The sequence below is a fragment of the Copadichromis virginalis genome, linkage group LG4, assembly GCF_057382275.1.
Source record: "Copadichromis virginalis isolate Kocher_CV1m ecotype Utaka linkage group LG4, C_Virginalis_male_GT1.1, whole genome shotgun sequence".
In the NCBI taxonomy this organism is placed as follows: Eukaryota; Metazoa; Chordata; class Actinopteri; order Cichliformes; family Cichlidae; genus Copadichromis; species Copadichromis virginalis.
The window spans coordinates 15,604,732-15,851,952 of NC_140621.1; the positions used below are offsets into that span (position 1 = coordinate 15,604,732).

Here is a 247,221-nt window from a genome sequence, read left to right on the forward strand (position 1 = left end):
ACTGAAACATAAAAGTCTATGCGGTTTTTGTAATGTCAATAATAGCCAGTATTTTGAAACAAGGTGTACTTTGATTGACTGCATGTACCTTGTGAGGTGAAAACAAGTGTTATTCTTTGACAGACTAATTTCATTTTGAGTCAGATTTATAGTGTTTTTGTACAGTTAGTGTGTGCAGAGAAAGATGTGTTCTATTTTGAAATGAAGAGTTAATATATATTTAACAAAATGTATTTTTGAGAAGAAAATTATCCATTTGGCCAATTGTGTTTTGTAGGTGTGAGTCTGTATTAAGAGTTTAGAAAAAGTATCTGAAGTATGGGTAGGCGCTTGTTAGCGATTGAAAAAAACTGTAAACACCATCAATTTGCCAAATCTGAACACAGTTTGATGACCACTAAATCACCATGAGTTTTGCTTTCCAGAATAATCAGTTATGACAGAGGTTCCCAAAGTGTGGGGCCCGCCCCCCAGAGTCATTGCAGGGGGGACAAGGTATGAAAAAAAAAAAAGAAAGCTTGGACACTGCTAGCATAATTGACAGGTTTTGGATGGGGTTCCCACACATATTTGGCAAAGCAGGAGATGAAGCATCGCCAAATATGTTTCCAAACCAACTTCCTTCCAAGCCAAAGACTAGAAAATATGAAGAAGCTTTGGCTTTCCCTTGCGTTGGGCTCTCCAAATCACGGACAAACAGTATCCCACATTCTTGATTTTTAGTTCACAAACACTTCTTGTAATGACTAACTACTCCTGACATTTTGGAGATGCTAGCTCTTTATACAGTAAAGTTACAGTGGGATACAAATAACATCAGGCTGATCCTGCTGTAATTTGTTCAAATCACGGACAAACAGGATCCTACAGTTGTTTATGTTTTTAAAACCATTTTGCACAGAGAGACATTTTTTGAAAAATGTATTGATAGCAATGTTGAATATTATTACACAGGAAAAAAAAAACAACTACACGTAAAATAATCACACCGTGACGCCTCTGCCTTTCTAAATGGAGGGACAGTAGCTGCGTGTGTATGTAAGCTATCTGCAGATAGTCAGATTAACCGTATTTCGTCTCTATCTGCCATTCTGCAATTCATCGCATGTAAACAATAACGTGGCGCACAGCGTGACGTGAAAAAAGGCACATACCTTTGACGTTGCGTGACGAACTCTGTATAACTCGTCCACACGTAAACGCAAAAAAGGAGTTTTAAAAAGTGTTTAGGTGGGGGGGGGGGGCGTGAACATTTTTCTTGTAAAACAAAGGGGGGCCCAGCAAAAAAAGTTTGGGAATCACTGAGTTAAGACAACAAAACAAACTTTCCAACTGCCTTGCATTTCGAGTTTTTTTGAAGCTCTGGAATATAAATGTGTCTCTAAAATACGGAGCCCCGCAGAGGACATGGGAGGGAAAAAAAATTAAGACAGACTTTTGCGAGATCTCGCAAAACTAACTCGGGATCTCGCAAAAGTTTTAGCCGCATTCTTCGGAGGCCGCCAGCTCGAAGCCGACCGGGAGGTCAAGGCACGATGTGCCGGGAAAGCGGTGTTCCTCCCGGCTGTAGTAGGTCTTGACCTCCCGTTAGCTTCGAGATGGTGGGTGTCAGATCTCCGAAAATGTCGGAGCACTTTTGCAAATATGTGATGTCTTGTAAACCGAGCAGATATCTGACATTTACACAACTACATTCACGACTCAAAATATCTTAAAAGTGTATTTTGTGACCCAGAAAGAGTAATATTACAACTAAGTAGCTGCCACCATTGTTGGAATTCGACTTTTGCGAGATCCCGAGTTTGTTTTGCGAGATCTCGCAAAAGTTTCGCGTCTCTAAAGTACGGAGATGCAAAACTTTTGCGTGTCCTTACTTTCGGGATCTCGCAAAAGTTTTGCAAGATCTCGCAAAAGTCCATCTTAATTTTTTTTTCTCCCATGTCCCCTGCGGGGCTCCGTACTAAAGCACTTTGGGTCAAATTCTGCTGTTTTAATGGGCTGTATTAAGACTTGACAGTCCACACAAAAAGGTTAGTGTGTTACATCTAGACATTTTTTCATAATTTATGTTTGAGGTATGTGTTGTTTCATTTCCAAAAATCGAAAAAAAGATCACTCATCCACTGAATATATTATTTAAATGTCTGAATATAGTTTATCCGTTATCAGTAACAGCTGTAATGACCAATAACACCTGAGTGTAATGCTGAAGAACCAACACAATGATGGAAACATTAATTTCACCACTTTATGAGCTACCAGGATATCCTTTGCTTCTTTGAATGGTCTGTGACAGTGGGCATCAGGGGCTGTCCGAGGGATTTACTCCTTCATTTGGCTGCTCCTACCGAGACAAAGCGCTCTTTTTCATCGTCATTGTAAAGTAACTATGTATGCCATAGTTATGTTACAACATAGCTATATGCCATAGCTATGTTGTAACATAACTATGAGAGAGAGAGAGAGCGAGAGAGAGAGAGCAACAGAGGAAAAGCACTGTATACTAGTTTAGTATTTGGGAAGAGACCAAAAAGACTTGGGGCTACTGGGGTACATTATGACGATATGATATCTTTACCACAGTGTTTATGAAGTCTTTATACTTCATGCAATTTGTTTAGAAAATCCCCGATTATGTCAATCTGCTCTTAAATCCTGTTAAACTCAGAAAGTGGCACTTTTAAATGTATCACATATACAACCTGTCAGTGTTGCAAGAAATATTGTTCCTGCCTTGGACAAATCCATCCATTCGTCCATCCATCCAGTTTCTTAATCACTTATCCAGCAGGGTCACAAGGGGGCGGGTGCCCATCCTAGCTGTCACTATGCAAGAGGCGGGGTACGTGCCGGACAGGTTGCCAGTCAGTCACAGGACCAATTTAGAATGACCAATTAAACTGTGGGAGGAAACGGGAGCAGGCACAGAAAACACAGAGGAAAAAAGGAGCATGCACAACACAGAATAATAGTGAGCAACACAAATGACCAGAATTCATAAGAAGACAGGGAAATGATAGAATAAAGGGGGGGAAAACCTTTTGCGAAACAATTATTACAATGTAAGAAAGACAGAAACAGAAAACTTTACCTTTTGATTGAAACAAAGAGTTTTTTCTCTTCTTTTTTTTTAATCTAACAACAGATGTTCATTATTCTCCCTTTCCATTCATTTGATTCTCTTTGGAAAAACCTATTCCACTCATAAAGAAACAAAAACTCGTCTTATAAATAAATGATAGCACGACATTAAAATAAAAGAAATCAAAACAATGCAGATGGTCGACACGACTTTCACATTGTGAAACGTTAAATTAACCTAATGTCCTCCTGGAATGATATCCAGACTTTAGAAATGAACTTCTAAAAATTGAGTTTGAAAACTATAATTTGCAGCCACTTGGAGTTCATTTGAAATCTCATTGTCACGCACTTACTGGAGTGAAACTTCTGTTATTCTTATTTTGTGTGGCATTCGGTAATACGAGGCATCAGGTATTCAGCGGCATCAGCCTACACCATTTCCTCAGCATTTCCTGACAAAGTATCTTTAAGCCTCATTAGCTACCAATGGGATAAGGTGATGAGATCAGAAATTATTCCACTTTCCTGAGCAGCATGACTTCATCCTTAATTGTTACCTTTCCACTGGTTGCATTGTGAAATACCACACATCTTGCCTCTTTTCTTTCGCCCCACTATTCGGTGATCTCTGAACATGTGGAGCTCATAGAGCCTCTCTTTGGCACCAAGGCCAAAGTTTTGTTGTGTTTTTACCTCATTGCAATGGAATTTCTTGCCATTGGACCATTAAAGCATCACGCATAATATGAACTACTGTAGGTTTAGTTTATGTGTAGCTCTCAGCCTTATTAAGAAAAGATTCTAATATTAACAGCCTTTATGGAAATGCAGGAGAGGCCAGGTTTTCCTCATGCAAAAATAATATTTATGCAGGATATGCAGATGAAAATTTAAAAACAGATACATTTATATAATAAAAAAAAAGAGATAAGCACAATGCTTACAACATGGAGAGCCATGCATTAAGCTTATCTTTTCAGATGGCGTACGTATCCTATATAACTGTTATAACATTTGATGTTCCTTTCAGATAAAGGGTCTTTTACTCTCACCAACCTCTAGATGTCTTACAGACAAAATGATATCATCAGGCCAAAGCTGTCTTATCACTTTATACAGGAGGGGCTCTATGTATAATCAAATTTAGAAATCCGCACTCTTAAAGTCTTACCAGACTAATCATACTAATCAACCATCAACTAATCATCAAGATTTCAAATAAACCTGAGATACTAATCTGATCATCTGGAAGAGTGGGGCCAGTTTCATTTCAGCTCAGTATGAGAGGTAAAAAGAAAGTTAATCCGCTGCTGTGCTCTGCTCTCTGTTTCACCATGTTTGCTTCAGTAGACAGACGCTTCACAAGTGTTGATGCTTTATTTGTAATGACAGTTTTAGTTTTCAAGTTTTTCACTGCTATGCTCTAGGCACTAAGGACTTTTTGTTATATGTAATGATGAACAAGCGACAATGGCTTTTTTGTGTTTCGAAGCAGTCCTGGGAGTAAAGAGAGGTCTTCCTCTCCTTAAGAAAACACAAACTTTGGAGTTGTTGTCTCCCTCTGTGAAGCAAGACAACCAAATGAGTGGGACTCACAGATACAGGGGGAGAGTCAGGCGAGGCAGGGATTTGCATATTCATAGAGCTGCATAAACTAAATGAGGCAAAGTTGTAGAAGTACATGTAAGCACTTTTAGGGCTTAACAGTGACCTATGAATCATTGAAGCATAAAAAAGCACCTAACTCAAGGGATGAACTAGTGTTGCATCTACATATAACAGACATCTTAGCAAAGAAGCTATTTTAAATTGCATCTCTAGGCACTTTGTTACTAGCAGCCTCTCACAAGAACACCTTATTTCTTTTAATTTCTTTAGTTGAATCTATAAATTAAAACAGTTTGACAGACAAAAATAGGATTTTTTTTCATTGACAGGGGATTCCCAAAGAGCTGTTAGCTGAAAATGTGACAAATCTTAGCATGATGTGCAGTGTGTGTGTAACCCAGTAGAGAAAACTACCTTTTGTTATTTTTTTCTTGTTTTCGTTTTGATTGTATAAATGTATTTTCATTATTTTATTTTGAAAATAAACATTTATTTTGAAAAAAGGAAGTGTGATCCTCTAGCAAACTTTATTTTTCTGTTGCTGGATCACAAGGGATAAATGCCTTTTTCATTGGTTGAAGGTGGTTTTAGCCCCGTCTTCCGAAACACCAGACCATCATTTCACATGAGCTAGATCTTTTCGCACGTGGAAATAGATGAGACAGGTCACGGATAGCTCGTGCGGAATTTTCTAACATTTTGGTGAGTTTAGCCCATGGGTTTGAAAAGTTAATAATGTGTTAGTCTGTTGCTAAAAGTTGTTTCTTCTGTTCATACCGATTCGCGAGTGGTAATTTGCTGTTTAAAAACGGTTGAAATGCTGTTGTGGTAGGATTTGTTTAGCATACTCGAAGGATGATTGGAAAAATGTATTATCTTGCTGGTTATACCTATTAATCATAATTTCATGGTTAAAAAGAGAACAAGAAATTCATTTGTTGTTTTACATGGTTAAAATAATTTCATGTATAACGAGAGATATATTCAAAGCATGCATGTAATGTATTACTGTGGTAATGTGAAAGAAATGTGAAAAGAGATAAAGAACTAAAGCTATAGCTGTGATACAAGAGAAGAAACGGAGCTGGCTGTGTACAATGTTAATATTGTTGTGCAGGTTAGGTTTTTTTTCCTTGTCCGTGTGGAAGGAACTAAGATTTTGGATTCCAATGGATTCTCTCCGGATGAAGATGGTGAGCCTGAGCCCAGACTGAACTTTGCAGAGGAACTTACTCTTCTTCCTCGACGGAGACTCCCAAGTGGTAACACACAAACCACAAACGAAAGAGAACAAGAACTAGACTAAGAATTTTTGACTTGACAAATGACCAAAGACAAAAAGACAATTGAATATTGAGCTCAAACGACTATTTTTGGGGTTATTTTTGTTTTGCCGGCTTCTTCTTATTATTGTTATGGTTATTATCACTACTACTGTCAATGTGGAATTTGTGTCTTGTTTATTTCATTTTTGTGCAAAATAATAACTGTTGCTGCTCAAATTCCTGTCTCCAGCCATTTCATTCTGCATTCGCCTCGCTTTCTATTGTAGCCCTGCCGAACCTAGCAACTGGTCCGTAGTTTGGCTGTCCTAAACTATTTAAAATGAGTCAGTGGTTACATGTGCTTAATAAATTTGAGGATACTGGACACATGGGGGACAAAAGAAGAAGTGGGAGTCATAAAAAAGCATCTGTGGCTGTCAAGAATGTCATGGTACTGGATGTGTGACCCAGTGTTTTGTAATGGTTTAGTTTATATATTTAGTGCTAGGATTTTGGTTTCTCTTATTTTTGCCTTTCTCATGTTCTTTGTGTCATGTCTCGTCTCCTTGTTCCCTCTGTCTCCCCAGTCAGTCAGGTCTCTATGTTCAGTGTCTAGTCTGTCTCTGTGCCTGTTGTGTGCTTCCTGTTTTATGTTGGTAATCCCACTCCTGTGTGCAGTGTATCTGGTTTTGCTTCCCCTTGTCTTGTTAGCTCTGATTTCTCCCAGCTGTGTTTCCCTCCTGTCTCCCATTCCCTGATTGCTCCAGTGTGTATTTAAGCCCTGTGTTTTCCTTGCTCTGTGTTGCGTTGTGCTTCCTTATGTGTATAAGTCTCTTTGCGTTCCATGTTTCTACTTTCACAATGTTCTTTTCCTGTTTTTCACGTTGAGGATTTTAGTTTGTTTTTGTGCTTATGTTTTAGTTATTTTTCCCAGCAATAAAGCTGCTGCCTTGAGTTCACCTTTTGTGTCTGAGTCCTGCATTTGAGTCCACCTCCTGCCTGACACAGCCTCACATTGACCTAGAAGCTTTTTTTAAGGGAAGGGAAATAAGGAGCAGAGTTTGAATTATGCCAGATTTTTCAACAACAGCACTGTAAATCTGTAGCAACGGGTCTGATAAGGAGACAAACCCAAAGTTGAAAATTTTAGTTTAAGTCTTTTTAATTATGCAAGGCAGACATCAGAAGAGCGGTACAACAGCGAGCGTCTGCAGCCATCTGTAAAACACGGTGGGGCTCTGTCACGGTTTGGGTCTGCATTTCAGTCAGTGGTGCTGTCCAATTTAAATTATGCACACAGAAAAGTAGGTTCATGTTTTGTTTTTAACTTTTCCTGAAGACTATTTAATGAAAGCTCACCTAATACAGTTCAGGCTGTGCTGAAGAAAAAAAATGTTGTCATATGAAACATTAATGTTTGAGCTTATTAGAACTGTACAAACTCTGTTTTGCCTCATATATGGCCTTACTGTATATTATGCCTTATTTCCATCTATGTTTGCACATGTTTCAATATGCACTTCTTCCCATTTTCCTAGTACAATGAGGTCAAGTCTTATATATTCAGTATACTGATAATAATGAATGAAATACATAAATGCTGGCCGTGTAATGATGAAATACATAAATGCTGGCCGTGTAATGATGAACAAGAACCAGACCACAGAGAATGAGGAAAATATTACTCACCTCTAGGCAAACTGAGTGTAATCAACGAGGTGTTTTAACATTTATAAAATACTGGACCCACGCAGATGAAAAAAAAGACATAATCATTCAATCACGATGAAACAATTGCAGTGACCATAACCCTGATTTCCCAGAGGAGCATTAAGCCAAGTGTTCTTCTGGTAAGTGGCTTCTTGCTTCTCTGTCTTTTAATGTTTAATGTTACTCTGAAATTGATCATGTGGGTCTGAGGGAATTCACTATATCTGAATCTTGGCAGCGAGCTGAGATTAAATATAGACAGCTCCATATATTCTTGGATGCAACTTTCATTTTAAGTTTTGTACCAAAGTGTATTCAAGTCACAGTTGTTTTATATGGGATTAGAGGGAAGACTTTCACTTTTTCATTTAAGGCACTGAACAAAATATATTACATTAGCCCTTGAAGAATTAAAACTATTTTTGTACACAGTCATGTATTTTATAATAATGTGATAAATGATGAAAAGCCCAGACAGAGCCTGTAAAACCCAGTGCATTGGTGTGATGCTTGATGCATGGGCTGAGTCACCAGTGTTTCGGAGAATGGGACAAAAGACAGAAACAGCCACATGAACTCTGAAAAAATTTTACTGTTTGCTCCGATTCTGAAAAGTTCTCTGGATGGCACAGCACAGAAGGACAATGACCCAAATTGGAAAGCAGGTTTATTATTTTTACCTGGGTGAGCAACTCACCAGATCTCAAACCCAATGGGGCTGAAGACTGAAACACATCTTCAGGAAAAGAGTAGCCAGGTGGGAAGCACAGTCTTTTGGGATTGGATGTTAAGTCAGGACTCAGGATGGCCACTGCCTGCAAAGTATTCTTGACAAATTGATATCTTATTCATGTTTATATATCCAGTTTCCTTCAAACACTGAGGCTTGAAATTTCCCTGCTGTTTCTCTTCACATCAAAGCTGAGAGGCTAGACCTTCAATAATATTCATCATTCAACTATAAATTAAATATATTTTGATAAATGGTCAAATGAACTTATATTTTCAGTTCGTAACAATAGAGAGGTCTAAAATGTCTGATTTGAAGTATCAGCAAAGACTTGTTGGACTAGAAATGATCTTCCTCAGACCCGCACAGTGATTTGCTGATTAAGGTTATTTATTCGATGATTATCATGCCTTCTAATTAAAAGCACAAGGGTCTTATAGAAATGTTCAATTGAGACTATTGTTGTGCTCAATTCAGTTTTATCTATATAGCGCCAATTCACAACAATAGTCATCTCAAGGCACTTTACATTTTAGGGTAAAGAAATACCCTCCAATAATAGAAAGAAGCCCCGGCAATCAGAACGAAGAGACACGGGACAAAGGACACACAATAGAGCTGGAGTCTAACTGATTTAATTGCTAATGATTAAATACAATAGTGGTGGGCAATGGGGGAAAAGGAGAAGGAAGAGGGAGGTCCTTTTTGATCAGGTGGAGAGCAGCTAAAAACAAATAAATAAATAAAATAAATAGCGGTCATGGCCAAGGAGTACAAAAGTCAAGAGTAGCAGATAACATTTATTTACAATAAAAAAACTAAAACCAAAACCAAGCTAAAAGTCCCACACGTATATAAAATGTATGACACGTGCAACAGTCTTGAAATAGATGTTCTAGCACCAACTATCACAGAAATCCCTCATTTTCATTGGTTGCATCTCACTGAGAAAGGCCTTACTCCATACAACTCCTCCACCATATCCAACACCAGTTCTGCAGACACTTCCAGGGCCAATCTCCTTGGCATCTGTCTGGTTTCTCCAGCCTGCTGCTCTGCTGAAGCTCTGCGGTCTTCATGCTTGTGCCACTTCTGTGCATGCTCTGCGACTCCTCTGCTGACTGCCTGGGCTCTGTGACTTCTGTTGACTTACCTCTTTTTATGCAGTGTGCTTTGATTATGACGTGGGTAGGAAGTAAAATAAAAACTTTAAATAAAATCAATTAAATTAAAATACATACAAACATGGATAAACCATGTTTATAAAACCAAACCAATAAAAGACAGAATAAAACATTAAAACTGCTTCTACTCAGTAACAGGTGTATAAACAGAGTGAAAAGAGATGAGTGAAGAAGAAATGCTCAGTGAATCATGTGCGTCTCTGTCTCCAATGTGACATTCATTGTATTGCCAAAAAGCATTCGCTCATCAGCCTTCACACGCATACGAACTTGAGTCACATCCCGTTCTCAACCCATAGGGTTAATATGATGTCGGCCCTCCCTTGTGATTATGGAAATTTCTGAGCGTTTTTCCAGAAGCATATTTGTGAGATCAGACGCTGATGTTGGATGAGAAGGAGTGGTTCGCAGTCAACGCGCTAACTCATCGCAGACTGTGTGTTATATCAGGCTGAGATCAAGAGTCTGGGCAGGCCAGTCAAGTTCTTCCACAGCAAACCCACTCATCCATGTTCTTATGGAACTTGCTTTGTGCACTGGTGTTTACATAAAGTTTCACTGGAACTAAGGAGCCCAGCCTTGACAGACAGCCCCACACCATAATCCCCACTCCACCAAACTTTATACTTGGCACAATGCAGTTACACAAGTGCCATTCCCCTGGCAATAACCAAATCCAGACTTGTCCATCAGATTGGCAGACAATGAAGCATGATTTGTAGCTCCAGAGAACACGTCTCTAGAGTCCAGTGGTGGCGTGCTTTACAAAACTGCATCCGATGCTTTGAATTGTGCTTGGATGCATCTGCTCGGCCATAGAAACCCATTCCATGAAGCTCTCTACACACTGGTCTTCAGCTAATCTGAAGGCCACATGAAGTTTGTCAGTATGTCACACTTGACTCAGAAAGCCTCTGTGCGTTCTGTGCTTCAGTGTATGCTGACCTTTTTATGTGACCTACCACTTTGTGGCTGAGTTACTGTCATCGCCAATCGCTTCCACTTTGTTGTAATACCACTAATAGCTGACCATGGAATATTTAGCAGTGAAGAAATTTAATGACTGGACCTGTGACAGTACCACGCTGAGCTGAAGCTCATCGATCTCCTGAGAGCAACCCATCTTTAATAAATGTTTGTAGAAGCAGTCTGCACACATAGGTGCTTGACTTTATACAGTGGGGCAAAAAAGTATTTAGTCAGCCACCGATTGTGCAAGTTCCCCCACCTAAAATGATGACAGAGGTCAGTAATTTGCACCAGAGGTACACTTCAACTGTGAGAGACAGAATGTGAAAAAGAAAAATCCATGAATCCACATGGTAGGATTTGTAAAGAATTTATTCGTAAATCAGGGTGGAAAATAAGTATTTGGTCAATAACAAAAATACAACTCAATACTTTGTAACATAACCTTTGTTGGCAATAACAGAGGTCAAACGTTTACTATAGGTCTTTACCAGGTTTGCACACACAGTAGCTGGTATTTTGGCCCATTCCTCCATGCAGATCTTCTCGAGAGCAGTGATGTTTTGGGGCTGTCGCCGAGCAACACGGACTTTCAACTCCCGCCACAGATTTTCTATGGGGTTGAGGTCTGGAGACTGGCTAGGCCACTCCAGGACTTTCAAATGCTTCTTACGGAGCCACTCCTTTGTTGCCCGAGCGGTGTGTTTTGGATCATTGTCATGTTGGAAGACCCAGCCTCGTTTCATCTTCAAAGTTCTCACTGATGGAAGGAGGTTTTGGCTCAAAATCTCACGATACATGGCCCCATTCATTCTGTCCTTAACACGGATCAGTCGTCCTGTCCCCTTGGCAGAAAAACAGCCCCATAGCATGATGTTTCCACCCCCATGCTTCACAGTAGGTATGGTGTTGTTGGGATGCAACTCAGTATTCTTCTTCCTCCAAACACGACGAGTTGAGTTTATACCAAAAAGTTCTACTTTGGTTTCATCTGACCACATGACATTCTCCCAATCCTCTGCTGTATCATCCATGTGCTCTCTGGCAAACTTCAGATGGGCCTGGACATGCGCTGGCTTCAGCAGCGGAACACGTCTGGCACTGCGGGATTTGATTCCCTGCCGTTGTAGTGTGTTACTGATGGTGACCTTTGTTACTTTGGTCCCAGCTCTCTGCAGGTCATTCACCAGGTCCCCCCGTGTGGTTCTGGGACCTTTGCTCACCGTTCTCATGATCATTTTGACCCCACGGGATGAGATCTTGCGTGGAGCCCCAGATCGAGGGAGACTATCAGTGGTCTTGTATGTCTTCCATTTTCTGATGATTGCTCCCACAGTTGATTTTTTTCACACCAAGCTGCTTGCCTATTGTAGATTCACTCTTCCCAGTGTGGTGCAGGTCTACAATACTTTTCCTGGTGTCCTTCGAAAGCTCTTTGGTCTTGGCCATGGCGGAGTTTGGAGTCTGACTGTTTGCGGCTGTGGACAGGTGTCTTTTACAGATGATGAGTTCAAACAGGTGCCATTCATACAGGTAACGAGTGGGGGACAGAAAAGCTTCTTACGGAAGACGTTACAGGTCTGTGAGACCAGAGATTTTCCTTGTTTGAGGTGACCAAATACTTATTTTCCGAACACGTTCTCACTCCCAACTCGTCAAACGTGTGACGCATGGTCAGGCTCCCTCTGCTGCACTTATGGACGCACAGGGTACCCCTCTCGCGTCGGGAATTGACGTGAAGGGTCCGCGGAAGTGCCTTTTGTCGGTATATTTAGACATTTTCCAAATCACATTGTAGTGACGTATACAGAACACAATAAATTATATAATGTAAACAACTACCTGAAAAACAGGTAGAACAATACTTTTGTATGGTTTATTGCATTTACGGAGGGAGTGATGTATGCTGGGTAATGGCACAGCTAGCTACTGGGTGACTTTATTCACCCGCTTCGGCTGTTATCAGTCCATACAATGGGCGTTATTAGCACAAACCAGTCCCATAGATATGGGCCATCTCCTGCTAGATTGTTCAGAAGGTTGTTCTCATCCATCCAGATGGAGGATCACTAACAGGAGCGTGGAAGACTCCAGAATCCACTCTGGCTACTATCCGGTGGATATGCAGTGTTTACAGGTAAGACCATTTAAACGGACAGCATTTATAGAATGACTATTAAAAGTCAGCGAGTGTCAGTAATGTTAATGTGGTTATGTTAGTAATACACCGAGTGCTAATATAACAGCTGTAAGATGCATTTGTAGATGTTATTACGTGTTTTACCGTCTTTATGGTGCAAGCTTAAAGTTACGGTGTAAACGTTAGCCTATATTGGAGTAAAGCTGTTCCTGTTTAAACGATGTTAGCACAGAAATATTAGCTTCTGTCATGACTGATGAAGTTACTAGTTAATAAAGTTTTCAGTAAAGTGATTAATCGCAGCCACAGACTGACAGCAAATATCTCGATTAGCTTCAGTGCATCTATAATAAATATGTGCAAGTTTCAGTGCTTCGTTTAAACTGTATGATACTTATACTGACCCAGGGTCAGTGTAAAATACAATCCTAGCTGTGTGAACAAAGCCTGGCTCCTTTAATCCTGCATGACAAACCTCAGGATGCAGGTTATTATTACTCTTTCCTGCTGGCACACCTGTCACACCTGAGAGTCAGCTAGAAACTTACAGTGACGTGGACATCATGCAAAGACTGCCAGACTCTGTAATACTGCAAATGATCAGTGACTCAGGTTAACACTAAACTTTAAACGGCACCTCTGTGTCTCTGTGTGCTGAACATTTAGGATTGAGTCAGGCTGCATTGACTGTGGGACTTTAATGTGTTAAAAGCAGGTTGAAGACGGCTCAGAAACATTTGAAGATTAAAATTTAGCATTATGGCTGCTGGTGGTTTGTAAAGCCTCTACTCAGCTGTATTTTTGTTACTAATTTATGTTTGTTGTTGTTTAACACAGATTTCAGAAGAGCAAATATGCTTAATAGTTTAACTAGATTTCATTTGTCAGTGTGGGACTGCTGAGTCACCTGAAGAACTCATTTCATTCATTCTCCACATGATGTTCATTTACAGAAATGTTTCACAGGAACTGATTTCTCCCAAAGGGTGAACTAGTGTGTTTCCATAGATTACCTCTGAATGAATGTACTTCTTAAATGAAGGCAAGTGTTTGTCCTTTTTTGTTCCTCAGGTACAGTACGTGATATCAAGGGCAGGCGGTCAACACTGGGGGTAGACAAGAAGCAGACGTACTTCCAAGAGGGAGCTGCAGTGAGGTCAGAGGTCAGAATCTGAAACAGCTCAGGTTTATATTTTAGAGGTTATAAAAAATCAAAATGTATTATTTAAAGAAACCTTTAAATAATAGTCATAATTATGATTATTATAAGAAATATCAAACATTTAAGTGGATTTTCTGTTACACATATTGTGTTAGCCCTGCGATAAACTGGCAGCCTGTCTTTGTCCTGTATCAGCTGGGATAGGCTTCATCCTCCCGCAACCCTGAATTGGATACATTGTATTCCAATTATGTAATCTGATCATTTACAAACTCAAGGTATCTAATCAAAATGTAAGTAATAATTATAAAATGGGAAAGCAGAAATAAGTGTGACATAAATGTAAATGTGTTAGCTGACATAGAGGACAGCTACATGTAGTCTGAAAAACCTTTGTTGTCAAGTTTGCTGGTATATCAGCACGAGACATTCTTACATAGAAGAGACATTAAAGTCTCTGACTCAGTGAAGCATTATTGGTCCCGTCTGTTTGGATAAATATAGTAAGTTGATGTATGTCCATTTATTGACACATTTTCTTAAGTGCTTATCCAGCTCAGGATCACAGTGGAGCTGCAGCTGGATATGTTCACTAAATAAACCTTACAAAAGTTAACAATAAACCTGCATCCATGTACGTTGTTGTCCACAGGATGAGAAAATCAAACTGGAAGACTGTGGAACATGTTACAGTTTTTCTCAAATGCTAAAACACATGTCACAAACGTTACCACCAGGGCCCTGTTTCAGGAAGCCGGTTTAGTGGAAAAACTGAGTAAGTATACCCTGAGTTAACGAAAACTCTGGGTTTTCGGTTTCACAAAGCGAGTTCAGATGAAGCCTGAGTGAGTCACTATGACGACACACTCCGTGAAGCTAACCTGCCCCCTAGCAGGTTTACTACAACTAACCCTGACTGTCTCCGCCCCTTTGTCGGAAACCTGACAGTAGGAAGTGTCGGACATGGCGTGCCCCTTCCTTGAAGAGCCAGTAGATCGTGAAGCCCAAATTCTCCGCAGAGCTCTCCGCCGGGAGAGAGTGATCAGAGCGCGTTTGGACATTTTATCATTTCCTGATGATTTTCTGTGCGAACGTTACCGTTTCTCAGCACAATCTATAAGTTATTTGGATAACATCCTCAGGCCATATATTACGCATGTGACACATCGTGGACATCCTCTCAGTTCTGTACATATTATTTGTATCGCACTTCGGTTTTTTGCAAACGGGAGCTTTCTGTATAATATTGGTGACGCTGAGCACGTTTCCAAGGCTACCGTCTGTCGGGCAGTCAGGAATGTTACAGTTGCACTGAAACGTCTCCTGTACTCGTTTGTGTTCCCCGGTCATAGACCCACAAGATTTATCAAAGAGGGATTCCACAAAATTGCAGGTATCAGGATGACCAAAACTTAATTTATGATGTGGTGATACTTGGACTACTACTTAAATTGCACATTTATTTTCAGGGTTCCCAGGCGTGATTGGCTGTACAGATGGCACTCACATTCCAATCATTGCTCCTTCAGTAAATGAAGGAGACTATGTGAACAGGAAGTCTTTCCACAGCATTAATGTGCAGGTACATAGTTCCCTGTAGCATTTCAAACTAACAAATTATTTCATTATAGTAATGGATGCTAATTTGTGTTCTCTGCACTGTGAAGATCATATGTGATGCTGCCAACATTATCACAAATGTGGAAGCCAAGTGGCCAGGCTCTGTCCATGACTCACAAATATTCCGTGAATGTACACTGAGCACAAAATTTGGACATGGTGAGTTGAGAATACTTTAAAATATATAAAGACCAATTGCTTCAGGGACATTTGAACTGAAGTGTATCCTTCTGTCTTAGGAGAGTTCACTGGCTACTTGCTTGGTGATAGGGGGTATCCATGTTTACCCTATTTGCTTACCCCTTACCCTGACCCTGAACCGGGCCCACAGCAGCGATATAATCTGGCTAATTGCAGGACAAGAGCCAGAATTGAAATGACTATCGGAATGCTTAAGGCCCGGTTCCAGTGCCTGCAAAGACTCAGGGTCACCCCAGAAAGGGCATGTGACATTATTGTGGCATGTGTGATTCTTCACAACATTGCCACAATTAGAGGAGAACACTGTCCTTCTGAACCAAACATCAGCAGTGATCCAAACCATGAACATCCTGACCCTCCCACGGACATACAAGATGGAAGAGCAGTCAGAGACACCATATGTCACAATCATTTCCTTTGACCCATCACCTCAACATGTTGAAAGAAGAATAAACAGATTTTTTGTTCAACTGGCTTTATTGGTCGCCTGTGTTTCCTGTACACAAAGTATTAAAAGATGTAAACCTCATAAAGTGTCTCTGTTGCTTCCTCCTCTGTAACAGCTGTCAATGTTTCTTCATTATTTTCCTGTAGTAAAGAAGTTAACAACATTGCTGTTCTACTGTAAACTCATATAATCTGTGGAGTATTACTCACAACTGCATGTTGGTCTGGCTCAACAGGAGGCTGCACCAGATGCAGTACACCATCACCATCAACTGATAGAATATGAGGTTTATACAGGTCACTTATAACTTACAAGGGACCAAATGGCAATTAACAAACATACCAATCACCTTACACTTCATTGTCATTATGCTCTCAAAGACAACCAAGACTGAGGGAAGGCAAAATCAGTAGGAAAATAACTTCACTACAAAATAATCCATTATGGTAAAGAGTTTATCAAATGAATGAGTAGCACTGCAAAGGTGACTGTGAAGAAAGGATGTATGCACATCATGTATTATTTTGAATTTACCCCCTATGTAGGAACTTGTGTCTTGCGGGGTTATTGACTCAGAGGATGTCCCCGCAGAGATGCCTTCGGCCACAGGGCGCCCACTGTTTTGGCTGAGGGCCAACTGCTCAGCCTCTGTGAGTGGTGGTGGTGGAGGACCCCCACCTGTTTTTCGGGCCTCTGCTTTTTTTCTGTTGGCTATAACGGGCCACATTTGAGCATACAGAGTAAGCAAATATGTACTTGTAATGTGCTCAGATAATTTCAATAAGTGCTTACAGAAAGAAAATTAATGTAGCCTCTAACTGCAATTGATTTACATCGGACAAACAGACCAAGCACTATGGCTCATAATACAATTACACCTCACCTGTTTGGACTATATTTTTATATTTCATTTTTACTTGCTGCCAGGAACGTTTGGGGCCTGTTGGGTTGCACCTGCGCTCACATCACATCACAAAATCAAATGTATGAAATAAAAAATAAAATAATATATGATAAAATAACGTGTTAAATGGGTGGAAATCCCTAGATCAATGTTTATATTAACACTCACGCATTGACTCTGTCGGCTATGTTTTGCCATGCATGCTCCCTTTGTTTTGCAGCTGAGGCTGTGTTACTTTTTTTCTGAGAAATTTGCATGTTATCGGCATATGCTGCCATCAGAATTTCGGCCTCAAGCGCTGTGAAATACATTGACCGCGCCTTCTTTCCCTCCGTCTCCATGGTGACTCGCTTAATCTGTGCTCCGCTTATCAGGGCTTTATGTATCCTCGTCCGCGCGCTTCACTTGGGGTTAAAGCAACTCCGCGTTGATTGAACTAATTGTTATCAGCCTTTCTGAAACCGAATATTCCGAGTTGGACAGTTCGGGGTTACTCAACCCTGCGTATCGTTTTTCACTCTGAGTTTTCTAAACCGGCTTCCTGAAACAGGGCCCCGGTCCCCCAATGTCCAAACACAACACCCTTCTCTAAAGCTACATAAACACAACCACACCTTCCCACTGCAAAACTCAAACTCCCACACCAAGAGAGCAGCTCGAAGCTGTCAAAACTATAAACACTATACACAGCATTACACACTACAGCAAAACAATTGAAAACACAATGCTCAATTTGTGAGAAGGTTCTTTGTTTCATAACTGCCAATGCATATTTTAGAAACTATACAGTAACGGATCGTCGTAGATCCCTGCAGAGGATTAGGCATTTAGATTTGTGAGTTTCATATGAGTAGTATAAATCTATAGAAAATCCTGCATGTACGTACACTACTGTAACACAACTCAATGCAAAAACAGAATCTATTGCACACAACAGTAATCTTGAAAACATGAACAGGGTGTGAAGTTTTTTTATTTACGTTATTCACACCACACACACACCACAATCACTGTGCGGCATCATGTCGCTGAGCTGTTGCTCGCATCTCGTCCGTAATGATGGTGCGAGGTTGTCTTGCTCTCCCTCCTGGACCTTCTCCTCTCCCATGTTGGCCTTCTCCTCTTCCTCGTTGGTCGCTCCTCTTCCTCCTCTCATTTGAACTCCTCTTCCTCATTGGCCTGCTCCTCTTCTTCCAGGGCCAGCTCTTCTCCCTCCTCTGCATCAAATTCCTCTTCCCCTGACTCTGCCTTCATCCATTGTGTTTGTTTGGAACCTTCAGCATACTGTGCACTCTGAACTTGCTTTTACATGTGGGTACAGCATTAGCAACAAGTGTCTTCAATTTTGAGTCATTGTGTGTAGTGAATGACGCCAGGTGTGTTCCCTGTGTTCAAAGATTGGTGACTGTGGCAAGCATTTTGCATCACATGGGCTTTCATTTGAGGATATGAGCAGAGTTGTTTTGCAACATGTGTTTTAGCAAGGAAAAATGTGTTTAGATTTATGAGTACAGAGGGTTGTGTTTTGTGAATTGTGTCTTCATGTGACATGTGTTTATGGTACTGGAATATGGTGGCTACATTTAGTAAATGTGTTTAGACTACTGGTCATTTGGGTTACAGGATTGGCTTTTGTGTTTTAACATTTGAGAAAAACTGTAATAAATGTTTGTGTGTTTATGCCTGTGTCTTTCACAGGTGGCGCTGGAAGGTTTCCCTAATAGTTCCTGGTGAATCAAAGCAGAACCATAAAGGTTGCTGGACTGCATGATGGCCTTACCCCTGAGCAGTCATCCTGTTAAAGGAGGAACCAGTTAGAAGCTGTTTTCAAAGTAGCTGAGCAGATTTCATCTCAAGTAAGCAATTAACTGTTTGTTCATCTGTTCTGCCACTTAAAGAGCATTTAAGGACGTCTTTCGAGTGTCCAGTTGAATTAATTCTACTGGCTCTCATGGTCATTTGTTATTATAGACATATTTTTCATGTTCATCCAGCTATTTAGTAAATTCTATCTATTTAGTAATATCCGTCAGCTATAAAATGTAATATAAATATAAAAATATCTAAATATCTCCTGCCCTTTATGTTTTAATGATGTAAGTCTGTTATCGTGTTACATTAGCATTCCTCACATATCAATGAGATGCTGTACAGTACAATCCTACTGACGCAGCAGAGGGATAACGACGGCTATTCAACATCGTTACACGACACATTCGAGCTGCATGATGCAGACAAAGTGACTAAATCATCTTGTTGTGGTTTATTGTCTTCAAACCAGCAGACAAAGCCGATGGCAGAAGATGTCGGAGAAGAACTTCAGGCCGTGGACTGAAAAGGTATTTTTTTCTTGTTATCAAAGACATTTGGAGTGACGGCTTCTACAACTGGTTGTGCTAAAGTAAAGCTTACAGTCTAAGAAGTCACAGTGTTGATGTTCAGCACAAAGAGAAAAGCTCACTTGTTTGAATTTATTTACAATCATAGTTTTATAAATTCTGACTGTAAACAGCTTTTACAGCTTTGATATTGTTTGACACTCAATATCAGGTTTAATTTAAAGGTTTCTGTGTCCCAATGAGCCATTTACACTGATCAGTGTCAGTTTAACTGTAACACATTCATTATTTAGATCCAGCAGAGAAATAACTGAATGTAAAAATGGCAGCCCTCAGGCAGGTTTATAGAGATATATGCATGCATTATGAAATTTATGTATCCCAGATAATTGTTATTCATCTAGTCATGGCAGACCCACCCCTTCCTCCCAAGTTAACTGCAACCCAAAAGAACTAGTGGGGCTATTTACACACTCACAACCAGTGTGGGGTAAAAAGAGCCACCAAAAAGCTGTCAGCCACAGATGTGCTAGAAGAGTTAGAAACTCTACTTATGGAGAAGCTTTCTAAGTCTAACAGGGGACAGGTACTCCTGCCCAAATAACATGATATAACCTCACATACAGCCCAGCCATAAAGTGAACCAAGTCATTTAGTTAAAGACAGCATGGGACCAAATGCATGTAACCAGCCTGCATCAACCTGACATTTCTTCCTCCTGAATTAAATGAATGAATGGATGAAAGTTAAATGACTACAAACCTAAAGCCCTAAAGCCACTAGTTCCCACACTGGAGCTCCCTGACACTGTGTGTTAACCGTATTTAGCTTGTATCAACAGTTGTAACAGGCTAAGCCACCTGAGACACTGCATTGAATTTGTTCCTGTCTTAATGATTTCAGCTGACTGGTTTCAGCTCAGATGTTCTGCTTTTTCATTTCAGTAGATCAAAGCAGCTCATGCTCCTTCTGCTTCCAATTTAGAAGAAGAAGAAGAAGAAGGCGAAGGCTTCAGCAAAGTGGCGTTCATGGTCTCAGTGAACAGTCACGGTCACACACTGCATGTGGTTTTAAAAGCAACATGTCTGTTCACCACAACAATGGAGATGTGTAATATTAGTGCAGCTACGGTTTGTTCTTGAACATCAGTTCTGTTTTCTACTTTGATCACTTAGACCAAAAAAGTGTTGTTTTCAGATTCTTTCTTTTAAATCTATAAAGCACCTGTTCATTTTTTTATTACAATTAGTGTTTCCTTTATGATCTTTTAATGCTTACACTACACTGTACACGTCTACATTAGAGACATTTCTGTTACCTGTTTCTGTTGACTCAGAGTTGTGAAATGTTCTTTTATTTGATACACAATATGAAGCTCATAATTTTCTTACAAATAAAACTCTAATGACAAACATGAACAGCTGTGCTTATTTCTGAGACATGAGTTTTTGAATGTGTTCATATTTAGACAGTGTGCATCTGTCTGCTGAAACTGTGATGGTGAACCTGAGGTGATGGTCAACAGAAGGCAAATATATATCAATATAAAACAATATTGAAGTAATGTCTTTACCCTCTGCAGCGTGTGGACGCAATCACCTTATTCACTGTAGTAAACATGCACCGCTAGCTCACGTGACTGACTGTCTCCATGGTTACATCGTATATTATTAGCTATGTTAACAGCTTCCAAAGATACCGCCATAGCTCTCTGCAGCTGTAACACTTTCACACTTTGCAAATCATTTCACGTTTTTGATAGTTATGAAGACAGAATATGTTTTTAAGGTCATGCTAGGCGGTTGCTATGGTGGTTGCTGTGGACTTGGGTGGACCGTGTCCGATTCCTGTTATTAGCTGTCCGCCGTAGGGAGGCTGCGTTCCATTTACAAGTAGTGACAGTCTGCCGCAACTCGAACTCAAACCCCGCTTTGTTCTTTAATTATAGGCCTTTTATAGCCGTTCATGACACGCACACACACACATAAAGCACTTTGCCTCACCATGAGAATGCAAGTTTACCTAACCTAACCTTAAAGTATCTGATATAGGATAGAAAAATGAAGCAACCAGAGATTTAATTATGAAGACTCTGGGTTCTGTAGTTCACGTTTTACAGACCTGAATGACTCTTTGCATATGATTTATTGAAGAGCAGTTTAGAATGCACTTTACATTTAGACTGTTGCTGTTTCATTTTTTACATTGTTGCCGTGTTATGTCATGAATAAGGTTTACCTGCTGGGGGTTTGATGGATCAGCTGGACAATACAGTCAAAGACAGACTTCATTCATCATATGCAAGAATCCTAGTTGGATTTTTGTTGTCACTCGTGTTTTTGAACCAAATATTGAAAACAATTCTGACAGACTGGATACCTGGTCAGGGTGTACATTACCTTGTACTCAAGCATCCCAGGACAGAGCCCTGCCCCACCATGAGCCTGGGTGGATACGTGGTTATAATATAAAAGGACCGATACTGAATATGAATATTTCATGAAAATTGAATTATAATACAAATTAGTAATAAGGGTTTCTCTGCGCCCTTATCTACCCCATACTCAAAGAGCTGCGGGCAGAGAGGGTGACAGGAGAGGATGGCACTGAAGAGAAGATGCTCGGCTTCTGGAGTCTCCTGGTCCTGTCAGTATTAGTAGGATGCATCTGCTGTGTCTTCTCGTGGATGCTCACCTACCTTGACTCGTTCCAGCCTGGTATGGATTTCCCAACACTGCGGACAGTGGCCCACGTCAGAGACGTTTAATATTGATTACATATGTCTGAATTGCTAACCCTAACCCTAGCTCAACAGACCACAATGCCCTGGACTGTCAGTATTATTACATGCTGTGAACATAAGTAGCTTTGATCACAGTTTATGTCGTAAAAGAGAAGGAATATTGAAAAAAAGATCAACATTGTGATATTATTTGTTCCAAACTGACCAGAAACATGCTTGTCAGACTCTCACAGCAAAGGATCAGACTCACTGTGCATGACAGCTCGGACCAATGATGTCTGTTAGATTGTCAGTTGTTTAGTGCTTCTGTACAGTTAGGGTCACCGTCTCTATTTCAGAATAATTAATATGCGGAAAACACAATGTTGATTGTCTTCCAGTATTCTAGCATAATTAAAAAACTTTGACTTTGTAAGTACATATTATTAGTCCTAATGCCAGTATGATTCTTCATAACTCCTGCTTTGAAATACTGAACTTTAAAATTTACCTGATGAAAGATCATTCACAGTGGCACTCTGTCAGGATCATTCTGACTGTAAAATCACTGTATTAATCTGAATCCTTCTGAAATGTGCTGTGAATGAATGCTGATGCAACTCACTGTGGGAAAGCTGTTAATAAAATGAATCTGTGACACATGCAACACATTCACAGAGGAAGAGGACACAAAGGGAGGACACGCAGAGGCTGTGTTGAAGTCAGAAATCCAAATCTTTATTAAAAAACAGGCGGCGGTAACAAACAGGAAGACAAGCAGTCCATCAAACAGTCTACAGGGTCAAACATTCAGAGAATTCAAACAGCAGTAAAAAATAACTGGAACTGAAAAACTTAAAGCAATGTGTGACGCAATAAAAGGAAGCAGCGCAGTATATTCACTGAATTATCATCAATTACAAAAGAGAAAAACAACGATTTCTAAGGATTCTTTTCTTAAATGCAGTTAGAGTGTGGCTGGTAAAGATGGAAACATACAGAATGTAAACTGTGTGAGTTTGTGAACTTTGTTAGTAACAAATGAGGTAAAAAAAACAACCCCAAAACAGACAAAACAGAGAAAGAGGCTCTCAGTATTCATTCATAATTAGAAAGAAACATTCTGGTCATGGATTTTTACAGTCTTAGTTCCGCTCGCTGTCATCATTATAATCATCATGATCAATGGCGAGGTCCTGAGGTGGGTGGGGCTGTCTCTGGTGATGTCACCATGAAGGAACAGCATCTGGCACGTGTTGCTGAAACATCCCAGTACACTGGTGTAGTTTCCTCTCCAGCTGTTTGACATGTGACACTTGAACATTAAGGGGAAGAAGAAGAAACAGTGTTAGGTCAGGTGACCACATGGTTTCTAAAGTAACTGACAGGAAGTAACCAGGCCGTCAGAAATGGATGGCATGTGTTTAGAGTTACTGGAGTTGGGTAACTCTACTTACCAAAAGCAGAAGCACACAGATGAAGGATCAGATGCTGAATGTTGCAGGAACATGCTCATGTGTGGTGGTCATTCAGTGCTGCAGGTTAGACAGTCCAAGACTGATATGCTGCCCATCTGAGAGTTTGAAAACACACATGCAAAGATTTATTTTGTGTTACAGTCAAAGTTGGATGTTCATTTTTGTCCTTTAAAAATGTTTGTGTATTTAAAAGCACTAACATTTAAGGATGACTTGGATCGTCTCCTTTAAAGGGGAGACAAGTGTGTCCACGGATCTACGTCACTTTACCTGGATGATGACTCCTCCCCCCTCACTCAGAAACACTCCTAATATAACCAAGCAAATAAATAATATTGAAGATTTACTTACATCATTACAAAAACATCAAAAACATCTCCCTTTGATTCTATTTCTGCATTCCTGCTGAACATCAGGCAACAAATATCTCAATAAATCACAGTAAAATGTAAAGCACATGTTTTCTCTGCTTTGTCTAACCTCTGCAGAGCCTCTGTCAAGAAAAACACATCTGTAAGCATAAAACAAATATACATTTCATAACACGTCACTGGACAAACCTCGGTCAGCTGATTTCCTCTGTGCAGTGCAGACGAACATCAGTCAGCAAGTCAAGGTGGTGAGATGGACTGGTGTCCTTTGTGACTCTGCTGGTTCTTCTGAGGAAACACCACCGTCTCTCCACACCGTCACCATCTGTGAGCACAAACTGCTGCTCTGCTCTGCCAGCATGTAGGAAATCACATATCACACACAGGGGTGAAGAAACATCAGAGCTCAACTTTGGATACTTTAGATCTTAACAGATCAAAGCAGCTCTTAGTTTCAACAATCAGTGAGCAGACAAACAATGATACCAAACTGATTCTGTATGAATACAATATGGTATTTTCAATACAGCTGTCAAATTAATTTATTAAAACTAATACAGATATATGTATATATTTTTTTGATAAATTAGTCTGCTAAATTATAAGAATATATATTTTTATTTTTTTCATTTAACAATTGCAACTGAAAGAAATTAAATATTGAACAAAAATATATTGTCACATTCTGAGCATGCTCAGCACGCTGACAGACTTGAAGTTGCTACAGATTTTAAGAAGTGATAATTATAGGGAAGAAACTTCTCTTTTTCATCCGTTTAATCAAACATTTGATGCCTTAGATGTCTCAGTCCTGTAGCGTTCTGCAACTACAACTAACCTGAGGCTTGGATTTGGCTGCAGGTGCCCCTGTACATCCTTCTCAGCAGCACACATGTGGGTACCATTTAATCCCACTTCTTCCTGAGCTTTGCTTCATCACAAGACCAAAGGTGGCATCCCGTGTCAGTCTTATCATCATCCAGAAGAAACATTTGAAGAAACATCATGGAGAAGAAACATTTACGCGCCTCCTGGTTTTGTTTTCTGATCCTGCGAAAAGACTGAGGACAACAAAGCCCAGAGAACACGAGATACACAACATCCAACATTCAGACTCAACAGCCTCCATAAATGAAGAGCACCAGGTTGGTTCAGTTATAGTAGATATGAGCATACTTCACATTACTGGGTATGAATAATAATGAGGAGGCAAACTTTGAAGATGCAGAGCATGATGTCCCATCATCAGACTGTAAACAAACATCCACCAGGCTTCTTTGTTGCCAAAATTGATGATTCTCCCATCAGGGATCAGTAGAGTGTATTAACCTGTGGTATAAGCAGCAGTCACTGAAATATTACTGTTTCAGATAAGAAATCTAGCACATAAAAGCCAGGGTGGGAGGGATCTCTGCAAACTGACTTACCTCTGCAAGTGTGAAGCTCAACAAAATCTGACTCTCCAGTCACAGACAAACAAAAACTCCAGCTGGGAGATAGAAAACGCTGTCTGGGTCTTGCTGGATGTTGCTGGTCAGAGTCCCACATTAGCAGAGTGCTTCTTGGTCCCACTGACCCATGTGGACAGTGACTGTGGAGAACTGTTCTGGAAAACAGAGAAGAGAATTGAAATAACAAAAAGCCAAACAGGATTTCCACAAAGACTCTCTTGGAATCAGCAATCAAAAAAATCACTGGTTCATATTTCAATTAAATATGAACAGGTTCCTTAAATGTACGCAGTTCAGACCTGATTTAATTTAATTTCCTTCACACAGCACATTCGTCCAGGCTGACAGGTAAACATAGAATTAATCTCAGGTAACATGACTCATAGTAGAGATTCAGTAAGAAAGATTGCAGGCTCTAATATTATTACCACACAATCCAAGGACACACCAACAGCTCAGATTTGTAGAACTATTTAAACAAATGTCTTCTGAATATTCAATTCATGTTCACAGTGGGAGGGGGGCTGTGTCGTGGAATTTTTTAAATAAAGTCTGCAACACAGAAAGAGCTGTGATCAAGCTATTTATTACTGCGCCAACACACATCAAACATCACAGTTCAGCCATGTCAGCGCTGCCACAGAGGTCGTGCTCCTGCTCCTTTATGCATTCCAAGGAAGAGGGAGGAAGTTACAAACTGATCCTACCACACTTCACGTGTCTCGCTATGAAACCTAACGCATCAATGGTTAAGCTGTTTTGTGCCCTTGGCCTTATCAGCACCTGTAAAGGGAGTTGTTTTCTCAAACTGCTGACGCTGAAGTAAGTTCATCTAGTTTTAGAAACTTTCACTGAACAGTAACAGTGTCACAACTAAGCACATGCATAAGCACTTAAATACTTTAAATGAGAATAACAGAACATTTCTATTACAGAGGCTAGAGCCTGTCCCAGTAGTCATAGGTAGAGCACACCTGGACAGGTCACCAGTCTGTCAGAGGACTAACACAGAGACAGACATCAGAGTAACAAATCTATTTAAAATTAATGTAAGTTTGCTGCAGCTGTATGTATGAACATGTGTTTCTGTGCTCACAGTCCACCTCTCAGGAACCTGCAGTTCACTTTTAGTCTACTTTAAACAGACCTCACAAAAGGCTGATGTGGCTGGATCAGTAGTCTGATTTAAGTACGATACCTTTGGCCAGGGATTCATCTGTTGCATCGCTTCACTGCAGTCTTACGTATTTTCCCCACACCTGAATAAAAAATACTGATATATACAAATAACAGCTTCAGCTGATGCAGCCTGACTCAATCCTAAATGTTCAGCACACAGAGACACAGAGGTGCCGTTTAAAGTTTAGTGTTAACCTGAGTCACTGATCATTTGCAGTATTACAGAGTCTGGCAGTCTTTGCATGATGTCCACGTCACTGTAAGTTTCTAGCTGACTCTCAGGTGTGACAGGTGTGCCAGCAGGAAAGAGTAATAATAACCTGCATCCTGCAACCTGCAACGAAGCACTGAAACTTGCACATATTTATTATAGATGCACTGAAGCTAATCGAGATATTTGCTGTCAGTCTGTGGCTGCGATTAATCACTTTACTGAAAACTTTATTAACTAGTAACTTCATCAGTCATGACAGAAGCTAATATTTCTGTGCTAACATCGTTTAAACAGGAACAGCTTTACTCCAATATAGGCTAACGTTTACACCGTAACTTTAAGCTAGCACCATAAAGACGGTAAAACACGTAATAACATCTACAAATGCATCTTACAGCTGTTATATTAGCACTCGGTGTATTACTAACATAACCACATTAACATTACTGACACTCGCTGACTTTTAATAGTCATTCTATAAATGCTGTCCGTTTAAATGGTCTTACCTGTACACACTGCATATCCACCGGATTGCAGCCAGAGTGGATTCTGGAGTCTTCCACGCTCCTGTTAGTGATCCTCCATCTGGATGGATGAGAACAACCTTCTGAACAATCTAGCAGGAGATGGCCCATATCTATGGGACTGGTTTGTGCTAATAACGCCCATTGTATGGACCGATAACAGCCGAAGCGGGTGAATAAAGTCACCCAGTAGCTAGCTGTGCCATTACCCAGCATACATCACTCCCTCCGTAAATGCAATAAACCATACAAAAGTATTGTTCTACCTGTTTTTCAGGTAGTTGTTTACATTATATAATTTATTGTGTTCTGTATACGTCACTACAATGTGATTTGGAAAATGTCTAAATATACCGACAAAAGGCACTTCCGCGGACCCTTCACGTCAATTCCCGACGCGAGAGGGGTACCCTGTGCGTCCATAAGTGCAGCAGAGGGAGCCTGACCATGCGTCACACGTTTGACGAGTTGGGAGTGAGAACGTGTTGATTTTCCACCCTGATTTACAAATAAATTCTTTACAAATCCTACCATGTGAATTCATGGATTTTTTTTTCACATTCTGTCTCTCACAGTTGAAGTGTACCTCTGGTGCAAATTACTGACCTCTGTCATCATTTTAAGTGGGGGAACTTGCACAATCGGTGGCTGACTAAATACTTTTTTGCCCCACTGTACATCTGGGGCCACAGAAGTAGTTGGAACACCTGAATTCAATGATTTGGATGGGTGAGTGAATACTTTTGGCAATATATTGTATTACTGAAGGAGTTGTTATTGCTTCGTTACACCACAGAAGGGTGTAAAAGGGTCCCCTAAAACGAGCAGGTCTAGTAGGGGTAAACAGACCAGTCCACCTAGCAAAAGTCTAGAGACTGTGTAAAAACGTGTATATCTGCATGTAAGCAGGTACAAAACAGTAAAAAAAATTGACCCTGGCATATAGTGTATTTATTGGTAGCTGTGTTTATTTGTCATGAAGCTAAGTGTCAGCAGCTAAAGCTAGCATGTAGAGACCTCATTGTACTTTGCACATGTACCTCACTGTAATCACAGCGATATCTCTGTGTGTGTGTGTGTGTGTGTGTGTGTGTGTGTGTGTGTGTGTGTGTACATATATATTACCCTCATTCAACCCACCAGCAATATCAGCAAGTTTCTTACTGCAACTGGATGCCACATTTCTTTTGTGCATATATTACTCGTGTTTCAACAGACAGAAGTTGTCATCTCACCACCTGACAAATCTGCTTCACACCGAAAATAAGCAGATGCTGAAGGAGGGGACTTTTTGAAGAGTGGTACAACCAAGCCTCTTTTGCTGAACAACCAAATGTAGATATCCAATTAAAAGCAGATAGCGGATGTTTCATGGCGCTGTGAAGATAGAAACCTGCCTGGCTGACAGCAGACTAGTGCCAGGTGACTGACTTGTTTGAAGAGCAGGTAAGTGCAGGGACATATGGAGACAGATGCGAGAGTATCTGCAAGGCTGCCTTTTAAAACATGCTTCAAAGAGACCATAAGCCAGAAGGAGAGATGCGTCTTTAAATGGTCGCAGGCAAAGGGAGTCTTTGAATGCAGCTTAAACTGGCTAATTTCAATCGTGGAGATGCAGAGCTGCATCCAAACCCAGAATCTGTCTGTTAACACATCAAAAGGCAGAGCTGGCTGAAACGAACAAAAAAAAAAGCCCAGAGCTGATTTTATTAGAAACAGGCAATAAATTAAAATTGAGTCTTTCAGAGCTACATAAAGGTTTACATAAATAATCAAAATAAATATAACTGGCACTCTAAAAGACAAGCTGTTAGCAGGCGCTGCTGTTTGCGGCTTGGAAGGCGGGGCGGGAGGCTTTTGATTTTCTTTTTTTCTGTGAATCTGTCATCCTGACCTTTACTTCTTACAAAAACACATTACACACAAACACACACGTAAAGACACATACACACACTGTAATATGTGCACACACTCTTGCAGCTTTAGAGGTTATCCTCACATTTTCCCACTGACAGCTTATGTTCAGCAGCACCATCTAGTGGTGTCTCGAAGGTTTACAAAGGGAAAATGTTGCAGCAAAACTATGTGAGAGGAATGGTTAACTATATCAGGCTGCCAAATCTCTTCAGAATCAGAGCATTTGAACTCAAAGACATCACAATGTTGACAGATTGGATACATTTTCCTGCAGTTTTTGGTCTCGGTAATGCTCTCTTAGTCAAGAAACACTCCTTTAATATTTTTATCAAAAGCAAAGGGGGGCAAATAGTGTCCAAAATAATCAACATCAGTTCAACAATTTAAGTTGAACATTTAATCTGCAAGTATTTTATCGGCTCCTTGCCATTTCCGTCGGCTCTCTTCAAGCGCTTGCAAAAACTTCCAGAAAGCTTGATGTCAGATGAATGTGGGAGAAAGTGCATTAAGGTCAGCACTCCTTGGTCATATTTAAATGAGATCTTGCAAAGCTTGGAGGTGAGATTGGGCTCATTAGTCTGCAGCATTATGCACAAAGATCAGCATGTCTTGGAAGAATGGATTGCTGTTTCCCTTTTGATCAGATTGCAGTGTTTCGGGTGCAGATGTCCAACTCCACAGACGGAGAAGCACACTTTACTATTCCGACCATGTCTCATTGTAGTCCTGATAGATTGTCTGCACACTATCATTTGTTCTTCTGTTTGTCGCCTAATAAGGACAGCTGCAAACCCTCTGCTAGTGCCATGCATCATAAACTAGGATTCACTGGTACTTATGGACTTGTTAAGTCAGAAGAAGACCGATCCCTGAAGGCCCCATCTTGTAACTCACAGGATTCAAATAATCCGATGCCAGGGTCCCGAGACACCCCCACAGGTCTTGTGGCCGTGCTCCGAAGGGTGAGAGCTGCACTGCCAACAAATTATTAGGGAGGCAGTTTTAATGTTTTGGTTCATCCTTGTATGAAGAGCCTCCGATTCCTCATTTTACAATCAAACAGTGCCATCTAGTGGTTGTGATACTTTGTTACAGAGCATCATGGAGAACTTAGAATATGTCACTCAAGTTAAGTAAGGTTTTAATCACAGTCTGTGAAACAGTAATAGATTGTACTTTCTACACAGCAACCACACTGTGGTGTGTAACAACAGGATCAATATGTGTTTATTAAAAGATTTGCCTCTGCTGGCTGCCAGTGCTCAAGTAGAGGTCAAGTTTCTTCCTGCAGAGGGAAAAATAATAAAGTAAAGGAGTGTGTCCATAAAAGAATTATTGAGTATTAAAAGAAACTTAAAAAGAGCAACAACAGGAAAAAAGCATGCATTGTCTTGAAACACTGTTTCATTGGTGTTAGCCTGGCAGCATAATTTGTAAATTTGCACATTTGTATAGGATTTGTTAAAGCAATAATAAGATGGAATAGCTTGTTTTTACACCAGTAGTCACTGGGTTAAAACTTTTGACCAAATAAGTGCACCGCTTTGGTTTTTCACCTTTATAATTATGTTCTGAAGCTGCTCCTTACACAAAAAAAGAATGTAAGTTGTCAGAAATCACAGAAAAGAAGGTTTTGCTGTGTGGAGCGAGTGGCTCAGCAGATCCAAGGAACAACAGGTGTTGTGTTTTGCCACTGGTGGATTTTGTCTTGCTGAACATCACTAAGTCACAGTCTTCACAAATGTGACCATAATACTTAATATTTCCCTTCAAGATTCTTTCATTCTATATCTAACACAACAGTTACCCTTTACAGTAGTGTGCAAAAGTCTTGAGCCATCCATATTTTTTAAAATATTTTGCTAGAAAAATTTTTGCTTTTCCACTCATTTTAAGGTACAAGGACTGGACTTAAAATGAGTGGAAAAGCAGCCAATGTCCAAAGAAAAACTTTGCAAGATCTCCAGAAAGGCAGAGAATTATAGTAGTCAAGACCACTTATAAAAAAAAAGAAAGATAAAATATCTGTCTGCCTTGCAAGTCTGGCTCCTTCTGATATGAGGGGAAGCTCAAGATTTCACAATACTGTATATTGTCCATCCATCCAGAGATTAGATGAGAAATACTTTCTTTATCCCATATTATAATAATATCTGGTAGATGCCTCTCAGCGTAATAGATGTATTGTATTGTAGAGGCTGATAGCCTCTTTTATGAAAGACTTCTTAATCCTTATCAACTTCAGAGTGCATCCCAGCTGTGATTGGGAGAGAAGCCTAAGAGAAATGCCACCTTAAAAAAAGTAGCTGGCATGTTCTTATTTGCATTATTTTAGGTTAAAGCTTTAATCTTTTCAAATCCCCACTCTAACCACACACACACACACACACATACACACACTGATAAATGTAACATGAGCTAAAACTTGTGTCTGGATTATTTATTGGTCCGGCTCTCATGCCCACACACAGTAGGAATTATTTATTAAAGGGCAAATAAGCACAATGAACAGAAGAAAAAAACCCAAACAAACAAAACTGTCAGGAACTTTTTAAAAATGCAGTTTTTTAATTGACAGGAAAACATCCTTCAGGACAATGGTTGGTCATCGCACATTAATTATCAACGATACAACAGAGTCCAACTGCGTGTCGAGCCTTTAAACACCATCCCGTCCCCTCCCGTTTTCCCCGTTTGAGGAGTAATGGCAAGGGGGCGGGGCTTATTATTGCAGACACATTGACTCTCCTCTGACAGACAGTACACATGCACCTCCTCCCCTTCTTGTAAGGCTTGAGGGGGGGTTTGGGGTGGGGGTGCTTGGGTCAGTCGGTGAAGGGTTGTAAGGGAAGGAAGGAAAGAGAAAACAAGGCTTCTGATTCATCAAAGTCAAGTTCTATCACAGTTTGAACCTTCTGCTGCTCTCTAGGTTCAGCCGTGTGAGGAGCGCGATCGCCTTCACCGGACCAGCTCGATATTAGTCAAGAAAATGAACCACTACGCTGATCAGTCCTTTACAGAGCATCAGGGCTGAGGCTACTCCTACATAAAATATACATCAGATAAATATTTTCACCATCACCAGTGTTCTACTATGTTTAGATTACCTGGAGGAGAAGTGGAAAAAAAAAGTTCATGTCAACATTAAATAATGTTGGTTCTTAAGAAAACAGAACCAACCAGGTTTCCATTTCTCTATATAAAACTGTATAAAGAGGAGCTCTGTTCTCACACTGTAAATAACCACCCAGTACTGCATTGGACAATAAAGAATAGGGTTGTCTAATCAGTATTTTATCAGATACCAATTATTAAGAGCCCAGTGCAATTAGGTAGTCGATCTACAAATGGAAACATCTGAAAATGCAAATATCAAAATCTCGAAAACATCCAGATGATTCTTTCCCAAAAGTTATGTTCTTCTTCTTCTTCTGCGTCTTCTTTTTAAACCAAAACATGCAATAGTCAAAACTGTTTCCTCAAAAACAGGATTTAAATACTCAGATCCAAAGATCTGCAAAATCGTAAGAACAATTATACAGTCACTCTACCGAACCGTGTCGATTAATACGGCGATACCGTTTAGAGAAGAGGGTTTTATACGGAGAACCTAAAACCTCCCGTTGCTGACGGTGTTGTGCAGGAAGAGGACAGGAAACGAGACGAAGCAGCGTGTTCAAGCACTCAAAAATGATTTTTTTTTTAAAAAGGATTTGAAGCAGGTGAATAACTAACTGTGGCCGTCTGCGACGTCATTTAGTGAGCTTTGTGCTCCTGTGTGTCAGAGCTCAACGAGGACTGGCACCAAAAGACCTATAGGAGCTTTACATTCTGCCTTTGCAAGATGGGAACATTTACTCGGGGATTGTTGGTGTGTGTGTGTGTGTGTGTGTGTCCCTTCCACCTGATTACACAGTTGCCAACTGTAGCTTTAAGGAGACCCTGTGTTTAACGGTGTCTAAAGGTGTTTAACACCAAACCTGTCTGTCTACACACGTGCTGCTCGGTAAAGGGGAAAGCCAAAGAGAATGTAGAAGGAGATTTATTAATTGATTTCATTCCTGGCTCTGTGTTTACAAAAGTTTTTGCAGACTTTCAAAGTAATTTATGCATCTGATGAATGTAAAAAAGAAAAAAAAAATCACCTCTTTTTAAATTATTTAGTACCCTTTGAGACAGACTGGGGGCAAATTTGCAGCAATTGTCTGATCAGCTGTTTCACAAATCTATCATAAATACTTGTTTGGTTGATTTTCTTTCCTTTTCATCTGCACAAACACGAAGAACGGAGCCTTACGTGTTTACAGATACGATATGGGAGCACTTTGGTTTTCACTCAGATTACTGAGGATTTGTGCATGTTGTGCGCTGACCCTCCCCCCCTCAAGAAATAAAAATAAAATAAAGACACCCTCCAAGCCAGCTGCCTTGGAAAAGGGTATCTGTACCAATGAAGCTTACAGGGATGCTTCAAGTGTGAGTGTGTGTATATGTGTGCCAAACCACACCGTGCACATAACAGAATCAATTACGTATTGTGCTCTGCCAGGACAGAAGGAAGAAAACGTTCAGCTCCTCGATGAAGCTCCTGGACGCATGGCCCACGTGACATGTGGCAAACCGGTGCGTCAGTAAACCGATGTGTCTGAAGTTGCGAGGTGCCGGTCAGTGAGGACAGAAACAAAAAGCAGAATGATAAATGGCTTGTCGAGTCCTCGGCAGAGGTGCGGATCCCTCTTCTGTTTACAGTAACCCCATCAGTGGGTGGGCCTGAGCTTTTGGAGAAATCTACAGTACCTAACGTCGCTTCCAGCCACACCCACACCAGCACAGCCACACTCAGGGTACGAGTACTTATAGAAGCACGAACACCAGACAGAGTGAGAGAGCTATTCTCAATCGTCATATAAAAAAATGGGTTTATAGCATGTATTAGCAGTTCTACAGTATGAATACAAGAGTGTGGCTGTTTTTATGTAATGTGGATGATAACTATATTTTCCACAAGTATATATTATTATTGCACTCTGGCTACACATATTTAGTAAGTTAGTTAGTTTGGTTGTCTTTAGATGTACAGAAACACAGGTGTCGAAGCTGATCCAGCTTGAAAACAGCACTAGAGGAGAGGCTCAGTGAAGCCATGATTCATTTCATTTCAATGAATCAAAGCAAATAAAAAATCTATTTTTTTCCCTGCCCTGAAATTTCTGGATTTTAAACTCCCCGCAGGGATGTGGCCCATAATAACGGCCAAATTTGAATGTGGAGCTAGGGCGCGTGAACTAATTAGCACATCTTAGTCAAATATATACTCACATTGCTCTTTCTATAAATGCTTCGCATCACTGAGCCCATACTCTTAAGACTGATACCTATTTAGACACCGGTTACATAGAAATCTGAGACAAAACTACAGAAACACATCACACACACACAAACACACACCCTCCCCCCCCTTGTTCTCTTCGATCTCTTTTTCAAAATAGAAAAATAAAACCCGCTCTCCTCGGACCTCAGCTGGCAGGCTGAGAGGAGAGGGGCGCTCTCCTTCACGGCTTCCCTCGCTCTTTGAAAAGAGACATACATTCACAAGAGGACAACGGAGGAGAACAAACGAAACGAGCAAAGTTGAAATTCAAATTTTGTGTGCAAAAAACATTTTTAGATCTCTATAAAAATATGTGCATATGGATAGAGCTATTTTTACCTCACCAAATACAGTATTTTCCTTTATTTACACTGCACAGATACACAGAGAAACACACGCACTACAGCTCTGCCCTGCTCCTCCTCTCTGTCGTTTACAGGCGTAAGAACTACATGGCCGACTTCCACAACAACAGATTTGACAGTAATCGCACGTAAGAGAACTCAGACGCTCGCACACGCACACACGCACACATACAGAGTTCTGCTCTGATCAATGTGATCCGAGGAGCAGAGGAGGGGCAAGCAGAACTTCTGTAGAAAACCTGAAGTTGCATATCCCACAATTCCCCCCCTTACGCTCGCATTTCACAAACCTCTTCCCGTTAAAAGGTCAGAGGTTGTCAGCCAGACGCTGCTTCCTGATTGGCTCGCGCAGGTGAGGACAGTGTGTGAAAAAAAACTTTGGCTACGGAGTTAGGTGGCTTTAGTCCTGGTGTGTTATCTGCATTAGTCCCCGACACACCGCGTACAGTGAGCACTGTTTGCCTGATACAGCCTCCAGCTGTGGATCTGCTGTCCTTCCAGCTGGGTTTAAAACAAATGGATCCATTGTCTCTTATTCAAGTCTGTACCAGCTTCTCTCTGGAAAGAGTAATCAATGTCTGTTCATTATTCATCTTAACAAAAAAACAACTGAAAAGAAACACCTCTTATTCCCATCTCTGCTGAGGTTAGCCGAGGCGCCGCTGCTCCAGCCTCAGAGATTTAAAACCAGATTCACCTCCAGAATCAAACAACTGGTGTTTATTGGGCGGTCCTCCGATTCTTTGCACTGAATCCTGCGCCGCTTCCCAGTCTGCCGTCGAAAGGGGAAGAGCAGGTGGCCGTGTCGGTGTCTGATATGCCAGCTGATAGGCCGCTCATGTATCTGGACTGCGGTTGGTCGAAGGTGAACTGAGGGAGGGGGATGTGCCCCGCAGCAGGGGAGACAGGGCGTGTCTGTGAGAAAGGCATTGGGACAAGAGGGGTGTGAGGCTGGATAAAGACGTTCGGGCTGATGGGGATGTGTGGGTGTGTAGGCGTGTAGGCGTGGGGAGGGGTGTGTGTCTGAGTGCGTGTTGGGGTAGACGGTCGCGAGTGAGCCAGTGCCCAAGTGGGCGAGTTTGCTCGCAGAGGAACATGGACAGGCGTTAGCGATCTGTGCATTGGAGATTGCGTGTTTGCATCTGATGACGCGTCTTGGGCGTTTGTATTTGACTGCATGTGTGGCGTCAAGTCGTAGGAGGGTGTCCTGCGTCTCAGCATCGTGCTGCAATCAGATAATTTGGGGGGCGAGGCGGTTTCAGCGTGCTCCCTCTCTGAGGGTGGGTGAATGGATATACATGGAGGACTCATCTTCTTCTTTCTGTGGTTGCTCCTGACAGACTGCACCCTCACAGGACCGCCTTTCTCCAGCCAGTAGGCCTCCTCTGTGAAGTGTTCGTTAGAGCTGGTTGTTCCAGCCCTTGGGAGGCAAACCTCGATGGAGTGACGCCGCTGGTCGTCGGCGTATCCGGCATTCAGTGATGGCGGCTTGTCCAGGAAGCCCTGGTTGTCGATGCTGAAGCCTTTCCTGAAGTCCCGGTCCTTCAGTCCGGCTCCAAGCAGGCTCAGTGCGCTCCTCGACGAGGATGGTGGCAGCGGAGGAGGAGGAGGAGAAAAGGTGGAGGAGTAGGAGTCGAGGGCAGACGGCAAGGTGTACGGGGAGAGGGAGTGGCTGCGGCCCACTTTAACCCTGCTCTCCGTCCCACCTCCCTCCCCGTCCCACCACCTGTGGCCAGCAGAGCTGGTGATGTGATACACCTCCTCGTCGGCCGGGTCACAGAGGGAGATGGCGGAGGGCGGCCTTGGTCTCCGGAGGCTGGCAGGCCTCAAGGGGGCGCGGGGCGAGGGAGGTGGAGGGAGAAGCAGCGAAGGGGAGGACGGTGGCGGAGGAAGAGAAGAAGGGGAAGACAGCAGAGGAGGAAGAGGAGAAGGACGATAGCGAGGGAAGGCGGAGGGGGAGGAGGGAGAAGCAGGCAGGGGTGATGACAAGGAGGATGGATGAGGAGGTAGCTGTGAAGGGGACAGGGGGGGCAGATGGACTGAGCTGGTCCTCTCCTGTTGCTCAAAACCCTGAGACTCCACAGAATCAACTTTAACCGCCACCTGCAACAGAAAAGCAGAACGCATGGGTATAAGAAGCTGCTGAAATGTGTGTATGTGTGTGTGTGTGTATAAGCGTGAAACGGGGTCTCTCACCTGCCTATGCAGGGCCCGTGGTGAGGGGCTGGGTGTTGGCGGGGCGATGCGAGGAAGAGACAGGGATGGAGGTGACCGAGGGTGAACGGGGGAAATGTCCGGAACCTGGAGCAGAGAGTGGCTCTCACAGGGCTGGGAGTGGACCGACATCACTGAGACTGCAGGGAGACATGTGCAAAGCATATATGTCATCAAGTCAAACGTGATAGAACACGGCACACACACAAAAATGACAGAAACACATGCACTTCTGGAGAAAACACGTGCACAGCTGGGCATAAAGAAACACATGTTATTTTCTGTTCTTTTTAAAGCATTATATTTCAAGAGTCATGGCCAAAGTATGACATCGCTAACACTTTATTATGATAGAACATTTGGATCTTACAAACAGCCATTCAAATAAAAGTTTAAGTGGAAGATGTGGTCATAAATAACAGCTTCAGATATGAAGCCTGGAGAAGTTTTCTGGGCTGAAAATTTGCTTTTTAAAATGTGCTATCAAAATAAAGTGTTTCCTGGATGAAGAAAAAAATCATTAGCGCATACAGTAGGTTGTTACACTGTATGCTGAGCAGCAGCACCGAGCTGACTTTTCAGGGAAACAGTCGCAGAAGGCCAGCTTGCTGCATGTAAAATTCCACATTAGATCCTGGTTACAGTAACAGTTTCACTTGTCTCTACTGCGCCATGCCAAGGGAAATTAGGGTCCTGACAGAATATAGCGCTCTAATGTGTCAGGTGTCAAGTGCACAAGAGAGCACATCCATCAGATGTTCAATCTGTGTGGTGAAACTGTGTAGCCAGGCTCTCAGGTGATCTGCACACACAGGTTCAGTGAACTAGGAGAATTTCTGGAACCTGCAGCAGAGAGCATTAAGGCTCACCGAACCGGGGTGTGCAGATATAATAGAAATAAAACAATAAAATGTTAGTCAGAGCGTAAACGAGTTCATTTCAAGTAGATATTTTCAGTTCAAGCTGTAAAGTCACAAAATATTATTCTTAAAACACCACATCTTTGACAAAAGCTGGGATGCTGTGCAAAAGGTGAATAAGTACTTACTCCATTCTTGACTTCTTGCATATTTGTAACACTTATTAGATCAAACAGATTTTCATATTACACAAAGATAACTAGAGTAATAACAAAAGGCAGTTTTTAAATGATTTATTTTTTATTTATTAAGGGATCGATTTGGCTCTGTGTGAAAAAGTAATTACACCTGAAACTTAATAACTGGTTTTGCCACCCTTGGAAGTGACAGTTCTTCCAAGTTTCCACCATTTGTGGATTATGGATCTAAGCTAGCCTTAGAAATGTCTTTGTAGCTCTTTCCAGACTGACAGATGCCAATGACTGTTTCTCAGCTGGTTCTTTAGATCTTGAAATGATGTGTTGCTTTTTGAGATATTTTCACCTCCTTGAGTTTGTCCAACAGGATCTATTCAAGTGATTTTTTGATTCAGCAGGTCTGACAGTATTCGGGCCTAAGTGTGGCTACTAAAATTGAATCCAGCTTTCCAAAAAAAATGCAGTTAATCTGTCAATTCATGATTTAACAGAGGGGCAGTTACTTTGGCTCACAGGGCCGGGTAGGTTTAGATAGAGTTCTTTCATTTAATACACAAAATATTCATTTAAAAACAGCATTTTGTTTTCCTCAGGTTATCTTTGTCTATCTCTGTCTGTCTGAAACATTTGAGTGTGAAAATATGCAACAACAAAAAAACAGAAGAAGACGAAATCAGGAAGCCGGAGTACACAGAGAGAACCCAAAAAGACAACTAAATGTCTCTGTTTTCATCATCTGTGTGCTTTTGATTGCATATGAGGTTTATGAAAATCAAATCACTGACACAGCATCCCAGCATTTTTTTGCTTTTAACTAGACAATAACCAAAAGACAAAAGAGAAGTGATGACTGCACATTTTTAAACATATGCACTTTTCTGACTTTGCAACTTGACTGTGAAGACAACGACCACTATAGTTTAGTATTCGGCCATTTCACAGCTGAGCAGATGAGCCTGTGTGAAAGTTGCAGGTATTCACGTGTATCGACTCATCCACTACAGTAAGTACCTTAGGACAGAGCTGGGCCTGTCCACAGCCTGGACACAACATGCCATTAGATTCTGACTGCAAATGAAACAGTTCTTGTTAGTGCTTAGAGATGTGTTCTGAGCATTGTTTCTTTATGTTCTGACTTCTTTTTTAAACACACAGAAGGTGAAACTACAGGAAAAAAAGATAACATTATGTAGGATAGGTATAAGGTTGACTCTATGTGAGATAAACATTACTCAGTCTTTTATTTTAACTAGTTTGAATTGGACCTTGTGAAGTTTAGTTAACAAATTTAGTAACTGTGTCTCTGTCTGTTTACCACACAGATTAAATAAAATGCCAAAACTTCACAATAATAAAGCGATGCTACTCTCACAATCAATATTTTAGTATTTAACATCTAGTTTACCTGAATGCTGGTGTTGGGGACTCAGGTCTACCTCGTCTAAAGGGTAGGGGGCGCTGGCGGGTCGCACCGGTCTAAACATATAACTGTCATTTGGCAGAGAATGCATCCTGGATACAGAGATCTTGGATGACAGCAGGTTCTGGTTGTTGTACTGCACCTCTTCCTCCTGCAGGGGGAGACAGAGACCACTCAGTGCTAAAACCAACAGCTGCAGTTTTTACAAAGAAAGAATAGAGCGCTGCGTGATTCTGATGACTGACGTCTGTGTTGCAGGTTGAGACAGGTAAAAATATGAATGCCATGTCTGTGGCATCTTTCTGGTGCAAGATAGTGTACGGACAACCACTGAAAATAACACACACACACGCACAAATTCAAAGAACTGTCTCTTAAAGTTATCTTAAAGGTAAAGGTTAAAGGAGAGCATCGTTTGTCATCTTTTCATCAGGCTCTGAGAAACATGGGCTGAATTACATGCCAGCTCTATGCACAACCCAAAACATGTATTTAAATGTTTCCGTATTTGTTAAAAGACTGTAACCCAGCAGTAAGATGTAATAACAAAGTATATGTTTATACCTTGTTTTATTCGTAATATTGCATTTCCACCGATCAGGCATAACATTAGTACCACCTCTCTATTATTGTGTAGTTTCCCCTGTTGCTGCCAAAACAGCCCTGACCCATCGAGGCATAGACTCCACTAGACTCCTGAAAGTGTGCTGAGGTGTTTGTAATCAAGATGTTAGCAGCAGATCATTGAAGTCCTCTAAGTTGTGAGGTGGGGCCTCCAGCAATCAGACTTGTTTGTCCATCGCATTCCACAGATGCTTGATTGGAGTGGGATCTGGGGAATTTGAAAGCCAAGTCCACACCTCAAACTTATTTTTGTGCACTTCAAACCATTCCTGAACCATTGTTGCTTTTTGACAGGCCCAATTATCCTGCCAAAAGAGGCCACAGCCATCAGGAAGTACTGTTTCTGTGAAACGCTGTACATGGTCTGCAATAGTGCTTAGGTACATATCAAAGTAACACCCACATGAATGGAAGGACCTGAGGTTTCCCAAAACATCACACTGCCTCCGCTAGTTTGCCTTCTTCCCATAGTACATCTGGTGCCAGGTGTTCCCCAGGTAAGTGACACACCTTGGGAGGCGGCAGAAAGGTCAGCAGTAGTTTTATTTGATGCAACAGTAGCTCGTCTGTTGGATCAGATTGCACGTGGGGAGTGAAGGCCTACCCGTGTGATCTGTTCACTGTTCCTTCCTTGGACCACTTTTGAGAACACCCCACAAGAGCTGCAACTTTGGAGACCCAGTTGTCTACACATCATAGCTTGGGCTTTCTTAAATTCACTGCTGCAATTGCTAATAAGCACAGTTTTGTCTTCCTACCTCTTCAGGTGAATTTGAGCATGGCCCCACATAGGTCCCTCCGACTGAGCTGTTGTTGGAATTTGTGCTTAGTCTGCGATCCCTCTCCCTATCCATTTCCAAGGCGATCTCTGCATCAATCTCCGCATCCTCTTTAGCATCCTGCAAATATATATCTACTTAATATCTGTGCATTTAAAAAGCCAAAAACCAAAGAGATAGTACTCAAGTTACTGCACCTTGTTGCTTTCCTCTAGATGTTTCATCAGAACAGCCACCACCACATTGACCAGAACAAACTGGGCCATGAGCACAAAGGTGACAAAGTAAATTGGAGAAACCCAGGGCAGATATGGTAAACAGTGTTCGTCAGACGGGTGACACTCTCTCAATGTGTCCTGAAAAGAAAAAGAAGAGAAAATGAAGAAGCAGAGAGTTTTACCTCGACACCGAATCACAGTCACCACTTGAAAAAGCTGGGCATCCACAGCTGCAAAGACTTTTGTAAGCATCACAGTTTTACACATTTACTCATTTGTAACTTCAGGAAACAAAGAAACACAAATTTAAGCACACACATAGACATGATGTAAGTAGTTCATAATCAGTAAAAAAAGAAATAAAAACATTGCACATTGTTAAACAACCCCCACTCTCCATCACTCCTAAAAGGTATATGCATGAAATCACGTCCTGTTTTTATATTGAATTAGCTCAAAAAAAATCGCCAAACTGACAGACGCGTACATTTCTTACACACAACATAAAACAGACTGTCTGTACAAAGACAGAAATCTACTTTAAAGTGCCTTTTTTAAAGCAGTGGTTAAAAAGAGAAACTGTGTGGCATCGCCCTCTGCTGGAATTCAAGAGGCATTGCTTATGTTGTGGGCCACTTACGAGCCTGAGTGGAGAAGTTTACTTACACATTTAATCCTTCACATAATATCTTAATATTAGAAAAAAGGTGTGTGACTTCAACAAACATGTCATTTTTTTAAGCATCAGGCCTTGTGTTTGACACCTTTTCCCTAACATGATCTTGTTAAAGAGATTCTACACTATACCTAAAAATTATAATTCATTTAAAAAAAAGAAAAACACATGACATTGTCACATCATTTGTAAACGATCACATTTTTGTGTCGTTCAGAATTTCATTTTTTAATAAAGTAAAACTCAAAATGTGAAAGTTTTGACATTGGTCTCCTCTAAGCTACTTTATCATTTCATAATTGCTTTTCGAGGTCGTCGCTCTCTGCGGTTATGAGATAATCTAGTCATCATTTATTAGAGCTCATGTTGTGCATACAAGTGCGTTTGTGTGTGTGTCTGTTCATACTTTCATAATCCCATTCCAGTTGTCTCCAGTGGACACTCGAAACAGTGTGAGGAAGGCCATCCCAAAATTTCTAAAGGTTGCGTGACGACCCAGACCTTCACATGGGTTGTCGTCGCTGCACTCTAATCAAAGCAAACAGAAGACGTTAATTAAGCTGCGCTATAAACATGGTGATGAAAAGAAGACGAGAAATACAACGTGCCGCACTTCCATACAAAATACAACTTCTTCAGTCATATAAATGCAGAGTAAACTAGTTCCAAGTGGCGTCTCCCTATGGACGTGGCACAGGACAGCGAATGAGAAAAGTCTTCCAGGGGACAGTCTTTGGGTCAATTTAACAGAAAGCTCTCGAGGCCCTGTTTACAGAAAGAGAATAGCCACCAGAAGATATCCTCCCTTGCCTCAAACCTGAGGTCACATTAACAGCATGCTTGAGAAGAATAACACATCCCTTGGAGTATTATGTACCATGTTTATTATTCTAAGCATCAGTCACCAGGAGACAAATAAGAGGATTAAACAATGTGAGAGTGTAGCACAGAGGAAATGGATAGGGAAGGTTTGCGTAACTTGTAATGAAATCAAGCTATACTGATGCAAGACTGAAACGCTCGCTGTGGCTCTAACAAATGGGAGACGACTGAGTCAGAGGCTGCTGAGAATTCAGAAAAAGCAGCTTCAGTTCAAATATATTCAGTCAAACGTTAAACATCTGACTTTTTCATTTTTTTGGACTGCAGGTATTTCACGTGTACGCCTTTAATATGTCTACATCATTAGCAAAAACATATTTTTAGACGTAAAAAAACTTATTTCACAAGATCAGATTGTAAGAAAACTCATTTAAAAGATATATATATATATATATGTAGAGAGAGAGTTTCATCTAACAGTGGTGACTTAGACCTAATTAGACCTAATGAGGAAAACTAATGAGATCTACTAAGTCACTCAAGTCAATGTTTCCTTGCTTTCACACCTTACTAAATATTCTTTCCTCCCAGTCAGAGCTCGCTCCTGTATAGACCATTTACTGTTCTACCCCCTTTGTTTTACCTTTCTCAGGTAATCTTCCTTTAACTCCTGCCCACTGGAAATCGGGATTCATCTGGGTGTAGACTACCAGATAAATTATTAAATCTAGATTCAGATCCACACTGGAATATGTTAATTACAAGCTATGCTGAAAACACCTGACCCTGAAATGACATGAAGCCAGAACTGTATTAACATTTAAACACTCATTCAGCCCCCTGTGCCCTCATCCTATCTACACAGCCTTGGGCAGATACCTTGGACAGAGTCTGCCAACGTACGCTTATCTAAGATCTGTCAGTTAGTCGCATAATTGTTGGTCAGTTTAAATTCCTCTTCCATGGTGAAAATGTATAAAACACCATGTTATAATAAAACTAAAGACTTGTCGACGGCCTATGTAACAAGGGTTGTGTGAGACGCAAGTAAGTTCGAAGATGAGGTTTAGCTTTTTCTTACTGGCGTGAATGCAGGGAACGTTCCTGTTCTCCACCGCTCTGTGCCACGATGTTTCCTTCAAAACTTCCAAAGTTAAAACATATTTCACCCTTACAGGCATGGATCAGCATTTAGCTTGGCACTTCCAAACATTCATAAAAATCTCTGCAAAAGCTGAAGATGGGTCATGTTGCATAAATCGGCAAAACAGACATCATCTTCTATTCCCAGCGTGTAGCAGAGGATCATAACATTTCACCGAAAGCAACCTCTTTATCAGAAAGTTGTTTTTCATTTCATCTTCCCAGAAGTCCTTTTTTTCTTTTTTCTAACACTTTTCCCACACAAACTCAGGCAAAATGAGTTGGACAGAGTGAATCCATTGAAGAAGCAATAATGTAAATAAATGGGATCATGCAAATGTGATCTTTCCTTGGTCAAAACAGGAAGGGAGGATACAAAAAAAGGGGGGGAAATTTGCCGCAAATCGTGACTGTAATAGTGATGCTTGGATTCAAAAACCTTTTCTGGCAAAGTGTGTGGAGCAGTGTGTGTGTGTGTCTTTGTTTTGTTTTTTTCTTGCTGGTGACTGACCCAGTTTGCCAAAGAGCTCCACTCCCAGAGCAGCATAGATGAAGAAGAGCAGCATGAAGAGAAGACCAAGATTTCCCACCTGGAAGGAAAAAGAAAAAAACAAACCCCAAAATATGTTAGATATCTTCTGCAAAAAAACAACAGTACCATTTAAAACATTAAAGATCCAGGGACAAGAAGGCACTGTCTCCGGAGTATATAATCGAGAGGGAGTATATAACTGACTCCATTTGTTTGTCTGTCTGTTTGTTAGCAGTGTAGCATCCACAGTTTCCAAGATCTCATTTTCATATTTTGTGTGATGGTACAAGTTGGTTTCATTTAGGTGAAAATCACATCAAGATCACATCAAATGGGTAAAACAATAAAAACAAGCCTTGCTTGGCACGAGCACCTCAGTTTTCCAGGGATCTGACCTTGACCTTTATTGTTTGTGCCAAAGGTAAAAGTTGACCTTGAAAAAACATTTAAAGAAACCATATCAAGTAATATATCATGTGAATGGGCATGGGGAGAGCTGTACATTAACACAATGCCCATGACATCACAATGACACCAGAAAGTTTCCCAAAATTACACAGTGCATGAAAATATCTTAAAGTCACAACTTCTTTCAGCTTATAGAAGCCAAATCAGCCAGCTCTGTCCCAGTTATATTGGTAAAGACAATAAAAAACACTATAAATGTGTTAAAGGTCAGACATCAGCATATTGTTATAAAAACATCCTGATGTCAGCATGTTGTAATAAAAAGAATTCATAAAACATCACCGTTTTAGTACAGCCCTTTCTTTTTGAGAGGAGATGTGTTCTCTGAGTGCTCTTGTCTTATTGCATATATTTGATACCACATATGCTTGTTTATGCATTAGCATAAAATACTTCTTTTTCCCTTTTCTACCCATTGCATGGAGAAATCCCTTGTGCGCTTAAAAATCAAAAAATTCAAAAATAACTTGGACAGTGTGCACCTCCTATGACTACATGTGCATCGTGCCATCATTTACCAGCATGTCTCATCTCCTTTTCCATTTTCTAAAAATCTTTCCTCGTGCACTCTGTGCCTGGGATGGTTATATCCGAATACTTGACATTTAGAAAATAGCAGAACAACGTCTGTCACTGCACACACATCATAATCTTTGGCGCAGCTGCTCTTTGCCTCTAAGATTTGAGCCACGCAATAACAGAGAGATACATCCGCGACATCTGCTGACACGCCTAAAAAAAATGGTGGGTGCATTGACAAAATAGCAAAAGCACAAAAAGGAGCACAAGGGAGGAACAGTCTGACTCAAAAAAAAAAAAAAAAAAAAAAGAAATGTGCACGGGTATCCATTTGACTAATGAACTCACTGACTCTGTGATAAAATTCCTCTTGTGTGCAGTGTGCGTGCCATTTATTATAAGGCACATTTACTAAGAAAACCAAATGTGATGTGCAATAAGCCGGCGAAAATCTGAAGAAACAAACACACTTGAGGGTTAGGATATGAATTTTGTAATGTGGAAGGATACGCCTGGAATTAAATATTTATTAAAAAGCATAAATCTTTCAGGGCTGTCTATTCTGAACAAAATTCATATCCTGACCCTGTTTTCATAAATAAGAAAAAAAAAGCAAAACCACTCTTTTGTGGTTGAGACATTACAGAGTCCATGTTTACCTGCGGCAGTGCCTGCATGACAGTATCCAACAGAGCTCTCATCCCTGTGGCCATCTTTAGAAGCTTCAGCACTGCAGAGAGACATTGAAACAGCCGTTTTACTGTGATAATTGTGAAAAAGGGTTAGTAGGAAACTGTTTTATCTACATCTGAGATCCTCTTTTTGATGCCAGATCTATTAGAATATTTAGGATAACTTAACAGAGTGAAATGATGTAAGTGTGTACAACATAAGCAAGGATAGATTGGTAAGCGTATGTGTACCTCGTGCTATCCTGAGCACTCTCATGATCCTGATGATGGTTGGATTTATTGGTAATGTGCCTTTCATTTTCAGCTCCTCCAGGACGATGCCCATGATGGACAATGCCACTATAGCTAAATCCAGCTGATTCCACCTGAGAATATTTTTTAGTCGGGTAGAAAAGAAAAGGGCAAAAAAATTAATCAATAAAAAATAAGACACAAGATACAGTGCTTCTCTTTCATCGCTCATGCAGCATATTCAACTAGTACCAGCGGGTGATTGTAACAACAAAGTAATACAAATTCCTTCTTAGTCTTTAAAGGTTATTGTGAGTTAGCTGAAAAGGAGAACAGATGGGAACAGAAGATGAAATGTTGCTGCTGCCTGGCTGCTGATGCTAAATAGTGAGGAGGCTGTTTAGATTAATGGGCAGCCCACCCACTAATCTCTTTTGTAGGGAAAACACTGAGGCAAACCATGATAGCGCTCCACCTGGGTACTCTGAAAAAGATAAGTACCCTGACCACCCAGTGCTCTCAATACAATTGTGGGAAAATAAGGAAGGCAGGAATTCACACATTAAGTAGGGAATAATTTTTGTAACCATTTTATGCGAGATAGTTACATTGACTTTAGTGGGAAACAATGCTATAGAGATTCTCATTGCTTTACCTGTCTCTGATGAACCTGTGTATGCCAAATGCCACAAGTTTGAGGAGGGCCTCAACGACGAAGATGCAGGTAAACACGTAGTTACAGTACTTCAGAACCTCTCCTAAATACTGAGTGCACAGATTGAATGTAAGGAGAAGCGTACAGATTAATTTGAGACATCTTTCACAACATTTTCCATTTGAGCAGGTTTGTAAGGGCACGCATTACCACTGGTTGTTTATAGTGCTCTATGCTCATGGTGAAGACATTGACGCAGATGATAAAAGTGATGAAGAGGTCCAGGTGGTGGCTGGTACACAGCGAGTGGATGGACAGACGCAGGGGAGAGTAGTCGTCATAGTAGCGCCCGAGCTTGGCCTCTGGATCACAAAAATTCAGGAACAAACAAATATATGAAAGACAGAGTAAGAAACACGCAGAGAGACTCACTTTGGTGAGTAACTGTTGTCTGAATATAAAGTGTTGTATGTGTAGCAGTGTGCACCGGAAGGCAAAGGGGCAAAGAGAAGGCAACCACCACTGCTGTTCCATTTCATACTTTATTCACCAAAATATGCTTGTGCCTTAATAAGATTCTGCTATTTTGGTACGCATGTCACACCAGAGAGGCCCTTGAGCAGACCAGGCGACCCACTGATCCTCTAATTGTAAACTTACTCACAGCGGTGGTGCTCCCCTTGTCCCTGTTCCTTAAACAGCATGTGCATGCTACTGCTTGTGTGGCTTGTTTAAATAAGTGAGGACATGAGAGTAACACGAAGTCTAAGATATTTATGGCATGTATTCATTTTTTAAAGGGATCACATATTTAGTATTATTACTCAAAATACTTTTGTACGTAAATTTGCACACGTACAGTTCTACTTAAAAATTTACATCCACACGAACATCATGGGGATTTATGGATTTTCGTGAAACCTGAACTGTCCTTTTCCAGGGTGGAATAACTGTACCGCATACATCTTTAAAAAAAAAAAACGAAAATTAGACACACATCACTGAATTTATTTTTGATTTTCTATAATCCACAAAAGTTTACATAAAAGCTCAAATATACACATTCACTCACTTAAATCTTTTAATAAAGGTGCTGAAGGCTCTACAAACACCAAGGCCTTTCAGCTTCTTGTTAGTGATCGTGATTGACTACAACTGTTAGTTCTCTTTGTTTGACAGAACTGATTGGATTGACCAATACTCGAAACAATTTGAAAGTCCACAGAACTCAGAGAAGATCTAAGAAATAGAATTCTAGATGTACACAAGTACTTGAATATGTCACCAATTTGCCAAGATCCGGAAGAAGATCCAAATTCTGACCCTCAGATGAGAGGAAATCGGTTAAGATGTTGAGGAATAACCCAGGGAACCACTAAGACTGAAGCCTGCAGTGAACTGGAAACTGCTGGAACACCAGCATCAGTGTCCACAGTGAAATTCATTTTACATCACAATGGACTGACAGGGTTTAGACCAAGTGAAAAGTTTTATGGTCAGGAGACATAAATTGAGCTATTTGGCCAAAATGACAGGAAGTGTGTTAGGAGGAGTAAAGATGAGGCTTTCAAACCTAAGAACACTGTACCAGCTGTCAAGCATGGCGGAGGTATCATCATGCTTTGAAGATGGAAGAAATTACAGACTATCTCTAAATTCTTCAAATTCACCTCAAATCAACAGCTAGATGGTTGAAACTTGGATATAATTGGGTGTTCCAAAAGGACAATGATCTCAAACATCCATCAAAGCTAGTATTGAAATGGATAACACAAGCTAACATTAGGCTATTGGGATGGTTTTCCCAAAGCCCCGCCCTTAACCCTATTGTACATGTGTTAAAAGTTGAGTCCGCGCCATGACACCAATCAATAAAAATAAACTCTACCAACTCTGCCAAGACAAGTTGTTAAATATCCTGCCAGCATTATGCCAGAAGGTTGTTGACGGTGACCAAAAGCATCTGGTCGAAGCACAAATTGCTTAGAGACACCAAATATTAGTGGGGATGTATGAATATATTTGTGCACCTAATTCTTGTTTGTTTAAGTGGTCAAAGATGTGTGCTGTACAATGATTCGACCCTGGAAAAAGAACAGTTCAAAGAAATCATTGAAAGCCCAAAATTACCATGAAATTCATGCCTACGATAAGTGGATGTAAACCTCTGACCTCAATTGTGCATACGTAATGATAAGCAAGTGCCGTGCATGTTGCACTCTTAAGAATCAAAAGTTAGAGTGACATTAGAGGAGGAGGAAACATAAGCCAATTTTTAGCCAGATTAAGGAAGTCCAGTGGCACTGAAAATACCATTACCAATGCTAACTAGCTGTTTCAAATGTTTTATGGTTATGCATGTTAATGCCATGTTTACATATTTAATATTAGGTTAATAGTCAGAATGTTGACGCTAATTAAACTTTCTCATTTCTGTAAGTGTGAAACTTGCTGCTGTTTGAGATAGCACTACCCAGTCAAGGATCACAGATGCTTACATAGGTTAGGACTACATTGTGTATGAACAGAAGAAGCCAATCCAAATTGATATCTTGGTGGATGGCATTTTTTGCTTTTGTGTGCATTTATACATTTTTGTTACGGTGCCAACATACAACAAGTGTTTTACAAATGAGACCCTGGCTATTTATATGTGCTTGTTATCAAACTAGACTGCATACTCACATGTCCACTGTAATTATCGAACGTGTATGTGAATGTCTTTGACATACTCTCACGTATACCATGCCCTGCCCTATGCATCGACTGCATGCTTTCATGCCATTCTGTTTAAAACTAGGATTTAGAGGGGCTGTGCAGGGTATGTTCAACAACACCATCCTTTAACAAATGAGATCGTTCAGCTTGTACTGCTTTAGCGATAATCTAAACGCTTTAAATTGAGCTCAATAATTTCAAATTAATCAGTTAATATTGCTGTCAAATTCCTTAAGATTTTAGTTTGAGAATTAGGGGGTGCTGTTGAACAAACACTGGAGCCACTTTTCTCTAAAATACTTGCAGGAAAAAAAATCTCAGTAGTCTAAAACTACATTCGTTTTTTGATTGATCAGTGAGTTTTGATTGATCATATGCCCAAATCCCTATGAACAGGCTCATTCCTCTGAGACATTCAAGTAGCTTATATTACATTTATCAAGAGCAGTTTTAGACCAGTGAGACATGGTGCCATTAGAACATGAAATAGCTGTGTTCTGCTCACACCATATACTGCCTTAAAATGTAACTCTGCGATTACGTAAATGAATATAAGACAAAATACTTCTACAAATTTCTCTCATTCACAATCAAGTCCCTAAATGAAATACTCTTCTGTATTGTGACTGTACAGTACTTTGAATCATGATTGCAGTGGGTGGTGTGTTTCTGATGTTTCTACCAGCATGTACTTGCATTAGCTATAAGGTGCAACAAACAACAATTTTTATCTACGTAACTTAACATATGCTAACAGCGCAGCTACCCAAGGTGTTTACAGGTATAGCAGCCAAAGTGTCTGCTATGTTTCTGAGTCTGCCAGTCAAAGCGTGTTTACAGGAAATATCCTTCTTCTTCTATCCATGACAAGAACCATTTCATGGTCAGTGTTGCACATGCATTTGCAAGGAGGGAGGGGTTTACTGGCATTTCACCAATTCAAATTTTGCTAGCAAAATTTCGAAAGACATCTGGAGAAATGCAGCCGTTAATTACTTTCACATGCAGCAAGTGTTATAAAGGTGCTTTTTAAAAGTAATGAAACCAAAAACAAAAGTTAGCTTATTACAGGTTTTGTTGTATTTAAATTTGGTATCTGAGACGTATTTAAAATAGATTAAGTACTGTTAATACTTTTACACTAAACTGGTGGCAGTTCCATTAATTAAAGGGTGAGCATACAAAGTTTTAGGTTAAAACAACTGCTCAAGTTTTTCATGCAGTGTTAGAAAAAGGGTAAGAGTAGGGCTGCAGTCATGCATTTGCATGCATCAGACTGATGTAGTCCACGCCCCCTGTCAGTGATCGATCACTGTTTGCGTGAGCTAGCCAGTCTTTTAAATTCTCCCTCTTTTAATGTTTCAGTCTGTCATATATACATGTATCCCTGTTTGTTTCTTTTTCTCATTCCCGTTCTCTTTTTTTCAAGCTCTGAAAGCAGGCAGTGCTCAGAAAAATAGACTACCGACCAGCCCCTTCATTCTCCTTACTCCTGCGCTTTTTCTCTTTCATTTTGAGCCTCTTCTCTTCCCGTAAGCGCGCCTCCTCCTCTTCCTGGTCCTGTCGGCACTTGTGGAAATTCTCCACCACAACCCCAACAAACATATTAAGGACGAAGAAGCTGACGATGAGCAGGAAGGAGATAAAGTAGAGGAGCATCCAAGGATTGTTGTTCCTTTTAGGCTGAGGAAAGCAGAAGACAGCAGAGAATATTTGCTTTTTCAGTTTTTTATGCATATTTCTTACTGAAAACAAAAAAGAACAGGACTTTTAGCTCTTCTGATCATCTTGTGCAAGTAGAAGAGATACCAGCACCCAAACTGTCAGTATCTTATCACTTACAACATTCAGAAGCAGGTCAAATCCCTAGAAAATGTTCAGGGAAAGCTCCACCTTTTAAACGGTTTTCTCTTTGTCACTTAAAGCTGTGTGCACATTTGACGCGATATGCAGTGATGTCACAACCACAGACTAGAGAACGTGACATTTGGCAACATGAAGTGGTTGGGATCTCAGATAAACTTCTAAACTTCGAAGTGAGCAACTGAAGGGACTACCAATGAGGATTTCCTGGGCGAACTGGATCATGGAACGTCCGCCTACGACTTACTGTCACCTTCAAACGATCCACGAATAAGTAATCACTTCGAGGGTGGATGTAGATTAACACTACAAAGATATTTTTTGTGTACCTGACACAAGGCAATTTTACAGCTTAGCAATTTCTCACACCATTACCTGTTGGTCCACTCCTACTGCATCCAGCCCATCATACATGATGGTAACCCAGCCATCCTTACACGACAGCACAAACAAAGACATCAGAGCCTGGATATTAAACACAAACAATACAGGAAGTCATTACACATGTGATCAGTTTGTTATGCTGACTTGTAACTCTATTTCTCCATCATTACTAGAAGCTTAAAAGCCTTAGGTGATTTTGTGCTGTTCTGCATATAATAATAACATAATATATTAATACCATGAAATATGTCATAGAAGTTGGGACATTTTTAAGTAATTATTTGCTGAAGATGCAGCAAGGTAATGGCCTGTAAATGGCCTGTATTTATATAGCGCTTTACTAGTCCCTAAGGACCCCAAAGTGCTTTACATATCCAGTCATCCACCCATTCACGCACACATTCACACACTGGTGATGGCAAGCTACATTGTAGCCACAGCCACCCTGGGGCGCACTGACAGAGGCGCCCCAGGGGTGATTTATCAAAAACAATTAAAAAATTATGGAACAACTGGATACCAAAAATTAAAAGGATTGGACTGAAAATAAGGCAGTGTCCAAAGAAAAACTCTGAAAGCTCTGCAGAAAGCCTGGAGAACTGTTTCTCAAAACCTCATTAAAAACTCATCCTTGCTCCTTGGAAACAAAATATTAAAAAATGAGGGATAGCTCAAGACTTTTGTACAGTACTGTAAAGTTAGTTAAAACAGCTCACAGTGAGATTGTGCAGTGCTGATTCCACACTCATGCCCCATCTTTTTTGCCAAATCTCACCCTCAATCTATTGTTTGTTACCTGAATCAGGTTGTCAAAGTTGTACTTTTTTCGTATCCAGCGGTAGTTAGCCTGCAGACAGTCTGATTTGTTGGTGATGTTTCTTGTGTCCAGACCTTCACAGTGGTAGAACTTCCCTTTGAACAGCTAGAGTGAAACAGAAAAACATAGAGAGAGTTATCTGCGGGGCTATTTTGGTAGCCATTTACATGTTATGTACCAGAGTTTGTAGCTTATAAAGCCAGAAATAAAGAAATAAAGGGAAGTTTTGTAGAACATATTATTATCATACGTTTCCCTCAGTCCTTGGGTAATACCAGGTCATCTTGTTTCTTTTCACACTTCACCTAACTGTCATTCTTTCAAAAATGCTCAAACAAAAAGCTAATTGTTGATTGGATACTGAGTGACATTTAAGCAACAAAAGGTGTAAGGCATCTCTGTGTTGTGGAACAGTGATTACCTGGACCCCCAAGATTCCAAAGATAATGAAGAAGGCGCAGCATATCAAAACAATGTTCCCAATAGGTCTAAGAGAGGTGATGAGAGTCTCCACAACAAGCTTTAATCCTGGGGCTCGACTGATCACCCTGGAACACGCAAACCAAAACATGTTTAACACAAGTACCAATAAATGCAGCACATTAAAAAACTAGAACCCAAACAAGGTAGAGCAACAAAAAAGTATCCAGCACATGTGCATCAATATATAAAAGCTACTTTCAAATTTCCCCTTATTCCTAAGGGATCCCTTCCATCACCACACTGACAAAAGTATTCATTCACCCATCCAAATCATCGAATTCAGGTGTTTCAATCACTTCTATGGCCACAGGTGTATTTAATCAAGCACACAAGCACGCAGACTGCTTCTACAAACATTTGTTAAAGAATGGGTCGCTCTCAGGAGCTCAATGAGTCCCGGCGTGATACCGTGATAGGATGTCACCTCTGTGGAACAAATCCCGTCGCGAAATTTCCTCACTACGAAATATTCCACAGTCAGGTGTTAGTGGGATTTACAGGGAACGACATCAACTCAGCTGCAGAGCGGTAGTAGTAGGCTCACAGAGCAGGGTTAGCAAATACTGAGTCGCATCGTGCACTGAGATTCCCAACTTTCCCAACTTCATGTGGTTTCAGATTAGCTCAACAGTGTTAAGAGAGCTTTATCCATGGATTTCCATGGCGAGCAGCTGTAACCAAGCCATACATCACCGAGTGCAATGTAAAGCATCGGATGCAGTGTTTGTAAAGCATAGGACCATAGGACTCTAGAGCACTAGAGATGGGTTCTCTAGAGTGACGAATGTATGGGTTTGGCGTTTGCTCAGGGAACGGTACTTGTCTGACTGCACTGTGCCAAGTGTGCGGTTGTATTTCAGGAGTTTGACTCTGCCTCTTAGTTCCAGTGAAAGGAACTCTTAATGTTTCAGCTTACCAAGACATTTTGGCCAATTCCATGCTCCCAGCTTTGTGGGAACAATTTGGGATTGGCCCCTTCCTGTTCCAATATAACTGCAAACCAGTGCACAAAAATACACTTCTGTAAGAATGGTCAAAAATTCCCACAAACATTCCTAAACCCTGTGGAAAGTCTTCCCAGAACAAAGAGTGGGCTGACATCATATTAAAGCCTATGGATTAATAATATGATGTCAGTGAAGTGTATATGTGTGAAGGCAGACGAGCAAATACTTTTGACGATATAAAGTAGCACTGCAAATTTGCACATGATTCAGCAGATATTTACTCTAGATTCCTTGTGTGTCTTCCTGGGATCAACATATGGATCTTTTGTACTTTAGGCAAATATGCAAACCACTACACTATAACCCTCCAAAAGGTGAGAAGACAGTATCCACATACAAAAGAAAATCCAACATGTACCTCAGTGGGCGAAGTGTTCGTAGCAGGCGAAGTACTCTCAGAATTCCCAGGATCTTGTTTTCACCATGATAGGCCAGATAAACCAAAATGTCGATCAGAGACACAAACACCAATACACCATCCAGAATGTTCCAACTGGACTGGAGGTAGCTCTGCTGCCCAAAGCAGAAACCAAGAGCTACAACCTGGGAATTATTAAAATACAAATTAAGCTGTACACAAGGCAGTAATCACAATAATCTAGATCCAGTAGAAAATAGAAAAAGGTTCATCTACAGAAGAAAGAAAAGGAAATGATTCTTACCTTAATGGCCATCTCTGCTAGGAAGATCACAGTGAAAATATAGTTGGACACACTCAGGAAATGTCGCTCCTAAAGAAGAGAGTGATATTATATTTCAGCCCACATACCATGTAGCACACGCCACATCACACTACAGAGTACAGAGTATCTAGCATCAGTCTAAAATGTGTCTTTTTAAAGGTTTTAAACTCTGGGGTTTTATTCTTTCAGCTCTTGTACACTTTAATAAAATGATTTTTATCATGGCCCTGGGTCTTCAACCCAACTATTGATATGCTAATGTTCGGTTTTGTTATGTTTGTAGTTCATAGTTCTTGTTTGATTTTGTTCCCTTCTGTGTCCAGTCGGTATTAGTCTCTTGGTGGGTCCTCCCCTGCGTCCCCTGTGTGTGGTCACGTCTGGTTATAAAGCTCAAGTCTCTGTCCCTCGCTCCCTGTTTTTTGTCAGTCTCGCCTCAGTGTTTGTGTTCCCTGTCTTCCTGTGTCTGGTCCGTCTTTTTCCTGTTTTATTCTCAAGGTCATCTGTCCTGTATGTGTAATGTAATGTGGCTCCCCTGCCTCTTCAGTCAGACTATGTTCAGCTGTGTTCCCCAGGTGTTTCCTGCCCTGACACCCTCTTGAAATATTGTCTGTATCTCCTTCTGTCTGTTGCCATCCCTCGATGCTGTGTGCTGTCTGTTTATTTTAGTTTCTAGCTCCTTCCCAGTTTAGCTAATGTTTTTTTGTGAATCTGGCAATAAAGCTGTTTTTGAGTTCACGTTCTGCCTGAGAGCCCTGCATTCGGGTCTTATCCTTCCTTGCCTCACACAGCGGTTAGTGACAATTTTTTTCTAAGCTTTCTGCAAATAATCATCAATCAAGCACCAAAAAGCACATAATATGATATATTGTGAATAAATGTTTTGTAATTCTTTGCTTTTACTAATTTACTTTGGAAAATAGAAAATGAAGGCAAAGCTGACAAAGTTGAAAACAAATACATTATTGTAGCACCTTGATTCTTTTCTTTTTCAGCCTTTCTGTTGTAGATTTTTTTCCATTAAGCAATTTGGACTATGCTTTAGCTGCAGGATAGATGATTCTAGAATACTTTGGTATACAGAGTTCATCTTTGACTCAATGGCTTCAAGGTGGCCAGGTCTCGTGGCAGCAAAAGAAGCACAAGTCACCACCCCAACACCGTGCTTGACAGTCGCTATGGAGTGTTTTTGCTGATATGTTCTGTTTGGTTTTCACCAAACGTGGCACTGTGCATAATGGCCATACAGCTCCACTTTGGTCTTATCTGTCCAAGAGACATTGTTCCAGGATTCTTGTGGTTTGTTCAGATGGAGCTTTGCAAACCTAAACCATGCTGCCATGTTCTTTTTAGAGAAAAGAGCCTTTCTCCAGGCAACCCTTCCAAACAAGACACGCTTCTTTGGCTTTTTTCTAACTCTACCTTCATTAACTTTAACATTTGAAATGTTAACTGAGGCTTGCAGAGTCTAAGACATTGTTAATGTAATGTGTTAACTGTTAATGGACAACCTCATATCTGAGGTTGTATTTGCCTAATTTTAAGAACTGTTAAGGACCACATTATTTGCAGATATCTAAAACCTTAGAATTTAAAAAGCGTGTACTTTCTTTTTTACTATGTGAATGTAGTGAAAGACCCCAGTACCCAGACTAAAGCACAAGCTGAGTGTATGTGAAGCCCAAGCAAGAAACCTTTGTTACTACAGGTAACAATGGAAGGGATAAAAAGCATCAAAGCATCACATATAACAGAGGAAATTTTGCCTGTTTCTCTTACTTAATTAAGGATCAGTTATAAGAGATAGAAACTAAATAAAACAGTCCTGGTGTGTATTGGCTGTGCGTGTGTGTCTTACCGTGCTGTCATTTTTTATATCAGGTCTTTCCAGAGCAATGGTGATGCAGTTGAGAAAGATGAAAACTAGAACTATGTGGTCAAACAGTCTGTGAGAGATCACTTTCTGGCACCACATACGGAACCTAAAAAAAACCCCAAAAACAGTAAATTAAAAAAATAAAAAAAACACAGACAAACATACACGCAACTCTGATAAAACAATAAAATATCCATCATTTATTAAAACTGATAATCAAATAAATAATAGTGAGAATTCAGTAAAAAATACAAGAGACAGAAATAGTTAAATTAAAAAAAGAAGAACCAGAGAGGAATAGGCCAGTGAGTAAGCAGAAAAATGGATGGCAGAGGGTGACAACAGAACGGACTGAATTCTTCGTATGGATCCGTGTGTGTGTGTGAAACTCATGCTGGTGGGACATAAATCTGCCAGTGCAATCACACTTTGGTGACACAAGCTAATGCTGAAAATGTAAATCATTGTGTCTTAGTATAAATAGTTTGGGGTTAGGTTCGGGTTAGGATTAGTGTAAGTGTAGTAACTGTGATCCTACAGGATTAGGGTAAATCTCCAAGATATGAATGCAAGGATGAAAAGACTACTGTGTGTGTGTGTGTGTGTGTGTGTGTGTGTGTGTGTGTGTGTGTGTGTGTGTGTGTGTCTGTCTTACGGATTCTCTGGAGAAAACAGGTACAGCGTCCAGTCTTCATGCTCTTTGCACCATCGGGGCTTCATGTTATGGAACTCCTTCCTGGTCCAGTAGCAAGAAGAAGCCTGCAGAAAACGATGGTTGCACATCAACATCATTAACACCAACAACAAAACTACTTTCTCTGTCAATATCTCCGAACCAACTATAGGTGTCACCTTTGCATTTGGTGAAATGTTTATTACTGTTGTTACCGTCATGTCTGCTACAGTCAAAGCTAAGTGCATCAAATCTCACCCAGTGAAAAACTCCAAATGGTTTGTCTTGCAAATCTAAAGGTTCAGTATTCTGGCAGATATACTTTTTCACATTTTTACACATATTAATATACACATCGAAGCTAACGCAACTGATAAATATTTAATTAATGCTGAGATTGTTGTAGATTAGAAGCAAGGCTACTAAAAGGACGATGCGCTCCTCTCCAAAAATAGACAGCTGCTCCACAAACTATGCATGCAATCTGTAGAATCCGAGCAATAAAAATGTTATTACTTTTTGTTCTGCGTGCACTCCTTAAACCCCGACTGAAGATCAGCTAGAACATTAAATCATGCAAAAAAATCCTTGAAGGTGGAGAAACTGCGTAAGCCCAAGAGCTTTTTATATAACTGAATGCTGCTAAATGTCATTGCCAAAACTATATATTATGTTTATCAGTTAAAAGTAAAATTGTATTATGACGACTCTAATGTGCACAACCCGTCAACAATTACACTGCAGATCCTATTAGAGAGAAGCAATGCACGGCTTTAAGCCGAGTTTCCACGGTGTTGCTGATGTTAGCCGTTCTGCACTTAAATCTATGGGGGCATAGTAAACACGTGTTTCATTGCATAAGTAAAGGGAGATAATTGGGACTATAACAGGCGGACCTCCAACTTAGCTAGGCCACAAGCTCAATAGAAAGTGTTTTGAAACTCATTAAAGTTTGTAATAAAACAAACAGAAGAAAGCTTAGGTGCGCAGCTTCTGCACTTCAGGATTCTAATTAAAAACAACCCAAAGTTAGGCCTCTCAGAAACTGCTTATTTGGCAGGCTGCCCATTATGTGAGCACGTGTGCATCTGGGCGTATCCTGCGTGTGTGCGCCTGTGACAAGAACCAACCGCTCAGCTCTCCTTGGAGTCGAAGCCCATAATCTGAGATAGACACTCACAGAGAAGAACGTGTATGTGCACACCTCAGTTGGCACAACGTGTGCACACACGCAGTGTATACCCTTCCAAGTGTGCATTGAAACACACACCCATGTATCAATACACTGTCTGGGGGAGAGGGCTTTTGTTTCTGCGGATTTCATGGCATTATGAACTCAATTTGGAGCCAATAAACCCATGAACACTGTCGCGTAAGAGGTCATCCAAAACCACCAAGGAGGGGGAAGTGGAAGGGGGCCTCTCCAGGTTTTCCACGCACAAATATATAAGTGTGCTGATTGCATGTACTCAAGTTGTTTTGTACCCACTGAGAAAACAATTAGTGCCTAAACTAATCAATTAAGGCATGACAATTAGTGTCCCTCCAGGCTTTGCAGTGTGAACACAAAATGCACACTCTAATTTATATACAAAAGTAAGCGAACGCAAAGGGCAGAAGGGGAGAACTGCAAGAGGAGAGAAGAAAATGAAATAAAATGTGTAAACAGAGTGACAGAGAGCACAGATTAGGAATTTACATAACATTTCAAAATCCATCCACGAGCATCTGTATTTAATTGTAAAAACGAGCCGCAGAGTAAACGAAACAACCAAATGCCACTTACATCATCGTCCAAATCGTCCTCTGGGGAGGAGTCTTCTTTGGGGTCGGAGTTCACGTTCGGGTTGTAGGTCACGGTCCTCCCATTGCAGTCACCATAGTCTGCTACCACAGAAGGGCAGAGAGTAGACGCCTGCAGCAGTTCCAAGGACCCCGGCTTTGGTCTGTTGTTTCCCCCTGCCTCCACTTTGCCATCCCTGGCATCCTCATCCTCTCCACCTTCCCCAGACAACAAGCTCTCCCGCTCTCCGCTGGTGTCTCGCCTTTTGAGGCTCGGTGCCCTTCCCAGGCTGTTCCAGCTGGAGCGTCGACTTCCCCATGAGCTTCCAGCGCCACGGGGAGGAAGAGGAGAACGCCGCCCGGGACTAGAGAGGCTCTGAAGAGACAGAAAATAGGGGCGAGCGTAATGTGTGGTTGTGAAAATGAATGTCGGTTACAGCAGCTTTTAAGAGGCTAACAGTTAAAACTTTTCATCATCTGCTGAGAGTAGCATCATTTCAAATTTGACAACGTTTCATATGTTCTCATACTTTTTCCCACTCTTCCACAGTAAAATTTCTGATGAGTCTCTCAAACAAGGGCTTTTATTAGCTTAATTTTCATTATGGTTCTCAACCGTTGAGACAGTAATTATCATATTGAATACTGCTTTTCCCACAATCTCTCTCAATGTTGTTAAATTAGCAAGCTGTGAACTACATTTCATAGACATAAAATTGAGACTTGACCAAATGCTTTAGTTACAAACAGTTTTTTGTTCCCGCTCATGTAACACAAGACTATGATTGGCTCTCTGTGTCCAAATTATTTTCCAGTTTTGGAATACTCGCTCTCCTTGTGTCACACTGACCTCCTAATTACGTGTCTTGCAGCTGTAAATGTGGTTAAGTGAGCATGCCCCCTTCAGAGACTACCTTCCCAAACCACCGCTCCCTTCTGCATATGTGTATACGCCAGTGAAAATGATATATTAATGTTAAATCAATTCAGCTAAGTCAAGCATCCCTAAAGCCTGACTAAATCATAGCTATTCTCTGACTCAGATTAGAATTCACAGAACTGGTGTTGCTAAATGTCACAAATATGACATAAGTGGATCTGATTGGTTTCTGTGAAATGAAACATTTGAAGCTTGTGATTAGTTCTAGTGTTACCTCACTGGGCTCACTAGCTCTTTAGGCCATATTTGGTACTCCATTTGAAACCACTGGGTATGCACATATGAAGCTGGTCTCATATCTTCTACCCTTTTTAAAAAAATTGTTGATGTGAGTTTTTTTATTTTGAATCAGCAATAAGGAAAATGGATTTTCAAATAAAAGAACAAGCCTCATAACATCTACTGAATCTTCAGTGAGTCCACCAGGAATAATTAACTCATGATTAACTGAAGATATTGTACTGTACATGGTATTTACATGAAGACTTTCATATAACTTACCAGAGAAGGCGGATCGTATGGCTCCACTGATGTTGAGCTTCCCCGTCGGGACTCTGGGTGACCGACCCCTGCCTCAGGAAAACCCAGTCCTACTTCACTATATTGAGGTGCTCCGTCTATGTACATGAGCTCATCCCCGAGGATGGACTCAGGTCCAAGAGAGCTCTTAGGTGTAGGCATGGGTGTGGCTGCTGTGCGCATGATTATGGGAGGAGCCATAGAGCCACGAGGGTCAATGTGACCATTACCTGTCATCATCAGTGAGAGCTTTAGCTCTGTGGAGGAGAGTTATACAGCATATTATAATGCTTCATATTGCTTTATTTCTCCTGCCGCTTTCACTACAGTTTTTACTGATCAATCAGCTGTAAAAGCAGAAAAGGAATATCATGAAAACACCACTACCTGTGTCTCTGAACTGTTCTATCTTCTCGTCCTCATCAAAGTTGTCTGATTTCTTGTCATCATCTGACTCTGACCGATTAGCGTCACCCTGTAACACATGCATACATGACAACAATGATATTTCTGTATTGGCTTCCCATTTTGTTTTGACTTTAACATCACGGGGAAATTTTTTTTCAATCAACACCCAGACCATGCGCAAATTAAATCGCTCCAAAGATACACTGGGTACACATGGTTGAATGATAAAGGACTGATAGTGACTGGGAAATTCCCCTTCCTTTTTATGTTCTTCAAAGGCTTTACTATGCTAAACTACAGGAAATTTGCAGGGAATGAAAAGGACTTTTGTCTTTTATGAACATTATGTGCACCAATATGAGTGCCTTATTACCAGCTTTGAAAATGTAAAACAAGCCTACAAGTAGCATACTGGAAAATGGTGACCGCTCATAAACCAGTACAATCCAAAAATACTGAACCCTTTATTGTATGTAGAAACCAACGAGTCCGAGTTCTTCTCACCTCAGCCTGGAAGCCTTCAACCAAGATGGCCACTAGTAAATTGAAGAGCACATAGTTGCCAAATGTCATAAGAGCAACGAAGTAGAGAGCCGCCCATGGAGAGGTAGAAGCCATGCCGTTATACAACACCACATTCCAGTCCTCCTGGGTAAGAATCTATGAAATGAATGGCACACACAGAGATTTACACACACATTAACAAGAAAGGAGAAGGAGAAATTCAGGACAGGGAAGATGTGAGGTTTAGAGATATGAAACTAAAAGTGGGGATAAGAAGTTCAAGCCTTAGATATTGGCAGAAATTAACATGAAGACATGAAATGCTCGGCTGCTTTTACTGGCGAAATACTTCATTTTCATATACTGTTTGTCTATAGGTTAACATGGGAAGTTTGTGAGTCTACATGTGTTTGCATGTCTGCAAGCTCCATCTCTGCCCTCCTACTTCACTGTGCTTGTATGTGTGTGTGTATACATAAATATGTACACATAAAACATAAAAGTTATAAATTGATTGGCAGTTCAAAGCTTCAGCTCCCTCCACAGATTTTTTTTTATAGGACTGAGGTCTGGAAACTGGCTGGACCACTTCATGACCCTAATGCACTTCTTCTTTAGCCACTTGTTTCTTGCCTTGGTGGTGCTGTATGCTTTAGGACAGTACACAGACCCGTCCATTGGCTTAATGGAGTAAAGTCATCCTGCACCCTTAGCAGAAAAACAGCCACAAAGCACAATGTTCCCACCTCTGTGCTTAACTGTAGGGATGGTGTTTTCTGGGTCATACTCAGTATTTCTCTTCCTCCAAACATGGCGGGTCAAGTTGATGCCAAAGACCCTTGGTGTCATTTGAGCACAGCACTTTCTCCCAAGCTTTCTCTGAATCATTTGTTTTACTAGCCGCCTTAAGACGGGCCTGTACATGTGTCTTCTTGAGGAGGGGATCCTTGTGGGCACTGCAAGACTTCAATCCACTACTGTAGTGTGTTACCAAAGGTGCTCTTGGTGACCGTGGTCCCAACTGCCTTCAGATCATTTGGGATGTCTACCACCTTTCTCATGATCATGAGGACGATTGATGGTCATTTTATAATTCCGCCACTTCTGAATAATGGCACCAACGGTTGTCACCTTCTCATCACCTTTTTGCTAATGGTCTTGTAGCTCATTCCAGCCTTGTGCTGGTCTGCAGTCTTATTCCTGATGTCCTCTAACAACTGTGTGGCTGTGCCTCTGGTGGTGATGAGGTTGTGATGGAAGATCTACCGTTTTCTTAGCTGTGTGTTCTGTCATTTCTCTAGTTTAAGTTTGTTTTGAGTTTTTTTCAGTTTTGTTATATTTTGAGTATTAAATTAAAGCCTTTTTTGAGTTCACGTCTGTCTCCGGAGTCTGCACCTTGGGTCCTATTCCTGCCTGCACACAGCCACACCTAACAGAAGATCGTGACCAGAACATGGACCCAGCAGACTCTGTGTGGTATCAGCGACCCGCAGTTTCTGCCTTCCTCAAGGAGATCGTGAGGGAGGAAGCTGAGCATGCCCAGGAGCTCCAGTCACCCTTCTATGGGTCACGTTTGGCTTTGGGAGGGCCCCGCAGCCTCCAAATGGCTACGGCCGAGCCAGCGTCTATGCCTCGGGCGATCAGGTTGAACACGTGCTCCTTCTCTCCAGTCGCTACACCTCCGCCTTCACCCCTGGAATACCAGTCCGACAAGAGAGTTAAGCGGCGGAGGAAGAAAGATTATGTGACGCCGGACGGTAGACTCACTCCGCTGCAGTCCTTCGCTCTGTTTTTGGGTCTGCCACGTTCTGAGCTTCACAAACTCTCTGCTTCCTCATCGCAGCCCGGTCCTTTGGAGGATTCGCAGCCCAGTTCGCCACCTCCCACTTCCCGGAGGAGGCGACGCTCACACCGTCACCACTCTTTTTCTGCGGAGCAACTCCCGGTGGTGAGTTGTGATTGCTGTCGTTCCTCGGAGCTGGAAACTAACAATCATATGAACACTGCTAAGACTGAGACTATTAAGACTGTTAGACGTGGTGGTGGTAGGAAGTTAAAAAACGTTTTAGAAGAGTCTGTGTTTGCTGAGCCTGCTCCTTTGCACCATTGTGTTCCTGCTCCCAGGGCAGCTCAGGCCCAGCATTCCCCTGCACCTGTTTCAGTGCTTCAGGTGAGGGAGGCTGAGGTCCAGCTGGTCCCTGCTCAGGTGTCTAGGCTGGCTGAGCCTCTGCCTGTCGCTGCACCCGTACCAGCTCCTCGGGTGGGGACTGCAGCTGCCCAGCCGTTGACTGTGCTTGTCCCGGCTCCCAGGGTGAGGATGACCGGGAACCAGTTAGCTCCTGCACCCGTACCTTCTCCTCGGGTGGGAGTGGCTGGTGTCCGGCAGGTACTTGCACCTGTTTCTGTCCTCGCTGGAGGCTCAGGTGAGCCCGTCCAGCAGTTTTCTGTAGGATCCGTAGGCTCAGACAACCTAGTCCAACCATCTGCTAATCCACCACCTCACCCGCCATTACTGCCATCGTTACAACAGTCAATACAACTTAAACTTCTCTCCATAGCTCAGACATTAGCTCACCTATCGGCTCAGTCACCTGCTCAGTTACCGCCTCAGTTGTTTGCTCAGTCTCCTGTCTCCGCTGGAGGGTCCGAGGAACCGCTTCAGCCTCCTCTTCCTGCTGGAGGGTCCGAGGGGCCCTTTCAGCCACCTGTCTTTGCTGGGGGGTCCGAGGGGCCCGTTCAGCCACCTGTCTTCGCTGGGGGGTCCGAGGGGCCCGTTCAGCCACCTGTCTTCGCTGGGGGGTCCGAGGGGCCCGTTCAGCCACCTGTCTCCGCTGGAGGGTCCGAGGGGGCCGTTCAGCCACCACCGGCTCCACCGCCTGGTCCGGCCTCCGAGTCTGCAGCTTCGCCTGGTCCGGCCTCAGCCTCTGCAGCTTCGCCTGGTCCGGCCTCAGCCTCTGCAGCTTCGCCTGGTCCGGCTTCAGCCTCAGCCTGTGCTACGCCTGGTCCGGATTCAGCCTCAGCCTGTGCTACGCCTGGTCCGGATTCAGCCTCAGCCTCTGCAGCTCCGCCTGGTCCGGCCTCAGCCTCTGCAGCTCCGCCTGGTCCGGCCTCGGCCTCTGCAGCTCCGCCTGGTCCAGTCTCCGAGTGTTCAGCTTTGTCTGCTCCTGAGGTCTCCAATCTGTCTGTTCCTGCACGTCCTGCCCGGCCTGCACGTCCTGCCCGGCCTGCACGTCCTGTCCGGCCTGCTCGTCCTACACGTTCTGTCCGGCCGATGACTGGACGTCGTTGCCGTCATGGACAGCCCTCTGAACTACGCCGCCGTCGTGGACGGCCCCCTGAAGTACTCCGCCACCAGTGCCTCCCGCCCGGCCGGCCTCCTGACCTGCTCGGTCGCCGTCGGTGCCTCCCGCCCGGCCGGCCTCCTGACCTGTTTTCTGGACTCTTGGACCATCAGCCTCCGGGCCGCCCCCCTGACCTACCCGGGTTTGGACTGTTGTGCCGTCAGCCTCCGGGCCGGCCCCCTGAACTTTTTTGAGACTATTGCCTGGGCCTCTGCGCCTTTCGTGAGCTCTTTTGTTTGTTTGCTTTTGGACTTTGCCTGGGCCTTGGTGCTGTTGTTTTGGACTTTGTTTCTGTGTTTTGTTCTGTTGCTTTCCGGGCTCCAGTGTTTGCACTTTTTTTTTTTTGTTTTATTGTTTCTGGCTCCTTGTTTGGTTTGTTTCGAGCCCTCCATCCTGTTTCCCCCGCCGCCCACCCTGGTTGGGTTGTTTTTGTTTTTTTGATTTTGATGTTTTGGTTTGGGCTGTCTGGAAGCCAGCCCTTAAGGGGGGGGTACTGTTAGGATGCCTGGGTCGTCGACCCAGGGTTTTTGAGTTTATGATATTATTTATACTTTCTAGTTTTTGGTTTCTTTGAGTTCTGTCTTATGGCTTATGTCTCTGTCTTCTTTAGTTGCTCTGTCTCCCTTATCACCTGCATCCCCTTGTCTAGTCCGCGTCTATGTGTATCCTAAGTTCCTATATCCCCGTGTTCAGTCAATGTTTGTGTCTGCCCTGTTCCCACGTCTCTGTTCCCTTTGTTATAGTGCCTGCCCGTGAGTCTGTGTTATGTTTCCTGTTTTACTTTGAAAGTCCATGTCTGATGTTAATGTGTCTGGTTTTGCTTCCCCTTGTCTCGTTAGGCCTGATTTGCCCCAGCTGTGTTTCCCTCCTGTTACCCATTCCCTGATTGCTCCCTCTGTGTATTTAAGCCCTGTGTTTCTTAGTGTCTGTGTTGCGATCTACCGTTTTCTTAGCTGTGTGTTCTGTCATTTCTCCAGTTTAAGTTTGTTTTGAGTTTTTTCAGTTATGTTATATTTTTGAGTACCTAATTAAAGCCTTTTTGAGTTCACGTCCGTCTCCGGAGTCTGCACCTTGGGTCCTATTCCTGCCTGCACACAGCCACACCTAACAGAAACTGATTCTGTGGACAGGTGTGCTTTATAGTCATGATGAGCTGAGGTCAGTAGTATCTGTAATTGACTGACTGTAATCTGTGGGTTGGGTTTGGGATCAAATACATATATTTAACTAAATGAGGGGAAAATTTATTTATAATTTTTTACATAATTTATTTTCTGGATTTTTGGAGCTTGTTCGTTTCTTTCTGAGTAAACTTACAAAGGGATCAAAGAATTATTCCCCCCACTGTATGTGCCATGCATACATTTGTGTGTACTGTAGCTACTCCAGAAAACTACTGCAAGCGTATGACAGTCAGTTCAGGGCAAAATGCTTCTTCAGCACTACAGTGAGACAGTGCTCTGCATTATGTGTTCTAGTCTTATGCTGAGGCATCCAGTATAGAAAAGAGGACAATCCATGTGCGATTGAACAACCTCCACAGGGAGGGAGAGCAAAAAATAGAAGTGATAGTGAAAGAGAGATTCTGGGGGAAGAATTTTCTACAGCATTGGACCAAGAGAAGACGCTTGGCAGAAATATGCAATATATACACACACACGCGTGCGCGCGAACACACTCTAGACTGACTTTGACATTTGATTTAGACATTTAGAATAGTGTGTCAGACTCCATGCCACCAATAACATGTGAGGACATGTGCAGTAATTTTTATTTATTTCAGTTCTTTGTAAGATGGAGGCTTCAGTTCACCACCTTATCTGTAATTTCATCAGAACCCTCCCTAAGCAATTTATATAGGCCATGTGGTTATTCCTATATATCTGTCTCTTTCTGTTTTTCCCTGAAGCAGAGGCGGCGCGGACAGGTTATTATAATGGATGCCTACAGTATATGTATATTATAGCTGTAGATACAGGTAAGCTCGTATTTTGTTATCGTCATGCACAGTTTGGACAATGTGACATAAAAATAGGAAAGCAAAAGCCAACTTATAGATAATTCAAACTTATAGTGTTGCACAGTGTAAGTCAGAAACTAACCTGGAACACAGTGACAATGGCCCAGAGCAGACTGTCAAAGTTCTTTCGGTCAGGGATGGTGTCTCCATTCTCTGTGCGAAAACTAAATTTACACCCAAAAAGATGCATGCCCAGTATACTGCAGAGAAAAAGGAAATGCAGACATATTCATTTGGATGTTTGCATTAATACTCATCAATATTCCATCACTAGAAAGTAGCCTGAAGAGAGACAGGTGGGAAAAATGTTAAATCTGTTTAGCCCCTACCTAAAAGTGAAGATGAAAAGCATGAGAAGCATGCAGAAGGTGGCCACATTGTCCATTGTCTTCATCAGCACTACGAGTTGTCTCCTCAGAGCGGGTAGGAAGCGAACCAGCTTCAGAACTCGTAGCAGACGAAACGTTCGCAGGACTGACAGCCCACCGTCTGCTTGGCCAATTATCTCCCACACACTGAGAACAACCCACAACAAAGTATTAAAATACTGGACAACTTCAGTAAATTTGTTTGTGAAAAAACACATAAACAAAGCAAAACAAGAGGACAAACCTCCACCAAGGCTGCTCACTTTCCAGGCAGTACTAAAGGTGGCCAGATCGATCCAAATATCCATAGTATCAATACCAATGGTGGTACTGATATCAGGTCGATATTAACAACATAGGATTGATAGTTTATGTCTATTCCCCAAATTGATGATTCATCTCATAAATCATGACACACTGCTCTCACCTACAAAAGCTGCCTTTATAAGTTCAAAATATCGGTAACAGTATAGGTATTGGCACTACTGACCCTGTATTTACTTTGTATTGGATCAATACCAAAATTTGCAGTATCGCATAGCATGAGTGTTTACTTTTAACCAAATATATTATCTTTTTATATATTTATTGTATTTTATTTGTTCTTTTTAAAGTTACTTTAAAAATGATATATTTTTTCAAAAATATATATACATTTACACTTATTCAGGAACATTGCTCATGTATTTAAACAGTTATAACCTGTTACTGTAATGTACATAACAAACTCATAATAAAATAATGAGACATTTAGAATCTCCATATATAGTTAATAATATATAGTTACATCATTAACTATAAATAGAGCTATAAGACTTATTTATTATTATTATTATTAGTTATTATCACTTTGACATTCAAATCAATCTATTGACCTTGAAGGAGAGGTCAAAGGTGAAATGTGACATATTTTATTTCATTTTATTCTAATATGTTATTTTCTATATGTTAAACTAAATACCTTATCTATAAGAATTATATCAATTTTCAACCACTAAATCATTATGTTTACTTTGAAGTTTTAAGCCAAATTTGAATCGACTGTTAATATGATTCCACTCTACAACCCTACAAAGTTTTATTGAAATTCATCTAAAAGTTGTTGAGCTAACATGTTTGCAGGCACAATGATGACACGCATGCACACACTACCAAAAACACGACATCCTTGGCAGAGGTAATTACATGTGTGTTTTAAAGTGGCTCACCAGTAGTAACAGGATTATCTGTAGTGATTAGAAAGCTAATTCTATTTCAAAAGCAAAAGTAACCGAACATCACAGTTTGAAAGGCCCAAAGCTAAATGAGAGCCACACTGCAAACCTCAACTGACAGAGTAAGGAGTCTGCTGAGGCAGCAAGTGACGTGTGTTCCCTTATGACTGTGACAATCTTACCAACAGAAGAGATGCTACAGCACTGAACCTGACAACTGAAACCTCAAGTTGGTGAGAAATTAGACACACGCTATACCTCCAACTGTTACTTGTCTGCTACTGATTGCTTTGGTCTCTCTGCACTTTCTTCTCTACGTGGAGACAAAACAGCACGGATAAATACTACCTGATGATAACAATGATGCTGTCAAAGATGTTGTATGGGTTCCTGATGTATCCAAACAAGCCGAAAGCCAGCAGCATGAAACCCATCTCCAGGACAAACATGCTGGTGAAAACGATGTTGCTGATCTCTAACACATCGGTCAGTTCCTCGGGCTGGATGGAGCAAAAGAAAGAGAATGCAAAAGAAAAGAAGAGGGGGGAGGAGGGCATGGGAGATAAAGCAGGAAGGAAAACAAAAGAATGAAGAAGCAAGATAGTTAGTAAGTCCACTGTATTACCTCCAAGCCTTTGTGCCATGAGCTGAGACATTATCAGTCAACATCAGAGCTGCAGCCAGGCCCTATCAATCAATATAGGGCCAACACCAATCTATAACTGCTAATCTACTTCACTTACCACATTACACTCAGTGATCCAGCAAAGATTTAACCGAGGCCCTCTTGTAAAACGTCAAATCTTGTATTAAAAATTCTGCATTTTTGCGCTCCAGTAAATTTTCTGGTGCCACATCCTGAGTTCATACACTGCGTCTCATCAGGACAAACTAACTAAAGCATTGCAAGTCTGTTGTTTGTCTGCGAGTCTGCTGGAAAACCATAGTTACATTATTACAAATCCATTGTAATAGCGCGTATGTGAATGTGGACTTTCAACATTGCACCTCAGTCTCACATCATTCTCCTGCACGAACATTAAATGCTCTTAAAAGATAGCCCTTCAACCACCAGCCTTTTTATTACATTTCGTTTTACTTGCTAAGTATCAAGAGTCTTTGCTAACAAGCATTGTGCAGTCCCAAAATTCACACGTAATGAATATTTATGATCCCCACATGACTGAAACCATAAATTCTCTCTACTCTCCCTCACAGTTTGTGAAACTCTTTAGCTTGTGATAGATTTTAGTTCTCATGCCACAGAAGGAAGACTTATTAACACCACTTGTGACTCTCTGCATATGTGGGAGTCAACAAGCAGTAGACCCAAACCCCCAGGCCCATAACAGATAGACCATATTTATGAGTATCACTGACAACGCTAATATACATACACTATATTGCCAAAAGTATTCGCTCATCTGCCTTCACATGCATAGGAAATTTAGTGATATCCCATTCTTAATCCACAGAGTTTAATATGATGTCAGCTCACATGTTGCAGCTTATGAGCTTCAGCTCTTCTAGAAAGGCTGTGTGTTTACAAGAATTTTTGACAATTCTTCCAAAAGTGGACTTGTGAGATCAGACATTGATAAGGCCTGGCTTGCAGTCTCCTCTAATTCATCCTAAAAGCGTTCTATCAGGTTGAGATCAGGACTCTGTGCAGGCCAGTCAACTTCCTCCACACCAAACTCACTCATCCATGTCCTCATGGACCTTGGTTTCTGCACTGCTGTTCACAAGAAGTTGGGAGCATGAAATTGTCCAAAAAGTTCTTGGTATGCTGAAGAATTTAGAGTTTCTTTCACTGGATCTAAGGGGCTGAGCCCAACTACTGGCAAACAACCCCACACAACTTTACACTTGGCACAATGCAGTCAGACATGTACCGTTACCCTGGCAACTGTCAAACCCCGACTCGTCTGTCAGATTGCCAGATGGAGAAGTGTGATTCATCAATTAAGGAGCACATCTCCACTTCTCTAGAGTCCACTGGCGGCGTGCTTCCAACGCTTTGCATTGTGTTTGGTGATGTAAGACTTGGATGCAGCTGCTCAGCCATGTAAACCCATCCCATAAAGCTCTTGACACACTGTTCTTGAGCTCATCTGAACGCCACATGAAGTTTAGCGGTATGTAGCAAGTGATTGGTACACCTGAATTTGTTGATGTGGATGGGTGAGTGAATACTTTTGGCAACATAGTGTACTTCTTTGCTGACCTTAACAACTGCCGAAAAATGTATGTATGGTACATCTCTGTCAATATCATGCGTACCCACTGATAGTACTTGTGTTATACAGTGCTAGATTGACAGTAGTTTAAATGCTTGCTGCTAAAGCTGTTATAATTGTAAGCCCATTATCAATATGAATTGCGTTTAGTAATGTGGAGTAAGAACAGGGTTGTGTAACAAATTAACAAATTATACAGCATTTTTGCTGATGAGCTTGTGAGTTAACGCGGACTTTCAGGGAGTTTAAAAACAACACCAGCATGGGGGGGGAGGGAGGGAGGCACAGTAGTAATGTCAAGGGACTCAAATATAACTGCTGGTGTCTTGTGTGGTGAGAGAAAGAATACAAGTTGTTGTTTTTTTTCAAAGACAAAACATCCCACGAAAAGCCTAAAATAAATTCAATAAAACTTCAAAAGAGCTGTCAGGAAGCGTTTGTCTTGGGCAAATATAGTACTAGACACATGTATTATTGTTTAACACTGGACTTAATGGCATTTTCAGTACCTCAGTGGCCCTCCGTCTTTACACTGGAGAAGTGAAAAAGAATTTTGCAGATGATTCTTATTCAGTCTGTGTACCACTTAACAGCATGTTGAAAAAGGACAGCACACTATGTCTGACATGGTAGAATAAAATAAATGAAAACAACTCCAGGGTATAGAGCTGTGGGTGCCGCTACAGCTAACCTGGTTGAGTGGGATCCCTGCACGCCCAAGGCTACACAACAGGGCCTGGGTTTGAGTTCACGCCACAGCAAAAGCTACATATGCTACTCCTTTCACCTTCAAAGAAAAGCATTTTTAAGTTGTTGGGCAAATGAAAAACAAAACTGGACTGGAAAAGCTGAAAAAAGCACTTTTCTTCATATTAATAACGACAGTGAAGGTGCCTTTGAGTCGTCAGCCTCATGAAACAATCGACTCTGTATTGCTGCGATCATTTGAAACTGAGAGGTTTAACAATTATAACAAGCTCTTAAGCGTATATCAATTTGTTTTATGGTCCCCATCGAGCACTCTGGACTATTGCTTTAGATGCCGTTTTCTACTTCCACCCTTACATTTGACCAACGCGGTGGTCAATCAAAATGAAATACTCTCAGTACCCACAAGGAGGCATTTCGAGTGTAGAATTTTGAACACAGCTCTGCATATGACCTTGCCCTTAGGAACAAGAGGACAAAAAGCAAAACAGAGACTTGCATACCTCACACCGTACAAAGCAGTGTACAGAAAAAAACATTGATTATCGTAATACCAGCCCTGTAAAAATCTAAGCCTAATCATGTGGACTCAGTTACGCAGTGTACCTTAACATCTATTATGTATTTAATTTTACACGGTGAACCCGTGAATGTTAATCAGGGACAGGATTAATACAACTGTAACATACATGAACGTTATGCACATAAAAAAATCTTTCACATGTGAACCAAAGTAACCAGAAACCTGTTATTTCTTATGAGAATTAAGAAGGTACGTTTAAAATTGCACAAATTGCATTTGTTGTTGTCAAACCACCTTTGATTAAGTAACAAGAGACACAGTTTTTATGTTGCAATCAAGGCCCGCTAATTTGTAATTTAATTTGTAATGAAATTTGTGAGGTTAAAGATCAGCTCAGCACCTCATCTGATGGGTGCCACGCTCCATGTGTGAAAACTATGCGCACGTCAGTTTACACCTCGATTTTACGTTCGGCCTATTTCTAAAATGAAATCTAAATGCAGCCAAAACAAGCATTGATCGCCTCCCTTGTTCTCTTTTCCTCTCTCTTTGTGTCTCTACACACATACAAAGTCTGCACTATGCCTCCCACATTTATACACCTCTCCGCGCGCACGCAGTTACACTCATAGTCTCAAAAAGTTGGCGAGGTGTAACATATGTGGGATGATGACTACTGAAGGGAGGAGGAACTCGTATTTAACACTTCGCTTCATGTGTATGTGTGTGCTTGAGTGTGTGTATGTGTGTGTCATTGCCCTAAAAAGGCCATGGTTCTTCTAGTCGCTCCTTATGTTTATGCCACTAAGATAGAAACACACTCACATGTGCGCACACACGCACACACATCCCCCTGGAGAGGGAGACATGGAGACACAGAGAGAGAGGAAAGAAGGGAATGGTCTTTGTTCATGCACCAGAATCTCTTCTTTGAATTTGTAGCCATTTCCAGACCTGCTGGGAAGTGAAACAGCTCCTATGTGTAAATGTGAAATATCATTACATAAATGTGTCCGTGTGACACCGGAGAAGGGAAAGAGCAATGGTATTATTTAATGTAAAACTTTCCAGATGTTGGCCACATAGGATAAAGTCGAAACTGTGAGTCTGGAGTGTGTGACAGTGCCTGGACGTGTAATTTATGTGTGAGAAAGAGGAAACGAGTGGGTGCTACTCCTTCCACCCCCCTCCTTCCCTTTATTTCCTTCAGCCCCTCAGCCCTCTTCACTCTGCCTCCATCTCTAACTCTCATTTCCTCTCATTCAGACTCCCAGACTGAACGAGCCATAAAAAGGCATTTGTTTAAACACACTTGCTACCCGTTTTCACTAAACTCCTGTCACCAGTAGTCCTCTTAGCTTTAAACCACTGATTTGTGTCATATTCCCAGAAAAGCAAAATCCGCCCGACACCCTATCCCCTGTGTCTTACCTGCTCGTGGTACTCTATTCCCATGCTGAGAGTATTCACAAGAATAGCGATCATGATCCCGCGGTTGAAGTATTTACTTTCCACAATCCTCTTTAGTTTTTCCCTGAGGTCCCTCCAGGCACGAACCACTCCATTTTCGTATTCAACAACCCCACGGCGTCTGCTCCGACCCCTCACTCCTCTCACATCGGCCCCCTGGATACAAGATTTTGGATACAATAAGTCAAAACACCAACAAGGACGTCTTGTGCTTTTTAATTACTGTAGTTTTAGGCGCTATGCAAAATAATCCACAAATACAACACTGTGTTAGGTTTGAAGACTAAAAGATTGTATTTATTTATTTATATACCATGCTCATCATCATTATATGTCTAATCAACACTTGTGAATTAATCATCAAGGTTTAAAATCATCATTAGTCCACAACCATCCATTCTGACCTGAGGGAAGTCGTGTAGTCCATCTGCCTCTCCCTTGCCTCCCTCTAGGTCTCCCAGTTCCAGCTCCAAGGTCTCCAGGCTGCTGGCACACAAAGGGCAGCTAAGTAGCTCCAAGAGAAGAGGGCTGGGCACCATACCCGCCAGCTGGTAGAGCAGCCGCTGGCGACCTGAAAGGAAGAACGGGTGATGATGGTCAGACATTGCTGAAGGAGTTTCTATAACTGTCCTATGTGTTTATCTTTAATGAGCAAACATGTTTTGGTTTGGTAATTTTTTTTTTACAAATTATATTAAATTAATATCGACTTCCCAGTATATTGGTATTGATATTTATAACAGCAATTAATTGAACATTTTTAAAGTTAAAAAAAAAGGCCACAAGAGAAACACCCTTCAAGCACGATATGAATGCTGCCATTGTACAGTCTGTCCACCAGAGGGCGCTCAGCTCCCCAGTTTACAACATGTTTTGAACACCGCAAACAAACAGCTAATCCAAGTTTAGTCTTATCGAGTGTAAGTGCGTAAATAAGAACAACACACATTTTTTAATGAAATCTTTTTATATTTGTGTGTCTGAAAAAAAAGAAAATATTGGCCAATATATCAGCTTTTTAATACCACCAAGTATCAGCATCAGTCCTATTTCGGTCCGACTCTAACATTATATATTCTATATCCTGCTGTAAATCAAGTAAATCAATGTAAATAAATCAAGTTTTTAAATGTAAATATAAAAATAAACTTTCTTAAAATTACATATTTGAAGCAGGGATCATCTGTAAGTAGGTATGGTGATATTATTAGACAACTTAAGAAATCAATGAAAGTTAGGCTCTAATTTGCATCTTTACTACTAAAGCACATCATATATTTCGACATTAGCTTTGATTTACGTTTGATCCAAGTGTATTCTTTATCAAAACTATAAATAATAGAAAAGATAAAAGATCTGAAGTCCCCATTAGCAAAGTAGGACCAACTCTATGTAGTATAAAGCACCGGGAATCATTGGCGAGTACTTTACTGCAAAGCACTTGCTGGTGCTTGTTAAGCTTACTGTTGTAAAAGTGGAACAGTTGGAGGGGAGTAAAAATGAGTGCTTCTACATGTTTATGTGGTCGACTTTTTTATAAGGACAACATAAAGAGACAAAGAGACAAACCTTGTGGTATAACGACCCAGCTCGAAGACATTAACATAAGTGAAATTTTGCATTTTGTGCTGAAGGGCCGTCCTTTTCAGCACGCGGCCAGCACACATTAAGTTTCCGCAGTGAGTACTGCAAGCTCGCCCACAGTTTGAGATCTCGGCTACCTCGTCTCACCTTCTGTTCTCTGACTGGAGCCTTTTAAAATCAGTACAGAGGAACTGCAGAGCAAAGCACAGCTGAAAACTAACACAGGCAAAGCTTGACTTCTGAAAACGTCAGCTCTTCAAAAGCAGCTTTAACAGCACATAAAGTTGTTTACAACACTGTCTATACCCTGAGCTATTAAAAAAGGTTTGTGTGTGCTCTCATTGTATTTTATTGTCATTTATAATCTTAAACACTTCTCCAGTTCTTGACATACTCACAAATTACCTTCGCAAATTCCATCAGAGTACAAAACCCTTGTCCGGGGAAAATTTTGTTTAAACTGATCCCATCGTATAAGGTTATTCAATAAGGCTACAATTACAGTGAAATCAGAGGGCTACAGAGCTGAAAATATTCCCAAGAACATGGTCCTCCAAAAGTGAAGAGGAACCAAAAACATGATTCACACTCTAAAGCCATACCTTATAAGGTTTAGCAGATAGTGAGTTACCTAACAGTGCTGAAAGCAAACAGAACACATCCCCCTTCAAATGAGTAAATATGTGATCTTTACTACAGAGTACAATTTAGGGTGATATTTTTTTAAGCATTGCACTCACTCTCCAAAAGGATTCAGGCTGCTTAACATCAGTTTCTCGTGCTTACTGTTAGTCTCACCCTTTAATGACACAACAGAAATGTCTTTCATACCATTTCTGCGCAGCTCCTGTCTTTCTGCTCTCTGTTATTTTCTCGGTATCCCCGAATCCAGCCCTCCTTTATGTGTCCTCCCCCAGCTCTCTTCTCTTTCTTTTTATTGCTCTAATTTATTTTTCTCTTGGCGGCCTTCTTTCAGCTTCTCAATGCGGGCCTTAAATCTTTCATACTTTATGAATACATTAATAAACTCCATATTTTCTTCCTTCCTCAGCCACTTGTTTTCAGAATACCATAACACACCTGCATTCCTGTTTACATTCCTTAATACTCCATACTTTTCCTCCTTTAACTGTTCCCCCCACACACTGTGTTGATTCAGTCAGTCCTGCCCCTTTATCCACTTCTCTGCGCTGATGACTTTAACACTTGAGACATGGATTTCCTGTCAGGGCTCTAAGTGCTTCTTGAGACTCATGCACACACACACCGCAGAAGCAGCCACGGGCTATTTCAGGTCAAGCTTGGGATGAGGACGCAGGGTAAAAGAAAGAGCACTGAATGAAAGTGAGTGTGATGACAAAACTATAATGGAGCCCGAGGGAATTCTAAAGCGTCGCAAAGAGAATGTGAAGGAGACTTAAAGGACGGTGGAAGACAAATAGCGAAAGAAAAGCTTTATTTTTTCACCTTTTATCTTTGTAAGATATTTGGTTGTGGTTTAAACACTCTGAAAGTGGCAGCTTCCTTTAGCTGACTCACCTCTGATCTTTCTGACCAGAAAAACAATGGTGAGCAGTAAAGTGTGGTATTCCCATAGACGCAGATTCAACATCCATATTTTTCTGGATTCTACAATTTTGAGATCCACCCATGTGTCTGTGTGCAGTGATTGTTTTCTTACTGTGCTGTCCCATGAGCTGGTAAAGCTTGGTCAGTGTCTCGGCGTGCTCAGAAGCCGGGTGGTTCGGCGGATGCTCCAGACAAGAACCGCACTGCTTTGAGTGAGGGGGTGGCGTCTTGCTGCTATAGCTGCACACAAAAGACGGCAGAATGGTGGGATAGTTCATCCCCCCGTTCAGTCGCCCGAGTAATGAGCCCACGCGCTGGGTGACAGTGGTCGAGTTATCGTTGTTTCCATTTGCACTTCCCCTCCGAACGGTAAGCGACTTCATCTCCAGTTCCTCCCCGACTTTGATGTGTCCTTCTCTGTCCACGTGCTCTGTGGTTGCCACGCTGACGGTGTGCTGCCCGCCATTGCTGAGACGACAGTGCTGATGCTGATGGTGTTGTAAAAGGTTATGGATTGGCCTCAACCACAATGCGTTACCTGGGCCTGACCCTCCGCAGCCCCTGCTGGAACCGTGGCCATGCCCATTACCTCCACCATTACTGCCTCCACTGCTGCCATTAGGATTCACCTTTTTACGACGTTTACTGTTCAGAAAAAAAGAGACATGAATAATAATTAAGGGTGGCTAGTAATAAATAGTAATATTTATTCAAGATAGATTTTTGTTTATTTGTGTTTGCATCAGAATGCATTTCTAATATATTTCTGGCAGGCACAATGTAATTCTGTGAGGTGCACGGTTGGCAAATCCCGCAAAATGATTGCAAATTAACAACAAAACATAAAAGGGATGTAGAGAATTAATATATTGGGTAGTGGAAAAATAACACTGGTTGTTTTAATTATTTATTTATTTATTGCCAGGGGAGAGTTGTTGAGTGAAGATCTTATTGTGTTTTTTGCTAATTTACTGATCTCAACTTCTGAAAGCAATTAACTAGATAACGAAAATTAAAAGTGTGTACTAATAGAGCCATATTAGGTGAGCCTGTCACATAGCCTGGCAAGTCGTTAGGGAACAATGAATTTCATGACCATTTGGCAAGTGGTTAGTGGCAGTAGGTGAGAAATCAAGTGCAAAAGCCTCAGTCACATGGGCCTAGATGCCACTGAGTGACCAACTGGCCAACATAGGGTGGATAAAATAGGTACTCCCTAAACATTTGGCAAATGGTTGCTGGAGGTCACTGGGAGTTGTTATGTGGAACTGGTCTCAAGAGTTATATGGTGATCCACCAAAAGATTCCTTGTTACTGTTTTGGTTGCAAGGAGATATCCAGCATTGTGCAGTAGTAGTAGTGAAATGGATAAAAGTGTTACACAATTCAGAAATGGAGACTTTTCATGAAAGTGAAAGCTGGGTTGCAGTGCACTTTTACCACAGCTCAGATAGTAGGTATTGAGTGCTTACAGACAAGTCAGTCTTCCGTGCGAACTACGGGCGACCGCAGGAACCTCATTTTTCCATAGGTTGCCATGAGGTCTCAGACCAGTCTGGGGTGCTAATAGTGCAACTTAACCTAAAAAAGCACCATGTGATGGTTTCTCTTTTTTTTGCATTGTGTTGGATTAGAGATTCTTTTCATCTTACCAAAGTTACTTGGCATTTTTAAGGTTGATGTTGAGGGCTTTAGAACAAATTGTCCATTACATTTACCAATACATTTTTGAGCTATCATCTCCACCCTAAGTAACAAAGTCCAAGTTGCTGTTTTTTTGCTAACATCACCACACAACACATTTATTGCTACGTCATTAGACATTTCTAGACATATTCTACAGAATTAAAAACAAAAAACAAAAAAAAAACAACCTGTAACGTACCTGTGCCAGCCAGAGTATATCCTCTGGAGCCTGCGTGTAAACTTGCGGTAAAGATGGCTAATGTAGCGTAGCATCTCTTCATAGCACGAGCCCGGCTCGCTGTAACTGGCAAGTGTGGAGTCGTTTGACATGTAACGAGCACGCTGCTCCCGCATCAGGGCATTCTCCCTTTGCTTTGTCTCGGAGAATTGGGTGGCAATGACCACGAGGCACAAGTTGATCATGAAGAAAGAGCCCACCTGTTTGAAAAGGGAAAGGTAAAGAAAGTGCAAACCACAACAACAACACCTAAAATGATACAGTGTGTTTAACTGAGTCAAAGCCTGCTCCATAAAAGTGTTGATTTAGGGTCATAAAAGTATTTCACCTTTAATTCTGTATAAAGAATCAAGACAGTGTTTACTTTATAAATATTTGACTCACTGTTGACTTTATGCCTCCTTACGGTGTAAAAATATAAGGAGCATTATTAGAGCTTATTCATTATTTGAGATGCTACCTGCTTGGTCAAACACTGTAAACATAAAACTGAAAAGTTTTTTAGTTACTTAGAAATAATTAAATTTAAATGATCCTCCAATGAGTTGGCTTTGTCCTTACTATAACTTTGAAATGTCAACTCAATAATGAAATGTATGCTAAATATGTCATTAGCGTGTGGTACTAAAAGATGAATTGCAAATTAGATGAGCACTTTCTCCACCTGGTTATTAATTCCTCATTTTGTATTGAAAGTACTTAAGTGCAGTCAGTCTGAAAACTAAATCCAGTGTCTGTTTTTAGTTGACTAGGTCAATTAAAAATCCCAAACCAGGGAAAATTGTCTATAGACAGCTGTCTCCTCAACAAAAAGTCGATCAGGCTTAGAAAGCTGCAGGCGTTCACATTTATCTGAATTAGTCCTTTGCAAAAATGAAAAATAATGGTCCTTTAAAACAAGATATTTTGGACCCAATCACGTTTTGTCGTTGCTTCAAGGCTCTAGCAAAACAAGAGAATATAAAGAGAAGTTAAACAAAAAAAATAATGAGGTACTTACAATAATGAGCAGTATAAAATATATAAAATTATAGAAGGAGTGAGCATCCATGACATAGTACATGATGTCTACCCAGCCTTCCAGTGTGATAACCTGGTGATAGAGGACAAAAAGACAGAGAGTGGGAGCCTTTTAGTTTCAATAAAAAGCAAACATTCCTATATAGCTCTGCCCATTACTTTTTCTTCAAAAATGGCATAGACACCCACACATGTACACCAATACCCAGAGACACATACGTATTCCAGTATACAGCAATCAGATTTCCAGTTATGTTTTTAATGGCTATTCTTCTGAAGAAAGTCTGCAGTGTCCCTAAAACATGTTATAAAGGATGTGTGTGTTTGTGTGTGAGTGCTAGTGCAAAAAAAATCAAACAATTCTCTCATGTAGCCACTATGCTAATGAGCATTTGAGATTCTGAGACTTGAAAACGGTGGCTAAGTTCAGCCAAGCTGATAATACAATCACACCTCAACATTTACACCTCAGCGGAGCCTGAAACACCACTGCAAAAACTGACGGAGCATGCAGATTAGCAGGAATGTATGTACATTAGGCTCAGATGCCAGCACATACCTCTGTGTGAATGGAAAATTGTGAACAAGCATACCAAAAACAGACACCACACATGCGTAAAATCCACCTACACACAAACAGGGAGACATGCACACACAAGCACCCAGAGGAGACTACTCTGCTCTCTAATGCAGAAGATCAACCAAGGAGTTCATATGTGTCAACAGTAAACGTATGCTAAACAAACCATACATAGGTACAAAACATTTAGCCAAGAACATCTATGCAGGTCTTGTAAACTGTACATTTACCACCTGATTACCTCATTCACTTAACTAACCAAGAATTTAAATGTCAGCTCTAAAGGCACATATTTTGTAATCAGTTCCTGATTAATTCACCACAGGATTCCTAATTCATTATGGACGTGGACAAATCGAAATACAAATCTTGGGCTGTGTTAAGCCATTTTGCGAAAGGCAACTGTAGTATATATGTGAAGGAGCGATATTATGACACCGTGTAGCTGAGAGAGAACACAGAAGTAAACAGATTATCCAGTGGCTTCCAGGCCAAGCTTGCAAAAATACAATTACCTGGTTTCTCAATGCCACTTCACTCTATTTAAACTCTATTCCAGATCAAGGAGACACAGAATAAGCCTGATTTACTCTTAAAGTAGTAAATAGCAGTGAAGACAGTGATGTCACCTTTTGGTTTCAGAAATCCATCGTCATCTTGGTTGCAAAAAAACCCACTGGCTGTCAAACCGTTTATATGTTAGCTTAGTAGCCTAAGTTAGCTTGGTAACCTAAGCTAACAGGTAACAGAACTTAACAATTATTTATTATATTATATAAATGAGTAAAAATTTGAACTGCTTAAATTTGTTCAAGAAGAGATATTTAATAAGCAAAGGCAATGTTTTCTTTTTCTGCCATATTCCATAAACTAAGACATTGCAACAACATGAGTCGTCATTTTCAGTGTTGATCCTGGACAAACACTATTATATCGCATGCACTGCCTATGGTCGGGGTCTGAAAAGGAAAGACAATGGGGAAGTGCCTCAAACCTGAATACTCTTTAATGGCTTCACTAACCAATGGCTGAAAAAGCCACACCTACGCTCTTTTTTTATGATGCAAATTGGACATCTCTGATTTGTGGGTTAAGAAGATAGAGTAACATCAGCCTTCATTTATTTATACGATTCATTTTAAGCCAGTATTAGTGTGAAATTGTTATGAAACGCCTGCGTGCAGGCAGGAAAAGGACCCAAAGTGCAGACTCTGGAGACAGACGTGAACTCAAAAAACAGCTTTAATGCTGAACTCAAAAGGGTAACAAAACTGAGAATACAAAATAAGCTCAGACAGACAGACAGACAGATGAGGGTGGATAAGAGTAGATCATGACACGGACACAGAGAAACACAGGGCTTAAATACACAGAGGGACTAATCAGGGAAAGGGAAACAGGAGTGAAACACAGCTGGGGCAACTCAGGCCTAACGAGACAAAGGAAGCAAAACCAGACACATTAACGTAAGACACGGACTTTCAAACTAAAACAGGAAACATAACACAGAGACACGGAATTGACAAGGGGATACAGCTGACAGGGGAGACAGAGCAACTAGAGAACACAGAGACATAAACCATAAGACAGAACTCTAACAAAGAAACCAAAAAACTAGAAATGATTAATAATATAATAAACTCAAAACTCGGGGGCAACGACCCAAGCATCCTAACAGAAATGTCATTAAGCTGAAGATTTTCATTTATATTATGTCAGTGTTAGGGGATGAAATGAAACCCTGAGACAGTCAGGTGAGAGTAAACAGTTACTGTGTTCGGTAGTATGTGATATTTTCTAGTTTGAGGTTACTCTATATGGATAAAATGCCCAGTCCAAATATTGTCTTTGGTGATTTAACAAACAACAAAACTGAAAACCAAAACTTGCAAAACTATGGCAAACAGCAAATACTGGTTTCTGGGTTTTACCTTCTGCAAACAAATCTGCGCATTTGTCCCCGCTTACCTGGAATATGGCTATCCAAGCATAGCCGATATTGTCAAAGTTGACAGCTCCCCTGTGAGGGTTGAGCTCCCCTGGGCGGCAGTCGTTGTAGTACTGATACCAGTTAACACAAAAGTTACCGCTGGCAACACTCCTAAAACTCAGGTCAGAAGCCGGCAATGTGCATTCGAGCCCGTCTTGAGAGTAGGGTGGCACATCTTTGCAACGCCGCATCCCGTTTTCGCGTGGAGCCGAGCAGATAAACGGGCTGTCTTCACCTTCCTCAGACATGTAATAAGGATTTAAAGACATGTTGTACATTCTGGATTAAAAAAAGAAAAAGAATAACACAAATATCACTGCGAGCACACGCATGTGGGCAAACATAAATACCCCACAAATTACAGTCAGTGTTCTCTTCTTCCAAAACATCTCAGTCAGAGATTTCCACTCTAATCAGCAAATCATCTCAACAATATGGTAATAGGATTGATGAACTCTCTGTCTTATAATTGCTTAGTGGCTTAAAAATCAAATCATGACTGCAGCCAATACGTCGTGTTATAAAACCTCAACACGAATGACTGATGATTTCGATGAGGCTTCTCAGTTATTTCTGGTTTGCTTCTCTTGTTTTGGGGGATCTATAGAGATAATATAGGAAGTTTGTATTTCCTGTAAATAATCTTTAAAAAAGCTCTAGCTGCTCCAGTCAGAGCCGAATAAGTGATAAAAAAAGATTGATGGTTGGGTGGCTCGCCCTCTATGGCCTCTAAAGTATTTGTCTATCCACTCCACCTATGTGGGGAGAAAAGATCAACCCCTTTAACAGCCTTTCTGCTCTAGTGTTCAGCATTTGAAAGATACAGTAAATAGAAAAACTGTTATTATACCATATTCATGTTTTTATTCGCACAAGTTGTCATTACACTTTGAATCCTTCACTTACAAAAACAACATGGCCCTTATTTTATGACAAGATTTTTTTTATTGGTATCCATGGTGACAGGTGTTTCCTATTCGTGGTAGAGAGTGCTGAGTGCATCCCACAGATTACCTATTTTATTTATACTCCTCCCTTTAAATTGGAGAGCTCTCCACAACAGTTACTGCGTGAAGGGATATTTATGCCCGACTAACACGGAAGGCTTTAGCAACCGTGCACTGCTTTATTTTCACACCATTCCCATAATTCCTGTCATCTTTTTTTCCCGTTGTGGTGTGTTTGCCTAATGCTGCCGAGGCAAAAATCATGTTCCTTATTTTTCAAAGGCTTTAAAAAAGCCAAAAGCTTCAGTGTCATGAGAAAGTGTTTGCCCCTTACCCATTTCTTACTTTTTTGCATATTTGTCACATCTGTATGCTTCAGATCACCTAAATAATTTTTAAATTAGGCAAACATAACCTGAGTAAATAAAAAAATGCAGTTTTTAAATGAGGAGCATTTGTTAAGGGGAAAAAAGCTATCATAACCCACCTTTCCCTTTAGGAAAAAGTCATTGGCCTCCCTTAAAATAGCTTCATGGATACTCCCAGATTTGATAAATTATGAAATCACTGAAACAGAACCTGTCTGACAAAATGAAGAAGACTAAAAGACCTCAAAACACACCATACCACCATCTAAAGAAACAGCCGAGAAAGTTACTGACATCCGTCAGTCTGGAAAGGGTTAAAAAGCCATTTTAAAGGCTTTGGGACTCCACTAGCCATAAATTTTGAAAACATGGAACAGTGATTCCAAGAGCACATCAGCAACTCATCCAGGAGGTCACAAAAGAATATTGAAAGAAAAATAAGACCTCAGAAAGCGGGCAAACACTTCTCCACGGCACTGCATATGATAAGAAATGCCTGCAACACTCACTAAAATAGGAAATAAAGGAAAAAAATCAATTGAAATTGTGGAGACGCTTAGTGCAAGAGTATGTGCATGTGCATGTGTTATTTCAGAGGGCAGTGATTCATTTTACCCTGGAAGTCAGATAGATTTGTTCTCTGAAAGGAATCACAGCATCTTTTATATTACCGTAAGTATTAAGCTGTGGTTTTCTATCCGTCTTTCTTATCTACTCAAAGAAACATTAACTCTGGGACAATTTGTGCCATTACATCAAAAGCACAATTAGTTCATGCCTCTTTTGGCGTTGTGAGGATGTGGCTACTGAAGCAACTTTTATTATTTTTCTCTTGCATAAAATCACTCCCCACGGCTAAAATGATGACTGAGCTCGATTTTGGCTGTTTGTGTGTGTGTACTTGATTTTGAGGGAGTAAGCTTGTCTGCTGTTTTTGTATCCGATCTTGTTATATCACAAGACGAGAAAAGCTAAATGTGAAAAAATAGGTTCATCGAGTATTCCCACAATGCAAGCTGCATAGAAGGGAAATGCAGCGTTTTCCTCTCCCGTCTTTGGTAACAGAGCGAACACTGTGTTCTCTCTCGGCTGTGGGTCTGTCAGTGCTGACTCGTTTTCTGTCTCACATCGACAGAAGCTGTATCTTTTCTTGGTTTCAGGTCAGTACCTATGGTCTGCCATTTCCTACAATCTGGACTGAGCAAGAAAACTTTTACACATATTCAGGAATTTTATGGTGCAGTGGTTTAAACATTTGCCTACCAAGCAAAAGATTCCTGGTTCACTCCCGGGAGGAGGTAGTGATCCATTGGATGTTACATCAGGAAGTCTATCCAGTGTAAAAATCTGCTTAATCAAATATGTAGCGCTACCAGCTGTCGCGACCCCGTGTGAATAAGGGAGCAGTCGAAAGTAGCTTTATCACTTCACTCCACAAAGTTAAAAGTGTCTCCTGAATTAATTTTCTCTTGCGCTGATAAGTTCTAGGTCTTTTTGGAGATGATTTTCAATGATCATAGGTGCTAATTTAAATTCTTTCTATTGAGGGACACAGCATGTTTCTAGAATGTCTATATTTTTAGCCACATTATCTACAAAGATGGGGTATTTTTATTTCTTTGTCTCAGAGTACAGAAACCAGCACATTGACCTGTTCTTATTGATACAGCATTGCTCCACTTCTCTGCATTGTGCATACTCTAACAAGCTAGAAGTTCTACATTTTCACTACTGCTAACTATCACCCCAGATGACAACAGAATTTATGACAGGACTAAAAAGGGAGGAAGCTAAAATATCATATTTGTCAAGCAATTTGTAGCTTTACAGACCGAGATTGTACCTTTCACTCTAGAGCCTGACCGATTTATCAGTGGGCTGATATTAGTGATCGATATTAGGTATTTGCTGATGTATCGGTAGCAACTTTTATAACGACTGATAAAAGACAATTAAAAAAGTACAGAATAGAGAGGAGAAACACCCTTCAACCATATCTGGACTGTTGGATTACATAGTTGTCCACCAGAGGGCACTCTACAACACAGCGCCACAAATACAACCTAACGGCCATGAACGAGCAAATAAATTACTACAAATGACAAATATACAGGAAATCTGTTTATATTCCATGTTCCTGAAAAAAAAAAAATCGCTCGACATATTGAGTTTTACATCCCTAAACACTGGTATTGGTATGATCAGTCAGGCTCTCGTTCACTCATCCCTTTTTTGTCAGTTTTCAAGGAAAATAATTTTAAATTGGATCCCAGTTTCACCAAAATGTATCGTTCAAAAAAATCAAATGCAGCTTTGACATAAAAGATCAAGAGATTCCTATCCTACATCACAAGGCGGAATTCCTCACGTTTCGATGTCCTCTCCCAGGAAGCAGCGATTGCGCAGCAGTCCCTCCCACAACTGGACTCCCACAATGCCGAAGATGAAGAAGACAAAGAAGCAGAGGAGCAGAACATTTCCCAGCATCGGCAGAGTGTCTAACAGCAGTGTCACCAAGATCCTCATACCTACACAGTGGGATACAAACAACAAAGATGTGTGACTAATAGCACCCGACATTCATGACAGACATAATATAAAACCCCTCCGAGCTAGCCTTTTACTTTTACCTTGACGAGCTCTATTAATCTTATGTTTTTGGAGCCAACAACTTCATCCTCGCACACGTTATAATTACAACAGATGACAATACTGAAAGTGACAGATTGACATCGTTTCATCCTCTGGGATTTGAACTCGCAGCTTCCTTGTGGCTACTATTATCTAACCACGTGCATTCAGCATCCATCTCCCATGTCAGATGTGCTTAGCGTCAGCAGCATCAGGGATCCAGTCCCCGAGGTCCTCACAATGTCCCCTGTCTCCTCCTCCATATATCACAGCTTTGTCACATTGATCACATGTGCAGTGCTATGATATTATTATTCTTTCTGTGGCACAGAGTTGCCAGTTTTTACCTTTGTAGTGATAATTAAATTTAAATCTTCATCCTGAGACCAAACTGTCTGTGCTGTGCAACAGCGTGAGAAAACTCTACCTGTAGCCATTATCATCATCAGTGGAAAACAAACAAATGTCTTGTTTGCCAGTTTTACAGTTATCAGAATGGGCCTAAGAATTAAGATAATAGTATTCCTATTAAATCTGTGCCAGAAGCTAAAGAAACATTTTATTGTCAATGCAGTTATTATTGAAATGTGTAAAATGTGACTATCCTTTCTTTTACTCTTCTTATTATTAAATATACATAAAAAAAAATCATATATGAATGAGTCACATTTAGATAAAAGCTGTCATTACATTGCTAATTGTAGTCATTCATCAGCTAAGGTTATCCATCTTGTTGAGTCCCTGTTGCCTCACTTTAGTAATCTTCTACCTTTCATTTTAATGTCACTGAATTAATTTCTCTGAGTGACAGGTTTAAAATGGTATTTGGTATATTTGATATGGCCACCTTTATTTTTACCAACAGTCTGAGGCAAACTTTCTTGTAATGTCTATATGTAGTTTTCAGGAATAGTTCTCCGGGCTTCTTGAATGACATCCAAAGCTCTTCTTTGGATGTTGGCTGCCTCGTGTTTACTGTTGTCAAATGTGCATTTATCCCTCCTGGGAGAAGAAACAAACCCCTTTGGGAATGTGTCAGGAAGGGCATTAGGCAACACAATGTGCTAAATCACATGTGTGGAGCCACCTCCTGTGGCAACCCCTTGTGAATTAGGGAGCAGCTGAAAGTAGCTACTCTATAAGACCTGCTGCCACTGATTTTCAGTCCAGTTCTTGTGTACTTTTGCATAACTCAACCTTCTCTCCCTGTTTCCCTTCCCTGAGACTTAGACCATTTCCGATGAGGCCTCAGTGAACAGTAGATGGATCAGATAAAGGCCAGATGCATCCGTGTCCAGCTTTCAGGGCATAAATTTCAGATACTGATCATTTGCTGTAAATAAGTTCTTTGAGCCTGCCACTTCTTCTTTTGTCCTCTACTTGTCAAACTTATTAAGAACTCACTGCACACCATGTTAAGTTATTCCAGCTCAGCTAATAGCTCTTTGGGAATCATGTTGTTGGTGCAAAAATATAAGTTTATGCCTGCAAATCTGTTTTACCTTTTGGGATTTTTTATAAATGCAATAAAAATAAAATGGCAACAAATTATTTGTTCTAGTAACAAAACGGCTACAATTTAAAATTGGTTATGTGCTAGGTTTGCTGAGTTATGCTACAATGCATTACTGTTTCATGCCTTCAGTTAAGGGTCTTTTTTATACTACTTTTACTTGAATTTTTCATAGGTCAGTGTTTAGTGGCTTAACAAAAAAAAAAAAAAAACGCATCCCAGTAAAAAAGGTTTGGGTAAAAGAACTGGACTGAAAATGAGTGATAAAGGAGCCAATTTCAAAAGAAAAACTTAAACTTCCCTTCAGAAATTATGGGGGAAACTATAACTCAAGACCAAGGAAGTCTGCTTTCTTGGAATCCTTGGAATCAAAATATAAAAAATACAAAAATTGTATTTTTAAAAGCCAGAACTACTGTCACCCACAACAGTTTTCGCTGTCAAGTTGTGATGACAAGAGACTGGCTTGAACCACCAGAGAAATCAGCCATGTTTCTAAAGCCGCCCTTGGAGATTTCGTTATCATTGCTGTCAGCTTGTGCTTTTCATTCATGGGCATTCACTTACCTTTTTTTTTTTTTTTGCTCATAACAAGAAACTGACCTAGTAAGAAACTGAGGAAGGCTAGTGCTTTTCTAAACCCAGTCATGCAGTCAAAACTAGACAGATGGCTGAAGAATTTGCGATCATTTCACACAGGGTAAATGTAATTGTTTCCAGCACCATAACAGGCTTGCGCTAACGCATTCACTTGACGGTAAAAGTATGTGACTGGGAGTGCACAAGGCAGTTGGCAGAGATTTTGCAAAAGCCCCCTGCACGTATCAACCTTGAGAACGTGAAATAATCAGAGTGCGGTGCTCACTGTTTCTAAGCTACAGCACAAAAGACACAGTTAACATTTGTAGTTCAATGAATATTTCCCATCCTCTTAGGCAGAAAGAAAAACAGAAAGACAGACTGATTAGAGAAAGAAGAACAGAGGAGGAAAACCTGTGTTAGCCTTATCTACGTGGCTCGTTCTTACAGACACTATATTTACGGTGAAAGAAAAAAAGAAAAACAGAAGAGGCCCAGTGTTGTGTGTACCTGTGAGCATATGAACATCGCCTTTCAGGTATGTTTGTGTCTTGGGGCAAGAAAACTCAAGATCACTGACCTTGAATTTCTATCTCTAAGCTAGCTGGGTCTTCACTGACATTCTCTCCCTCTGTCCTCTCTCTATCTGCCTCCATCTACCAACCCACCTTTAGGGAGCAACTGAACACTTGTTGCAGTAATAATAAGTTTTATTTCACCTTGTGCACAGCTTTAAGTTTTTCCCAGAACTACTGTTAGCTTGGTGATAATGTTAATGTGTTGACCCACTGTGTCTTCCATGCTATGTGACAGTGTATGAGTTAGCAGCAGTGCAGCCCCCAGTGTCACTCATGAATGTGAGGTCATCATCATTTAAATTCCCCAAAGAAAACTTAAACACACACAACTCAAGTATCTTCAATTCTTCAACATGCAGAAATGTCTATAAAGTGACGTAGGTGGGGATCTGTTACCACAAATGACTGCATCAGCATGGCATGGGATGGACGCAATCAGCCTGTAGCACTGCTGAGGCGTTAATGAAGCCCAGGCTGCTTTGATAGCAGCCTTTGGCTCGCCTGTAGTTTTGGATCTGTGCTTCTTATCTTCCTCTTGACAAAACCCACAGATTCTCTGTGAGGTGCAGGTCAGGTGAGTTGGCTGGCCAGTCAAAAACAGTAATAACCTGTCAGCAAAGGTAGTAGTAGTTTTGGCGCTGTGGGCAGGTGCTAGGTCCTGCTGGAAAAGGAAATCTGCATCTCCATAAAGCTTGTGACAGCACAAAGTGGTTTAAAATCTCCTGGTAAACAGCTGGGTTGAATTTGGAACTGAGTAAATACAGTGGACCAACCACCACCATATGGTTGGGTGTGCTAAATTAAGCCAAGAGACATGGATATTTCACTTTATGTGCAATAAATCTATAATATACATGAAAATGAGAAAAAAACAACCTTACATAAATACATATATATTTAAAGGCTACCAATACTGGCAGCTGAGTCCGGAAAAAGACCTTGGCTGCTTGCCTAATGTATGCTGGTTAATAACCTTGTAAGTTGTTATGACACCATTGTGTAGTGATCCCCTTTAGCTGTAGATTCATGGTTATTTCTGTCACAGAGCTTTTAGGAAATTGACAAACTATGTGCAAGATCCCGCTGGCTGGCACAAAGTGAGATGAAAACCAAAGTCTTGATCATCGGTCAATTTACCACGCAGTGCTGAGAATAAACACAGCAAAACACTGCTCTGTCTTCCTTAGTTCAAAGTGAGTAACACCAGGCAGATAGAAATATACAGCTTTACATTAATCATTGGGGAAATGCTGTAAAAACCCTGCATATATGGGAAAATATGAGCCAAACCACAACTAAGAAACTGGCATACTTGGTACTCTGTTGATAGCCCGCAGTGGCCTGAGTACTCGGACGGTACGGATAGCTGACAGACTGGCATTGTGGCCATCCAGGGAATACTCCAACATCCTGAAGACATGGTCGCAGAGAGAGAGAGAGAGAGAGAGGTGGAGAAGGTTTTACTTCATAGACGTTATAAAAACGAAATGGTGACCACACACACATTTATGTCTACACAAAACAGCAACAACAAGAAAATGAAATGAAACACTAATAATCTAATAAAGGTTGTAATTGAAGCGACCCACATAATTACTGTGCATTTGCCATTTAATTGCATAAAGTCAGAAGCACTTTTTCTTCTGTATAGTCTGTGATACAGCATGCAAACATAATGAGTGTGACAACGAGCAGACAGAAGGCTATAATGATGGTCCTAAACATGTTTACATTTTTCTCTGCAATTATGTGGAGAATGTGCCTCATAACAGACTGGCTAACGAATAATAGAGAAACATTGCTCCAACTGACAGACAAGCTGACAGAAACTTACATAGATATATATTTTATTGCATATGTTGAACATTATATTGCTTCAGTATTTATTTCTGCATCCCTATTTCTTCCTACCCTTCATTAATGCGACATAAATCTTATGCATATGTAGGTGGAGCAAAACTAAAGTTTATTTAAATAGTTATTCAGTGTAAAATAAGCACAAGGGAAGTGTGTGTCAAAGTCATGGGATCAGTCGCCATGGATTTCAAATTGGGCGTGGTGAACCATCGAATGACCTACAACTTGAATGTGTGAGGTGTAAAGAGCCCTATTTATATAGTATAGGAGGAAGAAATAAAGTGCTTTTTCTTTTTTCTTTTATTCTAAGCAGACTGTTAATATTTAAGCTGCTGGTGATAGAGATAATTGAGCAATTAGTGGAGATGAGCAAAAGGCACAGTGGGATACCAACCCTGCCATGACAATGACAAAGTCAAGCTGATTCCACTTGTCATCAAAGTAACACTTGGAGCCAAAAATTCCCAGGGCCACCATCTTGATAACCATTTCCACCGCAAAGAAAGCGAAGATGCAGTCATCCAACACCTGGTCGCAAAGGATAAAGTGACAAGAACACAGACAAAAATAAGCTTTGACAACAATAAAAAGAAGAGGAAGTGGAATCCTTGCAAAGTGAACGATCCTTTTTAAGTCTTCTTATCAAAACAGTCGCGTTCTGAACCAAGAAAAGTGGAAATGCTAGAGGAGGTTTTCTGACAAAGACTGCTTTTATCAGTTAGTTAGTTTTATCCCAGCAGGGAATAACTCGGGCGTACCATGTTTATGGTTGTGTCTCAATTAATTAGACATTTTACAGCAAAAAGAATGTCTCTCTTCGAATATAATGAGAAGATCTCAGTGTGTCAGGAATCAGCATCGCACTACAGTGAAAGCTTATAGAAATAAATGGGTGTGAAAAGAGGAAAATGAATAATTAACTTTTTTCATGAGTGTTTTTATGCATTGTGGTTGCATATGTGTAATAATTTAAAACACTAATTGAAGTAGCTTAGTTAAAATAAAAGTAAAAAATATGGTTCTTGTCTTTGTAGTGAATGGTGCTTCTGTTGAAAAAGCTCTTGAACATGTCAGTAAGTTAATCAACAACCAATCAGCTGCTGACATTACTGCATACTGTGTAGCAGGCCCAGCTGACAGTGTGGGAGTGCAGCACTTACCTGTAAGATGCGACACCACTCTGACTGGCAGGTAACGTCCTCACAGGGCCGATACATCCCCAGAGTCACACAGTTGAGCAGGATCACCAACATGGACACGTGCTCAAACCACGTGCAAGAGCAAGTTAAGGTCAAAACATATGTTGTGTGAATTCAAAAGCATGCAAAAACACAGACTGTATATAGTCAAAGCAACTTACTGTAAAGTGCCTAAAACCCGTATTATTGATAATGGCCATCACAGGGCAACATCTTTTTTTATGAAAAGTCCAATGGAATAGAAGCCTATGGGAAAATGACCATGCAGCTCTTTTAATCTATGACACAACTTAACACTTTCTTGATTAGTTTATGACCTAAATCGTAGGAGCCAAGTCGGCAGTTTTTCCTTAAGTCGGGGGGAAGCATACATCTATAGTGCTCTTGTCTATCATTACATGCTCAAGAAATAAGACAAACTTAAGAAAAGGAAAAAAACTGTGCAGCAGCTGTTGCAAAATTAGCTATGTTCCATAGGCTAAAGAGTTTGCAATTGCGAACGTTATATAAATGTAAGGTAGCTCATCGGTCCCCAACACCCGGGCCATGGACTGGTACTGGTCCGTGTCTCGTTTGGTACCGAGGCTTGGGTTTGAAATTGATGGTTTTCATGGTTTTTATCATTATTTTTGTTATTGTTTTTATCAGTAACTTGGTTTCCCTGGGTGTCTTCCTGTGTGTTATGAATAAATCGTCCTTATTTTGGTACTGGTGCTGGTTTTATTTTGTTGTATTTATCCGCGACACCTTAACGGCCTTTCAGTGAAAATATTGTCAGACATGAACCGGTCCGTGGTGCAAAAAGGGTAGGGACCGCCGATGTAGCTAACATAATGTAAGTAATGTAAGGTTATTAGGCTACTCAGCAATCATCATCATGCAATTCTACATGTACTGGTACTAATGATTAAATTTCTGGTATCGTAACATCGGTACACAAAACACAGATATACCTTTGTGAGTGTGATATAGTAGCATCTATTTCTCTATTTGTGAGTCTAAAGGTTTGCTATTTGAAAACCTTTGTCCTGCTTTGTCTCAGACATCAACTCTGACCTGATTTTACACTAATGAGTAATCTTTCCTTTTGCTGGTCCTATTCTTTTATCCTGTTTTGGTGGCGAGTGAGATTATCTATTTAGGACAAAGCAATAAATTTTAAGTGGTCTGATGACTGTGGATTTTTTTGTCCTTGAATTTTTGTCTATGTGGTGTAGCATAAATTATTAACACATAATGCCATATTGAACTGCTATTCAAGAACAGACATAAAATGGAGTTTCTGTCTTTGATGTGCTTTGAGTGCATCAACACAGATGGCAATTAAAACTGGATCTGCATTTCTGGAAGGAAAAAAAAAGTTAAATCTGAAGGCGTCTGTCAAAATCGAATAATTTCTCTCATTCGGTTTTTCATTTTTATCCGATCACACAAAAAGCATGTGGAATATATATCAATTCACAACAAAGTAATAACCACTGTAAGAACAAACAGCAGTGAGCACATCCAATGAGCACTGACAACATGTGGAAGTATGATTTTCTTCATAAATCAAACGGTTTACAAAAACAAAAGCAAAGTCTTAAATGTATATACGAACACTACATCACAGTGGGGTTGTTCATTTTAGAAGATGTCTCATCATCTAAATGGGGAAAAAAAATTATACCCAATGGAGGAGATATTAAGCAAGAAAAAGGGAGAGAGGGAGAAAGACCGGGATGCAAAATACATTAAGGAGGAAAAATGACGTGACCGTGATTAGAAGGAAACCTAAATCAGAGGCCCTGATGCTGCTGTTTTTCTACTTTGGTTGGCTTTTACCCCAAACACACATCCCACACATTTTCTCAGGCACATTGTACACTCAGTGATCTGGTGTGCGCACTGAACTGCAGTGCAGAAGTATTCCCAAGGTGAAGTACTGTTCTAATTAGAGAAGGAGTTAAAGCGGAAAACAAATGGTGACTATTGTCTTCCACATTACTCACGGACAGTCTTATGAAGCGCACGCAAACGTAGGGATACAAATATTATATGCTAATGACATTATGCGTGTTTTCCACACACAAATGCACAAACACAGATACACTTGGGACTTAATGCTGTGATCGGAGGCCAGAAGACAGAAGTTTGTATCAGCAAACAAGTTTGACCTCAAATAGTTTTTTCTGTCCTGAGGTTGTTTGAGATGCAACTGCAGCCTATTACCACGATAGGAACATATCCTGGATTTAATTTGTGCTGGAACACAATTCGTTTAGGTTTTTTTCACATTCTCATATGCTAATTTTGTGAGCATGTGCATGTTTTGGTCAAAAGAATTGAATTGCAAACATAGATCCTAGGGTTACCTTCACCCATTTTAGAGAAGCTAACAAAGGTACACACACCACTTCACAAATGTGCCACCATTTCAATTTGATTGAATTAAATGTCATTTATACAGCGTAATGCACTTTATATTGTAAGTTAAAGATCTTTTCCTTTTCCAAATATCTTCAAAAATGACAGCCCACCAATACAGAACTCTTAAGACTGTTACCCCTACTAACATTTTGTGATTTAAAGATTTAATAAATCTGCGGATAGTTTTTGTTTCAATTCAATTCAATTCAATTTCTTTATTGTCCCACAAGGGGAATTTAGTTTAGCAGCAGGAGGATAAGAACAAGCAGAACAATACTATAAAACAATAATAACAATAATAATGATAGAAAATTCAAGGACAATTATTTGCCATTTAGGAGACAAGACGCAGTAGGGATAAAAGAGTGGATGAAGTGGATGGTTCACACAATTAATAATAGAATGAGCCTTTCTAAGCACATTTCTATTGTAAATGGCCAAAAGTCCATCTTGCCAGCGCCCTGAAATTTTGCTAGCAGTTTTTACCAGAAGTCCCAACCGATTCTTATTCTTCACCGTCAGGTTACCAAACCAGGCAGCGATACAAAAAGACATCACAGATTCGATAAAACTTCTATAAAACAAGGACAACATCTCAGATGAGACATTAAAAGATCTCATTTTCCTTAAAAAGAACAGTCTTTGTTGAACTTTTTTAGTAGTGGCATCAGCATGAGATTCAAAACACAGTTTATGGTCAAGTACCACACCTAGATATTTATAACTCTCAACGATCCCAATATCGGCAGTTTTAATGATAGTGGGTGATGAGCTATAAAAGGACTTCCTAAAATCAATAATCATGTCTTTAGTTTTTGACACATTAAGTGAGAGGAAGGACTCATCACACCAATTCACAAAATCATCTACAACCTGTCCATGGCCTGACTCGTCGATTACTGTGTCATCAGCAAACTTCAGGATGTGTCTGTTTGTGAAATTGCTGCGACACTCATTTGTGTACAGAATGAACAGAAGGGGAGAGAGGCAGCAACCCTGTTTTAAGTCCCTACTTAGATAATATGTAATTCACGGCTTGATAGCAAGACATGATTGCGTCACTGAACTGTACCCAAGTCTGCTCAGATTAGCCGTTGTAGTTTGTAGTGCTCCAAACCCAGGAAGTTGCCGAATCCCCCTGTTGGTCAAACTATGCAACATCAACCCTCACAGAATGCCTGAAGGGTGTTTCTCCTTTCTCTTCTTTCTTTTATAAATTCTCATTTATTGGCCATTATACTGTAACTTCAAAACATATATATTAGCAAATAGCTAACTTCTGTATCAGTATACTTGTAATTTAAAAAAAATGAGTCTTGTTTCTTTATCCATACATTTTCCTATTTACCTAAACACTTTCATATATGAATCTTACACATTTCAACAGGTGTGTACATGGTCACATGCACAGACAAGCAAAAAAAAAGTCAACAGAAGTGTGGTTTTCATGTTGTATTTTTAATTTCGCACCAAGATAAAATCCATTTTTCTCAAATGCATCCTCCATATTCATTATTTTGTGTTTTTCTTCCATTGATTTAGAAATATTCCCTGCAAGATGGTGAATAACTGCAGTGTATTTTGATTTACATTACAATTCCTGCATCCTATCAGTTTAAGAGGAATTTCCTTTAGACAACTAAGCTGTAGATGCAGTACATTATCAAAGAGGCAATTTCAATTATTTATGCCAATTACATGTGACATTTTTGGACAAGGAGCTAAAATATCCTACCAGCAAAAACATTACAATTAGCCATCTGTGGCACTGTTACGTGTATTCAATAGACTATGCTTTGCTTCTTCCAACACATCATCAAGATTATGCTGTTCCCACCAGGATTTCCTGAGCCTCAGATACCAATACTCACCTACGCTTAAACCTTACAAATGCGCAGTGAGCTCTGCCAAAATGCCCAGCATATTTATTCTCCCTAGTGACGGTGAGTACTCAGTATGAGGAAAGCTAAAAGACATGAGTCTGCTTAATTGTGCAGATCAATTAAAGCATAAATGGTAAAATGTTGTTTGTATTTACTTAAAACCAATGCTGTGCCTTTTCAGGGAGAGTGGAGCCAGTGTTTTTGCAGCAGGCATTTATTAAGTTAGTGTTCTGAAAATAGGACAACTATAAGGATACGCTCACTGAACATATGAGTGTAGGATTGCGCAGGCACAAATGTAGCTTAGCAGAACTGGCACATAATAGATTACAGCTGTCTCTAGAACCTCTAACCTAAACAACCTGAGCAAGTTACTCATGATCTGTCACCAGAAACCACAAGACAACAAAATAAATTGGATTAAATGAAAACATTTGCTGTTGTCCTTGTGAAACCAGGTGGAGTTTTATAAAATCACAGGGATAATGTTGGTAAAAGTTAGACCTCAAAGGTGCTCAAAGGTGTGCTTGAGGGTTAGCACTAGGTTATGTGGTTAAAGACTTATCCAGCTTATTCTGACTGGATATATAATTATTGTCAATTTCTAATCTAGATGGCAACAAATTTGCTACTTTTGCCAATTTATCACAGTCAATTGCCATATTATCACAAACAAATTGGATGTCATTGCGAACTTGACCCCATTAAATTGCAAAGTGAAAGCAGTCTGACTGTCTTAATGGCATTTTATATTGCCATTATGATGTGGCTGCAGACCTGGTCCTTGTCTTCAAAGTCGTTTTAAACACCAACTATATTATTGGCCATATGTGGAGTCACTTGGGTTGTCCTCAGTCTCCAAACACTGTTTTCCCTACTATAGCATCCATGCAGGAGTGCAGGTAGTGCAAGGATTAAAGATTAAGAAATATTTTAATGCATTTAATAGCTGCACCAGCATTTTGGTTTCCAATGATTTGATTACATTTATAAGAGGCATTACACATAGAAAAACACAGAGAAACTGCACTGCTTTATTTCTAGAAAACATGGTTTCTGCCAGCGCATTGAGCTCTTGTTCCCATGGTATGCAACTGCTAGATATTCTAGCTAACGGAAACATTACAACTGTGGGAGTCTGAAAGAATGCAAACCCTGCAGCAGCTTATTCTCTGAAGATTTTTTTTTAAATGAGAAGGAGTCCAAAGTATCTAAAAAAGAGGGGAATACTCACAGGCGGTGGTGTTATAGCTTTGTGTTGTGCACCCGATCTACAAATGTACTGGAATCTTATTTATCAATTACATCAGTGTAAAACAGTGTTAAACAAGTGGCTCCCTTGGGGGAGTAGTAATAAAAAAAAATGTTAATAGCATGCTGTTGCAGGTATCGCTACAAACCAAAAAAACATCTTCAATCACACTGGAAAATGCCTTGGGTCAGTCTGTTGCAATGCACAGTTTAAACACACACACACTAAGTCAAGCAGTGTAAGGTCGATCCTTCCTTGACAGATGAAAGATTCAGTAATCTGCAGCTGAATTAAAAGGAAAGATTTGAATATTCAGAAAAGCTCTCTCTCCTTCTTCTTCTTTCTCGCGCTCTCTCTCCCATGTTCTCCTCTGTTCCTCCTTGTGCTCTGCTTTCTCTAATTCCTCTTTAATTTCCACAGTCAACACCTCCAGAGTCCCCTTCTGTCTTATCCCCCCAACCCATCCACCACAAACACACACGCGCACACATATGCAGGCACAGACACACACAAGGACTAATGTGCAAGCCTTTAAAGCTAAGCCAGGCTCTTGCCGCAAAGCAGAGTAGGGATAGACAGTGAACTGCAGTAAACAGAAAACAGCAAACTTACCGGTGGTTTTAAAATTTTGTTTGACTTTCTCTTCTAAGACACACACACGCACAAAAACATGATACGCACACATAGAGAAGCACACACATTCTTAAATGTAAAAGCTGTATGGTGCAACGGGCAAGGTTAAATTCTGTGTTCAGTAGTTACAATCCAGGCCAAGCACACAGCGTTCTTGGTCTCACTTGTTAAGGTCAATTCACGCTGTGGCACTTTGGGCAAATCACATTAGGGCTATGTCGTGTCACACTGTACATGGAGGACTGGGTTTAATCATAAGTCTGCGACTGAGAACTAGTTTATTGTAGTATGGCACCTGTTTCTATTACCTATAACAGGGGAAAATGACCCACACTCACCCACTTTGGGTGAAGGTCGATATTATAATACTTTATTCCACACATCTTCCTCATACTGGGTTGGACCTCCTTTTTCTTTCTTCATGGCACAGATTCAACAAGCTGCTGGAAACTTGCACAGAGTCTGTCCCATATTGACATGATAGTTTACACAATTGCTGCAGCTTTCCATGATTGCCACATCCCAAAGGTGCTGTATTGGATTGAGATCTGGTGACTGTGGAGGCCTTTGAGTACAATGAACCCATTGTCATGGTCGAGAAACCAGTTCGAGATGATTTGAGCTTGGTGACGTGGTGTATTATTGAAGCAGCCAACAGATGATCGCTACACTGTGGTCAAAGGAATAGACATGACCAGCAACAACACTGAGGGAAGCTGTGGTGTTTAAATAAGGCCAAAATATGCCATTTTGCCAACGCTACCATCAACTGCCTGACGTTTGACACAAGGCTGGATGGATCAATGCTTTTATGGGTTGTTTTTTTTTTTTGCCAAACTGGGACACTGCCACCTGAATGTTGATTGAGACTCATCAGACCAGGCCACATTTTTCCAATCTTGGTTATTTGAGTTACTGTTGCCTTCCTATCAGCTCAAGGCAATCTGACCTCTGACACCAACAAGGCATTTTCACCCAGAGAACTACTGCTTACTGGTTTTCTTTTTCTCTCTTTCTGAACATTCACTGTAAACCCTAGAGATGGTTCCGTGGGAAAATCCCAGTCGATCAGCAATTTCTGAAATACTCAGCACCCCATCTGCCACCAGCAACCATGCCACGATCAAAGTCACTTAAATCACTTCTCTTCCCCCTTCTGCTTAATTTGGACATCATTCTTTACGAGCGTAAATGCACTGAGTTGTTCCCATGTGTTTGGCTGATTAGATATTTGCATTAACGAACAGTTGAATGAAGTTGTCCGTTAAACCATGGTTAAACACAAGATTAATCTCAAAACTTATTTCTCTGAAATAAAGGTGCAGGACCTTAGAAGAAACATCGTAGAGATCCAAAAATCAAGAAAAGCAACCAAAGCATCTCTAATAACAATGATGTTAAAAAAAATCCCAGGTGTGACAGCAAAACACCTAAAGAAATCTCAACAGGTTTTTAAAATAGAGTCTCTTGTCCACCATTAGAAAAGCAATGAATACGATTGGTGCTAATTAATAAGGCTTTACAGGTGAAATCAATAATAAAACACACAATGGGGCCTTAAACTGTGTTTATCCTACAACAGTGCAGGAGTATTAACCTCGACCCACTGCTGGAAATAAGGTTAACTCTATATGAGTTTTTTTCTAAATCCAGCCTCCTCTTGAAAAAACTTTTATTGCTTTCTTCCTTTTTCCCGATCGTTGATTCTCACCAGTTCTCCACCTCAGCTGCCGCCTTTATGTCTCTACTCTCTATTATCCACCCTCAAGCATAACCACATTACTTGGTGGGCACCATATAATGGATTGTACGTCTACTTGAGCCATTAAAGCTCTTCCTAAATGGCAAGACAGAATTCATATACTATATTCTTAAAAACCAAAATGAATGTCAAACTAAAGCTGTGTACATTTTGTAAAGGAGTTTTAGACAAATAAGAACGTAAGTATTAGAGATGGGAAACACCAGACACCCCACGATATGATACTAACACAATACTTCACACACAATATGATATTATTGCGATTTGTAACAGTTTCCGATATACTGACTGATTCAGTAACTGCAAATTATTATCTGTTATCTTTTTTATCCAATAAGATAAATGTATCGCACTTAATTTTTGTTACAAAATGATACCAACACTGTTTCTTATGCCATAAATGTTGCACAAGACAGAGTAAGTTTGCAACCAGTCTGCTATCAGTCTGCAATTGAATGGGGTGAAGCTGGCAATTATATGCAATCTGTTTCTGATAATGCAGAATATAACTATCATAAACCATTGAAAATATTTGTTGTTGTCTACATAGATAGAAATTCACATTTAGTAGAAATTGACATTAACTATTACAGTGCATTTGGACTTAGCAAACATCAAGTTCTATAGGAATATAACCAGAATACAACCAAAGACTCATTCAGACTGATGGCAACATGTTGGCAATCTGTCTGCATTTATAGATTAGACAGCAATTGGAAACCTTTGACAATCTCTCTGAGAGTGACTGCAGTTGGTCCAAATCAGACTGCAACTGTTTGCAGAAAGGTTGCCTCTGCCAGGCGGTCTGTCCAATCGCCTTCCAATCAAAAGTGGTCATGAATAGTTGTGGAACACCCTCAAGGTCTGAACAACTATTTAGTCACCACAAGTTGCAGCTGGTGACAGAATGTAAAAATAACCCCACAATCATCAGGCAGGCACTCATTTATTTTTGTAAATGTAAGGGGGAAAAAATTAGGAGATACATTTGTTTTTGTTTTTGATTTTTTTTTGTTGTTAAACCAATTTACTGTAAGTTTATTTCATTTAACTTTTGGTGCATGAGATGAGCCCTCTTGTTTGTAGTATTCCCCAAGTATTTTTAGAAAATATCAATATTTCTTGCGGCTTGAATACACAAGGCCGCAGGTCGATGATCGATTTTGTAATCGTATCACCAGACCTGCGACCATATGTTCTGGAATCTCGGGTAAAGAGAGGGGCTGAGCTGTCAACTGATCACCACCTGGTGGTGAGTTGGATCAGGTGGCGGGGGAGGACGCTGGACAGACCTGGTGCACCTAAACGCGTAGTGAGGGTGTGCTGGGAACGCCTAGCAGAAGCCCCGGTTTGCGAGATCTTCAACAGCATTCCGAGGGAGACTGGGGACATTGAGTCCGAATGGACCATGTTCAGCATCTCCATTGCCGAAGCTGCTGCATTGAGCTGTGGCCGGAAGGTGGTTGGTGCCTGTTGTGGTGGTAATCCCTGAACCAAATGGTGGACACCAGAGGTGAAGGGAGCCACCAGGCTGAAGAAGGAGTCCTATCGGGCTTGGTTAGCCTGTGGGACTTCGGAGGCAGCTGACAGGTTCCGACAGGCCAAGCAGAATGCGGCTCGGGCAGTGGCTGAAGCAAAAACTCGGGTCTGGGAGGAGTTCGGAGAGGCCATGGAAAAAGACTTTCAGACTGCCCTGAAGAGATTCTGGCAAACCGTCAGGCGTCTCAGGAGGGGAAAGCGGTGCTCTACCTGCACTGTGTATAGTGCTGGCGGAGCGCTGCTGACTTCAACTGAGAAAATTGTCGGATGGTGGAAGGAATACTTTGAGGACCTCCTTAATCCCACTGACACGTCTTCTGAGGAGGAAGCAAAGTCTGGGGATGACCCGCCAATTTCCAGGGGCGAGGTCACTGAGACAGTTAAACAACTCCTTGGTGGCAGGGCCCCTGGTGTGGATGAGGTCCGCCCTGAGTTCCTGAAGGCTCTGGATGTTGTAAGGCTGTCCTGGTTGACACGCCTCTACAATGTTGCGTGGAGATCAGGGGCAGTACCCCTGGACTGGCAGACCGGGGTGTTGGTCCCCATCTTTAAGAATGGGGACCGGAGGGTGTGTTCCAACTACAGGGGGATCACACTCCTCAGCCTCCCCGGGAAAGTCTATGCCAGGGTGCTGGAAAGGAGAGTTTGTCCGCAAGTCGAACCTCAGATACAGGAGGAACAACGCGGTTTTCGTCCTGGTCGCGGAACACTGGACCAGCTCTTTATCCTCTCAAGGATACTTGAGGGTGCATGGGAGTTTGCCCAACCAGTCTACATGTGTTTTGTGGACTTGGAGAAGGCATTCGACCGTGTCCCTCAGGGTGTCCTGTGGGAGGTGCTGCAGGAGTATGGGGTGTCTGGCCCATTGCTATGGACCATTCGAGCCCTGTACAACCGTTGCAAGAGCTTGGTTCGCATTGCCGGCAATAAGTCGGACTCGTTCCCGGTGGGTGATGGGCTCCGCCAGGGCTGCCCTTTGTCACTGATTCTGTTCACAATTTTTATGGACATAATTTCTAGGCGCAGCCAAGTGGCGGAGGGCTTTCACTTCGGTGGCCTCAGAATCTCATCTCTGCTCTTTGCAGATGATGTGGTTCTGTTGGCTTCATCGGGTGGGGGCCTCCAGCTCGCACTGGAACGGTTCGCAGCCGAGTGTGAAGCAGCGGGAATGAGGATCAGCACCTCCAAATCTGAGGCCAGAAAAGGGTGGAGTGCCCACTCCGGGTCGGGGATGAGTTCCTGCCCCAAGTGGAAGAGTTCAAGTATCTCGGGGTCTTGTTCGCGAGTGATGGGAGAAGGGAGCCCGAGAGCGACAGACGGATTGGCTGTAGTGATGCGGACGCTGCACCGGTCCGTCATGGTGAAGAGGGAGCTGAGTGTAAAAGCGAAGCTCTCAATTTACCGGTCGATCTACGTCCCTACCCTCACCTATGGCCACGAGCTGTGGGTAGTGACGGAAAGAACGAGATCGCGGATACAAGCGGCAGAAATGAGCTGCCTCGGAAGGGTGGCTGGCCTCTCCCTTAGAGATAGGGTGAGAAGCTCAGCCATCCGGGAGAGGCTCAGAGTAGAGCCGCTGCTCCTCCACATCGAAAGGAGCCAGCTGAGGTGGTTCGGGCATCTGACAAGGTTGCCTCTTGGACGCCTCCTGGGTGAGGTGTTCCAGGCATGTCCCACCAGGAGGAGGCCCCGGGGCAGACCCAGGACACGCTGGAGAGATTATATCTCTCGGCTGGCCTGGGAACGCCTTGGTATTCCCCCGGATAAGCTGGAGGAGGTAGCTGGGGAGAGGGAGGTCTGGGCTTCTCTGCTTAGGCTGCTGCCCCTGTGACCCGGCCCCGGATAAAGCGGAAAAAGATGGATATCAATATTTCGTATCCCTGTATTAATGCAATGTAGCCACACAAAATAACCCTATATATACTGATTTTATCCTCACACCTAGGAAATATATATGGCAAAACATTCACGACCTGTACGGTTCACTGTTCATCTTTAAGCATCTGCTCTACAAATATGCAACAATTAAACCCATCCAAGGTAAACAAGACACAGCTATCACAATGCAGTACTACACGTTTGTAGGAGCCTGTTACATTTGCACCACATTCTGTCACAGCAAAGTCTCACACCTACAGCGACTGTGAAAACACTTACACACATTCACAAAGTTCACACACATAACAGTGCATAGTATTTGTATACGCATTTACACTCACGCTTGGTTCATGATTTGCAGGTTGCATTATTTTCTGTGCTTGTTTCTCTATTTTTTGCGGTGGACATAAGAGCATACACAGTACAGCTTTACATGTTCAACAGTGCTTTGACACACACACACACACACACATACACACTTGGACACAAGCTGCTGCTGTTACAAGAAAACAACAATACCCTTACGCACCATGTAGGCATACATGGATACACAGAAGCTTGAATACACAAGAGAGATCACACACACAAACACACACACATATCAAGGACACTCCAGTTGAGCTGTCAGGCTGAAGCCAGTGAATACAAGAGGAAGCCATAGAGAGCACAGAGGGGAGGAAGGAGGTTGCAGTTCAGTAAAGAATCACTGAAGCAGTACAGACATAGAGATGCCCAGTTGTCTCCCATCTCAGGAGCAATTCATCTGCATAAAGATTAAGACCATATTTGGGATGCTTTTGTCTTCTTTTTCCCAGTTATGGCTTCCTTTATTTCATCTCCCCTACCCTCTTTCTCGCCTCCATCCTCCCTCGGCTCTCCGTTTGTCCATATGAGTTAAAGAGGGCCATAGCTCTCGGCTCACAAGCAGAACTTATCCCTCACTGCTCCACGGCTTAGTGCTCTTTGTTCTACGATAAGCTACAAATTTAGGCTGTCCCCTCTGGTTACAGCTCCTAAACTTCCCTTTCCTACACAGTGAGGCAATGTTTTCTTTGTCCGACCACACATTCACACAAGAACATGAGTTTGATTTGAACAATGAGCAGTCAAATAAAATGCTACGGCATGGAATGACATCACTCTGCAGGGGTTTTTTTTCTCTCATTTGTGCAGCAGTAAGCCAGGAAGGCAAAGGGAATCTAAAATATTTTAAAATGTTTCTGTGCAGATGACATTGGTCACAGTTGGTGGGCACAGTTTAAAGAGCCTCACGGTTTCCCCTCTTAAGCTCGATGGCTGTTGCTTTCTCGTGTCAAGTGAAATTTCTCAGTCAAATGGATAAACTTCAACTCTCTGCTTTGCTTTGTTTGCCTCATTCCACTAAATTGGGACCTTAATGAAATGTAATTAGTGTAAATGTGAAAGGGTCAGATCAGTGACCAGTCACAGCACTTAGCTCCGTCATGAAGACAGATGGCTTACAAAGGCAAATCTATGCATCCATACGCACAGAGCGAGGCGGAGAAAAACACAGCCACAGCAAAAGCAGTGAAAAGAGGAAAAATTCCAGGGGGATTTGCCTTGTATTCTAGAAATTGCATTCAAATCTTTATCAAAGTCCTTTTAGAAAGCCAGTCTCACCACTTAGCCCCCATTTTGGTAATGCTTTAGGGCAGTTATATGAAACCATGGCTTTAATTTCAACAGTGATTTATAAAATCTCTAGTCAAACCACTTAGAAAATGTGACTTGGCCCCAAAATCAGGCTTAAAAAGCACTTCTCCTCAGTAGGTTACACTTCAGCTATGCTTGTGCAAACCAGAGTGCAGAAAACTGGCTGTCACAACACTGTGAAACTGCTACGAACTTCCATCTCACGTGAAAGATCTCTCTGTCTTTATGCAAAATTTACTACTAGTGACAAAAAGTTTCTAAACACAGTGTGTTTTCTGACCTGGATTCCTCCCATCACTCCCAACCAGTCTCAGAAGATGGCCATCCTGGTTCTGCCAGGTTTCTTCCTGTTAAAAGGGAGTTTTTCCTTCCCAATGTCACCAAGTGGATACTTAGAGTGAGACATCTGATTGTTGGGCTACTTTTTAAAAGTTGTTCTTTTTCTTCATCTTTTTTAAGGGGGTCAAAAACATAAAAAGGATAAAAGCTGACGAAATCTTTGTTTATTTTCTCTCAACGTAAACGTAATCTTTGCCCTCTTCTCATTAGTCAGTGCTACTGGGTCTGACTTCTAAAAACCCTGTCCTCGCCCTCTTTCTCTTTTAGGCCTTATGCATTTAATTTCTCTAATGTACATAGTTTATTTAATTTTCTGACATGACATAAATTCATGCTGATGTTACAGAAAATGTAATATCGCAGGAGTGCAGGAGTATTAACCCCCACTCCCCTGCTGAAAACAAGGTTAACCCTCCCCCCTTTTTTCTCTTCCTCTACCCCCTGGCCCAAAATCTTGCTGTATCTCTATTCCTCTCTCCCCTTTTCCTCAACTTTAACCTTCACCCCTTTCTCCAGCTGCCACCATTATCTCACTACGTTATCCACCTTCTATCTGTCCTCTTAACCTTTCACCTCTCTCTTGATCCGAGTGTCCTCCTCCGTTTCCTCGGATTTCCTTCCAGCTTCTTTCGATATCTATTCTCCTGCACACCCTCATCCTCGCTCTTCATGCTCTGGTCCATCCCTCTTTCATTACAGAAAAGCAAACTCAATTCCATCAGATGTAATAGGCTAATCACGCTATTGGCTCAGGTCGATCAGCAGGACAGTGTGTGCGACTCTGTGTGTGTTTACTCAGTATAAAAAAAGTGCTTGTTAGTATATATTTGTGTTCCCAATTATGTTAAAGACAACATTTCCTCTGTGCTTTAAATACCTTAAAAAAACTGGATGAAAGTTGAAGGGTAAAATATTTATGTACGGGACACACGTTTGTATGAGACCAGCATTGTTATCATTGATATCAGCCATGCTGGTTGTTATCAACCAGTTGGCAGATAAAATGGATATTTATTCAATAGACAGATCTTCAATGGTAAATGTAGAGCAAAAAATAAATATTTATAAAACTTTAAAAAATTATATCTGTCAAATTGTTATTTTAAACAATGATTTGGTATAAGTGTGGCACCACATAATGTTTGTGTTTATTTTACTTAAAAAGGGTCAGTGTACATTAGTTAACATGAGCACTTGGGCTCATCGTGTGCTGCAACTCAGTGCATTTAGTCATGTAAACATGGTCGAGACAAACTACTGAAGATCAAATCGAGAAACGGACTTGGAAACAGAGGTGATTTTAGTGACTCTGATGGTGAGCAGAAACATGTCACTGTGCTTTCTCCTCAGTTCAGTTCGGTTGAATTTTATTTATATAGCACCAAATCACAACAACAATTGCCTCAAGGTGCAGTAACGCAAATCACATATCAGACGCACAGTCACAATACTTTATTGTCAAATAGCAAACACGGTTTATGTGTGAGCTGATGCTCTGCGGCTGCTGGAACGCAGCTCTGTCCTGTTGCACTTCCAGGTTTCTGTCCTTTCCCTCCAGTCCACACCAACTTTATTGGGAGAGACGTGAATTAGCTGACACATTTGTACTAGGGCTGGGCCATATCATACCGTTCACAGTAATACCGGTATAATGTTGGGCAACGATAATAAAATGAAATATCGCGATAGAATATGGGTAAAACGCGCATGCGCAGTGCCTTTGTTTTCATACACACATGGCAGAAAAAGCATGACGGAGAATGAGAAGGGCGAAAGCGGATCGTTGAATGAAACGGATGAACCAGAACTGGTTTGTAAAAATGCTGCAACTTCAGTGGTGTAGAACTGGTTTAGCTTCCGTCCGTCAGATACACAACAAAGCACTATTTTTGGTAGAGCGTGCTAGCGGGCCGTCGTTATTATAGTGTTTTGTGGAAAATACGGCACACTTAAAATCAATCCTTTGATTTTTCTGAAAATTGACAGTGCCCCTTATAATTCTGTATTATGTATGAATTCTGGTTGTGTTTACTGATCTCGAAACGATTTTATGTACACGGCGCTCGAAAATCTGTCAAATGTTTCAGTACGACTTTGCTAAGCTATGAAGCCGCACTGCTTGATGGATTGTCGGAGCATTACGGCTATATTAGGCAGGCGCCTTGCGGAGTGATACTTACTGTGCTTCAACATAAAATTACCGTATTGTGTGTGTATAACCCCTTTTAAGTTTTGTGGATATTATACATGGTTATGCTCAGGATATGTTTCCACTGGAAATGCCTTTTCGTTAAACTGTCAGCAAGGAATTTGCATTTGCACTGTTACATTTTTATATAACTGCAACGCACATAAAAAACAGCTGCTTGTTCAAGTGAAAATACATTAATGTTTTTTTTTTTTTTTGCGGTAATAAAATTGTGAAGTGGTAAAGTATTTTGTCTAGTGTCAATTATATCGTCAGTTATATCGTTATCGCAAATTTTCAAATGTATATCGTGATAAATATTTTTGGTCATACCGCCCTGCTCTAATTTGTACCACTCTTACCAGCTAGGACCACTCCCTAATCCGCCCTAGCTCTCAATGCTACAGGTGAGCCCGACCACACCCGACTGCCACACTGATTGACTGGGATTTTTCTGCAAAACCATCTCTAGAGTAGTTGGAGAATGGAAAATATCCAGTGAGCGGCAGTTCTCTGGGTGACAATGTCTTGTTGATTCTAGAGATCAGAGGAGAAGGCCAAGCTGCTTTTGAGCTGATACGAGGGCAACTTTACTCAAATAACCACTAAAGTAAGCAGAAGAGTGCCTCTCAGCAGAACACCACACAGGGTATAATTACTATCAGCTAAGAAGAGGAATATAAGGCTAAAATTTATACAAGCCCACCAAAATTGGAAAATTGTTGCCTGGTCTGGTTTTGATTTCTGCCGTGATATTTGGTCAGAATTTGGCAGAAATAAGAGAAAAGCATGAATCCATCCTGCCTTGTAACAGTTCAGGCTGGTGGTGTAATGGTGTGGGGGATATTTTCTTGGCACATTTTGGGCCCCTCAGTAATAACTGAGCATCATTTAAACCCCACAGCCTACCTGGCTACGCTGCTGATCACGTCGATCCCTTTATAACCACAGTTCCATCTTCTGATGGCTGCTTCGAGCAGGACACACCGAGGGGCTGGTGAGTGTTTATTACATGTGTTTGCTTGATCACAAATTTGCCATTAAAGACTAGAATGAAGATTTTCCAACAATTTCACAAGCTTACATATTGTAGGTACATTATAATATGTTCTCATATATTTGTTTAATCGATCTCTTCAGCATAGTTTATGGCAGAAGGCATTTTGTAATATTATTATATACATAAAGCATCCTTATCACCAAATAATTTAATGATTTTGCAAGGTGCCACTTTTAGACACCAATTACTACTTTTTACTGATTCAGTGGTGAGGAAATCTCAGGGGAACTTATTACTATTTCAACCAACTAGCAGCTTTGAAGAGCTCTGTAGGATTCAGAGCTTCTCCCAACTGCTGGCAACGCCTGACTGACCATCCCAAGCTGTTTGTCCTCCTTCCTTATCCCTCCGTTCACTGTTAATGAGCTCTGTTTCCCCTCTGCTGTCCTTTCTTCCTTTTCCTTTTTATTTTACCCTCTATCGCTCATCTCCAAACTCGGCCGTGGATCCCCGCTCAAACCAAAACCAGCCATTTTTCCCTCTTTTCTGCCCACTCCATTTTCGTCTGTCCCTTAACTCCTTTCCCTCCTCTTTGCATCCTAGTTATCCGTCTCACTCTGTCAATGTGGCAGTGGAGTGTTTCCAATCCAGATTCCAGGCCCTGTTTGATAGGAATGATTGTTCATTTATTTCACCATCTGCCACCTAGAGCACGCACGCACACACATAACCATTACCTCAAACATAAAAAGACTCCCCCCTGCTGTGATCACTACTTTAAGGATTTTGCCAACAGAATGACTAGTTGCAGAGCCGCATGTGTCTCGTGTGTCTACAGCGTGAGCGTGCTTTTCCGTGTGTGTGTGTGAGGGCGTGCGAACTCCACACATTGGCTCCTCTTAGTTGAGTCCCCAAAGACGGCACGACTCAGAAACAGAAACTCATAAATCAGCCTGTCCCTGAACTCGCTCCTCTATTCCTCGTCTCCTCGTTCTCGCTTTCATCTCTCGATCCCTGCGTTTCTCTGTCCCTCCTCCTCCTAACACCCCTGAGAGGAGGATGAGGCAGCAGTGACGCACTTACACCAGGATTCCCTCTGTCTCTCGCCTGCGTGCTCTTTCATCTCCCACGAATTTTCCACAGCCCCTTTAATCTTCCAGGACGATGTGACACTTTTTTCAGTAGCGAAATGTTTTCTCGTAAACTTCACATCTTTGTGGTCCTTGCCGAAGCAGTTAAAGCCATCAAAGCTGTCTGTGCTTTGACAAAAGACAGATATAGATGTTCTCAGTTTCGCTGCGATGTAACAGAAACAGATAACACAAGCGTTTGTCCTCTGCTGTGCCGCAGCGTGCACATGACTTACTGGACTGAAACAATCCTGACATACCTGAACCAAAGGCATCCCAAGGTGAAACTCTCTTTTCTATGTCATCTGGACCATCATGTGACCCTAAATAGAGCAGATGCATCTAGAGGGGCTTAGCCTTAAACCTGTACAGCTACAAACTCACACACACAATTAAAATACGCCTTCACATTTAATTTTCCCCCACATGAAAGCCACATGCCAATAACATAACTCTGTAAATCACTCCCGCCCACAACATGGCTAATATTTGGAGCACAGACATGCAGTCCCGTGCACCTGAGTGTGCCAAACATAGTGCAGTTGCTCAGCTCCACCTCCATCACATGCCTGATCTGGTGTCCTTGCTTCAAGAATAAAAAGGGCAATGTTCTCTAAAGTTACTATAAATATATAAATTGTAGACAAAAATCAGCAATTTACTGAATTACTAGAAATGCTTCACTGTACTACCATAAGGTAACAACAACATACCTAATCAAAACTAAACCAGTAGACTCATGACTTTTAGTTTCTATCACTGGGTTTAATCTTGATTAAATCTACATTTTTCAAAATTAAAGTCAAAGCTCCCTTTATTAAGACGGTCCCTGTTGAATTTCCACAACCATAAACTGGAACAAGAATTCTGTCTTAACTTTAAAGTCACGACCTCGAATTGAGGCAATCTGTTATTCTAACTTTGATGACGTCAGGGTTATTTTCAGAGGCTTGATAAAGCTCCTGTGGAGCCGCAGAAGACATTATGCAACTGTTTTGACAGGATGAGCAGTGCTCCTCGGGACGGGCATTGCAAATTAGCTTATTTGTGGCATATTTGTCCCTATACAAATAAGCCATAAACATATCACCTGAACTTCCTGGCTCTTCTACACATATATATATATATATATATACACACACATCTATCTATCTATCTATCTATCTATCTATCTATCTATCTATCTATCTATCTATCTATCTATCTATCTATCTATCTATCTATCTATTCTGAGAAACTTGAATAGTTATACGTATAAATGTCATGACTATTGTATAATAGGATAATATTTAATGGTTACGACATGCAAAACGTAAAAGACTGCCAAACATAAACATCCTGACTGATTACAGCGATTAGGATGGCCACGTTTTTTTTTTTTTTCTCATGCCTTTCTCCTTTCTGTCTCTATGACACAGTTTCAACAGGATTCTGGTTGCTTAGTAACCAACTGCAGTCCGAGGATTCCGGAGAAGTGTCCGCAGAGAAAAAGAGCAAGAGGAGAGTTAAGGACAGGAAGGTGGAGTGGTTTGTGTCCTTTGTCGGCATTTTGGCCACCATGTTTACATTTTTTGGTCTTTAATTGTTTCCTCTGTATTTTTCTCCTTCTTTCACAGCGTTTCCTCATCCCCTCAATCCTGCCTGAGCGCCCGCCGTCCTTGTCCTCCTCCTCCTCCTAAAACTACTCTCACGCTCCAAATTGTCAAGGGAACGGGTTAAAAAAACAAAAAAACCCACCTCCCGCTCATTTCCCTTCTCCTTTTTTCCCCCTCTTTTTTCTCCACCTCTGCATGCCAACTGCATCACCAGTCCATGTAATATAATGCAACCGTAATCCTTTACATTTACTCCTTAATCTCTCTGCCAACACATACACGAATGAAGCAAAGCCCTTTCTAAATGTATGCATCTATTAACCATTGTGTTAAACTTCAAGATCATCGACCCTCCTAATAAAGACATAATTTGAACCTAACTATGTCTTTTTGGGGTCTAAAAGAAATCAATTAATTATCAGTCTTCAGGTTGTTAATGATGGTTATGAGAAAAGTGTTTCAAAGCAAGGAGTGAGCGTTTATATCTGTGAGCAGTGAAAAGGAACTGCTTGAGGGGGATCCTACAGAGTTGAAAGAACCTGGAAAGTTCTGGTTTTGCTTCTTGAAGTAATCTACCAACAGCTGAGGTAATATAGCAGGAGAGCGATCAGCAATCAACAGATACAAATTATGAGAACCAACAAGGGTAAATCTAGCAGTGGTTGTGATGACTATGTAAATTATGTTGTGTTCCCTATTACATGTGTTCCCAACCCCCTGAGCCACGGTCGCCCCGTGGCTCAGGGGGTTGGGAAGCGTATCTGTAACCGGAAGGTCGCCGGTTCGATCCCCGGGCTCTCTGTCCTGGTCGTTGTGTCCTTGGGCAAGACACTTTACCCTACTTGCCTACTGGTGTTGGACAGAGGGGCCGATGGCGCGATATGGCAGCCTCGCTTCTGTCAGTCTGCCCCAGGGCAGCTGTGGCTACAACCGTAGCTTGCCTCCACCAGTGTGTGAATGTGAGAGTGAATGAATAGTGGCATTGTAAAGCGCTTTGGGTGCCTTGAAAAGCGCTATATAAATCCAATCCATTATTATTATTATTATTATTAAAATTTCAGGGTTAGCACAAGTGTAGTACAAAGTTGTTCTTTTCCTTCGGTATAATGTAAAAACATACAAAGGAAATGCCTCCTTTACAGGGAGAAATCAGTGGAAAATACACCAAATGGCAGGACATAAAGAGTAGTTCTATTCTTCAAGAAGTTTAAACGACTGTTTTGGAAACAGGGTTTTGTATGAATGTACTCTTAAGTTTCTCAGCAGAAACAGACAAAAACGCATCTTCTGCAATGACGTGAACGAGACATCATATGACCATTGGCCATAGAATCTACCATTACAGAAACAACTCAAAAGGTCAAAGTCTATCGGTTGTATTTCTACCTTCCACCAGATGGCCATATGTCCTGCCCTGCCAGCTAGCATATGGGCATCTGGACACAAACCAAGCCATGAGCACTTGGTACACACACCCACTCTCATAGCTAAACATGATAAATATTCATGGATGAATGCTTGTGCGTGTGTGTGTGCATGCAGGCACGTCTTAAGAAAAAACAAGAAAATCATGTTATATCTTATTATAAATCTCTTGCAAAATCAGTCATCATGTAGAGCCAGTAGCAATGAAGAAAATATACCAGGTATCCGCCACACCGCACACACACATCCAGTATAACGCCTGTGTATTTGCATATAGTGTATGTGCACACAACCTGTATATGAGCTTGTGTGTGGCCATGTGCGAGCGAAGAAACTTGGCAGATTCCTCTGTGAGCTCACCTGATCCACAAGCTGGCCACATCCCCAAATGACCGGGCACATTGTCAGATAACTATTATATAAGCCTGCCTTCAGGTTCCTCTGCTGCATTAGTGCTGAAGATGATCACAGTTGAACATTATACAGCAAAACCAAATTAGTATTGGGTACATATTTGCTATCTAGCCAGTGCTTTTATGTAAGATGACTTGAAAAGAAATGGCACAAAGAGCCCAAACTCAAGCTGAGCATTAAAATATCTTCTTTATTTTCTTGAGGAAATATATTTCTCACTGAATCGGCTCACTTGTTTGACCGCAGACCCATGTATTATATGTTGAAGTCCAACCGTGTCAGGTTTTCAGTTGTTTCAGTTCAGTTGTGGAGTTAAATGAAGAAACTGTGGGGGGCAAACAAGAAGAAGTTCTCAAAAAGTTGCGACACAGCTTCAACACCTGGATTAAGCCATGAAATTCTAGCTGCTGCTGCCTTCTCGTGAGATTTGGTTGGACCCAGAATTTCCATTTCCTCCTTTTCTTGTTAACAGCCTTGATAGCTATAAGTGACAATAGTTTAAGAGTCTAAAACAGTCATACATAGTTCGGTGTTGCTGTAATTGAATTATGTTCACTTCTCTCTGTTAAGAATAAACAATAAACTCCTTTTTTATTTGTCCACATGCAAAGTTTATTGTTACTTATATCTACTTTCAGTTGCTCGATTGTTCAAAAGCGGTCATCATGTAGGTAGCTCCGCATGTTTAATTTGGAAGCTTTTACAGCTGATACACTTCCTGGAGGCAAAGATTTTCGGCTTCTCTTGGAATCAAAACCAGGATCTTGTGCTTGTTAGGCAGATGTTTCAATCCTTATAATTCGTAATCGGTCAGGGAAAAGTCAGAATCAGATGCTTTAAAAATTCACTGCAAAAACTACAGCACACTGAGGTTACCATATGTAGTGTGTTTTAATAAAAAATGCTGCATGAATGGTAAGCAGGTGCAAAGATTTTGAGAATTTTTGCACATTTATTACTTTCATGTAATCTTTGTATCACCATCTTTCTCATTAATCCTCGTTCACTTTTGGCGCACAAGCATTAATTAATTAAGGGATTAAGGTTTAGAGTGCTAGCATCTTCTTTTTCTAAGCTCTTGCTAAAAACAGGGAAATTAAGGGATTAAGGATCAGAGTATTAACATCTTCTTCATCTGTTAAAAAAACACAGAAATTTAGTAATTTTACTCTGATTTTTGCTGTGGTTTGACAGGTAAGCGCTATACACCAGGACGTTTTGGTAGAGCAACACCAAGAAATGTAAAAACTGGACTCGACTGCATAACGTGCATAAAAATATACCTACAAATATATCTATTCAATATGCTGATGCTGTGAAAGAGAAAAAAAATCAATTTGCACTGATTTAGTGAAACAAATTAACTACAAAGTACTAGAAACTACCTACACACTTTCAGTCTGACAGTGCAATACAGAGTTCTGGCAAGCGGTCAGCAGTCATTATAGTGAAGACGCTGAGTCCAACAACAAGCAAGGCCTCTGGTCTGCATTAAAAGCACAAGCTATGTCTCAAACATTATGCTTATGTGGGAACAACTCACATTTTCTGCACTCCAAAGCTGAGTCATAATTGAAAATACCCAGCAATCAGTCTGACATGGCTGTGTGACAGACTGCGTGTGTTATGGTGTGTCCAAAGTATGTGTCTGTAGTCTTTGTGTGTGTATGTGCGTGTGTGTGTGTGTGTGTGTGTGTGTGTGTGTGTGTGTGTGTGTGTGTGTGTGTGCGTGTTCCCCAATCCAGCATCAGCTCCCCTATAAAATAAAGAAGGCACAACTCCTTGGGCATAATGAGAAGTTTCTTTTATCACACGCGCACTGAAAGGATTATTCCAGTAGAAGAAAAGCCCCGAGCTGTTAAAAGATGACATTCGTCTTCCCTCCATAAAAGTTTTCTATCTGGCTCTTCGTTTTTCATTTGGGAGCAGAGAGCCTCGCCCCTGCAGTAGAACTGAAGGACCCAAGAGGGCAAGAAAGACAGAGAGAGACAAGGGATTAAAAAGTGGATTAACAGAAAGACTGACAGGAAAAAACAAGAGGCACTGCAAAGAGATGAAAACGTATCAGGAAGAAACAGCAAGACAGGAACAAAGAAACGCGATGGAGAGCTTTTAACGTTTCCTGTGCTGACACAGTGACGTCTCACACACATTCATGCTGACCACGGTTTGACCACTCTGCAAAAATTTTCTGCTTATTGCCTCATATCTGTAAAATAACTCCTCCTCGCTGCACTCATCCCCAGAAAAGCCAACCGTGCACGAATATAAACAAACAAACACACACACCTACACACACGCGCAGGCCGCCAAAATCCGACAGATTGGCGAATGTGTTGTTTCGCCGCTCTCTTTCATTAAAAACCTAAATCCGTGGCACTTAGACGCAACAACTTCCTTCCTATGAGTCTGCTCCAAATCACCTCGATCACCAGGCGCCAGACAGAGAGCGGGAGGACCGAGGGACATGGAGAGACACAAAATGGAGATCAGAGGCAGCATAGGGCAGAAATCGAGTGAAAGAGTAATTGAATTTGTTTCCATATTTTTAGGATGTGTTACCATAGGAACCACATTTCCTTGCAGCTCATCCTTCAGCACACAGACTTAAACACACAATTTTATATTATATATATATATATATATATATATATATTTTTTTTTTTTCCGCAGACATCAAGGTTTGCTCCACAATCCAAAGGGTGTTGGATTACAGAACTATGTTAATCTCAGACCTTGAGTAGCGGAGCCCAGGAGGAAACTGGAGCACACGGCTGGTCGTGTAATTGTTATTTATTACCTGCAATTAATGCAGTTAAAGAGTACGCTCCAGTTTCTCCCTCCCGGGCTCCACTACTCAATGGTTTTTGATCTACAATGGTCTGTCCTCAGAGAGCACTGCTTCACCGAAGTGTAAGATGAAGCTCTCTCTGACTGCTGTGCCTTCATTTACTTACTTATATAACACCGCTTTAATCCAATACTGTCTTTTTCTCTTGATAAAACCATAAAATTTGTGAAAATTATACAAAAATCACCAACGTTTAGGTTGTTGGTCCTTTTTCAGCAAAAGTGTCAACCTCTTTAGCTGAAAAAGGACAAAATCTGCACTTCCTGATTGCGTTTTTGAGGTTGTTTCATAGATTATTAAATATGTCACCCATTTTTCTGTGTACACTGTTACCCACTGAAGCCCAGTTCCAAAGCCCCAATATCAGTGTCTTCACTGTCTCCATCTGGATGGTGGTTGGGAGGAGATAGCTCAGTAGGTGGAGTGTTCCCCCATGATCAGGGGTTCAGATCCACCAAACGGCCAGCCTGAGGTACCGTCCCAACACACTGCGTCCAGGCGCTGGATTGGCGGCTGCCCACTGCTTCACTGAGTGAATGGGTTAAATGCAGAGAGGAATTTCTCCACATGGGAGCCAATGACCATATCCCGCAAACTCCTCCTTTCTGAAACATACTATGACCAAGATTTAAAAAATTGACTTTATCTTTTATACAATATGACCCCAAACAAGTGAGTAAGCCGATAAACTCAGGAAAAAGTGAACATGTGTTTCTCTAAACAGACTAGCAAGCGTTAGCTTAAAAGTTTGAATTGTACTCCATTGTTTGCTCAAATTTGCTTCCAGAAATAGCTAGATAAGAGCTAAGGCTTCACAGTGGCTATATCCTACCACAGGTTTTCATCAATAATTAATTAAAAAGCTCGAATTTTAGGGCCTACTGATTAAAAATGGAACGTATACAGACAATACACTAACCTTTAAATAAAAATAATGTATGTGTATAATGAGTATGTGCTTGCCTCTATTGCTGAAATGCTCTTATGATGTAGGTACTGTTTGAGTTTCAATGTCTAAGACCCAACAATCAGATTATTAAGGGCTTTATTTTTGATACAGAAATAGACAAATAGATATCTGCATCATAAAACATTTATGACGGCACACAGTAGCAGTCTAAGTGTACAGCAGCTGACAACAGTTGCTAACTTCTGATGTGCTTCACTTATTCACCACGCAGCTTCTCCAAATAACCTTCAGCATTTTGCCACGCCTAACAGAGATGGATATGCAGAGCCGTGGAAGGGTGTCTACACACCGGGCCAGAGGTCCTCATGGTTTTTACAGCACAGCCACGAGAGAGTGGGCAGGATATTTCAGTGGGGGTTTTTTTTGTTATTATTAGCCAAGACAGCAGGAGACATAGCAGACTGGCTTTGGTGATGGATTTGATCCAAAGGAAAAGGAAGGTTTATGTGCACATCTAAACTGCTCTCACAGCATGAAAACAACAGTAAATGTAACACAGGAGGAAAAGACTATCTCATCCTGCCTCTCGTCCAGTCTATTACATAAGCGGATGATTACCAGATAAAAACACATACAGTATAGATTCCCTTAGAAACCTGAGCAAATGCAAAACATTACCCCCGTCACCCAAAATGAGCTGATTCCTTAACTGTGCTCTTTAACTTAAACAGCCTTTATTGCTTTAATTGGTTCGGCACAACCTAAGCTCTCGATGTTTGATCGCACTGAATGAAAGTTGCTGTTGTAGTTCTGTACTACAACGCACAAAAGGTTGAAAGGATTTAAGGTTAGAGTCGACGCCGACGTATGCACTCTTCTGGGAAGGCAACATGGCAGTTATCAGTCAGTGCATTACGTCAGTGCTACGTCGGTACTGCGTCAGTGCTACTATAAAACTCAATCTCACGCCAAACTTCATCATCTCAACATTTTACTCTGTTGTAATGACGCAACACTTTCCACAGGGAAAACACATTATTTGACATTTGAGTACAGTTCATGCCTCACTGGCCAAGAGTGATCAGTAAACAGTAGTAAAACCATATATACTGCAGCCATGGCAACAGCTGACGACATGGGATGCACCTGGGGCAGTTACCGCAAAATTGCCACAGCAACTGCTTCAATTTGGCAATAAGAAGGGGGTGGAGGGGCTGTACTCACAGGAAGTACAGGGGTTAATATTAACTAGTGTCAATACAATGCAGGCGGCACTAAAAGAGAATCCATGTGTTTGTCAGTGAGGCATCACGTTCACTGTTGAGGTCACGTTCACATTCATCATATGTATCCTTATATGCGCATCACACTCTCCAATATCTTGTACATTAACAAACAGACTATAAGCCTACTGAAAATTACCATGGAAACAGAGCTTACATGGACTGCAATAAAGAGAAAGTAAAAAAAACAAAAATAATTCAGAGGATAAAATATGCCCTGTTTTTGGATTTCTCTAAATTGGGATGAATGCGTATCCCTGCTTTGGTAATTGGATAAACCGAGTTGTTTATATCCAGCATCTCAAGAAATGAAATCCCTGAGTGTTTGTATGTAAACATATGAATCCTGATCTTGTTCCCAATGTCCGGAACACCTGCAGAAGGAAGTTGTGTCAGGATCATTACGGATTTCTGGCAAATGTAGTTTCATTTTTTTAAGCCCATGTAAGAAAGCTCTGTTTAATCCAACGATGAGCATGTAGATTTTCCTACAGTGGGACAAAAAAGTATTTAGTCAGCCACCGATTGTGCAAGTTCCCCCACTTAAAATGATGACAGAGGTCAGTAATTTGCACCAGAGGTACACTTCAACTGTGAGAGACAGAATGTGAAAAAAAAAATCCATGAATCCACATGGTAGGATTTGTAAAGAATTTATTCGTAAATCAGGGTGGAAAATAAGTATTTGGTCAATAACAAAAATACAACTCAATACTTTGTAACATAACCTTTGTTGGCAATAACAGAGGTCAAACGTTTACTATCGGTCTTTACCAGGTTTGCACACACAGTAGCTGGTATTTTGGCCCATTCCTCCATGCAGATCTTCTCGAGAGCAGTGATGTTTTGGGGCTGTCGCCGAGCAACACGGAGTTTCAACTCCCGCCACAGATTTTCTATGGGGTTGAGGTCTGGAGACTGGCTAGGCCACTCCAGGACTTTCAAATGCTTCTTACGGAGCCACTCCTTTGTTGCCCGGGCGGTGTGTTTTGGATCATTGTCATGTTGGAAGACCCAGCCTCGTTTCATCTTCAAAGTTCTCACTGATGGAAGGAGGTTTTGGCTCAAAATCTCACGATACATGGCCCCATTCATTCTGTCCTTAACACGGATCAGTCGTCCTGTCCCCTTGGCAGAAAAACCGCCCCATAGCATGATGTTTCCACCCCCATGCTTCACAGTAGGTATGGTGTTCTTGGGATGCAACTCAGTATTCTTCTTCCTCCAAACACGACGAGTTGAGTTTATACCAAAAAGTTCTACTTTGGTTTCATCTGACCACATGACATTCTCCCAATCCTCTGCTGTATCATCCATGTGCTCTCTGGCAAACTTCAGACGGGCCTGGACATGCGCTGGCTTCAGCAGCGGAACACGTCTGGCACTGCGGGATTTGATTCCCTGCCGTTGTAGTGTGTTACTGATGGTGACCTTTGTTACTTTGGTCCCAGCTCTCTGCAGGTCATTCACCAGGTCCCCCCGTGTGGTTCTGGGATCTTTGCTCACCGTTCTCATGATCATTTTGACCCCACGGGATGAGATCTTGCGTGGAGCCCCAGATCGAGGGAGACTATCAGTGGTCTTGTATGTCTTCCATTTTCTGATGATTGCTCCCACAGTTGATTTTTTCACACCAAGCTGCTTGCCTATTGTAGATTCACTCTTCCCAGTCTGGTGCAGGCCTACAATACTTTTCCTGGTGTCCTTCGAAAGCTCTTTGGTCTTGGCCATGGCGGAGTTTGGAGTCTGACTGTTTGAGGCTGTGGACAGGTGCCATTCATACAGGTAACGAGTGGGGGACAGAAAAGCTTCTTACAGAAGACGTTACAGGTCTGTGAGAGCCAGAGATTTTCCTTGTTTGAGGGGACCAAATACTTATTTTCCACCCTGATTTACGAATAAATTCTTTACAAATCCTACCATGTGAATTCATGGATTTTTTTTTCACATTCTGTCTCTCACAGTTGAAGTGTACCTCTGGTGCAAATTACTGACCTCTGTCATCATTTTAAGTGGGGGAATTTGCACAATCGGTGGCTGACTAAATACTTTTTTGCCCCACTGTATATGTGTGTTTGAGAGAGGCCCTATACTTCACAGAGCAAACCTAGACCGGATGTCCACTCCATTAGGTACACCTGTGCAGTCTAACTGAATCTGATATCTCAAAGTTTCTGTTTATCTTTTATTCTCTTTTTCTACTGTCCTTCCTTTTTTGTGTCTGTGTCTATCTCGATTTCTATTTAATCTTTTTGCATTTCAGCTTATATTTTTTATTTTGTTTTGTTTTTTTCAGCATGTCACCCTTCACTCCCTCCTTCCCTCGGTCTTCCACTCCAACCTTAAAGCTAAACGAGGTAGGTAGTGTTTCCTCTCGTGGGAGACGAGTGCAGTGAGGCCTTAGTATAGCAAATAGAAAGTGACAATACATTCATTACTTATGCCCACACGCTTCCTCACTCTCACTCCTGCTCCTATACACACATACACACAGGCGGGTTTCCATCTCTTCAGAGGACATTACCACCCTAACTACAACCACTGTTAGACTGAACCTTAAACTGTATACTAACGCTAACCTAAACATAGTTTTACCCTGCTAACTTAAAACCAACAGTTTCTAATATAATCATTTACATGATGTACAGTACTGTGCAAAAAATTTGAGCCAACCCTTATTTCTTTATATTTTGCTAGAAAAATAGACAACAGCTGCAGGGGAAGCAACAATAAGGCAACATCAGAGTTTGTACAATTATATATCTTTAAATGTAATATTTGGTATGACCACAGTTGTTCGTCAACACAGTCTGAACTCTCTTGGGTAGCTTTCTTGGCATTTCTTTAAGTAGTGTTCAGAAATAGTTCTCCATGCTTCTTGAAGGACATTCAAAAGTCCTCTTCGGATGTTTGGTGCCTTTTTCGGCAAATATGCTCAGCTTTTGAACCTATCCTCAAAAACTAATTAGTAGTCTTGAATTTAATCTTTCTAAGAGCCGCAAAAAACTAAATGGGTACCTCGTTCACCCTGCAACACCATATGCAGTTGCTACCATTGCATACCTAAACCAAATCACAGTTCCCCACAGCTTCACTGCACTTAAAGTAAAGTTTAACACTAATCCATTAACCCTCAGTTATTAGCAAGCTTCACTTTAAACTCCACAAGGACCTTAATCTCCACAACACCCTGCAACCTTCAGCTCAACACATAAGTGTTACCCTTTAGCAGTTTCACAATGATTAAAAGTACTTCTTATTCACTCCTTGTTACGCAACCACTGATCATTCCCCTCCAACGTGTTGTTGAGTTACCAGCCTATTTGCAAAACAAGGGGCATGCAAATGTATTTTTACGGAAAATCGTTTTCTGCCCAAAATCAGACGTTCGAAGAAATGCCTTTTTTCTCTCGATTCCGCTCCAAGTGAGAAGTGACACGGCAGAAAAACTGAGAAAAGCAAGTTTTCTTTTCTCTGTGTTTGCAATGTTCTGCTATACAAACCAGGACAAGCTGCAATGAATTTCAATTTTATAAGGCAATTTCTGCTTCAGTACCAATAGAAGCACAATAATGGCCGAAATGAGAAGTGGGCTGCTGAAACACTGTTGAATGCTCTGGCTCTGAGACACTAGACTGCACTGTTGCACCAAATCTGTCTAGCACTAACTAAAGTACACTGGCAGCATGGTAAGTTTGTGTATATGTGTGCGTTTTTGTGTGTGTCTGTTCTTCAAATCAACTGCATCATATCTTGGCATGATCTGAGGGGATCATACACATACGAAACATGCCGTATAATCTTGACTAAAAGCCAGGTAAATGTCATCGATTTCATAGCTAACTGTGTCTCAAGTTACGGTTTCCATAGAAACAGATAAAATATGTACAGAAGCCTCTCTATCCGTGTGAATGAGCCATACCATAATGCTCTAACTGGTGTGGGTGGACAATTGCAGGAGTCTTTTCACAGTGTAGCACAGAGCTTGGTCTGCATGTTCCAGTTTTTTCAGAAGTCAGGAACACCTTCTTTCCAAAGATATATTTTCTTATTATTTGATAAAAAAAATAGAGTACACCAAATATGTTTTGCATATTTAATTCCAAGTTGAGGACAGGCATTCTCGATTGGAAAATACACAAACAAAGCACCGGAGTGATCATATAGCACTCAGAGAGGAAGACAATAGTAATAACATTGATGTCGGGATTTATTGATAGCAATAATATATTTAAAAATGAATCTGACCTGTTACTTAATTTAGATCATATGTTCAAGTCTGGGGCTCAGTAATAAACTCTAGCTGTGGGTCAGGAGCTTCCAAGACTTCCCATATGTCTGCTGCTTGATGCAATTTCCTGTCACAGTCCGAGACAGTGCAAGATACACAGCATAATCGCTCCCTAATTTCCCAATTAAATTGTTTGAGCAGCACAAATGGAAAGTATTAAAGTTTAATGAGAGAAGAGTAATCAGTCACTGAGAATCCATATGTCCAGTGACCCCAATAGACTTCTTAAACCGGTTATTAATAATTTATAAGCTTTATCAGATTTGTATTCCCCTCCAAACTGTAAAAGTAAAACAATAATGTTTAAATGCATTCAAATTAAAGCCATACTTCATGCCACTCTAACTAGTAAATTAAGTCTCAAAGCAGGCAAGTGAAATTATTTAAGCTGAACAACCCAAAGATTACAACAAAACAAAACAAAATCAATATGAGAGCACAAAATTTGTCTTCTGCAAACAGCGAGCAATTCCTCAAGTTTGCAATCACAACAAAAAGTCTGGGCAAATCGTTAGACTATCTTCTTCTGTTCATGTATTTTTGATCATACTTGTTTTTGATCAATCGTGTTCATGAATAGCAATGATTGTAAGTCCCCGGGCTCATTCTTTCATGCTTTTAAAAGTCAGGAAGACAGCCAGGCAACGTGAGCAACTCGTGAGTCCACATGAAAACCCCAGTTTGCTTGTCCTCCTGGCAGCATGGCTCTAAATACATTAGCTAACAAACGTTACAAGGTAAACTCTTGACTGTGGTGTGGAGGAGCTCGATTCCTGTAAAAACGATGCGGTTCACCCAAAAACAGTTAACACATTAACACCGTTCTTCTTCTTATCTATGTTCCTGTTGCACTGGTGTTAACGCAGGCACTTGCAACCACAAATGCTCCCTTTGACTCCGGCTACGTCCACACTAGCCCGGATAAATTTGAAAACGGCGTTTTCGTCTGAAAACGCTCCGTGTCAACACTAGCATTTTCAGTCGTTTTCACAGAGTTCTGCTTCCACATTGAAACGGCCGAAAACGCTTACGTTCCAGTCCTGCGCATGTGTGAAATGGAAGAAGATTCGACCCACCTCATTTCTGTCTGTCCCTTATTTACTTTCCGGCTCTTTGAAACATTGCGGCAAAATGTCGAGGAAAAGCACCGAGTTTTTTAAATGGACTAACAATGAAGTGGAGTTGTTGCTGCTAGTACCACAAAGGTACAAAGATGCAAACATGAGTGAGAATTAAAGAATTTGAAGAAAAGCTATCTGGAGCACGTACAGACTGATATTAATCTTTAATAGGGCTGTCAAAATTGAGAGCAAACAAAAAACTGCTGTATAATGCCCTCCGCTAGCTTAGTTTAATTGGTCACATGACTTCATCATATGACTAACGTGTCATCATTTTAGAAAGTCTCCGTCCACACTGCGACGCGAAAGCACCGTTTTGAAATGTAGACGTTTTCGAGAGCGTTTTGGAAATGCTGCATTTTCCATCAGCGAAAACGACGTCTCAGTGTGGACGGGAGGCCAAAACCGAGAGAAAACAATGCGGTGTGGATGCAGCCTAAAGTTACACTAACCTGAGGCAACATTTCCTCAGATGTGATTTTTTTTAAATTCTTTACTAATTAGCACCTTTTCCTAAGTTTACAGGCATATGCACCTTTTTATTTTCCCAATTGAAGCCCCAAAATATTGGAACTGTTGATAATGAAGAAGACCTTGAGCTTTCTTCTCAAATCCTTGGAAAAGCCCTTTTAACAGTGCTCACCTAACAAAGCCATGAATTTCCTCAACATCTCTTTGTGAGGTTGGACAGACTTCAACCCAACTTTTTACGCCTTCATTTGGGCGCAGTATTAAATCCTGATTCATGTCAAAAGGCTACTCTGACCAGAGGATAGGTGGTGTAGAAGAGCTTCATGTGCTGCTGCACCCAACCTGAGTCAAGTCTGAGAACAAGCTGAATAACCTGACAACAACTCTCACTGTCACCACCTGCAGTCCGAAAGTACAGATACACACATGCCAACCTAGGTGTGAAAGGGACACGTGTGCTTAAGTTATCAGCAGAGGATGATAATTTATTTAAAGCCAACATGAAAACAGTCATAGTCAAGCTTTTAAAGAAACGTTGCAAACTATATTACATATAAACACATATCAGCCATGTAGCTTGATCCCTGCCACAAACCGATCTCTTGAAAATGTTTGGATATATTCTGCTCTTCGCCTACCTACATCTGTATTTCCCTGGTGATGGAGTTCTAACAGGCCATCTTCACTTTCTGCTTTAGCACACTGGTTTCTTTTCTGCACTTGCATGTATTGCTGTTTTGTCACAGGCACTGCAGCAGGACTGAAAAGCCTACACAAAAAGCGGATGTGAAAACTTACAGTGGAGTACAGAGGCAATACAACACAAAATGTATCTCAGCGTCCTCTAGCTCTTTATTTTTCCCTTCTGCCTTTTTGTGCATCTCGTTTCTTTTATTCTGTTCCCCGGCAGCTCCCCTCTCCACTTTCTCCCCTCTCTTATCCATCGTTATGTCTCTCCTGCTGTCTAGAAGCTGTCACATGCTTGAGGAGACTGAACAGAACACCACGGCCCTACTTGACAGCCACCTGCTGTACATGTGTGTGTACGTGCATAAGTGTGTGTGTTAAGAGGAGATCATTGGCATGGTGTACAATGAAGCATGTCAGAACTCTAACCAAAGACTAGATAATTCCTTTTGTGTGTTTGTCTGTGTGATTTCTTTCAGTCCTACGGTGACTACATACACAAAAATACACATCTAAAGTGGCCAAGCATGTAAAACCAGTGTTTGGTGGAGACATTAGTCCATTAGCAGGATCACATTGTCAACAAATGGAGCTTAAAAAGCAACTTTGATCCAGCTGAATACAATAGGATTAGCCTAAAGCCTTTATACATACAAATACTCACTTTGTACCTCATGCATAGTCGCTCACTTGCACGCACACACATACACACACAGCTTTAAAAAAAAAGGAAACACTCATCATGCACATAATTACTCTCTTTTATTTAACCTCTGTTAAATCAGACAGCTCAGTGAACAGAACATTTTCCAGCTCCACTTTTTATGCAGGAGTAACATTTCCTGGGGTGCAGCTTTTCTCTGCCCTTTCATTATTTTGGTGGCAAAAGTCCACCACACGTGACTCCAACTGGGGTCAGCACATGCAAAAGGGGCTCCTGAAATGGACAAAACCTTCTACTCTATCATATAACTATGACTTCTGAAACAAGTACCGCCTTCTAAATGTCTATACTTCCACCCTCTGCTGCTTTTTTCAGTTGTCTCTGACGAGCAGGGGTGGATGCTACCAGGATCTTACTGATACCAGTGTTGTTATTTCTGCTTACTGATCCCATTCTTTGTCAGTTCTCTTATTGATTCCTTATTGAATTATCTGTGTGGAAAAAATTGAGGCCAACACAGGTCAAACGACACGACACACACATGGTTTAAGTATGCAGTACGGCATTGGTTAAAGCCATTATAAGCTTGGACGAACCTGACATTTTGCAACCAATCTTCATCTAGCTGAGATTTTTAATTGATGCAAACTGGGATGTCAAAATATGTTCGTATTGGTTTTTTTTTTTTTTGTAATTCCAAATTCTCCATTGTGACATTTTTCTTGGTTTTTGTAGCAATTTGCTGTTTCAAGGTGTTTTCCAGTTGGTAATTTTGGTTGGCAGCAAAAGACACATAACCTTTGATTTCACAAAAAAAGCAAGATGGCAACAGCCATGATGTCAGAATGGAGGCTTTAAGATAATCCAAGGGGGCTACATCTATCTTTTGTATACAGTTACATATGAAGCAGTGCACAAAAGAATGTGTGCCCTCGTGAATATCTTATTGTCAGATTTATGTGCAGTCTCCAATTTAAACTGTGTGCATGTCAAAGTATGATCAAGCTGTGATTTCCAGACTAAATCATGCTCCACCAGCTCCAGGCTGTGTGCTAAGTAGACACATACTGTGTCTTGATTCACAAAAATTGGCATTCAGACAGCCAGCTTCAGAAACTAAAAGCAATAATGTGACATTTTATAAAAGTGATTGTGTATTTGTGAAGATAAGCGTCAACACGGGTGTTTAATATAAAAGGCAATCACAAAGAACTGACAATAAGCAGTTTCACTCCTCCCCCCCAGCTCCTCTGCCACCCCTCCGACCTCCTTTCTTCTCCCCTTTTTCTCTCGCCATGCTTTTTGCTCCCTCGTTTTTTTTCTTCCCCCCTAGTGAAGTTAAAGGTCAAACCTGTCTCGGGCTTGGAGATAAATCAGCTCCCATCACATCACTGTGTGTACATCTTTACGCTAAACCAGAACACAGATAAGACCCGATCATGCTCAGATCTTCCCCCCAGCAGAAGTGGCATTCATTGCAGAGTTGCATAAAAACTGAAAACATTATGCTGAACATGATTAAGGCAGTCATTTTCCCATAGTCTCATAGTCCCTCTGGCTCACGCGCTCATAGGTAGAAACACACATATATGCACAGAGCTGGTTGTTTAGAGCTGAAGCGATACAAAGAGTTTTAATGTCACATTTATCTTCCCTGTCAAAGGCACTTATAAAGTGAATTGCTTTTTCACTTTCTGTCCTCTCTTACTCTCTCTGTGCAGAGTGAATAAAGGACACGACGTGTTTTACGGTGCCAAAGATGATTGTTGTGCTGACTGCTTTAAAAGTTAGAATGAAACACACTTGGCATCTTTGTCAATGCTGGTAGTATTATATACATGAATACAATTTAAGAGGTTAAAGACATGGGAGGCAGGTGTAGTGTAAGAGGCAGCATGTTCTCCTCTTTGAGTTGCGTGCACTAAACAAACCAGATATGACCTGCTGCTTCCACGCTAAATTAATGATTGCATGTCTTGCAGAGGGAAAGATTGATGCTCTCTCATGACGGCACTCGTTCAGCCTTCAAAACACATTACTTCTCCCTCTCACGCTTATTCTCCAATGTCTCTCCCAACCTCATCTCATTCCTAATGTAATTAACCTGACTTTGCTCCCTCTTCTGTATTTATGACTGTACTGCTTCTTGCTTTGCTAGACTGCTTCATTTCGGTCCTCTTCTGAACTCGTCTTCCTTTTATTTCCTTAAACCTTCTCTGCTATCTTATCCCCACATCTCTATCGTTTAGCTTTTTCCTACCTTTCTTAGTCTGTGATCCCACTGTAATGTGACATAGGCAGTTTATGCACTGAAACGGGACCTGAAGAATCCTCAGATGGCTACATTCTAGCGATTTATTGTATGCTGAAGAAGACGAAGGAGAAAGCTCGGCAAGCCTGACAGAACTACAGTTGCGACGGAACTGCTGCAACAGCTCTGCTCCGACTCATTGGTAAGAAAAGCGGAGTTGGCTATGGAAATACTTTGCAGTCATGGAGGAGGTGACCAAGGAATGATAATTGAGTCCCAAAAGGCAATACGCAAATGATGTTAGTCTGTTTTTTGGACTGGGAAGAGGAAATACTTCCAATTTAGCAGAGCAGCTAAAAGACCGGCATCCAGATCTACTTGAAGAATTCAAGTTTCAATTTATATTAACACCATCCGATATATTATCCGTCTTACATTATTGTGAAATGCATGTTACCATTTTGTTTGGGACAGCTTTGTTCCACAAGCTGAAATGTTTGCTAAAGCTAACATTAAACAGTGATGCTAATCTAACTGCTACATTAGTAGGCTACTCAACAGACTGCTTCTGTTAAAAATATTTTCCTTTCCATTATTAATATCACTTAGTTATTTTTTATACTATTCCTTACATTACTTTCATGTTACTCTGTAAAACAGCTGAAACACACTGTCTCATAGTCACCATTTAACAATTTAAACCTGAGGCCAGAACCCCACACAGCAACAATGATCCCTAATGAGGACACACATCTCTAAGACCTTTCTCTTAGTAAAATACAAAGCTGATCGCATAAAGCAAAGATGAAAGCCAGCACAAAAAAACGATCTCCAGTGATTCTGCTTTCATAACATGAACAGGTAGAAAGGGAGACTGCTCATCTGCTTGTTACCTGTTGAGGGCCTGGCTGTTAAGGTTCGGGCTGCTGGGTTTGGCACTCATTCAGCTTTGCTCTGGGGTTTTTTGCTAGCTTAGTGTTACCATGTTGTTTTGGCAGATGCTAACATAAAAACGAAGTTGTGTTAGCAGCATAACGTGGTTGTTCCTGTCCTGGTTGCAGTTTTGCACTTTGTCATTTATCTCGTCCTTTTGTGCAATAAAAACAAATGTTCATATCCACGCTCTAGAGTGCATCATAAATTTCCTCTTCTGACATGTGAAATAAGCTGATTGTAGTGCAAGTGCAGGAATCGATAAGCGGGATCGATAAGCAAAATAACAATTCCAAGGAATCGGACTACTGGGAACTGGTTTTCTACAAGAACCGGTTCTCAATTCCCATCTGTAGACACTGTCCTATAAAGGGATGCACTTGACCACCAACAATACTCATGTAACCTGTGGTGTTTCAGTTCAGCTGCCACTAAGGAGCCTAAAGAGTGCAGAGTAAAAGATCCCCCCACATCTTAACACCACCACCAACAGCATGAATGGTTGATACACAGCCGATAGATCCATGCTCTCATGTTGTTCCTGCCAAATTCTGAGGCTACCATCTGAATGTCACGGAAGAAATCAATACTTATCAGATCCGACATTGTTTTTCCAATCTTCTGTTGCCCAATTTTGTCGAGCCTGTGAGAATTGTAGCTTCTGTTTCCTGTTCTTAGTTGACAGGAGTGACACTGGATGAGGTCTTCTGCTGCTGTGGCCCATCTGCTTTAAGGCTCCATGTGTTGAATCCCTCACCTAAACACTCAAGCCAGTTAAATCATTGTTCTGTCCCATTTGGCAGGTTGTGTTGATCATGTCTACATGCCTGAATGCACTAGCTCATTAAGGACTTACGTTAACCAGCAGTTGAATAACTGTACCTGATAAAAGAGCCCATGGGTTTATATTGAACCTCTTATACCGCTCATGTCATGTCATTCATAATGTTCTAAATGTTACATTCTTATGTTGAGATGCAATTCAGAAAGTCCTCAACTGTGATAGAAAAAAAAACAGAAAATATAGAAATAAAAGTCTCCATTGAACTTAACACAAAATTAAACTAAGTTCATTAAAACTGGCTGCAAAAAGAAAAACAGTGTAAATTTCTGAATATTACAATAAAAGTGCAATCATGCAGTGTATCATGGCCATTATGTCTGAGGTGAGTCACGCTGACTGGACAGAACTTATTGTTTTATTCAAAGGCCAGTCATAAGCCAAGATACTATACCAGTAGGTGTGCAGAGATTGCTGCGCAGGGAGCCAATTTTACAACCTATACTGACAGTATTTCAGCTGGAACTGACAGATTTAAAGGCCAGCCGGGAGACTCTTAAATGAGTCTACAAATATTGGCTTATTCTAGCCTTTCCCCAATACTCTCTGAATTTTGAGTCTTTCTCTCCCAAAGTATTTCTCCCCATTTCTGCCTGTACTTTACATCATGCTCGCCTCCTTTAAATCAAATGTCACCACATCCAACTTTCTGCCATACCCATTTCCTGTCTCTTTCTATGTGTGTGTGTCACTGTCCATGCATGTGTGCGTGGCAGAAGTAATTTACAGAGGCCCCCATTACACCTAATGAGAGGGCTTGTAAGAGGGCTATCATTCCATTAACCTCATCAGCATCTTCTCTCACTTGAATACACACACACACACACACACACACTCGAAAGTGTGTGTGTGCACAGGCCTAATGCTCACATGAGGAAATACCAGCCACTTCATCAGGTACACCTGCGAAATCTAATGCAATCCAGTGCAACACCTCCTGATTAAATTCTACAGTGCTCAAATAGGGAAAAATAAAGTAACACTCGATCATCACAGCGTAACACGCACTCAGTCAAACTTTAGGGATATCAGTCTTTCCAGTTTAAGGGCTAAACCATTATGAATCCATTTCACCTGCTTTGCTGCAGCGAAAGTGACAACAGGTGCACTAGAGAGGCAATAATGAGGAAACTCCCAAAAGGGAATGGTTTTTCCAGGTGTTGGCCACAGACCATTGCTCTCTACTCGTCCCTCATGACTGCATGACTGCACATCCACATGTGACATCACACTAAGGTTTGCAGCATCTCCCTGCACAGTATCAAGAGCACGGAGGAGGAGGAAGAGCGCTGTCAGAGCCCTATAAAATGACTTCTGCAGGCTACCCACGTGCATGTTTCTAATCAAACTGTCAGAAACAGACTCCATGATCATGGGATGAGGGCCTGAGATGCTTTGCTTTTTGTCGCTGACCATTGCTGTGCAGCTTGATCGTCTTTCGCCAGAGAACACTGGCGCCCTAGTCTCTTCACAGATGACGTTACAGGTAGCATAACATTTGCCACGGCTTCTCCAGACTCCTTCACGTCTGTCACATGTGCTCAGTGTGAACCTGCTCCCTTCTCCTGGTATGTCCTCCACACCCTTGAGAATATGGAGGGGGATACAGCAAATCATGTTGTGACGGCACCATGGGATGTGGCGTCCCGGAGGAGGTGGATGAGCTGGGCAGCCACAATATGCTGAATGTATCCTAATGCAAACGGTAGTGACAGTAGCAAAGAAAGTCAGGAAGGACAAGAGAGGAATGGTCTGTGGAGGTGTGTCACTTTCACTTGTTTCCTATTTGTGCTACAAAGTGTAATTTTCACATACAGTAATTTTATACAATTAAAAATGTGGCTTTTGATATAGCTTACAGTTAGGGCTGGATTAGGTGACCCTGAACCCTCCCTTAGTAGGTCTAAGCTGCTGGGAGGTTTCCCATAATCCACTGAGTGTTTCTTCTTCACTCACCTCTTTGCACTGTTTTGTGTTGGGTTACTTTGCGTCTTTTGTCCTGCTCCCCTCACCCCTATCTGTCATGGCTGCCCCTCCCTGAGCCTGGTTCTGCCATTGGTTTCTTCCTGTTAAAGGGGAGTTTTTCTTTTCCCACTGATTTTGAGGGTTTTCTCTGTATTATTTTAAGGCCTTTACCATATATTTTAAAGTAAAGTAAAGTAAAGACTACTGTTGTTGTGACTGGGCACTATATAAATAAAGCTGAATTGATTTGAAATGGGAGCACTACCTCTGCTACTTGTCCCTCTCCATTCCTGCCTGGCCTTTTTCTATCGTTGTTTGTTGTTTGCTTTCTCCGGATTTATCCTCCGATGTCCCATCTGCTTAAGTGAGTATGTTTCATGTTGTTGGTACTTTCATATTATTTTCATATTTATGCGTGCCTCGGACTGTCTGTGAGAACATCATTCCATGTTTGTGTGTGTGTGTGTACATGGTTGTTGAGGTGATTGAACCTCTAGAAGTGAACAATTTTCGCCCACTTGGTTTGATCAGCTGTTAATTGAATTGGAGAGAGTAACAAGAGGGTCAGAAAGACTGTTCATTGTTTTACAGCCATCTGGAGCCTTTGCCTTTGGGGGGCTCGCTCACTCGCACACATGCAAAAGAACACAGAGCTGTTCTTATTCGCTGACAGCAAATACACATGCACACAGTCCCCCTGGTGTTCCCACACCTTATGCAAAATCAAAATTAAATAATTAAAAACTATGAGCTGCAGTGTGTATTGTTGCATCACAGCTGAGACACAGAGTCAGAAAGAGAAACAACTATTTTTAAAACTCCTGCACTTCTCGTAGCTGTGTGTGGATGAAGCCACGAAGTGAAACATCTCTTGGCTTTCTTTTGCTCTGCTGCAGTCTGTCTCTGCTGCGGGAAACTCAAGTCTTTTTTCCACACTTCCTCCTTCCTCTTGCACCCATCCTCTTGTATCTCATCTCATTTCCTTTCCCCTTGTGTCATTGTTTCCTTGTCAACCCTCCTCTCTTCTCTCACTCAATCTCACTATGCTCTCACCTCCTCTTCTGTCACTGAGTTTTATGAATATTTTTCTTTTACTTCTCTTTTTTTATTCACCACCTTGTATTATTCTATTGGTAAGACTGTAATAAACATTCTAAAATAAAGGCAAATTATTGGTTAATTAAACTTTATACATATTTTACTATTAGAACTACTAATAATGTATATAAAGTATTAAGCCCTATGATTGACTGGCAACCTCTCCAGTGTACATCACCTCTCCTGATGTCAGCTGGAATTAGCACCCTCACATGACCCTGAATGGATATGTAGTATTATGGATTTCATAATAGCTAATAAGAGCTGTTATGTTTTATATAATTAAATGTTTATAACTGCTCATGTGCCTCAAAGCCACTGGTGTCCCAGAGATAGACTTAGGCTCTCCTTTAGCAATGGCCTAATGGTCAAAAGCGCCATCTTTTCCAAAGCAATTGCCAGACAATTGCTTTTTTGTCACATATCTGTCTTTTAGCTCAGAGTGTGTCGTCCAGACTAGTTGAGGAAAAGGCCATTTTTCCACTCATCAACAATGTTAAGTTTTCCCATTTTATTCCACCTTTTGTTTTCACCACTCATTTATTCATTTTCTGATTGAAGCTCCTCTCAACCGTGAATCTTTGTTCCTCTAGGCTACTCCTATTAGCCATGTTTACCCCAACAACCTTTATTATGGCCCAATTAGAATGTGACCATCTCATTTAACCACCCATCAAAATAAATCGACCACTGGGAGATGTAAATTATTTTTTGTGAACTTTTTATAGCAGTTTGATAAGAGTTTTTGTTATGTAACCCTCATTCCCATTACTTTCTATATTTGGAACATTTTTCTGCAGAAACTAAGTAACAGAGTTTCCCTTGGAAAAGACACACGGCTGTCTCCTTCCAGATAGTGGGTTGCACACCTAACACCTAATAAATGAAAGATCCCCGGTTTGATCTCACAAGGAGACACAAATCCTTTTGGGTTTACGTCAGAAAGGGTAAAAAAAATCTGCTAAATGAAACATGGGGAGCTGCTGTGGTGATACCTTGTATATAAGAGAGTGGTTGAAAGTAGCTTCTTCTTCTTCCACAAGAACTGTCTTTTGTTTTGGGGATTTTCACTCATTTCCAGGCCTTTCATATGTGTTACTGAAATTTTTGCCACTTTTTTACAAATTGGAGATTTAAAGCAATGAAGTTCACTGCAAAAGTTTGTCAGCCTCAACTAAATTGAAGTCTAGTTTTTTTTTCTAGTTTAGACCCGCCACCTCACCCAAAGGTTTACTATATACTGTAATACTGTAATAACATTATTATCAATTTGTTAATAAGGGTCTCAGTTATTCAGGGATAAAAATCTCCCCCCCCCAAAAAAAAAACAAAACAAAACAAAAAAAAAACTAATAATAATTCTGAGCCGGGAAAAACCCAATCAACAAGGCAATAAACAAAACTAAGCATCTACAGCCAACTCTGTCAGGCTGTATTTGAGCTAATTCCCATCGTCAGCTTGTTAACATGATTACGCTGACAACGTGTTGATGTTCAGAGGCAATAATATTCAGCATGTTCACATTAAGTACAAGACAATTTGTGGATAGAAAAAAAGCATGCATTCACTGTGGCATTACTTCCATAAGCGTATTTACTTCCACCAGAGTTCCATTCATTTTTCCCCGTGATCTTGTATTGATGATGGAAGAGTGAGATCACTCTGTAAACTCTTATCCAGCACATTTTGGCACATTACGTTGTGCAAACGAAGCTACACCACATCATAACAGTGCTCCCTCAGGCTTGTACACAGGGTAAATATGGACTCATCACCTTTTTTCCATCACTTCTGAGTCTAATCCTTATGCTCCATAGCAAATTGAAGGCTTTTTTTTATTAGTATCACTGAGGTTGGTTCTTCTCATTGTGTTTGTGTGGAAATGCTTTTATTTTCACTATTAACCATAACTGAGTTCTGTTGTTGAATTTTTTTAAATGTATGATTTCAACATGCGTTTAGGTGATCTTCAATCACAGTGATTCAAAATCCGACTATAGGCCAGATTTACTAACATGTTAACACCAGCGCAAACTATTTTGGTGTAAAAAAGTATCGTCTGTATTTCCAAATAGGGCGCAGTTACAAGATACCTATATAACTGGTGGTAACTCAAATTTTTGCAACCAACCCTGTCACGTATGTATGTTTACAAGTTCCTTTCTCAAGGAAGGAGAATATTTAAATCAAGCACTGAAGCTGATTTATCAACACACAATTTACCGCTTAAAATTTAGCATGCATTAAATTTTTGCGCTTAATATTGAAATGAACTGACTGTACCTGGGTTTAGAAAACAGCGTAACTTTGTAAATGACCTGTAAAACTAGCCACACCTATGATCACATTTCATGCTATTTTACCCCATTTAGTAAATCTGGTCATATATTTCTTACTCGAAGAATGGCTGTTCATAAACACCATAACTATATTCACCTTCTACGTAGCCTAAATATTCATTGTATGAGAAAAAGTAATCAGTTAGAGACCCCCTTAGCATCATTGTTTAGTGAATTTAAAGATACCTGTGATCATAAAGTGCCACTGCGCTAAGAACAATGTACACACAATATGAATAACATACACATATACCTAACGTACACGTAATGTCACTATTCATTTGTAAGGAGTCATCATTTCCAAAGCTAACTAGATGTTGACAACCCTGGTATTGTGGGCAGTTTATATATATTCATCCGGACTGACTAATGCATAGAGGAGGATTTAGAGAGCAGAAGAAGAAGCAGAAGAAAGTAGTAGTAGAAGAAAAGTCAGAGGATCACTATAATTACCAGGATTCATTAACTGGGAGACAATATTGTTTTACATTTTAAATCAAAGCATCCAAGATGTTGAGTTGTCAAACAAGCTGACAGCATTCCTCAATCGTAACTCTAGAACAACACCAAGAGTTAAACTTTATGTTGGAATATTTGAGCTGAGGCTGTTTCATTCTTAAACTCATTCTTTTGAGTTGAAGCATTCATTATTCAACATGGTGCGGATACCTTGAGCTTTTGTCTGATGGAAACTAACATCTCTAACAACACTTATCTTGAGCAAATTTATCTTTACCTGAAGAATTGGATATGTTTAATACCACTATGTATTTCTTCCCTGTGTGAGCAATGTATCAGTAAATAGTGTTGTGTTGCAAAAAGTGATTGTGCTCTAAAAATATCTTGTTACCAAATACGCTGACCACAATCCCCCCATGATTTTGGCCTGAGTAGCATCTGTATGGGTACACATCTGCTCAGTGCATCTTTCCTTTCTCCTAGTTTAAACCCTGAATTATAATTTCCTCCTCACTATTCAAACCACTACAGACACAAATATAAGTGGGCAAGAATATGTGTAAAATTAGAAGCTATCCACGCTGAGCTTTTAATGCCACATCCCTTCTCCCAAGGTTAAAACTGTTTTAGTCGTCTCGGTGGGTTAGTTTCAAGTACTTGAGCGAAAGCAGAAGTATCCTTAAGGTGGGGGTCATCTTATACTCACCCCCAAAAATCCCAACTTGGCTCTGTTTTAAAAATAACATCATATTGTGTTTTATCTCCTCCCTGCTGATATCTCACTGGGCTGAATTTCTCTCTCGCCCAGATGGCTTTATGCTTTCTCACCGGTCACCTCTCTCTCCCGCTCTCTGCCATAACTTAGGAAGCACGACTGCGACTCTTAACAACAATACCCTCAAAAGCACTGACAAATACGCATTCACATAATCCACTACACCTGATAGTAATCATTCAGAAAAAACACTAGACGCTTGTGAAGATATACACACATTCTCCCTTTCACACACACACACACACACACGCGCGCACACACACACAGACTTGCAGCAAAGCTCACCATGTGAGTTACCAAATTAGGAAATAATATGCAACGTCGCACAAACATCATGTTCAACTCAGTTAGGAAAAATTTACACAGATATAGACACACACACACACACACACACACACACACACACACACACACACACACACACACACACACACACACACACACACAGGAGGCTGGGGCTTCCAAGGTATTAGAAGCATTTAGCATAAAACTAACAACAGATAAACAGCTAGCAGGAAATCCATGATATGATATTGTATAACTTCAAGCGGTGTAATATACAGGATTTTGAATCTTGAAAGAGATCTATGTTTCAAAGGGGCATTTATGGTACTTACAGCAAGAGTTTAAGGTCTTTGTAGACTGCAGTTCATGATATAGGTGAACAGATACATAGTTTCCTTGCTATTTCAAGAGCTTCACCGACAGCACAACTATGAGTCTGGGTGGCCGACAGTTACCTTTAGCCTCATTCTTTGCGTAAGGACTGGTCTATTAACAGAAACTGTAAAATCTGACAGGGTGGTGATCTGTAGATGACAGCAGAAAGACAAAACTCGCTTTGTGCCGCTGACATACTATGACAAATAGTATCTTTTTATATTTGTGACATGGTTTGTTCCTCTAATGTTCTGATTTCACTGCCTTTAGTGTCACTGCTGCGGTTTGGACAAACTCTTTTGATAGAGATGTGTCTGTATGTGTGTTTCTTTGAAGTCTTTCTACAAACTAAAGACATTTTTCTTCCTTTTAGGTTTAAGATGGAGTTTTACATTTATTGGAGTCTGATAGGCCACTAAGACACGTTTCACTGCAATGCAGGCACATCAGCTGCATACCCTTTGTTAAATACAATACATCGTGGTCTATTTAAACTGTTTTTGTCTACCTACAGCTGATGTGAATCTGCAAGCTGCTTTACAACCCACCTTTTTACAGTTTACACACTGCTGTATTTATTATGTATTGACATGATATAAAATAACATCATAAGTTTCAGGAAGTCAAAAAGCTTTTTTTATTAGAACTTTAATGGGATTTTTTATTTTGGATTATTACAATCATAACGGATAAAAATAGGGGATGGAAAGAAAAAAATAAGAAAGAACGTGAAGTTGGGGAGAAAGTTAACAGAAAGAGAGAGAGAGTAAGAGAGAGAGAAAAAACACTCAGAATCTGCGTCAACACCTGTTGAGGAAAAAAAGTACAGCAGAGAAACCACGGCAACAACCAACATATGCATGAATGACAATGACGATCTTACTGAACAGCACACAGTACTTATAATACAAGATATTTCAGAGGTAGCAGCAGCCCAAAATAGTGTGTCTGTGAAAACCTGTGTGAGCGCGCTTGTGATTATAAGGTTTCTCCATGTAAGTGTCTAATAGTGGGTGTGGGGAGCCACAGCCCCACCTCTTAGGACCTGAAGACGGCATGAAGGAGATCCAGGCCCCAGACATCTAGAGGCTCCCCAGGGTGTGAGAGCCCCAGGAGGACCACTGCAGGGAAAACCTTGAACCCCACCTAGAGAAGAGCAGAGAAGAGCCCTGGGGGGTGTCACCTGGCAGCCACAGTGCAGAAGCACCCGGTGGCTGCAGTGACAAGCCCAAGTGAGCTCTGGGCCTAGAGACCCAAGGGTACCCAACTTCCCAGCAGGGGCCCAACAGAGCCAGGGGGCCCAGGAATGGGCAAGTAAGCACCCAGGCACACAGCCCTGGACATAGAGAACCACCAGTGGGTAGGGACACCAGCCACTGGGAGGGATGGTGGTGGGGGAAATAGGCCCCTCACCTGGGGGAGTCTGAGATGCTCTAAGAGAGAGGGAGTCTAAGACCTGACCTGACACATAGACAAACAGGCCCACACAGACACAAGTATACATTCCCTCCCTCATGCACACGTACACAAACACTCAACACACACAACCAATTATAGAGACATAGAAATGGATGCTGTACACACACTCACACTCCCCATTCAAACTCCCAGGTCCTTTCACCGCCTGGAGATGTTCCCCCTTCACTCAGACCCAGTAGATGGCCCCCTGCACACTGGGGTGGAGACGAACAGACCACCAGCAGCAGAGCAGCCCACCAGCCCAGACCTCGACCAAAGGGCCAGCTCCTCCTCCAGCCCTGGACCCCTGGCCTCACTCCTCCCGCTCACATGTGATGTTGAAATATGCTGTTCTAAAGTACATTTACTGATTCATTTATTGCAAAGGGGAAGTAACCGTCTTGTACTGGTCTTGACTGATGTGTAGTTCTGAGTAACAGACTGTTAGAGTTTGTATTGTTGATTGTCATTTATGCTTAGAAATATTTAACCATAGATGCTTAGAGGTGTATAATCAATTGTGTAGTGATAAGTTGTGTGATCTTTAACAGGCTACAGAGGCTTGGTGTGTATTCCACACTAGAATGCACACCTACATCCTGGGAGCACGGGAAGAGGTCGCATCTTGTCTTAATTGTTTTATGGTAGGATTAACGTAGCTACGTCTGTTCTAGTCTAAGTGCTTTTCTGTTTAGATGAACTGCTGGACTTCCTCACCGGGGGGGGGGGTCTAGTCTACCCTCTTCCTGACCAAGGATGTTTGACCCTTTGATCAGCAACACACACACACACACACACACGCACACACACACACACACACAGGCAAGGTACTCTTTGTTTGTATGTAGACGTTGTATGTTAATGAACCTATGCATATTCATGTAACCTCAATAAAAGGACAGTGTTACGGGAGGACGGACGAGAGCAACTGGGGTCAAGCGAAGGAACGGTGCCTGTCCGGTTCTCTCCCGTGCACGAGAAACATGAAGAAGCTTGCCTACTTGTGTCTTGCTTTGCAGTGTAATTATATTGTCTTCAACGTTCCAGCGGATGGGTTCAAGCTACAAACCTATCACAGACCAGTATGGACTTGAGCATTGCTACCCTTAGTTGACCTGAGAGACAAGCGCTATGTCGGGCACGCATTCTTCCTCCCTCTCTGTCACACATACCCACACAAACAGTCCTCAGTCCATCGCTCTCTGATATGTTCATTAGCGCAGCATCTTGTTAAATCTCTGCTCCTGGTGCACAGCTAGCCAAAAGGAGGGCCTGCTCAAACTCCACAGTGATGCCGTCACAGAGCCGCCGACCGGATGAAACCAGATCAGAGCTCGGTGCGTGGGAGGCCCGTCACAGAGCCTCATGTTAGCGCATCCTTTGCCTGCAGTGCACTATGGCATACACACATAAACACCACTGGGCATCCTAACAGATAGAAAGACGATGAAAAAAAACCAAACAAAAATAACAAATGTTGGCTGAAGCTTGTGACCGCTGTGTTATTCACAAAAACCCACAGAGGTACGCTAAACGTTGACAATCAGCATACGCACACTATCATACCATAAAGGACCAACTGGTGCCTTACTTTACTGCATTTGTATTTGTTGAGTTTCCACAGTAAAACACTGAATTGTTCTCCTTGCTGGGTTAATTGCAGGTTAAACTAACTGAACGTCGTTGTTTCTGAAAGTCTGTCCGAGGTGGCTCTAAACAGTGGGTGAGAACCAGATGATGCTTTTCCACAATTAGCTGTCTGCAAGCTGCAGACATTTACCACCGGAGGTCTTGCGTCTCTACACTCTGCCTCACAGCGTGAGAAAGTTTTAACTTGGGAAAACAGCATGGATGCAGAAAGCAACTCGCTCATATTCTATTAGCTCGCATATGTCGTCCAGAGGAAGAGCAGCTCAGGAGACAATATGTAATAAAAACACGCTTGCAAACTCCATGCTAATGGCCACTAACTCTAAGTGGTTAAGTGAGTGAGCAAAAGGGAAGAATGAATAAATCGTATATGAGTGAGTCACTTTTTGATGTGCTCTGCCGCTCTCTTTCCACTGCATGAATTTAATGTCAGCGTGTTATCGTCTGCCTGGTTTTAGTCATGTGCACGTGTCGATAAAATGGTACACCGAGCTTAACTTTGTTGCTCCGCAGTAGGGAAGTGGCTGATTGCTGCTGCAGAAAGTTTTATGTGTGGATCACAGGTGTGTCACACAAAAGAGTCATACTTTGTGTAAGCAGCCTGATTTCCATTAGGTTTCCAGTCATGTTTCTGCAGTCAAAGACGCAACCAAGATTTGTGTCGGAGACCTCTGGTCTGCGTCGTACATCAGAGGACAGAGAGACAGCAGTGAATGCAAAGGTGATCCCACTGCTGCATTAGCTGGAGTATTTATAATCTAAATATATGGAGGCCAAAAAAGAAAAAATGGTATTTTAGAACCATTTGTAAATGAAATCTAACCAGGTGTTCCAAAGTTTCACTTGAGCGATGTGTTGTGCAGATTCCTGGATAAGTTTTATTTCTAGACTTCCTTCCTTTATTACATTTTTCTTCTGCACAACAGTATCTGTCATGAAGTGTAACAAATGCATTTACAGTCATCTGCAGTGAGACTATGTTCAGATATATCAGTGTGTGGAAATACAGTACTGTGCAAAAGTAATTTCTATATATTTTAGTGGGGAAATGGGAAATAGGTGCAGTGTACAGTTTGTACAATTCTAACAAGCTAGAAAGTCGATATTTGGTATGAGCGCCTTTATTCTTCAACACAGCCGGAACTCTCTTAGGCAGCTTTCTTGTCATTTATTTAAGTAGTCTTCAGAAATAGTTCTCCGGGCTTGAAGGACATTCAAAGCTCTTCTTTGCCTGTCGGCTCACTTTTTGTTTCATTCTCTGTCGAGATGATCCCACATTGCCTCACATCCCACACTGTCTGGGCTCTGGGGAGGCCAATCCATGACTGATTGTGTGTTTTTCAATCCAGGTATTAACTAGAGATGGCACGATACCACTTTTTTATCATCATCATCATCATCGTTTATTTGTATAGCACTTTAAGAACACACCAGGCAGACCAAAGTGCTGAACAACACAGATCAAAACAATGTCCGATACCGATACCGATATCATAAATTTGGATATCTGCCGATACCGATATGAATCCGATATAGTGTTTTTTAATCAACAAAACTGTTTTTTAAAATATCTTGCTGCATTTTGCAAGTCTGCAAGTTCATACTCAAGTTTAAAACAACAACTATACTAAAGCTATTCTGTTATACCTGTATACAAAAAAAATATTTCATAGTTCAGCAATACTGATCAATCTAATAAACTTAGACCTACACCATCCTCCCTATTCTGGTATTTTAAAGAGTACTTAGCGTAAATATTAAGCAACCTAACTAATAGGGTTCCAACTCCCAGCAACAACATAAATAAATAAAAAATAGAGAACCACCCCTCACGCGCCACCTCATGATGCTTAATCGACGTAATCAACCTTAATTTGATGCAGTGTGAAAAAAAATGCACAGAAATCAATTATTTTTCAAGAAATATTAAATAGATTCAACATCTTTCTTCAACAAAATTGCAGACTGCACAGATGGTACCTTCCCAAAGGAAAAAGTACTATAGCTTACTAGGGTATATATATTAGACTTAATAGTCACTATATACAGTAATTGACTTCTATTCATTTTACATCAAATTAAAACTTTGTGTGTCAGATAATTATTTATTAAAAGCTCGACATTTTAAATGAGAATAAGAAAGAAAAGTATGTCTTTGTGCCCCCTTTTCCCTGTTAATGCCCTATCGGCCCCCCTGGCTAAACTTTGCTAGATCCGCCCCTGCACAGTTACCAGCGTCAGCTACGTAGAAAAAGATCCTGGTGTAGAAAGTAATATTAAATAAATTCTAACAACAGCTTATCAAGCTTAAACGTGCTGCTGTTGTTCAGCCGCTGGTTTCCTCTTTCTGGTGCAAAGTGGGCCAAAAACAAACAAGAGACACGGACTCGCGACAGAAAAGCCGATCAGCTGATCATTTAAGCAGTTTCACGATTGAAGTAGCAGCCGGAGAGCGAGAGGCAGTCGCTTGTTAAGCTTAACGCAGGAATGCTTTACAAACATTCAGAGATGGACTTACACACTTGCTTTACTTCTCTCGGGGATAACTTTGTCGGAGATGAAATGCCGGGTTGCTAGCGAAGCTCCAAATGCTATCCAGACCACAGGTCCCGCATGCCACAGCCGCTCTATCACGTGATGCATACTGCTCCGACATGCTAACGTTCTGAGGTGAGTTACAGCGTGTTGCAAGTTTTGTGAGGTGCTTTCGTGATATTTAATGGATCGGATTACATTTTTTATTTTTCTCCGATATCCGATCCAGTCATTTAGGTCAGTATCGGACCGATACCGATACGTAATATCGGATCGGTCCATCTCTAGTATTAACACTGGGAATTACAGCCAATGTCCAAAGAAAACACTTTGAAAGATCTTCAGAAATCCTAGAGTATTATAACTAAAGAACACTTTAAAAAAAAATACAAGAAAGCAAATTACAAAAAAATGACAGGTGTTCAAATATTTTACGGGAATACCGAATCTAATCTCTCACTAAATTTCTCTTACAACCTTTAGCTTTTACATAGTTCAGGGCATATCTTTAAGTGTTACATAAACCACACAGTGGTATACAACGGATATTATATCTTCGTATCACAAAGAAAATCACCAAGCACAAAAGCTCAGAAAGATTCCAATCCTTTTGTATCAAAGTGTCCTCATGTTTTCATGTTTGCACTGAAGCAGCATTATGAGGCTCCAGCTAATTGCTGGATTTATATTCAGTGTAACAGTGTTCCGTGTTTTGTTCTGAGACGTGTGGCTGAGTCCTCTCCAGACAAGTATGTAACAGCACCACGATAGAGACACTTCAGCTAAAAACAGGCTGTTTAACACATACCAGGCGTCCTGCACTTCAGCTGCTTCAGCTGCTTCACAGCGCCCTTTCAACTCGAACAAAGACAGCACGGGTGCGCGCGTCCTCACGCGTCCCTCTGCGCGTGTGTTTCGGTGTTTGTGTTTGAACTGTGATAATAGAGGGCTATTAGCGAGCCTACATGTAGCCACAGAGAGCACTGTTCCTTCATTACGGTCTAATGGACATTAAATGCCCCCCTTATGCACACAGACACACACAACAGCAAATAAGACATGTTTTTGATAGGACTGCCTCTTCTTTACAACACAATTAATGATCACTAGAACTGTCAGAAGAAGAAGAATCCATCCACGTTGACCCTGCATCTACTTGTGTGCACCCTCTTTGATTTCAACCCAAACAATGCCAACTTTGCTCCGGAGAGCAATTGTTCATTTACAGTGAGGGGAGTTCACCGGGTTTCATTTCAGTCATACACCTCTTTCCGTCCAGTGCTTCACAGTAAGACTGACAGCAGAGATTCACATTAACTAGATTGCAAAGCATTTAGTTTAAGTAGTTACCATTCAGTCCAATGCAGAGCTCCAGTGAGCTGCAATTACCTCACTGAGGCAAATTCTTTCAACAGAGATTGAAAAAGTTCAGCCAAAGCAAACCAAAAGATTGCTGATATGGCTCGTTTTTGGTCAGATGCCTTATTTCGACTGTGCAGCATGAACAACTGCTAAACTCCTCTCCCCCCCAACCCAGATGAAACAGATGTGACGGCTTCTCCCGCTCTGGACCTCTCTTTGCGAGTTCACTGCCAGTTCAGTTTGGTGCAGGTTACACCCTCGAATGGATGCTAAGTCACCCAAAAAGAAAATCAGATATGAGCAGCAATTCGTGGCTGAGAATGAATGTTGGGTCAGCTTAGCAAGCCCCCCCCCCCCCCCCTTCCTTTCCCTTCCTTTCTTTTTACGCAGCCATCTGTGTGTTGAATCACTCCACCTTATCTCCAATACTTCAAAGGGAGGCAGCCAGTTCCCCGCCGCCTCACAACAACACAGTCAGACACTTTTTACCCTGTACTAGTTTACCGTTAACCACAGAGGATGACGGCAAACTATTGCAATTATGGCACATGTGAGCCTCGTGCGCACACAACCTTAATTTACCCTTAATTTTATTGTTATTGTTAAGCACTTTGTGCAGCATCGGCTGTTGGAAATGTGCTATATAAATAAATCTGACCTTGACCTTGACCTTGATTCACCCCCTCCGTCCATCTCACGCCACGCGTGCGCTTCCTATAAAATACTCATAAATAATACAGCTATTGACTCAGCACTCACACACGCAAACACACATGTTGTAGATAGACACCTCCCCTTCCCAGCGCTCCAATGTGCAGCAGTGCTATGCTGTTGCCTAGTAACCAGGTAGAGTTTCTAGTGAGAGCCTCTTTGCTGAGAGAATCCCACTGTCCTAGACTTCTTCCTCTTCCTCCCACTCTCACTCTCTTACACACACACACATCTGTGCCGTTTGAAGTTGCTTTCATTAAACTCCGCACATGCACTTTGAATTCACCCGGCACTTTTCTTCCCCATCAACCTTCAATCACCGCCATGTCGTAAAACTAGGTTGCGCCACACACTACACTTATCTACACGTCTATGCGTACACTGTCTCCATTTATACGCACACACCTACACACACACAGACATGCACACAGGCCTATTTTGTAGACAAAAGCGGCAACACATACTGCAGAGCGGAGAGGGGAAGAGGAGCAGAAGGAAGAGGCTGCAGTTTTCAGGTCTCTAAAGAGATGCACTGAGTATTGGGCTATATAACACACCACCGCTGTAAAAGCATCACTCTATCACAAAGCACACACAATGATGGGTGAGGAGCATGTAGCTGTAAATTTGGCATAAAAACAGTCATTACTCTTTATAAGGAATGTCAAACAGCATAATACAGGAAGGACAGGCTACATCATCAGCGGTTGCATAACAAGACGAGGCAAATATTAAAGTTTGCGTGTCAAGCAAAACCACCCCACTCAAGTCACTGTGCTTGAATACAAAACTGTTGCTTTATATTTTTGTATTTTGCTTTAAAGTGATTTCAGACTCGGAATCGAGTGCAGCAGATTGAAAGGAGAAAAAAGGAAAAGTAAGCTTCTCTTTGTTAGATTTCAAGGAGGTCTGGACTGAAACAAAGTTACACATACTTGCTAAAACATTGCAGTGATATGATCTCTCTAACACTCAGTCACACAAACGCACACACACATGCGCGCACTATGTGCTGTGCTGTCCGCATTGCCATGACAACCCAGTGCTAGCTGCTGATGGGTTTCCCAGATCTTTTATTTATTCATCCATCTCCACATTACTCTTTCATACGCATAGGCACACATGTGCACGTGTGCGCCGCCGGATGCACACTCCTGCATTTTTTTCGCAAGCTCGCCCTTTACCTAATCATCAATATCCTGCAACACGCACGCACACAAACAAAAGCGTGTGTCTGGGTTGGTGCAAGATTTTTGCTGAACAGTGCTGTCTGAAATTTAAAAGCTGCAAAGTAGGTGATTAGTGTCAAGTCATGTGCTGCGTCCCTCTTTTCTTTCCCTGTGTGTGTGTTTCTGTCATTCTAACCATCTTTCAGGCAGTAATGTGTTCAGCAGCAAGACGAGCTCTGCTGTGCTATTCATGTGGAGACTGACTGTGGGGAGATGGCTCAAAGCAGCATGAACACACGCATCCCACTAAAATAAAAAAAAAATAAAAAAAGCTCATTAGGAGCAGCAGTGCAGCTACTAAATAGCAAGCGCAACAAAGCAATATGACCTAAAAACATAACTGAATACTAAGCACCAAGTTGAGGACGAAATGAAGAAAGTTGACTATGATAATCTCAGCCCTAATGCAATCCAAGAACCCTGTACTAACATCCCCTAACCAGTTCTCCATGACCCCTTAAGGTTGTGTGTGTGTGTGTGTGTGTGTGTGTGTGTGTGTGTGTGTGTGTGTGTGTGTTAGAGCCAGTGGCCCCTCTGAATCTCTCAGATTTTCAATTACACTTCCCGACTCTCTGTCTTTTCACCTCCTGTTTTATAGTCTAGATCAATCCTCTTTCACTGAACTCTATTCCCCTCCACTTCCACCTTTTAGCCACCAGGGCAACACACACGCACACAAACACACACGCACACACGCACACACACACTCAACCTTAAAATCAATACACTACTAGGAGTGAGCTCATGTCAAATGCTGACAGTGTGAGAGAAATCATGACAGAAAATGAAACATCCCAACAATTATGTTTAAAGCACACACACACACACACACACACACACACACACACACACACACACACACACACACACACACACAAAATTAATATTTTTTTTAAATCCCTCTGTATTAAAACAGCTTATGTGTGCATTAAAATGCATATTTCACACTGCAGCACACTGAAAATAACGCCCATAACTGATCTCTGCCTCCAACAGAGTGACAAAAAAAAAAGTGCTTTGATGCATTTGCAGCCAGGACTCGCGCGCATTTTAGCAGCAAGACGAAACAAAACAATGAGAGGAGAAGGGAAGAGGAACAAAGAAGGAGCATGCTTTATTTTTCACCTGCAGCTTTTTTGTTGTTGTTTTTTAGAAGGGAGACGGGGGGAGGGGAGGAGGGTGAGAATGGAGTTGTATGTTGAGGTTGAGAGCGCCGCTGCATCTTCACTGCAGCAACCATCAACAAGCAGGGGAGAAAAAAACAGGACACAGGGGCACATGTTCATCGCTCACACTTGTGATTGGCCGAGCGCTCTGTACGTGCACAAGCCATGCTTCAAAAGACCAGTTTTCTCTACTTTCTACCCTCCTGTTCATATTGCCTCGACGCCGCTTTTCGTCATCCCTCCCGCTGTTCTGATTCTCCTCTTTGCACTGTTTATCCTTCTCTCCTCGCCCTCGTTCTCGCCTCACTTGTTAACTTCCTGTCCTCTGTCTTTGACCTCCCTCGTCTGTTTTATATCACTTGCTTCTTTTTCCTCTCCGATTTCTTAACGTTCTGCTCGCTTGGCATCTCCCAATCATCCCAGTCCCTCTTTCTCATCTCCTAAAGAGTTTGCCCTATTTGTCCCTGTCTCGTGTTTCCAGCCTTGTTTTAACTTCTTTCCATAACGCTTCGATTAAAAGAAACCGCTTCACACTTTCAGTATGGATATCCCTGGTGAGGGTAGCGGGAAATGTTCTGGATACAGAGCTGATCTGCGTACATTCATCAACATGATGCGCAGCCATGGCAACAGCTGCTGAAAAAACCCACCCACGGTACCAGAGGCCCAATCAGTGTGGCATTGCCACTACAGGGGATTTGACTGACAGGAGTGAAACACCATACCGAGCAGAAAGAACACTGTAGGCCACTGTACCGTCTCCTCAATATGTCACTATAGTAAAAGAATGTGTTCACTTCTATGTAATCAGTTTATATCTCCCTTCAATGTTTTATACTGAGGACTGTGGTGTACAGATAACAACACACTCAATAAACTGATCTGCAAGACCAGTAACACTGTGGGGGTGGAGCTTAACTCTCCGACAGAGGTTTCAGAAATGAGTCCAAGTTGCAGTCAATACTGAAAAATCCCTCACACCCTCTCTATCTCGTGCTGGACAGCAACAGGAGCACCTTCAGCAAAAGACTCATTCAACCACAATGCATCACTGGATGCCTCAGAATTTTATGTCACCTGTTCACCTGTTTTCACTTGTCTCTGCTGCACACTGTTGTGTTTTCTCTCTGTAACATTTTTGTCTTATTTTTACTTAATAATGCATCATTTTTTTAAATAGTGTTTATATTTTCTATTTCTCAGAGCTATACTATCTGTGAGTGTCTGTAACAAACAATTGCCCTTTGATTTATAAAGTATTGTAATTCTGAAATAGGTGAAGAGTCAGAATACCGTATTGGAACATGTGCAAACAGAAACGGAAATACAGTACGTAAGGGAAACGCAGAGTTTGTTCTAATGAGCTTTAAAGTCAATATTTGACAACATTTATTTTTCTCTGTTTGTCTTTCTACCCAGCTACGCTTTTACTGCACTGGCAGTGTGTTTGGGATCATTGCCATGCTGATAAATGATGCTGTTGCCAATCAGACGCTTTCCAGATGGTATCGCATGGTGGATCAAAATCTGACTGTACTTTTCTGTGCTCATATCGCCACCAAACTTAAAGCAATCCTTATCACCAGTGGCTGAAATGCAGCCTCAAAACCCGATATGACATGAGCCTCCATCGCGTTTCATAAGAACTATCTGGATATATCGCTCCATCAGACCTGTTGACACTGATTTTCTGTCCAGTTCTTATGTAATTTGGCATACGTCAGCCTTTTCTCCCTATTTCCCTTCCTTGTAAATGGCTTCTTGACAGTGGCCCTTCCACTGAGACCATTTCTGATGAAGCTTCAGTGAAGAGTAGATGGATCAAGTGAAGGGCTAGATGCGTCTCTCAGGTCTTTGCTTTTTTTTCTTTATTTCTTAAGGACTTTTTTTAAAAGCATAACAGGTGTTTTTTTTGTCCTCTACATATCCAGTTTCCTTACATTTTTTGAGGAGACACCTCACACCATGCCAAGATATGACAACTTTTTTGGCAAATATCTCTTTGGGAATCACCTCGTTGCAAAAATACTATCTTATGCATGTCGAATTCTGTCATCACTGGCTTTTTCCATAGATTCAGCGAAAGCAGTGAGAACAAATTTAAAGAAATGAGGAGTGCCTGAAGACTGGGAGATAGGTATCATAAGAAAAAGAAAGTCAAATGTTCATCCTCCAACTGATCAGGGGTCATCTCAGCATATTCTGGAGTATTCCATTAGTAGTCTGCTTTACATGAACCTTCTAACAGTGAACACCAACAGCTAACAAACTCATTTAGATTGACCCAGACTCTCCAGGAAACCATGTGGTTTGCTAGCAGAAGGGTCTTTTTTGGTACTATTTTCACTCAAAGTCATTTTGGAAAAGTGCTCGGTAAATGAGTGTGACGTAATGTAACGGTACAACAACAACAGCGGTGCAGTGCAGCAGAGCGCAGATCCTCTGATTCCACAGACCATTTGTGCCTGGGGCAGGTGTGGGTCACTGCCTAAACACATGGTGTTCTGCGAATGCCAAATGGCACATTCTTACAGCGCACTCAAGTAAGCTCTCGTGCACGGGGGCACACACACTCAGCCAGTGCACACATGAAAATCAGTGCTATTAGTTCCAGATCATTTTGTGAAGCAGCCTGTAAACAGTGAGCCTGGGGATAAACAAAAGATCCTAATGCAGTGGAAGTTATCCCACAACACACACACAGCAAACAGCACACGCGTTTGCCCTCTCACAGGCGTGCTCAAACTGACGCATAAAGATTTACACACATTTACGCACGATGCTTCAAAAATTAACGATCCAAAAATAAGAAACAAGTACTTTCTGTTTGAGATGAGACAAACACACGCGGAGGAGCAGTGGACCAAACCAGTGTATGGGGAGGGCCGGGCAACCCTACCATATGTGAGCAACCCGCTCTACCACCTGAGCCACACCCGCTCCAATTACATACATGAGATCTGAGCCAAAGCACTGCTTGTGCAAACAGTGGCCATTTGAACAAGTCTTGCGAAGCATTACGAGCAAAGATGGCAGCAAACATGCGGTCACTGTAAAGAGGCTTATTCTCATTGGTAACAAGCACACCAGTGAAAGGCCCTTTATTGATTCCAATGCAAATTACTGTGGACTCGCTGCTGGTGGCGATGATTTGTTACTGGTTGTAAATTGTGTTGATGTTAACACAGCACCGGTATTTGGAATAATAACAAGACTTTACAAATCCTAAGTGAGATAAATTAGCAGTTGGGGCAGGTTCCCACAGCTAAAAATAGCTTTGAAACACACAGTGTGGCCCCGAACTGTTAATGATAAAATTAGCCTCGTATATTCACAAAAAATTGCTCATTTTTAGGATTTGCAAGTAAAAAAAAGTCATAAAACAATTTTAATAATTATAGTTAGTAAGCTCTTGCATAGTTCATAAGTCTCAAAACACCCAAAGGATATAAGGAAACCCAACCATAAGTAAACACCCTGCTCCACAACTTGGTGAAGGCAGCAGTTTTTGCTCTGCAATAAATATCTGGAAGGGCTTCAAACACTTTAACTTGGAAATGCACATTTGTTTACTTAACATGTTTGGCTACATAATGCTTTGGTAAACAAAAATTATCCTCCAAGTGGGCCTAAACATCATTTTACTCTACTGAGTAGTGATATGAAGCTTGAGTTCTAGTACCAAAGCTGCTTTTTAAAAATTTCCTAAAATGTTCAATTTATATTTTGCCTAAATGTATTTTAATTAAATATTGATTTTCAAAAGTTCTCCTATCTATGGATATGACCAAATACATATCCTTTAAATACTAATACGTGTACGCTACTGTACAACCCTTAATCATATTTTTCACTTCCCCTTTCCAAACCTTTTTTCTTTCTGTTGTTGAGGTCTCAGGGTCAAGTGGTTGATTGTTTAGTCAATATGCTCTCATCCAAACAATTTTCACTGGTCTTCAATCTCTGGTATTAATTTCAGCCTTCCAGGGCTGATCTATTATTTTTGGCAGCAGGAAGAACAGACTGCTTGTGAGAAGCACCCCTGCATTCTCACAGCTGCAGACTTCCCAAACCAAACAGTGACTGCTAGCTTAATTAATGTTTACGTCTACTTAGCTTTTATTCAGAGTTAGGTCTGTCGCTAGTTAATATCATGTATATGTAAGAAACGCAGTAAGTGTGGCATAGTATAATATTTGAGTCACCAGGCATTGCTGTTGTGAAATCAACCAGATCCTACAGGCTAAAATGTTTGCACTGGGTAATGCTAAATGCTATGTAAATGCTTAAGCTAATATAATGTAAATAACACTATACCTCGAAGTAACATTAGTAAACTATTTAGCAACCACCCTAATATTTCATTCTGTGTCATGGCAACAAAAAACATTTTAAATAAACAGTCTGCCACCACCATGTCAGTGATTTCAAATTTAAAGTGACTTTTTAATAAAGGACTTACATGTTTTTTTGTTTTTTGTTTTTTATATCAATATCAAACGAAATACTGCTAAATTTCATGATATTGCTATTGTTAACATATTATATTATGCTATTATATATGCTATTATAACATATATTATATGTAATAACTTTATATTAGCATCCAGCCACAGCTAAACAAGCACCACGACATGGAGCACCACGAGGAGAAACTCCACCCAGAACAAGATGTATATGAAGCTTAATCTCTACTTTGTTTTCTCTTTTTTTGACAACACATCGGCTTTTTTTGTTGTTGTTGTTGTTGTTTTGTTTTTTTAAAATATGTGCGACACTATGTTACATTTAAAAAGAAAGTTCCTAAAAATTTTACATTTAGAGCAGAAATATGTAGGTGATGTAGGTGCGTGCGGTATAGCAGAGCTGTACACATTACAGTCAGTTCAATAAATTTTTTTTATATAGTACCAAATCACAGCAACAGTTGCCTCGAGGTGCTCTATATTGTAAAGTAAAGACTCTACAATACTACAAAGAAAACAGTGAAAACTCCAACAACATGATAACACCCTTTGAGCAAATGGGGGAAGAAAAAACTCCCTTTTAAAAGGAAGAAACCTCCAGCAGAAGCAGGCTCAGGGAGGGGTAGCTATCTGCTGTGACTGGTTGGGTTGAGGAGATGGAGACAGGACAATAGACATGCTGTAAACACAGCCTGAGATTAATAATAACTAATGATTAAATACGTACATAATAGCAGAAGAGTGACAAATTAAAAGCTTTTGTTACACCACATTTGTAACAAAGTTTTGTTATAACGTCTGGCAGACACCAAACACGTTTGAAAGCGTGGGCCTTGTCCACTACACAGCACACAAGTGATGCTCAACCACGCACAGTTTGAGCACTGCGCAAGGTGTGCCAGGACTTGATACGTCAAAGAGACAGGATCCCTCTGTCTCTGCAGAAATGGGCACCTCACGACCCCCAATCTGCTGTTATGATGAGAACAGGCCAAATATAATGAGTCACCGAACACACAATCACACACACACTGATGAACTGCTCAATACAAATACAGTGAGTCGAGCTCTGAGACCGGCAGAGAGGGAGGGATGCAGAGAAGCGAGTCTCACATACACACCTAAACCTCAGGATGCCAGTCAGAAGGGCAGTCGGAGAAGGACTACCTGCTAATTTGAAGGCTAAGTCTCTTTATCCCACACACTGCAGAGATGAAGTCATTTAAAGACATAAATAGGCATACATACACAACAGGAGGGGTGAAAAAGAAAAAAAGGAATGGAACTGCAGGAGTAAAGGGTAGTAACCAAGCCAACTTTCTTGCCCTGAAGATAGTCCTTTTTATCGCTGATACAAGCTGCACATTAACAGGCCTCCTCGATTCATCTAAGCTACATTTGACTGACATTCTTCATGCAGCCGATTTGATCTCATGCAGCTTTAAGCCTGTCTCTAGTTTTATACAGCAAGTCCAATCCATCAAAACTTCAAACAAAGAGAGAAACCTCTTCCACTTGATTTATTTTGAACCGCTAATCCACAGATATTTTTACCACTAAATACATTGAAAAAAAATCCCCATCTAAAGTCATCAAATCCATCTGATACTTCAAAAAAGTCAGGTGATCTGTGTGCTTGTATCTCTGTGCAGAAACATCTATCACAATGGAAGTGAAAAGGCCCCCTTTAATATGTTTTAGAGTATAGATGACTAATGGAGACAGATAGCACGATGAATCAACTCATCTGTAATGGATTAACCTTGCCTGGGCTCCTGAACCAGATTTAATCAGCTTGACTCAGGTTGTTATTCTTTCACACCGTCTAATCAGCGACTCCATAATGTTCATTCTTGTGATCCTGCATTTGTTTTCAGATTGTTTCAGATGTAACTGTCAGATTTATTTTAGGTCTCTACTCAACAGGAACATCTAAAAAGCAGTTGTTTTAAACAAAAGAAAGAACGCTGATGCTAGCTAATGCTGTTTATTAGCATAAACAGCATTAGCTAGCTACATTCTTTTTGTCCATATTTTAGGGCTATTGTACAGTGGCTCTAAAAGGTCAAATGCACTGCAACTAAATAAAACACCAGCAAATAGAAAAAAAAGCTGCAAAACCACACAAAACATAGCGGAGGTTGAATGTAACACAACAGAAGTGTCTTAGGAGAGACATTAACATGAAGGAAAATCTGCGCCAGTGACAGGCTAACAACAAATGGCTAATAGCAAATATGTACCTGCAGTATTACATGAATTGTGCAATTAAAGCACACATTATCTGCATCTTTTTCTTCCTCACAACACAGATAGCTTCTTTTAAGCGGGTCTCAATGCAATGTCACATGTTGTGGTTTCTGTCACTCCCACAGCTGCTCTGTCACGTTATTGTCTCCCCAAAACACTTCCATTTTATTTTACTCAACTTCTGTTGTGTTTTGTGCACAGCGTTTTTCTATTTGCTGATGTTGCCTTTAGTTGCAGTGTTTTTGACCTCTCAGGGCCACAGTACTACTGTCACTCCTTAGGATTTCTCACATGTGCAATGTAGCCATGTACTTTCTCAATGTCACACAATGAAGCTGCACATGAGAACGCAAATGTCCAACTTGAGCAGGTAGGGCATCCAGTGCTCTTTAACCAGCTACCGCTCAACATCTGCGTGATGTCTGGGTGCAAAAGTTTGGGAATAGCAGAAGATTGTTAGGGGGATTTACAGAGATCTAGTGGATGCACGCTGTACTCAGAGATCACCTAAACCAATATATTTTAGGGTGACTTTCATCAGTTTAAAAAGAAATTAATAAAAAATGCCAATTTTGTCTTTAAAGTCTATTTGCATGCTAGGCTAATCAAGACCTAATCAATTGCTCTATTAAGTGTGCATTTTCCTGGACATGAGCAGACTAGTTGATCACCAGTGAGGAACAGACTTGAGTTGAATGACAAATGCTGTTGTGCTGAAATGCTATTCTGGTAACTGTGAGCAACTGTTGACCTGTTTTTACTGTCACAGGTGATCAATGACCGTCTCAGTACAGATTCAATATTTTACTGTTGGACTACACATGTTGGAATCGGGATGTGATATAAAACACTTTTATTCAGAGGTGCGTGGTTTGAAATTTATGGATGTAGTTGTTTCTTTATTTCTTTTTTCCCCTCCTCTACAGTCTCTCGTTTCTCCCAATGTGTTCATTCATTTTGTTGCTGAGTGGCAGAGAATTTATGCTCCGAAAAATATTTACATAACCTACTGTGGACCACCAACTCTGCGCTGCTAACAGTGGGTTCTGCGCGCACGCCCACACACTCACAGACACGCAGGAATACAACACAGAGAGATGTCCGGTGAGATCAGCTCTTATGACATAACCCGTATCCAGTTTTAAACGAGCAGTCATAATGCAAGGCCGAGCATGTGACAGTACGCGCCTCATTCATTAGCCTTGCTGTCTTGGTACAAATAGCCCAGCCTGTCAACTTCAAACAACATATCTTAAAAAATGAATAAATAAGTCTGCACTCAGATAGAAATCAGACATGTGATCAGCGCACAAGCAGTGAAGCGCACATGTGCTAACCATAGGAGCATCTGCTTCATAGTAGTGGTCTGCTTCAGCAGCTACTGCAGTATTAGCCCTGCTACAGTGCGGTGAACAAAACAGAGGTAATGTAACGCAACACTAGCATGTGTCGGACAGCAGGTTACCAAACCATAAGTCCTATGTGTCGGCTTGCTTAACTGGACATGCTTTAATCCTTTCGGACCTTCTTTGTTCCTCATCTGCTTGCCCCAGTTGGCGCTGTATTCATCTTAGTGAACAATTACAAATAACATCTACGACTTCTATGTCCAAATCCAAAACATTCGATGAAAAAGACCCGACCGGACTTCCTATCACTTTTTGCTTTTTGGTCCATTTTTTAAAAAGAAGAAGCCAACACATGCTTGGCACGTTATAGCCCTTTAAATTATTTAACAACAAATTTTAGATGCAGCTTTCTCCCGCTGCAGGACAGTCCCATTTTAATATCTCTATTAGCCATTAGCATGTTCTGTAAGAGAACATAACTTGCCTTACTTTTTCACGCCTCGATTCTTGAGCGCCTGCAGCGAGCACAACTCATAAAAAAAATGGGATTTTAATCCCCATGAGAAATTCCCTGTGAGTTCTGTACTATCCACAAAAATGAAATGAGGAAGCTGGTAGAGATGCTTTTTGGTGCTTAGAGACATGTGATCAATTAGGTGATGGCTCACTGGCACTTTACCCCATGAGGGAATACTAGGTTTTCTTGTCAAGGACAATTAAACAGTCTTCTTATCACTCCAGCTGACACGAGATCAACAAGGGACCAGAGTGTGGAGTAATGGGCAACCAATTTTTCACTTAAAGGTCAGATCATGAAGGAGAAAGAGTTTCTGATAATATCATCTAGGTTGTAAGCAAGGGTTCAGTTTTAAAAAATATATGGTAGAAATGCTGCAGAAAGGCTTACATCGGTAACAGACAGTGATGACATCAAAACAGACAGAGTGCTTTTCAATACTAAAATTCTAAAAAAACGTCACCTTTTTCAGTACTGGAGTTACTGTATGTACCAAGTAGGGCTGTCATAATAAATAAATAAATACATGCCTGATTGCAATCAGATTAGATACTCATTTGCAGCAGTATTGATACCATATTTCCCTCTTTTCACTGACAAACTTCACACACAGCAGACAGGCCCAGCCCCTCCCGTCACTAGCAGCTGAACACATTAGCAGTGGCATAATAAAACAAAGCGTGTTAAAGACTGACACCGAAGTCTTTATGAAGAATTCCGCGAGGTCAGTAAAGCTCCTGTTTCAGCAGCACTGAGTTGCTGAACACAGATATTAACGTTTATGATGGTGTTAGCTGCTTAACTGTTAGCAGTTCCGCACATTAGCCGACAGTTAGGTTATTGTTAAGGTACCAGGTATAGGTAGTAAAAAATGATAACGTTACTGTTGCCATCATCGGTCCTACCTGTCAGTGATGTTATTAGGAAGGATTAATTTAACAGGATAACAAATTATTTACCCCTAAAAAGTGTCTCTTAAAGCCCCTTGTTGAACCTGAGAAGAGTCTACTGGTAAGGTTGGCTGTATTGTTTCTGCCTACAGGCAGAAACAATACAGCCAACCTTACCAACACTATTTGATCACCATGAAATATATGGTGCCAAGTCACCAAAAGCAAAGGAAATAAACAGAGGTGTAGCTGAGTCTATTTACACGAACCATTATTGCTCTTATCTTTCGTTGTTTTTTTTTTTTTTTTAATTTTGTCCTTTTTTCTGTCTCTGTGGTACCAAAAATTGCATCGATTATTGAGTATTTTCCCAGTACCAGTATCAGTTTGAAATTCTACTACGGTGACAACCCTTGTAGTATTGTCAGACCAATAAATTTGTATTTGTGCATATGTAAGATTAGAAATGTCAATAAAGGTTTGAGTTGATTTTTTTTAAATCAATTGAAAAAAGTTGCTCTTCTGAGGCTTTGCTCACATTGAGGGCTAAAGGTCCTGCAATGGTTTTGACCTTTCTTTTGTAGAGTTGTTTGTAGCAGCGGAAAGACAAAATCACCAAAGCAACCGAACACAAGACATGTGCGTCAAATCTTTTAGCAAACCATCATTAGGCACAAGTCCACAAGTCATGACAGAAGACACGACTTGCAACTTGCAACTTCCTTTTGGTACATTTCTAATAGAAACAGCGGTCCACCACAACAATGCTCAGCTCTTCTCGAGAGGAGGGTCGTGAGGGATCGTTGGCTGACTCACACTGACCTATTCAGACAGATCATCAACGTGGGTTTGACCCACGTCACAGTGTCAGTCTGAATACCGCATGAATCATCCACTCCAATCTCTAGAGCTGATAATCTTTAATGATCTTTAATGATGAAGGCAAATTAATGAATCTTTGAAACAAAACTGTGTGTGTGTGTGTGCATATGTCGCCGTTTTAAAGTTTGTTTTTCGATTTCTTCCGCTTCAAAACACACAGAAGTCTCAGAGAGGAAATTTGTGGGCATAAGGTTGCCCCTTTATCTAGCTGTTTATCTACCTTTCTACACCATGTTTTTCTTCTCCGACTTCAAACACCACGTCAGATCATCCTTCTTAGATTCACTACACCTTCAAGCTTCCACTATCATAGGTCTACAAGAACACAGCAGAAGCTTGTCAGAATGCACCTATTCAGAGTTGGGTTTTTTAATCACTTGAAGACAAAGAGATAGAATCTCAGAGACAGAATAAATGTAGTTTACTTTTATAATCGTGCTTGTATTTTTATACTCTTGGTACCTTCTATATTAAATTCCAGGTACTCAGGAAGCACTTAGGAAAATAAATGTGAGTCAGGTCCTAATTTTGTTTTTACACCACCCACTTAACCACATCACGAATGAAAAAAAAAACATATTACAGCGGTTCATCTTCAGCTTCTTTTCATAGCGCCTATATCTGGATGCACATTATGTTCTTATGCTCCTGTGTGTTAAAACATCCCACAGATGAAAATGATCCCGGCAGGATGTTCGGCTGAGGGGGTAATAATAGAAAGTAAAGCAGACATGAGCACTTCTCCTAGGAAGTAATTTCACTTGGACTACTTGGCACTTTGAAATTAAATTAAAATATCTGATTATTAGAATAAAATGGCTGCCAGAACTGTTAGTAGAGGGAATACAGCTCGAACTGACTGATGAGCTTCAAAAGAATATATATATATAGCCAGGAACTAATTTGTGCTTGAATCTGAGCCTAAAGCAGCCCAGGTAAGTGTTACAGCACTTTCAGTCTATAGAGGCAAACAGACCGAGTGCTGGGTGTACTTGGGGCTGTCTCAATTAGGCGTGTTAACAGGTCCTATAACAGAAAAGCTAATTTACCTAAAAATAACCAACCCACCAGATTTGGAGGTTATAATACCAACCTTATAGACACAGAGGGAAATGCAAATTGTTGCACAAAAGATTTAGCATGTAAAACAGCCAAATCTCACATCAGCAAAGGACAAAGACTCACAACAGGTAACATCTACTTCTTGCCCAATACCAAGACACGCCCTTCATGTCTGCACGTGTCACCAGTGTGAGTCTCTCACTGGTGCTTGTGTATTTATATAGAAGCAGCAAGTTTCTACTGACAACTCAAACGTGTATGCAGGCGTGCCACCACACACACACAAACATTGCAGAGGACATATTTTGTCTTACCGATTACCAGGGTCAGATTTCCAGCATGTTAAAGGATATGGATTGCAGACCATGCGGAGACACCAGTTGCGAGGCCTCGTTGTTTGCTTTAAGCAGAAGAAGGCCACGGGGGCCAGGGCCGGATACGGCTGCTGTTCCTCCTCCTCGGAGACGCAGTCTGGATCACGGATGGGAGCCGTGATGCGAACTCCCAGTGTTGGTCCATCTTCCACTTCCAGCTCCGGTTCCTGTTCTTCATCCCCCTGAACTTCAGGACTCCACTCATTTTCTCCATCTCCTTGAATGCTACTGCTGCTGCTCCTCCTCCTCCTCCTCCTGCTGCTCCTTCTCGTCCTCTCCACCTCCTCCTCTTCCTCCTCATCATCCGGGCGTCTTCTTCCTGGGTCATCTTCATGACCTTGGCCGTCATTCCTGTAGGATGTTGGTACAGCAAGCCTTACCTCCTCCCGCACCTCCTCCAGCTCCTGGCACTCTGCGTACTGAAAGCGCGCTCTCCCTTCGCCATCAGTCATGATAGAGCATCAGGCAGAGCCACTCTGAAGGGAGGTCAGAGGAGAGAAGAAGGTTAGAGGGAGTCGGAAAGTGGGGAGGGAGCCCACGGTGAGTCAAAGGAGGCAGACATGAAGGTAGAGGAAAGACGCAGATTAACGGTGACAGAAAAAGAAGCGAGTGAAAGATCAACTTGGCAAAGAGTAACTGGAGACAAATCGCACAAGGAGCCAAATAAACACTTAGGCCATTTCCTCCTCCAATCCCTGAGCAGCAGGCGCTTCCAATCAATCTAAAACACAGATTTCCAATACAGTCCTTTTACAAATCTGCCAGGGCTTTAGGCTTTTCATGGGCTTTTTTTTTTTTTTTAAATAGCCTTTCTTCTCAGTTGTGTTCTTTTCCCCTTAAAACGAACAAAAAAACAAACAATAAATGCTTTCATCAGACAAAACTGGGAGTCTCTGTCAGAACATCAAGCCTGAATTTCATAGTAGCCATAGTAATAACACAGTAAAGGCACCATGGAGCACTACAGACTGACAACTGCCTGCTGTTGCAGCAATTAGTAGAAATGCGAAAATGTGTTTAGTGAAATTAGGTAACAATTAAGTGCGAGTACTATAAGAGTATCATAATAGTAGAGGGATGTTTTTCCCACTCTGTCTCCCTCTCTCTCTCTCATTCTCTCTCTTCCTGTTGCTATGTGATTGAACAGATGGACTGTTCTGTCTCTGGTCTGCTGAAGGTTTTTAGCCCACACCACGCAATGGTGGGCAGGGAATGCGCCAAAAAAGAGGAAAAAAACCAAACCACCACAGCAATACTGATTATTATTGTAATAAGTGGAATAACGTCGAGAACAAAAACATTAGTGATCGTAATCCAGCTAACAGACTTTGCCCTTTTGAGGAAGCTTTTCTTTTTTCTTTCTTTTTTAACGGGCTTTGTTGTCCGCCGTTTGGTGTTACGTGAGAAGAGCGCATCTGACTCTTCAGGCAGTTGGAAGCTCTCCTCCTGGGGTTCTTTTGTAAACACCGAACAATATTAAAAACACTTTGATATGAACAGTTGCTGTAAAAGTACTTCCATACGCGTTTTAAACAGTATTAATGGAAGTAGAAGCCACCAGAGCGCGCATCATCTGTGCTTTTTCCCGTTTTTCGCCCCTAAAAAGTGGACTATCTCCTGCACTCAGTGTGTATAAAAATAATCACATGCAAACAGAAGAACTTTATTGTTTTAAACTACCTTATTGAGACGGAATCGGAAGTTCCCATAAGCATGATCCGTGACTTTCCGTCTTTCTAGCGCACCCAACCTTTCTCAGCTTCCCTTTCCTTCTTTCCTCTCTTCTCTCTCGCTTAAAAAAAATCAAAACAAAACAAAAAAAATATCCTTCCTTGGCTTGCCAAAGATCAGATGTAATCCGAGGGTCGTTGGAAATCGCTGGAAGTAATCAAATAAGTCACTTAAAGTCGTCTTGATTTGGCGCGTTCAGTTAAACGGGAACATCTATCCACATCCATGCATCCATCCATCCGCTCCTCTCTGAGGTGCTCGTTACGCAGCGTGGAGCGGAGATGCGCGCAGGAGGGTCGGGGCGTGTGGCTTTCTGAGCTGAAGCTCCGTGGATGGTCTGACACGGAATTTAAAAAAAAAAAAAACTTGGCCCAGGACCCGGGAGCCGTGACACGTGACGTGATCCCCGGCTTTAGGAATACGGCGCACAGTAGGAGACTCACACCCGGGCGCGAGAAACGAGCAGAGAGCCAAGCTGGGCGTGCACGCACCGCGGTGTTTAATGGATCACAAAGCAGACGGCATAAAGAGAGAGAAATTAATGCACAGTGTGTCGGTCCGTATTATTTTTGGCAATAATCCCAACACAGAGGACTATACCGGCAAAAAGGAAATACTGGTGGTGGTGGGGGACGGGGGTGCCTATATCTTCTATATTGTTCTTTAGAGTAAAAAATAAATGTAAAAAAAATGCTGGAACGTGCTGGGAGTAAAAGGAAGCAAGTTTTGGTTTTTGACTTTATCGTGAAACATGGACAAAGACAAAGGAAGATAAGACAAAAAGTGAAAGAACATTTTAGATTTTCTCATAGTCGGACCCTCCAGGGTCATCGAAAATAAAATGGAAACACTGCAGAGTATAAAATGTACTTAAAGAAAAACTGATATGATACATATTTGAAGTTATATTTAGTTTAATTCAGTTCAATTCAATTTTATTTATATAGCACCAAGTCACAACAACAGTTGCCTCAAGGCGCTTTATATTGTAAGGTAAAGACCCTATAATAACACAGAGAAAACAGAAAACCCCACTGTCACTCTGTGAGCAAGCGCTTTGGTGGGAAGGAAAAACTCCCGTTTAACAGGAAGAAACCTCCAGCAGAACCAGGCTCAGGGAGGGGCGGCCATCTGTTGGGACCGGCTGGGGGTGAGGGGAGGAAGACAGGACAAAAAAAAAAACCACACACACAGTGGAAGAGAGCCAGCGATAAATTATAAGTAATGATTAAATGCAGAGGGGTGTAAAAACACATCAGTGGATCAGAGGAAGTTCACAGCAGCCTAGGCCAAAATTAGTGAGGAGTGGAAATTCTATTTTACAACAGCCATCTTGGAATTTGCCATCTATCCATCAGTGAGAGCAACATAACCTACAGAGTTTTCATATCACCAAAGTTCAAAGCACTGTTATGCAGGGCATTAAGCTTGAATCTTACACCAGGCATATCATCCAACAGTGACAAAATTGACACAACACTTGCAAACAAAATGGTTAATGCCACAATAAACATGTCCATAATTATAATTATATTTAATATTTTTGTTCAGCATGTTTATCACAGTTCATCCTGTATTCATTCAGGCAACCGGCGCCTCCACAATTTGATTTGACAATCAATTTAAACTCCTTTAAACTCCCATATTGCTTGAATGATCAATCACAATTACATTGACTATATTTAATTAAGAGCATCCAAGGCTGACGGAGTCAGAGAACTAGAGATGGAGGAGCAAAGTGAAAGAAACAGGATGTAGGATGGATACTAGGAAAGTGCTTTACTGTTCATTTGACTCCTGGGCAGCCATGGGCCCTGAACAAAGCTTTTCTGTCCATAAAACATATCTTTGAGAATAACCGACACCACGATCGGGAGAGATTTAAAACTTCCTTCTTAAATCAAATCTTTCAAATCAAATCTTTCTGACTGAAGGAGAATTTGACCAATTGAAATCAGCAGCAGAAGGTCCTTCAGAAACACCAATGAAAATTCATCAATGCATTTGTGGTATAGAACTAATGCAGATAAATAATATCACACATTAACACCTTAACACTCACAATAAGATCGTCAAACAGATTCACCTCTTTGACGATCTTGTTTGCAGAGACACAAAGGAAGTGGACATTAGCCTCCACTGTGACTGCTATAACCCAATTAAATATCCCCTATGATGCGCTCACTCCTGTTGTAGATATAGAAATCCAAAAGGCGCATTGTTGTACACGCCGATTACCAACAAGCAGAACTAAACCCAGCTTACACAGGCAAGTCACATGATGCCCTCTTTGTCAAATCGTGTGTGGAAGAGCTACATTTATAAAAAAAAATATATAATAATGATAAATAAATCAAACACAGGAACTGACACAAAAGGTAAAGAGCTGGTGGGAAAACAAAGAAAGGGTTTAACATCAAGTCTGCAGGGTGAAGTCTGATTTATGCTCTCAAGCTCTCTTTGTTGTGGTTCTCTTTTGTTAAAGCAGACAGTGTCTTTCAATACCTCCAGAAATGAGGGGATTTTGAGCTTCAAGCCCACTGGTGACACATGATAATAAGTGATAATGGTTGTTTAATGGACTGGTAACATGTGAAAAAGGTGGCAGGGAAAGACCAAGAGCTTTTTAAACTTTAAACTCTAAAAAAAAGCAGATGCTTAACACTTCAGCTTGGGTCAACTTGGGAATCGAGAAAGTCTTTCATCGTAAAATATAGAAGCGCAAGCATTCTAGTGGCAACATTATGTAAAATAATTAGCATCTGTGCGCAGAGAGAAAGTAGTTTGGGGGATTGTTTTGTTTTGTGTGTCTGTGTATTACATAATGGCTAAGTACACTGGCAGGTCAACAATCTGACATAATCTTTTTAATCTTTGTGTGTATCTTTGTCTTTACTTAGCCTGATTATTCTGCAGTTGGTTGTTCACTTTATAAGTACACCAGTGGGTTTCACTGAGTTTTTAAACAGTATCAATATTCAGCTTTTGCTGCTTTTTGGGGCAAAAAGCTTGAAGTCGAGCACGACAATGGAGTAAATTATATCAAATTTGACCGTCTTTACTCTAAAACAGACACTGATGCAGAGCAAAGATGCACACAGCTTTTATCGTCTGTGTGCTGCAGTAAACATAGCGACTGGCTCGTCACGTTTCAAAATCCAAAAATGCAGCGCTGGGTGAATCAGACCAGATGTGACACTTAAAGCCACCCCACACCACAAATCTTCCTCCCCCTGCTTTAAAAATCTCTGAACTCAGTTTCTTGAATTCCTAGTTAGGGTGCCAAAAGCCTAAAAACTGGAGCCAGGAAAGGACAAGTACTGGCCGTTTCTGCAGACGTCTTCAGCTGACAATGATCTTTGTGGTTTTGAAAACCTTTTGGCAAGACCTTTTATGATCACACTGCAAGTAATACAGGTTTAAAAATATATATATATTGAACAGTTCTGCGTTAGAGAATCAAATCAAATCAAATCAAATCACTTTTATTGTCACATCACATGTGCAGGCACACTGGCACAGCACATGCGAGTGAAATTCTTGTGTGCGAGCCCCACAAGCAACAGAGATGTGCAAACACAACAACACAAACGAGCAAAATACAAGAATGGCCAACCTGAAACTAATAAATATATGTACAATATATAATAGTATATGCATTTCTGGATGTGTATACTAAATATTTTCCTACGTGTGTGTGTGTGTGTGTGTGTGTATACACATTTTTACAAATTAAATAGTAAAAAAAAAAAATAATAATAATAATAATAATAGAGCTGCTTTATGTAGTGCAAAGATCACCTAGGAGCATCAGTTATACTGGAAAATAATGTATAAATGCTGGGCTCGTGTACAGTACGGGAGCCAGCTGCCAAACCTTTTCATCGCTAAGCTGATCAAAGTTATAAATTGTCAAAAGGTTGATGTTCTCCTCTGTGGCTTGTGGTGTTTGAGCCATTACCCTGAAAGCCAATTAAGGAGTTTTTGAAGATGTGAAACTAAAGGGACAATGGGTTTTCTTAAATGTCCCTTTTGGCTCTCCTCATCAATATTGTGAAAATGCTAATTACCCAGGTTTTAATCAGCCACAAGCTCAGCTGAATCACTCTTTACCATCATCTGCATGTGCAACAGGAGACGTGAGCGTGAGTGTGTGTGTCCATTCTCATTCTCAGCTGTGAGAAAAAGTGACTAGTATGCAGACAGCTCGAGCTCTTCAAGCTCATCCCCCTCCCAACACCTGTCTTTCCTTCCCACCCGTCCGTCTCCCTCCCCAGGCTTTCGTACATGCAAACTTGGAATTCTGTCTTCATTACTCTATGCTTGGCTCCTATGAGAGTTTTGCTAATGCGGGCTCCACTCTGACGCCCTGCTCAGCTGTGTGTACGAGGCCTGGATAACCTGTGTTTCTCTCTCTCGTCAACTAACTGCTTTTTCTCTACCGACCCCCCTCCAGGAGTTTGTTCTTCCTCAAAGGAGAACCGTAGCTGATAATATCAGCTTGTTTCTGTTTTTATTACACAACAAAATCAACTCTGAGTCGAAATACCTGCAAGTACACAACACGTGGTTACAAATTCCGCAAGGGAGACAAATAATAGACTATCCTACATCTTTGGGGATTAAAACATCTCTTCACAAACTGCAATTCATTTGCCAACGCTCCAAATCAATAGGAGCGCGTGTGCTTCCCAAAGATAATCAATACTCCTTTGTCAGGTTGACATCTGCAACTCCCCCCCCCCCCCCCCCACCCCACCCCCCATCCAATCCCATCTCATCATCCACCATCCTCCACTCCGACTCCCACACTTTCATCATCCGGCCTTTTCCTACCGGTTTCCTCATCTCGTGTCATTGCTTGTTCCTGCTAAGTTGGACTTTTGAAGCGCTGCGGTGAGATTGAAGCCACTGCAAACACAAAACAATGTTTTTTTTCTGTCTCAAAAAGCTTTCCAGTTTGAAAAAGTGAAAATGTTTGACGTCAAATCGTGCTTTACAATTGGTGACGTTAAGTAAATAAGGCGTTTAGAAGCAATATATCAAACTGGGTCATTTAGAAAATTCATGTTTGACTACTTTTCCACTGAAAGCAAGAGTGCATTACATTACGCAACTGTGAAAAGGGTCAGAGTGAGCAGTGAAAGGGAAAATGGCAGGATTTTCAAAGAAAGCCAAGTTTCCTATCAAAACATTTCAAGGAAAAGCATCTCTAGGTTTTGCATGTGTTGACTGACATGTGATCTCTTGAGATGTGGAGGGCAAAAGCACAACAAAGACTTCAAAGACAAAAGTAATGAATAAAATCAACAAAGTTGAGGCGCAGCTCTACATCGATGCCATTATCTTTGCCTCGGCTAGGTTAGTCCTCTGATCTAGCTTACTTTCACACGGTTGTCTTTGTCCTTCCCTCATCTTTGCTCTGCTGGTGTCTATTCGTTAGACCTGCTGGTATATGTGAGGTCTGTTCCTCTGTTCCTGAGCAGCTATGAGGCACTTCTATACTGTGCGTGAGTGAATATTGCACAAAGCAACTAAAATATACATATTCTTGATGTATTATTGAAATCAAACTGAGTGGAGTAAACAGAGGCATGAAAAAATGTAAAGCAGGGATGGTTGAAAGAGAAAAGGATGAGCTTTTTTAATACCCCATGTCTGTCTGCGTGCCAAAGTAATCATTCTAATTAGGGTATGGGAGAGGAAAAAATATCTGTGCATTCATAAATACACCAAGAAAAGAAAGAGGAAGCAGTTACATAACTCACACGCATACACCCACCCACAGAGTCTGCAGCAGGATCACAGCCAGATTTAGAGGGAAATTTGTCCTTCACAGATGTTGACATGAGAACGATACCTGTGTCTATGTGTGTGTGTCTGTGTACATGCGTGTGTTTCAACAGTTAGGACTGTTCACTTGCTCATGAAGCTCATTCAGTGACATTAAAGTCTTCTAAGGTTGAACTCAGTGTTAAAATACTTCAGACAATCAGTATGTTTCACTCCGAAATGTTTCAGTCTCATGTTATCAATATTCAGTGTTTGATTTGAAGGATGCAGCTCATTTGCTAATAGTTTTGCTTCATGGGTAAAGAGCAACACCTGAAACCTGAAGTTTGCGGATGGAGTTTCTAGTGCCTCCAACCTTGAAAGAGGCCACATGGTCTGGTACACGCGTCTAAGGAGCTTGGAAAGAAAAGCATCTGGACTTCTTTAAGTTGCTTGAAGACGTTTCACCTCTCATCCGAGAAGCTTCTTCAGTTCTAGGGTCAAATGGTGGAGAGTCCCAGATGAAGGTAAAAGGGAGTCCGCCCTGCTACTAATGCAGTGTGCCTAAAAAAGTGGCCAGGGAGTGTATATCATAGAGATAACCAGTGGCTGGTTGAGAAATGAATCTTGGGGTTCATTCACAAACATTACAGAGTCTTTAGACTTTGATTAGTGCGGTGTCTGAGGCGGTGATTATTTAGTGAGTTTCCACTTGTCTTGAGACACAGACAGACAACGAATGGCTTGTATGTAAATGTCAATACATAAAAGAAAGATGCAAGCATGACTCACTAATGTATTAGTTATTGAGGTTACATATTTTTTTAAAACATTTAAATTCATCCTTCTTATGCAATCCTGCCTCCTTGGTTTATCTTCCTCTTCATTAAATTTGGATTCTGTGTCATAACACCTAAAACCAATCCTATCTGTGTTCAGGCATTTGAATAGAAAAAGACCTGATGAAACTGATGTGGGAATGCCTTCAAGAAGTGGATCTGATTCGTGCTCTACGGCTGGAGTGTGATTACATTTGTCTGCACCCTGTCTGATTTTATCTATGCACACACACGCACACACACACATGCATACACTCTCTCTCTCTCTCTCTCTCTCTCTCTCTCTCTCTCACACACACACACACACACACATACACATAGACAAGAGCTGACTACCTGCTAACCTCTTGAAATGTAAAGCTCATTTTCGATACAAAGACCTGCAGGTTGCTGCCCACATATACACCCCTACTGGTAGACTTCAAACTGATCCAGAGAGAGACAGAGAGGCTCAGAGTGAAACAGGGGAGAGACTGAACAGAGAGGAATAGAGGTAATCAAAGAGAAAGAAAGATGGAGTGGGACACACACACACACACACACACACATGCGCGCACATAGGAAGAGTGAGAGAGAGCAGTGCACAAACGCTGACACTGAGAGAGTGAGAGACAATGATGTTTCATAGCTGCAGTAATGACAGAAACATCAGGATTATAATCTGCTGTTGTATAACAGCATCTGGCAGCCTTCTGGGTAATATTATATTAACACATACATGAACAATCATACAAAGCAGCAACCCTTTAAATACTGACTATTCCATCCTTTGGCCTCTTGTTAGAAAAGCCCTTTCTCTCATTGACTGTATAACAAAATATGTTTGGATTTTTTTGCCCTTATTCTAAAAAAGACATGATTTGCCCAAACCTGTTCACATGGCGAATGAAAGACATTTGTTGTCTAACTGCAACCACATCTGCATTTTTTAAAGTTTATTTTGTTGATGCAACTCAACCCACACAAACTCTTGGCTATCTGGTTTATGTGCAACACAGAGCTGACCGTGACAGACAAGAGGCCATGTGTCAAATGTGCAGTGTCTACAGAACATGTGTCTTAGTTATAAACCCTAGCTAAGACAGATACGGTGCCGTGCAAAAGACAAAAGAGCCACCCATATGGGTTTAGTTTTTGTTTCCAAGCAGCCAGACGTTGTTGGAAGTTATTAAAAGTGGTCTTGAGCGATTGTTCTCCGGGCTTTCTTGAGGTCTCTCAAGGTTTTTCTATGAATATTTAAATCATAAAAAAATCCATAACTCAGAGAATGAGTGAGTCTTGTGTCTATACATAACAGACAACTTAGCAAAGAACCAATTTTAAATTGTATCTTTCTCCACTTTGTTAGTAGCAGCCTGTTAAAAAACACATAATTTCCTTAGTCAAAAAATGACACAGTCTGACAGGCATAAAATAGTATTTTTGCATCAACAACGTGCTATTAGTCAAAAAATCTGGCATATCTCAGCATTGTTTGCAGTGTGTTCTTAAGGAAACCAGACAAGTTGAGGACAGAAAAGTATCTGCCGGTAGGAAAAAGTCCATCAAACACCCAACACAGGACCTGAGAGATGCATCTGGCCCTCCAGTTGATCTATCTACTGTTCACTGAAGCCTCATCAGAAATGATCTCAGTGGAAGAGTGTCTGTCAACAAGTCATTCTTAAGAGAGAAAAGGCTGATGTTTGCCAAATACACAAGAACTGGACTGAAAATCAGTGGCAACAGGTTGGATAGATGATGAATCCAAATCCAATTGGGAATCTTGCCCAAACCGATTGAATTATGAACACAGCCCAGAACCTCAACATAACTGGAGCAGTGTGGGATCATCTTGACAGAGAAAAGAAAAGTCAGCCAAAATCCAAAGAAGAGCTTTGGATGTCCTTCAAGAAGCCTGGAGAACCATTCCTGAAGACTACTTAATGAAATGACAAGAAAGCTGCCTAAGAGAGTTCAGACTGTGCTGAAGATTAAAGATGGCCATGCCAAATACTGACTTTGAAACTTGTTAGATTAATACAGACTCTGTTTTTGCCTTTTATGCTCCATTTCCATTTGTTTGCTCACATTTCAATGAATCACTACAACTACTGTCTTAATAATATTTGCATATCCAGTTTCTGAAAAACAATGATAAATTTGGAATAGGACCTAATTGTGATCACCAGGATGATATTTGTAGAACTTTAATTATTACCCTATTAAATTCTAAATATTGTCATATCCATACTAAAGGTCTTAGTTTACATTGTGTCCCAGTTATAACGACACAATGTAAATATAGTGGTTTTGTTGAACTATCAAACCTGCACTGTGTGTCTTTGTCATTGTACCTGTATATACACCTCCAGAACCATGGTTCCTTGTCGCTGGGCCACTGGGCTGTTGAGCTGTTGTCCAGCTGTCCTGATTACTGTGATGTGATGACTTAAGAGGCAAAGACAACTTTCCTTGTCCCCCAGTCCCCCTGAGCTGCTTTCACAATGACTGGATGGCTAATGACTTTGAAATACCCTCTTGCATCTATTTTATGAGAATCTATTTTTTAAAGACTGACTAACTGGAAACAACAGTGCCATCATGGTCCACATAGATGGTGATGAACCGCGTAAGGCAACAAGGAAATCATTGGATAAAGTCTTCAAATCTAGGGACATTTCTCTGCCAATGAAATGAAGGCTTATACACTGTTAGAGTTTCTCCAAGATAACCTATAGTTGTGAAAGTTGGACAATAAAGAAACAGGACAGTCGCTGAATCAGTGCTTTTGAAGTGTAATACTGGAGACGCATTTTACCAATAATATGCACAGCCAAAAGGGCTAAAAGAACAGTTTTGGAAGACAAATAAAGAAGTTAAGAAAAGGACATTATGATTGGAAAAACAGAAGGAAAAAGGCGCTGAGGAAGACCGGCAATACGTTGGTGTAACACCATTATAACAACGTTAGGAAGGACTTTTCCCAGACTTTCCATCACTAAACCTGAACCCTAACTGATTTAATGAGGCTTTCGCAGTTTCATTGTACCAGAACAAACACAACTAAACTTTAATTACATCATGTCACTGGACTGGCTCTAGATCACTGACACTCACAGAAAGTCCAGTTAGATTAAGTCAGATATACTGACACACAAACCCAAGTCCATTTGACTTGTGTCCAGTGTCTGACTCAGGTAAGTTAGTTTGTTTTAGTCATTATTAATGAGTCCTTTTATTTTAAACATCTTGTAAGGGACATAAGAAGGGACAGCTGAATGACAGATGAAGCTTCCAGGGCATCCAACAGTTAATTTCTCACAAAATGCTCGTGCTCTTTGGAATTCTCTTTATTTAGCTATGGTCCAGATCCAGATTTTAAAATACTCCTACAGCGTTTGGCTGTTCACATTAGGGAAAACAAAGCTAAACTAAACTGGGACATGAACAAAGTCAGTAGAAGACGGGGAACAATTAATTTTCCTGAACGTTCACTTATTGAAATTCTGTCAGTCACAGCTCCAGTTCCAAAATAAAACTCCCCGTTTGACTTTAGGATTAATTGGATTGCATATTTGGGAAAGAACACACCACTGTTACATCACACTGGTAAAAACGGTTGAAAGCTGTGTCACAGTTTATAAAACGCTTACATAATGAAAAAAACTAAATATGTCATGTAAAATCACGTATTTTTTTTTATATTTTTCCCTTAAAATCCCTTAAAATAATATTTAAACAGTAAAATAACATCTAAATAATTAATTAAAGAAAATAATAAACTTGGAGTTAGTGTCAGACATTGACTCTAAAGGTGAACTGTAATGAATATCTAAATAAAAGTTGAATTCAGACACTCAATGTGCAGGAAACAGCTTGTGAGGGGAGAAAAAAAACGTAAATCAAAAGGTCCAGAGTTTCGGCTGCACTGGGAACAGAAATGAATCCACAGAAGAACGAAATGTGACAGGAATTATCTTTTCAAAATGATGTGTGATGTTTCTTTTTTGGGAGCCCACATATGGAGCTAACACGGATCCTTTTAAAATTATCTGTTGAATTCTATTTTTATTTGTTTTGTCACTTTTTTTAAGTGATGCTAGCTTTTGTCTTTAATATGGTATTTCCCCAGGTAACAGCTTTTAATCTAAGATACCACGGAGTACAGGCTATTGAACTAAAGTGTTGTTTACAATCACTTTTGTATTGAAATGCATTTCAGGATTCTGTATGCCTCTCTTTAGTGATGCCGAGGGAAATATGGGACCTATGAGAGAATTATTTTTCACTTATGCCCACAAGTTTTTGGACAGTAACACATTTGTCAACCACAGTGATTTTAAACCAAACAATCAGCATATGACTGAAGTTCAGACTTACAGTTCTTATTCAAGGTTTTTACAAAAAACAGATAAAAGTCATTTTGATACGCACTCCTCCATTTTCAGAAGCTAAAAACTAATTGGACGAGCTAAGATCATTTCAAATCTAAGGACTGTTGTATAATACTGGGATGAAAATCTCTTTGTGCCTAAAAAGGACAGTTAAAAGCTAGAAAATACAAATCTCAACTTCAGATATTTTGTCTGCTTCATTTGTCAGGAAATAATGAGGGAACAGGCCTCAGCTGGCCATGAAACTGCTTGTCAGTCAACTGTCCAATTAATTTTGAGCCTCTGAAAATGCTGGGCTGTGTATAAAAATATAAAAAGTTCATGCAACACTTTACTTTTTTCAAATTTACTGTGGTGGTGTAAAGACTCAAAACTACCAAAAGTGTGTCTTTATTACTGACAAATTAATTGACCTAACTATAATAACAGTTTTAATGCCCAGTAGTGTCAGATCTAGAAAACTTTACATGGAGGGGGCAAAGGAGGAGCAAGAGGTCTAGGCAGACCTATAAGTATGTGAAAATCCCCTAAATGTAAATGGAGTCAACAAAACATCCACAAAAAACACTTTAAATCTATTTATTGAATCATCATCTCTTCTAAGAAACCAAAGACAATTTTCAGGTATAAATGTGAAAAAAAAAAGTTTTAACACAGGTGATTTTTTTTACAAGCTTGAAAGTAGAAAAACTTCACTCACACCCTGCAGTACTCACTGGCAAATCAATAACAATCTTGCATGGGCAAAAGGTATTTTAGGTTGAGGGGGCAGCTGGGAGGGCAAGAATCCCCCCCTTGCTCCCTGTAGATCCACCCCTGATGCCCAGTTTCTGTAGTAATGACTACTACAACAACAACAACAACAACAACAACAAACTTTATTTATATAGCACATTTAAAAACCAGGGGTGCATCAAAGTGCTTAACATACAAAAGAGTAAGATGAAGTAACAAGGAGGATGAAGGCTATGGCAAAGTACCAACATGGTAGCATGTTAAAGTAGTTAAGAATAGACTGAAGATAGAAATAAGCATTAAACTAACTAACAAACAATCATTAACTGGTAGAAAAAGTGAGGCTAAATAGGTGGGTTTTTAACTGCGATTTGAAGGATTGAATGGAATCAGACTCACGGATAGCAATGGGGAGGTTACTCCATAGATTGGGTGGAGCCAAGGCAAACGCTCGGTCACCTCTAGTCTTCAGCCAGGATCTCGGCTGTGCTAAAAGTGACTGGGAAGATGATCTTAGTACTCTAGCAGGGGTGTATAATCTAAGTAGCTCAATCAGGTAGCTCGGAGCTATATTGTTAATAATTCAGAAGGTGAGCAGCAGGATTTTGGATTGAATGCGAAACTTAACAGGAAGCCAATGCACTACTAACTCCTTCCAGCCCTCATTTAACACAATTCATGAAGCATTATGGGATGCTGTTTTAGGTCCAGATTATTTAAAATTAAGTGGCTTCAAAAGGATAGAGAAAAAGGCAACAAGTGAGGTGAACTTGATTTGAGGTTTTACTCTTTTACTCCTGTACTTTCTGTCTGTCTTTTAAAATCCATCACTGCGTTTTTCTGCTAGACTTTCCTCTCCATTGACTGCATCTGAAACAGTTGTCAGATGAGTCTGCACTGCCTGTCACATTAGGAGCTCCCGCAGAGAGGTAGACATAACGTGTGACAAAGACGGTAAATAACGGAGTGGTTTTTTTAGAAGGTGTGCGAGCTGAAAAGAGACACACTATTACAAGTGAGACGGTGTAGGGAAAAATGAGCTGGGCATGACACAGAGATTTGAAAAAAAAGAGAGAAAGAGGGGGATGAGGAGACAGACAGGAAGTAGCAGACTTCCCGTGCTGAGTCACACAGATCTGCAAAGTCTCACTACACTTCCAGAAACTTCTGTGCAGCCCCATCACCATACTCAGCTGTGTAATGATATGCTTTTTTGCATTTGTTTGTTTGCGAGTGTGTGTGTGTGTGTGTGTGTGTGTATGTGTCTTAGTGCAGCTGTGCATTCCAATCAGAGAGATTTTACCCTCTTGCCACTTCTGAGGGCTCCACCAGCCTCCCCCTCCTTCACATTATCCACTAATACCCTCTGCTTCCCTACCATCTGGATAAGTCACTGATACCATCCACTACACAAGTGTGTTCATCTGTCTCCGAGCTCACGTCTAAGATTCACACTAAGAAGAATTAGCTGGTTTATATTAATTCTAACAGGAACCTGATTTAGAAGGAAAATTCAACAATCTTTGAGTTCAAGTTCACGTTTCTGACTGCTCAGGTGATTGTTGCCATACTCTGCATCATATGTAATGACTCACAGCCAATACAGCCCAACATCCTAACCTGCAGAGGAAAATGATGCACATTGTCATTTATACAATTTGGTGAACATGCATCAAACTTGTGTTTACTTCAAAGGTACCTTCAGACTGCTGACATTTAGGACCAAACCATGAAACTTTTAGAATCAAAGTATACCTTTTAAATATTTCTCTTTTCAAGCAACTTGAAGATACCATTATATACAGTCCTCTGCAGAAGAACTGTAAGCCCAACACACTTATTTTCCTGGGACAATAGCTGCAGCAATTTATGGAAAAACGCAATAAAAACAGAGCTTGTGTGATTCTAAAAAGCCTGAAAGTCAATATTTGGTATGATCACCTTTATTCTTCACAGTCTGATCTCTCTTAGACAGCTTGCATGTCATTTCTTTAAGTAGTCTCCAGGAAAAGTTCTCCAGGCTTCTTGAAGGACATCCAAAGCTATTCTTTGGATGTTGGCTGCCTTTTGTTCTGATCTCTGTCAAATCTGCTTCAATAATGTTGAGGTCAAGACTCTGGTGAAGGCCAACCCATGATTGATAGTCTTCCACTGTGTAATTTTCTATCCAGTGATTTAAAATCACTTTTTATTATAGGACTTCTATCTTCATTAAATTTGGGGGCCTGGTGACACAGATAAGGTGGCATTAAAAATAAATTTGTCCAAGAAGAATAGTATTGAGTTTGCTCACTGAACACAATGATGTAATCAGTAATGACTGTAGTATTAAATGCATTTTGAGTAATGGTCCTTTGTGGCTTTTTGATGCACTCTTATAATTTATGATGATCATCCTAAGATAAGGAAGAACAGGACCTTCAAATACCCTCTTGTGGCCATTGTGAATACAATACTGCAGAGACACTGCTGTAACAAGTGATCAAATTCAGTGATATACTTGTGACTGGTCCTTGTGCAAAGGAGTTAGAGACAAGAAAAGTGGTTGGATCCAGGATAATTGGGTTTAACCCTTGACTGTGTACAAATTTGTGCACTTCACGTGCTCTGTTTAAGGTTCTGAGCCTAAGGGGGTGAGCATATTTGTGCTACGATGGGAGCCAATAAACAGCCTAAAGGGATTCATTTGCCTTTGATCATTTCAAAGTTTGTTACATGCTACCTTTTGGAATAATTCTGTCTTTCATGCAGTGCTTTTGAAATTAGTTTTTTATTTTCTTCTTTTTAATCTGGATAAATGAGAAAGACACATAGCTATAACACAAATTACAGCTAGATGCCATTCACTGTTGGTTTATATACTCTGTGTACACTAGACTTTCAGCTTAGTTACGTCATCCTATTTTCTTTTTACAAAATGCACACACACACACACACACACACACACACACACACACACACACACACACACACACACACACACACACACGCACACTTTTCAAACCCAATAAATGTGGCTTATTAGATATAATTATCAAATATTATGCTTACGATATTCAGCATTTATGTGCACTGTGTGTATGTGTGTGTATGCGTGTGCACATGTCCACGTGTGTGTGCATTCGTTTATGTCCTTTGAGGATTGTGAGGTTAGAGGAATGGATCTCTAACAAGGTCTGTGGCTGCATCGCCTCCACAGAGTTGCCTTACTGCTCTTACTAATGAGACAGCGGCACACACGTACGCACGCACACGCACGCATGCATGCACAGACACACACACAGAAAAGCAGACTTTTAAAAGTCTGTGACCTGACATGGTGAATCACAATTTCATCCGATCTGCCTCCAAACAGCCCCACTCACCAATCCGTTTCCTAGTTCCTGTGTGCGTGCGTGTGTTTGTGTGTGACAGAGCGAAAGTGTATGTGAGGCCAAGAGGTCCTTGTCCTGCCAGCTTCTGGTGGCTAATCCTCCCCATTTTTCGCTCTCCCAGTGACACACTAAGGAGTCACACTCTATGTCTGTTTTCCCTTATTTTCTTGTTTTGTAGTTGTGTTTATGAGAATTTCTATGTCATTTTTTTTCTTTTTCAAAGGTTTTCTGTATTTGATTTGTTGAGCCATGTGCATTTGTGATACACTGTGTGTGGCTATTTGCTGTAGAGTAAAACATGTGTTTATAACCAGTGTTGGTCAAGTTACTTGAAAAAAGTAATCAGTAACTAATTATTGATTACTTCCCCCAAAAGTAATCCCGTTACTTTACTGATTACTTATTTTCAAAAGTAATTATTTACTTAGTTACTTTTTAAAAACATGATTTACAACCTGAATAGGTGATAAAGCGATAGATCTTTCAGCCCAATTCTACTTTTTCTGCATAATCCATAATACAAAATGTAATCCAGTGGAAAAGTCTCTTTTTAAAACTTATTTTATTAGTTTTAATCTTTTAACTTTATGCATCAAGCAAAAATGTAATTATATGCAACATTCTCTGACTGGAAGAAATTTGTTTAACATTTAAACCTATTTTCTGCACATTCCAGCACATAAAATAGAATATTTTTTGTGTTTACACTCAGTCTTTCAAATAGATGCAAGTAAAACACAGCAGAAAATAAATAAAATCAAAGACTCAGCGGTCCTGTTGCTCTATTTTCACCTGTAAAGCAGGAGTGGGGTAGGCGGAGGTGTGCTCTGGTGCAGGTGTGCCGTAGCGGTCAGTGGAAGACTCCGCGAGTTTCTCTGTGAATTTCCCATTACATCATAGCACACTCTGTGCTTGCTTGGAAGTTTAAGGGTTTTTCTTCCACTGTAAAGAGAAGTTTTTCTTCCCACGCACAACGGACACTAATGTTTTTGTCACTTTTTACGGAATCAAACTCAAAGTAAGGTCAGTACTTCCACGCTTTAAACGCTGCACGCTCATACTCTCTCCGCACTCGATATATGATCCATTGTTGATCTGCACACAGCTGTTGTCACAAACGTAGCACTTGCTTACGTCACTGTCATGAGACATTCTCGCAAAAAAAATCACAGTTTTAGTAACGCAGTAACACAGCGTGCTTATAGAACAGTAATATAATTACCTTTTTTGCAATAGTAATCTCTTACTTTACTCGTTATTTGAAAAAGTAATCAGATTACAGTAACGCATTACTCTCTGTTTATAACATAGGCATTATTGTCCAGCAGTGTGATCAAATCTGAATATAGCCTTTGTGTGAGAACAAACTGATAATGACCTACATACACACACACATAGTCCTGTCCTACACAATATGTGATGCTGGATGTGCTGGATCGCCTGCCCAGACTATAATCACGTTGCATCCACCAATCGGAGTGCTGCTTCTAAGAACAGATGGCGTTGACTCTGTAAGCTGTTGGTATGATTTTGCCTTGAGCTCTGTTATGCTGTCTTTCTTAAGGAATATTATTGTGAGTCATCTACATTTCATTGTTGCGGTGATGCTGTCTGCAGAAAATGTAGCTCAGGGCCCTGCACGCTGTGTTAACTATGTTTGTGTTCACTATGAAAAACTAGTAAAAACTCTCTGAAGCTGATGATCTAACACAGTAAACATGAACCCTTGTGTCAAGTGAACACTCACTAAGGTTTTCTGCCCTTCTTTGGTTACTGCTGGCTGGCCTGTCAAATTCTCTCATGTAGTTTCATGATAGGTGATTTTCTTCTTCGTTAAGTATTTAATAGCGAGTCGAAGTCACGTACAGGTAATTTACATTAAACGTGACATGTGAAACAAACAGAAAAAGAGAAGGTAAAGTCGCATTTGCATGGGGATGATCAAAATTAAAAGAACTGGTAACATATTTATAATAAAAACATATGGATGTTAATATTGTCGGTTTATGTGACGATGTTCGTGTGAAACTTCGTTGAGATTCCCAGACATTTGGAAGAAATTTCACAAACTGACTTATTGCAACAGCCATGGACCCAACTTCGAGTCATACATGTTACATATTTTCACACATTAATTGTATTATTTTTAAATAAATGATAAATATGCTGCTTGGTTAGGCTTAGGCATTAAAAACTGCTAGATTAGATTCAGAAAAAGTTCATGGTTTGAGTTAAAATACAATGGCTGTCACCTTTTTTAAAAACTTTGTTTTGTTGGTTTTTCATGGTAATTCTTCCCTTCTTTCAAAGCAGTGAAGAAAAATATGTTTCCTATTTAAATACAGTGCTTACACATTTGTGTCTATGAACACGACCAAAGAGACTGATTTTTCTTGACTATTTCACAACTTCCCGTAAGACTAGGCTGGATTCTCAGAATAGCACCAGCAGCAACGGCACAGCTCAGGTGATCACAGTCATTTAAAGAAAATCGACTGGAGCTCACAATACCGATTATTTCATCACTTATTTGTAAATCATTTACCCGATACACCCAACTTTACGTTTCCTCCACTTCTAAAATCCCACTTTAGCTCCCCTTTACTCACAGTAGGCATGGTTGCCTTGACATGAGTGTTCCCCATCGTCACTTCTCCGCTGGCCTGCACTGTGCTTATGATCTGACTACAATACAGTTGTGTTTCAGCATTTCAAGTTTCAACTCATTTTCACACACATACACCTTTAAAAAGTTGAGAGCACAATGGTTTTACACATTTTGGGGCTTAAATGGAGCAGTTTTTAGAAGCAGTGACATGCTGTTTTCTCACTAAGATTTAATCACTTAACAAATAATTTTTTATGGAGGCAGTTACTGAGGACACGCAGCTCTATCCTTGGGCGTCTGTCCAACTGAACCGGGTCTTCTCAGCAGTAGCATTAATCAAATGAACCAGACTTTGGTGGGTCAAAAGTGCTCAGGCATGGCAAACTTTACCTGGTGTGAGTAGACTTTTGTGGGACTGCTTTTGTATGATACATGAAAAGTTTAGCCTCTTGTTCAAAAGCTTTTTAAACCACCAACCTTTCTATTGCCCGAACACCAGCCACAGACCTACACTGCAAAATATTTGGTAAATATAAAGCAGACATAGACAAGCGTAGAAGGATGATATATCACCCCTGGCATCACTCTTCTTCAACCAGTTCCCACCTGCCCATGGCTTTGTGTGCATTTCCACTGTCATTTATGCTCTCGTCACTTTATAGGCTTGACTTGTAAACTGACCAACCAGCTGCTCACTCAGAAACTTTGTGCGTGCCTTTGAGATTTGTACCAAGTGTTTGTTTGTGTGTGTACAGCAAGCAAGAAAGAGCTGTTGTCAGTTGATTTATAGGCTTTCTGGGAAGCCGCACAGCGCAGCTGCTGTCATACTACAGATCAAAGGGGATTCCTAGACAGGCTGTAAGGAGGGGGGCAAAGGTGACATGCTGCATGGAGGCATGGAGATGGAAGGGCAGGGTTGATGCAGTGAGGAGAGATTAATGAAGTACTGATGTCAGCTGTTCTCTGCTGATTAGTTTGTGACCACTGTTTGCTTTCAGAGCCCATTGCAACTCCAAATTAATCCAACACATAAAGGATTAGGGTGCTTGAAACTTGGGCTGCCAATGTAATCAATATAATGGGAAATAAATGCAAGTAATCCTACTTACATCAGGGTTAAAATGTTTACATTTGACTGCTCCTTTACAGACATGCTGATTCAACTCTGTGATGTATGTTTGGATGTTTGTGGTGCTGTTGATTTGCAGTGTACATGTTACACTCAGAGGTGTTGGTTTATCTTTTACACATAGAATAGAATAGAATAGAATTCAACTTTATTGTCATTGCACATGCACAGGTACAGGGCAACGAAATGCAGTTTGCATCCATCCAGAAGTGCTTTAGTGATATAGATATATTACAATATATATTAGCAATAATATAGATATGTGAGTATATTACAGAAATGGGTACACATGCAGTCGATAATACTGCTGTTCTAATAGACTGTGTTACATTTAGCTGAGTGCCTAAGAAATTAGCAACTGATTGTATATATCTACTTGTGTGCATAATGTAGTGTCACTTTGCTTTCTGGGTTGCATTTTGTTTGCAGAAACAACCCATTGTTCCACTGATGATCATTAATCATCTAATGTAATCTGGAGAGTAATGCTGCTCTATCCTGCTGCTGGTTATGTAGCCCTTGTAATCCAATTGGTGTGTCACTCATTAACTCTGTGAAACAGCAGACGTCAATCCAGATGGCAGTAAAAATCACTCTAGGAATTATTGTGAATTATTTTCTTGATAATTGAAATTTATTTGATGGGAGAGTAAAAAATAAATAACCAAATCTCTCCTGGTAATTCCTAACATGAGCAGCAAACACCTCTTTTTCACTGACACAGTGCTGGGGATTGTGCTGGTGCAGAGCCAGTCCTGCCCGGCTGTCTTTTGAGAACCAGCTCACATTTCCAGAGGTCTGGGAATTAAATGTTTTGTAGTGTCACTAGCAGAAGCTGAGGTAATTTTCTTGGGATGAAAATAACAGGTTGAAAGATTGGACCCTGGCAACAACACTGAATTGGTGAAAAAAAACAACTTTTCTCAAAGTAAACATTAAACTCTGATCTATCTCAGCCTTCACATATAGTCGTCTGCAAGCTATTTTACAAGAGCATTTAAACTTTGGAGATCAGACTTTAGGAGATCAGATTCTATATTTACAAAATTCTGACCACAACACAAAACACAGCACCCACCACGCTGTTTACACACCCTAAATTATGACTAGATATAAAAATGATGTGTATAATGCCTTGGGCTTGTCTGGTAATCAGATCATCAAGACTATGATAAAAATCAGGGTACAAAATGTTCATTCATTCACAAAAAAAAGACAAGAAAATATGTGCAAAATATGACTGGACTATAAATCCACAGTTACATCACCTACTGGTTAGGGACTCCACATTTTCACTGTTCCAGTCTTTGCTGTAGCCAAATTGGTTTTTCTTGCCAAAAATTACTTAACACATTATGGTTTCTCTTGCATGTTAAAGTATCCCTGGGCAAGAACCTTGAGTTTGCCACAATGTATTCATGTGAATGCAAAGTGCTTAGGCATAGAAAAAAGTGCTTGTGTGAATAGACAAAAGAGGCTTATAGTAAGAAAGCTATGTAAGTATGTACAGTGGAACCCCGACTTACGAAATTAATTCATTCCCGTAAGTCTAAAATGTTCGTAAGTCGAAGCACCCATTGCGCCTTTTGAGTGAACAATAGGCTATAGGCTAATTGCTAACGGCAACAACAATACGTCTTTCAAGTGGAACAGCGAAGCACAAGTACGAAAGCCAAGGGTGTTGTCACATGATTCGGAAGGCATTGTGGGCATTCTAGGCATTCTAGGCTCAGCCGATCAGAGCCAGCGGATTACGTTACGCGAGCATTTTGCGGTAACACGGACAGAAATATTGCCGTTAAGTGCCTTCGTAACTTCAATTTTTCGTTAAATGGGGTATTCGTAAGTCGGGGTTCCACTGTAGTCCGTATGGATGACATGGTTTAGCACTAATTTATTAGCTAATGGTAGCAAGCTTGGTTAGCAAACTGCACTCATAGACTCTGTGGGTGCAACATACAGATGCACAGATTGTCTAATTACACTAAGTAATGGACCAACAAACGTTAATTTCGGGAAAAACATCAAGCCATAATGTTGGTCAGATAATCCATTACAGATGTTTCAAAAGCCTCTAATGGCACATGAAGACAACATGAAGAGGGCGAGTTTAATCAGGACAAACAGTAAAAGACACCTTGGAGGTGTAGCCTCTATTATGTGATGTGTCCCTAACTCAGTTATTCGATGAGCTATAAAGAAATTATACACCCTATTTAGAGTTGTTATGCTAGAGGTAACAATCTATAGAGGCCAAAACCATTTTGTTGTAGCAGGCTGTAAATGTGCGTTTTAAAGTTATAAAGTTGGGCATTTTAACATGGGCAAGTATGATGGCACGGCCTCTTGTGGCACCTAGAGGAACTGCAGTTGTTTCTACTTTCTTTGTTTCCACTTTTATTTTATTTGTTTTAGCGCCATGGGATGTTGGATGGAAAGACACATTTTTGGTATGTTTGTCATACTGCTCTGTATATGGATGTATTAAACATGAGTTTTATTTCTATTAATTATGGAAAGGTTGGAAAGGAAGACAAAGCAGGCAATGCTTTAGGCCGGGCCTGCCTTGTGATTTAGGAGTTCCCAAAGTGTTTTCTCAGTCAGATTGACTCCTCATGTTATCTGGAGTCAAGACCCCAAAACGGGGGAAGCCAGCTCAGCTCAACTCAAGGCACAAAAAAGCATTTTTTTATTCAGTCCACAATTTTAGTCTACTGTTTGAGATTTGAAAACATCAATATATTTGCATGCTAACAAACTAATAAACAGTTATTTAATGGTAAGATCTTTCCTAGTTTCTGGTACATAACCAGTTATTCTTACAAGAGAAAAATGATGTGTCTAATCCTGGAGAAACACAGTTTGGTGCAAAGAAGCACAAAGTTGAAACAGGCCAGAGGAGCAAAAATTTAAAATGTCAGTGCTCGACCTCAAACTGATTATCAAGGGCAGAGGGATAGCTATGACAAGGAGGAAGAAAGGCAGGAAGGGTATAGATGAAGAAGCTGAGTGTCAAGAAGACTGTTTAGAGGAGGGGTCGGCAACCCGTGGCACGCGTGCCACTGATGGCACGCGAAGGGTTAACTGATGGCTCTACCATACCTGGACTGGCCATCGGGCATAACGGGCATTTGCTCGGTGGGTTGATGATTTTTTTTTTTTGTAACAGTATAAACAATGGAAGGTGGTGGATTGGCCAGATGCTGGCCGGTGTGTAAAGATAATAATAAAGGGGAGGCAAGAGGAGCAGAGACCTGAGGCGGCCGCCGGTCCGAGTGTCAGGTGAACTGAACTTCAGGTAAGAAGTTATGAGCTGCAGTCTATCTGGGTCAGATATAAACCAAGTTTAGGTGGAGTTTATTTTCGTTGTGCTGACTTTTTACAGTCAGTTACAATAACTCGTACTGCGTACTAGCTAGCATGACGGAGTTTCTATACAGCTGGGTGGGTGCTATGATGTTACTGATAGTGAACTTTATTTTATTCATGAGGTTAGTTATTAGAGTTTTCAACCGTCCCGTAAAAAACGGAATCGTCCCGCATTCAGAGAAAATATTACGGGTTTGGTATTGAGCTGAAAAGGAACACAGTTTGTCCCGTACTTCAGGTAGAACGGAAGAAGACACAAAGCTGGATTTATTCTGTCGTTACGCTGCACAGCTGCCTCTTCTTCTCTCGTTCGCTCCCCTCCCTCTCCTGTTGCTACTTCAATCATGAAACTGATCAATGATCAGCTGATCGATTTTCTCTCTCGTTTGTTTATCGCCCACTTTGCGCCTGTATAGGAATTTCTTTTACTTATGTATTAATCAAATTATTTTATTGTATGATACCTTGGTGCCACTGGATTTTAACATGTCTCACACTCATACAATAAGACAAATGGTGGGGGTCTAGTAAGGAAGTTGAGGAAAGCAGACAACTCCACAGGAAGAATCTTTTGTCTCTTCTCTTACTCTGGGAGGTAGCAAGGGAGTGTGAACCTTAAGGTATGAAACAGCTGTGTACTGCCTTTTGTTCCTGAAGAAGGTATTTAACTGAGAGCCATGTTAGGCTCGGGAGATTATGCTGACCGTCTGCCCCACGGTCATGTAGGCTCTCCACAAGCTTGGTTGTCTGTTCTTTGTGTGTTTTAATTAAAGAATGTTAGCTACAGCTCACCGCTCGTCTGCAGGCTTTATTTAATGGAAAACTTCCACAACATGCCAGAAAGAGGAAACCAGCGGATGTCGCGCTAAACAAAGGCTGCACATTTAAGCTTGATCAGCTGTTGTTAGAATTTATTTAATATTAATTTCTAGTATCAGCTGATGTTTGCTGGAGTCACAGCTGTAAAAGCTGCTGGTCATTATGTTGGTTTGGTTATCTGGTGAGAGGGAAACATGAAGATGAAACCAGGAGATGTCCTTACTGAATCATCAGAGCTGAACAGGTGATGGAGAAACAGGTTTACCTTTTAGGTGACATGAATGAGTTGAAGGGAAGTTATGAACTGTTTCTGAGAGACAAATAACACCAGGATCCTTTTCTAAGTAGCTGACAGCTGGTAACTGTGCAGGGGCGGGTCTAGCAAAGTTTTGCCAGGGGGGCCAGGTAGGGCATTAACAGGGAAAGGGGGGCACAAGGAAATACTTTCTTATTCTAATTTAAAATGTCTGGCTGTTATTAAATAATTATCTGAAGCTTACAACCAAAGTTTTTATCTGATGTAAAATGTATAGAAATCATAGATATACCAACAGGCTTTATGGCTTTAATACCTGGTGGGCCGGTCAAAATGCCCGGGCCGATTTTTTTGTCCCAGTCCAGCCCTGGGCACAACACACAGTGAATTAATCTGAGAAGGTGCATTAAAAAAATAAATCGCCGCAAATTAGCTCGCATAGACACATTAGTTGTGCCTCTTCTTAATGATGGTATCTTAGCTAACAACCCCAACTACCAGATTCAACTTGTAATTGGCTAAAAATAACTTAGCCTACTGGTGAGAGGGAAGTTGTTAGCTTTCCACATTCCGACACTTCAAAAGCTTCAGGAGCTTTCCGCTCAGCGCAGCATCAGCACCACGGAAATACACGGATACATCCATAGACTTGAGACAGAATTCACAATGCATTTTTGGGACTTTCAGGCATAAGGTCCAATGTTTTCTTTTCTGATCAAACCAGAAAGCTTTAATGAGCAGCTAGATTTGTCTCGCATTAACTGGATGAGTTAATGCCAGTTAATGCGACATCAAAGCAGCTGGAATCCATAGATGTGCGTGTTCATGGAGCTGCATTTTTACATGCTGGACATCACTACCTGAGAAGTTTAACTGTCTTCAGAACATTTCAGAGGCCTTATTGACAGTATTTGGCTCTACATATCTGTGTGAGCAGATTTTCTCCCACACGAAGAGTGTCCTCAGGTAGCTGTCTGAATGCTGGACACTCGGAGACCTGTGTCTCTGAGTGGGAGACCAGAGATCATATTAACATGTGTATCTCTGTATTAACAAACATGCCATATTGGCCCAGTTTATTTTACTTATCATTGTTGTTAGGAGACCATAAATAGTATTTGTATTTTCTGTTGTGCAGTTCATTTGCTGTTATGGAGTTCTTGTTATGGATAAAAAGTCTTTTTTTTTTTGTTTCAAAATAGCTGATAACTATTCGCTGATAGCTGCAAACATCTGCGAACAAATATAATTCTATAAATTTGTTCTATATAGTGTGTAACTGTTAATATAGAGCGTTATTAAATTTATTGCTAATGCAATCATATGGCACACTGACCTCTGAGGAAATTTTAGATGGCACTCATCATCAGAAAGGTTGCCTACCCCTGGTTTAGAGAGACTGTGGGATAACCTGCAGTCAGCAGGGAGGAGGAGGAAGGGACTGAGTGGTGGTGGGTGGTTTGAAAAGGGTAATACAGACAAGCCTGAGTAAGATAATGAAAACAAGACACTTACATAAATTAATTTAACTTAATAACGGTACAACATCAAATGAGATTTAATCACATGATGTGTGAGACAGCATCCAAACCGAGGGAACAGAAACTTGGGCATCTACAGAGGCAGAAGCAGCACTGCAGGACACCTAATGGTCAGGTCCAATTACCAGGAAAATACTCCTTCAGGCAGATCACGCTGTGGGTAAACATTGCTCTCTGACAGGTGTGTGTTTGTGTTCGCAAGTCAGTGAGAAAGAGAGAGTGTTAGTATGAAGTGTGTGTGTGTGTGTGTGTTTTCCTGTCTAGCTGTCTTTGTGAGGACTGTAATCTGCATTCTACTATACTTGTGAGAACCAACAGTCACTTGTGAGGACACACACACTGGTCCTCACAAATTTGAAGGCATTTTTGAGGCTTTTAGTGTCAGGGTTACAATTAGGTTATGGTTAGGTTTAGGGTAAGGGTCAGTGTTAGGCATTCATCTTTAATGGTTAGGGTTAGGGTAAGGGGCTAGGGAAAGCATTATGTCAATGAAGGTCCTCACTAAGATAGCGAAATGGGCTTGTGTGTGTGTGTGTGTGTGTGTGTTGGGTTTAACGCAGCAGCAGAAACTGTGGTTTCATACATTCATTGCGGTTTTAATTTATCGCTCATGTTCTTTCTGTCTGGCACCAAACTGTTAGCATAATTTCCTGAGACACATAAATGTGCTCCGTTAAATAAAGTGAAATGTGATTCAGACACGGGGCACAATTGTATTTCTCCAGCAGAGAGAAGTGTAGCAGTGCTAGAAACACACGTCTCCAATCCAGTCTGCGACTAATTACATCATTTATTTTTTGTTCATGTGAAACATTTAGATTCCCATCACGGAACAAGTAGTGCTCTGTATTTATAACGCTGCCTGCCTTTGTTATATTATCTATGCCAAAAAAAAAAAAAGTTATGTGTTGCTAATTCTCTTGACACCCTTTACTATTAGAATTAATGTTTTATAATTGCACTTTGCAGCTTTCAGTACTCTTAAGCTCCCATAAAGGTGTCAGAGGTGAGGGTAAAAATTCAAATATATAGCCACATTTTTCAAGACTATAAAGAGTTAAAGAAAATTATACATATAGATAAATGGAGTGTGTACATTCGTGCATTTCAAACTGGACCTGAAGATACCTGAAGGTTTATAGTTGTTAAATCAAAGCAACCAAAGCAGCAGGTTGACTGTTTTGTCCTTTTTTGTCATCAGTCGAATAAGTACAAAGAACGAGGTCACAATCCTGGAAGATTAGCTAAATCGCTAAGTTGACATCATTCTAGACATACAAGTAGCAAATCTCATAAAGGGATCCTATTTAAATAGTTGATTGTGCTCCCATTTCCAAGCCGCTTTGCACCCCACCTCTACCTTTGCTCTTCCTTAACCCTTAAAAATCAGTGGCAAAAAGTCTCATGAATCCAAATGAAAGAATTTTTCTTTAAATTGTTGCCAATGTGTGTGGAGGAAGTCAGGAGAGAGGTACAACAGTAAAGTCCATCTGTAAAACACAGTTGGGGCTGCATTTCAGCGAGTGGTGTTGGGAATCTTTGCAAAACAGATGGAATTATGAATGCAGATTTTAATCCAATACCATCTGCAAAGCATCTGACTACCAAATGCTTTCAGCATGACAATGATTCAAAACAGACTACCATTGCAGTACTATATTATCTGGATAGAAAAACACACAATGGAATACCAGAGGTGTGGACTCGAGTCAAATGACTTGGACTCGAGTCAGACTCGAGTCATTAATTTTATGACTTTAGACTTGACTTGAAAAAATGTTCTAAGACTTGTGACTTGACTTGGACTTTTACACCAATGACTTGGGACTTGAATTGGACTTGAACCGGTTTACTTGAAAAGACTTGATATTTTACCCCAAATATAAAATTTAACATGCATATTATATAGAGATTGAAAATGTGACGTCATTCACGGGTAGAACCGCAAAGGATTCTGGGAACTCGTGGCAAGCGGTACTAGCGCACGCAGGCTTTCAATTAAAATCAGTTATACAGCGATAAAAAGAAACACAAAAATGTCAAGAAGCTGTTGTATTATTAACTGCAATAGCCGGTCGCATGACAGCCACGGGAAGCCGACGGGTAAAGAGATCGGTTGTTATCGGATTACGTCGTTGAAGAGAAATTGTTCGAGCCATGTTTCCGAAGTAACAAAGATGCGACGGATGGCCTGGATTGCAGCCATTCAAAGATCAAATATAACGTCCCAGAACACTCCAGCTCACAGGTTAGTCTGCTCCAAGCATTTCCACAAAGGCCAGTCTGCTGTTGTAGTTAATACGTCATTTTCATAACATAATTGGTGATATAGGTTACAAGCAAATCTGGCGCTGAACAGAAATTGTCGCGCTATGCTCCTTTATTTATTGTGTTTATTGTGCATAAATAGTGAATTGTCCTGACACAATATTGCGTTTCGCTTCTGTTATTATGGTACATTGACAAAAACATATACTTTTATTCACAGGATAAAACAGTTGTTTTGTATCACTAATTGCCCAGTACGATTACAGCATACAGTATTATTGTCACTGCTACATTTCTGTGATGCTACCAGAAATTATTTCCACTGCTAATTAATTACCATTGAGCTCAAAGGTCCTATTAATAAACGGTTAACGAATGTGTATTTATGACGACGATTTGTGAGACTGGTAAACTTATGATACGTACGATGGTCTTTACTTTCTACACGGTGCATTTCAAGGTCCTGCACCCATCCGTCGGTAAACTGTACCTGGGCTTGTTGCAGTGACCGGAAGTTACTAAACTTCATGAGTGTATGCACTCACTCCAAGAAGCGTATAATTATAAATATGCATATAAATATGCTACGATGAGATAGCTGACTTCATCTAACTAGCAAATGTTTTCCAGGCTACGTTGGTGATGCAGTTTTTTTTTTTAAATGATATTTAAAAAAAAAAATCATTTATTTATGTATGATATTTTTGTCATGCGATTTTAAAGCCAGTCCTACAACCGCATCCAAGAATAACATGCAGCTTATCTCAGAACTGTCGGTGAAAATTATTCTTGGAGCTAGGTTTAATTGAGCTGCATTTTAAAGAGGTGCAATTTCACAATTTGTGTATATTTTCTAAGTTCACTATTTTGTCATGTGTTGAGAAAAACACAGATTTAAAAATTACATGGTCTAATATTTACATTTAGCATAAAACTGCAACATGCTTTTTTTCGTTTTTTTTTTTTAAAGACTCGAAAGGACTTGAAATTCAAAATTTCAGACTTGTGACTTTACTTGGACTTTTACACCAGTGACTTGAGACTCGACTCTGACTTGCCTGACATTACTTGAGACTTGACTTGAGACTTGAGGATAAAGACTTGAGACTTACTTGAGACTTGCAAAACAATGACTTGGTCCCACCTCTGTGGAATACTGTTAGTCATGGATTGGCCTCCCCAGAGCCCGGACCTCAACTTTATTGAAGTAGCGTGCAATCATCTTGACAGAGAATTGAACAAAAGGCAGCCGACATCCAAAGGAGGGGTTTGAATGTCCTTCAAGAAGCCGGGGGAACTGTTCCTGAAGACTACTTAAAGAAATTACAAGAAAGCTGCCTAAGAGAGACTGTGTTGAAGAATAACGATACCAAATATTGACTTTATGATCGTCAGAATTACAAACTCTGTTTCCCGAAACATAAAATCAATTTTTGTGGACCGAGTTTCAGTATATCACTGCAGCTTCCCATTTTCCTATCAAGATATAAAGAAATGAGTATGGCTCAAGACTTTTGAGTGATATTGCTCTATTTTATAATTTTGGGCTCTATTTCTACTTCCTGGGGCATTGTTGTAAACGTTGCCAGGCAACCAGCAGTTTCTTTTTACTAAGCTTTAGAGGAGCTGGTACAAGTAGCATTTTTTAATTAAAAAAATGTTACACAGGTAGAAAGATCAGGAAATATTTCAATACATTCATTTACCTGCAAAATAAGTATCATTGTCACTAGACGTGACTGTCCACGGTGTCCTTTACAGCACAGGTGTCGAACTCCAGGCCTCGAGGGCCGGTGTCCTGCAGGTTTTATGTGTGTCCTTGATCCAACACAGCTGATTTAAATGGCTAAATGACCTCCTCAACATGTCTTGAAGTTCTCCAGAGGCCTGGTAATGAACTCATGTGATTCAAGTGTGTTGACCCAGGATGAGATCTGAAACCTGCAGGACACCGGCCCTCGAGGCCTGGAGTTCGACACCCCTGCTTTACAGTGTCTGCTGCCCAGATGAAATGTAGATGCGCGACTACCTTAATATACTACTTTTAAAAAATGGACTGTATTTGTATAGCGCTTTTCCAGTCCCAAGGACCGCAAAGCGCTTTACACAACCAGTCATCCACACACCGGTGATGGCAAGCTACATTGTAGCCACAGCCACCCTGGGGCGCACTGACAGAGGCGAGGCTGCCGAACACTGGCGCCACCAGGCCCTCTGACCACCACCAGTAGGCAACGGGTGAAGTGTCTTGCTCAAGGACACAACGACCAAGACTGTCCAAGCCAGGCCTCGAACCAGCAACCAACCGATTACAAGGCGAACTCCCAACTCTTGAGCCACGATCGCCCTAAAAACCCTACAGAGAATAACTAAAGCAACAAGTACTTTTGCATGTCCCTCAGGCCTTCAATTGCTAGTCTGCCTCACCACTGGTCAGACTGGCTGACCAACCAGTAATAATCACTGGTGATTGCGTGCTTTCTTTGAACAGTCTATACTGCAGGGTCCACTGGAACCTTTAATCCAGGGCTGAAGCACTGCAGCTGGGAGGTTACTAGGGCTGGGCGATCGAGTTTTTTAAAAATATCGATATATTTTCATACGAGATATAAGATGTGACAATATCGTTTATATCGATATAGCTTATGTTACATTATAATTATACTTGTGGAGCCGCAGGTTTGCCTCTCTTTCGTCCACTTTTGTCTCTACGCAACGTTACTCGGCCTCGCCTCTCCTTCACTGAACACAACTCCCCCTCCCCCATAGCTTCACCTGCAGGCAATGACAAGATGAAAGCGGAAAATCTCCGTTAGCGAGTTACCGCGGATCGTCCCGTGCGTGGGGCTGGACGGCGTCAACGTGTTAGTGAGCTAACCACGCTAACGAGCTAACCGCACTAACGACATGCAGCCCGGAGGAGCTGCACGGCCTAAAATCCTTTCATTTTCTCAAAACTCGACAGTCCGCCTTATGTATGAATTCTGGTTGTGCTTACTGACCGCGAACCGATTTTATGTGGTACACAGCGCTCAGCAATCTGTCAAAAAATGTTTTAATATGACTTTGCTAAGCTATGGAGCTGCACCGCTTGATGGATTGTCGGAGGATTACGGCTACCGGGGAGGAGCCTCGCGGAGTGATACGTACTGTGCTTCAACGTAATATTACCGTACTGTGTGTGTATAAGGACCACAAATGGCACCTGTTCAGAGACGTGGTGCAGCTGTGAAATCTGTCTCTTTGTTATTATTCTCAGCGTCTATTAGTTTACATTTTGACTGCACAATTGTGAGCTTTTTGTTATGCACAAAAACAACATTGTTTTCTTTTATTTATGGACCATGATTATTTAAGAAATGCTGATAATTAATTTTTAAGTAATTTCTTCATGTACATCTACGCTGTATGTAAATAAAAGTGCCCGTGTGACATCTGGGACACAGTGTGACTAAGAACTCTCTTTTTGTTCTTAACTTATGGCTTTAAAAAAAAAATATCGAGATATATATCTTATATCGCCATCCAGCTAAAAAATATCGAGATATGAATTTTGGGTCATATCGCCCAGCCCTAGAGGTTACTGTAAATCTCTTTTTCTGTGGTGGATGGTAAGCCTTTATAGCTTTATATTCGACTTAATAGATCAGAAACTACTGAAGGCCCATTAAAATAAAGAAAAACTGATACTACAGACAGCTCCAACGATGTGTAATGAATGCAAGTGAGAAAAATAGTGAAACCTCAAGGTGTTCTGGACAAAGAGTATTCTCTTCCTTTAGATGTAACCTTTAGCACGCTTTGACACCAATACCCCTTGAAAGACACACTCACAACCATACCTGCACTTGCAAACTCAATCCATTCACACACAAATTTGGGTAAATGCACACATAAGGCCTATATTTCTCTTTTTATTCCTTGTGTGTTTATGTGGGTTCTAATACTCTCAAAATGCATTTACCAAGCGAGTGCTCATCCTGTCGTAATAGAAGAGAAAAGTGACACAATGGGAGAGAAATCTCTGCTATTCAAATGGGCCACTTGTGCAACACTATCTGCTCCACTGAGCAGAATTCATAAAAGTGGTTTAGCTTGATAGATGTTTGAACTTTGATGTAACACTGTAGACACAGTTGAATTGCAATTATAATTTCAATTAGAATCAATTTTGGATTATAGTACTTCAATTCCCCACCTATATCTAGTTATCATTGTTTTACTGACATAAAAAGACACATTGTAATCAGGAAACACTTGAAAAAGTGAAATACAACTGTTAATTTGGGTTGAACCCAGGACTGTATAGGCGTTGGCTGAATAGCAGTGGTGTTCACCTTGGGGTGTCGGTCAGAACACACAGAACGCACAGATAAAGGTTATACCGTCTTTACTGTGATTCCTCAGCTTAACAGCTCAGTACAGCAACACAGTAATGCAACCGCAGGCTTACAGAGTGGTGAGGGGTGTGGGTGTGTGTGGTCTGTGAACAGAACATATACAGAATACTGAATGTAATAAACATCTAAGTCATGAATTATGATGCATTAGCGTTCTTCGAATCTAACCAGAACTACAAGATAAGATAAGATAAGATAACCTTTATTAGTCCCACACGTGGGAAATTTGTTTTGTCACAGCAGGAAGTGGACAGTGCAAAAGTTATGAGGCAAAAATTAGAATACAATAAGAATAAATACAGTACACAACTGTACAGAATAGAATAAAATAAAATACTATATACAGTAGAATAAAATAAAATAAATATACAATAAGATAAAAATAGAATACAAATACAAATACTATATACAACTGAGTAAAAATACAACGATGACAGAAAGGATTATTGCACTTAGTATTATTGCATATGTATGGATGTGTGTGCTTGATCAGTTAAAGTCTTTATTATGGAGTCTGACAGCAGTGGGGAGGAAAGACCTGCGAAATCTCTCCGTCCCACACCGTGGGTGCCGCAGTCTCCCACTGAAGGAGCTGCAAATGGGAATTCCTATATGAACATCTACATGCACGAGTTTCATACACTACTCCCAAACCCTTACAGTACATGACATTGATTGCCAATACACCCAACAACAATATATCACAAACACCAAATCGTTTAGCTTACAGCTAGCAGGTATGTAGCATAACAGGTAGCATTAGTAGCATGAACTAGCCACATAGCGAACAGGTCGATACACATTGCACTTCTACATCCACTAAATGTCTAATTGGCATAAAAGACTAAAACTGTCCTTTTCAGGCATGGCTCCACGTCTACTCACAGTTCTTTAGCGACGCACACAACTCACACCGTGTGTAGACACCCCCTGCAGAGTCAGTCTGCCAGGCGGCTCTTGCTATGTGCTAGCTCCAACTCTGATCACTGGAACATGTGCTCAATAGTGCAACTGTGCTCTCTCGCCACAAGGGGGCCCCCCCACACAGCTGACAGCCTTTCCAACATAGCCGCCCCCCAATTTGCGGTGCAAATTGGCCCCATGGAAAGGCTGTTTATACAGACGAGGGCTCCCCCACCTGGTCATCCTCATCCTTGATCGCCGGAAGCACAATCAGACGTACTATAGGCCGGGTGTATGTTTTGTCACGTATCTTCACCTCTGCTGTTCTGGTGTGGCCATCAGAACCAGTAAGAATCTTCGTCACTCTCCCAATCTGCCATGATGCTCTGGGTAGCTGTGGATCCACCAGCAGAACAACCGCTCCCTCTGTTATGTCCTCCATGGGTCTCTGCCACTTCATGCGAGTTTGGAGATTAGGCAAATAGTGTCTGATGAAAGATGACCAGAATCTGTCCACCAGGATTTGCGAATGTCTCCATCTTCGCCTCCCTAGCGCTTCTTCTTCGGGATACACTACCTGAGGTAGGGAGCTGTCAGGCCGCCCCATGAGCAAGTAGTTAGGGGTCACTGGATCGATGTCAGCCACATCAGCAGAAACATAACCTAGGGGTTTGGCATTCAGGATACCCTCGATTTCTGTAAGAACGGTCCTGAGTACTTCCTCACTCACTGTTTGAGAGCCGACAGAGGTGTATAAGGCGTTTTTGATAGAGCGGATTTCTCTTTCCCAAGTGCCTCCAAAGTGGGGTGCTGCAGGTGGGTTGAAGCGGAAACGAACCTGTTGCTTAGCCAGTTTCTGCTGGAGGTCCGGACTCATGATGGAGAACGCCTGCTGGAGCTCCTTTTCCCCTCCTTTGAAGTTTGTCCCCTGATCCGAGTAAACTTCTGCCGGTTTCCCTCTTCTCGCAATGAACCTTCGGAAGGCCATCAGAAAGGAGTCAGTGTCGATGGATGTCAGGAGGTCTATATGGACAGCCCGAGTAGTGAGGCACTTAAACAAAATGCCCCATCGCTTCTCCCTGCGTCTGCCTATCTTGATACAGAAAGGACCAAAGCAGTCCATGCCAGTCGAATAGAAGGCAGGTTTGAACAGCCTAAGGCGGGCAGGCGGCAGGTCAGCCATTTGCTGAGAAGCTGGGTTTGCCCTCCACCTACGGCAATCCATGCAACTATGTTGGTGCCGCTTAACGGCCTCTCTACCTCGCAGGATCCATACAGTCCGCCGAAGCTCAGCGAATACTCTCTCTGGGCCAGGATGACCGAGACCTGCATCCACATCTTGAATAAGTAGTCTGGTATACACATGGGTGGGATCCAGGACCACAGGGTGTACAACAGACAGATCAAGGCTCTCTGCTCGCCGCAGCCTGCCACCAACCCGGATCAGTCTATGATTGGCATCATACTGCGGTGCTAGGCATAGCAGCCGACTGTTAGCCGGTATAGGTTTGCCTGCTTGTAGTAGGTGGTAGTCCTCTGGGAAACAGTCCATCTGAATCTGTCTCAAGATCTGTTGCTCTGCCTCGGTGTAGGCCCCTGCAGTAGATGAGTTACTCCCAGCTGGGTCACCCTGCATTGCTGCATTTTGAATCTCCTTAGCTGTGGCTTCTACTAATTCTGCCCATGTGTTGAACTGCTGGGCCTCTGGGGTTTGATTACCCGGGGTCGTGTTAGCCATATGACATATGGCAGAACGTTTTAGCTCGATGCCATCCTCTGGGTCTGATGCACCCAACGATGGGCAGGAGGGCCACTGGTCAGGAGGTAGGAGGAGGAAATCTGGTCCTTGAGTCCACCTATTTGGGCTGGCCAGTTCAGTGAGACTTTTGCCCCTTGTGATGTCATCAGCTGGGTTTCTTGTAGAATCCACATATCGCCAGTCTTTGGGGTTAGTAAGCTCTTGAATTTCTGTAATCCTGGTGCCAACAAACACCTTGAAATGGCAGGATGTGGAATGCAACCATTTGAGGACAGTGGTTGAATCAGACCACAGCGTACATGTGGTCACCTTGAACGTTAGTTCTGTCTGAAGTAGCTTTGCGAGCTGGGCTCCAGTGAGTGCAGCGCAGAGTTTGAGTCTGGGAATAGATATCTGCTTCCTTGGAGCAACCCGTGATCTGGCCATGAGGAATGACAGCTGTGCATTACCATAATGATCTTCTGATCTCAGGTAAGCCACAGAGCCATAGGCTCGCTCTGATGCATCGCAAAAGATATGTACCTCTCTTGCAATGTCAGATAGATCCATGTGCGGCAGTGTGTAACATCGTGGCAATGTTAACTCTGATAAATGCACCAACTCCCCCTTCCATGTCTTCCACTGGTGCAGCAAATCATGAGGTAACTGGGGGTCATCCCAATCTCGATGCTTGTCCCAGAGTTGCTGTACAATAATCTTGGCCCTGGTGGTGAAGGGAATGATGAACCCAAGTGGGTCGTACTGACTAGCCAGGGTTCGATATATGTTCCTCATAGTGGGCTCTCCATAGTCAATGGGTCGGTGCTTGAGGCTGAGGGTGTCCGTCTCACAGTTCCAGTTCAGTCCCAGGGTTGATTCATGCGCTTCTTGTCGGTCCTGTGACAGCCAGAGTTCCAGTTTGTCTGACCGTACCTCGGATGGCAGATGACTAATCACTTCTGGCCTATTACTAGCCCACTGCCGAATTTCAAAACCCCCGGAAGCCAGAAGCTGCCGTAGTTTCTTGACCAACTGCTGGGCTTCTTCAATCGATGAAACACTCTGTAGACAGTTGTCCACATAGAAGCACCGTTCGATGGAGAACCTCACCTCCTCTCCTGGTTCACTATGCAGGAGGACATGCCGCTGTAGCGCAAAGGAGGCACAGCAGGGACTACATGTTGTCCCAAAGGGAAGGACTTGCCATTCATAGCTGTGAGGGGGCTCATCCCGATTCATATTGCGCCAAAGAAACCTCAGGAGCGGTTTGTCTTCCGGGAGTAGGCACACCTGGTGAAACATCCCTTTTATGTCACCACTGATGGCAATGCTGTGTTCTCTGAAGCGCAGGAGCACTCCAACCAGAGAAGGGCTCAGGACAGGGCCAGGCAATAGGGACTCGTTCAGGTTAAGTCCCTTGTGTCGAAAAGAGCAATTAAAGACCACTCTATTCTTGCCATTGTGCTGGACCATGTGATGAGGTATGTACCAACTCTCTTGGCTCTGAGAGGCAACCTCCGGTTGCAGTTTGGCTACAAACCCAGAGGTCACCAACCTTTCAATCTCGTCCATATATGCAGCAGCCCTAACTGGGTCTTTGCTCAGACGTCTCTCCATACTCCTCAGGCTGGGCAGTGTCGCCTCTTGGGTGGCCTGAAAAAGTGGTGCATCCTTCCTCCTCAATAAGGGTGTGGCATACCGGAGCACTCCCTTAACCTCCACGCGCCTTGTTCTGGCCTCCAATATCTGAAGGGCTTCATGATCCTCCTTCGACCTTGTCACCTCCTTTTCACTCTTATATGGTAGAACATCCACTTGCCACAGCTTCTCCACATTCCTCTGGAGTTCAACAGATAGGGGGCTGCAGGAGGTATAGAGACACTGTTGAGACTCTAACTGTAACTCAAGCGACTTTGCAGGCCCTTGCAGAGTCCATCCTAGTCGGGTTCGCATCGCAGCTGGCCCTCCTGGTGATCCAAAGCGCACAGGCTCTATAGGGTTTATGAGATGTGGGTGATCAGCCCCAATTAGCAACAGGGGTGAAACTCTGCTGAAGGTTTGTAGGGGCAAGTCCGTCAGATGTCGGTACCTTCTCTTGAGCATGGTAACTGGATATGAATGCTCAGGTAAGCCAAGCCTCTGGGCAGTGAAGGCATTAGCTATGTGGAAGGATTTCTGGGGCTGCATGATAGGGGACAGTGTGAATGAAACGCAGGCCCCATGTAACGTTTGGATATCCTGACGGATAGTTCTCAGGGCGAGGTCTTCAGGTGTGCCTGTTAGGCCCAGTTGCTGAGCTGCAGAGGAGAGCAGCATGGTGCGGTCAGAGCCATCATCCAGGATGGCATAAGTGTCCAGAGTTTTGTCACCATTTCTCAGGAGAACTCTAATCACTTTAAGCAGAACACGGGTAGAATCTGAAGGTTTATCTAGGTGGAGTATTTCAGTTGCAGAGCTCACCAGGCAAGTACCTTCCTTCACACTCTTGGCGTTGACCTCATGCAGGATCTGAAGGTGTTTGCCTTGACATAGGCTGCAAGCTTTCTTCAGATTGCACTGTGCTGCTTGATGTGATCTGCCACATCGCCAACAACGCTGGTTTGTCTTAATCCAGTCTATGATTTGAGCCTTATCAAACGACTGGAATATGGGGCACTGACTCAGGTAATGGTCCTCCGTATCACAGTAGGGGCAGTAAGCTTTCAGCGGGCCTTTCTTCTTGCTATGGACAGCTGGTTTGCTGCTCACCGACTCGACAGGCTGCTTCGTCGGCAGGTTCTCTGAGCCATGCAGGATAGTGGCCATGCGCTTTACTGACTTCGCCTCTCTCAGGCGCTCTGGTTTCTGGATGACCCTCTCCTTCTGCCCTGTAGCCCCAAGCTGGGTACTGCTATCTTGGCACCATGTTTCCAGCTGTAACCAGTCTGAAAAGTCTGTTAGGTTGTATACTACCCCTGGATGGCGACACATGTGTCTCCGGAACTCAGACCTCATTTCAGCTGGCAGCTTACTGAGGAGCCGTGCCACATGAGAGCCACATTTCAGTTCCACTTCGCCATCCGGACCAAGGGTCTTCAGCATACCAACTAGAGCCCGAATCTGCAGTGCGAATCTTTCAAAAGCCTCCACATCCCCGCGACGAATGTCCGGTGCATCCATAACACCGGCAATCTTCCTGAGGGCTAGCTGGTGGGGCTGACCAAACTTCTCCGATAGGGCTGCCATGGTGTCAGTATAGGGGGATGGAGAATTGAGATATGCATCAGCTATGAGACGTGCTTCATCTAGTTTCAAATGATCCATCAGTATCTGAAACTTGAAAAGCTCTGTCCCATCCGGTGGCAGTAGATTGTCAAGTGCGATCTTTAACCGGGCAAACTCGCTTGGGTCCTTCTTAATGAGATCAGGAATACTTGGAGTTGGACCCCTGTATGTTTTCTCTTGTGCCATTACATGTGGTGGCTGGTAGGCTGGGGATGGATGAGGTTTATATTGCGATGATGTTATGATAGGTCTTGATACCTCGGCGACGGGCTGCTGGCTCCAGATGTTGGTGGGGGCTTGACTCTGGAAACTGGGATAAGCACTAGCAGAAAACTGCTCCTGCCAAGGAGGCTTCAAATGTTGCGGAATGATAGGTGGATGTTCAAACCGAAAGGAAGGTGCACTGTTGGGGAATGGCGGGGTTGGCCGACTAGCTGTCAGTGTCTGCTCCTTTAACAGCTGTAGTTCACCCATCATCCTATCCAATGTATCAATCATTGTAGTATCCTTGGGTGGAATACTCTGAGCTGATGGTGGGCGAAAGTATGGCCTTTGGTATTCTTGTTGAGCATGGATGTCCTGCCTATTGTCATACTGCGGCCATGGACTCGTTCGTGCATCTATTCTATGTGTATGGGAACTAATCGTGGGGACACTGATGGGCTGCATACGTTGGGAGGAAGACAGAGGGGGGACATGTGTTGGGGGTGATCTCTGGTCCCGTTGCTCCGACAGGTAACCACCTCTGTCTGGTTCACGTGTTTGGGCGTAAGGCTGAGGTCTGCCATTCATACCATACTGCGAACCCGAAACTGCAGACATTTCCCATGGTCGATGGAAAGGAGAAGGAGGCTGATGGTTCAGGCCATCCCTACTGGGCACATGCTGCCGCATATCCTGCAGATCATTCGAGGAAGCGGTCCATTCATCCACGGTGTGTTCCCATCCAGGCTGACTTGTTGGGCTAGACGAGCGGGAGGTCTGTACAGACACTGCCGATGGCACGTACTGCTTTTGCTCTTCTAGCCCGGGTGCATACTGTGCTGTGTACGAGTGACGGTAGGGTGTCATGTCTCGTTGGTGGCCCACCAAGCTCACCTCATAGTCTGCAAGGTAGGGAGGAGGTTGTACTTGGCGCCTTGGGCGAGTTGATTCTGAGACATCTTCACTGGAGAAGAAACTAGGCTGCATCTTTAGGATCCAAGGAAAGCACCCTCCAGCTCGAAGGACCAATGTTAATTTGGGTTGAACCCAGGACTGTATAGGCGTTGGCTGAATAGCAGTGGTGTTCACCTTGGGGTGTCGGTCAGAACACACAGAACGCACAGATAAAGGTTATACCGTCTTTACTGTGATTCCTCAGCTTAACAGCTCAGTACAGCAACACAGTAATGCAACCGCAGGCTTACAGAGTGGTGAGGGGTGTGGGTGTGTGTGGTCTGTGAACAGAACATATACAGAATACTGAATGTAATAAACATCTAAGTCATGAATTATGATGCATTAGCGTTCTTCGAATCTAACCAGAACTACAAATGGGAATTCCTATATGAACATCTACATGCACGAGTTTCATACACTACTCCCAAACCCTTACAGTACATGACATTGATTGCCAATACACCCAACAACGATATATCACAAACACCAAATCGTTTAGCTTACAGCTAGCAGGTATGTAGCATAACAGGTAGCATTAGTAGCATGAACTAGCCACATAGCGAACAGGTCGATACACATTGCACTTCTACATCCACTAAATGTCTAATTGGCATAAAAGACTAAAACTGTCCTTTTCAGGCATGGCTCCACGTCTACTCACAGTTCTTTAGCGACGCACACAACTCACACCGTGTGTAGACACCCCCTGCAGAGTCAGTCTGCCAGGCGGCTCTTGCTATGTGCTAGCTCCAACTCTGATCACTGGAACATGTGCTCAATAGTGCAACTGTGCTCTCTCGCCACAAGGGGCCCCCCCCCCACACAGCTGACAGCCTTTCCAACAACAACAGTACTTGAAGAGCTCAACTTGGCCCAAATGGCAAGGACCACCTAAAACTTTGATGTTTTATCATATTTTGATCACAAAATGCTAAGGTCAGCCTGTTATGGCATCATTGTGATATATTAGGGGATCATATTGAAAATATAAAAAGTGTGTTTTACAGCTCCCTCTGTGCCCTTTTATTTGATATATTACTTGATATGGTTTCTTGAAGGTCAACTTTGACCTTGGGCAAACAATGGTCAAGGTCAAATTCTTAGCCAAGCTAGGTACTCATGTCTCTCAAGACCTACTATATTGTTGTAAATAGGAGCTTTTCAGGATAACGATAAGACTTTCTTCTTGTCAGCTGAAAGGTGTGCCACATTGTTAAACCCTTAAGGTAAATGCTCTGCTGCCTTCCATCTCAAGCCTTGAACTTGGGACCAAGAACAACAGCTGCTCTACAGATTTGAGAGTGAGCTGTAATGGTTGAGGAGGTCCCTAATTTAAGTTGGAACAAGGCCTCTCTGTGATTTAAACTGAAGTTGTTGTTTTTTTAAAAAAGAAAGGAAAAACAACCTGATATCAATTCTGAAGACCATTGGTAAGTAGTATAGTGAAGCAAGAATAGGGTAATTATACACCATAGTTACAGTTCTTTGATGCATTTAGAGTGCAGTCTAATGAATAATGAGTTACAATTATCAAGATTGATGGAGAAAAAAGCATCAATGGGAATTTGGCCATCACTGAGGGAAAGAAATCCTGCCAATAGTTCAAATTAAACCAATAGCTGTTTTACTTGTACTATTAAGATGTTTAGTTCATGGCCAAATTCAAGGTTAGTGGCATGTTAAAGGTGACCAAAAGGTTTGTCAGTTTACCCCTTTCAAGGTCACAATCTCTTTTCTTAGTTCACTGTGGAAGTCGAAGTCAACTTCTGTGTCTGATACGCCGAATTTCATATATGGGATCATCATAAGAGTTAGGTCTCAATTTCCAAGTCAGAACCCATTTCCAACCCATTTTCCCTTCTTTTCAACATTAATGCTGTCCTGCATTCTTCATTGGTCCCACAGAGGGGCATTGTCAACATCTTGTTCAACTGGAAAGTCCTGATACACCTGAACCTGTCAGGTGTTGACTGTGCCAGAGTTTTTTGGGGGTTACACCATTACAGTCTCCGACTCAACACTTCCCGGTTTGAGTAGATCCAGAATAACTTGAAGAGGGACAACTTCAAGGGCACGTAATGGGACCTCTACCAAATGATTTAAACATAGCAGATTTAAACAGATTTATGTAGCGTTGGTTTAAAAATGGAAAGAAATATATTTTTTTCAAATATAGCCTTTTGAACAAACCCTTTGCTATAGTAAATGGTCACTTGTGTAGGTTATAAATTTAGAATAAACTTCCTCCAGGAGTTTGGCAAGTATTATTCAGGTTGTAAAGTTCAAGGTTTCTTTTTTTTTGGAAGGAATGAAAAGAAATTTTTTTAAAAGACTTTTAAAAAATAAACCTCTTTTAGTAGTCTTGTAAGTAAAATATCTAGAAGAGAGGAGAAAGAGTTTATGTCATTAATCCTCCTGGGATAAAGGGAATTTAATCTTAAACAGTAGCTTGGCTTTGGGTTGTAAAGGATTTGCAGGGTTGTTAAAATCTTTCCAGGGATTTGCATGGCATCAGAATTACACCTTTATCTCAAGGCTATCCACATCTGTTGCGCACCTTTCTATAGAGGTTTTACGGACACGTGACTGCTTACCACGTGACATCAACTTGTCAGCCATCTTGGATGAGTAACAATCACGAAACATAGTGAAAACCCTACTAAACATCATGCAGATGAGATAAAATATGACAACTATGAGTTACAAACAAGTGTATATAAATTTTTTAATGCCTTCTCTGTTTTTAACTAATATTTTAGTGTTTCTTTTAAATATTATTCCCACGTGGGTCTTCTTGTGTTTTTGCCTCCCTTCGTTGTTCCTTTTGCTGTCTTGACTGAGCTAACCTGTGTCTTATTCTCACTCTCCCTGGTGTGTCTTTTGTGTCTCCTTCTTCAGTCTGTCAGTTTGTCAGCTCATCTCCTAATGTTTCCTCTCTCTCGTTGTTCCACTTCTTTGGATTTTTGTCAGTTTCATCTTTTATACTGTTGAATAACTTGACATTGCACCCGTTTATGTTGCGTTATGTGAGTTTGAAATCAAAGTTCTTTTCTTTCTTTTCATCTGGCACTCATGGATATTTACTAGGTGATGAGCTGTTTTTGTTTCGTCCTCATGAAAAATCCATCTTTTTCTACTCCACATGCTATTTGGCTTCCTTGCTAATCCGCATATTGATTGCATTGTCAGCACCAGCGTACTGTTTGTTTATTGCTCCTCTGTCAAAATCACACTGATTCAGGTTTTGTATTAATGCATTACCCTTCCTGGTAATGGAGACCCCTGCAGCAACTATTTTATACATTATTAATGTGCACTTCTCCAGGTTGGAAGCAGCTACAATAACATAATATAGCTATCAATGAAGTGCTTCATTCCAACACTACATCTCTAATGCAATAACATACAGTCCCCAGCCTTTTATTCAAATCTTCATGGCACAGATTCAACAAGCAGCTAGAAATATTCTTAAGTGATTTTGGTCCATACTTACATGTCAGCATCATACAGTTGCTGCACATCCAAGAAGTGAGTCTTCCATGACATTCCAATAGTACCCTATTGGATTGAGATGTGGTGACTGTGGAGGCCGTTTGAGTACAGTCATGGTCAACAAACCAGTTTGAGATGATATGAACTTTGTGACATGGTGCATTATCCTGTTGGGGAAGCTGTAGCTCCAGAGGTAGAGCAGGTCATGTACTAATTGGCTTGATCCCTGGCTGCTCCTGTCCCAAGTATCCTTGGGCAAGATACTACTTCCAAGTTGCTCAATGATGAAGTGTTTGTGTTATATAAAGCACTCTAAGCACTCAGAGTAGAAAAGCGCTATATAAGAACTAGTCCATTTACCAAGAGCCATCAGGAGATCGGTGCACTGTGGTTATAAAAGAATGGACATAGTTAGCAACAATTCTGAGGTAGGAATTGGTACAAGCTGCCTCAAAAGTTTGCCATTAAAGCAGCCCTCAAACAATTATACCGCCATCAGCAGCCTGATCCACTGATATCAGACATGATGGATCCATGCTTTCATGTTATTTACATCAATCTCTGAAGTTTTTCCAATCTTCAATTGTCCAAATTTTATCCTTTTAACCTTGTATCCTCAATTTCCTGCTCTTAACTGAGAAGAGCAGCTCTATGTTTCTGCTGCTGTACATTCAGTTGTTGTACATTCAGAGATACTCTTCTGCATACCTCGGTATAACAAGGGGTTTTTGAATTACTGCTGCTTTCCTATCAGTTTGCCCCTTCTCCTCTGACCTCAGTCTTATCCAATGGTGGGGCATAGCCACTATAACTGGAGCATGGATGACAGTGGAAATATATGAAATGGATTATTTCTTGTAGGGACTATACCCAATTTTTTATTATGCCACTGTGAAGAAGTTAATTCCAGAAAATTTGAACCTGGACTGGAATGATGATAGTTTTCACACTTCTAGTATGCAAATTTTAAAAAAGGCTCTATTGCTAGTCAGTGCAGCAGACATTTGATTTGTGGCGGTGCAGGTATGCTACTTAGCAGGCCCATCCATCACTGGCTTTTCATCGAATTACCACAATGACACGACTGGAAGACGTGGCTGTAAATTGAAGCTTAAAACTTGTGGATTGTGAGTTAGGATTTAAGGGATTTAAAAAGTGACGTTGAAGTCAACAGAGTTGGGAGCTGTTAATAGTCCTGACAGCTATCCCTGCTCCTGCTGACATGCCTCCACGCCTGCAGTCATTTTATTTATGTTTCTTACACAGTGTCAAATAAAATCAATCACTCACTTGTTCGCGCTCTCCTCCTGCTCCCTCTTTTGTGTAAGCAAGCACACAAAATGCCCAGAAACTCACACACACACACACACACACACACGCACACACACACACACAAGAAACAGGTGGTTGACGACACTGGGTTTTCCAGATGACCCATCGTTGAACCCTTTGGCCTCTTGTTACAGGAGAGCTGAATAGGTGTGATACGTCAGCTGTCAATAACTACTGAGCTGTAAGTAAAGATTACATACCCTTAAGTGCACAACTGTAAAATTATATGTGTGTCTGTGTGTGTATGTGTGCAGTATGTGTGACTACAAATGTACGTGTAAAGGAGTTTTACAGGCTTGAGGTAATTAAGGAAAGAGGTTTATCGTGTGTGTGTGTGCGTGTGTGTGTAAACCAATCCCCAGCACTGTGGAACAGGAAAATTGTGTGTGTGTGTGTGTGTGTGTGTGTGTGTGTGTGTGTGTGTGTGTGTGTGTGTGTGTTTCTATTAGTCATGTTGTTGGAACATAAATCTGTTCCTTTGACACATTATGGGAATCTGTCTTCCCTCTGGGAACAAACAAAAACCAGGACCTCCATAAAACCATCATTATATTTCAGTGTGGAGACTCGGTTTGAGGTTAGGCTCGGGTTAAGGCATGGGTTGAGATTAAGCAAGTGCCAATAAACGAGGATTTAAAAACATTTGAATGCTAAAAAGTTGTTTTTTGTAGAGACAGTCAGCATTAACCTGATGGACAACAAGAGTACTGTTTCTTAATCCAAATATTCACTGTTTAAAAATAAACTGCTATTGAAAGGATAAAATTATTTATTACAAGTATTTTAAAGGAATTTTGAATCATTTCGGGAAACTAGCTATTTTGCTTACTTGTTAAGTGGTTGGTAGAATTACTTTCACAAGTGCTCACCTTCATTTGACTTTTAGCAAACTTTCCAAAATGTCAGACTATTCAATGGCCAACCTGATATTTCATAATATACACCAACCTCTGGCTTGTTTTCAAGTTCCATCCATCCATCCATCCATCCACTTCCGCTTATCCTTTTCAGGGTCGCGGGGGGCGCTGGAGCCTATCCCAGCTATCATAGGGCGAAAGGTGGGGTACACCCTGGACAGGTCGCCAGTCTGTCGCAGGGCTAACACATAGGGACAGACAACCATTCACACTCACATTCACTCCTAGTGGCAATTTGGATTATCCAATTAACCTATCCCCACAAGCTGCATGTCTTTGGACGGTGGGAGGAAGCCGGAGTACCCGGAGAGAACCCACGCAAACACGGGGAGAACATGCAAACTCCACACAGAAAGACCCTGGCCTGATGGTGGAATTGAACTCAGGACCTTCTTGCTGTGAGGCAACAGTGCTAACCACCGTGCCACCGTGCTGCCTTCAAGTTATTTTTTAAATTTACAGAGTCGGGTAAACTCTGACAGTGACGTTTGTTTAATTAATTAAGTATAAGAATTATTCATTAAATGCACGTTTTCATAGCAGTTTCTCAGTTCAGCTGTAAATGCAGCTCATGAGTCTACAGATTTAAAATCATGGATGTCTGCAATAAAGACTCTCTTTCCCTCGCAGTCACATTCTCACCTATCAAACGCTGAGGGCACAATGCTGCAAACACACACAGTGACTGCTACTCCAAACCTGGGCTGTCAGAGTGGAGAACAACAGCAGCAGCACCATCTTTACCAAAAGGGCAATTGTTTTTTGGGTTTTTTTTTATTCCTCCTTCAGCATAATGTTTCCTGCTGTAAATGTGCAACTTTGGGGGGGGGGGGGGGGCACAGAGAGGTCAGGGCTGGTTATAGAATATTGATGAAGTGATCAGGCTCGAGTTTGGAGGAGGGGTTGTTCTTTATTAGAAATCCACTGAACCTCATTGGGATTCTGCACATGAAATGATACAAAGTGGGCTTTAAATTTATTCCTTTCACAGTATTTTCCTTTACTACTCAAAAAAAGATGAAAAATAATTATGAAGTGCCAAATCACACAACAGTTGCTTCAAGCTGCTTTATATTGTAAGGTAAAAACGCTACAATAATACAGCCAAAACGCTAACCATTAGATAACCCGCTATGAGCAAGCGCTTGGCAACAGTGGGAAGGAAAAACTCACTTTTAACAGGAAGAAACCTCCAGAAGGAATCTGGCTGAAGGAGGGACAGCCATCTGCTGCAACCAGCTGAGTGAGGGAAGGGAGACAGGACAAAAGACACTGTGGAAGGGAGCCAGTGAGTGAAGAATGCTTCATGGGAAACCCCCAGCTCCAGCATAACTAAAGGAGGATTCAGGGTCTCCTGATCCAGCTCTAACTATATGCTTTAGCCAAAATGAAAGTTTTAAGCCTAATCTTAAAAGTAGAGACGGTGTCTGTCTCCTGAATCCAAACTGGGAGCTTGTTCCACAGAACTGCAGGCTTTAAATACATAAATACTGCACAAGTAAGCCAATAGTCTGAGATTGAAGTGCTTTGTTGGTGTGATACGGTTCTCTGAGGTCTTTAAGTATACATATGTACTCCTGTATACAAGGAGTAAGATTTTAAATTCGATTTGATTTAACAGGGAGCCAAAGACGAAAAGCCAGTGTGGGAGAAATCTCTCTTTCTCGTCCCTGTCGGTACTCTCGCTGTAGCATTTTGGATCAGCTGGCTTTTCAGGGAATTTTTAGGACAACTTGATAATACAGAATTACAACTGATTGAATAAAAAATACAACAAACTTTTTGCAGTATTGCTCTCTCGTCTTTTGCTGATAGGATTGAAACAATGCTTTAGCCAAAAACTGAAATTTTAATGATGTAGGGTTATATTTAATTCAGCTGCTGTTATGTCTTATAGTCCTGAGCTCCGACAACAACACAGAATCATCTGAGGCTCATCAGGGAAGAAGGTCAGGATTCAGCCAATGATCCTATTGTTAAAAAGGGTAAAACAATTGTGCATGGTTTTGGTATTTAAAGGTGATGGCCGATCTGTCATTAGCCCTATACAATTTCACTTTATGACATTAATCTCCTTTATTTAAATGTCAGGAGCCAGATTAGGATCAGACACAGGAGACCAGGAAATCTGCTCTTTGTTCTTCCTGCTGTCTGTGACAGTGATTATATAAGCCTGCCCTTCCTTACATAAGTGTCATTAGTCAGCAGTAAAATTTCAAACTGTTAAAATGCATTAGAGAAACACTGGCCTGCACTCCTGGTGGCCTAGATTTATGGTAGCAACATAAATACTTTTGTCTCCAGTGATAAACCGTAATCCCAGAGACCGTCTTTGCAGAGCATTGCGGCGACAAGCAGAAAACCTTTTGCAAAAAATCTGCCTAAAATAAACATTTAAGTGACTGCGATTATATGGAAAATGCAATAAATGCATGAGTATGTTATTAACCCATGATTTGTGTGATAGCCACAACCTATATCAGATGACTTCTAATACACAGTGAAAATAATCAACTTCCCATTAAAATATGCACTTAAATTTCAAAATGGGTATACTTTCTCACTCTGTACAGTGAGTATTGAAAATACTATTTTTATTTCTTTTAAAAATCTCAGCCTTTCATCACTTTTAATCTGCTGGGAATCACTATACCGGTGTGACATTTACGGCGCTCGCTAGACCGCTCTGTGACTAAAGGCATCAAATTGTGCAGCTTCACACCATGACAGTATAGCCACTACTGAGCAACCAGCCAAGGCTCAGAAATGACCAGCTGGTGCAGAGAACACTACGGCCAAAACTGTGTGGCCAAGCCAGTTTGAATTTGCATGTCAAATTATTTAATTCTGCTCTCCGGCATGTTCCAGCTCTGTTAGCTGGTAACAATTACACATTGAATGTCATTACACTGTGAACCTGGCAGCACTATTCACCTCTATATATAACACCTCGCTGTCCTGTTCACTGGTACCATCCTGTTTCAAAGCAGCAACCATCGTTCCCATCCCAAAACAGTCAAATGTCACATGTCTGAACGATTTCAGACCTGTGGCACTCACCCCCATTCCCGCCAAATGCCTGGAGAGACTGGTCATTAAACACATCAGAGCTGCTTTTCCACCATCCCTGGACTCGCACCAGTTTGCATACAGGGAGAACCGGTCAACCGAGGATGCGATCGCCACAGTGCTGCACACATTACTGAAGCACTTGGAACACAGGAACACCTATGCACGGCTCCTCTTTGTAGACTACAGCTCGGCTTTTAATACCATCTGGCCATACAAACTCCGTCCCAAACTCCACCAACTGGGACTTAACTCCTCTCTGTGCAACTGGATTGTGGACTTCCTCACTAACCGTAGACAGAGTGTCAGAGTGGGTAAGAACACCTCTTCCACCCTTGTGGTCAACACCGGTGCCCCTCAGGGGTGTGTTCTGAGCCCTCTGCTATACACTCTCTTCACCCATGACTGTATTTCCTCCTGCGCGTCCAATCTCATTGTTAAGTTTGCAGATGACACCACAGTGCTCGGACTTATATCCAACAATGATGAGACAAACTATAGGACAGAGGTGCAACAACTAGAGTCATGGTGCCACGACAATAACTTGGTCTTAAACACCAAAAAGACCAAGGAGATCATTGCAGATTTCCGGAAGAGGGGTCATAACAACCATCTGCCTCTCTTCATTGGCAGTGAGGCGGTGGAGAGGGTGAGCAGTTTTAAATTCTTGGGGGTAACTGTGACCGAGGACCTGTCCTGGGGCAACCATATCACCTCAGTTGTACGGAAGGCCCAACAGCGCCTCTACTACCTGAGGAGACTGCGGAGCGCACACATTCCCAGATCTCTGATGTTGAACTTCTACAACTGTGCCATCAGCAGCGTTCTGACGTATGGATTTCTAGTGTGGTTCCCCAGCTGCACCAAGGCCGATCAGCAAGCACTCCAGCGGGTGGTGAAAGAAGCTGGCAGAATTATTGGAACAAGTCTGCCAGAGATCAGTAATATCTTCCCCACTCGCTGTCTGAGGAGGGTGCACAGTATCCTGCGGGACCAACATCACCCTGCGCGCCACCTTTTCCATCTGCTGCCCTCAGGGAGAAGGTACAGGTCTATACAGGCCAGAACATCCAGACTGGCCAACAGCCTGTATCCACAGGCTGTGAGGCTCCTGAACTCTCTGCCCCCCTCTCACGGACAATAACCATATCCAACTTCTTAATAGCAATGAACTGGTCTGCATTGGTGCATCATATCTTTATTCTCTTCCCCCCTCCTGCCCCCCCCCCCCCTCTTTCTTAAATAGATAACTATCATATCTGATATCATATCTCACAGTACAATAATATTGAATGGGTTGCATTGTTGTATTTTGTCATGTTTCTCAGGTCTTTGTCTGAATTTCTACGAACATTATTGCTAAGGATTGTCTTATTGCATTGGAGTCACACTGGGTTAAATATGTACACTTGGGTTTTAAGGGGTATTTATTATTTTCTTCTTTTTTTTGGGTTGTATGGAAGCCCCAAACGCAATTTCATTGTTCTTGACAATGACAATAAATAAATAAATACTAAAATAATACTAAATACTAAGGCTATTAATTTAAACAGATGGTTGTAAAGTATCAGCCTTGAAGTATTTTTTTTTCCTCGCGGCATCTTTTTTCAAACATCAAATATTAATTTTTCGTTTTATTTGCGCGAGGGTCTGTCCTAATGTATGAGATAATGTGTCACATGAAGAATAACAGAGGTACGTGTGCATTTAATGTGGTGCCTCTGCAGTGCCCAGCCTCACAAGTTGCAATAAAGGTTTTCGATTATTAAGGGGGGCAGCAGGAAAAGCATCCATCGCTGTAGCCTGCCCCCAAAATCTCGATTCTCCTTTTTTTTCTGGTGGTTTGAGAGTTCTTAAATTCAATTCTCTGGCAGAAATCCCTTCACTCTGAGGATTTTCAAACTGTGTACATCCTTCTCACGCTGTCAATCTTTGTCATTTTTTTCTTTGTATGTCATACTTTGAGAAAAAAAAGAAACAATGTCTCTCTTTTGATTCGTAGCACATCTTAGATCATTCAGTCAATCTAGGCAATGAACTGTCTTTCACTTAGACAATATCACTTGCTCTAGACAATCACAGCAACTGAAATCAGTGCTTAAATCAGAATGTGTCTTTATAGGAGTCATTGAGTGAGACACAACACTAGATGAAGAATTCGCCATCTTACAAAGCTGTGATTGCAGCTATTCCCCAACTCTCCGTGAATGGTCCTCATGACCATTGATCAGTGGTTGTCAATCAATGGTCATGACAATTTGCATATTAATGATCAAGGAACTGACCTCCAAGCCCATTGTTCATTCGGTGGGCTGGTTTCAGTCATTGTGCAAATGTACTGTTTATAAGATTGGGGAAACCTGCAGTCAGCTGAGACTGAGGCTACGTCCACACGTACACGGGTATTTTTGAAAAGGGAGATTTTCCGTTTTCATTTTAAAAAATAATCCTGTCCACACATAAAGGCAGAAATGAAGGAAAACGCTGCTAGGAACATGCCAAAGCAACAGGTAGCGATATATTCCTAACCGTGTAGAAATGTTGGCCAATCAGAAGTCTAGAAGCCTCAGTGGGAAAAAGTAAACAAAGCTGGGGCATAGAAGCAGAACCGAGTCCTATGTGTGGAGGGACAGTAACTGTGTGTGTATATGTAAGCATTTAAACACTGCAGAGAGGACAATTAACAGTAACAGTATTGTAGAAATTCATTTCACTGAAACAATAACGTGGCGCACAGTGTGACGTCAAAAAAGGCGCACAGCTTTGACGCTGCGTTTTCTGCGTTTTTCTCGTCCACACATAAATGCAAAAACGGAGTTTTCAAAAATATCCACCCTGGCTGGAGTTTTTAAAAATCTCCGTTTTCGGTGACCGAAAACGCAGTTTACGTGTGGACGAAAGGTGCAAACGCAGAGAAAAATCTGCGTTTTCAAAAATACCCGGGTACGTGTGGACGTAACCTGAAGCAGTCACTTAGATGAGTGATAAAACGTTTCTTCCACTGAAAACGCTACGTCCAGATGAACAGAATCAACCTTTTGGGATTACAAATAAGCCCACACATTGGGCCAACTTCACAGGCTACACTACCTTCTAACCTACTCTACCTTCTGTGGCTCAGAGGAGTTGAGGCTTGTAGTAAGAAAGTATTTTGAGTAGAAAAACACTACATTAGTACCAGGCCATTCACAATACATTTAAGGATAAACAAACCATATTAAAACACACTATGAGCTGGTAGGCATGATTACAACCACGTTCACGTAATATACTCAGCCACAGTCATAAAAGTGCAAAAAAAACCAACAAAAAAAAAAAAACCTGGTGATGTGTTAAACTTAGTTTTTTGCATATTTGTCACACCTGCATGTTTCAGATTATCAAACAAATTTGTGGTTTTTAAATGATGATTTCATTTATTAAAGGGACAAAAAATACCCAAACCTACGTGGCCCTGTGTGAAAAAGTAATTGCCCCCTAAACCTAATAACTGGTTGTGCCAGCTGGTTGGCAGCAAGAACTTCATAAAGGATAGTTTCCTCACTTAATAAGTTAAATCATATTTTAAAGCTAAATGTCGTATGTACTCAGGTATTCTTTATCTAATATTAAATGTTTATCTTATGATCTGAAACATGTATCTAAAAAACTATAAATACAGAAAGGGGTGGGGTAGTCTTATATCAGCTAAGAAGACAGAGTGACCTTATGGGATGGGCCGGGAACAGCAAAGTGTTGTGGGAAGGTTGTTTTTTTTAATTTCGTAACATAAGAGCTTTGTTTTGTGGAAAAAGCTGGCATAAGTGACCAATACAGAACGTATGCACTCAACTGACAGATAAAGCCTGACGCAAGAAAAGTGAGGTTGTGTGGTATACAGTATATTCCAGGAAATAATTATTGCTTATCTGCATTAACTCTCAACAGGCTTGGTGCTTTTTGCTCTCATCAGTACTGATGAGAGCAAAAAGCCTTTGCAGTATTTGCTGGTATTTACCACTACAGTGAGTTTAGCTTAATTGAAGTGAGATGGAAGAGGGAGAAAGCAAGAATTCGGGAATTAAGATTATAAAGAGATGCAGAGGAAGGAGGGGGTGATGGAGTGATTAATAATAATAGATGATCATGTTGTGGAGGATTGGCAGAACATTGAAGTAATGGAGTAAATACATGGAAAGGAGAAAAAACATGAAATGGAAACAATGAACAGAATATGATCCTTGGTTTTTAAGTGACAGTAGTTATGTTTTATAGAGCTAATACTCTAGTCTACATTAGCGTGTAATACTACCAGAAGCTTATCAAGATTCTCATAAATGAGGAAATGGTCTAATATGTTGTTCTTTGCTGCCTATTGTAAAATCCTGTCAACCTTTACAGCAATGACATGACAAATGATACGTTGGAGCCAGGCTGAGGTTAATATCTCCAAAGCAAATAACCAGCTGCTTGCTGTATGAAGCACATATTGATGCAATGATCGTTTGAGAGCGGCGAGCAACATGAGAGGGAAAAAAAAAACAAAGATGGAGAGTGAACGTATAATGGGGAGTCATGGTTTGGGTGTGTTTGAGGCCAATACAAAACCTGTCTGTGTGGTTCACTATTTTTGCAGCTCAGTCGCGCGTGTTGTGATGGAACAGGTGCAGTTACCTGACGCTAAGACAAACACACTTGCACGGATGCTTTGCAGCTAAGGGGCTAAAATCTTAATCCCAGCTCTAGTCTTAAACTGTAACCTTAATTCCTGAACTAAACCAGAGCTGGCAGGATATAAGAGGTCTAAAATTCAACACCGTGTGGCGTTGTAGAGAAGCTGCCTGGCTTTTCACAGTAATGAAGACTCACTCCCAGAATCCACCTCTACGTCCACTGTTGACACTGAATTCTTTAGCGAACAGCTGCAAATGCTAGCACTCTCTCTCTCTCTCTCTCTCTCTCTCTCGCTCTCTTAGTCACACACACATGCACACGTATGTTCACAGACATGTAGACACAATAAACGCACACACACACAAACAGGCTGCCTGACAGACTCTGACGCATACGAGTCATATCGCACACCCGCCAGTCTCGTTGCTCAACATGTTGCTGCAAATATACAGAAAATGGACTGGAATCATTTATAATAGCTAGACAGTAAAGTCAATATAGACTGAAACATGATATCCTCTCATATTCAGCCAAGTCACTTTGGGTACATGAAAGCACGACTGAATGCGTCTCCACCTCAGAAACAGGCGCTACTTAAAATCAAAGTGTGCATATAAAAAGTCAAACGCATGCAAGAAAATGTTGGCACTTGATTTATGACACATACAAATGTAAGCAGAATTTTGTCCATAGAATGCTTGCTTCCTCTTTCCTCCTCTGCTTCTCTCACCTCCTTTGCGTGCTGGGATGGTGTAATGAGTAACGAGGTTCGCCCTGCCCCTGTTTAAACAGGCCTTTTTCTCCCAGACATCAGATCCCTGCTTCTGTGTGGGGGTTCATTTCCTTTCCTTTTAGAATTGCTCGTTTTCCCTCTTGGTGTAGTTCACCTGTGGAGATGGGAAGTCAGTAATCACACTGAGGTGTGGACCAAAACAAGTGAACCGAGACCGTTTAATTATGGTGTGAATGTGACCCGACCCAACTACCAGGTGCACGATGCAAGTTTAAGCAATACCCCTTCCTGAAGCCATGTATGCTTTATTCTTGGATGCACAAAGGCACAGTAGATGTGCAAAGATCTGTATGAGCTAGTTGTGAAATGAACATAAATTCTCCATGTTCTCCAGTATTCCAGAGCACAGAACACCTTCTTCCTGTATTTATTTTTGTTATTCCTGTCCCGACACATCTGGCCAATAAGCAGATTGAATATTGTCATGTGGTTTGCAGCAACGTGTTTTTTCGCTTGGACTTTTCTCTGTGTGGAAACATTTTAAGCCACAGGAAAAAGCTACAAGATTCAAAACTCATCAGCTGAGTCGGACCAGAGCAAACAAACTATAGGTGTGAAAACGCCCTTAGAGAAGCCACTCAAAGTGGAACAAAAGGATGTGGGCAAACACAACTCACATGGCACTCAAAAGTGCAGGTGTGTGGGCTCGTGTGGTGAGCGCACTCCTGTTCACTTGTGAAGGCTCTCCAGAAAAGGAGACTCAATGCAATGACCAAATTCTCTCCTCTGCTTTCACTTTTACATGTAACTAAAAAAAATTGGTTTAAAAAATAAATAAATGACACATTTAATGTACTATTTTTATAACGAGGGGGTAGTGAATACTTTTGACAGATGCTGAAAGCACAAACGTGACATTGCTCTCTATATCTTACTGGCTCTTGTTATGAGGAGTCAAATCACACCTATTCATCACAGCAGTGAATGCTATATACCAGTCACAACATTTATCAAGCATATTAGAAAGTTTCCTCAAAAAAACATATTCATTGGTATTCTTGGTATCCTCTAAATGAGTGTTTTCTGGATTGACTCCTTGTCTCTCAGTGTCCTTGAGAGATGTTCTGTGTGGTTATCTGTGCCGTAGCCAAGCTGAAGTGGTTAACGTGCATTATCCTACAAGTGACACTTCAGAGTGTGGTCTGTGGGGGATAGTCATGCTGTAGCATCCCTTCTATCGTGGTCAACCTTTGTAATCCCTCACTATCTCGTTGAGCTCTGAATACAGCTATCAGGGTCCTTGTGTTGGATTTACTTCTACTGCAGAGAAATAAATAAATCTCTTTTCTGGTTCTTATCACGACTTGCTAAAGCACATGGATGTTTCCCTGTGTCCTTATTGCTGTACTTTGGGAAACATCAGAAGGGCTTGGGCAGTAACAAAATGAGATGTGTCAAATTTTCTATACTTCTAATACGTGATAAAAATACAACATATTTGACATTATAAGCACAATGTACATGCGTACGTGGTGGCTGCGGCTCAGGAGGTAAAGCAGGTCATCTACTAATCAGAAGGTTGATGGTTTGATATAAACGAGTCAGATGTGGAAGAAAAGTATCTATATGAATGTGCGTGTGAATGTGTGAATGAGACTTCTCTAAAGTGCTCTGAGAATTCTAGTAGAGTTAGAAAATCACTATATGAGTCCATTTACCATGCAATTAACCAGACCAGTATCTGCACATTTATGACAGTTATTAGTTAAAATATGATTTGTGCACTCTTGTGCTCCCGTTTTGGACAGGGAGTTGCGTTTGTGGATTTTTAATTGCTGTTTATTTTCTGTTCTCTGTTTGGTTTTGCTCCTTAAGTTTGAATCTTTAGTTTTATACCTCTGCTTGTTACTGTCAGGAATTAACCTCATTTATGTTTTATCTTTTATTACACATTTATGTTTTATAGGATAATATGGAGTATGGTGTTTAGGGATGGGTATTGATAAGATTTTCACGAGTCCGATTCCATTTTCGATTCTGTTTAATGATTCGATTCTTTATCGATTCTCTTATCGATTCTTTTTTTTAAAAAGGAGAACACTAAGGTAGATTAGCTTAGAACTTTGTTTTATATCTTCTCTTTGAACAAGGTAGAAATTTAGGAGTAACATGGCCTTACAAACCCAACAGTGAGATCTTAAGAGATCCAGCCTACGGCTCTTCAATGGGGTGTCACAGGGTCCCCAGGAAAAAAATTGTAAATGTAAAATAAAATAAATATTCTTCTGTAGCAATAACAAAGTATAACATAAATTATTCTGTAGCAATTACACAAGAATATCCAGTAATGTCCCTGCCTACAATTAAACACATTCATTTACCGAAAATCGGGGCATCTGCTGTGGCAAATGGGTGCAAGCCTTTTACCACAAACTGAGTCACTGCTCGGTGACATTCGTCTATCCTGGCCTGAAAGGAGACGCTACCGGTAGACTGCAGTGAGAACTGCCAGCATCTGAGCCAGACTCTGTCTGTCTCTCTCATCATGGTCACCTAAATGCACAGTAATGGCAGGTTTTGTAATAAGGCAGATCGCGCTAACATAATATGTAATGTTAGTTGATTATTTACCTGCCGCATTAACGGGAGAGGACGTGCAAACGTTACCGCTGCTGCTGGGTTGAGATTCACGAGTCCGGAGCGGAATTAAAAACACGACATTCATTTAAGGTCATCGTGTGTTTTGTGAGCAAATGCTTTTGCATATTCGTAGTGTTTCCTCCCTTAAATGAAATATCTACTTTGCAAGTATTGCAAGTTATCATCCGTTCTCGTAAAGTATAACCAAACTTTTGAGCGTTTGAGCCGTCGTGTTTCCTGCCAGGTAAATGACGCTCCGCAACGTGGTGACGTCATTCGGGGCGACTGGAATCGATAAGGGAATCTTTTGCAAAAATGGCAAACAATTCCAAGGAATTGAAACAGTGGGAACCGGTTCTCAACAAGAACCGGTTTTCGATACCCATCCCTAATGGTGTTGGAAGAAAATGCCACACTCATACAAGCCTGTAGTGGGACACAGTGGACGGGGCACAGATTCTGGTGTGTGTATACGTAGGGAGGAGTTGTTTCTCCTTTCTCCTCACAGGGAAATGATGTCCAACTGGAGTGAAGATGTAAGATGAACCAGGAAGTTTAAACCTGGCTCATCGCAAACTTTTTAACCAATCATATTGTGTTCGTATGACATTATAAAGACTTTCTTTTGCTAGTCAGTGAAACATGATATCCTCGCATATTGCTTGAAGTTACAAAAGATTTCCACACAATTAGAAACAAATGATATAGAAAAGTGTCAGAAATCACAGAAAAAAAGTAAGTTAAATCTTAGCAAAACAATAGCTTTTGTGCATATACTGTAAATATTCATGTGTTCATTTTCCAGTTGACCTCTGTCCGTACCCTCACCTCTGAACGCCTGCTATGAGTAGTCACCACAAGAACGAGATTACAGATATAAATGTCAGCAATGGCTGGCCTCGCCCTTACAGAGGAGTGCAGTCATTCAAGAGAGGCTCAGAATGGAGACGTTACTCCTCCACATCGAGAGCAGCTAGTTGAGGATGTTCATGCATCTTACTAGGTAGCCTCATAGACACTTCCTGGGTGAGGTGTTCAGGGCATTTCCTACCCAAAGGAAGCTCTGGGGTAGAGCCAGGGAGTCTATATTATTATATCTTGTAGCTGGTCTGGGAACCCCACAGTGTGAGGAGGAGGAGGCAGCTGGGGAGAGGGATGCCTGGATTGCTCTGCTTAGGCTGCTGCCCCCACAATCCGGATAAGCGGAGGATGAATGGATGGATAGATGGACGGGCGGTCGACGTTGGCACTAGTTTAACTATCTTGTAACACTAAATATCTTGAATATTCCCCAGTTTGGTTATGTTTAATTCACGAGGCACCATCACCATGTCTGGATTAGACAGTAGCTGATTAATATGGATCAAGGCAGATACACTCACACACACACGTACACTGACACTAAGCACACTCAATAACTGAGAGAATTAAAAAGTTTTTGGACACTAACAGCCTCATTAAGCAACCCATTTAATGTCTTTTCTTCTCTTTTTTAAAAATTTCATCTTGTGTTCAAGTGAAATCCTCTCATGAAAGGAAATGAGAACATTTGCACCTCTGGCAGCAGCGTGAGACACACAGATTACTTTCTTTTTTTCTGTTTTAAATACACTAGGCCAAACACGAGTGGTGCTCTCGGTAGTCTTATTGCCTGTCATCAACACTAGCTCTCATTTTCTCCTCCCCTTTCCTACATTTCCTTTAATGGACACTTGATGGCTGTTATCGATTCATTATTCGCTCATTAATATTCTAGTTTTTTAATAGAATGTCAGTTCAGTGTAGCATGAATGCAATTCTCTACGTGCGTGCTGTCGCCGTGGGCCCACGTGCGCGCTCCTGGCTACAGCTGTCAAGGATGCAATCAGCTGTGAGGGGCAACCACCTGCTGCCAAAATGGTCACTTAAGTGTTATGTTTTGCAGGTTCTCAGACTGCTCTCTCAAAGGTTTCTACCAGGAAGTCTTAAACATGTCACGACACGGTGCTGGTGCAATCACCTTTATCCAGACGAGTTTAAAATATCCTAAACAAAATATGGGAATTTTATCCAAAGATTGGCTTTATTTTTTTAAAAGAAAACTGCAGAGAGAGAAAACAAAAAGACTGCTGCCCTAAGAGATTTGAGTCACCATGCAGGGCAGAGTTTGACAAATGGTCTCTGGACACTACAGTGAAGAAACCCTCGAGCCCCAAAACTGTCTTGTTACTTCAGTTCAAGTTGCTCGCAAGGTGGCTGCTGTGACAGTGTGAGCTGTTCACAGGTAGAGCGGGGACACAAAAAGTCAGCCCAGGACTGTCAGCCACACCGAGAAGATTTAGATGCTCAGGTGTACCTTATTCTGTCCGCACATCTCTTGCTTTCCTCCCCACAATCCGTTCCATATTCTCTATCCGTCCTTCATAAACCCCTATCAGAGAGAAGATGTGGTTTTTGTTGTGGAGTCATTTCAGTTTTTTTCTGTCGTTCATCATCCGGGTTTAAACAGGCATCTAAATTTCCCTCAGATTTATTGCCGTGACAAAAAAAGTATGTGTGTTTATGGCAGTGGTGGTAGCATCCTGCTTATACGTGTCATTTTGCATTCGTTTTGAGCAAACGGGGTGTAATGACTTCAGACGGACTTGCTTTACCTCGTAAAGCATAAAGTGTTCCAGGTTCAATATTCATAGTGAACAATCGCTTTGTGATGTCATATATTTTAGATGTGGAAACATCTTCACACCACACACTAGATATAACCCTGTCTCCCCTAAACAATCATTTTTGTTTTGTTTTTTTTCCTGAGTGGACATCAGCAAGTTAGGATATCCGATACAAACTATGTACAGCATCATTAATCTGAACTGTAGGATGTCACCTTTATTTCTGATACTCATCATCATCACAGTGACGCCTCTGCTGATTCTCAAGTAATTTAGTGACGTTGTCAATGTCTTCCTGCACAAGTCCACGTCCACATTTAGCCTCCATGCAGAGCGGACTCATCAATCTCAGTACATAAAATTACCAAGAACTAGAAGCCTCAGCTTACAGTCAGAGTACTTTCAAATGACCCTGATTGATTTTTAAGAGCTCTGTTTTGCTCTTTCTTTCAACCTCAGAGAAAAATATGTTTCCTTAGCTACTAACTGCTCGAGTACGTTCAGTTATCTGCTGCTATAATTTAGATACAGTACATTCTGCTTGCTGCCTGGCAGGTAGTGTGCAGTTGAGTGCTTTGTTGTTTTTTTGAACTCACTGAAAACAACCACCTGCTGCAGCTGGAAACATAACAAGAGTCATAAGAATAAATGGCTGCAAGCCCAAAACAATAAGCTAACATGCTTAACTTGAAGGTACTGGAAAGTAGTGTCTTTGTGTTCATCACTGCAGATGACTGTTTATATTAATGAGGTCAAAAGGTGACCGTCTGTGAATATTAAAACGTGGATTTGTTATGGTTTTGTCAGGAGTAAGAGCTAGACTGAACAAAGCAACTGGACTTCTTTAAGTATGTGAAGTAGTGATGTGCGGATCGATACTGAAATATCGATTCCTCCGATACCAATCATCCATGTTCTAGAATCGATTCTCACATTAAAATATCGATATTTTAGTAATTTAGGGTAAATTTGTAGTTTATCATTAACAGGAACACAGTGGAAAGAAACTATTTCATTCGGATTGTCTACAATTGGAAGGAACTACTTCCTCTTCCACCTTTCATAGTCATGTGCAAAATATGGCTGTATAAATGTCGCAGCCCCTTGGCGTGCGCACTCACAACAATGGCTGAGCGTAATTGGAGTTATGTGCGGACGTATTTTACATCCACAAACAGCCGAGACGTGGTTTGCGATACATGTGGCAAGAAAGTGAGGTGTTGTGGCAACACCAAAAATTTGTCAAACACCTCAGAGTAAATCATATCACAGAATATGACGAGCGTATGTTGAGGCGAACTGAGGAGGAGAGGGACAGGGACAGGTGCAGGCAGGCAAGGTGTTCAAATAGTGCACAACTTCAGGTTCTTTATTTCTATATGATGAATTCTGCATTATTAAGTGATAAGAACAAGTAATCTGATGTCCTGTAATCATTATGAAACTATAATTTGAGATACAATAAATAAAATACGTTTTTGTACAAAGTATCGGTATCAGATCAGTATCGTCGATACCACCCTGAATATTACTTGGTATCGGATCGGAAAGGAAATCAGTGGTATCGCACATCACTAATGTGAAGAGGTTTCAGCTCTCATCCAAGAGACTTCTTCAGTTCATCTTCACAAAGTTAAAGAAGTTGCTTTTTCAAGTTATTAAGATTGATTAAGACCATGACCTGGATGACTGAGACCTTCACAGACTTAAATGTATGACAGTGTTTTAGAGTTGGTCTCCATGCTGTAAATTAGCTTTAAAACATGTAGTGTAAGTCCACTTTAATGAGGACATGGGGAAGACAGAGGACTGAAACAGAAGGTAAAGCAGTAAAAGACTGTTTGTCAAAGATGGACATGGACCCGTGGGACCACAAAGGTTGTTTCTGAAGCCCTGGGCCAATCTGAGCTTCTCAAAAGAAGATGTTATGAATGAAGGGTGGAGGAAACTGAGAAACTGAGGGACACCGCACACTCAGTTGTGAATTGTAGGTCACAAGGTATGCCAACCACAAAGGACACAATCTTCATTGGAGACAAAGTATCAGAATTTCAGGAGCAGGACCACGCCTCCAAACAAGCTCCTTCTGGTTCTTATCTATATATGTTCCCCCAGTTCTACAAGCGGTTCAGTCTCGTTTATGTTCCCCACCCTCCCTACCCTTTTAAATTCTTTAACTTCTTCACTTCTGTTTAGTACATGGGGATCTGCTAGACCCGGGAGGCCCCGCCAGTCCCCTTAGAGGCCTTCCCCAAACCGCAGCTCGATTCACGTCCACGCCACACCTTTATCTACTAAAACCTGTCAAACCTCAAATGAGGATGTGGGCCCAGCTAGTGAAACTTTATCTTCAGGACCACAGCCCAGTCACAATTTATACTGGTGCTGAGAGCGCGGGTTCTTCTTCTTCTTCTGGTTACAGTGCTCTCTTGAATAATAGGTGTCATCACTAAGACAAAATCTAAATCTTTGGATTAGTGCTGGTATGAAAGTCAAGGATGCTGAAACCAATAGCAAAGAAATTTTGGAGGTTTTTATTTTTCCAGGAAGTCTTTTCAAGCTGTTGCAGCATCTCACTCTGAATAATGTAACTAAGATTGAAATGGCAGTACAACCACATACTTAGGTCTACAACCAGGCCAGTATGAGTTGCAAAATCTAAGAGGTGTGCAATGGTGTATGGCTACGGCGAGTACAAAAACTCAAGAATCATGAGAGCAGTAATCATAGACTTTACACAGGAGGATTTTGTAGTCGCCCCCTGCTGGTCAATAAAGGAATGCCAGTTAAAGATGCTGCTTTCACCTTTTTGACTTGAAGGCTAGAGTACATCAATCACTTTATGGAGTCTATGTAAAAGACACAAAAAGAAAAGTGGAAAAAAAAGGAGACACAGGCAAGTACACCTTGGATGATGACCAGAACAAAACTACAAAATCTAAAACCATCACAAGTTTATAGTTTATCACAAACTTTAAAAATTAAACACAAGATAAAATTTGCCTTTTCTTTTGTTCTGTTTACATCTTCAACCATTAAATTCATTAAAGTCTTTGGCGTGTTGCAGAAACACCGCGAAAGGCATTTATCATCATGCCTCAGCGTGTTATCTGTGGTGGGAGGACATAATATCAGAAATCCAAGACAGGCTTTCACCACTTCAAGCAATATGTTGAGCCATTAAAACAACAACAACGGCAGTCTTTATTATAAATGTTATGATGTGTTTTCCATCTAAAAATCCTGCCTTTATGCGAAGTAATGTAACTGACACTCCTGCTTTGTTTTGCCTTCCTCTGGCAGAATTTAACTTTTTAAAATTTTTTTATTAATGTTTGGATTACTGGGTCATAACAACCTCTCTGCTGGCTGCGCAGTGAGATACCACATTACAGTCATGTTTATTCAAATCCAATCTTCGCCTATTGTTAAATGCACAAAACTGTACGCACCCTGCCACAGCCAGCACAGGGCATTTCTGCACTGCAATCCAAACAAATGCATGCGGCGTCACATCTTTAAACACACAATTACACCCCAGATACGAGTGCTAATCTGGAGCTACAGTCGCCCGGCTTTGCTCGGTTTTTTGAATTACGTCCATTGCATACTCTGTTGTAATGATTACTGTTCAATATGGAGACGATGGCTCTAGGCTTCATGCGTTACATGCATCAGTACATCAAAGCAGCATCTCATCCGGTGACAGTTGTGGCAGTGGCACAGCATCAGGAGGATATCACAGCAGTCAAGTAGATAATAAAAGGCAGTTTTGCAGCATCTGTTAGTACAGTGAATTATCTAGTGTACTGCTTTGGCTGCAGGGGTAAATGAAGAAGTTATGCATATTTCTCTAACTAGGCCACAAGGGAAAGCGGGGAGAAAGCAGGGGTGGCTGAGGGGGGTGTAATTTGATTGTCAAGACATGCAGAAATCCCAATTTGCAACAAGAGCAGAGGTGATCTATGTAGAAAAGAAAGATGAAGGAGGAAAAACAGACAGAAATTGAAGAATATATATATATATTAAAAAAAGGAAGCCACTCTGAAGGAGAAAACTCTAAAGCCAGATTTTAAAGCCCCACACTGATATTAAGAGTAAAAACATCACATCAAAATTTACACACAGTATAAAGCTGAACTGCAGTCTTGATTTTGGTTTCCTGTGTGACTCTCGCGCTCTCTCTCTCAGTAATACCGCAGAGCTGGAAGGAGGACTTATTCCTCTATCTTCTGCTTTCATGTGTTCGGCTCTGTGAAATCTACAGAGAGAAGGGACACAAAGAGACAGAGACTCGAATGCACACATGTGCGCCATGTTGCCGTTTGAACGGGAGCAGCACTCTCAGAGGTGAGCGTGCGAAACCGTTAAGGATGTTTTCAGGTTACGCTATAGTTCAAATGCTCGCACAGAACAGAAGAAGAAGAAGAGGAGGAACAGGGGATGGAGGGAGAGGAGGGGAGGGGGCTGATGTTGTTGCTATGCGACCAGACTGCACTGTTTGAGAGTGTAAAGCATCCTCTCTGCGACGAGTTAATGCTTGTGAGCACACGCGCTCGTGCATGCAAACGTGCACGCGCCCACGCACATGCAGAAAGTGTGGGAATTCTGCAGAGAGACACAGACGCGAACAACCCTTCGGCTGAACTTCAACGTGTTCATCATCATCATCTTTGACATAGACAAAGACTTTATTTAATCCCACACTGGGGAAACTCACTTTTTACAGGAGGTGAGTTACACATATATATTAGAAAATGAAAAAATAGGAAAAAAGAATAAAAATAGTGCACAAAAAAGCCAAAAAGCTATATATGTACACCAGGATTTTTCTTTTTTTGTATATGTACATGAAGTGCAGTAGGATTGATAATAATATACATGTTTCTTAGTCGTTCTCTTTCTGATATATGTGCATATTAATACAATCATTGGCTTATATTCTGATTGGCTATAAGAGATCTACTACCGTAAGTGGTCAGAAAATGCCCTTCTCTCAGCATAATATCAAAATCCTTTCCTGGATTGCAGTTCAAGTCTGAAAAAGAAGCTAAATAACTGAGTAGATTAAGAAAGAATGTCATTTGGGAAATCACATAAATATATAAATACCTCCCATTACTTACATTATTCACTCCATGTTCCATGCTGCCTATTTTGTGCCAATGTTTGTTTCAGGAAGGTACATTGTCAGTAAGAATATCACCTGAAAATATCTCACATATCAGCTCACATCTATATCCCCACCAGCCCTCAGTGCATTCTGTATAAGCAGAGCTAACGCGCTATGAATGCTAAAGGCCACCTGCTTCATCATTGTGATGTTAATAATTAATATGAATTAATAAGGGTTTTGACATTACAAATACTAATTAAAGCCATTCACTCAGCCATTGGTGTGACAGAGACTGTTAGATCTAACTTTAATATACATTCACTTGCCACTTTGTTAGGTACAGTGACCTTTGTTTTGCCTTCAGAACTGGCCAGAGACTGGTATCCAGCCACCAGTCAAAAAATGTGTATTCCCCTACTGATTGTGAGTGGTTGCTGGAAGTTTGTGGCAATCGCTGGGAAAATTACACTAAAGTCCCAGTCATATGAAACCACAGATAAGTCAGTGATCCATTGGCAACCACTGGTAACTAAACAGAATGTGTATTCCCCAATCAGTTGGCAACCAGTCCCCAAGCAGTCCTTATTCCACTATTGACCAAGATTGATACATATTTTTTTTAATTATGATTGCTTTGGTCGTGGTTTGAAGTGGACACTGGACAATTTGAAATGGAGTAGGCTTTCCTTCAACGCCCTTTGAAAGATATTGGCTGCATTGTTGAGGCACAACTTTGACAGAAAACCTTCTCTGAACTTTTCACAGCTTAACAGAAGCTTCTTTCTTTTGCATTTCTAGTTTTACTAACACTCGGCTAGTAGTAGCAAGTATGTACAGACACATGAAAAACTACAGGCAACTATGGTAATGTGCTGGCAAACAAAGCAACCACTAGGAGGGTTTTGGTTCAGCGCCTTCTTTAAGTGGAGGAAAACATGTTTCTCCGAGCAACCGATGGTTGGATCTCATCCAATATGGCGAACAACATGAGAAACTGTCATGATCCTGGGTCTGCTGACCCAGCGTTTTGTGTTTAGTTTATGTAGCCTTCAGGTTTCCTAAGTTCATCGTTATCATGCCTAGTTGTTTCCAGTTAATTTTTACCCCTTGTGTTCCCACTATGTTAAGTCTATCATGCCTAGGTGTTTCTAGTTATTTTCCCCTCGTGTTTCCACTATGTTAAGTCTCCCCTGCTTTTCATGTATTTCATGTCTGTGGCTTATGTTGTCAAGTTCAGGTTGTCATGTCTATATCTCACTGTGTTTCCTGTTTTATTGTGAAGAGGTCTGGCGTGTCTGTGTTCATCATGTTCAGTTACTCTCCTCCTGTGACGTAATTATGTACTGCTCCGTTGTTCCTGTCTCCGCTCCAGGTATCCCTGTCAGTTCGTTATGTTTAGAGTTTTGTATGTTTCGTTTTAGTTCACCCAGTTTAGGTCATTGTTTAGTTTTCATCGATTCCCTATTATTTTGTACCCTCGTTTCTTTCCTTAATAAACGGCTTGTTTTGTTATTCATATCTCATTTCGGTCTGCGCTTGAGTCCTTCCCTGCAACATACGGTCTGCCCTAGTCAGACCGTGACAGAAACCTCCATTGGACTGATATCTGAAGGCCATTTGAGTACAATGAACTCACTGTCATGTTCAAGAAACCAGTCTGAGATGATCTGAGCTTTGTGACATGGTGTGTTATCCTGCTGGAAGCACACTGGGGTCATAAAGGATGTATTCAGGTAGCCTGTGGTGTTTCTGCAACTCTTGGCAAAGAAAATATCCCCACACCATTACATCACCAGCACATTCCTGAAACTTCTTTGACTACTGCTTTAACACAACCTCTGCCACTGTAATCATTGAGGCCTTTAAAAGGAAGATAGCGAGAAAACAGTTGAGGTCCTATTGTGCGTCATAAAATGGTAAGGCTTCTTGGTGATAAAGGCCACCATTCCTGGCCTTTTAACTCTTGCATGCAACATACAGGTTTAACATGTTTCCCATACTGGAGAAACAAAGTTGCTACTTGCTGTGGGGCCAAAGACGTGTGCTAACCATAAAAGGCTAGGATTAGCTATCACAACATTGCATCAAAGTGTAGTAATCCAAATATTATTATTCTCATAACTCAGTGACTAACTCTTATTTGATTATTTTTACTACTTGGAATGAGACACACGATAAGACACTGGAAGTATTTTCTGTCCTATTAGACCAATTTATAAAAAAAAATGTTATGGACAGAGTCATGGACATATTGGGAATGATCTTTTATAAACCCTGTCCATAATTTGTGCCTTCAGAGATGCTCAAAGTGTTTTATTTTTCATAGTATTTGGAAAAATTGCTCCAATGGGTCTTTATGATTAGTTCAGTTTTCCTTCTTTTCCCATCAGCTGTTAACTACATGTGTCATGTGTGTTAGAGTCCTTCCTTCCCTGCCTCTAGACTTTACTTCCCGACTTGTCTCTTTCACCCACCACCACATTTCTCACCCTTCCTCAACCCACCGCACCCAGCTCCCCCTTCCTCACCCACCCCGCTTTGGTCTTCAAAGCACCCAGCAGAAGCCTACAGCAGCTCTGCAGCTCTTGAAATATAGATTTTATGGCCTCTGGGACGCTGCCTGCTACTCTTTACGTTTCAAATGTAAAAACACACACACTGTGATGGAACTGTATGTGCTGCTTTGCTCACGAGTTTATGAACATAGTAATCTTGCTTAGAACGTATTTCAAACCTCTATATGTCCTTTTGTAGTAAAGTTTGTACTCTTGCAGTCGTTTGAGGCGATCGGCCACTCCACAGCTTTTTCTATCATCTCTCTCATCTTCACCAGTCTTCTTTGTATCACCTATTTCTCGACCTCTGGTGTTAATAATGTGAGTCTGAAGCCATGTTATCACTCCTGTGAGGCTGTATTTAGGTAGAGAAATGCTTTCTGAGATGCACCACACTGGCAGTCCATAGTTTTTGAGATATTTTAGCTTTAACTTGTCAAAAGCAATCGACATTCGAGCACACGGATGAGTCGGGACGGAAATTTAAAGACATCAAATGGGACAATAATAATAATCGGCAGGGGCTCTGGTTTCTCCTAATTAAAGAAACATGACATGGAAAATATGAGTTTGGTTTCTGTTTTTCTTTTGTTTCTATTTTTTTTAAAGGGAGGAGGGTTGATTTAAGTTTGCCACCTATACTTGGCTGTTGGTGTAGAACAGGGGTCAGCAACCTTTCTGATGATGAGCGCCATCTAAAATTTCCTCAGAAGATGTGCCATATGATTGCATTAGCAATAAATTTAATAACGCTCTATATTAACAGTTACACACTATATAGAACAACTTTATAGAATTATATTTGTTTGCAGATGTTGGCAGCTATCAGCGAATAGTTATCAGCTACTCTGAAACAAAAAAGACTTTTTATCCATAACAGCAAATGAACTGTACAACAGAAAATGCAAATGCTATTTATGGTCTCCTCATAACAATGATAAGAAAAATAAACTGGGCCAACGTGACATATTTGTTAATACAGAGATGCACATGTTAATGTGATCTCTTGTCTCCGAGTGTCCAGCATTCACACGGCTACCTGAGGACACTCTTCGTGTGTGTAGAGCTCCACACTGTCACCAAGGCCTCTGCAATGTTCTGAAGACAGTTAAACTTGTCAGGTAGTGATGTCCAGCAGGTGAAAATGCAGCTCCATGAACACGCACGCAGAGACCGGCCCACCAGGTATTATAGGAAAAACCATAAAGTCTTTGAATGAAAACAAACGCTGTTGTGACAGTGATGTACACTGTCTTGTTGGTATATGTATGATGTCTATACATTTTACATCAGATAAAAACTTTTGTTGTACGATTTGGATAGTATTTGTTAAAAGCTAGACATTTTAAATGAGAATAAGAAAGAAAGGTATTTCTTTGTGCCCCCCCTTTCCCTGTTAATGCCCTACCTGGCCCCTTGACAAAACTTTGCTAGACCCGCCCCTGCACAGTTACCAGCTGTCAGCTGCTTAGAAAAGGATCCTGGTGTTATTTGTCTCTCAGAAACAGTTCATAACTTCCCTTCAACTCATTCATGTCACCTAAAAGGTAAACCTGTTTCTCCATCACCTGTTCAGCTCTGATGATTCAGTGAGGACATCTCCTGGTTTCATCTTCATGTTTCCCTCTCACCAGATAACCAAACCGACATCATGACCAGCAGCTTTTACAGCTGTGACTCCAGCAAACATCAGCTGATACTAGAAATTAATATTAAATAAATTCTAACAACAGCTGATCAAGTTAAAGGTGCTGCTGTTGTTTAGCGCGACATCCGCCGGTTTCCTTGTTTTGGCGCAAAATGGGTGATAAACAAACAAGAGAGAAAAGCCGATCAGCTGATCATTGATCAGTTTCATGATTGAAGTAGAAACAGGAGAGGTAACATCATAGCACCCACCCAGCTGTATAGAAACTCCGTCATGCTAGCTATTTTACTGTCAGTTATTGTAACTGACTGTAAAAAGTCAGCACAACGAAAATAAACTCCACCTAAACATGGTTTATATCTGACCCAGATAGACTGCAGGTCATAACTTCTTACCTGAAGTTCAGTTCACCTGACACTCGGCCGCCTCAGGTCTCTCCTCCTCCTGCCTCCCCTTTTCCTCATCCACCTGCTTGCCTCTGTGGGAGCTCCGCCATAGCCATCACCAAACAGTTATTTTTACACATCTGCCAGCATCTGGCCAATCCATCACCTGTCATTGTTTATACCATTACAAAAACAAACAAACAAAACAACGAAATTTTCCCAGTGGGCCCGATGGCCAGTCCAGCTATGGTTGTGCCATCAGTTAACCCTTCCCGTGCCAGTGGCACGCGTGCCCAGGGTTGCTGACCCCTGGTGTAGAAGATGGAACACCAACCGACAGAAGACCCTAGGGTACACCCAGGACAGGCCGGATAGGATTGTGCAGCTGATTGCCTGGGAATGCCTCAGGATCCCACAGGGGGAGTTGTAAAAATCTACAAGTGAGAAGGATTTCGAGATTGCCTCAGTTAACCTGCTCCCAACGAATGGGCATAGTTTGGAAAACCTCTATATAACAAATCATAATGCTGACTTTTATTTTATCGGTTGTTTTTTTTCTTCGTCTACATCATCTCCTCCCTTTCTCATCCTTCCAAGAATCTATTACATTCAAATCACTTTTAATGGACGGTGAATTATGAAACCATCTTAAGCGCTTCTCTGTCCATCGGTTCATAATGGAACAGCTCATCTTACCACTAAGATGCTTTTTGGGAAAATGGACCAGTATAACTCCATTGTAGCCGCGCTGACTCGGAAGCAACTCTCACAGGAAGGCTCCTCCATCGCACTTTCTCATTTTCATCCACTAGCTGTTTCCCCTGCAGTCCTTCTTGCTCTCTTGCTTGTTCATGCTTTTTTTCTCTTTCATTTCCCATCATCCCCACTTTTATTATTAATTAGCTTGAAAACCTCTTGAATCCCAAGGAATTGCCCTGCCCAAGCTAAGTATCTGTACACATCTTAGTTGAAGAGACTGCTCCACCCACGTAGAACTTCCGGACCCACTTTGTCGACACTAGCAGTTGCCGGGCGTGTTCATAACTGTGATGACCCTGTTGTCTGGGCGACGGCCATTATGTTGTCACAGAAGCACTCAAGCTAATGGAGGAGCCATATTAATGATAATGCTCTGCCCCACACCCTCTTTTTCTTTTCTTTTTTTTTGTATATACAGTTATGCTTACATTACTAGTAGTCTTCCATAATAAATTCTTGAGCCTTCAGACGCCAGCTATAAATCAGTGACACTTGTACCTGACCTCTCTTATTTTACTCATTTGCTGACGCTCACTCAGACACAGTCGCACAGGCGGTTTTGTTTACTTGAGTCATTTCTGCTATCGATCAAAATTTTATTGAGGCCATATTGTTATTTTCTGTAAGCAAAAAAATTAAATGCAGACTTCATGTAATGATTTTCTTTCTTTTCAGGGAAATGCTACCAGAGATGCATGATAAAAAACCAGCTGTAAAAACATTAAACAAGAACTATGCTTGTATATTTGGGACGTGTGTGTTTCCACGCTCAATTTCATACCTCTATGCGTGTGCCAGTTTTTTTGGATTTCTTTTGTTTTTACCACCAGCTTGTGTGTCTGAACATGCCTGTATTGGAGTCTCTCTGGCTCTATAAGACAGCTGAGAATATGTGTGTGTGTGTGTGTGTGTGTGTGTGTGTGTGTGTGTGTGTGTGTGTGTGTGTGTGTGTGTGTGTGTGTGTGTGTGTGTGTGCATGTCCTTGCAGAGCACTGGCCGGCTGATATTTGTGATAATGGAAGTCAGATGTCAGACATGTCAGTACGAGATAAGATAACAGAGAGGAGGACAGATGCGTGATGAATTGATGATGGATAAATGGAATCAGTTAGTGTGTTTGTGTGCCACTCAACTTACATGTTACTTATCGTCCACCCACCTGTACCAAATTCAAAGAGAAACATAACCTCGAGGATAACTTGCAAGTGTGAATGTATCTGACTGCGATAGCCCTTCGATTGACTGGCAATATTGAAAAGCAGTTGAAGAAAAATGGAGCAATTGATGGATGGAGAATACATACTTGGGTGAACTAACTGTAAATACATGATCAAAAAGCTCCCCAAAACACTCACAAAGTATACAAAATCTTTAAGCAAACACTTATATTGTATAGATTAATGTTCACGTATACGTGATTAAATGAAAAGCTTCATAACAGATCAAGTTTCAGTCAAAGTAGGCTACAGGTTTAGAGCCCTTACAGTGAAACTATGTTCACAAGATGCATGCACATTACATAAGATGTTGATGACTTTAAAAGAAGCCCAGAATGTCAAAACAACCTGGGCGTAATATTGTAAAATTGAAATGCACTGGCTGACAGCTACTATAAAGCCAATTTCTCTATCGATCTCTGCGAGACTCCTTTGAGCTAGAATGTGATATAAATCATATTAGCATGTCTGCTTCCTGGTTATTTCCCTAGCCATATCAAGATCATCCCGTTAGCACAGTTGCTGTGTCATAAAGTTTTGTGGCCCGCAGGAGCATGCGGTCATATTATCATGCTAAAAAGAAAGTACACCCTGTTTAAATTCTAGAGTTTTACCTGCTAGCTGCTTTAAGACCTGCTAGTCCTTAACAGGTCTGACCATTAATCGAGTGAGCAACGACACGATGATTACACCATGCATTTATTTATTCAACAAAAACTAAATGAAAATGCAGAAGCAGTGTACACTCCATGTTCCAGCCACTTGTAGAGCCAGCTTTAGCAGCAATAACTGGAAGCATTCATTTTATTAATAACTTTATCGCTCTCTCACATTGTAGTGGAGGAATTTTGGCCCACTCTTCTTTATAAGTTCAGTTTATTGAAGTTTGCGTGCACAGGTCTCATATCTCAGTCAGGCTGAAATCTGAACTCTGACTAACAAAACACTTTGATTCTTTTCTTTTTAAGACTTTCTGTTGTAGATTTCCTGCTGTCATGAAGCTCATTGGCCTCTTACATGACACAATTTGGGACAAGCTTTGGCTAAACAGAGGAGTTCATGGTAGACTTTCTGACTGCAAGGTGCCCAGGTCCTGTGGTGTAAAAGAAGCTCAAATCATCACCCTTCCACCACAGTTGGTATGAGGTGTCTGTGCTGATATGCTGTGTTTGAGTATCTCTAAACATGTTTTTGGCACACTAAAACATGTCTATTCTTAATCTAGCACTGGGCATAATAACATGGGATACTATGTTATCTATGATTTACCAGGTTCAATGGGTTATTTGAGGCAGTTGTTGACAATTTGACAACACATTTTTGAAATTAGGTTACTGCAGCTTGACTGGAGCCTATTTTAGATGATACTGGCCAGATGAAAAATAAATCAGATGAAATTCAGATGCTCTTTTTGAAGCTGAGACATAAGCTACTTAACAAGCACGCTCATACCAAGCTGAAAAGCATGGCCTCTGGTTGAAACTTACAGTAAGTGTATTGGGCTTCTGGCCACATAAGTGTTGCACTTGACAAATCTGATGAGTTACACTTCTAGTTCACTGCAGACATTACTGGAGACCATCAAAGCAACATAATGATGATTCTTCATTGTGTCATCCACCAGGTACAACATTGTTAAATCAGCAAATTCAGCTGTGCTCCAGAAATGCCAGGTGTTGGAACAGATATAGGAGGTTATCAGTTGGAAAACGAACAAGTAGATCACGGCATCTTGAGCCTTCCTGTAATCTCTGTGAGTACAAATAATGAGGTGAAATTAGAGTAGCGACATGGGATGCTACGGCTTTCTGTGTGTGCTCCTTCACAAAAGCTGTTACAGGCTGTTCTGACTAATAGAAACGTACAGTGACCTATCTTCATGTACTTCATGTACTTTAATGTTACTTTAATGTTCTCATTTTATGACTTTATGCAGATAATTATGTTATCAAGCAAGATGATAACAGGATATTTTTTCTTATCCTGTAAATACAGTTGTGCTGAGAATTTTTCATACACTCATCATGGGCACGAATGTCATGATAATTTTGGTCCTTTAATGATTTCTTTGAACTGTTTGTTTTCCAGGGTTGAATGATTGTGCAGCATACATGTTTAATTACTTAAAAAAACAAGAATTAAGTGCACAAGTTTGAATTTATTTAGGATATTTTTCTAATCTATACAGTGTCAAAAGTATATATTGGCTCAAATATATGCAAACACTCACTTGAATGTCTTAATAAGTAATGCTGAAGGTTCTAGACTGTTTAACCTGATAAGACCAAAGCCTATGAACCTCCTGTTAGTGATAATAATTTATTAGAACTGGTAGTTTCTCTTTGCTAATATAAAAAGAATTTGTTGGACAGCACTTATGGAACTGAAAAATACTCAAAACAATTTGAAATTTTGAAGAATGGACTGAAATTTACAGAATTCTCCTCCTGGGAAGGTCTCTTTGAGCCATCTCTAAACAACTTCAGATTCCAAGATCATCACTTCAAACAACAAGTAAGTGCATGTTTTGCTAATGCCTGGAAGGAGAAACAAACTGTTGCTCTCAAATGAGAGGAAATTGTATAAGCTGCTGTGTCATTTCATTGACACATTTGACAACCCAGAATCCACAAAGACTCAAGTCTGCCATGAACTAGAAAATGCTGGTCATGGACTGAGAGGATGCAGACCAAGAAAGAAGCCCCAGGTCCAAAATCCACACTTTCAACCTGTATTGAAATTTGCAGTTGCCTACTTGGATAGGCAAAATGGAGAAGAGTTTTATGGTCAGATGAGACAGAGATTGAGTTATTTGGTCACAATGGGAAGAATAAAGGTGAGGCTTTCAAACCTTAGAACACTGTACCAGCTGTCAAGGATGGAAGTGGAAGGAGCTTGGAAAGAAAAGCATCTGGACTTCTTTAAGTTACTTGAAGATGTTTCACCTCTGCAGATTGTTACAAACTTAACAATGCGGTGTATGCTGTACAGTGTAGCGAGGAATGCCCAGACCTCTACATTGGAGAGACCAAACAGCCACTTCACAAACGTATGGCACAACATAGAAGAGCCACCTCCACAGAGACTCAGCAGTCCATCTGTTTCTAAAAGACAAAGGTCACTCTTTCAAAGATGCCAATGTTCACATTTTGGACAGAGAAGACAGATGGTTTGAAAGAGGAGTGAAAGAAGCCATTTATGTCCACTGTGAGCGGCCATCTTTGAACAGAGGCGGTGGTTTACGACACCAACTGTGTGCCATCTATAATCCAGTTTTGAGATGCCTTCCCAGACGCCTTAACGCCCACTCACACCCTAGGCCATCTGACCTCAGGAAATCACATGATAGGGTGGGGCTAGGTTTTACAATGAGCTCACCTGAAACCCTGGCTGATTGTGACCAACACTTGGCTCATGAGATTAGGTAGAGGATAGGACTGGGCGATATATCGGGTTTTTAAATATATCGATATATTTTTATACGAGATATGAGATGTGACAATATTGTTTATATCGATATAGTCTATGTTACGTTATAATTATACTTGTGGAGCTGCAAGTTTGCCTCTCTTTCATCCACTTTTGTCTCTACGCAATGTAGAGACATTGCGTAGAGACAATGTCTCCTTCACTGAACACAACTCCCCCTCCCCCATCGCTTCACTTGCAGGCAACAAGATGCACACGGCAGCTATCAAAGAGGAGCTGGTCAGTAAAAAGAAAACATTTGAAGATTACTATTTTAGTGCTGTCAGCGTAACGTTAACGCCATAACTGCATTAACGGGGCAAATCTCCGTTAACGAGATACCACGGATCACCCCGTGTGTGGGGCTGGACGGCGTTAACGAGCTAACCGGGCTAACGCATTGACAGACGGCCTAAAATGCTTTCATTTTCTCAAAAATCGACAGTCCACCTTATGTATGAATTCTGGTTGTGCTTACGAACCTTGAACCGATTTTATGTGGTACACAGTGCTAGGAAACCTTTCAAAAAATGTTTTGGTATGACTTTGGTAAGCTACGAAGCTGCGCTGCTTGATGGATTGTTGTAGCATTACGGCTACCGAGGAGCCTCGCAGAGTGATACGTACTCTGCTTCAACGTAATATTACTGTACCGTGTGTGTATAAGGACCACAAATGGCACCTGTTCAGAGACGTGGTTACAAAGAGGATTTCAAACTCCAGGCTGACAGTCACGCAGTAGAACTTGGGAACAGAGCAGCTGCGAAATCTGTCTTTGTTATTATGCTCAACGTCTTTTAGTTTACATTTTGACTGCACAATTGTGAGCTTTTTGTTATGCACAAAAACAACATTGTTTTAGTTTATTTATGGAGAATTATTATTTAATAAATGCTGATAATTTATTTCTGAGTAATTTTTTCTTCTACATCTGCGTTGTATGATAATAAAAGTGCCTGTGTGAGATTTGGGAGACAGCTTTGATTAAGAACTGTCTTTTTGTTCTTACTTTATGGCTTTAAAAAAATATCGAGATATATATCGTATATCGCTATCCAGCTAAAGAATATCGAGATATGAATTTTGGGTCATATCGCCCAGTCTAGGTAGCGGATCATCAGGGGGTCCTTTTGTCCCTCTTTGGGGGTGTTACTCCCACGGGGTTTAAATCTGGGACTCTTCACCATGTGACCCTAGAACTGAAGAAGCTTCTTGGATGAGAGGTGAAACGTCTTCAAGCAACTTAAAGAAGTCCAGACTCTTTTCTTTCCAAGCTCCTTAGACTACGACGACCTGGATGACAGAGAACCTTCACAGACACATGGAAGTGGAAGAACATGAACAAGAAATTGAACGAGTCGCAATTCAAGATAAAAGAATCAGAGCAACAGAAATGTAACTGTGTTATATAAATCATTATATAAATCAGCTCCTATCTGGCAGTCTGGAATGCATAAAAACCTCTCCCTCACCCTTCCCCCTACTCCCACTTGCCCCTTTTTCCAACCTGAGCCAACAACGTCATGAGTTATTACTCCGCCACTGGTGCACTCAGTAGACCAGGCTGACCTTAAAGACTCACTCTGGTGATGAATATCTAAATTACCTCCCCTCTGAGTTCTTCAGATCTATCTGTCCTTTCCCCATCCCCTCCTCAACAGCTGCTTGATTTTCTCCCCTGCTAAGTCCTTGATGATACTTGAAAGCGGCAACCTTTTACAACCAGTAGCCTCATCTCTTTATCTTTTTTTGGTCCCTATAACTTTCTCTCGTACCACCTTGTTCACTCCCTCTCCTCTGCCTCTTATGATCGGCTCCTCAGTGAAGGACAGTAGAGGTTACAGAGCTGGATGGTAGCCTACGGGCAGTACAACCTCTCAGAGAAGGGGAGATGAGGCGAAAGCTGCTTGGGGTATCAGTACCAGAGTGTTATTTTAGCCTTTCAGCAGTAGATATGGAAAGAAAGCAACCTTCTTGAATAGACAGTTTTTATCCAGCTGAATAGGTGACGACTATGCTTAGATTTCTAACTTTTTATTCCCGCATACTGGATTCTGATACATATCTCAAGGATTTGGCTCACTAAAGTGAAACAGATCCCTCTGCCATCACCAACCCTCTAAGATATCACATGTCAGTTAGCGAGGTTTACATGTAAATGCAGATTTTGTTCTTTTGTTACAAGCCTACTTAACCACGTTATTGTCTGTCTTTAGCTGTTTGCTGGTAGTAGCCTCACCTTCATGAACATATTGTATTTGTTTTCTCATCTGTCAGCAAGAAGAACTATTTTCCATACTGTCAAATTAGTTTTTTAAGGTGTGAATAGTGTCTGGGTTTTTTTTGTTTTGTTTTTATTTATTTATTTTCTTTTGGGGGGGGGGGGGGGGGTTGTTTTTTTAACGAGAAAATATGTACCAATGTGCACAACAGCTGAAAAGAACCCTTCAGCCCAAAGAGACCAGCCTCATTCTGGACAGATAGGCACATGGGAGCAAAAAGGACTCAGAGTCTTAGGCAGAGAGACATTTAGGGAGAGGCAGAGATAGGGGAGGGCAGTTTAAAAATATGATGTGGAGTTTTGGTACCTCTCCCACAGGGAATACAACATTCAAACTGGGCCAAAGACAGACCACACACACATACAGACACACACGGGCACTCACTCACTCACTCATTCACTTCCCAGATAGAAGATTCATTAGGGCCTAATCTGGGCTACTTTTGGCACCAGTGAAGGCATCAGCTAATGTCGTATGGGCCTGGTGTAGTCCGAAGTTACGCATGCTATCAATTATGGTGAGCCGGTGTGGCTAAAAAACTGACGAGATGGGGTTGAAATGGGTTACAGCAGGTGCTGGCTAGGCCAGATGTAGTCTGAATGACATTTAGCCCGTATATGGTAGACCTGTGGGTGGGTAGTGGCAGCTACACTCAACCCAAGTAAAAAAAAAAAAAAAAACAGAAGATGTGGGCCACATTTGGGAAAAATAGTCTTTGCTATCTGGGTTGCCCCACACATGCACAAACACACGAGCACGCCAAACTGTAAAATTCAGCTACCCTATAAAGCAGTCCAGGTTAGGCAGACAAGAAGATGACGCAGACAAGAAACTGCAGATAGTTTAGCCAGTAACAGAGAACGAGCTGGAGAAGCTCGACTGAGGAGAAGACAGATACAGAAACATCTCATTAAACCGAATGTGAAGGACTACAGCTGACAGTTTGGAGTGTTTTTTCTTCTCTTTTTTTGGACAGGTAGGATATATTAGGTATTGCACAGGTAGCTGTCTTCATAAAAAGCTACTTTATGAATTAATGGACATCTAGTGAAAATAGGGATAATATAACAGAATCTGTCTTGTTAGGACGGCATGAAGACAGCTTATTTTAGCCAGTGACTCAACTTCTAGGGATGAAAACTATGGATGTTTCTCTGGCAGCGGAGACGCTATTATTAACATTCTTGGTTTTACTACAAATTAATCTGTCCATCAACACAATGTCGTGATCTTTTGAGCCAAAAAAGGACTAGGTATCCCAGAAAACCAAGCAAAACTCGGACAAACTATAAAAAAAACCCCAAAAAGATCAAGAGCTCTAAAGCAACTCTATAGGCCCCAGTTAGCATGATAATGTTAAAGTTTATGACAGTACAAATTAAAATGGCACACACACCTCACACCAACTGTCAAGTGCGGTGGTGCAGGTGTGATGGTATGGGGTTGCTTTGCAGCCACAGGAAATGAGCACCTTCTAGTAATTCTATCGACCTTGAACTTCTCTGTGTACCAAAGTATTCTACGTAGAGTTAAATGTGGGACCATCTGTCTGACAGCTAAAGCTTGGCCCAAATTGGGCCATACAACAGTACAACAATCTCAAGCATGACAGCAAATCTACAACATGGATAAAATAACTGAAAAAGAAAAAAATAATCAAGATGCAATGGTCCAATCAACAGATAAGCCTGTTTGAAATGCTGTGGCTGAACCTGAAGAGAATTGTGCGCAAATGAATGTCATTGTGAAGAATAAAGGGCCAAAATTCCTCCAAAATGAAAGATACTGATAAAGTTATGCAGAAAAAATTCATTTTAGCTGTTGCTACTCACACGTTTCTAAATATTTCCCTGTTAAGCTTTGTCACACAGAACAAGGATTAAAAAGTGACCAAAAAAAAGCAGCAGTTTAAAAGTAAACAGCGCAAACCAGCTACCACTTTGAAGCTATTTTACATTACAAACAATATTATTACATAAACATATTCTAGAAAAATCATCATTCATTTAACTTGAATATAATAGATTTGCTGTGATTTTGAAGCATTAACATGTAAAATGACCACTTAGAGAGAAAGCTAGAAGAATATAAGTAGACTTACCAATAGGAGTTTTAGCTAGCAGCTAAAAGCAGCGTGAAAAGGATTGCTGAAATGTGTAATACAAGAAAACTATTTGGTTTTAGAACATGAAAATGAACCATTCTATAGTAGATCCCTGCAAAAAAAGATAGGATCAAAATCAGCTTAATAGGGTCTTTTTTAAAATGAGCAGGGCTCTTCTTGAGGTTGTATGAGCTCTCTGAAGGGCAACTTCTATTAAGAATGCAGTAAGCCTTTTCTCAAAAGATATTTTGAAATGTCACAGTAAAAAGCATGGGTATAAATATTACATTTGAAGATGGCTGAATTCCATTTCACCGCTTTGTTTTCAGGGTCCTGATGCCGCGCGTGCTGGCTCGCGAGGGCGGAGAGCCACACTTAATGTTATTAGCAACACTGCGCTTCTCCTACGATGACGAATAGAAACATTTACCATGAAAACGACCTGTAAAAGTGATAAAGGTGTAAGCGGTCTCAGCGCAGCAGGCGCAGCAAAGCTGAAAAAGATGTCAAGCTGTATGTACACACCCACACAGTCCAGAACAGCTGTTATTAGGCATACAGTGAAAACACCCGGATTTGGGAACCATAGCTGAGCAGTGCTTTTATTATTATTCAGATTTTTTTAACCTGCCAATTTGCTAATCATTTCTCATTCTTTCAATATTTTCTCAGCAGGCTGTTTCTCACACTTCCCCAGCCCCTTTTCAATTTCTTTTCTCCCTCTCTTCTCTATTTATTATTCTCCATTTCCATCAACATTATTTCTGCCCCCCCCTTCCTGTCCACTTTGCTTATTCACCTCTCTCTCTCTCTCTTTTACTTCCTGGTTATGTCACTTTCTCTGTGGCTGCCCCCCCCCCCCCCACCACACACACAGCTGCTCAGCCCTGCATACACTTCAGCAGCAGGTTAAGTGTGAAGGTCTCCTCCTATGAGCTTCACCAGTGGTCATAAACCATTAGTCACAGCTTGAGATACTGAACTCTATCTGCATGTCTCGCTCCTGTTGTTTGCTTGTCATAAGTAATGTTTTGTGACAGCTTGTTAGAGACAGTGCGTGTTTATACGAGGAAGTCTGAAATATGGCGTAACCCTCTTTTTCCTCTCATTCTTTTGCTCTCTCCATTTGTTTCTATTTTCCGCACCCCCTTGTCCCGGATAGCTCACACTCATCTGTGAAGGGCACTTCATCCAGACATTTTCCCAGAGACTGCCTCCAGGCATGAGATCATTGTTAGACCAAAAAGCAACAAAAAATAAATAAAAATATTTGCCACTGTATCCAATGAAATGTGTGTTTTTCCAATGTAAGCAATAGGCATTTCCAAGCAACTATTGAGTGACAAGATGAATGGTGTGTGATGGTATATAGAGGTTATATTTCAAAATATGAACATTGTGTACAGCACTCCAGTTTTTACAGTTTATCCAGTTTTTAGGTAAAAGGGGGAAAAATGAAATCCCATACAGGCCAGCTGACCCCTTCGAACTGGCTGCAGCTTTAAATGGGCTGTCAGTCATAAAGCTGTCTGCCTCTAAATCAGGCAGTTGGCAGGAAGAAGGATGACTGAGGAGAGAAAGAATAAGAATGTAACTGGTTCAGATGAGGAGAGAGGAAAACAGGAAAGCTGCTGGGGACATGGAGGTAGGCGGAGGTTAAAAGCAATGGGGAAATGATGAATATTAGAGAAGGAATATGGAAGGTGGAGAAACAAATAGAGACAAAATGTAGCAGGAGGAGAGGAAGGAGGGACAGTGAGGTGGTGGGAGGATGGGAAGGAGGTTTAGGGAGATGCTGGGATAAAGATGAGAAGTGATGCATGGGGTTTGGAAGTAAAAGGGAGAAATGTTTGCCAGCTGCTTCATTGTTGAGCTTCATCAATTGAGGGAATGGTTCGGGAGATGTGGGATGCAGTAGGTGAGAGGAAAGGAGGTTTCCATTGTAGGGGGGATGATGGTGTTGAAGTGGAAAAAATAGAATGGAGACAGCATTCAGCATTCAGTCAGACTATCTGACAGCAGAATACACAGACGCCTATCAGACAGAGAGAAAAAAATGTGGATAGAAACAGCTGATTTTCTACGCTGAAACTAAAATATGGCTAATTATGTGAACAAAAGCAGCTAATAACTATGTAGCCTAATTATTGCCCTATTCACCATTCTGAGGCCAAAGTCCTTTCTGATAGCGTTTCAGGATACATCCCACTGAACCCAACCCCACCGTCATTGCGGTGAATTCAAGGTGTAGGGTTTGAAAAGTCTGGAAAATTTGACTTCTTCATCATTTAGATACTGCTAAATTATAAATGTGTTATGAATAATAAATGTTAATGCAGTGGCTTCAAAATAAATTAGTGTCAAAGCCTTCTCTGTAATAACACAGAGCTTAATTCTTCTGGAGTAATAATAATGTTTCATCTCTCGAGAAAGACACGAGGGGCCATCTTTGACTCTGAACAGCACTAAAGGAATAAATCATGCTGATAATAGCGGGGCAATTTTAAATTGCACTTTTTGTTTCATGAAACCTGGCAGATATGGATATTCTCCACTTTCTAAGTTCTTTAAAAAGCTCTCTATTAAGTAACGAGTTAAGTAGTCTACTCTTAATGTAGCTAGTTCTATGAATGGCTAAATGGTCAGTGATTTAGGATTGACATTTAATCATTAGTTATTATTAATCTCACTGCATGTCTTTGTCCGGTCTTCCTTCATTCACTGCCAACCGGTCAGGCAGATGGCTGCACCTCCCTGGTCCTGGGTCTGCTGGAGGTTTCTTCCCATTGTAAAGGAGTTTTTCCTTCCCACTGTTGCCAAGGCGCTTGCTCGTATGATTGTTGGGATTTTATCTGTTTTTTCTACATTATTGTAGAACAGGGGTCAGCAACCTTTCTGATGATGAGCGCCATCTAAAATTTCCTCAGAAGATGTGCCATATGATTGCATTAGCAATAAATTTAATAACGCTCTATATTAACAGTTACACACTATATAGAACAACTTTATAGAATTATATTTGTTTGCAGATGTTTGCAGCTATCAGCGAATAGTTATCAGCTACTCTGAAACAAAAAAGACTTTTTATCCATAACAAGAACTCCATAACAGCAAATGAACTGTACAACAGAAAATGCAAATGCTATTTATGGTCTCCTCATAACAATGATAAGAAAAATAAACTGGGCCAACGTGACATATTTGTTAATACAGAGATACACATGTTAATGTGATCTCTTGTCTCCGAGTGTCCAGCATTCACACGGCTACCTGAGGACACTCTTCGTGTGTGTAGAGCTCCACACTGTCACCAAGGCCTCTGCAATGTTCTGAAGACAGTTAAACTTGTCAGGTAGTGATGTCCAGCAGGTGAAAATGCAGCTCCATGAACACGCACGCAGAGACCGGCCCACCAGGTATTATAGGAAAAACCATAAAGTCTTTGAATGAAAACAAATGCTGTTGTGACAGTGATGTACAGTCTTGTTGGTATATGCATGATTTCTATACATTTTACATCAGATGAAAACTTTGGTTGTAAGCTTCTGATAATTATTTAATAACAGCCAGACATTTTAAATGAAAATAAGAAAGTATTTCTTTGTGCCCCCCTTTCCCTGTTAATGCTCTACCTGGCCCCCTGGCAACACTTTGCTAGACCCGCCCCTGCACAGTTACCAGCTGTCAGCTACATAAAAAAGGATCCTGGTGTTATTTGTCTCTCAGAAACAGTTCATAACTTCCCTTCAACTCATTCATGTCACCTAAAAGGTAAACCTGTTTCTCCACCACCTGTTCAGCTCTGATGATTCAGTAAGGACATCTCCTGGTTTCATCTTCATGTTTCCCTCTCACCAGATAACCAAACCATATCATGACCAGCAGCTTTTACAGCTGTGGCTCCAGCAAACATCAGCTGATACTAGAAATTAATATTAAATAAATTCTAACAACAGCTGATCAAGCTTAAATGTGCTGCTGTTGTTTAGCGCGACATCCGCCGGTTTCCTTGTTTTGGCGCAAAATGGGCGATAAACAAACAAGAGAGAAAAACCAATCAGTTGACCATTGATCAGTTTCATGATTGAAGTAGAAAGAGGAGAAAGAATGAGAGAAGACGAGGCAGCTGTGCAGCAAAGACACAGAATAACTCCAGCTTTGTGTCTTTTTTTTCACTCTAGCTGAAGTCCGGGACAAACTGTGTTCCTTTTCAGCTCAATACGAAACGCGTAATGTTTTCTCTGAATAGGGGACGATTTCATTTTTACAGGACGGTTGGAAACTCTACTAACTAACCTCATGAATAAAATAAAGTTCACTATCAGTAACATCATAGCACCCACCCAGCTGTATAAAAACTCCGTCATGCTAGCTAGTGCGCAGTATGAGTTATTGTAACTGACTGTAAAAAGTCAGCACAACGAAAATAAACTCCACCTAAACTTGGTTTATATCTGACCCAGATAGACTGCAGGTCATAACTTCTTACCTGAAGTTCAGTTCACCTGACACTCGGACCGGCGGCCGCCTCGGGTCTCTCCTCCTCCTGCCTCCCCTTCCCTCATCCACCTGCTGGCCTCTGGAAGCTCCCCCATAGCCACCACCAGTTATTTTTACACACTGCCAGCCTCTGGCCAATCCATCACCTGTCACTGTTTATACCGTTACAAAAACAAACAAACAAAAAAACCCAACCATCGGCCATAAAAACTAAATTTGCCTGTTGTTGTGATTTGGTTGAACTGAACTGATGTCATAACTGGATTTAAAATGTAAAAAAATGTGAATCAAGTATTGTTCTGTTTAGCAAATAGAAATAAATTTGTTCTTTAAGGGCAGTTTTGAAAAAAGAAACTTATAAATGTGTTGTGTTGATTGCAAAAGCCACCAGACAACATGGACTTTTATTAAAATAATAAAAATAATGATTATAATAAATGCATAATAGGAACAAAGAGTATCAACACATTACCTTGTAAGAGGTAAAAATTTGAAATATAGAAAAATTAACTTGCAATTAAAAGGCAACTTTGTATCCACTTTGCATAAATCAACATGTTAAATGCCGAACTTTGAGTAAAATGAGTTAAAAAAAATCTTTGTCTTGTAGTTCTTATAAAATTATTGGATCAAATAGTTCAAACATACCAACTTCCCCCAACAATCGCTCAATAGCTTTTTTTTCCTTCTTTTTTCCACCCTAAGCAACTGCCATTTGTCATATTTATAAGTTAAGAAAGCGCAGAAGAAAACCTTTAGGCATCAAATATGTACAGCTGCTTATGTGTGGATCCCTACTGGGTCACTCTATCTGTATTTTGTTTTGCATTCTATGCTCCTTTTCCAGCTAGAAGAAGCCGTTGACTAAATAACTGGAAGCATCAAGTATTTTCAGCTAAAAGCAAGGTTCAAGTAACGGCCAAAACGCCACAAGTCACAGATCTAAAGACACCTTGAAAGCCTCAGACATATTTTGGCGTTCTCTGTTGTTATGCAGCTCAGGTATTTTTCTAGCATACTGAAAAAACCCAGAGAAACAAAACTCATCTAATATTGTGGAAACAGTGTTTCCAGGGTTGATGCCAGCTTGTTCTGAGGTAACAGAGACTGAAAAGTTTGATTTTGTGGTAGATCAGCTCCGCACTTGCTGCAAAGCATGTACCTTGAACTGAAGTTTTATTTTATGTAGCAGCAGCTTTAATCTGCTTGTACAGGTTGGGATTTCAGTCTTGAAAAATAATGTTTGTGATGGCACTTTGTAGGGAGGCATGGCAACCTTCATCACCTTCACAAAGCCAGACCTTTGGACAATTTGAAATGGCATCCAGTCCTTTGAAATGTAAAAAGGAATGGCTGCAGTGAGGTCTTGAGTATTATTTTGAAGTGGGCGAATGAGCAGCCTGTCTTTTACCACTGTCTGTGTCACCGTGGATGAAGACATAGGACCACTAATATTACAGGGTTTCGCTGCTGAATGCCTAGTTTTCCATTCTCAAACACGCAATCGGTTGATCTTCTGTATGTGTTTCCATCTATGGGATGGACTACAGTGTTTCTTCCTTTTGAACATTTTCAAAAGCAGTTTGAGAACTGCTGGATTTTCGATGAACAAAATGAGTGGCTAAACCACAGGACATATTGTAATGTGGAAAGAGTGCAAAGAGTGCATCGAGGCTACAGAGAAACAACAGAGCAGGAGAAAAACTATAAATCAGACTTACCTTAGATTTGCTACAAAGTAGTCTCTGGTGGATTCGAAGCGTTACTCCCTTTTGCAGCAGTTTTCTTTTTGCATGATCGCAAAATATTTTCACACTGCAGACTTAGTCCCCTTAAAACACTTGCCATGTTCTAATTTGGTAAGGGTTGGTGGGCAAGCCCAGATTATAAGGTGCAGCTGCACCTGGGAGGCTTTGTTTGATGCAGTTTCAGCTGTTAGTTAAAAAGAAATGCGCAGTTACAGTGTGGTTCATCGTGAAACAGTTTCATACATATTTAGCCCAGCTGCCCTATATTACCAGTTATGTTTTTACAGCAATTAGCTCCACATTGAGATGGGACTTCAGCTAGACAGTAATATTGTATCTTAACTTAACCTTTACAAACTTCTATCCATCAGGTATATTCTTGAAGTGACTCGCCAAACGTGTTTGGAGTCTTTGTTCTTTCTGCAACTGAGACAATCCAGTGATCTTGTCAAGTTCTGGATTTTGTTCAGGTGAATATGAATATTCTGTTAATGTGCCTTTTGCTCTTTTGGTTTCTCTTAACCCCTAAAAGTTGCAGTTCCCATCAATCATTGTAGGTTACCACAGATAGCAATGACTGTATGGCCCAGATTTGACCGCCACAACTCAGCTAACCCGACCATATTAAGGGCAGATGTCAGGTGTGTTGTCTGGCCCAAACAACATCTTTGATGATTTTTGTTGATTGATTTAGTAGCTTGTAGTAATCGGTAATCTTCCTTACATTCGTTCATTGAGGTTTGCGGGTATTCACTAATGCACAGCTCTCTGAAAGTCCCAACATAGCATTTCAATCAGTTTGAGGCCTGGACTTTGACTGGACCATTGCAGCTCCTTGATTCCTTTCCTTTTCAGCGATTCTGCACTAGATTTGGTGCTGTGTTTGGGATCATTGTCTTGTTTCATGACCCAATTTGGGCCAAGCTTTAGCCGTCAGACAGATGGTCTTCACATTTAACCCGAGAAAACATTTTTTTCATGGTGGACAAAATGAATGCAAAGTGCCCAGGTCCTGTGGTGCAAAACAAGCACAAGTCATCACATCACACTTGCTGATGATGAGTTAATCAAGTGCATTTGATTGGCTGCTACTTAACTACTTGATTCATATGGAATATTTGTTAAATAAGCGGTAACATGCTGGTTTCTGTCCTGTTTTTAGTTCATCTGAGGGTGTATGTATCTCATTTTAAGATCTTTAAAGGAGCAGATTTGTATTAAGCAAAACGTTGTACCTTCTTAACGTGAACATGAATGCACATCCTCCTGACTGAAAATGTGGCAGCATGTTGCAAACAGAGAAAATATAGTGGATGATGTTTTCCAATTAAAAGTAGTAGCATCTGAATAAACTCAGTGGAACTGCATTACAAACCCAGCTGTTACCATAATGTTGTACAATTTAATGTTAATTTGGTAAAGTGCTGAGCCCATTTCCACTTAATTTAACTAAATACTACTTCCCTCTTATATTAGTTTCATATTTGAACATTACGCAGTTGAACATAGTGGAAACACTGCACTTTGTTTATGTGTGTTTGCCATATAATGCATTTGAATGCGAGGCAAACCACAATTGCACATTTCCATCTTTGTTTGCAGAAACAAGAGTGCCATTCGCTTGACAAAGAACACGATGTTCGTGCACTTAGGGTTACCAATGTGTTCATCACATACATGCTGTTTATACAGTGTATGCTTGTCGTTGTCATGCACTTTGATTAATGGAAGGGCAGACCTGACATTTGGAAATGGGACTCGTTGGGTTTCATTTAAAGCTCCCAGCCATGCAACAACCAGGTCCTCGGTGTAGTTTGATCGTACGTGGTTTGCTCTCAGGGTTTTCTCCCAGAAAAGCTTTCTGCCATGTAGTTTAATATTTCTATATAATTTTCACTTTTCTGGTGCTGTTGAGGCAATTAAACTATGTGGTTAGATTTAGGAAAATATCATAATATTTGTGAAAATGCACCCTTTCGAATATCCTTAGAGAGAAAGCATCAGGGGAGACTGGGGGTAATTGTAACTTTTTACATTTTCCCTCATAATTCAAAGACTACTTCAAGCACACTAGTCATTTTTAAGAAAAGGAACATATACAGTACTTCATAAATTACTAGAACACCACCCAATGTAAGTTTTATGCTGTCCTGAATTGCCAAAATAATTTCTTCTGTTTCTGCGATGGTTAATCCACCAGTCTGTGCAAGCTCTTTAATCAAAATTACATTTTTAATGTTAAAATATAATTATTCTTGTATCCATGAACTTTCAAATGAACTGTTCTATAAAAAAGCTGAAAAAAAAATAAATCATGTTAATCTTTTTTAATTAAAGCACCAAATTACAGTTATTTACTTGCATTTCTGAACAGAAAAATCGGTTCAGTGCTTGAATCTTATGCTTGATTTATTCATCAATTCTGACACCTCAGAGAAGTCCGGTGGAAAAATATGAATCCAGTCTGTTAATTACCTAATAAATAATAATGCAATTTTTATTTTAGAAACAAGTTTTTGACAGATTTCTAAACGATTTGTGTTTTCTTCTTTTTATGACATATAGTCTAATACATTTATTAAGCACTACATATGTGCACTAATAGTACAATTTGTACATTTTCACTTATGATGGCAAGACTGTAAAAATGAAGCAAATAACACTATATCTCAAATCTAAAAACGTACATAGAAAGGTTTAGCTCTTGGAGGTATGTTTAGGTTAGTCTGTGGATTGAAGGCATTTTCCCAGAAAGCCTAACTATTCTAGAGGTAACTATAACATAATCCTATGAACTGAGTATAAGTTACAATTTAAAACTGTTTTTAAGGTAACTTACATCAATATAGACAACAGATACTGACTGATTTTTTTTAAGATATTACCATATGACATAAGAGATTTTAAGAGAATAATGCAAGATTTGCTATTATACCTTCAAACTGACACCTTCTGTCAACATGTAAGCACTATTTTAAACAAAAAGATGTATTTTTTATTTTAGGTAGTCATTTTAAATGTAGAATTATTGCAATATGTCATCTTTAACAGTAAAGTCAGTCATCAACACAGAGAAGCAAGGCGCCTGCAGTCCTAAATGTTGACATTAACCCCGACATCAGCGTTACAATCTTATATTCTATCTAGTAGCATCTACATGATTGTTCAA

General features: G+C 41.1%; 2 protein-coding genes and 3 long non-coding RNA genes across 13 annotated transcripts; 3 read left to right on the forward strand and 2 right to left on the reverse strand.

Moving 5' to 3' along the window:
* The first annotated feature begins 5,230 nt into the window (after positions 1-5,230).
* On the forward strand, positions 5,231-6,916 carry LOC146711084 (uncharacterized). The gene is made up of 2 exons (XR_014920278.1): positions 5,231-5,394; positions 5,810-6,916. It is a non-coding gene; the product is annotated as an uncharacterized LOC146711084 (long non-coding RNA).
* Positions 6,917-12,204: 5,288 nt separating this feature from the next.
* On the forward strand, positions 12,205-20,608 carry LOC146711085 (uncharacterized). Of its 3 annotated transcripts, XR_014920098.1 has the most exons (5): positions 12,205-12,687; positions 13,762-13,853; positions 18,724-18,881; positions 19,307-19,364; positions 20,309-20,608. It is a non-coding gene; the product is annotated as an uncharacterized LOC146711085 (long non-coding RNA). The 3 variants fall into 3 exon arrangements; XR_014920097.1 differs by lacking the exon at positions 12,205-12,687 and having other exon boundaries at positions 13,724-13,853; XR_014920099.1 differs by lacking the exon at positions 12,205-12,687 and having other exon boundaries at positions 13,724-13,853; positions 20,312-20,608.
* A 2,194-nt stretch (positions 20,609-22,802) lies between these two features.
* On the reverse strand, positions 22,803-27,734 carry LOC146711086 (uncharacterized). 6 transcript variants are annotated; one of them, XR_014920103.1, is made up of 7 exons: positions 27,658-27,734; positions 27,286-27,364; positions 24,774-25,541; positions 24,125-24,286; positions 23,765-23,872; positions 23,544-23,659; positions 22,803-23,401 (listed from the first exon to the last, which is right to left on the reverse strand). It is a non-coding gene; the product is annotated as an uncharacterized LOC146711086 (long non-coding RNA). The 6 variants fall into 6 exon arrangements; XR_014920101.1 differs by lacking the exon at positions 27,658-27,734 and adding an exon at positions 26,585-26,659 and having other exon boundaries at positions 27,286-27,594; XR_014920104.1 differs by lacking the exon at positions 27,658-27,734 and having other exon boundaries at positions 24,774-25,264; positions 25,363-25,541; positions 27,286-27,590.
* Positions 27,735-31,645: 3,911 nt separating this feature from the next.
* On the reverse strand, positions 31,646-160,559 carry cacna1ha (calcium channel, voltage-dependent, T type, alpha 1H subunit a). Of its 2 annotated transcripts, none has more exons than XM_085453786.1 (38): positions 160,186-160,559; positions 158,485-158,981; positions 91,845-91,956; positions 91,079-91,212; positions 90,140-90,237; positions 85,895-86,054; positions 82,190-82,490; positions 79,622-79,714; positions 78,583-78,821; positions 76,810-77,342; positions 73,949-74,115; positions 73,506-73,700; positions 68,952-69,103; positions 67,351-67,536; positions 67,104-67,221; positions 61,661-61,816; positions 61,136-61,223; positions 60,731-61,005; positions 59,294-59,665; positions 57,490-57,593; positions 56,817-56,940; positions 54,941-55,009; positions 54,637-54,821; positions 53,210-53,336; positions 52,768-52,893; positions 51,963-52,052; positions 51,215-51,407; positions 47,217-47,368; positions 47,007-47,116; positions 46,352-46,485; positions 46,088-46,158; positions 44,421-44,499; positions 42,351-42,472; positions 41,248-41,406; positions 41,030-41,170; positions 39,633-39,798; positions 37,153-37,310; positions 31,646-37,059 (listed from the first exon to the last, which is right to left on the reverse strand). In XM_085453786.1, exons 2-38 carry the CDS (start codon positions 158,955-158,957, stop codon positions 35,677-35,679), a joined length of 7,545 nt encoding a protein of 2,514 aa, XP_085309912.1. In that variant the 5' UTR covers positions 158,958-158,981; positions 160,186-160,559; the 3' UTR covers positions 31,646-35,676. The 2 variants fall into 2 exon arrangements, with proteins under 2 accessions (XP_085309912.1, XP_085309911.1); XM_085453785.1 differs by having other exon boundaries at positions 51,194-51,407.
* On the forward strand, positions 63,114-65,195 carry LOC146711088 (uncharacterized). Its single transcript, XM_085455306.1, has 2 exons — positions 63,114-64,083; positions 64,783-65,195. Exons 1-2 carry the CDS (start codon positions 63,114-63,116, stop codon positions 65,193-65,195), a joined length of 1,383 nt encoding a protein of 460 aa, XP_085311432.1.
* Positions 160,560-247,221: the final 86,662 nt, after the last annotated feature.

Excerpts from the sequence above, each read along its gene's own strand:
- LOC146711088 (XM_085455306.1), top strand. The coding sequence starts at position 63,114 with ATGGACCCAGCAGACTCTGTGTGGTATCAGCGACCCGCAGTTTCTGCC. Across the intron at positions 64,084-64,782 it reads TGTCCTCGCTGGAGGCTCAG|CTCCGCCTGGTCCAGTCTCC; the intron begins GTGAGCCCGTCC and ends CGGCCTCTGCAG.
- cacna1ha (XM_085453785.1), bottom strand. The coding sequence starts at position 158,957 with ATGACTGATGGCGAAGGGAGAGCGCGCTTTCAGTACGCAGAGTGCCAG. Across the intron at positions 86,055-90,139 it reads GGCTATCAACAGAGTACCAA|GTATGAGGATCTTGGTGACA; the intron begins GTATGCCAGTTT and ends CCCACTGTGTAG. Across the intron at positions 55,010-56,816 it reads ATATAAAAAATGACAGCACG|GAGCGACATTTCCTGAGTGT; the intron begins GTAAGACACACA and ends TCTCTTCTTTAG.